The sequence below is a fragment of the Manis javanica genome, chromosome X, assembly GCF_040802235.1.
Source record: "Manis javanica isolate MJ-LG chromosome X, MJ_LKY, whole genome shotgun sequence".
In the NCBI taxonomy this organism is placed as follows: Eukaryota; Metazoa; Chordata; class Mammalia; order Pholidota; family Manidae; genus Manis; species Manis javanica.
In genome coordinates, this window is record NC_133174.1 from 112,033,947 (window position 1) to 112,249,991 (window position 216,045).

General features: G+C 38.5%; 5 protein-coding genes and 1 long non-coding RNA gene across 13 annotated transcripts in view; 2 read left to right on the forward strand and 4 right to left on the reverse strand.

Moving 5' to 3' along the window:
• Nucleotides 1–22,425: 22,425 nt before the first annotated feature.
• Nucleotides 22,426–38,997, reverse strand: RBMX2 (RNA binding motif protein X-linked 2). Its single transcript, XM_037016995.2, has 6 exons — nucleotides 37,941–38,997; nucleotides 37,647–37,762; nucleotides 36,652–36,703; nucleotides 25,301–25,430; nucleotides 23,482–23,659; nucleotides 22,426–23,005 (listed from the first exon to the last, which is right to left on the reverse strand). Exons 1-6 carry the CDS (start codon nucleotides 37,943–37,945, stop codon nucleotides 22,506–22,508), a joined length of 981 nt encoding a protein of 326 aa, XP_036872890.1. The 5' UTR covers nucleotides 37,946–38,997; the 3' UTR covers nucleotides 22,426–22,505.
• A 9,369-nt stretch (nucleotides 38,998–48,366) lies between these two features.
• Nucleotides 48,367–50,756, forward strand: GPR119 (G protein-coupled receptor 119). The gene has a single exon (XM_017664738.3). The coding sequence runs from the start codon at nucleotides 48,817–48,819 to the stop codon at nucleotides 49,837–49,839; it is 1,023 nt and encodes a 340-aa protein (XP_017520227.1). The 5' UTR covers nucleotides 48,367–48,816; the 3' UTR covers nucleotides 49,840–50,756.
• Nucleotides 50,757–62,193: 11,437 nt separating this feature from the next.
• Nucleotides 62,194–98,342, reverse strand: SLC25A14 (solute carrier family 25 member 14). Of its 4 annotated transcripts, none has more exons than XM_073227319.1 (11): nucleotides 97,989–98,342; nucleotides 97,620–97,857; nucleotides 93,212–93,305; nucleotides 91,750–91,897; nucleotides 89,499–89,593; nucleotides 87,696–87,781; nucleotides 84,383–84,478; nucleotides 66,323–66,447; nucleotides 65,418–65,553; nucleotides 63,503–63,583; nucleotides 62,194–62,446 (listed from the first exon to the last, which is right to left on the reverse strand). In XM_073227319.1, exons 2-11 carry the CDS (start codon nucleotides 97,683–97,685, stop codon nucleotides 62,405–62,407), a joined length of 969 nt encoding a protein of 322 aa, XP_073083420.1. In that variant the 5' UTR covers nucleotides 97,686–97,857; nucleotides 97,989–98,342; the 3' UTR covers nucleotides 62,194–62,404. The 4 variants fall into 4 exon arrangements, with proteins under 4 accessions (XP_073083420.1, XP_036872865.1, XP_017520232.1 ...); XM_037016970.2 differs by having other exon boundaries at nucleotides 97,611–97,857; XM_017664743.3 differs by having other exon boundaries at nucleotides 97,690–97,857; nucleotides 97,989–98,339.
• Nucleotides 98,343–100,004: 1,662 nt separating this feature from the next.
• LOC118972141 (uncharacterized) lies at nucleotides 100,005–120,188 on the reverse strand. 2 transcript variants are annotated; one of them, XR_012127245.1, is made up of 3 exons: nucleotides 119,912–120,188; nucleotides 109,844–109,913; nucleotides 100,005–101,771 (listed from the first exon to the last, which is right to left on the reverse strand). It is a non-coding gene; the product is annotated as an uncharacterized lncRNA (long non-coding RNA). The 2 variants fall into 2 exon arrangements; XR_012127246.1 differs by having other exon boundaries at nucleotides 100,005–101,789.
• A 20,668-nt stretch (nucleotides 120,189–140,856) lies between these two features.
• On the forward strand, nucleotides 140,857–189,763 carry ZNF280C (zinc finger protein 280C). Of its 3 annotated transcripts, XM_017664745.3 has the most exons (19): nucleotides 140,857–141,008; nucleotides 143,144–143,188; nucleotides 147,141–147,284; nucleotides 155,645–155,710; nucleotides 155,810–155,946; nucleotides 160,094–160,211; nucleotides 163,111–163,278; nucleotides 163,381–163,493; nucleotides 166,712–166,932; nucleotides 170,386–170,543; nucleotides 171,220–171,320; nucleotides 172,108–172,254; nucleotides 177,751–177,882; nucleotides 180,116–180,423; nucleotides 180,857–180,997; nucleotides 184,317–184,379; nucleotides 186,920–187,038; nucleotides 187,184–187,219; nucleotides 187,345–189,763. In XM_017664745.3, exons 2-19 carry the CDS (start codon nucleotides 143,158–143,160, stop codon nucleotides 187,353–187,355), a joined length of 2,214 nt encoding a protein of 737 aa, XP_017520234.3. In that variant the 5' UTR covers nucleotides 140,857–141,008; nucleotides 143,144–143,157; the 3' UTR covers nucleotides 187,356–189,763. The 3 variants fall into 3 exon arrangements, with proteins under 3 accessions (XP_017520234.3, XP_017520235.1, XP_017520236.1); XM_017664746.3 differs by lacking the exon at nucleotides 155,645–155,710 and having other exon boundaries at nucleotides 187,345–189,762; XM_017664747.3 differs by lacking the exons at nucleotides 147,141–147,284; nucleotides 155,645–155,710 and having other exon boundaries at nucleotides 187,345–189,762.
• An 18,539-nt stretch (nucleotides 189,764–208,302) lies between these two features.
• RAB33A (RAB33A, member RAS oncogene family) overlaps nucleotides 208,303–216,045 on the reverse strand; it is a 10,007-nt gene continuing 2,264 nt past the window's right edge. The window contains exon 2 of one of the 2 annotated variants that reach the window (XM_037016866.2): nucleotides 208,303–208,884. In XM_037016866.2, coding sequence (XP_036872761.1) covers nucleotides 208,429–208,884 — 456 coding nt within the window. In that variant the 3' untranslated portion in view covers nucleotides 208,303–208,428. The remainder of the gene's footprint in view (nucleotides 208,885–216,045) is intronic. The other variant, XM_017664715.3, reaches the window with a different exon arrangement.

Consider the following 216,045-nt stretch of genomic DNA (forward strand, 5'->3'; position numbering starts at 1 on the left):
ATCCACTGAGAAATAGATAAACAAAATGTGCTATATCCATACAATGGGATATTATCCAGCCATAAAACACAATGAAGTAGAGAGCCTTGGAGAAAATATGGTGGAGTAGGAAGGCAAGGCGGAAACCTCCTCACACACAAAAGAAGCAACTACAGCAAATACAACTAAACTTGAAAATGAACAGAAGACTGCAGAATAGACCACCTATACCTGGGGAAGAAAAGAAGACCACACAGAAGAGGGTAAAGTAGCAGAGCCATGATCCATCAAGACCCAAGCCCTTCCCCCATACCAGCCCACAGGCAGGAGGAATGAAACAGGAAGGGGATAGGCACTCAGGAACTCCACACACCTGGCCCTGGAGATCTACTCCAGGAACATACATCCACATTGCACTGGGTTCTGGGTATTACCGGGGCTGTACAGTACCAGGGACAGTTGGAACACTCTGGAAGGCTGAGACACCAGCCACTTGTGGAGGACAGGAGCACTCCATCACCACAGGACTCCTTTTTTGTAAAGCCATTACTCTAGAACAGGAAGCATAGAGGATCGACCTAATACAAAGGAAGAAACACAAGAAATCCAGACAAAATGAGGAGGCAGAGGAATATGTTCCAAACAAAACTCCAGGATAAGACACCAGACGGGACAAAACAAAACAGAGATCACTGATCTTCTTGATAAAGATTTCAAAGTAACACTCATAAAGATGCTCAATGACCTGCAGAAAAGAATTGATGAACTCAGGGAGAACATCAACAAAGAGATAGAAGAGCTGAAAAAGAGCCACTCAAAGCTGAGGAATACAGTAACTGAAATGAAAAATACAATGGAGGGAATGAATAATACATTGCTGCAAGTAGAGGAGATAATCAATGAGATGGAAATTTAAAGAACAGGGACAAAACAAAGCTAAAGAACAGAGAGAAAAAGAACTTCTAGAAACACGACGTGAAGAGAGCTGTGTGACAACTCCAAATGAAACAATCAATATTCACATAATTGTACCAGAGGAGAAAAGAGAGACAAAGGGGTAGAAAGGCTCTTTGAAGAAATAATTGCTGAAAAGTTCCCCAATTTGAGAAAGAAATAGACATAATGAAGATGAGAGAAGAAATGAATAAAATAGAGAATAAAACAACAGAGAAAAATCAATGTAACCAAGAGCTGATTCTTTGAGAAGATAAACAAAATAACCCCCTACCCAGACTTACCAAGAAAAAAAAAGAGAAAGGACACAAATAAACAAAATCAGAAACAAAAAAGGAATAGTCACAATGGGCACCACAGAAATACAAAGAATTTTTAGAGGATTCTATGAAAAATTATATGCCAATAAATTGGACAACCTAGAAGTGGACAAATTCCTAGAAAAGTACAATCTTCCAACACTGACCCAGGAAGAGACAGAAAACCTGAACAGACCAATTACCAATAACGAAATTGAACTGGGAATCAAGAAACTCCAACAAACAAAATTTCCAGGTCCAAATGGCTCCATAGGTGAATTCTACCAAACATTTAAAGAAGAGCTAATACCAATCCTTCTTAAAGTATTCCAAAAAATAGGAGGGGACACTTCCAAACTCATTCTATGAGGCCAGGATCACTCTAATACCTAAACCACACAAAGACACTACAAAAAAAAGTTTTTTTAGCCAATATCCCCGATGAACCATAGATGCGAAAATCCTCCACAAAATATTGGCAAAACCATAGTAATCAAGACAGTTTTGTACTGGCACAAGAACACAGCCACAGACCAGTGGAACAGAATAGAGACTCCAGACATTAACCCAAACATATATGGTCAATTAATATACGATAAAGGAGCCATGGACATACAATGGGGAAATGACAGTCTCTTCAGCAGATGGTGCTGGCAAAACTGGACAGCTACATGTAAGAAAATGAAACTGGATCACTGTCTAACCCCATACACAAAAATAAATTCAAAATGGATCAAAGACCTGAATTTAAGTCATGAAACCATAAAACTCTTAGAAAAAAACACAGGCAAAAATCTCTTAGACATAAACTTGAGTGACTTCTTCATGCACATATCTCCCGGGGCAAGGAAAACAAAAGCAAAAATGAACAAGTGGGACTACATCAAGCTGAAAAGCGTCTGTACAGCAAAGGACACCATCAATAGAACAAAAACGTACCCTACAGTATGGGAGAATATATTCGTAAGTGACAGATCCAATAAAGGTCTGACATCCAAAATATATAAAGAACTCATGCACCTCAACAAACAAAAAGCAAATGATCCAATTAAAAAAAGGGCAGAGGAGCTGAGCAGACAGTTCTCCAAAGAAGAAATTTAGATGGCCAGCAGACACATGAAAAGATGCTCCACATTGCTAGTCATCAGAGAAATGCAAACTAAAACCACAATGAGATATCACCTCACACTAGTAAGGATGGCTACCATCCAAAAGACAAATTTAACAACAAATGTTGGCGAGGTTGTAGAGAAAGGGAAACCCTCCTACACTGCTGGTGGGAATGTAAATTAGTTTAACCATTGTGGAAAGCAGTATGGAGGTTCCTCAAAATGCTCAAAATAGACATACCATTTGACCCAGGAATTCCACTTCTAGGAATTTACCCTAAGAATGCAGCAGCCCAGCTGGAAAAGACAGATGCTCCCCTATGTTTATCGCAGCACTATTTACAATAGCCAAGAAATGGAAGCAACCTAAGTGTTCATCAGTTGAGGAATGGATAAAGAAGATGTGGTACATATACACAATGGAATATTATTCAACCATAAGAAGAAAACAAATCCTACCACTTGCAACAACATGGATGGAGCTAGAGGGTATTATGCTCAGTGAAATAAGCCAGGCGGAGAAAGACAAATACCAAATGATTTCACTCAAATGTGGAGTATAAGAACAAAGAAAAACTGAAGGAACAAAACAGCAGCAGAATCACAGAACCCAAGAATGGACTAACAGTTACCAAAGGGAAAGGAACTGGGGATAATGGGAGGGAAGGGAGGGATAAGGGCAGGGAAGAAGAAACGGGGTATTACGATTAGCATATATAATGTTGGGGGGGAATGGGGAGGGCTGACACAGAAGACAAGTAGTGATTCTACAACATCTTACTACACTGACGGATAGTGACTGTAATGGGGATTTGGGGGGGATTTGGTGAAGGGGGGCCCTATTAAACATAATATTCATGTAATTGTAGATTAATGATAACGAAATTTAAAAAAAGGGAAAAAAATATTGGCAAACCAATCTCAAAAATACATCAACAGCGGAGCCAACATGGCGGCGTGAGTAGGACAGTGGGAATCTCCTCCCAAAAACATATATATTTGAAAATGCAACAAATACAACTAATCCTAAAAGAGAGACCAGAAGACAAAGGACAACAGCCTGACTACATCGACACGTGCGAGAGCCCAGCGCCTGATGAAAGGGGTAAGATACAAGTCCCAGCCAGCGGGACCCCAGCACACCTCCCCCCAGCTCCCGGAGGGAGGTAGAGGGAGCCCAGAACTGCTAAACACCCAGCCCCAGCCACCCACACCAGAGCACAGACACAGTGCATGCGTGGAGGGCTGGAAACTAGGGAAATAGGGTAGCAAGACCTCTGACAGGGTGCCAAAGCTGATGCCCCTGTGACAAAGAAAAGCCAGTGCTCTTTTAAAGTCTTAAAGGGACAGGGATATAACAGCTAGACGGAAACAACACAGGTCACAGCCCAATGGCTGGAAATTACAGGGAAAACTGGGTGCACTAACCCCCTGGGCAACAGCTCTGAGACCCCTCACAGAGATAAACAGCCAAACAGCCCCCACCCCCAGTCCATTACCCCTCCCGGCGCTGGGAAGCAGAGAAACAGCCTAAGGCAAAACACGCCCACAAAAAGGCAGAAAGGAAAATTCCTACACTTCGGCCGGGCAAGACACAAAGACCCAGCCTACACGGAATTACACAACACACAAGCCACTAGGGGTCGCAGTTGTCCCAGTAAAGAAAGGCCAGTAGCAAGTGAAAAGTTTGGCCCTCCCAGCTGACAGTTAATAGCACCTGTCAACATGAAAAGGCAAAGAAATATGATCCAGACAAGACTAACCCAGACAGCTTCGGCATCTGCTACATCTTCCCCTGAGAAGGAACCTAGGGAGATAGATTTAACCAGTCTTCCTGAAAAAGAATTCAAAACAAAAGTCATAAACATGCTAATGGACTTCCAGAGAAATATGCAAGAACTAAGGAAGGAGAATACAGAAATAAAACAAGTTCTGGAAGGACTTCACAACAGAATGGACAAGATGCAAGAGACCATTAATGGACTAGAAAACAGAGAACAGAAACCCAGAGGAGCTGATACAGAAAGAGATAAAAGGATCTCCAGGAATGAAAGAACTTTAAGAGAACTGTGTGACCAATCAAAATGGAACAATATCCGCATTATAGGGGTACCAGAAGAAGAAGAGAGAGAAAAAGGGATAGAAAGTGTCTTTGAAGAAATAATTGCTGAAAACTTCCCCAAACTGGGGGAGGAAATGGCCTCTCAGACCACAGAGGTACACAGAACTCCCATGACAAGGGATCCAATGAGGGCAACACCAAGACACATAATAATTAAAATGGCAAAGATCAAAGACAAGGACAAAGTATTAAAGGCAGCCAGAGAGGAAAAAAAAAGGTCACCTAGAAAGGAAAACCCATCAGGCTATCATCAGACTTCTCAACAGAAATCCTACAGGCCAAAAGAGAATGGCATGATATACTTAATGCAATGAAACAGAAGGGCCTAGAACCAAGAATACTGTATCCAGCACGATTACCATTTAAATATGAAGGAGGGATTAAACAATTCCCAGACAAGCAAAAGATGAGGGAATTTGCCTCCCACAAACCACCTCTTCAGGGCATCTTACAGGGACTGCTCTAGATGGGAGCACTCCTAAAAAGAGCACAGAACAAAACACCCAACATATGAAGAAGGGAGGAGGAGGAATAAGAAGGGAGAGAAATAAAGAATCATCAGACCGCGTGTATAATAGCTCAACAAGTGAGTTAAGTTAGACAGTAAGATAGTAAAGAAGCGAACCCTGAACCTTTGGTAACCACAAACTTAAAGCCTGCAATGGCAATAAGTTCATACATTTCAATAATCACCCTAAATGTAAATGGACTGAATGCACCAATCAAAAGACACAGAGTAATAGAATGGATAAAAAAGCAAGATCCATCCATATGCTGCTTACAAGAGACTCACCACAAACCCAAAGACATGCACAGACTTAAAGTCAAGGGATGGAAAAAGATATTTCAGACAAACAAAAAAGAAGAAAGCAGGTGTTGCAATTCTGGTATCAGACAAAATAGACTTCAAAATAAAGAAACTAACAAAAGACAAAGAAGGACATTACATAATGATAAAGGGCTCAGTCCAACAAGAGGATATAAACATTATAAATATATATACACCCAATACAGGAGCATCAACATACCTGAAACAAATACTAACAGAACTAAAGGAGGAAATAGAATGCAATGCATTCATTCTAGGAGACTTCAACACACCACTCACTCCAAAGGACAGATCCACCAGACAGAAAATAAGTAAAGACACAGAGGCACTGAACAACACACTAGAACAGATGGACCTAATAGACATCTACAGAACTCTACATCCAAAAGCAACAGGATACACATTCTTCTCAAGTGCACATGGAACATTCTCCAGAAGAGACCACATACTAGGCCACAAAAAGAGCCTCAGTAAATTCCAAAAGATTGAAATCCTACCAACCAACTTTTCAGACCACAAAGTCATAAAACTAGAAATAAACTACATAGAAAGCAAAAAGGCTCACAAACACATGGAGGCTTAACAACACACTCTTAAATAATCAATCGATCAATGACCAAATCAAAATGAAGATCCAGCAATATACGGAAATAAATGACAACAACAACACAAAGCCCCAACTTCTGTGGGACACAGCAAAAGCAGTCGTAAGAGGAAAGTATATAGCAATCCAAGCATATTTAAAAAAGGAAGGACAATCCCAAATGAAAGGTCTAATGTCACAATTATCAAAATTGGAAAAAGAAGAACAAATGAGGCCTAAGGTCAGCAGAAGGAGGGACATAATAAAGATCAGAGAAGAAATAAATAAAATTGAGAAGAATAAAACAATAGCAAAAATCAATGAAACCAAGAGCTGGTTCTTTGAGAAAATAAACAAAATAGACAAGCCTCTAGCCAGACTTATTAAGAGGAAAACAGAGTCAACACAAATCAACACTATCAGAAACGAGAAAGGAAAAATCATGACGGACCCCACAGAAATACAAAGAATTATTAGAGAATACTATGAAAACCTATATGCTAACAACCTGGGAAACCTAGGAGAAATGGACAACTTCCTAGAAAAATACAACCTTCCAAGACTGACCCGGAGAGAAACAGAAAATCTAAACAGACCAATTACCAGCAACAAAATTGAAGCGGTAATCAAAAAACTACCAAAGAACAAAACCCCCGGGCCAGATGGATTTACCTCAGAATTTTATCAGACATACAGGGAAGACATAAGACCCATTCTCCTTAACGTTTTCCAAAAAATAGAAGAGGAGGGGATACTCCCAAACTCATTCGTTGAAGCTAACATCACCCTAATACCAAAACCAGGCAAAGACCCGACCAAAAAAGAAAACTACAGACCAATATCCCTGATGAACGTAGATGCAAAAATACTCAACAAAATATTAGCAAACCGAATTCAAAAATACATCAAAAAGATCACACACCATGACCAAGTGGGATTCATCCCAGGGATGCAAGGATGGCACAACATTCGAAAGTCCATCAACATCATCTACCACATCAACAAAAAGAAAGACAAAAACCACATGATCATCTCCATAGATGCTGAAAAAGCATTTGACAAAGTTCAACATCCATTCATGATAAAAACTCTCAGCAAAATGGGAATAGAGGGCAAGTACCTCAACATAATAAAGGCCATCTATGAAAAACCCACAGCCAACATTATATTGAACACCAAGAAGCTGAAAGCTTTTCCTCGGAGATCGGGAACTAGACAGGGATGCCCACTCTCCCCATTGTTGTTTAACATAGTACTGGAGGTCCTAGCCATGGCAATCAGACAAAACAAAAAAATACAAGGAATCCAGATTGGTAAAGAAGAAGTTAAACTGTCACTATTTGCAGATGACATGATACTGTACATAAATAACCCTAAAGACTCCACCCCAAAACTACTAGACCTGATATCGGAATACAGCAAAGTTGCAGGATACAAAATCAACACACAGAAATCTGTGGCATTCCTATAGACTAACAATGAACCAACAGAAAGAGAAATCAGGGAAACAATTCCATTCACAATTGCATCAAAAAAAATAAAATACCTAGGAATAAACCTAACCAAAGAAGTGAAAGACTTATACTCTGAAAACTACAAGTCACTCTTAAGAGAAATTAAAGGGGACACTAATAGATGGAAACGCATCCCATGCTCGTGGCTAGGAAGAATTAATATCGTCAAAATAGCGATATACAGATTTGATGCAATCCCTGTGAAACTACCAGCAACATTCTTCAATGAACTGGAACAAATAATTCAAAAATTCATATGGAACCACCAAAGACCCCGAATAGCCAAAGCAATCCTGAGAAAGAAGAATAAAGTAGGGGAGATCTCACTCCCCAACTTCAAGCTCTATTATAAAGCCATAGTAATCAAGACAATTTGGTACTGGCACAAGAACAGAGCCACAGACCAATGAAACAGACTAGAGAATCCAGACATTAACCCAGACATATATGGTCAATTAATATTTGATAAAGGAGCCATGGACATACAATGGCGAAATGACAGTCTCTTCAACAGATGGTGCTGGCAAAACTGGACAGCTACATGTAGGAGAATGAAACTGGACCATTGTCTAACCCCATATACAAAAGTAAACTCAAAATGGATCAAAGACATGAATGTAAGTCATGAAACCATTAAACTCTTAGAAAAAAACATAGGCAAAAACCTCTTAGACATAAACATGAGTGACCTCTTCTTGAACATATCTCTCCGGGCAAGGAAAACAACAGCAAAAATGAACAAGTGGGACTATATTAAGCTGAAAAGCTTCTGTACAGCAAAAGAAACCATCAATAGAACAAAAAGGTACCCTACAGTATGGGAGAATATATTTGAAAATGACACATCCGATAAAGGCTTGACGTCCAGAATATATAAAGAGCTTACACGCCTCAACAAACAAAAAACAAATAACCCAATTAAAAAATGGGCAGAGGAACTGACCAGACGGTTCTCCAAAAAAGAAATACAGATGGCCAACAGACACATGAAAAGATGCTCCACATCGCTAATTATCAGAGAAAGACAAACTAAAACTACAATGAGGTATCACCTCACACCAGTAAGGATGGCTGCCATCCAAAAGACAAACAACAACAAATGTTGGCGAGGCTGTGGAGAAAGGGGAACCCTCCTACACTGTTGTTGGGAATGTAAATTAGTTCAACCATTGTGGAAAGCAGTATGGAGGTTCCTCAAAATGCTCAAAATAGACTTACCATTTGACCCAGGAATTCCACTCCAAGGAATTTACCCTATGAACGCAGCACTCAAGTTTGAAAAAGACAGATGCACCCCTATGTTTATCACAGCACTATTTAAAATAGCCAAGAACTGGAAGCAACCTAATTGTCCATCAGTAGATGAATGGATAAAGAAGATGTGGTACATATACACAATGGAATATTATTCAGCCATATGAAGAAAACAAATACTACCATTTGCAACAACGTGGATGGAGCTAGAGGGTATTATGCTCAGTGAAATAAGCCAAGCGGAAAAAGAGCAATACCAAATGATTTTACTCATCTGTGGAGTATAAGAACAAAGGAGAAACTGAAGGAACAAAACAGCAGCAGAATCACAGAACCCAAGAATGGACTAACAGGTACCAAAGGGAAATGGACTGGGGAGAATGGGTGGGTAGGGAGGGATAAAGGGGGGAAGAAGAAATGGGGTATTATGATTAGCATGCATAATGTCGGGGGTGGGAGAAAGTGGAGAGCTGTACAACACAGAGAAGACAAGTAGTGATTCTACAACATTTTGCTATGCTGATGGACAGTGACTGTAAAGGGGTTTGGGGGGGGGGGGACCTGGTATAGGGGAGAGCCTAGTAAACATAATATTCTTCATGTAATTGTAGATTAATAATAACAAAAAAAAGAAAAGGGGGATTACTCCCTGATAGAGTAAAACTAAAAGTAAATCAACGATTAATGCATGCTTTAAATATCCTTAATTTTGATCATTTAAAGGGTGTCAGATGATCAGCTATGGAAATACATTTTTCTGATAATATTCCTTTCTCTTTAAAAAAAAAGCTGTTCCTGTGGTGATCTCCAATAAGTTCTTCACAATGATATAAAGGGCATATCAAAGTGTGGGCAAAGGGTTTGTTTGTGTTTATGCAGAGGATCAAAGCACAATTTGGCTACCCAGAAAACGAATTAAGATACGATATGAATAACTTCCAACATCACCATTCTCTGGAAGAGTCATTCCAGAAGATGAACATCAAAAAACTGCAACAAAGATCCTGGTGCTGTTGCAGTTGTAGCTGCATTCATCCCACCGGTTCCTGGACTTGCCATTGGAATGAAGAAGGAGATATCTAAGATGGACTGCCCATACAGTAAAACAACAAATTTGTCTGGATCTATACTGTCGGAACTCAACCAAGAATCAGGAGAAGTGCAAGTTGCAGCGCTCCAAAATCGTGCGACTACAGACTATCTACTGTTGAAAGAACATATGGGATGTGAACAGTTCCCAGGAATGCGTTGTTTTAATATGTCTGATTTTTCTCAAACTATTCAAATTGAGTTAGACAATATCCATCATATCATTGGTAAGTTTTCACAAATGCCTAGGGTGCCTAAGTGGTTTTCTTGGTTTCACTGGAGATGGCTGGTAATTGTAGGTCTGCTTTGGTTATGTAGCTGTATTCCTATTATGTTAATATGTGTGTGAAATTTAATTAGTAGTTTAAAACCTATACATGCTTATGTTACTCTACAGGAAGATATGTCAAAGAAATAATCTTCCCATGTTTTCTTCCATCTGCTACTTCTATAGCTTTTCTTCTTCCTTCCTAATTACAACCCTTAAGTAGAATTCATGCCTCATAACGAAATTACCGAGAATCATAATTCTTCCAAGTGGTAAAGATACCTCAAGACAAATGCTGGGCATAAAAGCCACAGGGCATAAATCTGAAAAGAAGTAAAAAGCTAACCTTTTCAAACAGTATTGCTTCTCTCTCACTTACCAACTTTACATTTCCCTGTATGGCCCTGGAAGATGACTGGTTAGCCAGAGACGGGTAAGATTCCTCAAGGGAGGAACAACCTAAGACAGGCACAGTCTCAGGGGGGCCATCAGGTGAGAAATTGGGGATCAACAGAGGGGAGGCTTAGAACCTCACCCCCCGTTTTGAGAGAAATCTTCTATATCCGTGGATGTTTTGTTGCCCTTGTCTAGCTTGGATTAATACTTAGTCTATAGGCACACACCTTATCATCTACATTTGCCCTCTTATAGCACTAAACTATGTTTTCTACCTTTATCTTGTATCCACCTACCACTTCAGCATTTTATTAAAAATAATAATAATAATAAGGGAGAAATGTGGGATTCACATATAAATCAAGTATAAAAATCACATGAATATTCATATTTGACCTGATTGTTTATGGTTCATAATGTGTGATCAAAACCGAAAGTTTCTGTAATGACTGCCCTTGCACTGTTCACCATGTAAGAACTTATTCACTATGTAAGAATTTGTTCACCATGTAAGAACTTGTTCGTTATGCTTCAGAAGATTGGAGACCGTTGAGAATTAGGCTTGGGCTTGATTAATGATTGTGCATTGAGTCCCCTATACAAAATTTTATTGTTGTTAACAACCATTTGATCAATAAACATGAGAGATGCCCTCTCAAAAGAAAAAAAGAATAAAATACCTAGAAACAAACCTAATTCAAGAAGTGGAAGACCTGTATTCTGAAAACTATGAGACACTCATGAGAGAAATCTATCCTGTGCTCATGGACAGGAAGAATTAATATTGTCAAAATGCACATCCTGCCCAAAGCAATTTACAGATTCAATGCCATCCCTATCAAGATACCAATGAACTTTTTCAATGAATTAGAACAAATAATCCTAAAATTCATATGGAACCACAAAAGACCCCAAATAGCCAAACCAATCCTGACAAAGAAGAACAAAGCTGGGGGTATTACACTCCCTTACTTCAAGATATACTACAAAGCTAGGGTAATCAAAGCAGTATGGTACTGGCATAAGAACAAATCTGTAGATCAGTGCAACAGAATAGAGAGCCCAGATATAAACACAGGCATATATGGTCAATTAATACATGATAGAGGAGCCGTGAATGTACAATGGAGAAAAGACAGCCTCTTCAACAACTGGACAGCTACATGTAAGAAATGAAACTAGATTGCTATCTAACCCCACACACAAAAGTAAACTGTAAATGAATCAAAGACCTCAATGTAAGACATGAAGCCATAAAATTCTTAAGAGGAAAACATAGGCAAAATTTTTCTGATCATAAGCATGAACAATTTTTTTCTGGACACATCTCTCTGGGCAAGGGAAACAAAATAAATAAAAAAGTGGGACTACATCAAATTAAAATGCTTCTGTACAGCAAAGGATACCACAAACAGAAGTAACAACCAACTTAATAGGAGAATATATTTGTAAATGATTTGTCCAATAAGGGGTTAACATCCAAAATATATAAAGAACTCATACACCTCAACACCAAAAAGAGTAATAACCCAATTAAAAAATGGGCAGAGGACCTGAACAGGCATTTCTCCAAAGAAGAAATACAGATGGCCAACAGGCACAGGGAAAGATGCTCCACATCACTAATCATCAGGGAAATGCAAATCAAAACCACAATGAGATATCACCTCATACCAGTTAGAATGGCCTCTCTCTATACAAAAGCCAAGAAATAAAAAGCGTTGGTGGGGGCGGAGCCAGGATGGCGGCGTGAGTAGAGCAGTGGAAATCTCCTCCCAAAAACACATAGAGCTATGAAAATATACCAAAGAAAAATCTTCCTAAAATAGAGACCACAGGACACAGGACAACATCCAGACCACATCCACACCTGCAAGAACCCAGCGCCTTGCGAAGGGGGTAAGATACAAGCCCCGGCCCGGCGGGACCCGAGCGCCCCTCCCCCCGGCTCCCGGCGGGTGCAAAGAAACCGGTGAGGTTTTTTTTTGGCGAGTGCTTTTTGGAAGCCTTAAAGGGACGGGCCCCCGTTGCTAGGGAGGCAGGGTGGCGGGACCGGTGAGCAGGGGCCTGGGACCGGCGCCTGAGGACAAAGAATATCCCGCGTTTCTCCCTGCGGGACCGGCGGACGGGTGCCTGAGACCGACGCCTGAGGACGGAGGAAATCGCACGTTTTTCCCCTTTTTTTTTTTTCTCTTTTTGGCGAGCGCTTTTTGGAAGCCTTAAAGGGACAGGGACCCCGGTGCTAGGGAGGCAGGATGGCGGGACTGGTGAGCGGGTGCCTGGGATTGGCGCCTGAGGACAAAGAATATCCCACGTTTTTCCCTGCGGGAACGGGGGGCGGGTGCCTGAGACCGGCACTTGAGGACAGAGGAAATCGCGCGTCTTCCCCCTTTTTTTTTTCTCTTTTTTGCGAGTGCTTTTTGGAAGCCTAAAAGGGACAGGGACCCCGGTGCTAGGGAGGCAGGGCGGCGGGACTGGTGAGCGGGTGCCTGGGAACGGTGCCGGAGGACAAAGAATATCGCGCATTTTTCCCTATGGGACCGGTGGGCGGGTGCCTGAGACCGGCACCTGAGGACGGAGGAAATCGCGCGTTTTTCCCCTTTTTTTCTCTTTTTGGCGAGTGCTTTTTGGAAGCCTTAAACGGACAGGGACCCCGGTGCTAGGGAGGCAGGGCGGCGGGACTGGTGAGCGGGTGCCTGGGACCAGCGCCTGAGGACAAAGAATATTGAGCGTTCCTTCCCTGCGGGACCGGTGGGTGGGTGCTTTTTGGAAGCCTTGAAAGGACAGGGACCCTGGTGCTAGGGAGACAAGGGAGCAGGACCAGTGAGCGGGTGCCTGGGACCGGCACCTGAGGACAAAAAAAAAAAAAAAAAAATGGCGTGTTTTTTCCTTTTTTTTTCCTTTCTGTTCCCTCTCTCATTGTTGCTGTTGTTGTTTTGGTTTGGAGAGTGCTTTTTGGAAGTCTTAAAGGGGCAGGACAGGTCACTTAGACCAGAGGCAGGGAATCTGGGGATCTCTGGGCACTCTAACCCCCTGGGCAGCAGGGAGCACAGAGGCCCCTTAGGGAGATAAATAGCCTCCCGGCCGCTCCCCCTCCAACGGGGCTCCACCATTTTGGAGGAACAGCCCCAGCCAGGCCAAGCCCACAGCAACAGCGGAGATAAACCCCAAAGCAACTGGGCAGGAAGCAGAAGCCCTGTCTCTGAACAGCTGCCCAGCACAAGCACTAGAGGTCGCTATTCTCCCAGGAAAAGACCACAAACCAACAAGAAGGGAAGCTCTTCCAGCTGTCTCTTGTACCAGCTCTGCAAACTATCTCTATCACCATGAAAACGCAAAACTACAGGCAGACAAAGATCACAGAGACAACACCTGAGAGGGAGACAGACCTAACTAGTCCTCCTGAAAAAGATTTCAACATAAAAATCATGAACATGCTGACAGAGATGCAGAGAAAAATGCAAGAGCAATGGGATGAGATGCAGAGAAAAATGCAAGAGCAGTGGGATGAAGTCCGGAAGGAGATCACAGATGTCAGGAAGGAGATCACAGAAGTGAAACAATCCGTGGAAGGATTTATAAGCAGAATGGATAAGATGCAAGAGGCCATTGAAGGAATAGAAGCCAGAGAACATGAACGTATAGAAGCTGACATAGAGAGAGATTAAAGGATCTCCAGGAATGAAACAACACTAAGAGAAATATGTGACCAATACAAAAAGAATAATATTCGTATTATAGGGATACCAGAAGAGGAAGAAAGAGGAAAAGGGATAGAAAGTCTCTTTGAAGAAATAATTGCTGAAAACTTCCCCAAACTGTGGGAGGAAATACTCGAACAGACCATGGAATTACACAGAACTCCCAACAGAAAGGATCCAAGGAGGACAACACCAAGACACATAGTAATTAAAATGGCAAGGATCAAGGACAAGGAAAGAGTTTTAAAGGCAGCTAGAGAGAAAAAGGTCACCTATAAAGGAAAACCCATCAGGCTAACATCAGACTTCTCAACAGAAACCCTACAGGCCAGAAGAGAATGCCATGATATACTTAATGCAATGAAACAGAAGGGCCTTGAACCAAGGATACTGTACCCAGCACGACTATCATTTAAATATGATGGCGGGATTAAACAATTCCCAGACAAGCAAAAGCTGAGGGAATGTGCTTCCCAAAAACCACCTCTACAGGGCATCCTACAGGGACTGCTCTAGATGGAAGCACCCCTAAAAAGAGCACAGAACAAAACACACAACATATGAAGAATGGAGGAGGAGGAATAAGAAGGGAGAGAAGAAAAGAATCTCCAGAGAGTGTATATAACAGCTCAATAAGCGAGCTAAGTTAGGCAGTAAGATACTAAAGAAGCTAACCTTGAACCTTTGGTAACCACGAATCTAAAGCCTGCAATGGCAATAAGTACATATCTCTCAATAGTCACCCTAAATGTAAATGGACTTAATGCACCAATCAAAAGACATAGAGTAATAGAATGGATAAAAAAGCAAGACCCATCTATATGCTGCTTACAAGAAACTCACCTTAAACCCAAAGATAAGCATAGACTAAAAGTCAAGGGATAGAAAAACATATTTCAGGCAAACAACAGTGAGAAGAAAGCAGGGGTTGCAGTACTAATATCAGACAAAATAGACTTCAAAACAAAGAAAGTAACAAGAGATAAAGAAGGATACTACATAATGATAAAGGGCTCAGTCCAACAAGAGGATATAACCATTCTAAATATATATGCACCCAATACAGGAGCACCAGCATATGTGAAGCAAATATTAACAGAACTAAACAGGGAAATAGACTGCAATGTATTCATTGTAGGAGACTTCAACACACCACTCACCCCAAAGGATAGATCCACCGGGCAGAAAATAAGTAAAGACACACAGGCACTGAACAACACACTATAACAGATGGACCTAATAGACATCTATAGAACTCTACATCCAAAAGCAACAGGATATACATTCTTCTCAAGTGCACATGGAACATTCTCCAGAATAGACCACATACTAGCTCACAAAAAGAGCCTCAGTAAATTCCAAAATATTGAAATTCTACCAACCAATTTTTCAGACCACAAAGGTATGAAAGTAGAAATAAATTCTACAAAGAAAACAAAAAGGCTCACAAACACATGGAGGCTTAACAACATGCTACTAAATAATCAATGGATCAATGAACAAATCAAAATAGAGATCAAGGAATATATAGAAACAAATGACAACAACAACACTAAGCCCCAACTTCTGTGGGATGCAGCGAAAGCAGTCTTAAGAGGAAAGTATATAGCAATCCAGGCACACTTGAAGAAGGAAGAACAATCCCAAATGTATAGTCTAACATCACAATTATTAAAACTGGAAAAAGAAGAACAAATGAGGCCTAAAGTCAGCAGAAGGAGGGACATAATAAAGATCAGAGAAGAAATAAACAAAATTGAGAAGAATAAAACAATAGCAAAAATCAACGAAACCAAGAGCTGGTTCTTTGAGAAAATAAACAAAATAGATAAGCCTCTAGCCCAACTTATTAAGAGAAAAAGAGAATCAACACAAATCAACATAATCAGAAATGAGAATGGAAAAATCACAACAGACTCCACAGAAATACAAAGAATTATTAAAGACTACTATGAAAACCTATATGCCAACAAGCTGGAAAACCTAGAAGAAATGGACAACTTCCTAGAAAAATACAACCTCCCAAGACTGACCAAGGAAGAAACACAAAAGTTAAACAAACCAATTACAAGCAAAGAAATTGAAACAGTAATCAAAAAACTACCCAAGGACAAAACCCCGGGGCCGGATGGATTTACCTCGGAATTTTATCAGACACACAGAGAAGACATAATACCCATTCTCCTTAAAGTGTTCCACAAAATAGAAGAAGAGGGAATACTCCCAAACTCATTCTATGAGGCCAACATCACCCTAATACCAAAACCAGGCAAAGACCCCACCAAAAAAGAAAATTACAGACCAATATCCCTGATGAATGTAGATGCAAAAATACTCAATAAAATATTAGCAAACAGAATTCAACAGTATATCAAAAGGATCATACACCATGACCAAGTGGGGTTCATCACAGGGATGCAAGGATGGTACAACATTCGAAAATCCATCAACATCATCCACCACATCAACAAAAAGAAAGACAAAAACCACATGATCATCTCCATAGATGCGGAAAAAGCATTTGACAAAATTCAACATCCATTCATGATAAAAACTCTCAGCAAAATGGGAATAGAGGGCAAGTACCTCAACATAATAAAGGCCATGTATGATAAACCCACAGCCAGCATTATACTGAACAGCAAGAAGCTGAAAGCATTTCCTCTGAGATCGGGAACCAGACAGGGATGCCCACTCTCCCCACTGTTATTTAACATAGTACTGGAGGTCCTAGCCACGGCAATCAGACAAAACAAAGAAATACAAGGAATCCAGATTGGTAAAGAAGAAGTTAAACTGTCACTATTTGCAGATGATATGATACTGTACATAAAAAACCCTAAAGACTCTACTCCAAAACTACTAGAACTGATATCGGAATACAGCAAAGTTGCAGATACAAAATTAACACACAGAAATCTGTAGCTTTCCTATACACTAACAACGAATCAATAGAAAGAGGAATCAGGAAAACAATTCCATTCACCATTGCATCAAAAAGAATAAAATACCTAGGAATAAACCTAACCAAAGAAGTGAAAGACTTATACTCTGAAAACTACAAGTCACTCTTAAGAGAAATTAAAGGGGACACTAATAAATGGAAACTCATCCCATACTCATGGCTAGGAAGAATTAATATCGTCAAAATGGCCATCCTGCCCAAAGCAATATACAGATTTGATGCAATCTCTCTCAAATTACCAGCAACATTCTTCAATGAATCGGAACAAATAATTCAAAAATTCATATGGAAACACCAAAGACCCCGAATAGCCAAAGCAATCCTGAAAAAGAAGAATAAAGTAGGGGGGATCTCACTCCCCAACTTCAAGCTCTACTACAAAGCCATAGTAATCAAGACAATTTGGTACTGGCACAAGAACAGAGCCACAGACCAGTGGAACAGATTAGAGACCCCAGAAATTAACCCAAACATATATGGTCAATTAATATTTGATAAAGGAGCCACGGACATACAATGGCAAAATGACAGTCTCTTCAACAGATGGTGCTGGCAAAACTGGACAGCTACATGTAGGAGAATGAAACTGGACCATTGTCTAACCCCATATACAAAGGTAAACTCAAAATGGATCAAAGACCTGAATGTAAGTCATGAAACCATTAAACTCTTGGAAAAAAACATGGGCAAAAACCTCTTAGACATAAACATGAGTGATCTCTTCTTGAACATATCTCCCCGGGCAAGGAAAACAACAGCAAAAATGAGCAAGTGGGACTACATTAAGCTGAAAAGCTTCTGTACAGTGAAAGACACCATCAATAGAACAAAAAGGAACCCTACAGTATGGGAGAATATATTTGAAAATGACAGATCCGATAAAGGCTTGACGTCCAGAATATATAAAGAGCTCACACGCCTCAACAAACAAAAAACAAATAACCCAATTAAAAAATGGGCAGAGGAACTGAACAGACAGTTCTCCAAAAAAGAAATACAGATGGCCAAGAGACACATGAAAAGATGCTCCACATCGCTAATTATCAGAGAAATGGAAATTAAAACTACAATGAGGTATCACCTCACACCAGTAAGGATAGCTGCCATCCAAAAGACAAACAACAAATGTTGGCGAGGCTGTGGAGAAAGGGGAACCCTCCTACACTGCTGGTGGGAATGTAAATTAGTCCAACCATTGTGGAAAGCAGTATGGAGGTGCATCAAAATGCTCAAAACAGACCTACCATTTGACCCAGGAATTCCACTCCTAGGAATTTACCCTAGGAATGCAGCAATCAAGTTTGGAAAGACAGATGCACTCCTATGTTTATCGCAGCACTATTTACAATAGCCAAGAATTGGAAGCAACCTAAATGTCCATCGGTAGATGACTGGATAAAGAAGATGTGGTACATATACACAATGGAATACTACTCAGCCATAAGAAGTGGAAAAATCCAACCATTTGCAGCAACATGGATGGAGCTGGAGGGTATTATGCTCAGTGAAATAAGCCAAACGGAGAAAGAAATACCAAATGATTTCACTCATCTGAGGAGTATAGGAACAAAGGAAAAACTGAAGGAACAAAATAGCAGCGGAATTACAGAACCCAAAAATGGACTAACAGGTACCAAAGGGAAAGGAACTGGGGAGGATGGGTGGGCAGGGAGGGATAGGAAGAGGAAGGGGGGTATTAAGATTAGCATGCATGGGGGGAGGGAGAAAGGGGAAGGTGGGCTGCACAACACAGAGAGGACAAATAGTGACTCTACAACATTTTGCTAAGCTGATGGACAGTAACCGTAATGTGGTTGTTAGGGGGGACCTGATATAGGGGAGAGCATAGTAAACATAGTATTCTTCATGTAAGTGTAGATTAAAAATTAAAAAAAAAAAAAAAGAAAGAAAAGGGGGATTACTCCTTAACAGGATAAAACTATTGGTAAATCAAAGATCAACACATGCTTTAAATATCCTTAATGTTGATCACTTAAAGGGTGTCAGATGATCAGCTATGGAGGTACTCTTTTCTGATAATATTCCTTTCTCTTAATTAAAAAAAAAAAAAAAAGCAGTTACTGTGTGCTGACCTCCAATGAGTTCTGCACAGTGGTATAGAGGGCATGTCAAAGTGTGGGCAAAGGGTCTGTTTGTTTCTATGCAGAAGATCAAGGCCTATCTTGGACACCCAGAAAATGAACTAAGATACGATATGAGGAGGAGCTTCCGGCATCAGCACTCTCTGGAGGACTTGTGCCAGGGGATGATCATCAAAAAGCCTCCACAGGGATCCGAACGATGCTGCGGTTGTGGCTGCATCCAGCCCACTGTCTCCTGGACTTGCCATAGGAATGAGGAGGGAGATGTGTAGGCTGGCATGTGCATACAGTGAGACAACGAATTTGACCGGATCTGTACTGTTGGAACTCAACCAGGAGTTGGGAGGGGTGCAAGTTGTAGCACTCCAAAATCTCATGACTATAGACTATCTATGGTTAAAAGAACATATGGGATGTGAACAGATCCCAGAAATGGGCTGCTTTAATTTGTCTGATGGTTCAAGTACAGTTGGACAATATCCATCATATCATAGATAAATTTTCACAAATGCCTAGGGTGCCTAAATGTTTTTCTTGGCTTCACTGGAGATGGATGGTAATTATAGATTTGCTTTGTTTATGTCACCGTATTCCTATTATGTTAATATGTGTGTGCAAATTAGTTAGTAGTTTAAAACCTATACATACTTAAGGTACTATACAAGAAGATATGTCAAAGAAATAATCAATCCTCCCATGTTTCCTTCATATGCTACATCTATAGCTTTTCTTCTTCCTTCCTAATTACAACCCTTAAATAGAATTTGTGCCTCATATCGAATTTACCGAGTATCATAATTCCTCCAGGTGGTAAAGATACCTCGAGACAAGTGCTGGGCATAGAAGCCACAGGGCATAAATCTGCAAAGAAGTAAAAAGCTAACCTTTTCAAACAATATGGCTTCTCTCTCACTTACCAACTTTACATTTCCCTGTATGGCCCCGGAAGATGACTGGTTAGCCAGAGACGGGTAAGATTCCTCAAGGGAGGAACAACCTAAGACAGGCACAGTCGCAGGGGGGCCATCAAGTGAGAATTTGGGGATCAACAGAGGTGAGGCTCAGAAACTCACCCCCCCTGCTTTGAGAGAAATCTTCTGCATCCGTGGATGTCTTGCTGCCCTTGTCTAGCCTGGATTAATACTTAGTCCATAGGCACACACCTGATCATCTGATCATCTACGTTTGCCTTCTTACAGCACTAAACTATGTTTTCTACCTTTATCTTGCATCTACCTACCACTTCAGCATTTTATTAAAAATAAAAATAATAATAATAATGATAGGAGAAATGTGGGATCAACATATAAATCAAGTACAAAAATCAAACGAATATTCATATTTGACCTGATTGTTTATAGGTCATAATGCATGATCAAAACCGAAAGTTTCTGTGATGAATGCCCTTGTACTGTTCACCATGTAAGAATTTATTCACTATGTAAGAATTCGTTCACCATGTAAGAACTTGTTTGTTATGCTTCAGAAGATTGGAGACTGACGAGAATTAGGCTTGAGATGGATTAATGATTGTACATTGAGCATTGACCCCCCTATACTGAATTTTATTGTTGATAACAACCATTTGATCAATAAAGATGAGAGATGCCCTCTCAAAAAAAAAAAAAAAAAGTGTTGGTGAGGATGTGGAAGAAAGGGGACCATCCCTACACTGTTGAATGCAAATTGGTGCAGCCACTCTGGAAAGCAGTAGAGGTTCCTCAAAAACTAAAAATAGAGTATCATACGACCCAGTAATTCCACTGCTAGGAATTTACTCGAAGAAAATGAAATCCCTGATTTGAAAAGATATATCCACTGCTGTTTTTCACCACACTATTTACAACAGCCAAGATACAGAAGCAACCAAAAGTGTCCATCAATAGATGAGTAAATAAAGAGGTTGTACATATACACAATGGAATATTATTCAGCCATATACAAGAGATACTGGCATTTGCAACATGAATGGACCTAGAGTGTATTATGCTAAGTGAAATAAGCCAGGCAGAGAAAGACAAATGCCATGATTTAACTTACTTGTGGAATTTAAAAACAAAACAAAATGAACAAAATAGCAGTAGACTCATACATACTGAGGAGTGACTGGTGGTTACCATGGGAGAGGGGTTGGGGTATGTGGGTGAGCAGAGTGAGGGGGATAAAGGGGCACAAATATTCTCAATCATGATGTAAGTTGGTCATGGGGATGGTAGTACACCATGCAGAACATAGCTCATGGTTCTGTAACATCTATGTTGACAGATAGTAAGCACACTAGTTGAGCTAGGGATTCAGTAAGGTGGGTAATTGGTGAACCACTGGGTTATATACGTGAAACCAATACAAGATTGTATGTCAACTATGCTTCAAAAATAAAAAAGTAGAATAAAGAGAAGTACTAATACATGCTACATATCATGGATGAACCTCAAAATCATTACACTAAGTGAAAGACACCAGATACAAAGGCCACATACTGTATGATTCCACTTACATGAAATGTACAGAATAGATAAATGCATAGAAATGGAAAGCAGGTTTGTGGCTGCCACGGACAAGGAAGAAGATGGAGTGGGGAGTAACCATTTAATGGATACAGAGTTTCATTTTGGGGTGATAAAATGTTTTAGAACTAGGTAAGAGTGGTGGTTTTATAACATTGAATGTACCAACTGTCACTGAATTGTTCCCTTTAAAATGGTTAATTTTATGTTATGTGAATTTCACCTCAATAGAAATAAATACATAAATAAACTGCAAGGGAAAAAATGTAGAGACATATCAACCGAAAATAAAAGACATTTAAAATTCCCAAAAAGGGGGGATAGGGTAGGAAGGGAGCAGGCTGTGTTAAGAATCATCATCAAATTCATATCAAACTGTCTGAACCTAGTTAAGCCACACTTCTCCATGCTATGATTCTACTTACCAACAGGAGGCATCACTGCAAGAGTTCTAAACACCTAGCACAAAGACTAAAATTCTAGAACTCCCTGGCATTTCCCCTTTACTGGCTATTTCATCATAAACTGGGGTCATAAATTCAAGGGCCATATTTACAAATCAAAATTTAGGATACATCCTCTGACAAGTACCAAGCATATTCCCAAAGACAATGATTCTTGCTCAAAAGTCTAGGACATTTGGCTGTTGGAACTATAGCTCTCTCAATGACCACAATACTCAAGGGACTAAAAGAATTTCAGTCCCAGAGATTTCACACATAGAAATAGTAAAAAGCATAACTGAATTTCACTGTATTTTAAAAACATTTAAAGTATTTTATTTCCAATTCTGTTCATTTCCAATTCTGCCAAGCAGCTGAACAAGCTGCAGCATCAGTGATGCCCGTGCTCACTGGGATTGGAGGACACCCCATTCCAGGAATGCCGGGCCCTTTTACACCTACGGGATTTATCTCGACTACTGCTTCCACTTCTATGACTACGCCCTTCTGATCGCCCATTGTGCCGGCTAGAATGGGTGTCTGAACTCCGACCTCTGTCTCTATTCCTATTCTTTTCTTCTCTTTCTTCTTTCCTGCTTGAGGACTTGTGTTCATGCTTGGGCTTCTCCTTCAGCTCCCTCTTTCGATCCTTTGCTCCACCAGGGCAGGTTGTCCCGACTTCAGGGGAGCTGGGGTGGTGCTTCCATGTTTCCTTGGACTCTGACTTCTGACCCATCTCCGAATTCTTGCTGCTGTGCTTTTTAGAGCCAGGGTCATCCTTTTCCTTTATCATCTTGCTTCTGGGCAATGAAGAGGAGACTGGCTGCTCTGCCTGTACCTCCCAGTCAGTTTTCTCCTTGTCTTTCTTTCTTTTCTTTTTTCCCTTTTTGTCTGGAGGAAAAAAACGGGTGCAACCGTAAGAAATGGAAGATAGAGCAGATGGAGGATATGCGAAAGAAAAGCATCCCTGGCAGCAATGTGAAGCAGTCATAGTCTAAACTTCCAAGAAAGTGCCTCTGAGAAGCCAGGTTGGATGTCTGTCACCCTTGATATACCAAGTTGCTATATAAGCAATTCAATCCTTGATTGCCTTTTTAAAGACCCTATGTCCAAATACAGTCACATTCTGAGGTAAGGTACTTGGGGTTAGGATTTCAACAACATATGAATTTTGGAGACAGTACTTAATCCACAGTATTAGCTTTCCACTGATAACTCTCCTTTCCCAATTAAAGTAAGGTTCCACACTTTCCCCCTTCACACTTAAGAACTGATTATCACACTTAAGAACTGATTGCTGTAAGGAATGCTAGCAAGAACAAACACTTAAGACTCCCCAGAACCTTCTCTTGGTCTTAATGCTTTACCTGTCTTGTGTTTTGTTGTGCGTTTGTCATCTTCAGAGCTCTCATATGAACACAGTGAGGAGGTATGAATCCCACAGCCCTTCTCCTGGAGCTCTTTTGTTACATCATCAACCTCTTCTGAGTCCTTAGAAGTCTGATAGTTAGACACATGATCCACTCGGATAGTCCTTCCTTTGATCTAAGACAAATGGGTAATGATTCAGCAAAGAAAACCCTCCTATATCAAACTATCTGAACCCAGCTCCAGAAAGCCATGGTTTGAACCATACCCATTACCTAACTGCTAAATCCATTTCTGGGGAAATCTCTAAGGCAGACCTGCCCAACTGGTTATGTCACAGCACATATACCGAGATAACAATTTGCTCAGCTCTTAGGGTAGCCAAATAGGGCTTGGGGCAGCTGAAGACCCCAAGGCAATTGTACTAGGCAGCCTCACCCATTCACCCCAGTGTGCAATTCTAATATCTGCATGTTCTACATGTGCCATGAAAGTGCAAAAAACCCAGGAAGTACTGCCCCAAAGCACAAGCAGCTAGGAAAACTTGGAGAATTTAGATGCAGGAACACTGAATAATCCTCAATCTGTAACATCAATTTACAATGAAACATACTGTGGCCTGGCAGCCAGAAGAAATTCCTGAAATTGAGCTCAATGCTATAGCTGCTTTCTCAACATAGCAATTAGGATGAAGCCAAAGCAGACCAATAGTAGGGAGGGGGAAGAAATCTTAAGCCCTCCCACCTTGCTCTACCCCCACCATACTGGAACAATGGCTCACACTGCCCCTTTCACTGTAAATCACAACTGTCCAGGTAAACAATTTTTAAAAACTGGACCCCTCATTTAAAAAACACTTGGATATGGACTTATTCTATAGGCAAAGCCATCTGAAATTTGAGAAGTCTCACTTTTATTGTTCTAATACAAGAGCAGGTTTATTCCTACCTTTAAGCCTGAGCAGAAGCAGCTCTAACATCTATCCTATTTCCCATTTCAAGACATTTTTGAAACCTTCCTTTTGACTTCAACTGCTAGCTCTCTTAAAAATGAAACTAGAACCTTGTTCCACCCTGTCCTACGGTGTCTAGCTGTTCCATACCAGTGTAATCAGTGATAAACTCTCCAAGTCAAGAGTCATCCCCCTAACCTGTGACAATGCTCATTTAACTGCAGTGCTTTTCCTAAATGAGTGCAGGGACCATGGGGAGCACAGATAAGCCTGAGTTGCCTCATCCCCTAAGTTCAGCCCCAGGTCTCACTCACAAGGGTGAGGGTGAGAGGGAACAGAGGAAACAAAACTTCAGATTAAATTACTCTCATCAGATTTTAACTAGAAAATCTCCAGGGTCCAGCACTGCAATGTCAGTGAACATACATAATGACATATATGACAAAGTCCTAGGTCATGGAGCCACAGTGTAGCCCCAAATCCCCTGACACAAGACAGGATGGAAGAACAGTGTTTGCCAGTCTCTTCATTCTCCATACACCAACAATGAGAGTAGGGTGTGAAGAGGCAAAGGTGAGAAATAGGGGCCTGGCTGGGGCACTGAGGGGGTACCTATGCTCCTCGGAGATGGTTTTCTAACAGATGGGGAAAAAGGAACAAGTGCTGGCAGGATCATGAGTCAATGGAATTATTTCTTGAGATCATTCCCTGGTCAGTATATTCCCCACCCCTCCACAACTCTCACAACACACCCAGCTGACCAGTACTGTCCTCAAGCATTTGGCAATCGGGTAGGAAATGAAACTGAAACCCTACACACAGGAAAAGTCCAGTTAAAATAAACCCTGCCTAGTAAGCACACTCACCTTGATCCCATTAAAATTGTCAACAGCCAGAATTGTGCTCCTCTGGTCTTCATAGCAAAGGAAACAGAATCCTTTGGATTTCCCAGTCTTCTTCTCCCGTACCAGATTAATGTTAACAATCTCCCCATATCTATTTATTTTATAAAAGAGTAAGACACTATTGATTTAAAATGCAAAAACTTTCAGACTGGATGACAAAACAAAATTCAAGTAATATAGTCTATACAGGACACACATCTAGAAGATGACATAGAAAGGTTAAAAACAAAATCAGGCAAGGATACAGCAGGAACACATAATTAAAAAACAGGTGGGATACTTGAAACCAATATAAGATTGTATATCAATGATACTTCATTTTTAAAAAATGGGTGGTAATATTAAGATAGATGAATTCAAGAGAAAAACAATTTTTAACAGGACTAAGAAGGGGCTCCTTTATACAAATAAAGGCCCTAATACATAACAAGAGTATAACTCTTAAAATTTATGCATAAATTAACAAATCAAAAGTTTTAATATAAAAAGACTTAGAAATACAAAGAAAAACTAATAATGGAAGTTATGTGATTTTTCACATCCCATAAAGCTTAAAGTTTGTAACATATAAAGCTGATAAAAATAAGATCAGTGGAATTAATATATAATAATGTAATATAAATACACAAAAATAACAATTATATTGTGAACAAATACTAATGTCAGACTAGTAGATACATAGAATCTTAGAAAAAGATGGCAATTTCTTCTCAGGAACCCATGAAACGTGTATTAAACGTGACTACAGAATAGGTTTTAAAGTAAACCTCAATATCCTCTAAAATAAAATAGACCATGTTCTCCAATCACAACATTGTAAAGCTGGAACTAATACTTTAAATAAAAAACATTCTACTAAGTAGAACTTGAAACGTACTCTCCTAGCTAACATAATGGATGAAAGATAAAGTGAAACAAATACAGAAAAAAATCGATGGCAAGCTACATAGAAAATAACAAAAATGAGAAGAAGAATATATACCAAAACCACTGGGATATGGCTCAGCAAAACCTATAACCTTAAAGAATTATATTTTTAAAAAAGAAAAAAATAAATATAGAAGAAAGCAAATCTAAGGAAAGCAGATGGGAGTTAATAAAGATAAAAGCAAGAATAGATTAAATCAAAAATGGAAAAAATTCTACCTTATCCCTTATATAAATATAAATTACAGATAAGTTAACACTTCATAAATTAAAAAATAAAGTCATAAAAATAAAATAGGAGCTAGTGGATTACATTATAACATGACCACATACATATACTTTGGCCCAAAATCTAACATCTTACTTAATAGAAAATAATAGCTTTCCCTCACTATCATAATGTTCACTTTAAGCCACTTTGCTTTTATGAAAGACCCACCTTAGTACTTGTTTTTGCTAACCAAAGTAAATCCAAAGAGGATTTTTGTGGCTAGGAAATGGTAATTGCTTCTGGAGGATGGGGGAAACGTGTACCAGAGACTATTCAACTTAAGGTCAAGAACTATTTAAAACTATTTACTATTGTAGGTATTGAAGAAAACTGATATAAGAAATGAAAAAGAAGTGAAACTATCTGTTTGAAGACTATATATGATATAGTATATATAGAAAACCTAAGAGAATCAATGGCAATGTTAAAAATGTTATACTGAGTGTAACAACTGATTAAGGGATATAAAGTTAACAAAAATAAATCACCCTCTTACACACAAACAATAATCAGTGATCAGAAGACATAATGAAAGAGAAACCCATTGGTAACAGCAAAAGAGAAAAAGGACAAAATACTTAGAAATAAACTTAACAAGCAATGCACAAAGCCTATATAAGGAAAACATTTTAAAACTCCTGAAACACACATAAATTTGAACAAATATAAAGATATCCCCTGTTCTTGGATAGGATGACTCAACATAAACATATCAAAATATTCCCCAAAGTAAATATTAAATTTAATATACTCCCAATTAAAAATACAAGTTGTGGAGAGGCGGAGCCAAGATGGCAGCATGAGTAGGACAGTGGGAATCTCCTCCCAAAAACATATTTTTGAAAATACAACAAATATAACTAATCCTAAAAGAGAGACCAGAAGACACAGGACAACAGCCAGACTACATCCACATGTTCAAGAACCCAGCACCTGGTGAAAGGGGTAAGATACAAGCCGCAACCTGGCAGGACTCAAGGCCCCTCACCCCAGCTCCTGGTGGGAGGAGAGGAGTCAGAGCGGGGAGGGAGAGGGAGCCCAGGACTGCTAAACACCCAGCCCTACCCATCCGCACCAGAGCGCAGACACAGAGCATGTGTGGGGTGCTGGACACTAGGGAAAGAGGACAGTAAGACCTTTGAGCGGGTCACGAAGCCAGCACCCCTGTGACAAAGAAAAGCGAGTGCTTTTTGAAAGTCTTAAAGGGACAGGGACCCCACGGCTGGACGGAAGCATCGAGAGCCACAGTCCAGCAGCTGGAAATTCCAGGGAACTCCAGGTGCACTAACCCCCTGGGCAAAAGCTCTGAGACCCCTCACGGAGGTAAACAGCCAAACAGCCCCCCGTCCATTACCCCTCCGGGGCCCCGCCATGGCAGAGCAGCAGCCTGAGGCTGGCCACGCCCACAGCAAGGGAGCTTCCTCCATACCAGCTGGGCAAGATACAGAGACCCAATCTACATGCAATTGCCCAAGACAAGCCACTACGGGTCACAGCTGTCCCAGTAAAGAAAGGCCAGGAGCCAAGTGGAAAGTCTTGACTCTCCCAGCTGATAGACATGTCAATAGCACTCCACTGCACCTATCAACATGAAAAGGCAAAAAAATTTGATCCAGACAATACTAACCCAGACAGCTTCGACACCTTCTACATCTTCCCCTGAGAAGGAACCTGGGGAGATAGATTTAACCAGTCATCCTGAAAATGAATTCAAAACAAAAGTCATAACCATGCTGATGGACTTGCAGAGAAATATGCAAGAACTAAGGAGGGAGAATACAGAAATAAAACAAGCTCTGGAAGGACTTCAGAACAGAATGGACAAGATGCAAGAGACCATTAATGGACTAGAAAACAGAGAACAGAAACCCAGAGAAGCTGATACAGAAAGAGATAAAAGGATCTCCAGGAATGAAAGAACTTTAAGAGAACTGTGTGACCAATCAAAATGGAACAATATCCGCATTATAGGGGTACCAGAAGAAGAAGAGAGAGAAAAAGGGATAGAAAGTGTCTTTGAAGAAATAATTGCTGAAAACTTCCCCAAACTGGGGGAGGAAATGGCCTCTCAGACCACAGAGGTACACAGAACTCCCATGACAAGGGATCCAATGAGGGCAACACCAAGACACATAATAATTAAAATGGCAAAGATCAAAGACAAGGACAAAGTATTAAAGGCAGCCAGAGAGAAAAAAAAAGGTCACCTACAAAGGAAAACCCATCAGGCTATCATCAGACTTCTCAACAGAAACCCTACAGGCCAAAAGAGAATGGCATGATATACTTAATGCAATGAAACAGAAGGGCCTAGAACCAAGAATACTGTATCCAGCACGATTACCATTTAAATATGAAGGAGGGATTAAACAATTCCCAGACAAGCAAAAGTTGAGGGAATTTGCCTCCCACAAACCACCTCTTCAGGGCATCTTACAGGGACTGCTCTAGATGGGAGCACTCCTGAAAAGAGCACAGAACAAAACACCCAACATATGAAGAAGGGAGGAGAAGGAATAAGAAGGGAGAGAAATAAAGAATCATCAGATCGTGTTTATAATAGCTCAATAAGCGAGTTAAGTTAGACAGTAAGATAGTAAAGAAGCTAACCTTGAATCTTTAGTAACCACAAACTTAAAGCCTGCAATGGCAATAAGTACATATCTCTCAATAGTCACCCCAAATGTAAATAGACTGAATGCACCAATAAAAAGACACAGAGTAATAGAATGGATAAAAAAGCAAGACCCATCCATATGCTGCTTACAAGAAACTCACCTCAAACCCAAAGACATGCACAGATTAAAAGTCAAGGGATGGAAAAAGATATTTCATGCAAACAACAGAGAGAAAAAATCAGGTGCTGCAATACTAGTATCAGACAAAATAGACTTCAAAATAAAGAAAGTAACAAAAGATAAAGACGGATATTACATAATGATAAAGGGCTCAGTCCAACAAGAGGATATAACCATTATAAATATATATGCACCCAACACAGGAGCACCAACATATGTGAAACAAATACTAACAAAATTAAAGGAGGAAATAGAATGCAATGCATTCATTCTGGGAGACTTAAACACACCACTCACTTCAAAGGACAGATCCACCAGACAGAAAATAAGTAAGGACACAGAGGCACTGAACAACACACTAGAACAGATGGACCTAATAGACATCTACACAACTCTACATCCAAAAGCAACAGGATACACATTCTTCTCAAGTACACATGGAACATTCTCCAGAAGAGACCACATACTAGGCTACAAAAAGAGCCTCAGTAAATTCCAAAAGATTGAAATCCTACCAACCAACTTTTCAGACCACAAAGGCATAAAACTAGAAATAAATTGTACAAAGAAAGCAAAAAGGCTCACAAACACATGGAGGCTTAACAACACGCTCCTAAATAATCAATGGATCAATGACCAAATCAAAATGGAGATCCAGCAACATATGGAAACAAATGACAACAACATCACAAAGCCCCAACTACTGTGGGATACAGCAAAAGCAGTCTTAAGAGGAAAGTATATAGCAATCCAGGCATATTTAAAGAAGGAAGGACAATCCCAAATGAAAGGTCTAATGTCACAATTATCGAAATTGGAAAAAGAAGAACAAATGAGGCCTAAGGTCAGCAGAAGGAGGGACATAATAAAGATCAGAGAAGAAATAAATAAAATTGAGAAGAATAAAACAATAGCAAAAATCAATGAAACCAAGAGCTGGTTCTTTGAGAAAATAAACAAAATAGACAAGCCTCTAGCCAGACTTATTAAGAGGAAAACAGAGTCAACACAAATCAACAGTATCAGAAATGAGAAAGGAAAAATCATGACGGACCCCACAGAAATAAAAAGAATTATTAGAGAGTACTATGAAAACCTATATGCTAACAAGCTGGAAAACCTAGGAGAAATGGACAACTTCCTAGAAAAATACAACCTTCCAAGACTGACCCAGAAAGAAACAGAAAATCTAAACATACCAATTACCAGCAACGAAATTGAAGCGGTAATCAAAAAATTACCAAAGAACAAAACCCCTGGGCCAGATGGATTTACCTCGGAATGCTATCAGACATACAGAGAAGACATAACACCCATTCTCCTTAAAGTTTTCCAAAAAATATTAGAAGAGGGAATACTCCCAAACTCATTCTATGAAGCCAACATCACCCTAATACCAAAACCAGGCAAAGACCCCACCAATAAAGAAAACTACAGACCAATATCCCTGATGAATGTAGATGCAAAAATACTCAACAAAATATTAGCAAACTGAATTCAAAAATACATCAAAAGGATCATACACCATGACCAAGTGGGATTCATTGCAGGGATGCAAGGATGTACAACATTCGAAAATCCATCAACATCATCCACCACATAAACAGAAAGAAAGACAAAAACCACATGATCATCTCCATAGATGCTGAAAAAGCATTTGACAAAATTCAACATCCATTCATGATAAAAACTCTCAACAAAATGGGTATAGAGGGCAAGTACCTCAACATAATAAAGGCCATATATGGTAAACCCACAGCCAACATCATACTGAACAGCGAAAAGCTGAAAGCTTTTCCTCTGAGATCGGAAACAAGGCAGGGATGCCCACTCTCCCCACTGTTATTTAACATAGTACTGGAGGTCCTAACCACGGCAATTAGACAAAACAAAGAAATACAAGGAATCCAGATTGGTAAAGAAGAAGTTAAAGTGTCACTATTTGCAGATGACATGATATTGTACATAAAAAACCCTAAAGACTCCACTCCGAAACTACTAGAGCTAATATCGGAATTCAGCGAAGTTGCAGGATACAAAATTAACACACAGAAATCTGTGGCTTTCCTGTACACTCACAATAAACTAATAGAAAGAGAAATCAGGAAGACAATTCCATTCACAATAGCATCAAAAAGAATAAAATACCTAGGAATAAACCTAACCAAGGAAGTGAAAGACCTATACCCTGAAAACTATAAGACACTCTTAAGAGAAATTAAAGAGGTCACTAACAAATGGAAACTCATCCCATGCTCCTGGCTAGGAAGAATTAATATTGTCAGAATGGCCATCCTGCCCAAAGCAATATACAGATTCGATGCAATCCCTATCAAACTACCAAAAGCATTCTTCAATTAACCGGAACAAATAGTTCAAAAATTCATATGGAAACACCAAAGACCCCAAATAGCTAAAGCAATCCCGAGAAGGAAGAATAAAGCCACAGTAATCAAGACAATTTGGTACTGGCACAAGAACAGAGCCACAGACCAATGGAACAGAATAGAGACTCCAAACATTAACCCAAACATATATGGTCAACTAATATTCGATAAAGGGACCATGGACATACAATGGGGAAATGACAGTCTCTTCAACAGATGGTTCTGGTAAAACTGGACAGCTACATGTAAGAGAATGAAACCGGATCACTGTCTAACCCCATACACAAAAGTAAACTCCAAATGGATCAAAGACCTAAATGTAAGTCATGAAACCATAAAACTCTTAGAAAAAAACATAGGCAAAAATCTCTTAGACATAAACATGAGTGACCTCTTCTTGAGCACATCTCCCCGGGCAAGGGAAACAAAAGCAAAAATGAACAAATGGGACTATATCAAGCTGAAAAGCTTCTGTACAGCAAAGGACACCATCAATAGAACAAAAAGGTATCCTACAGTATGGGAGAATATATTCGTAAGTGACAGATCAAATAAAGGTCTGACATCCAAAATATATAAAGAACTCATGCACCTCAACAAACAAAAAGCAAATGATCCGATTAAAAAATGGGCAGAGGAGCTGTATAGACAGTTCTCTAAAGAAGAAATTCAGATGGCCAACAGACACATGAAAAGATACTCCACATCGCTTGTCATCAGAGAAATGCAAATTAAAACCACAATGAGGTATCATCTCACACCAGTAATGATGGCTACCATCCAAAAGACAAGCAACAACAAATGTTGGCGAGGTTGTGGAGAAAGGGGAACCCTCCTACACTGCTGGTGGGAATGTAAATTAGTTCAACCATTCTGGAAAGCAGTATGGGGGTTCCTCAGAATGCTCAAAATAGAAATACCATTTGACCCAGGAATTCCACTTCTAGGAATTTACCCTAAGAATGCAGCACACCAGTTTGAAAAAGACAGATGCACCCCTATGTTTATCACTGCACTATTTACAATAGCCAAGATATGGAAGCGACCTAAATGTCCATCAGTAGATGAATGGATAAAGAAGATGTGGTACATATACACAATGGAATATCACTCAGCTATAAGAAAAAAACAGATCTTACCATTTGCAACAACATGGATGGAGCTAGAGGGTATTATGCTCAGTGAAATAAGCCAGGTGGAGAAAGACAAGTACCAAATGATTTCACTCATATGTGGAGTATAAGAACAAAAGAAAACTGAAGGAACAAAACAGCAGCAGAAGCACAGAACCCAAGAATGGACTAACAGTTACCAAAGGGAAAGGGACTGGGGAGGATGGGTGGGAAGGGAGGGATAAGGGCGGGAAAAAAGAAAAGGGGCATTACGATTAATATGTATAGTGTGGGGGGGCACGGGGAGGGCTGTGCAACACAGAGAAGAGAAGTAGTGATTTTACAGCATCTTACTATGTTGATGGACAGTGACAGTGAACGGGTATGTGGGGGGGACTTGGTGAAGGGGGAAACCTAGTAAACATAATGTCCTTCATGTAATTGTAGATTAATGATACGAAAATAAAATTTTACAAAAATTGATCATGTAAGAATAGCTGGGAAAACTTTAAAAAAAGAACAATGAGGGGAAGTAACTCTCCCAGACTGAAAAGCTTCTATGATTAATTAGTGTAGTATCAGCACATGAAGAGACAACCCATGGAACAGAATACAACGCCAAGAAAGACACTCAAGTATATATGGAAAAATTAGTTATGATAAGGGTAATGTCCCAATTTTTTGAGGAAAATATGAATGTTTCTATAAATGTTGTTGGGACAACTGGATAGCCATTTGAAAAAAACATGAGATTGGATCTGCAATCTTATATCAGAATATCTACATGTATACATCAGAATAACTCTAAATGGATCAGAGATTTCAATGCATAAAATTGAAACCATACAAACACTAAAAGAGTACACAGGTGGGTGGGTGGGGAAAAATACTTTCTAATTACGACTAAAAATCCAAAAACAATACAAGAAAAGATGGATCAATTTAACCACATAAAATACTAGAGGGGAAGACTATAAAGGGATATAGCATAAGGGAGTTTTGGGGAAAATGGAACTGTTTTTCATCCTAATTGTGGGGGCGATTACACAAATCTATACATGTAATAAAACTTACAGGACCGTACATAACCTAAAAAGTCAATTTCACCATACAATTTATAAATATGAATATACAAAAATTTTTAAAAATAATACCACAGCAAAAAAAACACAATAAGCAAAGTCAAAAGACAAATGACAAACTAAGAGAAAATATTTATAATTTATATTACAGATAAAGGACCAGAAAACAATTTCTTTCCTTTTGATATTAAGGGCATTATTGGGACACCTTTTGAAGCTGAATCAAGTCTATATACAGATAATAACATTTTATCCATATTAATTTCCTGAACTTGATCACTATACTGAGGTTAAAAAACAGAATGTCCTTATTTTTTAGGAAATACACATTGAAGAACTTAGGGATAAATGGACATCACATCTACAACTGACTCTCAAATGGTTCAGAAAAAAATAATATGTATCTGTAGAAATAAATAACGACAAAGCAAATGTGATAAAATGCTAACATCTGCAGACTCCGAGTGAAGGGGATATAGGTATTTTTTAATACTATTTTGTAACTTGTCTTTTTTAAGCCTGGAATTATTTCAAAATATAAGCTAAAAGGAAAAAAGAATAGAGGAGTTGACTTGAAGGAACTCCTACAGACCAAAATGGGAAAATTTGAGCATCAGGAAATAATAATGATGGCAACATAGTATAACACATCAAATTTAAAAAAAATAAATCCACAGTAAACAATGCATGACAAAGTATTACAGCAAAGAGTTAATATCCTTAATACATGAAGGGCTCTTGTAAACTCAGTAAGAAAATGAGGAACATACCAAAAGAAAAAAGTAGGCAAAGGCTATTAATAGACAATTTACAAAGAAAAAGAAATACTAATAACCTGTAATTCTATGAAAAGATGTTCAACCTCACTGATGATGAAATAAAGGCAAAGTTAAATAATGAGAAGCCACATGGCAAATATTTTTTAAAATAACTATTGCTCATTTGGATTCTGAAAAATGGGCATTCTAGTGAGAGTAGAAACTGGCAGAACCTTTTCTGAGAGCAATCTGGCACTGTTTATAAAACATCTTAAAACTGCTAATATATTGATCCAGTAATTTCACTAAGGAAACCATCAGAGATGTGAAGATGTATATACTACACTGTACACTGAAGTATAATTTATTAACAGCAAAATAGTGGAAAAAATTCCCAACATTTTTTTAAGACGATAAAGAAATATACCAAAATGTTAAGTTTTTCCTTCAAGTATACTCTATTTTCTTACTTATACTTTACTTTTTAGCCAAATGTGCTATAATGATTATACATTATCTTGAAAATCAGAAAAAAAAATATTTTTTGAAAATCATTGTTAAGAGTGGCAAAGGCAATCTTCAGGAGACCAATGTGTGTGGCCAAAATAGAGAATCAGAATAAAAACACACACTAACTCATTAGTCAATGCAAATAAAACAAAACCACTCCTATATGGAAGGCTGGACCATGGAGAAATAACACGAAAGAATGGAAATTACAGGCTGCATCTGCTGTGAACTTCCCAACACCCAGAAGTTGGAGGAAGCAGCCTCTCTCCTTGCCAGGCCCTCTACCTGTGTTGGGCTGCCCAGGCCCTCCACCATGGTCTTCTTCTCACTTGTACTGCCCAATTTCTTTTTGTGGCTTTCTGCCCTATATGGTGCCCAACCACTCAGCCAGGGCCCCCTGCCAGTAGGATGACCCAACCATCCCCTGCAATGGCAATGCCTCTGCCAGAGTGTGCTGGCTGTTCACTTGCCCAGTCCCTATTGCCATGATCCTCTGCCTATACATGCTAAGTTCTCTGCAACAGTCCTATGCCTCTGAAGACTGTACAACCCAGAGGCCCTGGCCCTCTGCTCCTATGAACTGCCAAGGCCCTCTGACCCTGTAGACTATCTAACCACTCTGTCCATCTGTGGAATTGTGCCTAGCCCCTCTCCTACCAGCTACCACTACCAGTGTGAGCTGCCAAAACTCTCCCACCCAGTACTGTGCCTATCACCTCATAGCAGAATGAATAATGGAAGGGTCTCCTGTTCATTCTTATTTCTCATCTGCCTGTGATTCTCAGCCTCTGGATAGAGATTGATTCTGCTCATACTCATCTAGGAACAAAGAAAGCAAACTACTGCCTAAACTTTCTGCTTTTTTCCCAATTCCTCTGTGCTTTACCCTAATCCCATAATGCCACACAGGTGTGGGCCCAGAAAGGCCCTGCGATCATGGTTTACTCCTAGTTTGTAAACTAGGAGTAATTAAATGAGCTAATTAATTGAGGAAAATGAGGGAAAGGGAAAAGGGGAGGGAGGGGTGGTTAGCAGTAATATGGGATGGTGGTTAAGATCGTGAGTTCTAGAATTCCACTCTTCTAGCTGTCCCACTTACTGTACTATCATGAGCACTGTACTGGCAGAGAGCGCAAACTCAGGAGATGGGCCAACATAGTATCTTCCTGGAAGTTCCACTCTATTCAAGTGTAGGCCCAGGCTGAACAAGCCTCAGTGAAAAATCAATAAAAATGGACCAGAATCCCGAAGACGGCCTCCTAAATCATACAACTTGGATTTTCCACATTGGGAGAGTTCTAGAACTATGTCCTAGGACTGATCTACACTAGAGCAGAAGTCCCAGCCCTTCCATGCAGGGAGGCCAGTCAGCCTGGAATTAAAACGAATGGCTTTTGGGATGTCACAAAGTGCATTATGGAAGCAAACTAGTCCAATGGCCCAGAAGGCAGGAAATGAAAGACTTACTGGGAAAACACACAGATGATATCCCCTTCGGTCAATTGATAAGGAAGCCCTCCTAGAAGAGAAAACCGCATTTCAGTTCAACATTTACCAAGTGTCTACTGTGTACTGTACACTAGGCTAGGCACTGGGGAGACAAGAAAGAGTAAGTCACAGGGCCTGCCATCAAAGAACTCACAGTATGATGCACTGACAGAAGCACATGTAAGGTGCAGCAGTACTACAGAAAAAAGAGCAATTAAGTTTGAGTGGAAAGCTCAGAGTCACCACTAACCAAACTAATCCTCCTCACACCCAGAATCTTATGGACAAAGCAGATAGTTTCCAGCACAAAACTCTTCTTCCACAACCCTGAACTCATCTGCTCTTGACTCACAAATTCACAGCTAAAACCCAAAATCAGTTTAAATATGTATTAACCCCACCTCACACAGACTAAGGATTGTAGACAATTGTTAAGCATTCCATAGGAAATCCTCTGCAAATGTTTCCTTCCTCAGCTGTAATATGGGGATACTAGTACTTACCTCAGAGAATTGTTATAAAAATTAAATAAAACAATGGATATAAAGTGTTTAGCACAAAGTCTGGTGTAATAACCTCTTTGAACAAACTGTCAAATTACTGGATGTGACAATTTATATATAGATAGTAATATGGCCATGGACAGAAGGGAGGAGCTAATTAAATGAGGAAAATGAGGGAAACGGAAAAAGGGAGGGAGGGGTGGTTAGCAGTAATATGGGATGGTGGTTAAGATCGTGAGTTCTAGAATTCCACTCTTCTAGCTGTCCCACTTACTGTACTATCATGAGCACTGTACTGGCAGAGAGCGCAAACTAGAGATGCGGGAGGAAAGAGATATGGAAAACGGATTTATGGGCAAACAGAAAAAGGAAATAAAAGTGGGTGATGAATGTCGGGAGTAATGAAGGTCAGGCACGCTAAAATATTAGGAAAGCATAAGGAGCACTGCCGAATAAAGATATGGACCTCACCCAAAAATATCCAGGCGCTATCCTTGTACTCGTTGTGCCAGGACACTTTATCCGCCACCCCAAGCTGGACCTCACGCTCATTCAGTTCGTTGATCAGCTTCACTTTAGTTAAAGGGCTGCACAAGGGGCAGAAAAGCAGACAGGTAAGTGCGGCCTGGCCTCGGGCGCGGGAGCACAAAACTAGGGGACTAGTTCTCTAGTCTCTGCACTTCTCCCGCCCCGCGGCCCGGCAGTCTGAGGTGGGCGACCCCACCTCAGAACACAAGCTCCCTGAGATGGAAGCAGAGGCCTTACTTCATCTCCGGAGATTCGCGCTCAACTACAAAGTCTCGACTTCCTAGAGAAACTAAATGGCGCGTGCGCAGCCCCGGCGCCGCGAGCTCATTGGACTGCCTGAGCTCGCGCCGCGCTGGAAGAGCTGCGCCGCGCCCGCGCCTGTGGGGCGTCTGCGCAGTAGCGGGGAAAGCGGCTGTCAGAACTCGGTTCGGTTCTTATTTCCGGACAACTTTAGTCCCTCGTTTCCTTCGTTTGTGGAACGGAGGAACCTGGTTTGTTACAGGACCCTAGCGATGTCTGGCATTGATTAGGTCAGGTATAAATGTTTGCTGAATGGACACTGAAAAAGGTGCCCGATATAACTAACTACTTTTGTCCGAGCCTTTGCTCCCAGGGCGAATCCCCACTTGGGCCTTCGCTAGCAGCCAACCGCCTACACACACACACACACCCATCAAAGAAAGTATACCTGTTCAGGAGATATGGCAGAAAAGTGAAGAAGATACGTGAGAGGGTAAATCTTTTGTCCCTCAAATCCTAATGTATAGGCAGCTGACCAGAGTGCCGCTATAGGCTGAATTGAATACCCAGATTTGTGTGAGAGCTGCTACCCTCACCCTTTTCCAGTCTCCTACTTAAGCAGGGGACAGAAATTAATATTATTAAATTTATAGCTAACAACTGAGCAGATAATGCTGGATTATGTAAGTGCTAAGCAACTCACATGTATTGGCCCTCCTCCATCCTCACAACCCCATGAAGTTTAGTTACAATTACCATCCCCATTTTATAGAGGAAGAAACAGGTTCACAAGGAATTAATTAGCTTGAAAGGTCCTCTGCCTCTACCCATCAGGTCTGGTTGATTTAATCAACCCTTACTGACCATCTGTGTCCAGTACAGCAAGTCTGTAGACAGCAGTGTAACTGTAAGCTCCTCAAGCTGCTAATAATATCATTGAGGAGACAAGATACAGTCTCTGGATAGATTCCACTCCAGAAATAACTGGGAACCCATAGAAGAGATGGTAGCATATAATGTGTGATTTAAACCATATTGAAGATTTGAATCTAACTTGCACGTTTCCACATCAATATCTGGTCTCAGACCATGCACGGTTGAACTGGATTTCCAGAGCTGTGCAGTTCTCTGTATAGGCCTAGCACAGAGCCCCAGAAATCAGGCACTTCATAAAAGCACTTTGATGATGATGATGGCAATGAAGACATCTGTACCCTCAATGGCTCAACATGTACCCCATGTCCTGCCAAGAAGCAGGACAGAGGCTGCCCATCAATTATGGTCTCTCTCTTCATTCATGCTGTGTGTGTGCCCCCACCAACCCAGCTATTCATTAACTTTGTAGAATTATCTTGGCAATGAAAACTAAATAATGACAGATTGCTAACGAGTTTTATCTGCTCCTAGGAACCTTAGGTAACTCAGTTATAGGGTAAAATAGTCACTGCAAAGTGGTTAACTAGCATGCAGCATTATCTGACTGGTTTTTTTAGATGACTGTTAAATGAGAGAATTGGGACTATACCTGGGCCTTGGTCATAAGAGTACAAAAGGAAGCTGAAGCAAAAGAGAGTAAGACCAACCAAAAGGAAGGACTATTTAAGTTGAGTAAAACACATGAAAATTGCTACTATCCAGCTGGTGGGTTCAGCGGAGATATTCTGAAGCTGGGAGAGCTGAAAACCATCCCAGTTTGCCTGGGACACCTCCATGGAGGTGCATGCAATTGGTAGGAATTGATAGGTAAAGTGATACCTAGAGATTTCTGTTAACGTTAAGTCTGAATGGAAAGGTGATAGGGATCCACAGGGCCTCTGAATTTAGTGTTTGAGAGGAGGACCAGGATCTGCCATCCAAGGTAGCTGCACCAAAAACATTCATTTAGCACCCACTGTATGCAGGCCACAGTTCTAGGTTCTATAGGCAATACTAAGGAAGCCAGAGGCCATCCCCACATTCAAGGAAAGGCTGAACAGTATGTCCAGCCAAATCCACCTCTCCACTTCCCACCACCACACCACATGCCAAAACAGCTTTCCCTCCTGAGTTCCCTATTTCAGGCAATGTTATGACCATTTTCCTGGTTGCCCAGGTTCAAAAACAGGTGTCATATTTCAGTATTCTCTATTCCTCACCCAAAGACAGCTATCCAATTACCAAGATCTAATAATTGTGCTACTACAGTGTCTATAAAATGCACCTCCTCCAGGCACAGTTCTATTTCAAGTTTTTATCACATACCTTCTAGCTCTTTCAGTACTCTTAAAAATGTACAGCCCCTCTTCTCCACTTTCTCCCACTGCTCCCCAACACAAAGCCTCAACTTCAACCCAGCTCCACTTCTATCCATTCCCTCAAGGGCTCCTTTCCTTATCAAACCTAGACACTTCTGCTGACAGAGCCCCATACTCCTGGGCCACTCTCCTCTCTGGCTAAAATCTGCCCACACTTCAAACTCTCAAGGCATCTTGGCTGCAGGAAACCTTTCCTGACCTCACCAGCCCACAATGATCTCTTACTTCTGAACTCTGCAGCATATCACAACTTTTATGTTCTTGGGCCAAGACTGTAAGGACCTGAAAGATAAAGGCTCTGCATTTTTAAGCCCTCAGACCTCAAACTTCAAACCCTTTCCTGCACACAGAGCAAGTAACCAATACAATTACTGTTAGTGAGATTGAAAATATACACAAATGGAGTTATCTCTAGGGAAAGTGAAGATGAGGGATTGAGACTTTTATTTTCCCTTTTTTCCTTTTTATACTGTTAGAATTTTCTTATGTTATCCAAATATCACTTATGTTTTTTATTGTCACGTTATCTTGGCAGAGAGATCATGAGCTTTGTTTTCTCACTTTATTGTTCATTCATTCATTCAACAAATATTTACTAAGCAACTATTATATATGCTAGACACTGTTCTAGGTACTGCAGTAAACAAGGAAGGCAAGCAGAGTTCTTGTCCTCACAGAGGACATTCTTGTTGGGGAAGAACAAAGATAAACAGAGATGCAGGTGACAGTTGAGCTGGGCCTTGAAGGCAGTTACCATGTAGATGAAAGACAGGGCATGGATGTCATGCAAAGAAAGCATTTTGAGCAGTACCATGAGAAGCAGCAGCAGAGGCAAAAGCATTGAAGCGTGAAAAGTGTATGGTGTGACCAGGGGATGGGATGGGGCAGGGCATTCCATGATGATGGAAGAGATTCAGGCCATTTTGTGGAGGGCCTTGCAAGACAGTATAGGTATGTTCCCTTGACCCTGGAAATGAAATTGTTGATTTTATTATAAATCACCTTAGAACCAGTATGGAGGATGGATTGAGGGCATGCAAGTCTTGATGTTTGGAGAACAGTTGGCTGGGATGGGCAGGACCAAAGTCAACAGATTTTGGTGGCACAATATGCTGACTAACATAGATGTGAGCAGTGAGGAAACATGAGAAGATAATGCTTAGGTTTCTAACCTGAAACACTGGTTGGGTAGTGATACTCACTGCCATGGTAAGAAACGCAGGGATGAAGACTGGTTTGGGAGAAAAGTTATGAATTCAGCTGGCAAATTATCGAGGCCTGAGGAGCCCGGGTGCTGAACTGATGTGAATGGCACAATCAGACCAGGCAGGTGAGGAATAGCGCTGGGCCACTGGAACTGAATGAAAAAGCATTCTTGAGGGATGACAGGAGCCCACCTAGAGCAGGAATTCCCAAACGAGTTCATAGTTGCACCTAAGCAGGTCAGTCTCCAAACCAGTGACTGGTGCCCCACCCCCTATTCTCCAAAAGAGTCCACGCATGATCAGCTTTTACACTCCTCTCAGTCACTGTCACTGTTTTGAATCAGATTTTTTTCTTGGGTGTTCTGTTGCTGAGCCATATCAAAGAACAACATATTGAGACCAAGGTGAAGAAGCCAGTTAGCAGGAGTGCCCAGTGAAACACTGATACAGAGTAGGAGACAGTTTGCAGATCAGAAAAAGGAGTGTGTGGGCCACAGAGCAGAGAAACCAGATAACTGAGATGCATCACAATAAAGACTAAGGCAGATCAGTGATCAGAGACACAGGCAAGCAAAGCCCTCAAAGATGAAGCACAGGTGGGCTTGTCTTGGCTAAAGCCACAATGACATCACATGTGGAGTGGCAGTATTCTTGTGCATGGTGGGGGCTGACATCCTTCGTGAAGCTGGAACAGGTTTTCAAAGCCATGTGATGATGCCACACAGCTTTCTCAATATCTCCAGTCAGCAACTTACATTCCTGTAACAACATTACAATTCTGGAGAAACCAAGTGGCATAATTAGAAGAATATAGACTTTGAGTGTGGCAGACCTGGGTTTAAATCCTACCCTGAGCAGTTTGACTAGCTTCAATTAACTTCAGTGTGTGTTGATAATAGTACCACTTCACAGGGGTAGTTTGAGAATTAAATAAGATATTGCATGTAAAGTATTGTAATAAGAGGTAGATATTACTTATATGAATAATAATCTCAGATTCCAAATACCCCCAACCATTGTTACAACACTTCCACCCTTCTGCAACTCCCAAATCTTACCCCTGGATCTTCCCCAGGAAAAAGTTCGAAATGACTGTCTGAGAGACAGAGACTGCAGTATAAAATGCAGGCTAGACTGGCCCCTTGACTTGCAGTCCTTCTTGAAGAAAGGCCCTTCAAGAAAGACTTCAATGAAAAAAGCAAGAAATATTGATTGAATATATAGTTTCTCCCCTAACCACATCCCCCATTCCACACGCTATGGGAATTAACCAAAAATATGCATGCCTTATCACCCAGCTCCTACTCTGTAAAGGAGGAAGGACTTCGCTGTACCAGCTCCAACAACATACATATGCAAAAGGAGTAAGAAAGTTCTGAGCCCTAAGTGGCAAATTAAAACATCTTTGTATTCACCGTGCTCCTCTGGCCTGCATGAAGGCACAGCTAAGATACCACACAATCAGAGCAACCCAGAAGTGCCTAGAAGGATCTTTCCTTTTAGAGAACCCTTCCTATTTATATAGCTAAACAGGAGCAAAGCCTTTCCAAGGATTGCTTTCTCCCCGCAGAGTGCCTGCCCTCTGCTGGGCTTCCTGATCATTGTTCTTTCCTGGCTAAGTAGGAACCTTTATAGTATTGCAATCAAAAGTCTCCTGGGCAGTAGGCACTGCCAAGCAGCAATATAACCAGGGCCCAGGTTTTTAACTGTCTCCTCATATTAACCCTTTAGTTCAGTGTATTAGCTTCCTATTGCTGCTGTAACAAATTGCCACAAACAGTGCTTAAAATAGCACAAATTTATTTTATAGTTCTTAAGATCAGAAGTTAAAATAGGTTTCACTAGGCCAATGTCAAGTGTCAGCAGGCCTGGTTCCTTCTGGAGGCTCTAGGGGCAAACCAGTTCCTTGCATTTTCCAGCTTCTAGAGGCCACTTGCAAACCTTGGCTTGTGAATCCTTCCTTGAATCTCTCCAACCTCTTGCTTCTGTCATCACATACACTAATACTGCTCACTCGGATCTCGTTTTCCTCTTATAAGGACCCCTGTGATCACAGAGCCCACCCAGAAAATCCAGAATAATCTCCCCATCTCAAGATCTTTAACTTGGCCCTCTGCCATGTGAGGCAATATATTTGCAGTTTCCATGGATTTCCATCTTTGGGGGCCATTATTTAACCTACCATACCCAGGCATCTGCAAAATGGAATAGAAGAAAGGCCACTGGACCAGGAGTAACAAGAACTGGATTCCAATTCCAGCTCTGCCACTCCTTCCCAGTTGGGTTAACCTTGGGAAGGTCTGCTCACCTCTCCAAGCCTCATATTCCTCACTTGTAAACTGGGGATAATAACACCTGGGTTGTAAGGTGTTACTTGAATGTATGAAAAGCTCTTTCTGAGCATAGTAACTAGCACAGAGTGGGCACTCAATGAACATGCTGGTAGGGGGACGTCAATGTGGGAGAGACAGGATGAGTAGTTAGAAGGCCACAACAATGGTGCAGATGAAAGATAATAAAGTGCTCAAGGAGAGGGGCAATGGGAGGAATGGGAAGATAAATGGAGAGGTATACATGATTCCAGATTTACATATTTTGTTGGGCTCAGAATAAAATGAACCTCATTTGCCACAATCACTGTGCTTTAGTGACCAAAAAAAGAGGCTTCTACTTAATCTCAACTCAAGCACCTTTGAAAAACCCAAAGCATTAAAGTATCAGCTTGAAAATCAGAGGTAACAGGATGTGCAAAGGCAGAGACACAAACTGGCAAGAAACGGGGGCAACATATAGTCTCTATGGGTGGTAAGAGACAAGACAAACTCTTGGTGGCTCTCCCACATAAGTCACTGGCGTGTCTGCCGATTTTGAACACCTACCTCGTACAATCTGCCTCGGACAAATAAGTCACCCTCTGTGTATTAACAGTACCTACATTATAGAATTTCTGTGAGTTAAATGAGACTCCATATATATTTAGCATAGTACTCAGCACTTTAAGGCTCTGTAAATGTTATCTGATATTATCATTGCTATAAGAAGGCTCAGATGCCCCAGAGGTCTAGGGCTGTTGCCCCAAAGTACCTCCTACTCCAAGAAGAGACTAAAGCCTCAAATACTTATTCTCCCACCCTGTCTTGCCCTACCGTTTCTTTCAAGGCACACATGCACCTCTCTCTGCAACTACATCATAGGCAGGTAAAAACAATAGTAGCAAAAGCAAACACACAACTATATATAAGCACATATGTATAAGTATGTATGTATATATATGAAATATGTGTGTGTTTGTTTTTGTGTGGTCTGCAAAATGGTGCCTGAGGTGGAATAGAGAGGGAGAATTCTGAGGGTTTTTTCTTTTGAAATTGCATGAATACATTCTCACTGTGAAATATGTATAACAAGTGAGAAGCAGAGGCGTAGCTCAGAGATAGTGCAAGTTTGGTTCTAGACCACCACAATAAGAAAATAGTGATTCACTGAGTCACATGAATATTTTGGTTTCAGTGCACATAAAAGTTCTGTTTACACTATGCTCTTTGAGTTTTGTTTTCCTAAGTGGGCCCTGACTCTATATATTGATGTGTGACTTGATTTACCAATCGACAATGTCTTGTAGGTCTCTCTGTGTCAAGACATACAAACCTATCCCACTCTTTTCATTCTATGGCTAGTATTTCATAGTATATAGATTAACCAGCCTAGTCATTCAGAAGAGATATTAAATTTTCCTGCTGCCTTTGTCCTTAGGCAAGATACAGCTAAACCATCAGAGGCATGGGGCTGGTCTTGGCACCATGAGGAATCAGGCACAACTTGTCTTGGATATCTTCCTAGAGCTCCTCTCCCAGGAGTCCAGCTCCTAAGGTGGGCTCTGTGGGAGCCTTGTGTCTCTTCCACTCCCATTCTAGCTGAGACCTCGGGTCCTGGTCCCATGCCCTCAGCAGGGGATGAAGCACCCTGCTGCATCCTTGGTGACAGCCCACTATGACAGCCTTTAATGCATGTTATGGGATGGCTTGACAGAGAATAAGCCTTCTCATCCTTTACCTTCATTCTGTTCCTCAACTCTGGCTTGTCTGCCTTGTTGATACTCCACTGTGGAGACTCTGACAGCCCTTGGCCCACTCCAGTGGGGCAGGACTGTAAGGACTACCAACTTCCCAGGAAGTAACCACATTCTCTGTGGCCTTGACTTCATGGCGTGGGCACACCCCTAGAACGCACAGCTGTGATGGTGTGGTGGTGTGGAAAAGAAGGTAGAAAATATCAAGGGGGACACAGAGGTGGGAGGGGCTAAGAAAAAAGGGAGGGAGCTGAGAGAGGGAAAACACTCCTGGGAGCCCTCAAAAACAGATCATGTTGGGACTGAAAGACAACTCAATGGGAAGAACAATGCTGTACACCACTGCAAGAATTCCCACTGAGGCCCTCCTGACAGGTGGGCATCCAGTCTCTGCTTCCATACTTCCAGTGACAAGGAGCTCACTATTTTTCAAGGCTGTCTATATTAGTTTGAATCAGCTTGCGGGTTCCTGATAGGACAAGACAGAAAACAGGACAGTGTTGATGGCTAAAAGAAAAGAAATAAATGCGTAGGGTATGAACAAAGGAAGAGAGACTGGGAACAGTATCTGTTGGGGGATGGAGGGAGCAGAGACAATGTAGTAGGCAGAAAAATGCCCCCTCCCCCACCCACCTGAGGATGTGCAAGTCCTAGTCCCCAGAACCTGTGAATATTTTACTTTCCATGGCAGAAGGGACTTTGCAGATGTGATTAAATTAAGGATCTTGAGATGAGGAAGATATCATGGATTTTCCGGGTAGACTCAATGTAATAACAAGGGTCCTCAAAGGAGAGAGGCAGGAGGGTCAGAGTCCAAGGAGAAGATATGACTATGGAAGCAGAGGTTGCAGTGCTGTACCATGAGCCAGGGAACACGGGCAGCCTCTAAAAGCTGAAAAAAGGAAAGGAAATTATTCTCCCCTAAAGGAATGCAGCCCTGCCCTCACCTTGTTTTGAGCCCTGTAAGACTTTCAGACTTTGGACCTCAAGAACTGCAAGATAATGAATTTGTGTTAAGCCACTAAATTTGTGGTAGTTTGTTATAGCAGCAAAAGGAAACTAATACAACCAGGCTCCTGAGAGTGGGAGAAAGGAAAGGACAACTTTACCATGCATACAGAGCACCTGGACATCTTGCTCAAATGACTGCTTCAGTAGGTCTTGGGCAGGGCCTGAGAGTCTGCACTTGTATGAAGCTCTCAGGCCATACCAATGCTCCTGATCAAATACACACTTTGATTAACAAGACACTGGAAGGCACTCAATAAAAATACCTGTGCAAACATTTCACAGTTCATGAACCCTTTTCACATCCATCATACTTCATTTTATCATCCCCACAACCTTGTGATGTAGGCATTATTGTCCCCATGTTACATGTGACAAAACCAAAGCTATATCAGAGAGGTGAAGTCATCTGCTCAAGCAAAATCGCAGATATTGTTGACCTGGCCCCCAGGTGTTCTGACGCCAGAGCCTGTGCTTTGGCCATTGGACACTGGTTCTTGCCCCTGGCTGAGTATTAGAATTACCTGAGGAGCTTTTAAAACTCCAGATGCATCAGTCACACACCAGACTAATGACATCGGAATCTCCTGGCATGTGACCCAAATGTATTTTTGGAATTGTCAAGTGATTCCACTGCACAGTTATGGTTAAGAACCATTTCATTAGAGCAGTGGTTCTCAAAGTGGCGTCCCTGAATCAGCAGTATGAGCATCACTTGGGACTTGTTAGACATGCAGATTCTTGGGCCCTCCAGGGGATTCTGATGTGCTCTCGAGTTTGGGTATGGGCTTGAAAAGGGACATCTTGGACTCAAGGGCTGGGGAAGCAAAAGTACAGTTTAGATCCAGGTATAAAATTAGGCCAAGTGCTGAGCAGCTGAAATCAGCCTCCTAAAGGATGTACCAAGGAATAAGAATTGTTCTCAGCCTCTGAGCCTCTGTAGGAGAGCCATCTGCCAAAGGCCCCTCAGACTGTCAAAATATCCTGGAATATAATATTTGCCTCCAACTCTGCACCTTGCTTTCCACTCCCTCACTTAAAACACTAACCTTTCCCATTTGTGCTTTCACCTGAACTGAGTAAATAAGCTTCTAACCACTCTTCTCCCCACCCCTCTCTTCTTGGTATCCAAGATGAGATTAGCAGGCAAAAGGTTAGTTCTAATGCACTCAGGCAAATGGATATGAGACCAAAAATAGGAGTGACCTACACACACAGCCACCCTCTTCCAGCCCATCTCACCTGCCTCAGCAACACTGTCGCCCTTTGGCCTAATCCTGTTCCTGGAAAATGGAAAATTCCACAACCAAACATAAGAGCAGACACTTTCCAGAACGCAGCCCACCTCTTCATGCCGTCCCAGAGATACCTTGGATCTACAGGCTCAAGAAAGGCAAGGCTGGCAGCCACTATTCATGACCAGAGACATGGAGAAAGTTCTCACCCAACAGACAGCAGCTATAGGCAGGAAATGGGCTCTATTCTAAACTGAATGACAGCCATAAACAGTTCTCTGCTTTGTTCTTCCTGCCTTCTGAATCATCAACTAATTGAGTCCCGAGAGATGAGAAATACAGGAAAAGAATACCCTATTTGGGAGAATTAAAATCTGAGGTGTTGAGAAACAAAAGATAAAAAACAAATGTGTGGCAACTCCCCTCAAAGTACACTGGGCCCTGAAATAGCTTGACTGCCCTCACTTCCCATTTCAACTGATTATGACCATCTTGCTCGATTAAAAGCAGTCATAATAGTTATTAAGAGAATTAGTTATTAAGTCAATGCTTAATTAAGCTGAGATTAGTTGTTAAGCTGGGACTTGAGGCTTAGGAAGAAAATAAGTAGAAATTTAATATCAAGGTATGGAAGAACAAACAGTGTGATTAGAGTCAATTATATCTTCTGCCGGACAGGAGACCTGACGAATGCTCCAGTTCCTCCAAGCAAAGTCCTTGAAGCATCAGTGAAGGGAGAGCCTGGCGAGACAATATGTACCAGGTACTTGGGAGTTGTCTAGTAACTTGGATGTTGAAGGGGGAGGGCCTAGCTCAGCACACAGGGTGAGGTCTGTACTGGGATTACTGCCTTTAGAGAGCTGGAGAGACAAGAGGCTGAGGACTGAAAAAGAGAGGGTGAGCGATTCTTAGAGGCCAGCAGGATCCCAAAAATGGCAAGTGGCCAGCCTGGACTGCCAGTGATAGCCAGAACCCGGCTGCAGCTCGGAACCCATGGCTCCTTCTCTCGCAGCCTGTGAGATTTTGAGCTGGAGAGCCAGCAGAGCAGCCTGGTAAGTGGAAATCATGCCACTTCAAGACATGGAATCATCGTTCCCATTTGGAGTGATCCTTGCTGTCCTGGCCTCCCTCATTATTGCTGCTAATGCACTAGTGGCTGTGGCTGTGTTGTTGTTGATCCACAAGAATGAAGGTGTCGGTCTCTGCTTCACCTTGAATCTGGCTGTGGCTGACACCTTGCTTGGTGTAGCCATCTCTGGCCTAGTCACAGACCACCTCTCCAGCCCAGTTCGGCCCACACAGAAGACCCTGTGCAGTCTTCGGATGGCATTTGTCACTTCCTCCGCAGCTGCCTCTGTCCTCACAGTCATGCTGATTGCCTTCGACAGGTACCTTGCCATCAAGCAGCCGCTCCGCTACTTCCAGATCATGAATGGGCTCGTGGCTGGGGCCTGCATTGCTGGGCTGTGGTTGGTGTCTTACCTCATTGGCTTCCTCCCACTCGGAGTCCCTGTATTCCAGCAGACCACCTATCAGGGGCCCTGCAGCTTCTTTGCTGTGTTTCACCCACACTTTGTGCTGACCCTCTCCTGCGCTGGCTTCTTCCCAGCCCTGCTCCTCTTTGTCTTCTTCTACTGTGACATGCTCAAGATTGCCTCTGTGCACAGCCAGCAGATCCGAAAGATGGAACATGCAGGAGCCATGGCTGGAGCCTACCGATCCCCACGGACTCCCAGCGACTTTAAGGCTATTCGCACCGTGGCTGTTCTCATTGGGAGCTTCACTCTATCCTGGACCCCATTCCTTATCGCTGGTATTGTACAGGGGGCCTGTGAGAAATGCCACCTCTACCTAGTGCTGGAACGGTACCTGTGGCTGCTTGGTGTGAGCAACTCCCTGCTCAACCCGCTCATCTATGCCTACTGGCAGAAGGAGGTACGACAGCAGCTCCACCACATAGCCCTGAGAGTGAAGAAGGGGCTCGCCTCATTCTTCCTCCTTTTCTCAGCCAGGGGTGGTGGCCCAGAGAGGCCCAGGAAAAGTTCCTGCCACATCGACACTGTCTCCCAGTCACAGCTTGATGGCTAAGACGGTAAGGGCGGAGAAGTTTCAAAGTGCCTTCTTCCTTCCCTCGCTGGGTCCCGACTAGATCATGTACAGCTAGGAGAATGAGGCAACTGACCACTCTCCACACCCCCAGGCTCTAGGCTGAGAGGTAACTGAGCAGGGTGCTGACTTTCTTCTGTAATCAGCATTGGCAAATTTCCATGCCTCTCTGTCCTGCTTTTGCAATAAGTCTGTTTCTCCTGTATAGATATACTTTCTTAAAGTGAGAAATGTACTACTAAAAATAATCTTAAAAATCAAATCCTAGTTTTTGAATACACTTCAGCAGCACTGTGGAATAGAAATATATATAATACAAGCCACATATATAATTTTAAATGTTTTAGTAGCCATGTTAAAAAAGTAAAAAAGAAAAATACATATTAACCTTGTACCCAGTATATCAAAAACATTATTTCAACATACAATCAATATAAAAAAATTATTACACTATATTTTTATCTTTGAAGTCTGGTGTGTATTTTACCCTTACAAAACATCTCAGTTCAAACTAAGCTATACTTCATATGCTCAATAGCCCATATGTGGCTACTGGCTACCATAATGGACAGCACAACACTGCAGAAATGAAATTCTATTCTTTTTAACTATTTACTATAGTGATTGCTTTGGTCAAGTGAGGAGTTCCGCCCTCCCTATTGTAAATCAGACATTTTCTGTAGTGAGTTTACATAAAATGTAGGAACCCAAATGAAATTCTAAAGCTTGTCTTTCCCCAGACTTCATGGTGTTCAAAAGAGTATTTCTTTGGGAAATAGCCTATCTTGTGATTATTTCTGCTATAACCCCTTCCCATCCACCACCTTTCTAACTGCAGTGCTTCTTCCCCTCAGTTGGCCTCTATTGTCACATATAGCTACCTGCTGGTGACAATGTTCAACTTCAAATTCGGAGACACTGGAAGAGAAGGGGTTAGGGACCCAGAGAGGCACTACCAAGCTGTCCACACTAGACCCACTTTGATCTTCAGAAGTTGACCTTCTTCCACTAACTCCCAATTTGCATTTTCCTAAGAAATTTAGTGGCATAAGAGGATGCCTCCAAAATGGCCCAAGAGAGCAGCCAAGGAGCAGGTGCCTCATCCTCCTTTCTGTGGGTACAGGAAAAGACTGTTGGCAGCTGGGAATTATACGTGTGTTCCTCCTGGGCAACCCTGGCAGCAGCAATTCAAAAACAGAATGGGAAAGAAACCCAGGAAACACTCAGCCTTCCTGAGCGTCCCTGTAACCCTTCCCTCAACCTCCTGGTCTCCACAATCCATTCCTAGAAAGGTTGTCTCTTAAGGCCCTAAACTAGATTATCTTCCCAAAAAGCTTCTGAGTGGGTAACAAAGGGGAGGGGGGGTAAGAAGAAACCAAAACAGTATGGATTAATTTGTAAGGGATTTTGTGCCAAACAACCATGGAAGGTTAACCCCTCAAAATCTTTAAATTGATGGCCTGAGGATGCATCTGAGTTCACTGTATAATGGCTAATTCCAAAGAGACCTGTAAATTTTTCATTCAAATCTCAAACTATAATGTTCAGAACCTGGGTGTAATCTAGCCATCCTCTTCTCAGAAGGATGCCTTCACTCCATGAGGCTTTGCACTTGGGTTTTAATTCTCCTTCAGTCTTAGATTAATTCCCATCTCACTTTCCTCAGTTGTTCAAAGGTTAATGACCATCCCTTTTCCATTTCTATGCCCTTAAAAATTCCTCTCCCTATCATCACCCTCTATCTTCAGCACAAATAGCCTGTTTCTCACTATCTATTCTAATACGCATCAACGTCTTTTGGTAGATGTTTTTGCAGTTGTTCTGCTTACTACTCTGGCCCAGAAGAGGACTGTGCTTACCCTCCTTATCGCAGGCTTTCTGTTCCTACACCTGAAGAACTTTTTGGCTCTCGAGTGGATGATGGAACCCAATATGCCTTGAAGTGCTAAACAGCCAGGAAGTATACCATTTATGCCAGCAATAAGGCACACTTTTGGATGGGGTGATGAGTTACTGGGAACTAGGTAAAACACAAACAGTACCTGGGTTTTTGGACAAAATTGGAAACAGGCTCAATTCCATGCCCTCCTTATTGGTGGTTCAAAGCTTAATTTCCTGGCCTTGCTGCAAAGGACTGATCTTGTCAAGGTAACACAAGCAAAGTAGAATAGAAATTAGTTACAGGAGAAAGGCAGGAGCTGAGGGGAAGATAGGTGATTGTTGTTATTAGGTTCAGTCTAAGAAACTGTGCTGTCCCTGGAGGGCAGTGTGTGCAGTGGAAAAATCATGGGCTTTGACGTCCAACAGACCAGTGTTCAAAGTATGATTCAGCTGTTTAAATTGTCAAAGCTACAGCTTCCTCAATTGCAAAACTGGGGTAATTATGTCTACCTTACATGGTTATAGTGAGGATTAACTCAGATAATGTATGTGAAAGTGTCTAGTAAACCGCAGCACATTGTTAGTGCTCAGAAAATATTTTCTTCCTTAAAAACCCTGAATAAAACATCCAGCTGACCGATTTAAGGCCGTCTGTCATATCTGTAGATATTAGGACCTCCAGGACAAGGACAATTGGGCTCCAAACTATGAATTCTTTTGAATAAGGTTTTTGAAAACGAGTGATGAGAGGTAACTTGGATTGAAAAAGATAAGCAGTAAATCTAATAATACCTTAGCAGGATTAAGAGAAAGCAGATACAAACAAGGCACTGTTATCCTACACTTGGGTTTAGGAGTAACCACAATAAAGAACACTGTGTTTAACTGGCTACCACATGCAGAGATAGAGAAGGCTATGCAAAAGTCTAATGGTTTTCTTCGATGTAGGCACACAGGTAAGGAAATGCCCTGCAGAGGGAACATTTAGGCATCATTCACACAGTATCCAATGCTGTCTTCTGAGGGACTTGCAAAGGAGCCAGATCCTTATCAACAATTTGATCAAAATAGCCTAAAGATATTGGACACTGTAGGACAGAATGTAGGTCGCTCGGTCCCACTTACAATTTCAATGAACAGCTAATTGTGAGTTTGTTGTGAAAATTGTGACAAGACTAAGTTTTATACTGATTCCTGGGGTAGCTAACATTATGTGTAGCACACCCATTCCAGAGGACTACTCTTAAGGACATAAGAACACACAGGCCTCTGCACAGGAGCATTTTGAGTGTTCTCACAAGTGTCTTACAACACAGGTTGCCCTAGTCTACCAACACTTTCTTGTTTGTCCACATGGCCAATTAGCCCATCTCTGAGAGGTGGCCAACTAGAGTTAGCCTTGGATATCTTCTCCCTATGTGGGGAAGTGTTCAGTGGTTCAAATGGGGAATGAACTCATGACTTTAATTTCATTCTTACTTGCTCAGTCACTGGCCAAACTGAATGGAGACCAGTGAAAACAGCAGGCATGAGAGTTACTTCAAAGTTCCACACAGAACAAGAGGAAACATGGCGTCCATACCTGGGCAACAAGAGCAGCAGCAAACCCAAGGCCAGACCACAACTCCTCAGCTACTGTCAGCCATTCACTTATTTTGTGACTTGTTCAGTACCTTCCATGTCATCCTTCAAACCATCGACTCATCTGGAATCTAATCCTTTTAATTAAAAAATCTTCATTTGTTATTTCTACAGTCATCTAAACACAATGATGGTACCTATAAGTGTCAACTGTCATTCATTCATTACATACTTCTGTCTATCTACCTACCCCTCAAACATTCATTAAGAGCTAGATAATGTATGTGAAAATGTCTAGTAAACCACAGAACACTGTTAGTCTCAGAAAATATTTTCTTCCTTAAAAACCCTGAGGTTTTGCTGCATCCCATGTAGATATATATAGATATAGATAGATACAGATATATATAGATATATAGATACAGATATATATATAGATATATAGATATGATGTTCATTATTCTTTTTTGATTATAAAAGCAATTTTGTTCACTTTAGAAGTTTCTGAAAATACAGCAAAATCATAAAGGTACCCACAATTGTACCATCCAGAAATGATGTTATTCTCCTTCATCTGTTTTCTTCACTTAACATTACGTTGTGCACACTTTCCTGTGTTAAGTTTTCCTTAACAACATGACCTGTAATGGTTGCATGTTTCTTAAACATATGAGCATATTTAGCCATTTCCAATAATTGTACATTCATGTTATTCCAAATTTCTCACTGTTACAATACCACTACATATACCACTGTGTATAAAGCTTTGACATATCTGTTTAATTCCTTAGGATAAATTCTCTAAAGCAATATTACTAGGTCAAGGAGCATTAAACATTTATATAAGAATTTTGCTTCATACTTTTGCTAGCATTTCTTAAGCTGTAATGTCTCCCTAGGGTATTTGCTAGGAGAAGTCAAAAGTGAGCCATAAATGAACAGACCACACTGATGAATATCTCAAAGAAATTAAAGTGTATGGCTTTCTAAAAGCATAAGCCATACTGAGGGGATTAACTGGTGGTTTTTTTAACAAAAGTAAACCTATTGATAAGTCCCACTGTTAGAGTTAATTTGCAAATTTAGAAATCTGGACTAATGGGACACAGCAGTTTAACAACCCTCCCAGTACAACTGCATCACCAATACTGCACTGCATGATATCCAGAACTGATTTCAGTGTGTTTTCACTCTTAACATTTTCTGAGGTGTGTACTTTGTGTAATACCATAAAATGCCAAGTAGGCATGAGATGAAAACAATCAGATGGAGCCAGGTCTTGCTGCAGTTGAAACCTTGAAGCCATATACTCTCACAGCTTCGCCGCCGAAAGGGAAAGATGTGCTCCACCTATTGGGTAAAGCACAGCAGGGTAAAGTGCATGGGAGCTTAATATGCTACTACCCAGCCATATGTTCACTGGATTTACAAGCTGTTGAGACCATAATCAGCCCCTGGGCTCAAAGAGCCCTCTCTCATGAAGAGCCCTAGAAACAACCCATGCAGCTGCCTACAGATCTCAGAGTCTTGTTTTAATGCACAAAGCAGGTCCTGTTTCTTTCAAAACACCTTCTACATAATGGAGTGGGCAGGATTCATTTGCTCAAGAGCACTGAAGGGTCTAAAATCATAAGACCAAGAGCCTAAAGGAGGTCTCTCTGTGTTTAGGTTCATTTTTACTTGGTACATTACCCAAAAATCCCACCATTAAATCATATATACCCTTGACTATAAGAAATCCCTGTCACTTCACGTTTTGTCTCAATTGTGTTGACATTAAGGCACTAAAAAGCTGATAAAACACGCTGAGATAACAGTTGTTGGCCCAGTAAAATGCCAGTCTTGAAAAACATTGTGCTTGTACTATTCATAATATTCTTGCAGATTTGCTGACTGAGCCTTTCAACAAATACAAAAGCACTTCCTATAGAAAGTTAACTGCTGTCATGTCATCTCAGAGGTGGTTTAAAAAGTGAGAAAACTAAACCAAGAAACTACAGCTGAATAGCTTCGAGGTTATTTAAAATGTGCAAAATAGATCCATAATCCAAAATTCCAACTACCACTTTCAGATTACCAGCCCCTTAGTATTATGCAACAGTGTGGGGTTCTTTTTTATTTTCTAAAATGGGAGAGAGAAGGATGCACAAAGAGTGTCTACGGTGAGTTAGGCACAGGCCAAAACAGTACTGAGTGCTGACGCTGAGACACTGAATAGAGAAGAAATTTCCTTTAGTGAAACCTCAGGAATTAAGATTGATGCAGAGTGGCCATTACGAGAAGATAGGAAGATAATTGTTTTTTTAAAAAGCTTATATGCAATGTCCTGAGTGGGCTAGGCTAACAAAAATATTATCCCTTAAGTGATATGCTTTAGTGAATAAAAAAAGAGGATTTAATCATGTTCTCAGGAGTTTAGTCATTCCTCCAATAAGTTTTTATAAGCCTAACATACTTCTTTGCACTGGAGGAGAGTGGGTGAGAAGTCTAGCCCTATGTCCAAATTATTCAATTTCAATCTAGTGGCATCTGTATCAATAATTCCAAGTTCTTCAATAAATAGCATAAAATACAAGAACAAGTTCCTGTGTGTGTGAATTGTGTTCACTTAGACTGGAGGAGCAAGTTGGGGGCCGGTGATGAAGACGGTTGTGGAGAAGAAAAGCCAGTGAAGCAGTAGAAAGAGAGTAAGAGAAAAACGCTGTATTTGAAGTCACTGGTCTGCAGGAAAACAATTTAAATTCAGTATTATAGTTAAGTGTCAAAGGGTGACCAACCATAGCTATTGACCTTCTTTCTCCCAGGGCTCTGTAAACATAGGGGAATTAATAAAATCAATATTCCTTACTGCACATCTGCCATAAACTTTAAGTGACCCTGGACAAGCCTGAGTCAGTACACTTGTAGCATAGTAACTATAAGCATGGGCTCATCAGCCAGACTGCCTGGGTTAGAATCCTGGCTCTGCCATTTTCTAGGAACAAACTCATTTACTTTTCTGTGCCTCAGTTTCTCGTGTGAAAAGATAATAGTCCCTATCTCATAGGGTGGTTCAAAGGATATAAACTGAGTTTTATAAACAGTATACTTAGAATATCTGGCACATAATAAAAGCCATGCATGTGTTAGCTATTATTACTGAGTTGTTTCATGCTTAGCCTTTTAAATAAAAAGGAAAAGAGGACTGAAAATTTTTTCATTTTACAGCCTATAGATTTTTATTGTCATTTTATCCTTCCAAACCTGGGGTTTCCTGATCAGGAATGTCAGCTGTTTGATCTTCAGGTTTCTGGAAGATGATGGATTAGCTCTTTCCAAAGGAAAATGTCCATGTGATCATCTGGAGTTAATATACATCAACCTGTACTTTGTTACCAAGGAGCGTCATTGAAATCCCTCACTAACCATCCTATAACCAAGCTAACCCACATGCTGGTTTTTTTTAAACAGCTTTATTGAGATATAATTTACATACCATGAAGATTGCCTGTTTAAAAAGGATAAATTCAGTATTTCTTAGTATATTTACAAAGATGTCACTATAATCTGATTTTAGAAAATTTTCATTCCCAAGTGAAACCTTATACCCATTAGTGTCCCTCCCCGAATTCCCCCAGCCCTAGGCAACCATTAAGTTACTTTATGTTTTTATGGATTTGCCTATTCTAGATGTTTCATTTAACTGGGATCATAAATATGTGGCTTTTTAGGTCTGACTTCTTGCATTCAGCATAATGTTTTCAATGTTCATCCATACTGCAAATGGCAAGATTTCCTTCTTTTTTACGGCTAAATAATATTCTGTTGTACAGCTATACCACAATTTGTTTATCCATTCAACAGTTGATAGGCATCTGGGTTGCTTCTACCTTTCGTTACTGTGAATAATGCTGCAGTGAACACTGGTGTATAAGTATCTGAGTCCGTCTTCAATTCTTTTGGGTATACCTGTACGAGTAGAATTACTGGGTCACATGGTAATTCTGTATTTAGCTTTTGAGGAACTGCCCAACTGCCTTCCAAAGGAGCTGCGCCAGTTGATGACCTCTCCAGCAACGTACAAGAATTCCAATTTCTTCGCATCCTCATCAACTCTTGTTATTGTCTGTCTTTTTGATATGCTAGGGCTTTTATCTGGGAAAATAACTATTTCTCTTCCAAATCAGTGGTGCCTGTTCATCTTTGTGTTACTCTCTCATTCTGAGCATTTTCAAAGAAATTAATAGGCTTTATTTTTTAGAAGAGTTAGGTTTACAGATCAATTAAACAGATAGGTACACAGTTTGCCTTGTTTTGGTTTTTTACAAACAAGATTTCAACCAAGGTCCTCAATCCCTTTAAAGATTCTTTCCTTATACTCATTGATTCTGAAAGGCTTCCCTTCTCAATCTACCTTCAAGACACTGGTTGATCTATTTCATATCTAATGTGTCCTGAAAAGTTATTTTTCAATCAAAAAATGCAATTGAAATAGGCAACAGGGAGCTAGATGGTACTTAAGGGAATTCTAAGGTGAGTATTGTATTTTTGTGAAACACGGAATTCTTCATACATGTGAAATAATCCCATTCAAATGTTACGTGGCAAGAGGTAGACCCTAACTTACTCCCTAAGGTACCCTTATTGTAGCCTACTTTACTAGAAGTGGGTTAACCCTTAGTGTTCAATCGAAACATTATTATATTCATTATATCAGTTGCCTGAGGGGATACTTTATGACCAAAAATAGGATAGGATACTACACCAAAAATAAAAACAGCAAGTCAAATTCTTTGATGTGAACTATCTGCCCATGATTATGGCAACTATAAAGGCAGCAATCCTTAAAGCTTTGGTAATTTGGCTAAAGATCTCTTCAGGTTCAAACTCTTTTTCTGCAAATTTTATATTGAAAATAATTGACAATCCCTGTCCCTTTTACTCCTTTTCTATCACAATATTAAGTTTTTTAGACAGCTTCAGGTGGGTATTTAGTCATCACCAGTGTCCTATGTGACTTTCTCCCCAATGTTTTTATGTTGGACTTCCCCAGGCTCAGTTCTGGGACTTCTCCTGTCCACTGACACAATCCCTTGGTGATATCATTCAGTATCATGGCTTTAAGCACCATCTACATGCTGATGATTTCCAGATGTACACCCCCAGCCCATAACACTCTCCTGGTCCCCATACTTCTATGTCTCACTGCCTACTCCACAACTCTATTGTGAAGTCTATAGGCACTTCAAACTTAACATGTACAAAACATAATTATTGCTTCTCCTCCACCCCTGCCAAAAAACCCTGTACCTTCCAGTATTCTCCATCTCTAGGCAATACTGTTCTGCTAGTGACTTGGGCCTTAGAATAGTCCTTACCTCCGCTCTCGTCCTCTTACAACCCATATCCCCTAGCAAGTCCTTATTTGCTCTTCTCCAAAATACAGGAATTTCAACTGCTTCTTACAGCCCCACTGCTACTTCCCACATCTAAGCTACCATCACTTCTTGCTTGAATCATCACACTATACTCTATGCACAGTCTCACCTCAGGACCTGTACGTGCATTTCCTTTAACCTTAGATTAGGTCCCTCTTTCACCTCTTACAGACTTCAGTCAAATTTGGCTTTCTCAGTGTGCAACCCTGCCCCAATATTCCCCTGCTTTATTTTTCTATAAAGTATTTATCACCACCCAATACACTATATATTTCACTCTTTCATCTTTTTATTATGTATCACTTCTTAGACTATAAGATTCATAAGGCAAGGGTGTTTCTTGAAAGAATGATCTTCCCCAAGCACCTCCATTTCCTCTTAAACCTATTCTTTATATAGTATCTCATCATTATCTAATAATACAAAATTTAATTTCATTCCACTTAAATCCCAGAGTATTTGCTGAATCTTTGCTGTTTTAGGCATTTTATCAGAATTTTTTGGACACAGATCAACTTATTTAATATTTACCAAGCATACATAACTGCTAGGCACTGAGAACACAGCAGTAAACAAAATAGACAGAATCCCTATTTTTATGGAGCTTACAGACTGATGGGGTATAGATATTAATCAAATAATCATACAATAGTAATATGGTTATAAATTCATGATGTAAGAAATTATGAAGAAAGTTTACATTGATAGAGAGGAAATCAAAGGATGGTTTCTCTTGAAGGAACATTTAAACTAAAGTGAATGAAAGCCAATTTCCAATACATGTAAACCCTTTAAGAAACTACCTTTCAGTCTATACCATTGGGAAAAATAGCTTCCATTTTGCTCATCTATTTGGGAATGCATATCTTATTGGCACAATCATCTTAAAAATAAATATAAACAATGAGCTACCACTACACACCTATAAGAATGGCCAAAGTCCAAAAGACTGACAAGAGAAGCTGACAAGGATGTGGAGAAATGGGTGGTGGGAATTCAGTGCTGGAGTAAATGCAAAATGGTAGAGTCACTTTGGAAGACAGTTTGGCAATTTCTTAAAAAATTTAAACATATTCTTACCACACGATTCAACAACTACACTCCTTAGTATTTACCCAAATGAGCTGAAAACTGTGTCCACACCAAAACTTGCACGTGAAAGTTTATAGCAGCTTCATTCATAATTGTCAAAAACTGGAAGCAACCAAGACATCCTTCTGTAGGTGAATGGAAAAATATCCTGTGGTATATCCAAAAAAGAAAATGAACTATAAAGCCATCAAAAGACATGGAGGAACTAAGTACATATTACTAAGTGAAAGCAGCCAGTCTGAAAAGAGTACATACTGTATAATTCCAATTATATGATACTCAGGAAAAGGCAAAACTGCAGAGACAGCAAAAGGATCAGTGGTTGCCAGGGGTTCAGGGAGAGGGAAGAATGAATAGGGGCTGCACAGAGGATTTTTAGGGCTGTGAAACTATTCTGTATGGTACTATAATGGTGGATACATGTCATTATGCATACATTTGTCCAAATCCATAGAATGTATAACACCAAGAATAAATCCTAATGTAAATGATGGATTTGGGGTGATAATGATGTACCATTGTATATTCACTGATTATAACAAATGAATTACCCTGGTGAGGAATTGTGATGGGGTTAGGGGGAAGCTCTGTGTATGTATTGGTAGGGGGTAAATGGGAAATCTCTGTATCTTCCTCACAATTTTGCTCTAACCTAAAACTTTTAAAATTTAACATCAAAATTAATTTGTAAAAGGTAGTACTTCAGACTGACACCTAAGAAGGCATTGTGGGGTAGTGGAGTGAGACAGAAGAAATTCAATTAAATACATTCTCAAATTTACCACAACCTGGCTGTGACTTAGGATAATTTTTTTTTTTTTTTAGTTTTTTTGGACCCCATGTCTACCTGCACATAAAGGGGAGTAGTTCTCAGTAGGTTTTAACATTTTGGAGGCTACTTCCTTCCAGGTTGTCCTCCACAGTAGGTTTTCTTCCTAAAAAAATAAAAGCTGGGATTTGAAGCTTCTTTTGCCTGCCCCTCCCTCCAGGATAAAAGTCAAATTCTTTCTTATGGCATATAGGGACCCTTCATAATTCGACCCTTTGGGCCACACTATTCTTACTTCCTTTCATTCTAACCTGCATTTCTTTACAAGTGCTTCTTAAAAGTGTAGCCTGAGGACCACCCGTGTCAAGTGCCTGTAACAAAAGCAAATGCCTCTGCCCCAGATAAGTTTAGGAACTCAGGCAATGGGATACAAGAATCTATATTTTCACAAGATCTCCAGCAATTCTGCCTCACGTGGCACTGAAACCCACCACCCTGAAATTTGGCCACGCTGATCTTTCCCCCATCCCCCTACCTGTAACAAAAGCAAATGCCTTTGCCCCAGATAAGGTTAGGATCTCAGGCGATGGGATACAAAAACCTGTATCTTCACAAGATCTCTAGCAACTCTGCCTCACGTGGCATTGAAACTTACTACCCTGAATTTTAGGCACACTGAACTTTCCCCCTTCCCCCTACCTGGAATGTCCTTCCCTGACTTATCTATAGGTAACATTTTCTTTTTAGCAAAAATGTCACCTCCACTATGAAACTTTTGGCTAATCCCCTAGGTAACTGCCTGTCCCCTCCTCTATGCTTCCACAACAGTTCATTTCTCCCACAGTACTTAGCACCTACTATAATTACATACTTACATGTCTGTTTCTCCTACTATAATTTGAGCTTCAAAAACAGAGACTATGTCATAACTTAGTTTTATATTCCCAGCATCTAGGACATAGGAGACACACAATAAATCTTTGTTGAACAAATAAATAATAGATAAAGATGAAGAACTAAGCTATTCATTCCACAAATATTTGAGTGCCTACGATGGGCAGGCACTGTTCCAATATAGGAAGTAGTCAGATAAGACAATTAGAACCCTGGAGACGGGATTCTATTTTATGCCTCTTTTAGCATTTTATCTGTAGAAACTTCCAAATGAGCCACTTGTTTTATTCATTCACAAGAAAGAACCACTTGCCTGATGTTTACAAGAGAGTGGCATTATGACAACTAATGGTAGTGGGAAAGCCCAATGCATTTAGTCTATTCCCATACATGTGTTTTAAGAGTCCAGACTCAATTTCAGTCACCTTCTCTTTACCACTTTCTGGAGAATGTAACTTAAAGAGCTGGCAAAGGAAAAAACAGTAAATGAAGATAAAGCCAAAGTGATTTTGCCATAAATACTTTAGTGAGAACCGAGGTCTGTAACATGCATAGAAGTAACTTCCCTGGCCTATGCCTTTCACTCTAGCCCACGTCTGGAGCTAACCAACTACACTTAACCCACATTTGAAAAGAAGGCCATTTTGAGTGTCATCCATCAGTATCCATCTTCACAGAAGATACCAATCAGGGGCCAGAGTCTCAAAGTTAATACTTCCTCTCAGGGAAAATTTAATATGGTAACACATACACATGAACAATTTTGAGCCATCCTACTGTTCTTCCATCAGGAGGCCCTTAGGAGACCAATGGTTCAGTGAACACTTACAACTTTGTCAAAATACATTAGAACACAGAAAAAGGAAACAGAGTAGAAAGGTTGGCAGGGCTTGGCTCACATACGATTCAGTCCTTAGATTTGAAGCCTCTTGAGCTGCTCGTATGTAATAAAAAACTGAAGAGTAAGTCATGGAAGAACACTGGGTTAATGATGAAAGCTTACTGCATTCTCTTAAACTGAGGAACTTAGTCTGTGCTACTCTAAGTTGCATTTGCTTGTAAATGTTTTTGAAAATACCTAGCAAATCAAGCATGTATTGAGTGCCCACCATGTACCTGCTATGATCATTGACATTTAGCAATATAAACAGATTAAAACAAATATATATGTGTGTGTGTGTATACATATACATATATATATATATAGAGAGAGAGAGAGATAAAATATATAAACAGACATTAGTGTTACAAGCTTGTTAGATACATAGTCTTCAGGGGCAAACAGGCCACACACATACACACACACACACAAACATAAATGACAGCACATAATTCAGTGCCAGAGTAATTGTTTACACACATTATGTTATTATCAGAGCAACCCCAAGGAGAGAGGGATACTACCCCCCTCAACCTATACACTAGACTCCACAAGGGTAGGGAATTACTTTTCATACCTGCAGTTCTCACCACTTTACACAAAACACCACACAAAGTATCCAATTTATGGCTCTGCACATAGGAGGCACTAAAACACAGCTAAAGGAAGGAGATTCACCCACGAGGAAAAGCCCAATGTGGCTGTGGATTCCTCTGCCCTGTGAGTGTTTTCTGTTGTATTATTATTTCTTCAGCTATTCTGGTCCTATAGTTAGGGATAGGAAATATGGACCACCTCAGCATGAACTTTCTTGTGGGCATCTCCCAGGAGGGTTCTGAAAAACTTCATAGACCCTTTCAGATTTGTTTGTTGGTTGGTATTCTGTTTTGTTTTAAAGAGGAAAAGAAGGAACATATCTTTTCTAGTAGCATATCTTTTCTAGTCCCTTCAGTTTGTATTAAACTCCAACAGAAAGCATTTCTGTACTTAGTTCCATCTTCAATGGTCACCATTAGAATGCTTGAGCTTTTCACTTGCCTAAAGGTTTCAATAATCAAATTTCCTTCCCATAGCCTAAAATTACCTGGGAACCTGAAGAACTTGCTTTATTTTCATGTTCTAAAAGGATACAATGATGTTCCATGGTCCAAGTCGAAGCCAGTTTGGCCAAAATCCTTTATAGAGTGCAAAAAAGCCCTCATGTTTCCACATCTGAGGGAAGGATATAATCAAAAAAGAATGAATTCCCCTTACTATTTACATCTCACAATTACTTTTATTTTAGTACTCACCTTCTATGCCCCTCCCCAACAACTTATGGCCCCATGAATGGTCTTTTTTTCTAAAGACACTGATTTTGAGTTATTATGTAATCTAAATCCACCCATTCGCTCATTTGATAAACATTTCCTAAGCACCTGTCATATGCAAGGTACTCTTCTTAATGCTGGGATAACAGTAATAATAGTAAACAAGAGAGAGAAAATATCTGTAGTAGCCAGCCTCCAAGATGGTCACCCATAAAAGCTACCTCCAGTTACTCACACCCTTGTGTTGCCCCTCCCACGACATATCAGGATTGGCCTGTGTCACCAATAGAATATGGCAATAGTGAATGTACATCACCTCTAATGGTATGTTATAGAAGACATTTTATATATAATAAGGCCTCTCCCTTGTTCTGTCTTGGATCATTCACTCTGGAGGAAGCCAGCTGCCATGTCATAAAGAGAGGCACACAATGGGTGTCACGATATGGTTACCAAAGCCAAAAACTGGGAAGTTATCTTTGACACCTCCTTTTTCCCACACTTCTCCATACTCAGTCAACCAAATCCTGTAGACTTATCAATTATTCTCAACTCTATCCCACCCTCTATATCCTCACTACCATGCTCAAATTCAGGCCCTCATTGCCTCCTGCTTAGTTTACTCTAAGAGTCTTCTAAGATGAAGCCAGAGTCATCTATTTAATATGCAAATCTCACCTGATTAAAATCTTTCAACATCTTCCCATTCAAGTAAAAAAACAAAATCTAAGCACCTCAGCATAGCGCTCAATATACTTTATAACCTAATTAACCCTTAGCTGCCAATATGAGAAAGGTACCTTAGTGTAGAGATTAAGAATGTTGGTTTGAGGCCAAATCGTCTGAGTTGAAATCTGAGCTCTCCCACTTAACTAACTGTGAAACCTTCGGCAGGTCAGCTAAGCTCTCAGTGCTTCAGTATCTACCTCATAGAATAATGATGAGGATTAAATGAATGAAAACATTTAAGTCTCATTAGGACAGTTCCTGATACACAGCAAAGCACTCAACAGATGTGAGCTATTATTCTTCAAGATGCCACCATCTACAGGGAGAGTATTCCAAACTTCAGAAATTGAACTAAAATTTCCTCCCATAGATTCTTGAGTTTATCACTTATCAAGCTGTGTTTGCACAGCTTCAGTACACTATAATTTGTCTGTACCTACTAAAATGGTGCCTGTTAGATAATAAATAGTTCTTAAACTAAAATGGTAACAGCAAAGAAAATATACAGTAATATCGTATTTTAGCCCCAAATTTGTTTTTTGTAGAAGTATTATCATCGGTGATTATAAAAAACATTTGTGATATTCAGCTCCCTACAAACATAACATAGCAAAAAGTGATCAAAGTCCAAGTGTGAACAATAGTATAATGCTGACCTAAAATGAGTACCAGATTTTCTATTTCAGGGTCTCTATCTTGTCTGAAGCAGGCAAATGTGGGATACGTTAAGTTCTTTCTATCAATAATTCTACATGATGCTATTGATAACAGTATCTACAGTCTCAAGCATTCAAATTAGAAAAGTAAGATTAAAGACAACTATGCATCAGCAGATTGCCAATGAGGTAGCTTTTCTACCTGGGAATTACTTTGAAAAGCTACTACAAATATACATAATGATTCTTCCATCTTCAGAATGATATGCAACAACTAAGAATAAGAACTGAAAGAAGAGCTGCGACATCAAAGAAAATAAAAAATGCAAACCAAGCCCACAGTATGCTTACCTTTAAAATACCATCCAAAGTGCCCTTGTAGAGGTCCACATGTCCAACAATTGCCCTCTGGTTCATCATGCGAGTTCGAACTACATCAACTGGATTGGAAGCCAAAGCCCCAGCCAAGCCACAAGTAAAGCTGGAACTAAAGATGAAAACTTTAAAAGATAGACTGCCCCACTTCCACCTCTGCCCAGTAAACACAAATTAGGCCAAACACAAATGTAGAGTGAGTCAGACCCATCAGAGAATACCTGGCACTTGCCCTTTCATTGCAATCTAAAGAGAAACGAAATCTTTTCTAAAGGGACAACGTTCAAAAGTTGTTCCCTTCACTTTTCAATCTGAAACTCAACCGTCTTTTTTTTAAGTCTAGCAAGATCTCTAAACAGAAAATGCCATCTATCATCTATTAGTTCTGTCAGTTTTTCAAACTACAGCATCATATACCAAATGCATCTGAGTAGAAAATATAATAAAAGTTGCTGGATGCAGAAAATATAGGATAAAATTAATACCAGTCTTCAGCACAATACTGTGGGTTCATTACACAGGCCATATAAAATTTCACCCTTTTTTTTACTCTCATTGAGAAAAGTTTGCTTTCTGACCCAAAATTAACCTAAACAAATAAAAGATGACTTATTAGATACAGAGGTTGTATGTGAACAAATGCAAACCCTCCAGATTTCCAACAGGCTTCTGTATAAGATACTACCCCCAGGTACCAAAGTGCCCATAGCATCTGGGATCTCTCTACATGTATCAGAAGGCTTCAAGTTCTGGTGATAAGACACACAGGGTATTCACGTCATTTGTACCTGTTATCAATTCTACATGAGGACTTCAATGAAAGATGCTTTTTGTGCTTAAAATACTGGAAATATGGAATGAACAAAACCTATCATACTTACACAAAGTGAGTTAAAATTGTGTCTCTCATCACTCCTGACAATATTAAGTGCTTCTTTGTAATATCATAGACAGGTAGCTCTACTCCCACAACAATAGCAGCCCGCTGAGCAGTTGGGACAACACCCTAAAAAACATAACTGAAATTAGATATCAAAGTAATATATAAATATTTAGACATAATAGTCTAATGTGAACAAAACAGACTGAGAGTTAAGTGACAGACAAATCTAGCTGAAGTACAAAGATTACTCTATCAAAGCAATGACTAATACTGGAACACAAATAAAATCACCAATATGACATCCAAAACACAAGCAGCAAAAGAAAATAGATAAGCTGGATTTCACAATTAAACATTTTTGTGATGCAAAGGAATCATCAACAAAGTGAAGACGGAGGGGGCTGAAGATGGTGGCATGAGTAAGGTGGCGGAAATCTCCTCCCAAAACCATATATATTTTTGAAAATACAACAAATACAACTATTCCTAAAAGAGAGACCAGAAAATACAGTACCACAGCCAGGCTATGTTTACATCTGAGAGAACTCAGCATCTCACGAAAAGGGTAAGATACAAAGCCATGACCTGGTGGGACCTGAGCACTCCCCCAACCCCAGCTCGCCAGCAGGAGGAAAAGAATCAGAATGGGGAGGGAGTGGAAGCACAGGACTAAATAACCAGCCCTAGTAATCTGCACCAGGAGCACAGACACACATCACATGGTGTACTAGATATTAGAGAAACAGAAAAGTAAAATCCGAGACGGAGACTGCAAGTGGGTCCCCACAGCTGGATCCTCTGGGACAAAAGAAAAGCGAGTGCTTTTTAAAAGTCTTAAAGGGACAAGGGATTAAAAGCTGGACAAAATCATCCCAGCACACTCAGCCTAGCAGGCTGGGAATCTTAAGGAACTTCAGGCGCCCTAACCCCCTGGGGGGTAACGCAGCCAAGAAGACCCTCACGGTGATAAGCAGCCAGCCATTCATTACCCCCAGCCAGTGCTAGAAGCAAATCAGCTGACCCACCACAGCTGCTGAGCAGCCAGAGAACAGAACTGCCCACAGCAACCAGAGTCTTCTCCCAGCACGCAGCAAAACGGGAAAGGCCCAGAGGCTGCTGCCAGTGTGCAACTGCTGGGTACAGACAGAAGAAGCCAGAGCAAGGTCCGGAAGGCATGAAGGGGCACCATTCTTGCAGGAGAACACAACTGGCACATGTGTAACCACCCGGCAGGACCCTAGGCTATCCCAAGGGAAGCCCCACTCAGGGCAGCTCAGAAGATTATACCAAAGACTGCACCCTGTGTGTGGGTAAATAGCACAGGCAACCAAGAATGGCAAGGGTGACCAGCAAGCAGGAACGGACTTTGTTCTCCTAGCTGACACATGCATCACTTGCCTGTGACCACTTCTATTGCCATGAAAAGGCAGAAGAATCTGGTCCAGTCAAAAAACACTCAAACAACCCCAGAGAGAGGGAGTGGTGAGATAGATATAACCAATCTTCCTGAAAAAGAATTCAAAATAAAAGTCATAACCATGTTGATGGACCAGCAGAGAAATATGCAAGAGCTAAGGGATGAAGCCAGGAGGGAGATAACAGAAATGAAACAATCAACAAAAGGTCTTAAGAGCAGACTGGACGAGGTGCAAGAGGCTGTTAATGGAATAGAAATCAGAGAACAGGAATACAGAGAAGCTGAGTCAGAGAGAGATAAAAGGATCTCCAGGAATGAAAGAATATTAACAGAACTGTGTAACCAACCCAAATGGAACAATATTCACATTATAGGAGTACCAGAAGAAGAAGAGAGAGAAAAATGGGTAGAAAGTGTCTTCAAAGAAATAATTGTGGAAAACATCCACAAACTGGGAAAGGAAATAGTCTCTCAGAACATGAAAGCCCACAGATCTCGCAACACAAGGGACCCAAGGAGGACAACACCAAGACATATAATAATTAAAATGGCAAAGATCAAAGACAAGGACAGAGTATTAAAGGCAGCCAGAGAGAGAAAAAAGATCATCTACAAAGGAAAACCCATCAGGCTATCATCAAACTTCTCAACAGAAACCTTACAAGCCAGAAGAGAATGGCATGATATATTTAATGCAAAGAAACAGAAGGGCTGTGAACCAAAAATACTGTACCCAGCATGACTATCATTTAAATATGAAGGATGGATTAAACAATTTCCAGACAAGCAAAAGTTGATGGAATTTGCCTCAAGCAAACCACCACTACAGGATATTTTAAAGGGACTGCTCTAGATAGAAGCACTCCTAAGGCTAAATAGATCTCACTAGAGAAAACAAAATCACAGCAAAGAAAGTAGACCAACCAAATACTAACTAAAGGCAAAAAATAAAATCAACAATCCACAAAAGCAGTCAAAGGAAACACAAAAGAGTACAGAATAAAACACCTAACATATAAAGAATGTAGGAGGAAGAATAAGAAGAGAGAGAAATAAAGAATCATCATACTATGTTTATAATAGCTTAATAAGAGAGTTAAGTTACACGCTTAGATAGTAAAGAAGGTACCTTGAACCTTTGGTAACCATGAATCCAAAGCCTGCAATGGCAATAAGTACATATCTATCAATAATCACCCTAAATGTAAATGGACTGAATGCACCAATCAAAAGACACACAGTAATAGAATGGATTAAAAAAGCAAGACCCATCTATATGCTGCTTACAAGAGACTCAACTCAAACCCAAAGACATATACAGACTAAAAATGAAGGGATGGAAAAAGATACTTCGTGCAAACAATAAGGAGAAAAAAGCAGGTGTTGCAGTACTTGTATCAGACAAAATAGACTTCAAAACAAAGAAAGCAACAACAGATACAGAAGGACATTACATAATGATAAAGGGGGCAGTCCAACAAGAAGATATAACCATTATAATTATCTATGCACCCAATACAGGAGCACCGACAGATGTGAAACAAATACTAACAGAATTAAAGGAGGAAATAGAAAGCAATGCATTCATTTTAGGAAACTTCAACACACCACTCACTCCAAAGGACAGATACACCAGACAGAAAATAAGTAAGGACACAGAGGCACTGAACAACACACTAGAACATATGGACCTAACAGACATCTACAGAACTCTACACCCAAAAGCAGCAGAATACACATTCTTCTCAAATGCACATGGAACATTTTCCAGAACAGACCACATACTAGGACACAAAAAGAGCTTCAGTAAATTTAAAAAGATTGAAATTCTAACAACCAACTTCTCAGATCATAAAGGTATAAAACTAGAAATAAACAGTACAAAGAAAGCAAAAAGGCTCACAAACACATGGAGGCTTAACAACATGCTCCTAAATAAATAATCAATGGATCAATGACCAAATTAGAACAGAGATCAAGCAATATATGGAGACAAAGGATAACAGCACAACGCCCCAACTTCACTAGGAAGCTGCGAAGGCAGTTCTAAGAGGAAAGTATATAGCAATCCAGGCCTATTTAAAAAAGGAAGAACAATCCCAAATGAATAGCCTATAAAGTCATAATTATTGAAAATGGAAAAAGAAGAACAAATGAGGCCCAAGGTCAGCAGAAGGAGTGACAAAATAAAGGTAAGAGAAGAAATAAATAAAATTGAGAAGAATTAAACAATAGAAAAAAATCAATGAAACCAAGAGCTGGTTCTTTTAGAAAATAAACAAAACAGATAAACCCCTAGCCAGACTTATTAAGAGAAAAAGAGAATCTACTCACATCAACAGAATCAGAAATGAGAAAGGAAAAACCATGATGGACCCCACAAAATACAAGAATTATTAAAGTATACTATGAAAATCTATATGGTAACAAGCTGGATAACCTAGAAGAAATGAACAACTTCCTAGAAAAATACGACCTTTCAAGACTGACCAAGGAAGAAACAGAATATGTAAACAGAACAATTACCAGCAATGAAATTGAATCACTAATCAAAAAACTACCCAAGAACAAAACCCCAGTCCAGACGGATTCTTCGCTGAGTTTTATCAGAAATATAGAGAAGACATAACACCCATTCTTCTTAAAGTTTTCCGAAAAATAGAAGAGTACAGAATACTTCCAAACTCATTCTATGAAGCCAGCATAACTCTAATATCAAAACCAGGCAAAGACTCCACAAAAAAAGAAAATACAGACCAATATCACTGATGAACATGCATGCAAAAATACTCAACAAAATACTGACAAACCGAATTCAAAAATACATCAAAAGGATCATACACCATGAACAAGTGGGATTCATCACAGGGATGCAAGGATGGTAAAACATTAGAAAATCCATCAACATCATCCACCACATCAACAAAAAGGACAAAAACCACATGATAATCTCCACAGATGCTGAAAAAACATTTGACAAAATTCAACAGCCATTCACTATCAACAAAATGGGTATAGAGGGCAAGTACCTCAACATAATAAAGGCCATATATGACAAACCCACAGCCAACATCATACTTAACAGTGAGAACCTGAAAGCTTTTCCTCTAAGATCAGGAACAAGACAAGGATGCCCACTCTCCCCACTGTTATTCAACATAGTACTGGAGGTCCTAGCCACAGCAATCAGACAAAACAAAGAAATACAAACCATCCAGATTGGTAAAGACATCAAACTGTCACTATTTGCAGATGACATGATATTGTACATAAAAAACCCTAAAGGACTCTACTCCAAAACTACTAGAACTAATATCTGAATTCAGCAAAGTTGCAGGATACAAAATTAATACACAGAAATCTGTTGCTTTCCTATACACTAACGATGGACTAGCAGAAAGAGAAATCAGGAAAACAACTCTATTCACAATTGCATCAAAAATAATAAAATACCTAGGAATAAACCTAACCAAGGAAGTGAAAGACCTACACCCTGAAAACTATAAGACACTCTTAAGAGAAATTAAAGAGGACACTAACAAATGGAAACTCATTGCATGCTCTTGGCTAGGAAGAATCAATATTGTTAAAATGGCCATCCTGCCTAAAGCATTCTACAGATTCAATGCAATCCCTTTCAAAATACCAACAGCATTCTTCAACAAACTGGAACAAATAGTTGTAAAATTCATATGGAACAACAAAAGACCCCGAACAGCCAAAGCAATCCTGAGAAGGAAGAATAAAGCAGGGGGGATCTCACTTCCCAACTTCATGCTCTACTACAAAGCCACAGTAACCAAGACAATTTGGTACTGGCACAAGAACAGGCCCCAGACCAGTGAAACAGAATAGAGAGTCCAGATATTCACCCAAACATATATGGTCAATTAAATATACAATAAAGGAGCCATGGATAAACAATGGGGAAATGACACCCTCTTCAACAGCTGGTGTTGGCAAAACTGGACAGCTACATGTAAGAGAATGAAACTGGATCATTGTCTAACCCCATACACAAAAGTAAATTTGAAATGGATGAAAGACCTGAATGTAAGTCATGAAACCATAAAACTCTTAGAAAAAAACATAAGCTAAAATCTCTTGGACATTAAAATGAGCAATGTCTTCATGAACATATCTCTCCCAGCAAGGGAAACAAAAGCAAATATGATCAAGTGGGACTATATCAAGCTGAAAACCTTCTGTACAGCAAAGGACACCACCAATAGAACAGAAAGACATCCTACACTATGGGAGAATATATTCACAAATGACATATCCGATAAAGGGTTGACATCCAAAATATATAAAGAGCTCATGCACCTCAACAAACAGAAAGCAAATAAGCCAGTTAAAAAATGGGTAGAGGAGCTGAACAGACACTTCTCCAAAGAAGAAATTCAGATGACCAGCAGTCACATGAAAAGATGCTCCACATCGCTAATCATCAGAGAAATGCAAATTAAAACCACAATGAGATATCAGCTCACACCAGTAAGGATCACCACCATCCAAAAGACAAATAACAACAAATGTTGGCGAGGATGTGAAGAAAGGGGAACCCCCCTGCACTGCTGGTGGGAATGTAAATTAGTTCAACCATTGTGGGAAGCAGTATGGAGGTTCCTCAAAAAACTAAAAATAGAAATACCATTTGACCCAGGAATTCCACTCCTAGGAATTTACCCTAAGAATGCAGTGGCCCAGTTTGAGAAAGACATATGCACCCCTATGTTTATCGCAGCAGTATTTACAACAGCCAAAAAATGGAAGCAACATAAGTGTCTATCAGTGGATGAATGGATAAAGAAGTGGTACATATACACAATGGAGTATTATTCAGTCATAAGAAGAAAACAAATCCTACCATTTACAACAACATAGATGGAGCTAGAGAATATTATGCTCAGTGAAATAAGCCTGGCAGAAAAAGACAAGTATCAAATGATTTCACTCATCTGTGGAGTACAAGAACAAAGAAAAAAACTGAAGGAACAAAACAGTAGCAGACTCACAGAACCCATGAATGGATGAATAGTTACCAAAGGGAAAGGGACTGGGGAGGGTGGGTGGGAAGGGAGGGATAAGGGGGAAAAAGAGGCATCACAATTAGCAGACATAATGTGGGAGGGGCATGCGAGGCGTGTACAACATAGAGAAGACAAGCAGTGATTCTATAGCATCTTACTATGCTGATGGACAGTGACTCTAATAGGGTATGTGGTGGGGACGTGATGATGGGGGAAGTCTAGTAACCATAATGTTGCTCATGTAATTGTAGATTAATGATACCAAATTTTTTAAAAATTAAAGAGAAAGTGAAGACAATACATACAATGTGAGAAAATATTTGCAAGTCATATATCTGATAAAGGACTAGTATCCAGAATATATAAAGAACACTTATAACACAATAAAAAGACAAATCACCCAATTAAAAATGGGCAGAAGATCTGAATAGACATTACCCAAAACAAGATACACAAATGGCCAATAGGCACATGAAAAGATACTCAACATGATCAGTCATTAGGGAAGGCAACTCAAAACAACAATGACATGACACTACACACCTACTAGGATGGTTATAATAATAAAAAAAGAAGTGGTGAGGATGTGGTAAAACTGGAATCCTTATATACTGCTTGTGGGAAGGTAATATGGAGCTGCTGCTGTAGAAAAAACTTTGGCAATTCCTCAAAAAGTTAAACATAGTATTATAGACCCAGCAATTTCACACCTAAATATATACCCAAGAGAAATGAAAATATATACTCATGCAAAAATGTACATCAATGCTCATAACAGCACCATTCATTGCAGCCAAAAAGTACAAATAACCCAAACACTTATTAATTGAAAGGATAAACAAAATGTGTTATGAAATCATTCAGCCATATAAAGAAATGATGTATTAATATATTTCATCTGTTAAAACAGATGAAACTTGAAAACATTCCACTAAATGAAAAAAAAACAGTCAAAAATGTCACATATCATATGATCCACTTATATGAGATGCTGGAATTGGCAAATCTAAAGAGACAGAAAGTAGATTTGTGGTTGTGTAGGGCTGGAAGGGCTGAGAGATATGGGAAATGACTGTCATTGGATATGAGGTTTCTTTTGTGGTGATGAAAATGTTCTAAACTTAGTGGTGACAGCTCCACAAGTCTGTGAATATACTAAAAAACATTACATTGTACACTTTAAAGTGGTGAATTTTGTGGTATGTGAATTATCCCAATAAAGATGTTATAAATAATAAAATAAAACCATTAAGCAAAAGCCAGTGTGGAGTGGAGAGCTTCCAAGTTTAATTCATGGAATTCTAGGATGGGCAGAAAGGATACACGTGGATGACAGCAAAGGTAATGATGCAGCCAGACAGAGGGCCAAGGAAAAGGGTCCCTTCTTCCAAGTCCTCCTGTGGTAATACTACCATGTGTCACTCACTAGCACAATATTCCTATCACAGTTCACGTTATGACACAGGACTGCTACAGCATTAAAGTTCATGTTTTTGAGGAATATTAATGACCCAAGAAAATGCTTATAACATTAAAGAAGGCAAGACATAAAATTCTATATAGTATTCTTCTAATGTTAGGGGAAAAGGTATACACATACACACCAAATTTTTGTAAAGGATTAGAGGGACATACCAAAATACTTTTCTTTCTCTGGGATTAGAATAACAGAAAAGTTTATTTACATTTTTTGCTTTTCTATATTTAAAAAAATGCCCAATGAATGTTTTATTTTTATAATAGGTCTAAATATCATTTAAAATGGAAAAAAAACATACAATAGGGACATCTGCTTTCTGGGACACCTGTTAAATTAATGTATTCAGTCAGCGCTAAATTTATACACTCAATTTATAAAGTGGAATTGATGTAGCTTTACTGCCATCAAGAGATGTCTCATTCTGCTGATTAGGCTGGCTGGCCAACAGTGCCTTCAGTGACTTCCTCTTCTGATACTTCCACACTTGCTCAACTTTGTCAGAAGATGACCTTCACATAAGACTACCTTGGTGAAACAAAAGGCCACAAACTGAAGGCCACAGGTCAAATTCAGGCCACAGATATGTTTCGTGTGGTCTATACATTGTTTCTGGAAAGTTGATATAGTTGTCAACATATAAAAAACCAGGAGATTGATGTAGGGAGGAGCCAAGATGGCGGCGTGAGTAGGGCAGTGGAAATCTCCTCCCAAAACCATATATATATTTGAAAATAAAACAAATACAACTACGCCTAACAGAGAGACCAGAAGATACAGTACAACAGCCATGGTACATCTACATCTGCAAGAACTCAGCATCTTACGAAGGGGGTAAGATACAAAGCCGTGACCTGGCAGGACCCAAGCACTCCCCTCACCACAGCTCACCGGCGGGAGGAAAGGAGCCAGAGTGGGGAGGGAGTGGAAGCACAGGAATGCTAAATAACCAGCCCTAGAAATCTGCACCAGGAGCACAAACACACACTGCATGGCACTCTGGATATTAGAGAAATGGAAAAGTAAAATCTGCGAGTGGGTCCCCGCAGCCGGCTCCCCTGGGACAAAAGCAAGTGCTTTTTGAAAGTCTTCAAGGAACAGGGGCATAAGAGCTAGACGGAATCGTCCCAGCACACTCACCCCAGCAGGCTGGGAATCCTGAGGAACTTCAGGCACCCAAATCCCCTGGGCAGCAACGCAGCCCTGAAGCCCCTCACAGAGATAACCAGCTGGCCATTTGTTCCCCTGGCTGGTGCTGCCTGCAACAGCGGTCAAGCAGCCGCGAACACAGCAACCACCTGGAGCGTCCTCCCAGCGCAAAGCTACCCAGGCCACACCCAGAGGCTGCCACTGGCGCAGAGCTGCTGGGCACAGACAGAGGAGGCCGGGGCAAGGCGGGAAGGGGTGCTGTTCTTGCAGGAGAACACACCCAGCAATCCTGCCACTCCTGGCAGGGCTCTGGGCTACCCTGAGGGCTGCCCCACCCACAGCAATTTAGAGAATTAACTGGGAGACTGTGCCCGGTGCGCAGGTAACTGACACAGGCAGCAGAGAAGGGCAAGGCAACCAGCAAGCAGGAAGGAACTTTGTTCTCGCAGCTGACACATGCGCCACCTGCCTAAGACTACCTCTATCATCATGAAAAGGCAGAAGATGATCCAGTCGAGAATCACCCAGACAACATCTGAGAGAGGGCCTGGGTAGATAGATATAACCAATCTTCTGGAAAAAGAATTCAAAATAAAGGTTATAACCATGCTGATAGATCTGCAGAGAAATATGCATGCAATAGCTAAGGGATGAAGTCAGGAGGGAGATTACAGAAATGACACAGTCTCTGGAAGGATTGAACAGCAGACTGGATGAGGTGCAAGAGACTGTTAATGGAATAGAATTCAAAGAACAAGAATGCAGAGAAACTGAGGCAGAGAGAGATAAAAGGATCTCGAGGAATAAAGAATATTAAGATTACTGTGTGACCAATCTAAACAGAACAATATTCACATTATACAGGTTCCAGCAGAAGAAGAAAAAAAAGGGATAGAAAGTGTCTTTGAAGAAATAATTGCTAAAAACTTCACCAAACTGGGGGAGGAAATAGTCTCTCATGCCATGGAAGCCACAGATCTCCCAACAGAAGGGACCCAAGGAGGACAACACCAAGATATATAATAATTAAAACAGCAAAGATCAAGGACAAGGACAGAGTATTAAAGGCAGCCAGAGAGAGAAAAAAGATCACCTACAAAGGAAAACCCATCGGGCTATCATCAGACCTCTGAACAGAAACCTTACAAGCCAAAAGAGAATGGCATGATATATTTAATGCAAAGAAACAGAAGGGCCTTGAACCAAGAATATTGTATCCAGCATGATTATCATTTAAATATGAAGGAGGGATTAAACAATTCCCAGATAAGCAAAAGTTGAGGGACTTTGCCTCCCACAAACCACCTCTACAGGATATTTTAAAGGAACTGCTCTAGATGGAAGCACTCCAAGGCTAAACAGATGTCACTAGAGAAAATAAAATCACACAAAAGAAAGCAGACCAACAAAATACTAACTAAAGGCAAAAAATAAAATCAACTATTCACAAAAGCAGTCAAAGGAAACACAAAAGAGTACAGAATAAAACACCTAACATGTAAAGAATGGAGGAGGAGGAATAAGAACGGAGAGAAATAAAGAATTATCAGACTGTGTTTACAATAGCTTAATAAGAGAGTTAAGTTAGACGGTTAGATAGTAAAGAAGGTACCTTGAACCTTTCGTACCCACGAATCCAAAGCCTGTAATGGCAATAAGTACATATCTATCGATAATCACCCTAAATGTAAATGGACTGAATGCACCAATCAAAAGACACACAGTAATAGAATGGATAAAAAAGCAAGACCCATCTATATGCTGCTTGCAAGAGACTCAACTCAAACCCAAAGACATACACAGGCTAAAAGTCAAGGGATGGAAAAAGATATTTCATGCAAACAATAGGGAGAAAAAAGCAGATATTGCAGTACTTGTATCAGACAAAATAGACTTCAAAACAAAGAAAGTAACAACAGATACAGAAGGACATTACATAACAATAAAGGGGGCAGTCCAACAAGAGGATATAACCATTATAAATATATATGCACCCAATACAGGAGCACCAACATATGAAACAAATACTAACAGAATTAAAGTAGGAAATAGAATGCAGTACATTCATTCTAGGAGACTTCAACACACCACTCACTCCAAAGGACAGATCCACCAGACAGAAAATAAGTAAGGACACAGAGGCACTGAACAACACACTAGAACAGATGGACCTAACAGACATCTACAGAACTCTACACCCAAAAGCAACAGGATACATTCTTCTCAAGTGCACATGGAACATTTTCCAGAATAGACCACATACTAGGACACAAAAAGAGCCTCAGTAAATTAAAACAGGTTAAAATTCTACCGAAAAATTTCTCAGATCACAAAGATACAAAGCTAGAAATAAATTGTACAAAGAAAACAAAAAGGCTCACAAACACATGGAAACTTAACAACATGCTCCTAAATAATCAATGGATCAATGACGAAGTTAAAACAGATCAAGCAATATATGGAGACATATGACAACAACAGCACAAAGCCCCAATTTCCATGGGACACATCAAAGGCAGTTCTAAGAAGAAAGTATATAGCAATCCAGGTCTATTTAAAGAAGGAAGAACAATCCCAAATGAAAAGTCTAAAGTCACAATTATTGAAACCAGAAAAAGAAAAACAGTTCAGGCCCAAAGTCAGAAGAAGGAGGGGCATAATAAAGATCAGCAAAGAAATAAAGAAAATTGAGAAAAATAAAACAATAGAAAAAAAATCAATGAAACCAAGAGCTGGTTCTTTGAAAAAATAAAATAGATAAACCCCTAGCCAGACTTACTGAGAGAAAAAGAGAATCTACACACATCAACAGAAACAGAAATGAAAAAGGAAAAATCATGACGGACCCCACAGAAATACAAAGAATTATTCGAAAATACTATGAAAATCTGTATGCTAACAAGCTGAAAAACGTAGAAGAAATGACAACTTCCTAGAAAAATACAACCTTCCAAGACTGACCAAGGAAGAAACAAAAAATCTAAAGAGACCAAATACAAGCAACAAAATTGAATTGGTAATCAAAAAACTACCCAAAAACAAAATCTCCAGGCCAGATGGATTTACCGCTGAATTTTATCAGACATATAGAGAAGACATAATATCCATTCTCCTTGAAATTTTCCAAAAAATAGAAGAGTTGGAAATACTTTCAAACTCATTCTATTACGCCAGCATCACTCTAACAACAAAACCAGGCAAAGACCCCACCAAAAAAAAAAATTACAGACCAATATCCCTGATGAATATAGATGCAGAAATACTCAACAAAATATTAGCAAACTGAATTTAAAAATACATCAAGAGGATCATACACCATGACCAAGTGGGATTCATCACAGGGATGCAAGGATGGTACAACATTCAAAAATCCATCAACAACATCCACCACATCAACAAAAAGAAGGACAAAAATCACATGATCATCTCCATAGACGCTGAAAAAGCATTCAACAATATTCAACAGCCATTCATAAAAACTCTCAACAAAATGGGTATAGAGGGCAAGTACCTCAACATAATAAAGGCCATTATGACAAACCCACAGCCAACATCATACTGAACAGTGAGAACCCGAAAGCTTTTCCTCTAAGATCAGGAAGAAGACCAGGATGCCCACTCTCCCCACTGTTATTCAACATAGTACTGGAGGTCCTAGCCACGGCAATCAGACAAAACAAAAAAATACAAGGCATCCAGACAGGTAAAGAAGAAGTCAAACTGTCACTTTTGCAGATGACATGATATTGTACATAAAAAACCCTAAAGTCTCCACTCCAAAACTACTAGAACTAATATCTGAATTCAGCAAAGTTGCAGGATACAAAATTAATACACAGAAATCTGTTGCTTTCCTATACACTAATGATGGACTAGCAGAAAGAGAAATCAGGAAAACAATTCCATTCACTATTGCAACAAAAAGAATAAAATACCTAGGAATAAATCTAACCAAGGAAGTAAAAGACCTACACCTTGACAACTACAAGACACTCTTAAGAGAAATTAAAGAAGACACTAACAAATAGAAACTCATCCCATGCTCTTGGCTAGGAGAATCAATATTGTTAAAATGGCCATTCTGCCTAAAAGAATCTACACTTTCAATGCAATCCCTTTCGAAATACCAACAGCATTCTTTAGCAAACTGCAACAAAAAGTTTTAAAATTCATACGGAACCACAAAAGACCCCAAATAGCCAAAGCAATCCTGAGAAGGAAGAATAAAGTGGGGGAGATCTTGCTTCCCAACTTCATGCTCTACTACAAAGCCACAGTAATCAAGACAATTTGGTACTGGCACAAGAACAGAGCCACAGACCAGTGGAACAGAATAGAGAGTCCAGATATTAACCCAAACACATATGGTCAATTAATATAAGATAAAGGAGCCATGGACATACACTGGGAAATGACTGCCTCTTCAACAACTGGTGCTGGCAAAACTGGACAGCTACATGCAAGAGAATGAAACTGGATCAATGTCTAACCCCATACACCAAAGTAGATTCAAAATGGATCAAAGACTTGAATGTAAGTCATGAAACTGTAAAACTCTTAGAGAAAAACATAGGCAAAAATCTCTTGGACATAAACATGAGCAATGTCTTCATGAACATATCTCCCCAGGCAAGGGAAACAAAAGCAAAAATGAACAAGTGGGACTATATCAAGCTGAAAAGCTTCTGTACAGCAAAGGACACCACCAATAGAACAAAAAGACATCCTACAGTATGGGAGACTATATTCATTAATGACATATCCGATAAAGGGTTGACATCCAAAATATATAAAGAGCTCATGCACCTCAACAAACAAAAAGCAAATAATCCAATTAAAAAATAGGCACAGGATCTGAACAGACACTTCTCCAAAGAAGAAATTCAGATGGCCAACAGACACATGAAAAGATGCTCCGCATCGCTAATCATCAGAGAAATGCAAATTAAAACCACAATTAGGTATCACCTCACACCGGTAAGGATCACCACCATCCAAAAGACAAATAACAACAAATGTTGGTGAGGATGTGGAGAAAGAGGAAACCTCCTACACTGCTGGTGGGAATGTAAATTAGTTCAACCATTGTGGAAAGCAGTATGGAGGTTCCTCAAAAATCTCAAAATAGAAATACCACTTGACCCAGGAATTCCACTTCTAGGAATTTACCCTAAGAATACAGCAGCCCAGTTTGAAAAAGACAGATGCACCCCTATGTTTATCGCAGCACTGTTTACAATAGCCAAGAACTGGAAGCAACCTAAGTGCCCATCAGTAGATGAATGGATAAAGAAGATGTGGTACACATACACAATGGAATATTATTCAGTCATATGAAGAAAACAAATCCTACCATTTGTAACAACTTGGATGGAGCTAGAGGGTATTATACTCAGTGAAATAAGCCAGGCGGAGAAAGACAAGTACCAAATGATTTCCCTTATCTGTGGAGTATAAGAACAAAGAAACAACTGAAGGAACAAATCAGCAGCAGAATCACAGAACCCAAGAATGGTCTAACAGTTACCAAAGGGAAAGGGACTGGGGAGGATGGGTGGGAAGGGAGAGATAAGGGTGGGGGAAAAAAGGTGGCATTACGATTAGCATATATAATGTGGGGGGTGGGCACAGGGAGGGATGTGCAACACAGAGAAGACATGTAGTGACTCTACAGCATCTTACGCTGATGGACAGTGCCTGTAATGGGGTTTGTGGGGGGGACTTGGTTAAGGGGGGAGCCTAGTAAACATAATGTTCCTCATCTAACTGTAGATTAATGATACCAAAAAAAAAGACATATGCACCCCTATGTGTACTGCAGCACTATTTACAATAGTGAGGAAATGGAAGCAACCTAAGTGTCCATCAGTAGATGAATGGATAAAGAAGATGTGGTACATATACACAATGGATTATTCAGCCATAAGAATAAAACAGATCCTACCATTTGCAACAACATGGATGGAGCTAGAGGGGATTATGCTCAGTGAAATAAGCCAGGAGGAAAAAGACAAGTATCAAATCATTTCACTCATCTGTGGAGTATAAGAACAAAGAAAAAACTGAAGGAACAAAACAGCAGCAGACTCACAGAACCCAAGAATGGACTAACAGTTACCAAAGGGAAAGGGACTGGGGAGGATGGGTGGGAAGGTGGGGTAAGGGGAACAAGGGGGGGAGGCATTACTATTAGCAGACATAATGTAGGGGCAGTCACAGGGAGGGCTGTACAACACAGAGAAGACAAGTAGTGATTCTATAGCATCTTACTATGCTGATGGACAGTGACTGTAATGGTGTATGTGGGGGGTACTTGGTGATGGGGGGAGTCTAGTAAACATAATGTTCCTCATGTAATTGTAGATAAATGATACCAAATTATAAAATATAAAATAAAATAAAATGAGAAAACCCAGGAGACTTCACATAGGAATGCAGATTTCCAGCTTCTCTTGAAAGTCCAGAAAATTTGGCTAAACTGGAGTCACACTGCACATGACAGCAAATGAACAGGGCAGGTCATCTCCAGTTCACCACAGTCCCCAACACTCTCTATTGTCTCTCCAACTCTAACATAAATGCCAGTTACACTTTTTTATTGTACTCATACTGTTATTTCTTACAACTGAGTTATGAAGGAAGTCAACTGTTTCCAATACCCATGTTACAATCAAAGCAGGAGAATACTACATGTACAAAGAGGACCATATGTCTGAAGAAAAATGCAAACATATTTCCTTGTCGAAATAAAAAAAATTCCTATATTTTAATATGAAAATAATACAAGTCTGTGTCAAAAGAATACATATCACGATGTACTTCTGTTCTTTACCTCACATGCCTAGAGAATGTTAAGTAGCCTGGATCATAAAAGTACCTACATTCAGTTCTGCAAAAAATTAAGCACAGAATTACCATACAATCCAGTAATCCCACTTCTGGGTATATACACAAGAGAACTGAAATCAGAGTCTCAAAGAGATATTTGTCCACCCACATTCATGGCAGCATCACTCACAAAAGCCAAGATAGAAACAACCTAAATGTCCATTAACAGATGAACAGATAAACAAAATATGTTATATACATATAACAGAATAATATTATTCAAGTCTTAAAAAGGAAGGAAATTCTGACACAGGTGACAATGTAAATAAACCCTGAGGATGGTAAGTGAAGTAAGCTAGCAACAAAGGACAAATACTGTATGATTCCACTTACATGAGGAATAGTCAGATTCAGAGAGACAGACAGTAGAAGGGTGGTCAGGGGCAGGGGGAAATGGGAAGTTGTTGTTTAATGGGTATAGAGTTCCAGTTTTGCAAAACAGAATTCTGGAGACTGGATGTACAACAATGTGAATGTACTTAATACTACTGAACTATACACTTAAAAATGGTTAAATTGGTAAATTTTATGTTATATATATTTTAGCACAATTAAATTTTTTAATTAAAAATAAAGTAGCTATGATCACCTTACAAAATCTCCAATTCTACTTATTGCTATCTTTGTCTTTACTTTAGCATTAATTTGTAAAAAAGTTCTAGTTAGTTGCATTTTCTGGTTTTAAATTAGACTAATCCAGAAAGTGCACCCTGCTGTTATCAAAAAACAAACCTCAAGGATCATTAATGAATGCTCAGACCATTAGGCTAAAGGTTATAAAGTAAAAGGATTTAAGCATGCTGCTAGAATATATCACTCTACAGATTACTTGCTAACTGTAAAAGGGGGAAAAAAACTCTTATAATGTCACATGATATCTGGTAGATATCATCTTACCAAGCAATCAAACTGGGATCAGTAACTGTGGGACAACCTAACATTATGTGCTTCTTGCTGTGATATAATATGAAATACACAGTGCCACCTATACGTTCTCTTAACAAAAATAATTAACATGAATCTAATCAAGCCAAGGGACCTAACTTCAAGTTTACAGGAAATACAGAGAAAACATACTATAAGAAAACTGGCCTGGTCTCATCAATGTATGAAATATGAATTTGAATATGGACAGGATACTACGTATTAGGAACATACTGTTAATTTTCTTAGGTGTGAAAATGGTACTGTAATTATGTAGGAGAATGTCCTTATTCTTAGAAGACGTATAATGAAGTATTTATGATAGTACCATGGTGTCTGCAATTCCTTTCAAATAAGGTTAACAGAAAGAAAAAAAAGTGTGTGTATGTATAAAAACATAAATAGATAAAGCAAATGTAGCCAAACTTCAGCAGTCATTTAATCTACATATGTAGGTGTTCATTGTTCTGTTCTTTCAACTTTTCTGTATGTTTGAAAGTTTTTATAGTACGTTGGGGAAAAATAAAAAGGAAGAAAAGAAGCAAAGCTCTCTTCTTTATTTCAAAGTATATTAATGGATTTCCCATTCTATACCCTCTGCATTTCCTATGAGTAGTCATATTTAATATTACAAATTAAGTGATTAAAACAGGATAAAAAGTTCAACAACAAAAACCAAAGTATAGATAGAAGACTGGAAGGTAATATGACAAAATGTTAAGTGATTATCTCTTGCTAGAGGGACTACTGGATTTTTTCTCTTTTACATATTTCCTCAGTATTTTATAGTACATCTTTTACTTTTTATAAGATTAAAAAAAGTTGTTTTAAGCAAACAGAGACTATTATAGATATACATTACTGTTTCAGTACAAAACTGGCAAAAAGATATAATGAAGACCTAAATTCACTGTGAATTTAAACAAACCAAAATAGCTATCTCCAATAATATAACTTCAGCCCCCAAATAGTAAGCAGCAAAAACAAACATGACTGATAAGTTTTGGTCTTTTCATAGGTAATAAGGAGCTTCTAACCTTATTTTTTGGGTTACCAAGAATCTTAAAGAGTATAAGACAACAATTCACAATTTTATGGCTTTATATAAAAAGCATTCTTTGCAAATTCTAGGAACTAAGTTTAGAACAATACCAGGTAAGAAGTACTCACCCTCCACAGACCCCTGGTGCCTTCTTGTTGGTATATATCAATGAAGCTGCCAATCATGCTGCCTTGGAACAAGCTTCCTTGTGCTTGCATTCGAATCTAAAATAAGAAGAGATGAACATTTTGTTTTGACAGACCAAAATGAGATGTTCCACTCAATTAAAATTAAGAAAACAGTATTTGGGAATTATCAGAAAAATCAGCCTGCTATTATGATTAAATTAATGGCTTAAACTATATATTGAAAGAATGTAATTTGTGTCAAAGTATATTTTATGATCATGATTTTCATTAGCCCACCATTCGTATGAAGTCCATCATTTCTGGGGTTGGAAGAAAAACGGAGAATAAGTACTCAGTGGGGGAGGAAATAATTCATTTAAAATATGAGTATTTTAGTGAAAAATTGGAAATAACCTACATGTCCAAAAACAACAACAAAGGTTGACTGCAAAATTTATTTTACATCGATTTAATGGAATACTATGCAGCCATAAAATTTTGTTGTAGAATAATATTTATTTTATTTATTAACATTGGAAAATGTCAACAATTGCTAAATAGAACAAACAGCATTATGGCTTATCATTTTAATGAAAAACATGTGAACTTAAAAAGAATCATTCACACAAAGAAGAGCCTGGAGGAATATATATAACACCCAAATACTGACAAGTGATGAGGCTACAAGTGAGGATTCTTCTCTTTTGTGATTTTTCCTGCCTTCCACTGTTTTCTACATTGAACATGCATTGCTTATGTAACTATAAAAAACAAAAAAAGTTTTAAACTGTATTTTTATGCATCTAAGACCTTAAGTTGAGTTTTATTTGTAAAAACATGATACTGTTTTCGGCAAAGTGGCCTTTGAGAGGCAAAGATAGGCAAAGAGGCAAAGAATCATTAAATACCCATGTGAAAGATTTGGTACAATTTCCCATTGACTCTGCACACATAGAATCATAAAGTAAAATATTTACTCTTCAGAAGTCACCATTGAAGGCTGGGACTGGGCTGCAGGGCTCCATAGTAATTCACTCACTAAATACTAGTGGCCCAAATGTAGGCCTGATTTTCCTCAAGCACAACTCTAGGTTTCAATAAATGTCCTTTGTAAATCATGTAACAGCAGCATGCTTTTGCACAGGTCAACTACTACCACTAAGAGTGTTGAAATAAAAACCTAACCCAAATGAAATTGGAATAGACATTATCACAAAGACAAAACAAAACAATAAATATCCTAAGGTAAGTAGAAGACTTTTTTAAGCAGGTGATTGCTGAGCAAGGCTGGGACTAGAGTGAGGTAAGTGTGACACTTTCCTCAAGCACACAATGTAGGAAGGGGACGCAAAAATCCTCAGTCATTCAGATAAATAATATCTTAATGCAGTATTTTAAAAAATCGAAATTAATGCACAAAAATCCACAATGAACCAAATATCAAAACTGTAACTAAAAACAGGATCCAACAGGGCAGGACTGGGGTGAAGAGAGTAAGATGAATTGTATAAAATACTGATATATTGTAAATTATGACTTTTGCATTCATTTTGAAAAATATTGCATAAAAATATTATTTCTCATGATTACAAGTTTTTTGTCACCCCCTTAAATTTTGTACCCAAGAGAAGTACCTCACTTGCCTCGCCCTAATCCTGGCCCTGTTCCTGAGCAGTCTTGAAGGATAAATTCATGAAGATAAGGGGAAACGCATTGAAGGTAGTAAGAGAGCTACATGCACAAAGGCTAGAAAGCAACACATAGTAGATCAGAGAAAAAGCTGTCCAAGGATAAGTGAAAGGACAAAACAGCACAGCTGTGATTATAAATCCTATATTGGTACTGTCACAGTCTAAGACCATGACTCCTCCCAACCCCAGTACCACTCAGCCCTACCTAGGTATAAGAAAGAAAAAGGTAGATTGTAGCACTGGTCAATGGTCAATGGTTGTAATTGTACCAAACAGGTCAGAGGACAGGAAATTGAAGTGAACCATTTAGGTGATTAAGTCTAAGATCCAGATGGATAAGAAAGGAAGCTTTAGGGAGTTAAGTATCATTATTCTTGAAAAACATTCTAGCAACTGTAATTACATTGCAAATATTTTAAGGTTTAAGATATAGTCAATTCTCTTTGTAAATAAATACTTTTCTGTAAATCTAAAGTGATATAAAAATTCTGTAGCTAAATTTATCTCTGTTTCACCCAGAAAGATCATTTCATATCTTTTCTCCATTAGCCACCACTGGTTTCTTTCATGAGTGCTGTTTTTCAAGTCACTCTCTCAGTTCTCAAAACTCTGAAGTGCAATAGATCTCTCCTTTACTAACCTAGCCACCTGCAGTTTCATTAAAGTGTATGTCCTCTTACATTTTTCTCACATACCCCCTAAGATAATTTTTAAAAACTTGGGATCCTCTCAGCTATTTTAATCATATATTTAATGCTTTTAATTAATTGCAAGTTTAAATAGGTTAATAAGCAGAAATGTTTACCATTTTACAAAATAAGACAAATATTGGTATCATTAAAATAAATGTTTCATTCTGTGTTTTGATAAAATCTGAAAGAAATCCAATTATATTTTTAAAAATTAGCACCACTAACCTGTATTATTCTGGTTCTGAGTTCAGAATAGCCCAATACAGGCCAAAATATATAACTTTAAAGCTAAATCTCAACCTTAACAGAAATATGGATAAGACAGGAAAAAACAGAGGCATTATAGACTCAAGGTACCTAGATTAGTATTAAAGGAGGCTTCTCCAAAAACAGTATTTGTTTACTCCTTTATCTGGTATCCCAGGTTACAGTGCAGGTCAATATACCATACTAAGGTTTGGGATGAGTGGCAGATAGGCCTTTCTTCTATAAAGTAGGGAAAGGACTATCATAAACACAAGTTCACTCTCAAATCAGTTTTAGCAAAGAGTTCAAATGGAAGTAAAGGGTCTAGAAATTGATTCCCTTAAAACTGCATAACCCTTGGAAAGGACCTAAAGAGGTTTGCTTACTCTAGTTTGAACACCAATACAGTTTGTAATCATAATAAAATGACTACTATTTATTATCTATTACCTACCAAGTACAATGACAGGCAGTTTACATATATTCTCTCTAATCCTTAACAACCCTATGTGATAAGTACTAAATTTGACAAATGAGGAAACTAAGGCTTAAAGCAGTTAAGTGATCGGCCCAAGGTTTTACAGCTGGCAAATGACAGAGTGGGGATCTGAATCCAAATCTGACTCAAAGCTCAGGCTCTTTCCACATCATACTACATATATCCAACACTCCCAGACCTCTTACCTTTAGTACATCAGTGGGATTGGCTATAGTGGAAGATATCACTCCTGACACTACCCCACAGATCATATTAATTAGAAGAGTTTCATCTGTAAAAAGGAAAAATAAGAAAGGTTTGCCTGTATTAGCTACTAGTCTCTGAGAACAGAGGACTGTGCTATAAGAGGAAGGGAGAAGACCTGGTCACAAAAATGACTATTGAAATGAACTGTAAAGCTTATGAAAATTTTAAAAACTCAAATATATCCAGGTCTCAAATTAGTACTGAAATATATAAAAATTATAAAACATGAATCATTAAAAAGTATATATTTTTAAAGGACATTGGAAAATGTCCTATTATTCTATATAACTGCCAATATCCCACATAAAATCAGAACATGATATTTCCCCTTTAATCATTGCAAACATCTTTAAAAATGTTGTTTTTTAGCATCTTTTTAAAGTCTTTTTCTGGAGAATCATCAACTCTAAAGACTCAGGAACCAAATGTTAAAAGATGAAATCTTATGTTTAATAAAAAGATTATCTAAATATTTATTTGGACTGGACTTGATATCTACTAGCCTCTATTTATTTACAGAGATCTCTACAGTCAAATGTGAAAACTAGTCATTTGGAACTAAATCAGCCAGAAGAAAGAACAGAGAAACCACAAAGGATATTGTTCTAAAGTGAAAATTCTATCTTCATCATATGCCCTCACCATGAAGGGCCTACAAATAGAAACTAGATAAACCCAAGTGATGAATTTGTGAAAGGAAATTCGTTTAGGAAAAGAATCCTTCAGGATCCTCAAAGAAGGTGTTCCAGAAAAAACAATGACTTAGGACAATAAAGTGATTGATTCAAAGGACACTGCTAACCAAAAGGCTCTCCAGCTGTCCCCAACAATGCTACAGCCCCAAGCCTGTGGTAAAATGACCATTTGTATGGTATCAGGTTGGAAATGCTGCAGCAGCAAATAGAGAGACATAGGCATGCCAAATGTTGAGTAAGGTGGCCAACAGAACCTAGATAGCCTGAAATTACTGAACTAACAAAAGTTTATCAAAACTGGCAGCTAGAGAATCAGTTATACAGGCATACCTCAGAGATATTGTGGGTTTGATTCCAGACCACACCAATAGTATGATTAAGCAAGTCAAATGAATTTTTGGGTTTCCAGTGCATATGAAAATTTTATCTATACTATACTGTAGTCTATTAAGTGTACAATAGCATTATCTAAAAAATGTACATACCTTAATTAAAAACTACTTTATTTCTAAAAGCTAGCCATCACCCAAGGTTTCAGCGGGTCATAATTACTGATCACCATAACAAATAATAATGAAGAAGTTTGAAATATTGTGAGAATTACCAAAATATGACAGAGACACAAAGTAAGCAAATGCTGTTAGAAAAATGGCACCAAGAGACTTGCTTGAGGCAGGGTGGCCACAAACCAATTCCAAACAATGCAGTTATCTGCAGAAAGGCAATAAAATAAAGTGTCATAAAGCAAGGTATGCCTGCAGTTGAGGTCCCCTTGTTGATGAGTACAGCATCAATTTTCTGGACAAATTTGTTCCATGTTCCCTCTGTGATAACCAGAAGCCTTTTTTTCTTTGCTAGGAAAAGCAAATTTGAAGAGCAGTTCCCTCTAATCCATAGATCACTTCCGCAAGGTTAATCCCAAATTAGTACAAGCTTGCTTTGTCTTTGCAGTGACTGGCACCCTGTGATAAACACTTCTCACTAAGCATGATATCAATAATCCCTCTAAGTATCACCCCAAAAGAGAATGAGGAAGTCTATACTAACCTTCTAAACGTTCTACAAATAATCTCTTCAAGCTCTGGTAAATGCCAATTTTAATTGTCCCATATGATGCCTGTCTTAGTAAAGCAGGAGCGATTCTGCCCAAAAAAAGAAAGAAAAAAAATTCAATTATACTCAACATGAATTTGCATATTATACATATCTAAACAGTCTCCTAATTTGCACTACCCACCTCATTCCACCCAATAGCAGAATACACATTTTTTTAAGCAACCATAGAACATTCACCAAGATAGACTATCTTTGGTCATAAAACAAACCTTAACAATTTTAAAAGAATTAAAATTATATAGGTATGTTCTCAGACCATAATGGAATTAAACTAGAAATCAATAAGGAAAATCCTCAAACACCTGGAAATTAAATAACACAGTTCTAAACAATCCATGAGTCACAAGAAGCCTCAAAGTAAATTTTAAAAATACAAAAAAACAAATAAAAATGAAAATTTAACCTATTAAAATATGGAATGTAGCCAAAACATAGCCAAAGAAGTGCTGAGAGGCAAATTTATAACATAAAATGCTTACATTAGAAAAGAGGGACATTCTCAAATCCATAATCTAAATTCCTTCCTCAAGAAACTAGAAAAAGAGTAAAATGATCCCAAAGCAAGCAGGAGAAAGAGCATAAATTAACAAAGTTGAAAACAGGAAAATACAGAAAAATAAATGTAACAAAAAGTGCTTTTGAAAAAAAAATCAGTGAAATTAACCTCTAACAAGGCTCACAGTAATAGAAAGAGAAGACACAAGTCTTCAATATTAGTAGTAAAATGGGGAATAGCACTACAAATTCTACAGCCATTAAAAGGGTAATAAGGGAATACTATAAACAACTTTACACTCACAAATTTAGAAACTTACAAGAAATGGACTAATTCCTTGAAAGCCACAAACTACCAAAACTCAATCAAGATGAAACAGATAATTTGAATAGTCTCAGCCATTAAAAAAATTTAATTCATAACTTAAAAGTTCCCAAAAAGGAAATCTCTAGGCCGAGATAATTTCACAAGGGGAATTCTACCAAACATTCAAAAATCTCAACACCAATCTTATACAATGTCTTTAAGAAAACAGAAAAAGAAATACTTCCCAACTTGTTTTATGAGGCTAGTATTACCCTAATACCAAAACCAGACAAAAACAGTATAAAAAAGGAAACTATAGGCCAGTATCTCTCATGAACTTAGACACAAAAATCCTTACAAAAGATTAACAAATTGAATCCAGAAACGTAGAAAAAGAAGTATATACCATTACCTACCTCAGAGACTTTTAAAAAAATCAACCTTGTTTCCTAACAGTTGCAGAAACATATTTAATCCTTTCAATAAGGAGATACTAGAACCAAAACTTCACCCTATTTAAGTTCTGCTACAAACTGGAGACATTCTCTTACCTCCTTTGAGATTCTTCCAAATTGCAGAACTGTATTTTAGTAGTTATTAATAGAAAGACAGTAGCAGCTCAGACAGTTGAGACTTTTTATATGATGACTAAATGTGCATATTCTGACTTTACTGCTTGCTATCAGAAAAAAAGTCTTGTGATTATCCATGCTGATGAAAGAACAAGGTGAAACAGATGATCCATAATTCATTTGCTTCAGGATATATTACTTGATTTTTCACCCAAGAAAATTATCTTTGAAATTTAGTCTAATAAAGTTTAGTAACAAAATTAATGTCCATTCTCAGAGCAATAAATTGGTACCCTGAATGCAAGAGTGGCATAGTAAATTGGCAGCAGATAAATAACAAACTGGACAATAAGCCACAGATTCATGGCTAGTCAAAATTTGACCCCAAAAAAATGGGTCTCCATCTTTTTCATTCTGCATTTTCTGTTTAAACTGCCAGAACAATATTTCTTTAAAGAGGAAAATTTTAAAAAGAAGTCAGTAGTTGGCAACTCAGGAAGACTATCACAGAAATATATACAGTTCATTGGTGATGCTATTCATGGTGGCTATTGATGACCCTCAGGAAAACAGGAGAAAGTCAATGCTACAATGAGATGCCTATGTTAAGATGTATCACTTATAGCCAGATGAACACAACATCCAAAGCTCAAGACTTATAAGCAAGGAAAATATAAACTGGCGCATCAATATTGAATTACAAGTTGAAATGGTGAATGTGAAGAGCGCACATTATCAGACAGTTAAAATACATGGCTTCTTTAAAAAATATTTCTATTCATAATGTAAGGAAAGAATCTAGTCTCACCCTGAATACAGAGCCAATACACCTTCTTCTTTATAGATTCGGAACAAGGCATGAAACATTCCTCGGTATTTTATCTCTTTGAAGCGGACATCAATGCTTTGGCCTTGCACCTGAAGTCGCGTCTTGGTTAGGTCCACAGGGAAAGTTCCTATGAAGGAACACACTCATTTGTAAGTTTTTCCCAAGAGTCACAGTTAAATTTTGACTGAATTTAAGCCAATGACAAGTTCTTAAAACATAAAACAAAGTCCTTTTTCTAATGGATAGAATATTTCTACTAGAATACCACTGTCAGAGGACAAGAGTTGTATGTGTTAAAGTAAAATATACTGTACTATATTTGATCCACAGTACAACTGAAACTTTGTTACAATAAAGTGCTTTAAAATGGTCCTAATATACTGTAAATGCAAAATAAATGTTTTAATTTCATCTGTAAAATACAATCTGGCATTTACCTGTCTCTTCCTTCTGCCCCCTCCCACCTCAGGTCTCCCAACTTCCCCCTCGTAAAATCTCCCCAAATGTTCAAAAAGGAAATAGGAAAGCATGGGATTGTTGCTTCAGATATTCTTATGTACTATTACAAAGTTGTATGGTTTCTTCTTTTACCTATTTACAAGAAACAAAACAGTCCCCTCATATTATGAAAGTTAATGGCAAAGTCCTATTTGGTCTCTTCATCCTTGTTCCTTAAATAATTCAGGACTAATACCAGCACAGAGCTTGGGGGTGGGGAGAATTTCTTTAACCAAACTTCCTTTTCTTATGTCAACACATAGACGTGGTCATTACATTGACAAAATATGTTTGTTTCAAGGAATATTTCAAGATCTAAAACTAACAAGATGCTTCTGTAGCAATCGTCACTAATGACCTTGATATCATAATACCAGAGCATACGACAAGAAAGTCAACAAAGATTAATGGTTTTGGAGTCACTTATGAATAATTTAGGAAAAGGAAGATTTGGAAGATGAAAAAACACCATCTAAAAATATGTCAAAATTAAAATCAAATACAGAATAATCTGGTTTGATCTTGTTAGTCAATTTTCCTCTAAAACAGGACAGAGGTTTGAAAAAAAAGGAAGTTTGGGTATTTAATAAGAAAGTCATAAACAACTTAGCATAAAGGAAAGACCATTAGCCCAGGAATACCACAGAAATCCTTATCTAATACCCTCTATATTTTCATGTATATTACCTAAGCTTAGCAAACAAAAAAATGATTAAATTGCCAAAAATTTTCCTAAATTTGACTTTTCTTAACTTCACTTGCTATACTATTTGTACTACTTTCTCAGAAAATATTATTTGATGGCTTTGAGAAAATAGTTTTAAAAAAAACAAACAGGGAAAGCCTTTTTACTTTTTCTCTATAGTTTTCTCACCAAAAATAACTGTCTATAGGCTACCATCTATATCATAAAAAGCATATTTGTCAGTTTTCATATTCTTACCAAACTCAGCAACAATAGAGGCAAGGCCGCCATAAACAAAGGGTTTCCAGTTCAGACCAGACATCTCATGGCTTACAGTGGTACTTTTCTGGTGCTAAAAATAAGTACAAATCGGAACAAGGCACAAGAGCAAGAAGTATTTGTTAGTATCTGATCACATAATTTATATCAATGAAATTGGCAAATTAAACAGATGTAGAGGAAAAACCCTACCAAGTGGAATGACACACAATGAAGGATCCTGCTTTATATGCTAGATGATCATGAATGTGTTCTTTACTGCCGTTCTGTAGGGGTAGGTGTGCAATTGACTCAAAAGTCTACCTTCGCCCCTTCGTTTTCTCTAGTTTCTTTAATGTTATTTCCATCCCACCTGAGGAACAGGTTTCAGTCCATCCAGCACAACCAACTTAGACATTCAACAAGACAATCACAAGTGAAGGAACCTGGAGCCCAAATTATATAAGCTGAGGCATCTCATAAAAGCAGTTCATGATAGTCAGTTAACTTGACTCAGGTGCAAGGCAGACTGACACTACCCTCTCACGTTCTTAGCCCTCTCATCTCTCCACTAAACTTTAGGGTTTTAGTTCTAGCCACTTCTGATACACAAATTCCCCCCACTAGTCCCAAGCTAAGCACCTCTCCATCTTCCTCCTGGTTCCCAGAGGAATGACAGCAGTATGGATGATGTCTCTCTTCTCTCTTGACATTTAACATACATCCCATACATCCACCTAGTGAATCTTCTTTTCCCTCTCCTTTTTAAGTACATGCACATAAATACTGTTTATCTTCAATGTTCAGGTTCTTTAACAATGTATTCTATTCCCCATCCCCATTTCCCATCTCGCTCCCATTAGACCTGACATGTTCAATTTTTCAGATCTTTTTCCCTGCCACTCTCAGCTATTTCTCTCTTGGATTTGATTTTTCTCCACAATGGTTTTCAAATTTTAATATGCACCAGCATCATCTAGAAGGTAGATTAAAACAGACCACAGGGCCTCACCCTCAGTTTCTCATCGGTGGTCTAGGTCTGGCCTGAGAATTTGCAAGTTTCCAAATAATCTCTTTTCTGAAGATGGACTCGGATATTTCTTTTAAATACTTTTTTCAGAGCTTCACAGCATATATATTATTGAATTTCAAAAGCAACTTGAAAGTGGTTTATGGTCAGGAATGAAGACTGAAGTCCAACTGCCTAGGTTCAAATCCTACCACCACCACTTATTAGTTATGTGGTTTTGGGCAAGTTACTTAACTGCTCCATATCTGGGTTTTCTAAACTATCAAATACAGATAATAAATACAGGGCTGCTGTGAAAATTAAACAGCAACGTAAAATACCTAGAAAGGTAAATGGCACCTACTTCAACAACTATTAGTTAGCTACTAGCATTACATTTTGAAAAGTTAAGTACTCAAATTTACATTTGAACAGATATTGGGGCTACCTCCCCCTTAATCCATTCTGGGGTTAGCCCCACTGAGTCGGTCTCTTTAAGGAGACAAAGTTTTGCTTTATTTGCACATAAGCAATTCTCTGTAACTAAGCACTAAAGAACAATTTTCTAGAGAGGGTTGTAAATATGCAGACAAATTACTTTAAGCTCTCTCATTATAACGTATTTCAACTCTTCTCATTACAGAGAAAGCCTCTATCAGAATTTTACTACCTGCTACTCAGCTTTTTAATAAGGAAGATGTGCTCAGGGTTCAGGGAGTAAAAATAAATCAGCTAAAGGTAGTAGGGGAGGCAGAGACATAGCAGGGAGCAGAAAAACCACTCACTGAAACTTAGGTCAGTTATCCCAACGGTCCCTTAATGAAGTTTTCACAATTCCTAGGTGAAATGAAGAAAATAAGGGCACCTACCACTGTTTCTTTTTCCAGCTAAATGTATGTAATTTAAAGGACTTTTTATTAGGATATTATGTTCTTCCTACTCCTGGAGCATCTTTTAAAAATCAATTTTCTTGTATGAAATAATAGAAGTCTGTAGTTCATTTTGTTTAGTGTCCTTACTTGGCAAATAAGATTGGCTATCCTAATTTGTGCCTCATCCCCACACTTTCATTTAAATTTTATTGGCCCATGAAATCCCAAAGTCTGGGCAACACTGGCCAAATTCCACACTGCTACCGCTGCCACCTACCCACCCCCATTTCAAAGTAAAATCCCCCTCTCCAATGTTAGGAAAGAATCTTGTTATGAAGAAGTCCCCTATCATCTTTAATTACGTCTGATTTTAGACATTCCTTCCGCATACTGAGCCAAGTCTGCCCTCCTCTAGTTTTCACCCATTGTTTTGGAGGTAATATTAAACAATTATATTATTTTTCCCTAAAGGAATCCTTCAAATATTTAAAGAGAGCTATCATGTTCTCATACATCTTATCGTTCTCAGGGTAAATATTCATGATCATTTTCATTATTTTCTATATTACACTTCAGTTACTACAGCAGAAAATTGCAGCTGCTTTTAAGGGGCCACATCACACTACTGAATCACCAAAATGTCAGCTAAGACTTCCAAGTCTTTTACATAAAGCTGTATACATGCACGCATGTTATGTCCTAGATGTTCTACAGTTAAGCAATGTTTTTTGAAATTTCATTTATTCCATCTGTATCTTAACCTCAGATATACAAATAATGGCTAGGATGAGGCTTATCTTCTAGTTGCCCCATGTTATTTTCTCTCTTAACTAGGTAAGGTCCCTGGAGGAGACACTATGTCTCACCGTACTTTTTATAACCCTTAGAATAGCTGACACAGAATTAGGTACACATCCATTAAATACTCGGTTGGTTCCAGTGTGATGTCCTTTATCTATGTATTCTCCTGTATACAGGAGAAATCAGAACGCTAATAGGCTGGACCTGATCAATGCTACACACTCTGTACATGACACTTTGCTGATTCTCAGAGATTCTCTACCTACCAAGTCCCTTGCTTTTGTTGCAGAGAATTACTTGTGAACAATACCCCAAGCACGCTAAAAATTATTTTGACTTGTGGGCGCTATCCCCAGATATGGGTAAAAGAAGAGAAGTCAGATATGAGTTAAAATAGAAATACAGCAACTTGAATATTTTCATATATAAGGAGGGCAATGAAAAATGTAGATGTGTATTCTGAAGTCTGCCTAAGGAAAATCTAATAGCCTAAAAAGTGAGAACAATGTACTAGAATACAAGTTACATATCCTACACCACTCCAAAGATCTGGCCAGAAAAATCTGGGTGCCTTTCTTGCCTTCTCCTTTAAAAAAGAACAGGCATTACAGATTCTCAGGTTAATGAGATAATAATGGAGAATTAAGCACATTTTATTGAAGGCATACTAAAAGCCCAAACCTGCAATGTGCTATGGGTATAAACATATTTAAAAAACAACAACATATATTCTAACACCATGACAACATTTATCATTCAACCTATCTTTCCTGGATAATCAAGCAGATTGCGATGGGGATAAAATTGTATGAAATAACAGTACTTGCCTTTCGAGAGCTTATAATCTGGTGAAAGAAAGAGATCAAAGTCGTTCATTAGAGAAAAATGAAGCACTAAACTATATAGTACAAACTGCAAGAGCAGAAGCATGGAAAATGAGACAATCAGCATGGGTCTGAATAATTTGAAAAAGCTTGTGGAGGTGAGAGAACTTAAAATGGGCCTTGACAGAGGGCAGGTAGAACTGCATAGGTGTAGGTTAAGATGGGGGGGATAACAGGATGAAGACACAAGTGTGGGGAAAAGCACAACATGTGGAGGCAGGCATTAGTATAGTTTGTTCTGAGAAGAGTGCAACCAAACTAGGGGAGAGAAGACCTTTATCTGATTGAAACATCAGACAAGTAGTATGATAAGGAACAGGTGGGGTTGAAAGGCTTGGCACCAAAGTGTGTATGGTGAGGTGGGAGGGATACTGTAAGTTTTGAACAGAGAAGCCACTTGAGGAAATCCACATTTTAGTTAGCCCACTAGGGCTGCAGCAAGCAGGGGATTACAAACAGGAGAGGCAGGGAGACTAACTTAAGATAGTGTGAAGCAAAGCAGACAAAACGTTTGTTGGCAATGAGATTAGAGATAAACTTCTAAAATGGAGACGTAAAGGAATTGATGATGTAGGGAATGAAGGCAAGGTAAGAGTTCATGATGAATCTAAGCATCCCTAGCCTGGAAAGACCAGGGAAACCCTGACAGAAAACTACAAATGCCCCTTTTGTTAGCTTGTCTGGGAAGCTAATTCACGTTGATAATGGCTATCATCCCAATTAGCTGAACTGCATATTTTAATAGCTGCCTTCAATGCCTTGACCTCAAGAACTGAAGGGAAGCATTTTCCAACAGCATCCCTCATGCTAATACAATGGAGGTGTTTGCTTACTCCGCTTACAATCACAGCCGCCGTTGCAAACTTCACCCTTAGAAAAATTAGGATTATTCCGGGAAAGATACCCATTCACCCTTTGGGTAGCAGGATCTTGCCAATTCCTCAGCTGTCAGAGCGAGTTCGTGGAGAGAAGGGAGGCGCCTGGAGGAGGCGGCCTCCCAGGGGGATCGAGGAAGCAGGGTTCAATCGAAGAAGTAAAACCACCGATGCCAGAAGAATGAAAGACAGGGAAGGGACTCGGCTGAGGGGAGAGAGAGACCAAAGGACCGTTAAGCCCCTCCCAGGCCGGGAACCAGGCCAGCCCGGCCCCGCGCGGCCTGGCGCGGCCCAACCCAACTCCCCAACCTGGAAGTCCAGGAGTTTCCCCCTCACCTGCTCGGGCTCATCTGACGACTGGGAAACCGAGGCTCCCACAGTCGGAAACGCCACCGCGATACCAACCCGGAAGCATTGAGATCAGCGGAAGTAACCAAGTCGTCGCCTTGACAACAGTAGCGCAGGCATTCTAACTCCACCTACTCCAAGCCTAAAACGAAAGGCGCGAAATAAAACGCGGACACGGTTAGGGGTCTTCACGGCGAATTCGGGCAGGCTGCGGGCTCAAAGGCCCAGAGGGTACAATCTGCCTCTCAGGAAATGTAGAGAGAGGGAGCTAAGGCATGAAAATTTGGCAGCTTCTGCAGTTAGTGCTCGCCAATGAGGACGGAAACGTCCCCTCATTTCCGCGTTACCACCCACCTCGCGCGCGCAAGGACTGGGAGAGGGGCGGAGCAAGAGGAACAAGGCAGCGGAGCCGTGGGAACGGGGGGCGGGGCTAGCGCATGCGCGAAGGGTACCAAATAGGCGGGAAAGTGAGGGGGCGGGGCAAAGGGATTTAAAAAGGTGGGAATTATGGGGACTGGGGGAGGGCCTGGTGAGCGGTACAGAGTGAGTTGCCTGAGCTCGTGAAGAAAATAAAGATCAAGTAAGCAAATAAACTTCAGCACCTACGGGGAGCTAAGCTTTAGGGAATAAAGAATTAGACAGGCACTGTACTCAAAGCACATGGTTGAGAAAGAGCAAATTGGAAAGAGATGAAGGGACCGTAAAAAGTTAGAGGTAAAGAATTTTAAGGGTAGAAATGCTAATGGTGGATTTCGAATTTAATCCATACCTCACAATCAGCCAGAAAGAGATTGCAGAGCCTTCCAGCCGCCTTTGGGCTCTAGACCCTAAGGCCAACAAAAGGAATAGCGGGAAAACACCCTGAGTGATTCTGCTAAACAACTGGAAACATACTATGACATTTAACCCTTCCTCGTAAAGGCTCCGTAATCTCGCGGGAATACACAATTAATAGGGTTTATCTGAGTGTAAGTAAAAGTAAGTAAATGCAGAGCACATGGATCTAGACATTACTTGTTGAATGAATGAATGTTTGGAATACCTTTCTTCTGAAAGGATCTTTCTCATTTTCATTCACATCTTGGTTTTTCCCCCCGTTTAAAAATTTCTGCAGGCAGCATGCATACTATTAGCTTACTTTCAGAATGCTTACCAAGGGTGATGCTAAGAGCTTCATGGTACAGACAACTACCCTATGAGACAGGTATTATTTTCCCCTTTCGATAGTTGAGGGAACTGAGGTATTAAGAGTAACTTACTCAGTGGCAGGTCAAATTCGGGTCTGATCAAAGAGCCCAGGCTCTTTAAGCATTGTGCTATACTGCTCTCGATTTTAAGAATATCCTTGTTTCCTTCAGAAACTTCCTTACTAAAAATAGAGGCAACATAAGAAACATGTACATGCATTCCAAAATGTGAATTCCCTTCAATTTACTTCTCAGCAAAGCACTCCCTTTCAGCCAAAGGGGGTTGTGGCATAGAGTCCTGCCTATTTGGAAAGACTATACTCTCCCCAGTGCCATGAATTGTATGTCCTGCTGTGGCCTGCACCCATCCCTCACATCCAGGTTGCTGACCCTTGTAGAACGGTGGCCCTCTCTGTTAACAAATCACTGCCTCAGCTTTTTTACAAAACTGCACTTTTGCCTCCACAGCCACTGCCATCACCAGCTAATTTCACCAGCCAGCTGTGTAAACTTTGTTAAAAGAAGCTCTGTTGTCAAACAACTTATTTTTAAAGTTCTACAATAGATAAATTTAAAAATAGTATTTGTAGAAACATTATAAACACATACCATAATTTTACTTACCACATTTGCAGTTTGATTGCTTTGTTTGGTTTCAACATTTTTTTCTAAAACAACAAAAAATGTAATCCTCATTACCCAAATTGGCCATTTTCCTTTTTAATTACCTTCTATTTGTAGTCTCTACCACATAAACCAGTATTCGATTATACTCTGCCTTGTGTTATACTTGAGTTCTGATCTTTTCAAGAGGTATTTGAGAGGATAGAATCCTGGAATCTTCAAGTTGAAAGGAGATTGAGAGGTCCCTTCTACACTATTCATCAGAAACAGTTGCCCAGCCTTTGCCAGAATACTTCCAGTGTAAGTACACATCACAAGCCAGCCCATTATGCTATTAGATAACTCTGTTGGAAAGTTCCCATTTTATGTTGAACTAAAATGTGCCTTTCTCTTTTCTACTCTCTCAAGACAAACACCTGGACTTAAAGGATGAAAAGAACAGATTCAAAAAGACATATGCACCCCTATGTTTATTGCAGCACTATTTACAATAGCCAAGATATGGAAGCAACCTAACGTTCCATCAGTAGATGAACGGATAGAGAAGAGTTGGTACATATACACAATTGAATATTACTCAGCCATAAAAAGAAAACAAATCCTACCATTTGCAACAACATGGATGGAGCTAGAGGATGTTATGCTCAGTGAAATAAGCCAGATGGAGAAAGACAAGTACCAAATGATTTCCCTCATTTGTCGAGTATAAAAACAAAGTGAAACAGAAGGAACAAAGCAACAGCAGACTCACAGACTCCAAGAAGGGGAATAGCAGTTAACAAAGGGCAGGGGGTGAAAAGGGTGAGTGGGGAGGGAGGGAGAAGGGGATTAAGGGGTATTATGATTAGTACATATAATGTAGGGGGTCAAGGGGAAGGCAGTATAGCACAGAGAAGACAAGTACTGACTCTATAACATCTTACTACACTAATGGACACTGCATTGGGGTATGTGGGGGTGGACTTGATAATATGGGTGAATGTTGAAACCACAATGTTGCTCATGTGAAACTTTTATAAGATTGTATATCAATGATAACTTAGTTTAAAAAAAGAATGAAAAGAGCATTGTATTTGGAGTCAGAATACCTTGTTTTTTAATTAATTGAGGTGAAGTTCACATCACTAACTCAATATTATGTCAATTATCTCTCAAAACTGTGGGGAACCAAAAGAAACAAATAAAAAGAAAATAAAATTGAAAACATTTATATTTTCATTAAATGACACAATTAAGAGTCAAAAGGCAAACTCTAGGCTGGAAGAAGGGATTTTTAATCCGTGTATCCTACAAAATCTCATACCAGTATAACTAAAGAACACCTAAACTTAGCAATGAGAAGACAGGCAACACAATTTTTTTAATGAGAAAAACACCTGAAAGGCACTTCATAAAAGAGTATATCCATATGACCAATAAGCATATGAAAAAATGCTGACCATTATTAGTCATATAGAAAATTAAAATTAAAATCACAATATACATCCACCAGTGCAGCCAAAGTTAAAGGACTAACAATACAAGAGTTTTGGTGGAAAGCATCTCAAATTCTCATACAATGCTGGTGGAAGGATGTATTAGTTTTCTACTGGTGCATAAAAAACATTGCCATGAATTTAGCTGCTTGAAACACCACACATTTACTGTTTCCCCATTTCTGCAGATCAGAAGTCCACGCATGACTTAACAGGGTCCTGGTCTCTGAGTCCCAGAAGGCTGCAGTCAAGGTATTGACCAGACTTTGTTTTTATCTAGAGACTTGGCTGGGGAAAAAATTTGCTTTCAAACTCACTTAGGTTGTTGCAGAATTAACTTCCTTGCAGCTGTAACACTGAGGGCTTCAGTTTCTTGCAGGCTATTGGCCAGAGGCCATTCTCAGTTTTCAAGGCTGTCCCCAGTTTCCTACAACATGGCCGTCTCCATAAGCAGTTCACAGTATGGCCACTTGCTTCTTCCAGGCCTGCAGGAGAGCAAGAACCTAAGATGTGGTTTTATAAACACAGAATATAGTGGAAATATTATTTTCTGTGATGAAGACCATACCTGTTTTTCAAAATTACAATAGCTTCTTTTTCTAATTATAAAAAATTAGTCATCATAAAACATTTAAACTATACCCAAAAGCAGAAAGAAGATAAAAATTACCCCAAATCCAAACATCCAAAGACTACTTATTACTCTAACAGTGTTGAGAGCCTCCTTGTAGTCCTCCCTCAATGCATACACACATGTTTATACTGCCGTTCTTGTGATGTATGTGTTCCTGTAACATGCTCTGCAGGGTGGCCTCATGTGCTGAAGTCAGCCTCCCTGGCTACTTCTAACTTGTCTTCCCGCATTTCCCCAGTTTTTTTTTTGAGAGGGCATCTCTCATATTTATTGATCAAATGGTTGTTAACAACAGTAAAATTCTGTATAGGGGACTCAATGCAAATTCATTAATCAACCCCAAGCCTAATTCTCAACGGTCTCCAATCTTCTGAGGAACAACGAACAAGTTCTTATATGGTGAACAAATTCTTACATAGTGAATAAGTTCTTAGATGGTGCACAGTACAAGGGCAGTCGTCACAGAAACATTCAGTTTTGATCACGCATTATGAACTATAAACAATCAGGTCAAATATGAATATTCGTTTGATTTTCATACTTGATTTTCATACTTGATTTATATGTGAATCCCACATTTCTCCCTTATTATTATTATTATTATTATTATTATTATTTTTAAATAAAATGCTGAAGTGGTAGGTAGATGCAAGATAAAGGTCGAAAACATAGTTTAGTGCTGTAAGAGGGCAAATGTAGATGATCAGGTGTGTGCCTATAGACTAAGTATTAATCCAAGCTACACAAGGGCAATAAAACATCCACGGATGCAGAAGATTTCCCTCAAAACAGGGAGGGTGAGGTTCTAAGCCTCCCCTCTGTTGATCCCCAATTTCTCACCTGATGGCCCCCCTGCGACTGTGCCTGTCTTAGGTTGTTCCTCCCTTGCCCATCTCTGGCTAAACAGTCGTCTTCCGGGGCCATACAAGGAAATGCAAAGTTGGTAAGTGAGAGAGAAGCAATATTCTTTGAAAAGGTTAGCTTTTTACTTCTTTGCAGATTTATGCCCTGTGGCTTTTATGCCCAGCATTTGTCTTGAGGTATCTTTACCACTTGGAAGAATTATGATACTCGGTAATTTTGTTATGAGGCACGAATTCTACTTAAGGGTTGTAATTAGGAAGGAAGAAGAAAAACTATAGAAGTAGCAGACAGAAGAAAACATGGGAAGATTGATTATTTCTTTGACATATCTTCTTGTAGAGTAACATAAGCATGTATAGGTTTTAAACTACTAATTAAATTGCATACACACATTAACATAATAGGAATACAGCTACATAACCAAAGCAGACCTACAATTACCAGCCATCTCCAGTGAAACCAAGAAAACCACTTAGGCACCCTAGGCATTTGTGAAAACTTACCAATGATATGATGGATATTGTCTAACTCAATTTGAATAGTTTGAGAAAAATCAGACATATTAAAACAGCACATCCCTGGGAACTGTTCACATCCCATATGCTCTTTCAACAGTAGATAGTCTGTAGTCGCAAGATTTTGGAGCACTGCAACTTGCACTTCTCCTGATTCTTGGTTGAGTTCCGACAGTATAGATCCAGACAAATTTGTTGTTTTACTGTATGGACAGTCCATCTTAGATATCTCCTTCTTCATTCCAATGGCAAGTCCAGGAACCGGTGGGATGAATGCAGCTACAACTGCAACAGCAGCAGGATCTTTATTGCAGTTTTTTGATATTCATCTTCTGGAATGACTCTTCCAGAGAATGTTGATGTTGGAAGTTCTTCTTCATATCGTATCTTAATTCATTTTCTGGGTAGCCAAATTCTGCTTTGATCCTCTGCATAAACACAAACAAACCCTTTGCCCACACTTTGATATGCCCTTTATATCATTGTGAAGAACTTATTGGAGATCACCACACAGGAACTGCTTTTTTTTGTTTTTAAGAGAAAGGAATATTATCAGAAAAATGCACTTCCACAGCTGATCATCTGACACCCTTTAAATGATCAAAATTAAGGATATTTAAATCATACTTTAATCGTAGATTTACAGTTAGTTTTATCCTATCAGGGAATAATCGCCCGTTACTTCCCTTTTTTTTTGTTATCATTATATACCAGGAACCCCTATAAACCCCTTTACAGTCACCGTCCATCAGCATAACAAAATGTTGTAGAATCACTACTTGTCTTCTCTGTGTTGTACAGCCCTCCCCTTTCTCCGACCCCCCCATTATGCATGCTAATCATAATACCCCCTTTCTTCTTCCCGCCCTTATCCCTCCCTACCCACCCATCCTCCCCAGTCCCTTTCCCTTTGGTACCTGTTGGTCCATTCTTGGGTCCTGTGATTCTGCTGCTGTTTTGTTCCTTCAGTTTTTCCTTTGTTCTTATACTCCACAGATGAGTGAAATCATTTGTTATTTCTCTTTCTCCACCTGGCTTATTTCACTGAGCATAATACCCTCTAGCTCCATCCATGTTGTTGCAAATGGTAGGATTTGTTTTCTTCTTATGGCTGAGTAATATTCCATTGTGTATATGTACCACATCTTCTTTATCCATTCATCTACTGATGGACACTTAGTTTGCTTCCAATTCTTGGCTATTGTAAATAGTGCTGCAATAAACATAGGGGTGCATTTGTCTTTTTCAAACTTGAGTGCTGCATTCGTAGGGTAAATTCCTAGGAGTGGTATACCTCGGTCAAATGCTAAGTGTATTTTGAGCATTTTGAGGAACCTACATACTGCTTTCCACAATGGTTGAACTAATTTACATTCCCACCAGAAGTGTAGGAGGGTTCCCCTTTCTCCACAGCCTCGCCAACATTTATTATTGTTTCTCTTTTGGATGGAAGCCATCCTTACTGCTGTGCAGTGATACCTCATTGTAGTTTCAATTTGCATTTCTCTGATAATTAGTGATATGGGGCATCTTTTCATGTATCTGTTGGCCATCTGTATTTCTTTTTTGGAGAACTGTCTGTTCAGTTCCTCTGCCCATTTTTTTAATTGGATTATTTGTTTTTTGTTTGTTGAGGTGGGTGAGCTCTTTATATATTCTGGACATCAAGTCTTTATTGGATCTGTCATTTACAAATATATTCTCCCATACTGTAGGGTACCTTTTTGTTCTATTGATGGTGTCTTTTGCTGTACAGAAGCTTTTCAGCTTAATATAGTCCCACTTCTTCATTTTTGCTGTTGTTTTCCTTGCCCGGGGAGATATGTTCAAGAAGAGGTCACTCATGTTTATGTCTAAGAGGTTTTTGCCTATGTTTTTTTCTAAGAGTTTTATGGTTTCATGACTTACATTCAGGTCTTTGATCCATTTTGAATTTACTTTTGTGTATGGGGTTAGACAATGGTCCAGTTTCATTCTCCTACATGTAGCTGTCCAGTTTTGCCAGCACCATCTGTTGAAGAGACTGTCATTTTGCCATTGCATGTCCATGGATCCTTTATCAAATATTAATTGATCATATATGTTTGGGTTAATGTCTGGAGTCTCTAATATGTTCCAATGGTCTGTGGCTCTGTTCTTGTGCCAGTACCAAATTGTCTTGATTACTATGGCTTTGTAGTAGACCTTGAAGTTGGGGAGTGAGATCCCCCCTACTTTATTCTTCTTTCTCAGGATTGCTTTGGCTATTCGGGGTCTTTGGTGTTTCCATATGAAGTTTTGAATTATTTGTTCCAGTTCGTTGAAGAATGTTGCTGGTAATTTGATAGGGATTGCATCAAATCTGTATATTGCTTTGGGCAGGATGGCCATTTTGATTATATTAATTATTCCTAGCCATGAGCATGGGATGAGTTTCCATTTGTTAGTGTCCCCTTTAATTTCACTTAAGAGTGACTTGTAGTTTTCAGGGTATAGGTCTTTCACTTCTTTGGTTAGGTTTACTCCTAGGTATTTTATTCTTTTTGATGCAATTGTGAATGGAGTTATTTTCCTGATTTCTCTTTCTATTGGTTCATTGTTAGTATATAGGAAAGCCATAGATTTCTGTGTGTTAATTTTGTACCCTGCAATTTTGCTGTATTCCGATATGAGTTCTAGTAGTTTTGGAGTGGAGTCTTTAGTGTTTTTTATGTACAATATCATGTCATCTGCAAATAGTGACAGTTTAACTTCTTCTTTACCAATCTGGATTCCTTGTATTTCTTTGTTTTGTCTAATTGCCATGGTTAGGACCTCCAGTACTATGTTGAATAACAGTGGGGAGAATGGGCATCCCTGTCTTGTTCCCGATCTCAGAGGAAAAGCTTTCAGCTTCTTGCTGTTCAGTATAATGTTGGCTATGGGTTTATCATGTATGGACTTTATTATGTTGAGGAACTTGCCATCTATACCTATTTTGCTGAGAGATTTTATCACGAATGAATGTTGAATTTTGTCAAATGCTTTTTCAGCATCTATGGAGATGATCATGTGGTTTTTGTCTTTCTTTTTGTTGATGTGATGGATGATGTTGATGGATTTTCGAATGTTGTACCATCCTTGCATCCCTGGGATGAATTCCAGTTGGTCATGGTGTATGATCCTTTTGATATATTTTTGAATTCGGTTTGCTAATATTTTATGGAGTTTGGGAGTATTCCCTCCTCTTCTATTTGTTAGAAAACTTTAAGGAGAATGGGTATTATGTCTTCTCTGTGTGTCTGATAAAATTCCTAGGCAAATCCATGTGGACCCGGGGTTTTGTTCTTGGGTAGTTTTTTGATTGCCGTTTCAATTTCTTTGCTCGTAATTGGTTTGTTTAACTTTTGTTTTTCTTCCTTGGTCAGTCTTGGGAGGTTGTATTTTTCTAGGAATTTGTCCATTTCTTCTAGGTTTTCCAGCTTGTTGACATATAGGTTTTCATAGTAGTCTTTAATAATTCTTTGTATTTCTGTGGAGTCTGTCGTGACTTTTCATTCTCATTTCTGATTCTGTTGATTTGTGTTGATTCTCTTTTTCTCTTAATAAGTTTGGCTAGAGGCTTATCTATTTTGTTTATTTTCTCAAAGAACCAGCTCTTGGCTTCGTTTTTTGCTGTTTTATTCTTCTCAATTTTGTTTATTTCTTGTTCTTCTTTTTCCATTTTCAATAATTGTGCTGTGAGACTATTCATTTGGGATTGTTCTTCCTTCTTCAAGTGTGCCTGGATCGCTATATACTCTCCTCTTAAGACTGCTTTCGCTGCGTCCCACAGAAGTTGGGGATTTGTGTTGTTGTTGTCATTTCTTTCCATATATTCCTTGATCTCTATTTTAATTTGTTCGTTGATCCATTGATTATTTGGGAGCATGTTGTTAAGCCACCATGTGTTTGTGAGCCTTTTTGTTTTCTTGTAGAAGTTATTTCTAGTTTTATACCTTTGTGGTCTGAAAAATTGGTTGGTAGAATTTCAATATTTTGGAATTTACTGAGGCTCTTTTTGTGGGCTAGTATGTGGTCTATTCTGGAGAATGTTCCATGTGTACTTGAGAAGAATGTATATCCTATTGCTTTTGGATGTAGAGTTCTGTACATGTCTATTAGGTCCATCTGTTCTAATGTGTTGTTCAGTGCCTCCGTGTCCTTACTTATTTTCTGCCCAGTGGATCTATCCTTTGGGGTGAGTGGTGTGTTGAAGTCTACTAAAATGAATGCATTGCAGTCTATTTCCCCCTTTAGTTCTGTTAGTATTTGTTTGACATATGCTGGTGGTCCTGTGTTGGGTGCATATATATTTAGAATGGTTATATCCTCTTGTTGGACTGAGCCCTTTATCATTATATAGTGTCCTTCTTTATCTCTTGTTACTTTCTTTGTTTTGAAGTCTATTTTGTCTGATATTAGTACTGTAACCCCTGCTTTCTTCTCACTGTTTTTTGCCTGAAATATGTTTTTCCATCCCTTGACTTTTAGTCTGTGCATGTCTTTGGGTTTGAAGTGAGTTTCTTGTAAGCAGCATATAGATGGGTCCTGCTTTTTTATCCATTCTATTACTCTGTGTCTTTTGATTGGTGCATTAAGTCCATTTACATTTAGGGTGACTATTGAGAGATATGTACTTATTGCCATTGCAGGCTTTAAATTCGTGGTTACCAAAGGTTCAAGGTTAGCCGCTTTAGTATCTTACTGCCTAACTTAGCTTGCTTATTGAGCTGTTATATACACTGTCTGGAGATTCTTTTCTTCTATCCCTTCTTATTCCTCCTCCTCCACTCTTCATATGTTGGGTGTTTTGTTCTGTGCTCTTTTTAGGAGTGCTCCCAACTAGAGCAGTCCCTGTAAGATGCCCTGTAGAGGTGGTTTTTGGGAAGCAAATTCCCTCAGCTTTTGCTTGTCTGGAAATTGTTTAATCCCTCCTTCATATTTAAATGATACTCGTGTTGGATACAGTATCCTTGGTTCAAGGCCCTTCTGTTTCATTGCATTAAATATATCATGCCATTCTCTTTTGGCCTGTAAGGTTTCTGTCGAGAAGTCTGATGATAGCCTGATGGGTTTTCCTTTATAGGTGACCTTTTTCTCTCTAGCTGCCTTTAAAACTCTTTCCTTGTCCTTGATCTTTGCCATTTTAATTATTATGTGTCTTGGTGTTGTCCTCCTTGGGTCCTTTCTGTTGGGAGTTCTGTGTATTTCCGTGGTCTGTTTGATTATTTCCTCCCCCAGTTTGGGGAAGTTTTCAGCATTTATTTCTTCAAAGACACTTTCTGTCCCTTTTTCTCTCTCTCCTTCTTCTGGTACTCCTATAATACAGATATTGTTCCTTTTGGGTTGGTCACACAGTTCTCTTAATATTGTTTCATTTCTGAAGATCCTTTTATCTCTCTCTATGTCAGCTTCTATGCGTTCCTGTTCTCTGGTTTCTATTCCATCAATGGCCTCTTGCATCTTATCCATTCTGCTTATAAATCCTTCCAGAGTTTGTTTCACTTCTGTAATCCCCATCCTGGCATCTGTGATCTCCCTCTGGACTTCATCCCATTGCTCTTGCATTTTTCTCTGCATCTCCATCAGCATGTTTATGATTTTTATTTTGAATTCTTTTTCAGGAAGACTGGTTAGATCTGTCTCCTTCTCTGGTATTGTCTCTGTTATCTTGGTTTGCCTGTAATTTTGCCTTTTCATGGTGATAGAGAGAGTTTGCAGAGCTGGTACGAGTGACAGCTGGAAGAGCTTTCCTTCTTGTTGGTTTGTGGCCTTCCTCTCCTGGGAGAATAGCGACCTCTAGTGGCTTGTGCTGGGCAGCTGTGCGCAGACAGGGCTTTTGCTTCCTGCCAGGCTGCTATGGAGTTTATCTCCGCTGTTGCTGTGCGCATGGCCTGGCTCAGGCTGCTGCTCCAAAATGGTCGAGCCCCGTTGGAGGTGGAGCAGCCGGGAGGCTATTTATCTCCGTAAGGGGCCTCCATGCTCCCTGCTGCCCAGGGGGTTAGAGTGCCCAGAGATCCCCAGATTTCCTGCCTCTGGACTAAGTATCCTGCCCTGCCCCTTTAAGACTTCCAAAAAAGCACTCTCCAAACCAAAACACCAACAGCAACAAAAATAATAAAAAATTAATTAATTAATTAATTAATTTTTAAAAAAATAAAGAAAAATGCACGATTTTCTTTGTCCTCAGGTGCCAATCTTAGGCACCCGCTCACTGGTCTTGCTTCTCTGTTTCCCTAGTATTGGGGTCCCTGTCCCTTTAAGACTTCCAAAAAGCACGCGCCAAAAAAAAAAAAAAAATGGCCGCTCCCGTTTCTTTGTTCTCCGGCGTCAGCCTCAGGCACCTGCTCACCGGTCCTGCCACCCTGTTTCCCTAGTATCCAGGACCCCACGCATGCACTGTGTCTGCGCTCTGGTCTGGATGGCTGGGGCTCGGTGTTCAGCAGTCCTGGGCTCCTTCTCCCTCCCTGCTGACTCCTCTCCTCCCGCCAGGAGCTGGGGGGAGGGGCGTTTGGTACCCGCCGGGCCAGGGCTTGTATCTTACCCCCTTCGCGAGGCGCTGGGTTCTCACAGGTGTGGATGTGGTCTGGATGTTGTCCTGTGTCCGCTGGTCTCTATTTTAGGAAGAGTTGTCTTTGTTATATTTTCATAGATATATGTGGTTTTGGGAGATTTCTGCTGCTCTACTCACGCCACCATCTTGGCTCCCTTATGACCCATTTTTTTTCAGTTTATTTTTTATACTAAGCTTTTGTATATTTTACACTCATAGCCCAACTCAATTCAAACTAGTCACATTTCAAGTGCTCAATAGTCACATATGACAAGTTGGCTACCATACTGGACAGCACAGATATGATTTATTGCTCCATCTAATGGATTATCACATACGTTCTCCAGCATCCCCAGCAAAAAATTATCTAGTTCCTGACTACTCAAATGTGGTCAATTGGCAGCATCAGCATCATTTGGGGCTTGTTAGAAATGCAGAATCTCAGGCCCCACACAAGACCTATTTAAATTAGAATCTGCATTTTAACACTATCTCCACGTGATTCATTTGCATATGAAACTTAAGTCTGTTCTGCCCCCTTTTAAAAAGCAGCAGAGAACTCCCTATCCAATCCCTAAGGATGCCCATTCCATCTTCGTATTCTTCTATTAGAAAAACATCTATCCTTACTTATTTGAGGATTGCCTGGCATTGTGCTAAGCACTTCCACATGAATTATGTCAGTCAAGCCCTGCACTCTATGAGACAGTCTAATTTTGACTCCTTTTGTTGTTGTTTATTGTGGTAAAATATACATAACATAAAAATTTACCATTTTAACTATTTTTGAGTGTATAACTCAGTGGCATTAAGTACATTCATAATGTTGTGTAACCATCATCACTATCCATTTCCAGAACTTTTCATCATACCAAAGAGAAGCCCATTAAACAATCACTTGCCCTTCTCTCCCTCCAGCCCCTGATAACCATTATTTTTTCTATCTCTGTGAATTTGATTATTCTAGGTACCTCATATAAGTGAAATCATACAACATATGTCCTTTGTGTCTAGTTTATTTCACTTAGCATAATGTTTCAACGTTCATCCATGTTGTACCCTGTATCAGAATTTCTTTCCATTTAGCATTAATTCCACTGTATGAATATACCACATTTTGTTTCTCTGTTCACATGTTGATGGACATTAGGGTTATTTCACCTTTTGGCTATTGTGAAAAACGCTATTGTGAACATTGGTGTGCAACAATCTGTTTGAGTTCTTGCTTTTAATTCTTTTGGGTATATACCTAGGAGTGGAATTGCTGGATCATATGGTAATTCTATAGTCAACTTTTTAAAGGAACCACCAAACTTTTCCAAAGAGACCACACCATTTTATCATAGCCTTTAAAAAAAATAACAGTTATTGTGGCTATTTTTCTGATGAGAAAAATTTTTCAATATGCTCTTTTAAAAAAACTGAAGTTTTTTAAAAACTGTAAGCCCATTGTCCAATGAAACTCTTCACATGTTGATGCATTTTCTTCCAGGTCTCCTTTTTATGATCATTGTTTCTTAAAATAAAGGTTTTGTTTGTTACCATGGAATTCTAAACATTCTTTTGAAGGAATAATATTTTAGAAATGTACTTGCCTTAAAAATACACCATTTTTCAAGTAATATGCAGTCATCAGAGAGTATGCTTATGACAATTGTGAAAGAATAATAATAAATAAATTTTACCTTTTACTGGCTGCCTACTATAGTCCAGAACCTGTATACATGCTGACTAATCCTTACAGCAACCCTGTGTAGGGTTTACCATTGAATGGGTCAGGTTTTGCCAGCTGTGGGGTCATGGATAAGTGCCCCCAACCTTCCTGTACCTAAGCTTCCTCACCTGTGAAAACAAAGATTTTACCAGCACCTACCTCAGGAGTTACTGAGCGTTCAAATGAGATGATGCTCATAAGGTGCTTGGAACAAAGCCTGGCTCATAATAAGCACTCCAGAAATGTCTGTACTCACCAAATAAGTTCTGAATGCCCCAAATATTTAAACATGGAAAACTAAAATCAAACCATGACAGTACTAGAAGAAAATTCAGGTGAAACCTTTTTTAATCCTGGCTGGGGAAGACCTTCTAAGCATACTATCAAAGTCAGAAATAATTAAGGCAAAGGATTAATAGAGCTGACCACACAATAAAAATTACTTGTGAATTGAAGAAAACACCACAAAGTTAGAAGATAAGCAATAATTTGGATTTAAAAAATGATAACATAAATGACAGACAAAAGGCTGTTATTTTAATATATGAGTTTAATGAATTAAAAAAGTACATACACTTAAAAGATATTTTCTTAGAAAAAATAGGCAAGGGACATAAACAGTAGAACAAGACTGTCTGATGTGTCCAATTTATCCACAGGGACGTTTTGATAAGCCCTACTGATACAGCTCCCCATTATAATGCAGTCTCCCTGGTCCTCCCTCTCTCCCTAAACTCCAGTCCAAAGGACATTCACTTTGTACTGTTTCCATTGTTTCCATTTTCTTTTACAAAAGAATTATTTCTAATCAGAACAAAAGAAAAAAAACCTGTTAGACAGGGTTAGTCTGTACAGGGAAAACAAAACTATCTTTACAAAATAAATTTTATGATACTAAATATAATATTTGCAAACTCAATTCCTGAGAGAAATGTTAAGAATTTAGTTGATAATTTCCTCTGTTTTGAATCTGAGAATAAGGAATTGTATTGTGTTCCAAATATCTCCTTCTCCCCCTGCACTCAGTGTCAGTATCTGCATCAGATTCATTCATTCATTCGTTCATTCATTCATCACTGGATAGGTACCTACTGAACACCTACTGCGTGCCAGGCATTGTACTAGGCATGGGGACCTAGCAGTGAACTGAAACAGGCCCTGCCCCATGGAGCAGACAGAATAGCTGAGGAAGGGGCAGGCAAAAATGAAGTAAATATTCACGTTAAGGACCTATTATTAGGTGTGAATTAAAATGAAGCAGGGAAAGGACACAAAGAGTGGCAGGGGCTGTTTTAGATAAAAGGGTCAGGAAGGCCCCTCTAAAGGGGTGATATTTGAGGAGAGGTGTGAAGAAGGTGAGGGAGTGAGCTATGAGGATTTCTGAGAACATTCCAGGCAAAAAGAACAGCAACATCAAAGGCCCTGAAGCAGGAGGGAGCCTGGTGTCCTTGAGGAACATCAAGGGGTATGAAAGTGGAGAGCAGTAGGAGATCAGGACAGAGATGTAACAGGGGTGGGGAAAAATCAGGTAGCGCTGTATGTATCATGGTAAAGACTGTGGATTTTATTCTGAGTCTGGGAAGACTGACATAATCAGGAGAAAGCAAGCCCACAAAAAGCAGAGGTATCTAATTCTTCATATTTTTTAATGAAAAAGAGTAATTTCCATTAAAAAAATGACTATATGTGATTATAGACCAAATGGTGACCACCCTTAACCATCCTTCACTCCCCCATCACTGAGGTCTATACCTCAAATTGGCAGGGACTAGCAATAAGGAAATCTCACGTTTGGGGGTTTGAGGAAAGAAAGAGTCAACACAGCAGGTTTGGTGGCTTATTTCTTGATTGTCTCCAAGAGAACCATGATTGACCCTTAGACAACCCACGAGACTGTGTCTGTCAGTTCTTTATATCACCAATGGATTCATGATTTTACTGTGAACACCTGGAGTGAAGTAGGCCATACCATACCATCTTCTTAGGGTTGCTTTACTTAAATACCCAGATTGATGATGTGAGCCCAGTTTCATTGTTGGGGTCCTGAGTTTCCTGGTCAAGTCCAGTTGTTAACAAGATGTGCATAATGAGCAGCCCTCCCATCTGTGCCTCAGACCCTGAAACTTAACACAGGCTTTACTGATCACAGATACTCCACATGTGTCCCTGAAGTTCACTGCCCCAAGAAATCAAAAGGGAAATTATGAAGTATCTTGAATTAAATGAAAAATGAAAACACAATATAATGAAAGCTGTGGAATGCAGCTCAAGCAGTATTTAGAAGGGAATTTATAGCACTAAATCCCTATATAAGAAGAAAGGCCTCAAATCAATGACCACAGCTTTGATCTTAAGGAATTATAAAAATAAAAACAAATTAAACTCAAAGTAAGCAGAAGGAAATAATAAAGGTAAGGGCAGAAATCAGTGAGGTAAAAAACAGGAAAAAAATAGAAAAAACCAATGAAACCAAAAGGTGGTTCCTTGAGAAGATCAATAAAATTTATAAATCTTTATCCAGACTGATCAGAAAAAAAGAGAAATGACTCAAATTACCAATATCAGAAATGAGAAGGGAAATATCACCACAGATTGTTCAGACAGCAACATGATTCAGGGAATGTTATGAACAACAAACAATAAAGAAAACTTAGGTAAATTGGACTTCACCAAAATTGAAAAACATTTGTGCCTTAAAGGACACTACCAAGAAAGTGGGGAAAAAAACACAGAACTGGAGAAAATATTTTCAAATCATATTATCATAATAGTTTAGAATATATAAAGAACTCTTACAGTTCAATGAAAAGATAAACAACCCAGTTAAAAAGTATTACCAGAGACAAAGGACATCATGTGATTACAAAAGGGCATAAATTTTGCAAGAGTACATATTCTAAACATTATACACCTAATAAAAGAACTTCAAAATACATGAAACAAGAACTGATAGACTTGAAATAAAAAATAAACAAATACGCACTCAGAGATTTCAACACATCTCTCAATAATTGACAGTAAAAGTAGACAATATCAGTAAAGATATAAAAGACTCAATGCTATAAACTTGACCTAATTGACATTTATGAAACACTCCAACAACAGAATATACATTCTTTACACATGGCCAGGGAACATTTACCAAAATAGACCATATTCTGGGCCATAAAACAATTCACAACACATTTCAAAGTATTACAACTGTACAAAGTATGTTTCCTGAACACAATGAAATTAATTAGATTTTATTAGATTAGATCAATACAAGAAAGATTCCTGAAAAATCCCCAAATATTTGGAACCTGAACAACACACTTCTAAATGACAGATGGGTTAAGAAAGAAATCAAAAGGGAAATTATAAAGCATTTTGAACTAAATGAAAATAAAGGAAAATTCATGGGATGCAGCTAAAGCCATGGCTAGAAGAAAACTTATGCCACTAAATGCCTATATTAGGGAACATTAAGGATTGTGAAACAATGACTCAACTTCCACCTTGAGAAACTAGAAGGTAAAGAGCAAACTAAATCTAAAGTAAACAAACTTAAACCCAAAATAAATATGACAGAAATCAAACACATTGGAAAACTGAAAAAAACAAACAAACAAAGAGAAGCTGGTTCTTTGAGAATTTCAGTAAAATAGATAAACCTCTAGCCAGATTGACCAGGAAAAAAGGACACAATTAACCAATATTAGGATTGAGAGAAGGATACTATAAATTTGGTATGTAGACTCTAAAATGGTCCCCATTGATGCCTGCCTGCTGTATTCATACCCTTATGTACTGATCTCCCCTTGAGCGTAGACTGACCTAATGACTGGCTTCTAACCAACAAAATATGACAAAGGAGTGGGATGTCACTTCCATGACTAGGCTACGACTACCATCTCACTACACTCTCTCTATGGCTTGCTTTGAAGCAAGCCACCATGTTGGAGAGGCAACATGGCAAGGAACTGAGGGCAACCTCTTGCCAATAGCCAACAGGAAACTGAGGCCCACAGTCCAAAAACTCACAATAAACTGAATCCTGCTAACTACCATATCAACTTAGAAGTGGATCCTTCCCCAGTCAAGTCTTCAGATGAGACCCTGGTACTGGCTGACACCTTGATTACAGCATTGTCAGAGACCCTGAACAGGGGACACAGCTAAACTATACCCATATTCCTGATCTACAGAATCTGTGAGATAATGAGTGTGTATTTTTAAAAGCTGCTAAAACTGTGGTAATTTGCAACGCAGAAATAGATAAACTAGTACAAATGTTAAAATAAGGGAATATTATCAATAATTTTACACTAATAAAGTTGACAACTTTAACAAAAAGGACAAATGAACAAATTTCATAAAATACACAAACTGTCAAATCTCATTTAAGAAATCAATAATCTGAATAGCCGTATAACTATTACAAAAATTAATTTGTAGTTAAAAAAAACTTTCCCACAAAGAAAACTTTGGGCACAGATGACTTCATGGTGAATTATCCCAAGCATTAAATAAGAAATAATTACAGTTCTATACAAATTCTTCCAGAATATAAAAGATAATAAAATACTTCCCAACTCATTCCATGAAATCAGCATTACCCTGATACCAAAATTAAATGCATTAGAAGAAAACAAAGACCAATACTCCTCACAACTTTGGATGCAAAAATTCTTATCAAAATTTTAGCAAATTGAATCTAACATTATGTAAAAAGGAAAGGTCATCATGACTATGAAGTTCATCCGAGGAATGCAAAAATTTAACAATCAATCACTGTAATTCACCATATTGACAAAAGAATAAAGAAAAAAACACTTCTATTCATGGTTTCCACAGTGTATTTCCTAGAATAATACTAATGTGCAAATAAAGAGCTCCATGGCCAAATACATGAACTTGCTCAAAACTTTTGCTTTACATGTGAGGAATCTGATGCCCAGAGAGGTAACTCACTTGGCCAAGTTTGCTTATCTAATGGGGAGCATCATTGCTCTGCTCCTTGTATTACATGACAAATTATCATTTCCACTTGGTATAGGATATGCCTTGAAGGTTTCATAAGCAAATATTGCTTCTATTTCTGTGCTTCCATTACTCCATGGGCTGTCCCTATTATAGCACTTATCATCATATAGTACAATAATCTGTCTTCTCTGGAAGACTGAGCACTCCTTCTGCCCAGGGAATGTAGACTGTAGTAATGTAGGTTTCACTCCATTACTTCCAGTAACTAGAATATAGAGGAATCTCAATAAATGTTTCATGAATGAAAGGAGTGGTGGTACGGGTCTGAATGAACAAGCCAAGAACAAGAGTACAGACATCCACAGGAAGAAAGATACTGAGGAAAAGGATCTAAGGGAGGGAGACAAGATTGGTGGGAAATTAAGAACAGTATTCACACAGCAAAGAATCAGGAAAGCAGACCCAATGAGACACAGTGGTATTACCAATGCAGAGAAGATATTTGGTTCAGAACGGCTGGTACATTATTGCATAATCTCTAAATAATTAGCTATACTAAACACCAAGAAAATGCTCTGCTCCATGCAAAAAAAAAGCACATTATGACCTAATAACCACATTAAAATACTTATTTCAGTTGGATAGCACTGGATATTTATCACAAATTAGTCTTGGTTCGATACATTGAGGGAAATAACTTCAAGCCAGTTATTCTCAAAATAAAAATAATAGAATATATAAAGGCAAAAGTACATCACAAAAGGAACAAATATTCATTGATCAGGACAAGTTCATGATATACATAAGCTTATTTAAATCTCATAACCACCCCAAGGTCGATATTTCCTCAATCGTTTTAAAAAGATTTGAGGAACTGCAGCATCCTCTCTTCTAAGAATCTGAATTCTGTCCTAAGAATCTGGGTTGCCCCCAGAATATTTTTCCCAATAATTTTCAAAACCAAAAATTTTTTTAATATAATGAACTTTTCCAATGACCCCAACTTTATGAACAGGATTCAGTTTTTCTGACTTACAGAATCTCCTATTGAGCATTTAAAAACAGTAACAAGTCCATTATTTTACGCAGGACAAACTCTAGGAATTCAAAACAGCTGCCTCTCCAAGAAGCATCCAATATTTGTAGTTCTTAACATGGTTTTGTATCAAAATCAATTTGTAACTTTTCATGAGAACATAAGTAAAAAGAGAAGGAACGCTTATAGAGTGCTTAATAAATTCCAGATATTGTGCTAAACACATTCCTCTATATAATTCTCACACCCTCCTTACGAGATAAAATGGACCTTGCTTCCTCAGGAATGTTTATAAAAAATTACGAATTTTACAAGTTAGAAAAGCAAAGTACATAAATGGGATAATAATGGAGATTAGCTATAAATACATAGAAAGTAATCTTAGGGACAGCACAACTGTAGGACTATTAATCCAAGTTAACTTTAAATCTAATTTCTACTCATTTGTTTCATTTATTTCACTAACATTTTAAATAGTATTCCAGAAAAATAAGGCCAATACACTATTTCCTAACACTCTTAGACACATCGGTTATGTTCTGTTCTGGAAAACCAATCTACTAACACGAGAGATTTTAAGATTATTAAATTTCAATGGGAAATATTTGCCTAGGATGTTCACTTTGAAACGAAGTGAATCTCATTATATTTATTTTATATTTATACACATGCAATCAAAATTGCGTGCAATGACACTACCATATGCAGTAAAGATTCGTTATAACACAGGTGTTGTTCCTGCCTCCTACCCAGCAGTTCACAACGAAATTCAACCCATTAAAAGTAAAGGCAGTGGCCCTTTGGTTTCAGCTGATATATCAAGTCATTAAATAATTTCCCACATCAAAAAAAAATCCAAAGCACTTTTAAAATAAAAGTGCCCAGCTCAAACGGCTGGAAATTCTAGCCCTGTACCAGCTTTCTTATAACTGACATCTTTCAGGTATCATAAACTATATTAATCTGATCTTGGGGAGGCAAACGGAAAGGAATGTTGAAGACAAATCAATGTTCTTTTTTCATTTAAGACCCCCAAATCCTTAAACTAATAAACATCAGAGTCAGAGGGTGACTCATGATTACAATGTTTTCCTTTGAAATGGTTAAATCAAATGACCCCTCTGGCATTCAAGTTTTAAATCTGCAAGTCTAGACATTACATCAAAATCCAGATATCCAGCTCAGGGAAGTTGGACTCCAGCCCCAAGAACTACTGCTCAAAGCCGACGGAGTTCACGCTGCCTTATTTCCACATCGCCTTCTTCTTTTTTCTTTTCTTCCTTCCTTCCTCCCTCCCTTCCTTTCTCCCTTCCTTCCCTTTCCTTCCTTCCTCCCTCCCTCCCTCCCTTATTTCTTTCATTTATTTTATTATTATTTTTTAATAAACCTCGGCAGAACTCCAAGATACTGAGGAAAGTCCTCAGGCCGCTCTGAGGTCGAGCAGGTCGCTCAGCAACTTGGTGGTCCCTACAGCGGCCATGACCTGCTGCTGGGGTGCGTCTCTGGCCACTTACAGCGGGGTCCTAAGGCTGAGGAAAGGTGCTCAGTGAGAGACCACCGAAGCCCAAAGAAGGGAGTGGAGTGATAGGGCAGGGTATTGGGAAAGAGCAAAAAGGTTGGGGGTGAGAGGGCGCCAAATTTCCAATGTCCCCACTCGTTCCCAAAGTGCACAGTGCGGGAAGGAGACTGGAGGGCCCGGATAGGGTGAGGGGTCAATTCGGCGCCCTGCTGGCCGGGCGGCAGCGGCGGCGGGCAGAGAGATGAACTGATCCGCTCGCCCTGCAAGGATAGAATTGACCAGTTGCAGAGAACGCGCCCCGGACAGTGCCGGGCCTGAGCGGCCGCTAGATGTCCCCAGCAAGGTCCAGGGCCTACAGCTCCTTTCTGCAGGTCCAAGTCGCAGAGTTAAAAAAAGAAACCAGAAACACCCACCACGACTCTCGCTCTCGCCTGGCCTCCTCCTACCCGGCTTGGCCTCCTCCCACTCAGACTGTCCTGCGCAGAGCCGGTGACCAGCCCTTGACCTGCCGAGACTATGAGGCCGCGCGGCGCCAACGCCGCCCGTCCTCCCACGGCCCGGAGCCCGGGCGCCGGCCCCAGCCCAGCACGCCGCCCGCGGGCTCGTGACCCGGGCGCCATGCCCCACGCTCGGCTCCGCCACGCACGGACGACTCCGGGTTCGGCGCGCCAGCCAGGGGAGCCCCTCTGCCCCTGCCAGCCCGAAGCTGCCTGCCGCCCCGCAGCCGATTCCAACCACCGCGATTAAAGTTCGCTCTGGCGGGCACCACGCCAGGGTTCACCTAGCGCCGCAGGGGAGGCGCTCTCGGGCCTGGCCGCCCCTTACCCCCGGGACGAGGTGGCGGTCTCCCGGAACAGAACTGGTGATCTTCTCCAGCAGACATTTTTTTTGCTGGGGTGGTCTCAGCAAGGGGCTCGGCCCAGCTCCCTCTACCCCTCCAGAAGCCGCCAGTTAACCCCTTAGTCCCTGGCTCGCTGGCGCCACCTTCGCGGAGGATGTAGAGGCCCGCGGGTGGTGGTGGGGGTGAGGGGCACGGAAGAGCGGGCGCAAACGCCAAGCGGCTGCAGCGCGGAGGGAGAACAAAGCCCTCAGTGGGGGAGGTGGGATGGGTAGGGCGGACAGGCAAAGAATGAGGAACCCCCGGTCCTCCAGGCTCCCGCGCTCTTCTCACTCCTTCCTCCGCCCCTCTGCGGAGCCAGAAGGACTTGCAGCTGCAGACGCATCTGGATGCGCTGCTAGTGCCACTGATGGCTGCAGCCTCTGAGACAGCCGCGTAGGAAGCTGGCAACTCCCGCCCGGGGAGGCCGCGCTGAAGATGCACAAGTAGGAAAATGCAGGCCGGCCCACCTCGGCCCACTCTTGGAATAGGTTTCAGTTGGTCAAATTCAGTTCGGAGCCCAGTGCAGAATAAAGGGCAAAATTTCCCTCAAACTCCACAGTGTAGCGTGGGCTTCAGGTTTCCAAACACTACATACACTTAAACAACCCCAAAGGTCTAGTCATTTCCTTCCACCCAAACCCTAACAGAATTGCACAGTGCAACCTGTCCTCGGAAATGAATCAGGACGGTCCTTTTCATTTTATAGAGGAGAACCACAAAGCTGCTGTCACAGAGGCACTGCCTGGCACATGTTCTGAACTTCGGTTGAGAAAGAAGCCTCAAAGAGAATAGAAAGAAAAGATAATTACACCTCCCTTCAGTTCAATTTAGGGGTAGAAGTAAGGATTTCTCCAACGACAGCCAGTCACGTTTTGGGTCAGTGAATGCAGTAAAGACTGGGATGGCCCGGCAAAAGAAATACTGAGGAGAAAGAAGACACATCCAGAGTAATAAATTCAAGTAAACAGCAAGTGCCTGAGGGCAACAGCATAGCAAGAAGGAGCCACTGGTATTCTGAGTTGGATGGAAACAAGTAGATTCCATGGAAAATACATGGCTATAATTCCTTACACAGGATTGTCCAGCAGGAAAGGCAATTTCAGCTTGAGGATGGGGATTCCCATGATGTTTCAATGGCTAAACCAAGAGACCCTGTGCCAGGCAGACCTTGTGGTGACTTCTTCAACATCCACTCCTCCTTATCTTAGTGGCCACCTCGAGTTCTTCAATATCACATCCCAGTCCTGACTCCTTCCTGTCACATGTGATTGCAGTCTTGGCGAATTAGCATAATTCAAATCTAAATTACTCAGCACAGCCCCATTCTGTGGCATTGGCTGGCTATTGCCATGACCCACTTGGGACCAATGCAAGTAGCAATTTCCCAGGGGCAGTGGGAAGTTTCTTTTTGTATTATGGAGGAGTTACAGAGGCAACTCCCTCTTCTCCACGTGCTCAAAGAAACAAGGAGCTCCTGATACTGTGGGCAGCCATATGTCAGCCATAAGGAAGTACTGAGTTAAAATAAAGCAGATATTAAGAAATCATAGGCATTAAAAAATCTGACTTTGGTGCCATTTTTGAGCCTCTGACTCAAACAGCATTTGAGTTCAGGTCTACCTTCATTGATTAGACCAGTGAGATTTGAGTTTTCTGTTACTTGTGACCTAGTGTTTCTAAGTGATACAGGCCCAATGGTCATTTTTGGCAGCAAAGACCCAAGCATCAGATGTACTGATGGATTAGATAACTGTTAAGGCCCCACCCCAATGGTAAGAGTCTACCTCACCTCAGTGGTAGAGCTAGAGGGAATTCCTAGAGACAGAGGGCACATGTCATCTAATCAGGGGGATTCATGTCTGCTTTCAAGAGTAATGGAGAGCCAACTTTTCACCCTTCACATAACAACTGATTTGGAGGGAGAAATATCCATCTGCCCAAATCCTCAGTTATAATGGTTCCTGTAGGGGACTGACTGGTGGAATTTTCCATATCTATTATGTTTCATAATGTTTTATTTTATTCTTTCTTTTCCTCATTAGATTGCAAATTCCATGAGCATTTTGGCTGCCAGGCATCTTTCTATAACATACAGCTAACATAGGAGACACTCAAAAAATGGGGGCTAAAATGAAATCTATCAGTCATTGGAGAATATATCAGAAAAAAATTTATGCTGTAATGCAGCCTTTGCATGTGTCATTTTTAATGAATTTTAATAACACATTTTATTATTCCCACCAGTGAGTTTCCTATAATACCTCTGCCCACTTGGGACTAGAGGGAACAATATACAAATTAGTTTAATAATAATCGAACCCTTCAGTAAATGGCCTGCCGATCACCACTGAACTAAAATTCAAGATGTAGATCTTCTACTCTATCATAAGCCAGGTTTCAATATTCACCAAAGGATCACTCCCTCCATTCTCTATTAGCCAGCAAGAATATTCCATCTCTGGCATTCACTGATAGAAAATTTATTTACATTTATTCTCTGAATATTGGTAGATATAAAAGTTTCTCTAAATGCTGATAATTTCTTTTTATTAAGGTAAGATAAAATTCACATTATATAAAATTAGCCATTTGAAAGTGTTCATTTCAGTGTCATGCAGTACATCCACAATGCTGGGCAAACACCACCTCCCTCCAGCTTCAAATGCTTTCATCATCCCAGCACATTCTGTACCCCCAAGTAAGTAAGCACTCCCCATTGGCCCCTTTACCCATGGCCTGGCAATCACCGATCTGACATCTATCTCTATGCATTGACTATTCGGGATATTTCACAGCAGAAAGAAATCATACAATAAGTGACCTTTTGTGTCTGGTTTCCTTCACTTAGCATTATGTTTTAGAGGTTTGTCGATGTTGTAGCATGCATCAGACCTTCATTTCTTTTTAGAGCTGGATAATATTCCATTTTAAGATTGCACCACATTTTGTTTATCCCTTCATCCATTAATGGACATTTGAGTTTCCTCCACCTTTTGGCTATTGTGAATATTGCTGCCACAAAGATCTGTGTGCATGTTTTTATGTGGACATGCTTTCATTTCTCTTGGGAATATACTTAGGAGTGGAATGGCTGGACATATGGTAATTCTACATTTAACTATTTGAGGAACTGCCAAACTGTTTTCCAGAGCAGCTGCAGTATTTTACATTCCCATCAGGAATGTATGACGGTTCCTATACCTATACATCTTTGGCAAGATCTTTATTATCCATTCTTTTTTACTGTATCCACTTTAATGTGTATGAAGTGCTACCACATTGTGGTTTTGATTTGCATTTCCTTAAGGGCATCTTTTCATGTGTTTATTAGCCTTCTTTGGAGAAATGTTTACTCAGGTCCTTTGGAGATTTTTAATTGGTTGGTTTGTCTTTCTGTTGATTTGTAAGAGTTATTTATATATTGGATATTAAATGCATCTTATCAAAAATATGATTTGGAAATATTTTCTACAATTCTGTAAGTTCTCTTTTCACATTCTTGATTATAAACTTAGAGGCATAAATTTTTTAATTTTCGTGAAGTACAATTTATTCTTCAGTTGCCTGTGCTTACAGTGTCAATTTAAGAAACTGTTCAAACTCTTATGCAATGCTGGTAAGAATGTAAACAGTACAACCAATGTGAGAAACATTATGGCTGTACCTCACAAATTTAAACATAAGCTTCCTAGAGAATTAAAAACATATGCTCATTGGTGAATGTAGTAATCACAATGTTGATCACGTGAAACCTTTATAAGATTGCATATCAATGATATCTTAATAAAAAATATGATCATACAAAAACTTATACACCAATAGTCATACCAGCATCATTCATAATAGCTAAAAATGGAAACACCCAAATACCCATCAACTGATATATAGATAAACAAAAGGTGGTATATCTATACAATGTCATACTGTACAGCCATTTAAATAGAATAAAGTATTTATTACATGTTATCGGTACATGAACTTTGAAAACCTTATGTTAAGTGAAAGAAGCCAAGCACAAAGGCCACATTGTATATGGTTAAATTTATATGAAATGCTAAGTGTAAGCAAATAGAGACAGCAAGTAGATTAGTGGCTATTTAGTGGTGAGGGGTGTTATTAAGATAGCAATACTCCTCACATCGACTTACAGATTGAATGTAAAACCAGTCAAAACATCACCTGCTCTTTTTATTGCCAAAACGAATGAGCCAATCATAAAATTCATAAATAGTTACAAAGGACCCCGAATAGCTAAAACAGATTTGGAAAAGAATAGCATAGAAGGATTATTATTTCTCATTCTCAAAGCATACTACAAGGCTACAGTAATTAAGAGTGTGGTCCTGTTATAAGGCTAGAAATATGGACAAGTGGAATAGAATGAGAGTCCAGAAGTAAGCCCATACAACAATGATCAAGTGATTTTTGACAAAGGTGCCATCACCATTGAATAGGAGAAGAGTCTTTTCAATGAATGATCCTGGAACAAGTGGATACCCCCATTCAAAAGAATGATTTTGTCCCCTACCTCATACTATATATAAAAATTAACTCAAAATTGGTCAAAGACCTAATCTTAAGGCCTAAAACTATAATATTCTTCAAATGAAATATACATATAAATCTTGACTTTGGATTATCAAGTTTCTTAAATATTACAGTAAAACACAACTAACAAAAGGAAAAAATAAAATGCACCTCATCAAAATGACAAATGCATATGTTTCAAAGGAAAAACTAAGAAAATGAGACAACCCACAGAATTGGTGAAAATATATGCAATCATAAATCAAATATGGGTCTAGTATTCAAAATACAGAAATAACTTTTTAAACTGAACAACAAAATGATAAACAATCAAAGCAAAAATTGGGCAAAGGACTAGAATAGACATTTCTTCAAAAATGACTAGTAAACATATGAAAAGATGTTCAACATCATTCTATCAGAAATCAAAACTATAATGAGATACCAATTCATGCCCACCATAATGGGTATTAAGGAAAAGAGAAGATAAATGTTTGTGAGGATACAAAGAAATTAGAACCCTGTGTTTTGCTGGTGGGAAAGTAAAATGGTGCAAACACTAAAGGAAAGCAGTTTGACAGTTCCTTAAAAGTTAAACATATAATTATCGTCTCAGTCTGCTTGGGTGGTTTACACAACAGATATTTATTTCTCCCAGGTCTGGAGGCTAGAAAGTCCAAGGTCAAGGTGCCAGCCAATTCTGTTCTTCGTGAGAGTCCTCTTCCTGGCTCACAGACAGCTGCCTTCTTGCAACATCTTCACACAGTGGGGAGAGAGATAGAGGTCTCTTTCCTGTCTCTTCTTAAGAGGACACTAATCTCTTCATGGAGGGTACCCCCTCATGACCTCATCTAAACCTAATTACCTCCCAAAGGCCCCATCTCCTAATACCATCATATTGGGAGTTTAGGGTTTCAACGTATGAAATTTGCGGGGAGAGAAACAGACATTTAGTCCATAACAAGACCATATGATCATCAATTCCACTTCTGGATATACACCCAAAAGGCTTGACAGCAGGGATTTAAAAAGGTATTTGTACTCCCATGTTCATAGCAGCATTATTCACAAAAGCCAAAAGGTGGAAGTAACCCATATTCATCGACAGGTAAATGGATAAGGTAAATGAAATTCTGACATTTGCTACAACATGGATTAAACATGAAAAAATTATTCTAAGTGAAGTAAGCTAGACACAAAGGACACATTATATGATTCAACTCATATGAGGTACTACTATACACAAATGTACAGAAAAAGAAAGTAGACTAGAGATTACCAGGCACTAGGAGACAAGGGGAATGGGAAGTTATTGCTTAATGGTTACAGTCTTTCTTTCTGTTTGGGGTGATGAAAAAGTTATGAAATGGATAATGGTAATGGTTACAAAGCAATGTGAATGCATTTAATGCCACTGAATTGTAAACTTAAAAAATTGATTAAAATGACAAATTTTTCTATGTATTTTGTCACAATTTTAAAAAATGTTGTATGCCAAAAATCATTGCTTTGTATTCTTTTAATGAGCAAATCCACTGAATGTGAATTTTATCTCAATAAAGCTGTTTTAAAAAATCTATTATCACCCAAAAACATATCATTAAGAAGGATAATAATACCTAGGAGCATGTTCAACCAGGGAAATGCAAGGCTTGTATACTAGAAAATACAAACTATTCTTGAAAGACATTTACAAATACCTAGATAAGTGGAAAGCCAACCCGGTTTGATAGATTAGAGAAGTAATATTGTTAAGATGGCAGTTCTCCACAAATCTATCTGCTGTTTGATGCAAGAACTATCAAAATACCTTTTTTACAGAAATAGACGTGCTTATCACAAAATTCATATGGAATTTCAAAAGACCTTGAATAGCCAAAACTATTTTGTAAAAGAACACTGGTGGAGGATTTACACTATCCAATTACACAACTCACTATAAAGCTGCAGTAATCAAAACAGTGTTGTTTCTGCTGTAAATAAAGAAAATATATAGCAGTGGAATAAAATGAAAATCCAGAGGTACACCATATTTCTATGGTCAACTGATTTTCAGCAAGGGTGATGCACTGATCCAATGGAAAAAAAATAGTGTTTTCAGTGAACAGTTCTGTGACAACTAGACATGCATATACAAAAGAATGTATTTGGCCCCTACCTCACACATATACAAAAATTAACTCAAATGAATCAAATACTGAAATGTAACCTAAAACTACAAAAATTTAGAAAGAAACATAGGTTAAATTTTTGTGACCTTAGATTAGGCAATGGCCTCTTAATTATGATACCAAAAGTAAAAGCATGAAAAGTCAGTGAATTGGACTTCATTAAAATTAGCAACGTTTGTGCCTCAAAGGACACTATCAAGAAAATGATGAGACAATTTACAGAATGGGAGAAAATATTTGTAAATCAGGTATCTCATAAGAAGGTAGAATCAAGAATAAGTAAAAATTCTCTCACAACAAAAAGATAAACATCCCAGTTAAAAACTAGACAAAGGATTTGAGCAGACATTTCTTCAAATAAAATGTGTAAAGTCAATAAGCACATGAAAAGATGCTTAAATCATTAGTCATTAGGGAAATGCATATCAAAATCACAATGAGATATCACCCCACATCCATTGGATAGCTACAATTTTTTAAATTAAAAATAAGTGTTGGCTAACATGTGGAGTAATTGGAACCATCATATATTGTAGGTGGGAATATAAAATGGAGCAGTCCCTGTAGAAAACAGTTTGGCAGTTCTTCACAAAGTTAAAAATAGTTACCATATGACCAAAGAACACACTTCTAGAAATATACCCAGAAGAACTGAAAATACATGTTTACACAATAACTTTTCTATGAATGTTCATAGCAACATTAATAATAATAATAGCCAAAAAGTAGAAGAACCCAAATGCCCATCAGCTGATGAGGAGGTAAACAAAATGAGATCCATCCATACAATGGAATGTCATGTAGCCCAAAAAGGGGGAAGGAAAAACTTGCATATGCTACCATATAGACAAACAGCGAAAAATTATGCTGAGTGAAAGAAGCAATACACAAAGACAACTTATATGATTCCATCTATATGAAATGTCCAGAATAGGCAAATGTGAAGAGAACATGTAGACTAGCTGTTTATTATAGTTAAAAGTTATGCAGGATAGGATTGCTAAAGGCTATGGGATTTCTTACTGAAGTGACAAAAATATGTTATAATTGGCTGTGGTGATTGTGCACATATCTATGAATATACTAAAAATTATTGAATTGTGCAGTTTTAAAGGGTGAATTTCATGATCATGTCATGAAAATATGATCAATATGAAAATATGTCATATGAAAATATGTCAATAAAGCTGATTTTTTAAATTGTATTCCTACATACTTGTATACAACAATTGAAAGCAAAATTAAGAAAATAATTACATTTAAAATAGAATAAAAACTGATTTTAAAAATTTAGGAAAAATATTGACAAAGGTATCATAAGACTTATACACTGAAAACTAAAAATATTCTTGAAATCAAGTTAAGAAGATACAGAAAAAAGGGGAAAGCTGTTCTAGTTTCAGAGACTGAAGAACATAATACTGTTAAGATGGTAAACTCTGTACACTGACTTAAAAATTGAATGAAAGGCCTATGAAAATTTGTCATTTTTTCAGAAATGGTTGAACTAATCCTAAAATTCATATGGAATTGAAAAGTACCCTGAAGAGCAAAAATCATCTTGAAAAAGAACAATGTAGGAGAATACAGTATTTCAAAACTTTCTACAAAGCTGAAGTAATCAGAGCAGTGTGTTCCTGCCATAAGGATAGAAACATGGAGGAGTGGAATAGAATGAGAATATTCACACATCTGTGGTCAACTGATTTTCAATGAGCATGCCAAAATCTTTCAAGGAGAAAAAAATAATCTGTTCAAGCAATGATTCTAGGAGAAATAGATATCCAAGTGCAAAAAAAGGATCTTGTCCTTATACCATAAAGCCAATTAACTCAAAACAGATCAAAACCTAAATGTAGGACTTAAAATCTAAAATTCCTGCTAGGTGTAAATATTTGTGATCCTGGATTAGACAAACAGTTTCTTTCCACATCTAGGTATATCCCTAATGAACTGAAAACATATCTTCACACAATAACTTGTCCATGAATGTTCATAGCAGCATTATTCTTAATACAGAAAAGGTAGAAACAATGTAGATGTCCATCAACTGATGAATACACAAACAAATGAGATAAACCCATACAACAAAGTAGTATACAGCCATAAGAGGGAATGAAATACTGCTAAATGCTATCACAAGGAGGAACCCTGGTCACATTTGCTAGGGAAAAGAAGCCAGATACAAAAGGTCACATATTGTATGACGTCATTCACAAGAAATACACAGAATAGACAAATCCATAGAGAGACAGCAAGCAGATTCCTGTTTGACTAGGGTGGGGGGATGATACTTAAAGTGTAGTTTTTTTTTATTATTCATTTTGTTATATATTAATCTACAATTACATGAAGAACATTATGTTTACTAGATTCCCCCTTCACCAAGTACCCCCCACAAACTCCATTAGGTCACTGTCCATCAGCGTAGTAAGATGCTGTAGAATCACTATTTGTCTTCACTGTGTTGCACAGCCCTCCCCATAACCCCCGCACACATTATACATGCTAATCGTAATGCCTCCTTTCTTTTTCCCCACCCTTATCCCTCCCTTCCCACCCATCCCCTTAGTCCCTTTCCCTTTGGTAACTATTAGTCCATTCTTGGGTTCTGTGAGTCTGCTGCTGTTTTGTTCCTTCAGTTTTTTCTTTGTTCTTATACTCCACATATGAGTGAAATCATTTGGTATTTGTCTTTCTCCGCCTGGCTTATTTCACTGAGCATAATACCCTCTAGCTCCATCCATGATGTTGCAAATGGTAGGATTTGTTTTCTTCTTATCGCTGAATAATATTCCATTGTGTGTATGTACCACATTTCTTTAATTGTTCATCTACTGATGGACACATAGGTTGCTTCCATTTCTTGGCTATTGTAAATAGTGCTGCGATAAGCATAGGGGTGCACCGGTCTTTCTCAAATTGGGCTGCTGGATTCTTAGGGTAAATTCCTAGAAGTGGAATTCTGGGTCAAATGGTATTTCTATTTTGAGCTTTTTGAGGAACCTCCATACTGCTTTCCACAATGGTTGAACTAATTTACATTCCCACCAGCAATGTAGGAGGGTTCCCCTTTCTCCACAACCTCAGCAACATTTGTTGTTGTTTGTCTTTTGGATGGTGGCAATCCTTACTGGTGTGAGGTGATATTTCATTGTGGTTTTAATTCGCATTTCTCTGATGACAAGCGATGTGGAGCATCTTTTCATGCGTCTGTTGGCCATCTGAATTTCTTCTTGACAGAACTGTCTATTCAGCTCCTCTGCCCATTTTTTAATTGGATTATTTGCTTTTTGTTTGTTGAGGCATGTGAGCTCTTTATATATTTTGGATGCCAACCCTTTATTGGATCTGTCATTTATGAATATATTCTCCCATACTGTAGGGTACCTTTTTGTTCTATTGATGGTGTTCTTTGCTGTACAGAAGCTTTTCAGCTTGATATAGTCTCACTTGTTCATTTTTGCTTTTGTTTCCTTTGCCCAAGGAGATATGTTCATGAAGAAGTCACTCATGTTTATGTCCAAGAGATTTTTGCCTATGATTTTTTTCTAGGAGTTTTATGGTTTCATGACTTACATTCAGGTCTTTGATACATTCCGAATTTACTTTTGTGTATGGGGTTAGACAGTTGTCCATTTCCATTCTCTTACATGTAGCCGTTCAGTTTTGCCAGCACCATCTGTTAAAGAGACTGTCATTTCCTCATTATATGTCCATGGCTCCTTTATCATATATTAATTGACCATATATGTTTGGGTTAATGTCTGGAGTCTCTATTCTGTTCCACTGGTGGTCTGTGGCTCTGTTCTTGTGCCAGTACCAAACTGTCTTGATTACTGTGGCTTTGTAGTAGAGCTTGAAGTTGGGGAGCGAGATCCCCCCCCCCACTTTATTCTTCCTTCTCAGGATTGGTTTGGCTATTTGGGCTCTTTGGTGTTTCCATATGAAGTTTTCAACTATTTGTTACAGTTCATTGAAGAATGTTGCTGGTAATTCGATAAGGATTACATTGAATCTGTCTATTGCTTTGGGCAGGATGGCCATTTTGACGATATTAATTCTTCCTAGCCAAGAGCATGGGATGAGTTTCCATTTGCTAGTGTCCTCTTTAATTTCTCTTAAGAGTGTCTTACAGTTTTCAGGGTATAGGTCTTTAACTTACTTGTTTAGGTTTATTCCTAAGTATTTTATTCTTTTTGATGCAATTGTGAATGGAATTGTTTTCCTGATTTCTCTTTCTATTAGTTCATTGTTAGTGTATAGGAGAGCCACAGATTTCTGTGTGTTATTCCGTTGCTGTATTCCAATATCAGTTCTAGTAGTTTTTAAGTGGAGTCTTTAAGGTTTTTTATGTACAATATCATGTCATCTGCAAATAGTGACAGTTTGACTCATTCTTTACCAATTTGGATTCCTTGTATTTCTTTGTTTTGTGTAATTGCCGTGGCTAGGACCTCCAGTACTATGTTAAATAACAGTGGGGAGAGTGGGCATCCCTGTCTTGTTCCCGATCTCAGAGGAAAAGCTTTCAGCTTCTCGCTGTTCAGTATGATGTTGGTTGTGGGTTTGTCATATATGGCCTTTATTATGTTGAAGTACTTGCCCTCTATACCCATTTTGTTGAGAGTTTTTATCATGAATGGATGTTGAATTTTGTCAAATGCTTTTTCAGCATCTATGGAGATGATCATGTGGTTTTTGGCTTTCTTTCTGTTTATGTGGTGGATGATGTTGATGGATTTTCGAATGTTGTACCATCCTTGCATCCCTGGGATGAACCCCACTTGGTCATGGTGTATGATCCTTTTGATGTATTTTTGAATTCGGTTTGCTAATATTTTGTTGAGTATTTTTGCATCTACGTTCATCAGGGATATTAGTCTGTAATTTTCTTTTTCGGTTGGGTCTTTGCGTGGTTTTGGTGTTAGGGTGATGTTGGTCTCGTAGAATGAGTTTGGGAGTATTCCCTCCTCTTCTACTTTTTGGAAAACTTTAAGGAGAATGGGTATTATATCTTCTCTGTATGTCTGATAAAATTCCAAGGTAAATCCATCTGGCCCAGGAGTTTTGTTCTTGGGTAGTTTTTTTATTACCGCTTCAATTTCTTTTCTGGTAATTGGTTTGTTTAGATTTTGTGTTTCTTCGTTGGTCAGACTTTTAAGGTTGTATTTTTCTAGGAAGTTGTCCATTTCTGCTAGGTTTTCCAGCTTGTTGGCATATAGGTTTTCATCGTAGTCTCTAATGATTCTTTGTATTTCTGTGGGGTCCGTCATGATTTTTCCTTTCTCATTTCTGATACTGTTGATTTGTGTTGACTCTCTTTTCCTCTTAATAAGTCTGGCTAGAGGCTTATCTATTTTGTTTATTTTCTCAAAGAACTAGTTCTTGGTTTCATTGATTTTTTCTATTGTTTTATTATTTTCAATTTTATTTATTTCTTCTCTGATCTTTATTATGTCCCTTCTTCTGCTGACTTTATGCCTCATTTGTTCTTCTTTTTCCAATTTCAATAATTGTGACATTAGACTATTCATTTGGGATTGTTCTTCCTTCTTTAAATATGCCTGGATTGCTATATACTTTCCTCTTAAGACTGCTTTCGCTGCATCCCACAGAAGTTGGGGCTTTGTGTTGTTGTTGTCATTTATTTCCGTATATTGCTGGATCTCCATTTTAATTTGGTTGTTGATCCATTGACTATTTACGAGCGTGTTGTTAAGCCTCCGTGTGTTTGTGAGCCTTTTTGCTTTCTTTGTACAATTTATTTCTAGTTTTATACCTTTGTGGTCTGAAAAGTTGGTTGGTAGGATTTCAATCTTTTTTAATTTACTGAGGCTCTTTTTTTTGTCCTAGTATGTGGTCTATTCTGGAGAATGTTTCATGTGTACTTGAGAAGAATGTGTATCCTGTTCCTTTTGGATGTAGAGTTGTGTAGGTGTCTATTAGGTCCATCTGTTCTAGTGTGTTGTTCAGTGCCTCTGTGTCCTTACTTATTTTCTGACTGGTGGATCTGTCCTTTGGAGTGAATGGTGTGTTGAAGTATCCTAAAATGAATGCATTGCATTCTATTTCCTCCTTTAGTTCTGTTAGTATTTGTTTCATATATGCTGGTGCTCCTGTGTTGGCTGCATATATACTTATAATGGTTATATCCTCTTGTTGGACTGACCCCTTTATCATTATGTCATGTCCTTCTTTGTCTCTTGTGACTTTCTTTGTTTTGAAGTCTATTTTGTCTGATGTTAGTACTGCAACACCTGCGTTTTTCTCCTTGTTGTTTGCATGAAATATCTTTTTCCATCCCTTGACTTTTAGTCTGTGTATGTCTTTGGGTTTGAGGTGAGTCTCTTGTAAGCAGCATATAGATGGGTCTTGTTTTTTTGTCCCTTCAGTGACTCTATGTCTTTTGATTGGTGCATTCAGTCCATTTACATTTAGGGTGATTATTGAAAGATATGTACTTAATACCATTACAGGCTTTAGTTTCATGGTTACCAAAGGTTCAAGGTTAATCTCCTTAGTATCTAAGAGTCTAACTAAACTCACTTAGTATGCTGTTACAAACACAATCTAAAGCTTCTTTTCTGTTTCTCCTTCTTTTTCTTCCTCCTCCATTCTTTATACATTAGGTATCATATTCTGTATTCATTGTCTATGCCTTGATTGACTTTGGGGATAATTAACTTAATTTTACATTTGCTTAGTGATTAGCTGTTCTACTATCTTTACTGTGGATTTATTGCCTCTGGTGACAGCTATTCAACCTTAGCAACACTTCCATCTATAAGCAGTGCCTCCAAAATAGACCGTAGAGATGGTTTATGGGAGGTAAATTCTCTCAGCTTTTGCTTGTCTGAAAATTGTTTAATCCTTCCTTCAAATTTAAATGATAATCTTGCTGGATAAAGTAATCTTGGTTCCAGGCCCTTCTGCTTCATGGCATTAAATATATCATGCCACTCCCCTCTGGCCTGTAAGGTTTCTGCTGAGAAGTCTGATGTTAGCCTGATGGGCTTTCCTATGTATGTGATCTTATTTCTGTCTCTGGCTGCTTTTACCAGTCTGTCCTTATCCTTGATCTTTTCCATTTTAATTAGTATATGTCTTGGTGTTGTCTTCCTTGGGTCCCTTGTGTTGGGAGATCTGTGGATCTCCATGGCCTGAGAGACTATCTCCTTCCCCAGATTAGGGAAGTTTTCAGCAACTACTTCCTCAAAGACACTTCCTATCCCTTTCTCTCTCTTCTTCTTCTGGTATCCCTATAATGTGAATATTTTTCCATTTGAATTGGTCACACAGTTCTCTCAATATTCTTTCATTCTTAGAGATCCTTTTTTCTCTCTGTGCCTCAGCTTCTTTGTATTCCTCTTCTCTAGTTTCTATTTCATTTATCATCTCCTCCACCATATCCAACCTGCTTTCAATATCCTCCACCATGCTCCTCTATGATTGGATCTCCGACCTGAATTCATTCCTGAGTTCTTGGATGTCTTTCCCTACCTCCATTAGCATGTTGATGATTTTTATTCTGAACTCCCTTTCAGGAAGAGTCACGAGGTCCATATCATTTAAATCTTTCTCGGGAGTTGTATTAATAATTTTACTCTGGACCAGGTTTCTTTGGCATTTCATATTTGTATATGGTGCCCCCTAGTGTCCAGAAACTCTACTCTGGAGCTGCCCAGTCCCTGAAGCAATGTCAGGGGTCACAGTGGAGTGGTATTGGTGCCTGGTGGGAGGAAAGAGCTGTTCCCTGCTTCCCAGCTGCTGTGCCTGTCTCCACTGCCTGAACCAGTGGGCCAAACACACAGATATAAGCTTTTCTCTCAATGCATCCGGATATGGATCACTGCTTTCTACAAGAGGCTGGAATCCCAGTTTCCTCAGGAACTCCACCTGTCCCAGCTTTCCAACCCCATAATCAGAAGAGTATGATGAAAGCACCATGAAATGTAGGTTTGTGCTCCCAGGGCAGATGTCCGGAGCTAGGTATTCAGCAGTCCCATGCCTTCCACTCCCTCCCTGCTCAATTTCTCTTCCTCCTGCTGGTGAGCTGGGGTGGGGGAAGGGCTCGGGTCCCAAGGAGCCACAGCTTTGGTATATTATCCCATTTGGTGAGGTCTGCTCTTTTCTCCAGATGTATGCAGTCTGGCGCTGTCCTCTTTCCTGTTGCTCTTTCAGGATTAGATGCGCAAACTATATTTTCTAATTGTATTCAGTTTTAGGAGGAAACCTCTGTCTCTCCTCTCATGCTACCATCTTTAATCCCAGAAAGATGTTAACCATCATTAGTCATTAAGGAAATACACATCACAACCACAATGCAATCCCACTTCACACTCATTAGGAGGGGTATAACTTTTTAAAAAAGGTAAATACATTGGCAAGGATGTGGAGAAATTGGAACCCTCATGCATTGATGGTGGGAATGTAAAATGGTACAGTTACTGTGGAATACACTTTGATTACCCAGCAATTCCACTCCTAGGTGTATGCCCAAGGAAAAAAAACATGCTCACACAATGACTCATATATCCGTGCTCATGGCAGCTTTATTCATGATAGCCAAAAAGTTGAAGCAACTGAAATGTCCATCAAATGAAGAATGGATATACAAAAGGTAGTATACCCATGCAGTGGAATACTATACAGCCATAAAAAGGAATGGAGTATTGCTACAAGCTACCACATGGATGAACCTTGAAAACATTATGCTATGAGAAGGAAGCCAGACACAAAAGACTATATTGTATGATTCAATTTATACTAAATATCCAGAATATGCAAATCTATAGAGATATCAAGTAGAACAGAGGTTTCTTATGGCTGAGGGAGAAAAGGATAGTGAGCGACTGCTTAGAGCATGGGTTTGTGTTTTAGGGTGATGAAATGTTTTGGCATTAAATTGGTGATAGCTGCAAAATATTTTGAATATACTGAAAACCGCTGAATTGTATGGTTTAAAAATGGTTAATTTTATGGTATATGAACCACAACTCAATTAAAAATATATTTTCTATAAATGAACAATACAGAAACAAATAAGAAAATTATACTTCACCTTTAATCTCACTAATCAAATAGCCAATAAGGAATTTTTGGTATGTTTACTTTCCCTTTTAGTCTCTGTGTATATACATATATAATATACATTTCAAAATTAAAAGTGAGACCTTATTCTAAATACAATTTTATATACTAATTATATTTTATGAAAAGTTCATCCCCTTTTAATGTGGATAGAATGGGACAGTTAGCCCCCATGAATCTACTATCTGGATCAACAAATATTCAACTCACAACCAATTTTGCTTCATCCTTACTTCCTGATTAATTTGAAGCTATTCTCAGGTATCAATTCATTTTATCCATAATTTAAAAGATAAGGATACTTCTTAAAAGCATAACAATAACACCAATTATTATACTTAGAATTTTTATAATTAATTTTTAATTGCATCAATCATTCAGTCAGTTTTTAGATTTCCCCCAATTTTATCATGAATATTTTTGTTACAGTTCAAGTTGGGATCCAAACAAGTTCCACACACTTACAGTTGAACAGTTGGTAGGTCTTAACTGTCTTTTAATCTACAGCATCTCCCTCTTTCTCTTTCAATTTATTTGTTGAAGCAATAATGGGTTGTCCATCCATCCTACAGAATTTCCCATAGTTTGGGTTTCCTGATTGTGTTATTTAGTGTGTTATATATCCTCTGTATTTTATGTAAATTATTATTTAGATTTAGAGGCTTAATCAGATTTTAGTTTGATTTTTCACAAGAATACTTCATATGTGATGTTGTATGTAGTACATGCCATCAGGAAGCAAATGTCAACTTGTCTGTTTTTTTTGTGACGTTAGCAGGTACTGAAGATCCTTTCCTAGCTGTACTGTTTCATTAAGGATAATAAAGGTATAACATTCTATCATTTGTTCTGCATTTATTAGCTGAAATACTCTTGTAAAAATAAACGTCCCCTTATTAACTCTGTGGTTACCCTGAGATACAATAAGCATATGAAAAATGGGATAAAGACTTCCTTCATCCTCTTTTATTTCCCAGTTTTTGAACTAATGAGTTGGTTACCAAGCATTTTTTTATAGTAGCAGTCTGACCTACTGCACTGGAAGAGATTTGATGTTTCAATCCATTACAGTTATTATTCTCATTGATACTCAAATTGTCCCTCATTGAGCAACAGAAGGATCTTCAAGATGTTTTCTGAGTCCTTTTAAGCATGACCCTGTGGTCTTTCTTATTTAATTTCTGATATGTCAGGATGTTCCAGGATTATCTTATATTTCCTGCTTTAATCCTTGAGTCAGCTATATCTCCAAGGGGACCTAGAAAAGATGATTTTTAATGGCTGCATCTTATGGACGTATTATTATTTGTTTAATCAGTCCACTATTTGCAGGGAAAGAACTTTAGCTTCTAACTATTCCACATTATAAATTAAAGACAGCTATTTTATAGAAATAGTATATATAAGTGACTGATGGTGTGTTTGTGAATGTTTTCTCTACTATTTAGTATTTAGCAAAAGCCTAGTCAGTTGACCTATTTATGACCCAACCCATAAAGTAGTGTGCATAATTCACCTATTAGAGATGTCTACCTCTAGAATGAGACTTGCAAGCAAGGAATTAAAAGGTGGCAGCCAAAAAATTTTTTTAAATAAAAGGTGGCAGCAAACATAAGACCTCTGGAGGGAAAAGTATATATATTTATTCCTAGTATTCCTTAACCCTTAAGGATATTCTGCTTCTTGGAACTGTAATCCGTCTGACAGTCCCTCAACATTTTATTACCAGCCAAGAGGATAAGACTTGGGGGAAAATATGATAACTGAAAGGATTTTGTTGCTAAACTTCACTGGAGGTGGCTCACTTCTTGTCCACCTTTCAAGAAACTTTTATCTAGAAAACTACTCCCTTATTTCTGAGAATTTTAAACAGAAGGTCATTCTCTCCCAACCATCCCAAATGCCCTATTTGGTTGTTTGGTGATATTTGTGTTGGCTGAAATGTTAGAATGTATCAAGCCATCTTATACTTGGTATACCAAAACAATCAGTATATATCTTGGAGGACTAACAGTTTTCTTTAATTTTTGAGATGCTTCTAATTCTGACTGATACATCATATATTCTGCCTCTTTCTCACGCAGAATGTTTGAAAACAATTTTTCTAAGACTCTGGACATTGGCAACAATGCTTTTCTTTAAGAAGAAAATGAAGCATTCTCCAGAGGGAAGTCAGCACATACTTTCATATTTTCTTTATTTACCACATATTTGCTTTATTTCTTTAAAGACATAGTTCATTCATATGTTGAAGGGAATGTAAGCCACATTCTATGGGAAAAAGGTCTAATGGTCAAAATTCATGAACTAGAAGTAGTTGCAATTTATAAGTGTATTTTTTCAAAAAAACTTAATTCTATGTAACTGTTATAGGGAAAACCATTCACTCTTCACATTATAGAGACACCAGGCATGGAATGCTTATACAGAACTCAGTGTGCTTGAAACTGTGTAGAGTTTATGTGTTCTGCTGTCATGCTGTTTATAATCTATCATGCCAAAATAAAAAACCGGTGTGCATGCATTCCTGTAGGCTGTTATGTCAATTTTTCTTTTTGTTCATTTTGTTAATTGTGGGAAGAGAGGTATATGAATGAGTAGAGGTGCCAGATAAAATATAGGACATACTTATACTAAAAAATTATTCATTGTTTATTTTGAAATTCAAAGTGTAATGGGTGCCTTGTATTCTTATTTGTTAACTCTGACAACCTTACAGATGAAAAATGGAAAGTAATAGTAACTGATCTTTGGAAAGTAAAAGGGACTACATATTGTATAACATAAAGCAGCACTTCTAAATTTTAATGTACATACAAATTATCTGGACTGCTTGTTAAAAAGCAGATCTGATGCAGAGGATCTGGTGCCAGACTAGAGGTTCTGTTTTTCTAGCAGTCGGTGTCAATAATGCTGGCTTGTGGACCTGAGTTGGAGCAAGGCTGTAATAAACATTTGAGTGTGTATGTTTGTGTGTGCACAGGTGCACACATGTTTTGGCTACCCAGCATCTAACTCACTTTCTGCACATATGGAATTCACCAACGTATGGTTTTTGGAAGAAAGTAGAGTCTGGTTCCTACTTTAGAAGCTGATAGAAGGTGTTAAATAATCATTTAACAGCCTGCCTGACTGCCTGGATTTAGTTCTATGATTTACACTGGGCCAATCAGAAGTACCTGTACAAGAATTTGAGTCAAGAACTAGAAACACACAAAAACTATGACAGCAGTGAGTTCTGTCTCTTGCAATAGCCGCAGTTGTGGCCAAATTGAGTTACTGGGGAAGTGGTGTCTGGAGGAGGAAGGGGCAGAGTCACAGGCACAGGAGCATCCGTGACAGCAGTTTTCTCACTGGGCTAAATCTGCAAGCATGGTTTGAGGCACTCTGCCCTTTAGTTCTTAACCCTCATAATGATTCTGTGAGCTGCTCAATTCATTTCCTACCTCAACCACTCAGAATTGAGATTTGTTGCTTGAAACCAAGAACTCTGATCAAATCAAAGGGTCTTCCAGAGGCTACCTGGCTTGCACAGCCCTGTCAGCTGGCAGCATATGTGTGAGATACCATCCAGGTCACTGCTCAGGGTGATCTTTGATTCACAGGATGAGGACCATTCCGAGAGAGGAGCAACCTTCACTTGTGGGGAGAGTGAGTATTCTAGCACACATCTCTATATCCCTTACTTTATTATTACCTCTGGTGATAAGTGGTCTTGGCTTAATAGGGCTATATTCATATGCTAACCCTATGACTAACTAGTTTTATGACTTTTCTTATAGTCAAGAATCTGTCAGATTATTCAACAGAACGGTTTGTAGATTGACTCTCCACCCTCCTAATTTTCGTTCAGATGTGGAACCTCATGACACTATTCACGAAGAGAATTCAAGAGAAATGTTGTTACTCAAGGAAACCCTGGGGAGAGCAGGGTGGTCAAAACAGGTCTGTGCTGGCTTGAGGGAGAGGTAGAGGAAAAGTGTTGGGCCTTTATAGCCTCTAGGGAGTGTGACTGGGGAAACCCTTTCCTCTCATGAGCTGTACATTTGCAAGTTTTAGATTTCCCACCTGCACCAAAGGAGGTGGCATGCAGGCTGCAGAGTTGCCAGTTTTTAATTTTCCACCTGAGCCAAGAGCAAAGATGCCAGGCTGTAGATTTGCTAGTTTTAAATTTCCTACTGACAACAAATGAGAAGGTGCTGGGCTTTCTTTTAAGTCTGTCCAGAAGTGTGGGGGTGTGTGTGTGGCGGGGCGGGGGGGAGGGGGGGTTGCAACTTAGGAATGTTCCAAGATTGTTTCTTTGATTATTCTCTTTTCTAGTAAAGCTTATTTTCAGAACCAGTAGCAAAGGGTAGTATAAATGAGAAGAAACTCAAAGCTCAAACAGAAAAATTGGTATGATTCAGTGACTGACTGAATTTAACGTGTGTTAAGGAGCTAGTAAGGCAAGATTTTAACTCTGGGTAACTCTTTAGAGGGCATAGACCTTGTGAAAGGAAACTTTCTCTTTGTCCTTGAGAACAAGCACAGTGTTTCTAAAATGTTTGCCAAGCGGTATCTTAGCAAATTCTTTTTGAAAATGAATTCTTTTCTTAACATGCTGATAACAGACATTTTTAACACAGGAATAATAAAGAGATACAAGCAAAACCATGTATTTGAAACAAAACAAAATTAACCAATTATTTAAATGACCTTATTTTTATTCTTTTTATTCATTTGGTTTATGTCTTCATCTCCTATACACAGTATTTTTTTTTAATTGGTGCCTATAGGCTTTACACACAGAGAAGACCCAGAATTCCTGATTCCTTGTGTTTAAATATGGTTTCCAGCCCCGATTTCGGGACTGCAACCCGAGGTGGATAGTGGGCTGGCCGAGTAGATTGTCATCAGCCCCGCGCCCATGACCTACAACCCACTACTCACAGCCCAAGGCCACAGTGTCGTAGCCTTCGAGAACGTGTGAGGCTGCGCACATGTCCGCACCGGCCTTCGCAGGGCTGTTAGAAAAGAACCCGGATGTGAGGGCGGCGGGCGGGGGGAGTAGGGGGGGCGGTAGAGCACCCAGAGTCTACCCATGAGGCAGCGCGCATAGTTATACAGTTCTGCCGTCGTCTGAGGCGCTCACTCCAGAGCCGGGAGTTGCCGCGGCTGTCGCAGTCCCTGTGGCGGCGGCTGCAGAGGGTTTTCGCGCTCCTCCCTTCTCTCCTCCTCTTCGTCGCAGTCAGGGTGACCTGCCCTGCTCTCGGTAAGTATCCCCCGCCCTCGCCTGCGCCGGGAGGGAGCCGGCAGCGGCTCGCCTGCGCCGGGAGGGAGTCGGTAGCGGCTCCCTCACGAGCCGTGCCTGTCGCTCTGAGGGCGGCCGCCGCGGTTCCACTGTGTGAATGGCAAGTTGAGGGTCTGAATGCCAGCGTGGGTCGCCAGGACAGCCTAGGGCGCGGGGAAGGGGGCGGGCTTGGTGGCGCGGTGGCGGGTGGGCCACCATCTTGGGCCAGCCCCGGCGGGGGAGGGATCTCGAAATCTCTGAGGTAGCTGCCGGAGGCTGGGTCCGAGCGGCCCACTCAGGCCCTGGCCGCCCACCTCCCTGCCTCCTCACCTCGGGGGCCTGTGTGTCTGACCCCAGCCCGGTTTTGGCTTGCTTTCTTGAGGCAAGTCCCTTTGGTCTTTTGTGCATTTGATGCTGATGTTTGGTGAGACCCGCCCACCCCCCAAATCTCTTCAGTCATAGTAAAAGGCACCAGAGAGGGTTCCGAACTTTCTGGCTTCAGGGCCCGCTGGGCCCCTTCTCTCCAGGTTCCCCTCACCCAGGTTACTACTGGTCATTTAATGTTCATAGCCTAGTTCTTGCCGAAGGGACTTCGTTCCTCCGTCATAGAAATCATGCTCCATTCAGTTATTGTCTAGAGCAGAAGAGCCCTGAGGAGAAACGTGGACTTAGATACACAATTTTTTAATAGTGAGCTTTGCAGGTTTTACTTAATGAAACCGAAAAAATGATCTCATTCTAAGGTTTTTATCCTTCTGTAGATTCGGAGGGAGTTCCTCTTAACTTATCTCAAGTTTTAGTGCTTTTTAAAAGAAGAAATCAGGGAAGAAAATGTCAAGTGAATCAGCCTCTGCAAGCACGGGAGATCTTCATCAAAGGGATTCTCTTTGTTTGCAATTTTTTTCTTAGTTTTTTTTTTATCTGTGAACTTAAAAATTGCCTTTATTGTTATCAGGTTTAGACTGGATTTAAATATCCGTTAGTGCCACTAAACATAAAATTGGAACCAAAAAATAGAGGTTTAAACTACAAGTCTCCTCTTAGCATTTGTGGAATGCCCTCCTTTTGGGGGTTACTGTAAAAACTCAAACTGCCTCCTTAAGCAGAAACTTCACTGAGCCTATGAAGGCACTGGTTTGGTACACAATTAAGTTAGGGCTGTGTGTTCTTGATGTTTTAACAGTACAAATTCCTCTATAATTGAATCTTTCATATGTATATTTCATTGATAACCCCTTTTGTGGTAGGCTGTGGAGTGTTGATAGAACTGTTTAGAAGGTGAGGAAACAACCTCAAGGAAAGTCTTGTGGGTAGGAAGTGATAGAGCCAGTTCTTGAGCCCAAGTCTTCTGAGTCCTCACCCAATGCTCAATTCACTATTTTATGCCCCACTTTTATGGAAGTGAGGTGGTCAAGGAGAATAAGCCAGGAGACTCACCTAAAAAAAAAAAAAAAGAGGTATTTTTCATTTCCCTTTCCTTTATGTTTTTAAGACTTCTTATCTTTTCAACATTTTAGTATGTAAGTAATACTGTTATTATTTCCATATATGTTGAAAAGTTAGAGAATAGCCCATTCAAAAAAGTTCTGATTTGAAGGGCTCCAAATTTTAGCTTCCCCTGTTGAACTTGTTCCCCCCAATTAACTTTCGTAGTCCAGTCTTATTTCTTCAGCCCAGTGTTTTACTACTCAGTGTCCGCACGTTTAGTAGAAGGGGAGAGTAAGGGGGAAGGGATATATAATGGTGACTATAGTTAATAATACTCTATTGTATATTTGAAAATTGTTGAGAGTATATCTTAAAGTTCTCATCACAAGAAAAAAAATTGTAACTGTGTTGATAGATGTTAACTAGACTTATTGTGGTGATCATTACACAATATATACATATATCAATCATGTTGTACACATGAAACTAATATGTCAATTATATCTCAAAAAAGACCATAAGCACTGAAATTATGAGACTGAGTCTAGTTACAAGGTGGTCATCCAGATGATCACCAGAGTATGTTTATGTTAAATTTTTAGATAAACAGCAAAACAATATATTGTTTGATATTTGGTGTTACTTAAAGTGACTCACAAAATTGATTGATGTCATGTGTTGATGCTTAGGTGACTGCAACCTGATGGACGACGACAACCCTTTTCAACCAAAAAGTAAGTATTACTGCTACAAGTGATACTACTATGTGTGGCTTTTGTACAGATAACCTTGCTTGATGAGAAGAGGTGGGAGAGACAAAGATGGGAACATTTAAAAAAAAACACTTAAATTTATTAAAGTAATACATGCTCATATTAAAAAAAGAATATACAAAAAATGCCCATAAAGTAGAAATAAGTGTTTCTTCTTCATCTCCAGAGATATTATTGCCAGTTTGTTGACATAATCACAAATATTTTCTATGCATAAAAAAGGATTTCTAAATATAATCATACTATATATGCTGTTATGTGCCTTTAAAATTGTTTTGCTCAATCCATCTTGAATATATTGACAGTGGCTGTCCCAGTTAAAAAGAATAAAGAAGACTTATGTGTTGACATGGTCTCAAGACCGTGGTATCAACATAGATATAAATGATATTTTATTATCAGTATACATGGTTGTCCCTCTTTTTTTAAAATTTGGCATTGCCTGACTTTGCCTAGTTTCTTAGTCTGTAGATTATCATATGTTGAGTGCCAACTGTGTATCCAGTAGACTACTATGTGTAGAAGGAAATACAAAGTAAAAGAAAATATATTCTTCACTCTCAAAGAGCTTACTTTGGAGTTAGACATGGACAAATAAGACACATTAAGAAATAGTGAGCAGTTTGAGATCATATATAGTAAATCTTAAACTGCGTGGCATAGACTGTCAATGTAGTAAGAGGTGGAAGAAAAACAAGGTCTAAGTGTTTACTGAGGAATTTATAATTGAACCAAGAGTTGGGAAGGGGCAGGAAATTAATATTTTGTTGAGTATCTGCTTGCAGTTAGGTATTTTATATGGCATTTTCCTGAATCTATATTACCATTTCTATTAGGTAGATGTTGTACCCATATCAGAGGTGAGGAAACAAATACAAGTAATTTCTCCAGTGACATGATTAGAACTGGTACAGTGAAGATTTGAATTATTCAATTTGATGTCAAGTCCATTCTCTTTCTACTATTCTTGAATAATGTGAACAGTAGAAGATAAGGAGGAAGGATGTTTTAGATGGAGGAAGCATACAAATGAGGCTCCAAGGGACACAATGAGAGTGGTGTTTTCAAGTATTCAGAATACTTATATGCCAAATTATGAATTATGCTTTGAATTATTTGATTTAGAACATTCTGTATATATATTTAAAGTATAGTTTAGAAAAGAAGGGAGGCAGTTCATAAAATTAGTTACATTTGGGAGGCTGGGAAGGTTTTTGTTTTGTTTTAATGTAGGTGGACTACTAAACATTAAACAACATTATGCCAAGAAATGATTTTGGCATATCTGTATAGAAGAGGAAATTAAGTTTAAAATTTTTTTAAGGAATAGCACCGATTTGTTAAGGTGTTTTATATGCCATCTCCAAATCATTGTTTCCACATGGAACCTTTTAATTTTGACAAGAAATGAAATTATTTTTATCTAGTAAAATTACCTTTAGAAATTACTGCGTTTAAAAGATAAAGATATCATTGTTTATAAAAAGATGTCGTTGCCACAGCTAGACCCTAGAGTTGTTTTGTTTTGTTTTTCAGTTGTTCCCCCATCCACATCTCACTGCACCTATCTAGCACCACTTGTATCCATCCTCCTTGCTATGATTTTAATTTAGGTGCTCCCTCAATACATTTTTTAATCAAAACAATACATGAATGGTTTCAAAAAGACAATATTAAAGTTATAAACTGCATATTAACAGTGTTTTGAAGGGTGACAGAGAACAAGAGAGAGGAGTGTGCACATGGGTGTGCATGTGTTTTGGCCCTATATAGTCCCTCTTTTTTAAGACATCCACTTTCAACAGTTTAGCTGTTTTTCTAATAATTATATCTGTATTTTTGAAATTTTAAACCATGCATATACATCACTGTCTCTTGAATCACATGATTTTTCTATCAAGGAATATGAGGATTTTAGTTTTCTTACACTAACATCTTCCCCCCAAGGTAGTTATATCTCAATTTCCCAAGGTAGTTATATCTCAATTTTTAGTTAAATCATATTTGATGTTTTTATAATGATGACCATAATAAATATTGTTCACTGATGAGCATAGTACTCTGGTAGTAATATGTTATGGATACCTTTCCTTTTTTCTCTTTTTTAAAACGCTTTTTTAATTAAAATTCTTCATTTTAAAAAATTTGTTATATTTTATTTAAATCTATAGCCAACTCTGTAGCCTTCTGTAGCCACTTAACTGATGTTGTACAAGGTAAAACTTGTCAGGTAATCTAACAACTTAATTTTTAATCTTTGTATGTATGTGGTCTCCCAGAGACATTCCTCCTGAGAGTAATATGCTCCTGCTCTACTCTGGCTGGTTGCTCTCTAGACCTACTGAATAGCTTCTGTCCTGGGACTTTCCTTTGTCTTTGTATTGTGTTGAATGTCATGTTTTCTGCATCCTCTCTCTTCCCCCTTCTTAAGTCTCATATTGTGGTGGATTCTTCTAAGGAAAAAAGGGTGAGTGGGAGCTAAATTTTGTTGATGTTGCTGGTCTTCTTGATGAATGAATAGGTACTTCTGGTTGAAAATCTTGCCTGGGCATAGAATTCTAAACAGAAAATTATTTTTGCTAAGACTTTTGAAAGCATTATTTTAACTTTCCCTCTCTCTGAGAGATTATAGGTTATCTAAAACTGGTATCTTCAGTGTTCTGAAATTTCATGATATATCCTCCTACTGTATTTAGGCTCTTTTTTTTTTCTTATCATTGTGCCAGGTGCTGGCCTGCCTTTCTTATTTTTTTATGTTACAATTTTTTTTCTTTTTCTTTTTCTTTTTAAATTTTTTATTAAGGTGTAATTGATATACACTGTTACAAAGGTTTCACATGAAATGACCTGCCTTTCAATCTGGTAATCTATGTCATTTAGAACTAGAAATATTTCTTCTTTTGACTAAATCCCTCTCCTTTTTTTCTCTTCTTTTTCTGGGACTTGTGTTAGGTGAATTGTACCTTCAAAACTGATTTTCTAACAATCTTGTCTTCACTATTATATATATATATTTTTTTGTTTGTATTTTAGTTCCACTTATGGAACATTTACTCATATTTGGCATTTTATTTTTTTAACTGAATTTTGCCTATCTTATTTTAAATCTTTTCTTCCTGAATGTTACTCTTATAACATTCTTATCTCTCTAAAAATGCTAATTTCATTCTAATATTTTCTCCTGTGCTCTTCATTATCTGTTTTCTTTAAGATTTCTTGGTCTGTTTTATCACTTTGACCTTTCACATTGAATAGTTCAGTCACATTTCTGGAGCTCATTGGTTATCTGTCCATACTTATGAATGAGGCACTAAAATGTTTCCTAGGAGCTCTGTGTGCTTAGTCAGCACTTGTAGGCTGGTGGTATTCGCGGTATGTTCTTTACTTAGTTTCCTCAGGTGAGAAATGTCTAATCTGTCCTAGGATGGAATAAGGCTCGCTTAATTCCCCTATTGTCATTGTAGAGCAAAACACTGCATCCCTGCTTTGCTCTGTGCCTGGTATCCTTCTGGTTCTGTTTTAGTATATCTCCCACCTGTTGCCTCTTATTCTTAGTTTATCTCCCTTTTGTTAATACAGAAGTCTGTGGGGGTTTCTAAGATAATAGGTAAAATAGTTTTCATAGATAATAACCATACTCTAGTTGTAAAACTGAAACTCACTTGGACTGGATTTGATTTTTTCTAAAATGGATTGGCCACTGCAAATAACTATTGTCATCCACTATCTAGCTAGCTAGCTTAATTTTTACTTGTCTAGATCTTAGAGGTTGAATTTCTTACTTGTGCTACCATGTACTGACTACAAATATCAATCAGTAATTGCTATTAGGATTATCAAAGTACATCTTAAATATCATTATTTGTACTGAAAAATTATTTTTTTAATTTACTGCTCTCCTTTTGAAAATTAGGTAACCCAAAAATGGCAGACTTCTTCATAGAATGTGAAGAAGATCTAGATCCATGGCAAAATAAAGTAGAAGAAAGTCGGGATGAAAATGATGATGAGCTGATCCTTGTGGGAGAGAGATTAAGTTCACAACCAGCTATTTCCAGTAAGCATTTACTTTCAGTGAAGTTTTTTTTTATTAAGGTATGATTGATATACACTCTTATGAAGATTTCACATGAAAAAACAAAGTGGTTACTACATTTACCCATATTATCAAGTCCCCACCAATACCCCAATGCAGTCACTGTCCATCAGTGTAGTAAGATGCCACAGATCAACTATGTGGCTTCTCTGTGCTACACTGTTCTCCTCGTGATCCCCCACACCATGTGTACTAAACATAATACCCCTCAATCCCCTTCTCCCTCCCTCCCCACCTGCACTCCCACACCCCTCCCCTTTGGTAACCACTAGTTCATTCTTGGAGTCTCTGAGTCTGCTGCCATTTTGTTCCTTCAGTTTTGCTTCATTGTTATACTCCACAAATGAGGAAAATAATTTGGCATTTGTCTTTCTCTGCCTGGCTTATTTCACTGAGCATAATGTCCTCCAGCTCCATCCATTTTGTTGCAAATGGTAGGATTTGTTTCTTTTCTTATAGCTGAATAGTATTCCATTGTATATATATACCACTTCTTTATCCATTCATCTACTGATATACACTTAGGTTGCTTCCATATCTTGGCTATTGTAAAAAGTGCTGTGATAAACATAGGGGTGCATATGTCTTTTTGAATCTGAGAAGTTGTATTCTTTGGGCAAATTCCAAGGAGTGGGATTCCCGGGTCAAATGGTATTTCTATTTTTAGTTTTTTGAGGAACCTCCATATTGCTTTCCACAATGGTTGAACTAGCTTACATTCCCACCAGCAGGGTAGGAGGGTTCCCCTCTTCCGCATCCTCGCCAGCATTTGTTGTTCTTAGACTTTTCGATGCTGGCCATCCTTACTGGTGTGAGGTGATATCTCATTGTGGTTTTAATTTGCATTTCCCTGGTGATTAGTGATGTGGAGCATCTTTTCATGTGTCTGTTGGCCATCTGAATTTCTTTTTTGGAGAACTGTCTCTTCATATCCTCTGCCCATTTGTTAATCGGGTTATTTGCCTTTTTGGGTGTTGAGGCATGTAAGTTCTGTATATATTTTGGATGTTAACCCCTTGTCAGATATGTCATTTACAAATATATTCTCCCATACTGTAGGATGCCTTGTTTTGTTGATGATGTACTTTGCCATACCAAAACTTTTTAGTTTGATGTAGTCTCATGAGTTCATTTTTGCTTTTGTTTCCCTTCCTTGAGCAGATGGGTTCAGGAAGAAGTTGCTCATGCTTATATTCAGGAGATCTTTGCCTATGTTGTCTTCTAAGAGTTTTATGGTTTCATGACTTACATTCAAGTCTTTAATCCATTTCGAGTTTACTTTTGTGTATGGGGTTAAATAATAATCCAGTTTCATTCTCTTGCATGTAGATGTCCAGTTTTGCCAACACCAGCTGTTGAAGAGGCTGTCATTTCCCTATTGTATGTCTATGGCTCCTTTCTCATATATTAATTGACCATATATGGTTGGATTTATATCAGGGCTCTCTAGTCTGTTCCACTGGTCTGTGGCTCTGTTCTTGTGCCAGTACCAAATTGTCTTGATTACTGTGGCTTTGTAGTAGAGCTTGAAGTTGGGGAGCATAGTTCCCCCTTCTTTATTCTTCCTTCTCAGGATTGCTTTGGCTATTCGAGGTCTTTTGTGGTTCCATATGAATTTTAGGACAATTTTCTCTAGTTTGTTGAAGAATGCTGTTGGTATTTTGATGGGAATTGCATTGAATCTATAGCTTGCTTTAGGCAGTTTGGCCATTTTGACAATATTAATTCTTCCTATCCATGAGCACGGGTTGTGTTTCCATTTATTGGTATCTTCTTTAATTTCTCTCATGAGTGTCTTGTAGTTTTCAGAGTATAAGTCTTTCACTTCCTTGGTTAGGTTCATTCCTAGGTATTTTATTCTTTCTGATGCAATTATGAATGGAATTCTTTTCCTGATTTATATCTCTGCTAGTTCATTGTTAGTGTATAGGAATGCCACAGATTTCTGTGTATTAATTTTGTATCCTGCAACTTTGCTAAATTCAGATATTAGATCTAGTAGTTTTGGAGTGGATTCTTTAGGGATTTTTATCTACAGTATCATGTCTTCTGCAAATAGGGACAGTTTAACTTCTTCCTTGCCAATCTGGATGCCTTTTATTTCTTTGTGTTGTCTGATTGCCATGGCTAGGACCTCCAGTACTATGTTGAATAGAAGTGGGGAGAGTGGGCATCCTTGTCTTGTTCCCGATCTTAAAGGAAAAGCTTTCAGCTTCTCGCTGTTAAGTATAATGTTGGCTGTGGGTTTGTCATATATGGCCTTTATTATGTTGAGGTACTTGCCCTCTATACCCATTTTGTTGAGAGATTTTATCATGAATGGATGTTGAACTGTGTCAAATGCTTTTTCAGCATCTATGGAGATGATCGTGTGGTTTTGGTCCTTCTTTTTGTTGATGTGGTGGATGATGTTGATGGATTTTCGAATGTTGTACCATCCTTGCATCCCTGGCATAAATCCTACTTGATCATGATGGATGATCTTTTTTGATGTATTTTTGAATTTGGTTTGATAATATTTTGTTGAGTATTTTTGCATCTATGTTCATCGGGGATATTGGTTTGTAATTTTCTTTTTTTGTGGTGTCTTGCCTGGTTTTGGTATTACAGTGATGCTGGCCTCATAGAATGAGTTTGGAAGTATTCCCTCCTCTTCTATATTTTGGATATCTTTAAGGAGAATGGGTATTAGGTCTTTACTAAATGTTTGATAAAATGCAACAGTGAAGCCATCTGGTCCAGAGGTTTTGTTCTTAGGTAGGTTTTTGGTTACCAGTTCAATTTTCTTGCTGGTAATTGGTCTGTTCAGATTTTCTGTTTCTTCCTTGATCAGCCTTGGAAGGTTGTATTTTTCTAGGAAGTTGTCCGTTTCTTCTAGGTTGTCCAGTTTGTTAGCATATAGTTTTTCATAGTATTCTCTAATACTTCTTTGTATTTCTGTGGTGTCTGTAGTGATTTTTCCTTTCTCATTTCTGATTCTGTTTATGTAAGTAGACTCTCTTTTTTTCTTGATAAGTCTGGCTAGGGATTTATCTATTTTGTTTATTTTCTCGAAGAACCAGCTCTTGCTTTCATTGATTCTTTCTATTGTTTTATTCTTCTCAATTTTATTTATTTCTGCTCTAGTCTTTATTATCTCCCTCCTTCTACTGACTTTGGGCCTCATTTGTTCTTCTTTTTCTAGTTTCATTAATTGTGAGTTTAGACTGCTTATATGGGATTGTTCTTTTTTGAGATAGGCCTATATTGCAATATACTTTCCTCTTAGCACAGCCTTGGCTGCATCCCACAGATTTTTTGTGGCGTTGAATTATTGTTGTCATTTGTCTCCATATATTGCTTGATCTCTGTTTTTATTTGGTCATTGATCCATTGGTTATTTAGGCGCATGTTGTGAAGCCTCAGTGTGTTTGTGGAATTTTTCATTTTCTTTGTGTAATTTCTAGTTTCATACCTTTGTGGTCTGAGATACTGGTTGGTACAATTTCAGTCTTTTTGAGTTTACTGAGGCTCTTTTTGTGGCCTAGTATATGATCTATTCTTGAAAATGTTCCATGTACACTTGAGAAGAATGTGTATTCTGTTGCTTTTGGGTGTAGAGTTCTGTAGATGTCTGTTAGGTCCATCTGTTCTATTGTGTTGTTCAGTGCCTCTGTCTCCTTACTTATCTTCTGTCTGGTTGATCTGTCCTTCAGAGTGAGTGGAGTGTTGAAGTCTCCTAGAATGAATACATTGCTTTCTATTTCCCCTTTGAATTCTGTTAGTATTTGTTTCACATATGTTGGTGCTCCTCTGTTGGGAGCATAGATATTTATAATGGTTATATGTTCTTGTTGGATTGACCCCTTTATCATTATATAATGTCCTTCTTTGTCTCTTGTTACTTTCTGTGTTTTGAAGTCCATTTTGTCTGATACAAGTACTGCAACTACTGCTTTTTTCTCTCTGTTAGTTGCATGAAATATCTTTTTCCATCCCTTCACTTTTAGTCTGTGTATGTCTTTGGGTTTAAAGTGAGTCTCCTGCAGGCAGCATATAGATGGGTCTTGTTTTTTTATCCATTCAATGACTGTATGTCTTTCAATTGGTGCATTCAGTCCATTTACATTTAGGGTGATTATCAATAGGTATGTACTTATTGCCATTGCAGGCTTTAGATTTGTGGTTACCAAAGGTTCAAGGTTAACTTCCTTACTAAGGTCTAACTTAACTCACTTAATATGCCATTACAAATGCAATCTACAGGTTCTTTTCTTTTTCTCCTCCTTTTTCTTCCTCCTCCATTCTTTATATATTAGGTATCATATTCTGTATTCATTGTCTATCCCTTGATTGACTTTGGGGATAGTTAATTCAATTTTGCATTTGCTTAGTAATTAGCTGTTCTACTTTCTTTACTGTGGTTTTAGTACCTCTGGTGACAGCTATTCAACCTTAGCAACACTTCCATCTATAGCAGTCCCTCCAAAATAGACCGTAGAGATGGTTTGTGGGAGGTAAATTCTCTCAGCTTTTGCTTATCTGGAAATTGTTTAATCCCTCCTTCAAATTTAAATGATAATCTTGCCAGATAAAGTAATCTTGGTTCCAGGCCCTTCTGCTTCATGGCATTAAATACATCATGCCACTCCCTTCTGGCCTGTAAGGTTTCTGCTGAGAAGTCTGATGTTAGCCTGATGGGCTTTCCTTTGTATGTCTTATTTCTCTCTCTGGCTGCTTTTAATAGTCTGTCCTTATCCTTGATCTTTGCCAATTTTATTACTATGTGTCTTGTTGTTGTCTTCCTTGGGTCCCTGTGTTGGGAGATCTGTGGATCTCCATGGCCTAAGAGACTATGTCCTTCCCCAGATTGGAGAAGTTTTCACCAATTACCTCCTTAAAGACATTTTCTATCCCTTTCTCTCTCTCTTCTTCTTCTGGTATCCTTATAATGCGAATATTGTTCCATCTGGATTGGTCACACAGTTCTCTCAATATTCTTTCATTCTTAGAGATCCTTTTTTCTCTCTGTGGCTCAGCTTCTTTGTATTCCTCTTCTCTAGTTTCTGTTTCATTTATCGTTTCCTCCACCGTATCCAACCTGCTTTTAAAACCCTCCAATGTGCTCTTCAATGATTGGATCTCCGACCTGAATTCATTCCTGAGTTCTTGGATATCTTTCATACCTCCATTAGCTTCTTGATAATTTTTATTTTGAACTCCCTTTCAGGAAGGGTCATAAGGTCCATGTCATTTAAATCTTTCTCCGAAGTTATATTAATATTACTCTGGACCAGGTTCCTTTGGGGTTTCATATTTGTATATGGCACCCTCTAGTGTCCCAAAGCTCTACTCTCTGAAGCTGCTCAGCCCCTGAAACAATGTTGGGGGTCACAGGGGAGCAGTGTTGGTGCCTGGGGGGAAGGAAAGAGCTGTTTCCTGCTTCCCGGCTGCTGTGCCTGTCTCTACTGCCTGAACCAGTGGGCCGAGCACACAGGTATAAGGTTTTGTCCCAGAGCAGCTGAATATGGATTCCTGCTTTCCACAAGTGGCTGGAATCTTAGTCTCTCCAGGAATTCTGCCTGTCTTAGCTTTCCAACCCCATAGTCACGCGAGTATCATGAAAGCACCATGAAATGTAGGTTTGTGCTCCCAGAGCAGATCTCCAGAGCTAGGTATTCAGCAGTCCCAGGCCTTCCACTCCCTCCCTGCTCCATTTCTCTTCCTCCTGCTGGTGAGCTGGGCTGCAGGAAGGGCTTGGGTCCCACCGGGACACAGCTTTGGTACATTACCCTGTTCCATGAGGTCTGCTCTTTTTTCCAGGTGTATGCAGTCTGGCGTAGTCCTCTTCCCTGTTGCTCTCTCAGGATTAGTTGCACCAACTATATTTTCGATTTGTATGCAGTTTTAGGAGGAAGCCTCTGTCTCACCTCTCATGCCGCCATCTTTAATCTATTTCCCCCAGTGAAGTAAAGTTTTATAAGATGTTGTTTCTAATGGAAACACCTGCAGGCTATCTTACATGTCCTTGTCACTCTGTAAGGAGTTAGAGGTGAGAGGGAGCATAGAGGGGTAAGAATTGGTGAGATTTACAGGGAGGATGTGATTGTAGACTTGAGTAAGGAGGTGAGAGTTTAAAGTCTCATACGAGAGAAAAGGGAAATATTAATGAAAAGTGAAGATTACCTCACAGCATTGTAGGCTTTGTTAGATTAGAAATCATAATTTTTAGTGGAGCCAAGTAGCCTATTTACCTATTTATTTTTATTTGTTAGTTTTCTTTTTCTCCCTTAAGCCCAAATGTACCTAGAAAAGAATTGTCTGAATGTTTTATTTAAAATATCAGAGCACTAAACAAGTTTGTTTTAGTCTCTGATAGGGGTTATCGCATCCAGACAACTGCTTCATCATTGTATCATCTTGATTCATGGCTACAAAATGAACAGGCACTGCGTGATTATACAATCTCTGGTCTGTGTAGTTTTTAGCCACACCCATCTTTCAGCAGCTCTTGATTATATTCATGAAGGAGGGAGAGTCTAGTCTTCAGCCATTGTACATGGACAATATAAGTAGTCAGCACACTTAATCCTCATGGCTTTCTAGCAGAACTTGTCCAGTGCCCTTGTGGATTATTAGATTTCAGTTGGAGTAAGTAGACTTGATGTTGTTACAATGCTAAAGTGAAGATATTGATGATACTTGTAAAATGTTCAACCAAAAAATGTGTGAAGTGCAGGGGAACAACATACTGAATTTCAGGGAAGAAAGAGGAGACAGATTCTTTCCCATTATATTTACTTTTTTTAAACCAGGAGAATTTACTAAAGAATGTAGCCAGCATACCAGTGTTTTTTATTTTGCATGGCAATGTATAATAGTGTGGTTATGAGACAAGTTTTAATTTTCTGAAAGCCTAGTTCTTGCTTCTCTTGACTATAAACTAGGAATGGCACTTCTATTCAGTTTTATCAGAGGTGGAAAAATTTAATTTAATTTTCAATTTCATATCGTATGGCAAATTGAGAGGGGCTAAGTGGAATACCCCTTCAGTTATAAAATGAACTAAGCATGTTGGCATGTTTGTTGCTGATGCACAACAGAATATTATATTCTCCTAATTATTGTTTCTTAGCCATTGTGATTATTTTTACACTGAAATACTACCATATTTCAAAATTATCAAATAATCTTATTGAAAGCATGACAGTTCAAGTTGGATTTATATGAATTGTAAATGACTGTTAATGAATGTTCAACTAGAACAATGTACATTAGTTTTAAGTGATTCTATCAAAAAGAAAGCTGACCTCAGTGAAATTTCTCTTCTGAATTAACTCAGAATTTAAATGATTTTGTTGATGTTTTATGTGTAAGCCATAAACTATTATTATTTTAAGTGATTCTATCAAAAAGAAAGCTGACCTCAGTGAAATTTCTCTTCTGAATTAACTCAGAATTTAAATGATTTTGTTGATGTTTTATGTGTAAGCCATAAACTATTATTAGCATTAGAACAAGAGCTAAATATTTATATAAAACTACCATGAGGGTGGGGTGGGGATAAAAACTTATGTTTGATAGACTACAGTAACAGAAAGTACTATCATAATAGCTCTTTCATGGCTTGAGTAAAAACTTATCTTGAATTTCTGAATGAAAATAATATCGAGTTATTTGAATGAGCAGATTTTTCTCCTAGAAGTCTTCTATAGTACTTAGTCATAGGGCACTGCATTTTCATTATCATAAAACAACCCTACTTTTGTGTGAACATTTATAGAATTATTTCATGAAATCTGGTTCTTTTCTATTAAGAGGGAAGAAAGGAAATTTTTTGAGGTTTTATGGGATTTCCTTATAGTTTGTACCTTTCCCTGATTAGCAATTTTAGGCAACTCTCTATTCTTCCAAATTTTCATTTGACTCCTCAATAGCCTAGAAATTATGGGTTCACATGGGTATGAGAGTGAGCAATGTTAAAGTGAGCCCAAGGGTCATATCATGCTTGGATTGGCTTTTGGCTTAGTATTGAGATACTGTGGCAAACTCTAGGTTTAATTTAGTCTGCAGTCTATGGTGGTTTCCCTTTCTGAACTCAAGAATAATGGTACAGATAATCCAATCAGCTTGCCCATAATGAAATGTTCAGGCTTTTAGGGACATGAATGTGGCATGGGCATTGCGGAAGGGTTTGACTTTGAGTCACAGGAATCCAAGTCTATATATAACAATTTAAGTATTGGTTGTATATGGATATACTTTTGGAAATTTTTTCCTATTATATCTTAATATGTGTTTCATTCAAATGACAAATTTTGAAACAAATATAATTTTTATAGATATTTTGAACAGAGGTAACCCCAGGTCACCTTCAAAGGGAATAAATGATGAGACACTCAGCCAAGGTATAGTATTATTGTACTACTTAATTTTAAAGTGAAATATTTTGATGAAATTGGTTATATAGAAAAATATTCAATATACTGTGTAATTTTAAAACACAGGTGACGATGATGCATTGAAGCCTACAGCTCAACACCGCAAAGATCCAAAAGCCAGGCCAGTGGCTTCCTTGTCTAGAATTCATCGTAAATCTAAGTCTTCACAGGGCTCTGTTACTCTTCAGAGCATGTCTAAACCTGTAAGTGTTTTTGAAACTACACAATTAGCTCAGGGACATATTGGATATTATAGTACCCAGTTAGAATTGTGAACTATCATAAGTAGTCACCATTCCAGTAGAAGTATAATCACTATCAGAAAATATCACCATCTTTATAATAGCTCAACTAATACCCTAAGTAATAACAGCGGGAACTAACTATCCAGTCTGTCAATAAGTCAGGTAATATGCTTAAATTCAATAGTTATAATATTGAAAACTATTCTATCTAAAGGTGACTAAAAAGGTACAATTAGTAATGAATATTCTACAATGGCAAAATTCTTAAGATAGTAGACTAAACCAAGTATTCTTAATTGGGAAGGTTGTTCTGAGGTTATTGTTGCTGTTTATTCTGAAAACATACCTTTATAGCTTAGTTTTTCAAACTTTTAACTGAAGTAATAGACAATGGTAATGCATAACATTTCTTAGTCTGTTAATATGGGCCTTTATTCCAAATGCTGTACATTGAATTAATCTCATTTAATTCATATAATTTACTTGTGGGGTAGGTAGGATTATAATCCCCATTTGATAGCTGAGGAAGCTTAGGCTCAGAGAGAGGCTAAATAATTCACTCAAGGCCACACAGCTGGTAAATACTGGATCTGGGATATCAGTCCAGGTTAGTTCAGAATTTTTAAAATATGCACATACATACATCCATCCCTACATTTAAGTATATACTTTTAAGAATAGAAACTTGCCTTAAAGCAATGGCAGTCCACAGAAAATTGGGGTTCCCTGAAACTCAGGGGTCTGGGAGGCTAAAACTGTTGTTGCAACAACTCTTAAGACATTTGCCCTTTTCACTCTGTCAGCATTTGCACTGATGATGCCAAAGCAATGGAGGGTAAAACTCCAGTGCCTTAATATGAATCAGAGCCATGGCATCAAGCTATGCTAGTAGTTTTTGTGTTGGTGATCACCAAGAGCTAAGAAGAAATGGAAAAATTTCATTTTACTTGAGAATATCCTTGAAGAAGTTGTAGTGTTACTAATTTTATGAACTCTCAACCCTTGAGTACATTTATTTTTAAATATTCTGTGTGATGATATGGGTAGTATATAAAAGTATTTCTGTATCTGCAGCATGAAGGATTTTTTTTAAGGAAAAGCACTTAAGTGAGTTATAAGCTGAACTAGCTGCTTATTTAAAAATGAAATTCCATTTTTACCTGAAAGGATGACTGACAAAGGACCATGTATTATTTATTTATTGCTGCATAACAATAGTACCACAAATTTAGCAGCTTAAGGCAATATGTACTTATTATTTAATGCTTTTAAAAACTTTATATGCCTACCTGAAGCTGGCAGGCTGCCAAAATGCAAAAGTTGTTTGATTTTAGCTGGAATAAGACTACTTAGTCGTTTTCTCATGCTAGCATAAGCTGTTTAATATTTAGGAAAAACAAAAAAAGAAACATTATTATTTAAATGCAGATGGATGAAAATCATTCCTACCTTGGACCCAAGGATGAAGAATAACAAAGTGGAGTGGGGCAGGGGTGGGGGATGGGGGTAGGAGTGTATCTTTTGTATTAGAAAAGTTAGAAACTAGAGTTCATTCAAACTCAGAATTCTTTGTTTCTGTGGAAATCTTTGTTTAATCAAAGCTCCTCAGTCAGGTTCCCAATCCTAGGGAGCTTTTAAAAAATAGAGATTTTCTATTGGTCTGGGGTCAGTCCAGACATATTAGATTTTTTTTTAACTCTCTGGATGATTCTAATGTGCTGCCAGGGTTGAGAATACAGATATATCTTCACAAATGAATAGAGAATCCCGTTTAAGGGGATTTTCTCAGACATTTAAAAACTTTTTCATTCTGTTTACCTTAACAACTCTTTTGGGTGAGATGAGATAACTATTATTGTCCCTTTTAAAGTCAGTGTGATACAGCTTAAGGGCACAGGATTTGTAATTAGGCAGATCTTTGTTTCTGTGGGAATCTTTGTTTAATCAAAGCTCCTCAGTCAGGTTCCCAATCCTAGGGAGCTTTTAAAAAATAGAGATTTTCTATTGGTCTGGGGTCAGTCCAGACATATTAGATTTTTTTTTAACTCTCTGGATGATTCTAATGTGCTGCCAGGGTTGAGAATACAGATATATCTTCACAAATGAATAGAGAATCCCGTTTAAGGGGATTTTCTCAGACATTTAAAAACTTTTTCATTCTGTTTACCTTAGGAACTCTTTTGGGTGAGATAACTATTATTGTGCCTTTTAAAGTCAGTGTGATACAGCTTAAGGGCACAGGATTTGTAATTAGGCAGATCTTTGTTTCTGTGGGTATCTTTGTTTAATCAAAGCTCCTCAGTCAGGTTCCCAATCCTAGGGAGCTTTTAAAAAATAGAGATTTTCTGTTGGTCTGGGGTCAGTCCAGACATATTAGATTTTTTTAAAACTCTCTGGATGATTCTAATGTGCTGCCAGGGTTGAGAATACAGATATATCTTCACAAATGAATAGAGAATCCCGTTTAAGGGGATTTTCTCAGACATTTAAAAACTTTTTCATTCTGTTTACCTTAACAACTCTTTTGGGTGAGATGAGATAACTATTATTGTCCCTTTTAAAGTCAGTGTGATACAGCTTAAGGGCACAGGATTTGTAATTAGGCAGATCTGGGTTCTAATTCCTACTACATCATTAATAACAAGATGAGCTGTATTGGGAACCTTACTTAACCATACTTAACTTTATTTTACCTGTTTATAAATGGGAAATAATATTAGGGCTTTATTAGTACTGTTGTATCAACTACTTGATTAATATGTGTACTGTGGAAAAGGCAAGTACATTTTAAATAGAGAATAATTGGTGGCTGTTATTTTACTTGGAACGGTGAATAATGTGAATCTCAAGTGACTTGCTCAAGGTTCCATAGCTAAATAAATGTACAGATCTTCTGAATCTCAGTCTATCATCTATTGTACCTTACGATTTTTGGTATCTTTCTGAGCTATTTTATAAGATACAAAAGATTCCCAGTTGGAGAATTATTTTAATAAGTTACTTGTTGAATAATGGGTCTATTCTCTGAAGTGGTCGTACATAATTGACCAGAATTATGACCTAGGAAAGGGTTTAAACTTTTAACTTTATTTAAAGGAACTTCTGTTAAAGAACTATTCTGGAAATTGCTAGTGAATATCTTCCCTTTTTAACTGCAAATATTTGTAGAGAATATTTACTTTGCAGTAAGATTGTGTTCGGTTACAATTAAGTCATATAGCCCTTATTGATTTTATATAACACACATTAAAGCTCAAACGCAGAAATCTTCATGTTAGGCCTCAAATTCTAGGAATGGAATGATTTAGACTTCAGCATCTTGTTTCCAGACCACGTCAAAGAAAACTTTGTAGCAAAGTAAAATTCTTAAAACCTGGTTATCTCTCAACTTTTAGGTACAAAATATGCAAGAAAGATCTTTATTTCCCATTATAAAGGTCATATGTATGAGGGGGGTAAAAAAAGAAACAGAATAGAATACATACTGTATTTTTATTTTGTTTTCTGCAGATGGTTAGTGTGGTATATAGAAGTCTGTAAATCAGGACTATATACATCAATATCTGTTCCTCTTTTTTCAGTGAACTTTATACTGAAAACATTTTTCTTTATCATTCGATATTTCTCAAAAAACATGATGTTTCATAATAGTCTGTCATTTAATTTATTTAACCATTTCTCCATTGTTGGACATATAGGCTTTAATTTTTTGTTATTACAAATAATTTTCCATTAAACATTTTCATTTCCTTAGCATAAATTATTGGAAGTAGAATATTTGGAATAATAAGATCAAAAGATCTGAACTTTTAAATTTTCTTACAGAAATGTTTTACCAAAATATAACTTTTACTTTGCCCATAATATTGTCATTATTTTTTAATTTAACTTTTTGTTTCAAATTAATTTTAGATTTCCATAAAAATTACAAAACTAATCCAGAGAGTTCTCATATATCCCTTACCCAATAGATGCTGATTTTGACAATAATAATTACCTTTGTGTTTTACAACCTATTAGTAATTGAATCATTGAGGTTATCTTAATAGTATTAAGTTTACCTTTCTAAAAGTTTATGAAACAAAATAACTGTAACTTTTTACAGGATTTTATGAAGAATACATTACAAGTTGACTTGGATGATTCTTCAGATTCATTGTTTGACTCGACCCAGGTTTCAATACCACTGACCCAACAGGAATCAACTATTTCTCCTATAGAAGGTTTGGTTCTGTACTTTTTATAAATATAATAATAACAGACCTTATGAATATACATATAAAATGAATTTCTATTTTGAAGCCCATACCTTCATGTTAATAAGTTTTTCATATATTGTAAGATGGAAGCTAATAGTTCCTGAATGCCTCTTTTGGGTGATTTTATATAACCTTGTATTTAATAATATAACTTCTTCTTCTATTAAGTTGGCTAATGTGTTCTTTGAGCTCATTCTCACTTGGAACCAGCTATGGACTAAAAAATCTTAATGTGAATCAGGGAAGTGCTCTGATGCTCTGATAGTATGGTTTAAAATTTTTTTAATTATTTGGAAGGCCATTAGTATGAGAAAAAGTACATGGTTAAAGTTGATTTTTTATTAGGCTTGTGTCTTTCTATCCAAATAAATAATGTAGATGTGATAGCTAAATATGATTATAGAGTAGTATCATGTAAAATGTCAGTACTAAAGAAATAATGGTTTGCACATCCTAAGTACTAGTAAATATCCATTGAAGGAATAATGAAAACTTCCAAATGAAGAAGAATTACACTTCTTTGATTGTATACTGTAACAACGTTCTTCATTAACCTGAAATAAATGAGTATGCCATAAAGGAATCTTATCTAGTTGAAAATTCCCTATAATCAAATGACTATTTCCTTATTAGCAAATTTGATACATTTCACTAAATGGAGAGAGTTATAGGAGAATTTTTTAAATGTGTGATTGTTTACTAACAAATCAATATCCATTTACCAAAACAAAATGGAAAAAAAATTATAGTAATATGTATGCCAAAAATATTTTCCCATTTTGATAATAGTTGTTTTGATATTCACAAGTGTCACTTATCTAGTTAGTAAAATGACCAAGAACCAAAATAAGTAAGGAGACTAAATGGTTGTCTGAAATCAAATTTTATAAGGCACATGTTCTTTATGCATAGAAAAAGTCTGAATTCTTGAAGCTTCTGGGTATAAAAACAATGAGTCTCACTCTTTTTTATACTGCAGGAAGTAGAAGTTGGCCCTAATGGTAGATAGGGTTATAGCTGATTAGGAAGATGCAGGTTTGAGTCTCCACTCTGAAGATTTTTGAGGCCTCTATCAAGTCACCAAACTTCTTTATACCTCAGTTTTCTCATATTATTAAAACATACTTTTATTTTTCTCACATTCATTCTCCAGATCTGAAATCAGCCAGTTGAAGATATAATTTTAATTCTTGCTCTGCTTATGTCAGGGCTTTTTTGAGGCTAAAATGAGATAAGTGAGAAGTGAAAAATGCATTAAAATTTTAAAGGACTTGACAATAAACAGTTGCTAGAATGATACTTATGAATCATCATATGCACTATGTGTTCAGAAACGTGATTAATGGACTCCTGTCTAGGATGATCGTAGATGGTTCTTGGAGAAGGTTGGATTTGAATTTGATTTTGAAGAATGAGAATAGGAGTTTTATTGGCACTGTCAAGGAAAGTGAACAGTACAAGCCAAAGGCAACAGATATAAACAAGTTGAAGTCAGAATTTAATACTATTGAGCTCAGAGTGATTCTACTTAACTGGCAGATTTAGTCATGCTTTTAAAAATTATGTATAAAACAATCTAGTTTTACTATATAACCTGCTGGATAACCATTTGCCAAAACACCAGCACTCACTGGTTGTTCAAGCAACCTAAGCATCTGAGAAGAATGTTCATGTCATTTCAAAAAAAGCAGTCCCAAGTGCTTGCAGTATAGATGTCAGTAATCATGTGCTTGAAGATGGAAAAAATCATTTGTTATCTCAAAGAATAAAACACAGATTTGACAGAGGAGCCTGCTAATGTAATATCCTTATTTTCCTGGCATATATCTATTCTGCTTTTCCTATTAGTGTACAGTTGGGAGAATTAAAATATCATGTGCAATTTTAAAATCCTTCTCACAAAGTTACAGTTGTGTGTTATTTTCAAAAGGACTTTTGCTGGGTTGGCTTATAGCCTAAATTGCTGCACTTCTCTTGCAAATATCCTGAATTACAAAATCTGTTAACTTTTAAGGTGATGGTTTTCAAATGCAAAATTATTTTTAGCAATGAAATCTCTCCCAACAAAATTTTATATAGAGTTTCTATATAAAGGTAAAGGAGAGTTTTAAGAAAAGGTAAAGGAGAGTTTCTCTATCTAACATGGCCACTTGATTCCCTAACAGAACCATTAGGCTCAGAGGAAACATAGTTTGAATACCATTATACTAATTCCGTATCTTTTCATATGAATGAGAGGTATTAACATTCAAGATTAGTTGTTTCTACTTTATACATAGAGAATAAAAAGATAATTAAAACCTGTCAGGTTAAGTGGAAAAAGAATCAACTTGAGTTTTCCATTAGACATCCAAAGTTACTTTTTTAAAAAATATTTTAAAAGGTTTCTCTAAATTTTTTGAAAGTAATTGTTTATGTTTAGAAGCTCAACTGTATTTAAGCATCTAAAAATAAATTCAGTTTTAGTAAATGAGTTTAGAGTATTCTCTGTGCTTTAATTTTTCTTTTGGGAGGGAGGGGCTTAGGATTTTTTTTTTGGCCTGACTTCTTTCATGATGCCTCTTTATGTATTTATTTGAAAGCACCTTTAGAATTTTCCTGCATAAAGTTTATTTCATAAGTTGTTCAAATATGTGTAGTCTATAATAGCTGTTTGTATGATTTCTTTCTGCCTACTGATTACATAAATTTTGATCATTCTTTGTTGTCGTTTGCATGACATAATTCAATTATATTACCTTTAATTTAGCTCCAAAGTTCTTTTACTTAATTTTAAATGTAAGACCATTTTAGTAGCATTTGTAAGCAATATTCCATATTAATGCATTTACAAATATCTTTCCCACTATTTACATCACTTTAGATTTAGAAGAAACTCTGCCTACAGTCAAACCTTCTTTTGTTGCTAATGTAAGCCATGCTATTCTAAAAATGCCAAAAACCAATGAAAATACTGACATAAATCCTTCCACTTCATTGTCTTCAGCGAGATGTCCTTCTGTGACATATTCCCATGTAATGGTATCAAAAGGTAAATATGAATGTGGCATGTAAAAAATTGTATTATTTATACTGGTGTTCAAGCTTTTTAAAAAGAAGAATTTGAGTGATAAGGTCCTTAATTTGGTTTTAGGTACAAATATCTCCCCATCAACTTACTATAAAACTGAAGCGCTTTTTAGAAGATCTTGTCCAAAGTGCAATATAAAGTTCAACCTTTTGGATCCTTTGAAATGTCACATGAAGGTAAAACTTTTTCACAATGTGATTTTTTTAAAGTATTCACAAATCTTGAATTTCATAGATTTAATGCCCAGACATTTAGATAAGAAATTTTCTCATTGTTATTTTCATAAAGCTTAAGTAAAAATTGATATTTATAATGACTATCTGCATACAAAATTTTTAAGCCCTTCCCCAAAATTAAGCTTATATATACTATAGTATATGCATATTGTATTTTAATTTTTAATGAAAATAATATATTAATCAGAATATTTTATTGACTAGGTCATGCCATTCTTCAAGCTTCTTGTAAAGCAGGCATTTTATTAGGTGCTTAATCTTCCATGTAATTTAGAAATTTTTTTTTAACCTTATTTTTTGTCTATTGTGATATATGCATATCATTTTACTCAATGAACATCTTAATCTTGCATTTTAATTTTCAACATTCAGGTATAAACTCCTGATGGTGGAGTATTTCATATGAACTGATAGTTTAACTCAATTCAGAACATAGTTTGTGTAGTTATTACAAATTAATCCTAGCTTTATATTGATGTAGGAGGCTCTTGAAGTTAGGTTATAGGCAATTTTCCAGGTACTAATGAAGTATGAGGTTTAGATATCACAACACTTAAAATATTGTCGTAGATATTACAGTTTCTGGGTGTTTATGGAAAGATAGTCTATATTCTCCTAGCATGCCCAGTAGAAATGGCAGGAAGAGGGAAAGGAGGCAAAAGAAAAAGGCAATGTAGATTATATACAGGAAATAAGGGATAAGAAGGGTGCAAGGCAAAGAAGCAACTTAGGAAATGTTATTGCTCAAATTATTTAAAGATAGGTAAATTTTTCACTGAAATTCAGCATTTTACAAAAAAACGTAGAAAAAAGTTCCTAAAATTCCAAATGCAACCTCTTTATTCTTGAGCAAATCTGTACTTATCTATCACTATTTCCTGAGTATGACTTCTGGTAACTGGACGTTGGGTTTTGATTTTACATATGAAGCAACTTCTATAAGTGCTCTTGATCTTCCTGTCTATGTAATATTGTGTAGAGATGCTTGATGTTTTTATGTTTTGCATTATAGATGGAGAGAGAAAAGAAAAAGCTGGATTTTTTAGCTATCTTTGATTTATTTAATTGGAGGGGCAAATAATATAGTCTCGTGATTCAAAAAGTCTAAGACGATATCTCAGCCCTGTCTCCTATTTGCCTAGTTCCCAATACAACTTGCAAAGGAAATAATTCCTTATTAATTTGTTTTGCATCCTCTTTGTCTGAATATACAGACACACATAAATGGTTTTATTTTCCATCTATTTAATAAATAAATCATAACATGTCAAATATACTTCTGCACCTGGAGAAATTGACAAACATTCTCTAAAATGTGGTTTTCTTTATTTTAGCATTGTCTATGATTAAAACTATGGGAGACGTTTACATTTTAGCTTATACACTTTTATATATCAAATTTTTATAATATCACAGAAAGGATTTCCATTTTGAAAAAAAAATGTGAGTTTTAGATTATTTGTGAATGATCTTTCGCTGGTACTATAGACAAATAGGTTACTATACCACAGAGATAATGTTTTCATCCAGTGTAAGTACTGCAAACATCCTATTGATCTAAGGTAGAGCACTCAGCTTTAAAATATTATTTAGTGTAATCCTTAGAAAATTTTTTGGGATAGAACTTTCTCTCATTGTCTTGTTGCCAGTTAATTGGCACAGATGAGATTCAAACATGAATCACTTTAATGGCGAAGCCCAGGTTCTCACAACCACTTTTCCCATTTTGAAAATTGTATGGGCTATTTTCTTGAATGTCATATGGAACCTTGAACATAAGGGGTGCTATTTGTTTTTAGGGTACAGAATATGACAGTCATCAATCAAGTCTAACATATTAATGTGTTATTTAGGTTCCTTTATCCTTGCTTACATTTGTCTACCTGCCCTGTCATGCTTTGAGAAAGGTCTGAAAAGTCTCACATTACCAAGATTTTCTTTGATATCTTCCAATTCTGGTTTATGGTTGTTGCTATTTAGGATATAGGTGGATCTATCTCTTTGAGCTTCCTCATGAATGTACTCTTTAGCATTTTTGTAAAGTATTCCTTTTTTGGTCTTGATTCTGCTTTGTTTGATATCAGGCTCACAATCTTTGCTCTCTTGTTATTTCCATTTGACTGTTAGATTCTTTATCATTTTATTTTCAAACCTTCCAAATCACTTTGTTTTTTGGTATGTTTTCTTGCTCTCACCAGAAATAGTTCTCATTTGTGATCCTACATGAAATTTCTTTTTTTTAGTAGTTGAGCTAAATCCATCTGTACTCGTTGATAAGATAGATTTAATTGGTTTGATAGGTTTAATTGGTCTTGAGTCTGTCACCATTTTTTTGTTATGCTTTCTTTAATTGTTCAAGTCTTTCAGTTTGTGGTTGCATTGTGTATACATAGTTTGGGGTTGTAGGAAAGTTTATATTTTTGCTCTGTAATTATTTTAGAGACATTCTGCAACTGAAAATTGTATACAATAAATGAATGAATTTTATCTCATCGAAAATAAACTCATATGAAAGTATTCTACATTAGAGTCAGTTGGTATGAGGTCTTGATTTTATTCATGAAGTAGATCTCCCCCTTCAGACGTTTCAACATTCTAGATAGAATATGTTGAGATTTTAAAGATGTAATTGATGTTTCTCTTTTTGTGTACCACACATTTTCTAGCACCTTGAGACTAGAGAATCACAGGTTACCTGTGCTCATCAAAGTCCAGTTCCAACCAGGCTTTCTGAAATACTAGTGTATTATTTGATAATTAAGCATATACACAACAGCAAATAAAATTACCTTCTCTTTTAAGCTATATCTTGACACAGATATGAAATGTAGGATTTTAGGCCAAGGAACAAATTATTACTAGATATTTATACTAGAAACTTTTAATTGCAAGAAAAAAGTATTAGATGTATAGCCAACCTGGATCTTGAGGTATTCCTTTTGTTTTTGAAGTTGTATCTCTATTAAGCTAATAGGTGTTTGTTGTTTGAATTTCTTAGACTATATAAGGAAAGAAGCCAATGTTTCAGTGATTATCTTTCCAGATATACTACCAAGTATAGTTTTACCTGAGCTGGCCCCGGGTAAAACAGAATCATTTCTTGTTATCTAATTTTTAAAAGAGATATACATAAGGCTTACATTTTTTTTCTGTTTCAGCGTTGTTGTCCAGACATGATAAATATGTTTTTGGAAATTATTAAAGCAGAATTTTCAGTTATTACTGAAAATAAAAATACTGGTGCAGAGAAAGGAAAATTGATCATGACAGTTAGTGACTTTTACTATGGAAAGCATGAAGGAACTTTTGATGATGAAGAGAAGACTTATACAACCTTTAAATGCTTCAGTTGCTTGAAAGTTCTTAAAAATAATATTAGGTATGTAAATACTCATTTCTATTTCTGTTTTAAAATTGGGATGCTTCAGATGTAAATATGTATCTTTATTTTTCTGTGCCATCTGATATAAGCGATTGTAACAGTTTCTATTAAGAAAAAAAGGCAGATTATGATGTTGAAAAGTTTTCTCTCTTTCTAGCATTTTAGGAGTTTGACACCTGGACACAGTTGTGTTTCTCTCAGCTTAAGAAAGAATAAAATTTGGTGCACATGGTGTATGTGGGGTCCTGGGGAAGACAGTGTAGCTCAGAGAAGACAAATAGGGACTCTCTGGCATCTTACTACACTGATGGACAGTGACTGCAATAAGGCATCGGGGGGGAGGACTCAATAATAAGGGTGAATGTAATAACCACATTGTTTTTCTTGTGAAACCTTCATAACAGTGTTTATCAATGATACCTTAATAAAAAAAAGAATGAAATTTATTTTAACTTGGGGAAAATCACTTTTCTCTGCATCATTGAACTAGGAGTTTTCATGAGATATTTTTATTTTTCAGCTGCTTTTGAATCTTACTTTTCCTGTCACAAGAAGAGCCACTTTACCCAGTTGTACTTCACTATACTGGTCTTAATTAAAGCTCTAATTTTTCCATTCATATTTGTAATTTTTAGCACACTTACCTTGCAGAGAAAGTGATTTTTTTTTTGGGTGACCTTTAGAGAAGTACCAGTTCTAGGAAACATGTCTGCTTTGATTTTATCATTTAACACATTTTAAAAGTAGAGATTTAATTCTCAATGGAATTTTGAAGATTTATATATGTATGCTTTAAATTTTAGGAACTTGTACGTTGTAGTCTTTGAGTGACATGGCATATTGCGTATCTATTACCCTGAGATAATAACAATAGCAAAGTAACAAGACATAGTGATTAGTATTTGTCATAAGTTATATAGCCTGACATTGTTTTTCCAACATTGTATTATAAAACTTTTCAAATATTCAACAACATAAAAAATTTTTACAGTGAATATCTGTATATTTACCACCTCGAGTCTACCATTAACATTTTGCTATACTTCTGTTACCACATAACTATTCATTCATAGACCCACCTGACTTTTTAATACTTTCTGGAGTAAACTGCAGACATCAGAGCACTTCCCTTAGGTGACACGGTACATATTTGTATATGTATATATGTACCTACATTGCACACAGACACACACATATGAACTTTAAAAAATATTTACCCTTGATAACCGTCATTTTTAACTAGCATTCTTAAGCATCCTAGAGGTCACTATGCTCAGCATTTATTTCATTTTCCAGTAAATTCTTATGTCTAAAATGAAGTACATGGAAAAATTCCGAAATACACTGTAATATAAGCCTAAAATAATAATGAATGCTATGCTTGTGGTAGTGCGTTATAGTTTTCAAAGATCTTTCACTTACATCATTCACATGAGTTTTCACACTTCTTTACCTCCTTTGATCAAGCCCCAACAGCCATCAATTGCTAATGGTCCCAGTAGTTTAAGAGAATTGTGCTTTGAGATATAACACTAAAACAATGCTGCAACAGAACTCTGTGACCTCCTTCCATATTTTTATAGTAAAATACATCGGAAAACAATGTTAGTAAATTTGGTACAGTGCATAGAAAAGTGGTTCAGTGGTTATGTTGTTTGTTATACTTAAATATTATGTATATAATATTAGATGTTCAGCAATAGCTTTTTGGCTTTTCCTTTAAGATTAGCTCATTTAATATTAAACAGGAAATTTCTTTTTATTGTTTTCATTTCAGAAGATTGGTTACAGGTTTCTAGATTATCAGAATATCTATAAGTTTTAAGCTAACCATATTTTACAATATCTAGGAACTTTGTAGCGTTTTTTGGTATATTGTTTAGTAAATGAAACTTGAACAGTAGACACTGGATAACCAAAGATGTTGTATGTGTTAAACGACATTTTACCTTAATGGCAAAAACTAGGATGGCAAACTGATGGTTTTAGAGGATGGTAGAAGCTGATAGTTCAAGATTTCTAGTCTCTGCCCTGTCAACATATTGTAGAATATTTTTTTCCTACATTGAATGTCAACAAAACCAGTTAGGGTTATTTTATTCTGAGGATGAGGATAGCCTTGTGAGGAGTTTGCTCTTCTTCACATCTCCATCTATTGGTTTGAGAAGTGTGAGCTGCTGATGGGGGTTGAGAGATAGCTAGTTGGTTAAGAGATTAGTTTATGCAGATAGATTTTATTAAAGTTATGAGCTGAAAGCTTAATGTCTCATAGCCTTTATATATAAATATTTAGGCAAAGCTAGGGTTTTAAAAATATATATTTTAATAAAGATATTAAAATGAAAGAAAGAAAAAGATATTTCAAAGTGTACCATAGCAGCTTTAGAGTTTTGGAGGTGTGGAAATATAAATCATCCTCCAGGATGATTGCTGTCTAGGTTGATGATATTATCACTTCATTTCAAGATTATTTCCTCTAAGGACTTATACTGAATAACTGCCAATATTTAATCCTGTCTTTAAATTGTTATTTTGGTGGAACAACTTAAAAATTCAATAAAAAGTTTCAGTAAGCCCTTAGAAATAGATATACCTGTTTATATTGTACTCTCTACCATTGGAAGTCACAGTTCCTTCTCATAAGAAGTCTTTTAGGGAATCTGACATAGCAGAACATAGAACTGAAAAGTGGAAGGTGCTACAAAAAGCATAACCTGCAAGTTAAAAAGAGTAATTTGTGCTAACAGTAAACCAGTACCATTAAATAAAACAAAAGGATCTTATAATTATCCGTATTAAAATTGCTATTACATATATTTAGGAACCAAGACATAAATAAAAATACTAACAATTTGTCTTTTAAGCAGCTGAATATCTTCAAGGACTTCAAAATATTTCTAACATGCTCTGTAGCTGCTTGCTATTGGTTGGGTTTCCTTCCATTAAGTATCTTATTTTAAAGTGTGTGGTGCATTTCATGCATGGAAAAGAAACCTGCTGTTTCTCTTTACAAAAAAAAAATGTTTTAACTCTGAAATAATGATGAAGACTTACAGCAAATTAGTGGTATTTCCTATTAAGTACACTAACGGATTATTTCAAAACATGCAAAGAAAAATGTTTACTGAGTCATTTAATGACAGTGATTTAATGTGCACACTTTTTTTGTTATCATTAATCTACAATTACATGAAGAACATTATGTTTACTAGGGTCCCCCCTTCACCAAGTCCCCCCCACAAACCCCATTACAGTCACTGTCCATCAGCGTAGTAAGATGTTGTAGAATCACTACTTGTCTTCTCTGTAATGTGCACACTTTTGACTTTAAGGCTTTGGAGATACTGTTTTGAGTAACATCTGCATTTTTAACAGCTACCTTCAGAGACTTATTTGTGAGATTTTTCTTTGGTTGTAAATCTGAATATTTGCACCTGTTAACAATCACAGGTTTATGAACCACATGAATCACCATTTGGAACTCGAGAGGCAGAACAGCGAGATCTGGGGAAACCAGTCCACCTGCCAGCGCTGCTACCGTCAGTATCCCACACCATTCCACCTGCAGTGTCATATTGAGAGTACGCACACTCCCCATGAGTTTCCAAGTAAGTCACCATTTCATTGAAGTCCTGAACATCATCGATTTTGATCATCATTAAGTATGAGGAAGCCTTCAGAATTCTGGTAGAAAAATAATAAATAGACTTGTAATTTGGGGACAAAGTTGACAAACCGGCCTTAACTTATATAAACCTTTCAATAAAATTATGTACTCAAACTGAAGTTCCTCTTGTAAAGAGAAACTTCCTTATCATAACTCATGCATTTTATGTAGGGGGATTAAATTATAGATTTCAGATTCCCTCCCCAGTTTGCAAATATGGAATCAATCATTTGGAATTATACTCTAATAAGAAAAGCAACTGCAGTGATAATTAAAATCACAGTCTGGAGTTAGAACAGCTTGGATTCAAATTCCCGCTCTGCCTCTTAATACTGCTTTGGGATCTCAGGCATGTTACTTAATCCTTTTGTAACTCAGTTCCTCATCTGAAAAATGGGGGTAAAAATAGCAGTATCTCTCAGTGATGGTATGAGAAGTAAGTAAACTAATATAAGTAAAGTCCTTAGAACAGTGTTACAGAGTCAGCACTATACTATTGTTGGAACCACCATCACTACCATGTTTATTACTTGTTGCAATTGTTATGGATGTACAAAATGAATCTTTCATTTATATACATCCATAAAATGGTGTAATGTGTTTTTTTCCACTTTCAGCTATTTGTAAAATCTGTGAATTATCATTTCAAACAGAACATATGCTTTTACAACATATGAAGGACACTCATAAACCTGGTGAAATGCCATATATTTGCCAGGTATGCACACATTTTATCATGTACTTAGGTGTTTGTTTAATTTTCGTATGCCACGAAATAGTATTGTTCTTCTCATTTTTTTAACAAGTTACTAAGTTTTATTTAAATAAAACAAGTTACTAAGATTAAAGACCCTCTTCAACAGCAGAAACTCCCTCAGTTTAACACATGTATGTGGGAGTGGTGGGTTGGATTTGGCCTGGGAGCCATAGTTTACTGGTCCTTACTAGAAAAATAAAATGCCCTGCTAGAGAAAGAGAATATTTGCACTTTCATACCATGTAGGAAAGAATGTAGAAATGCCAGAGAAAGAGGAAATGCTATTAGTTATGGGAAACTCAGCTAAATGCTTTAGGCTGGTATTTTTCCAGAATTTGAAGTAGTTCCCAATAAGATAGCAAGATAAAGATAAATTGCCTCTGTCATAGTCTGGATGCTATTTAAAATCCAAAGAAAAAGAGTATTCTGTTTTATATAGCAGGAAAATCTTTACAGGACAAGAGGTATCAGTTTGAAAATTCAAATCAAGATAAGGAATAGCAGATCTGAAAAGAAGGGAATCCAGTTATGTTTACGAATATATCCCTAAACTTTCAGAGAGAACTTTTATGTTTAAAAGATTATACTTATTACTTGCAGTGATAGGATTCTTGGTTGTATAAGCAACAGAACTGAATTAGTAGTGCATAATGTTCTTCTAACAAATGGCTCATCATTACTACTATGATATGATTGCATATCGGTTTTAAATTATCAAGTTAAACTAAACCTTCTTTATATTTTCTAGGTTTGCCAGTTTAGATCATCATCATTTTCTGATGTAGACAGTCATTTTAGAGCATCCCATGAAAACACTAAGAACTTGCTATGTCCATTTTGCCTCAAAGTTAGTAGAATGGCAACCCCCTACATGCATCATTACATGAAGCATCAGGTGAGATTTAGCAGTTCTTACTTGTTCATTTTGTTTTAGTAAAAAGGTATACATATAGAACTTAGAACATTGATTAGATTTGTTCTAGAAGGAAAGCAAAGTCATTCCAAATGACACAATTAATTTACAACTTATGCTGAATTATTTGTAAAACTTCCGTTTCTTTTCTTTGTCTGTTTCCTAGTGATGATGAGGCTCATGAACAGTGAAAATTCTGAAAGATAGATAGAAATATGAACCCTAGAGTGGAGAAGTAAAGAGAAGATGACTGGAATATTTAGGCTGGCTATTTCAGGAGTCTAAGAGTGGTGAGCATGGGAATGATTTTGAAGGTAGTTAATCAAGACCAGGGAAAAGGATAAGTTTGAACTGATGAAGATAAGATTGAGGACTCAAAATCTTCTGTTTTCCCCTTTCTCTTCAAATTTCTAGCCCCCTTTTAATTATGAGAAGACATGTGGTTGTCATCAGTGACCCCAACTGGTCTTTTGTAGCAGTCAGTGACAGAGTAAACAGCACGACACTTATTTCTAGATATGTTAACTATGCCAGAGAACTATGTTTATTTAGGTTATAACTAGTTCTCAGATGAGTTCTACCAGTTTTGCTATGTAATTTCTGGGATACCAGTGTCAGTGCTTGTATCCTTCCCTTGCATTCTCGTTTTATCCTTTTCCCAACACAATCATACCATACTTTATTTGGCTGAAAACTTTGATAAGACAGTAAGCCTGTTCTTGAGTGTTTAAAAAAGCAATGGTACCTTTCCAAAATCAGAAGTCAATGAATTTTCTGAATCTGATGTTATCAAGTTTTGTCTCCTCACTGATCAGCTCATTACATTTCTTATTATTGATTGCATTTTCACAGCCAATTTATTCAATACTGGTGCTAACATTGCTTTCAGTTCCAGTCATTAGACTATGATGAAATCAACTTTTAGTTGTTTATTGGAAAAAATCATAGAAGTAGAATATCCAAATACATTCAAGATCACCTGTGTTATGACTGAGATGGTATCAATATGCTGATTTTTGTATTCTGGTATGCCACCTCACCCTTAAGAGCCTCTGGCAAAATCTTTCGATTGCAGAGTTTCCCCAACAGTGTTCCATCAGATGTTACTAGATGTTCTGCTCTAAAATCGTTCCTGAAAAAAGGAGTTTGGCAAATGGCTGTATTTACAAAATTAATAATTTTTTGTAAATTTTTTAAAATAGGGCTTTTTGGAACTTTTAATATGCTAAAAAATCATAAATCTCCAAGCAAGGAATATTGTTTATGTTACTCCCAAAGCTTATTTGGCCATCAAACCCTTTATCTGCACAATACCTATTTGTCAAACATTAACACTTTTTGGGAGTAGAATTTGGGAAACGCTGGTCTTGGTGCTCTATATTTCATCCTTTAGCCTTTGATTTTTGAAAGGAAGAATAAGATATAAAGCAGTTGCTCTGTTTCACTGTGAAGCTTTTAACATAATTCTTTCTCTCATGCTTTACTAAGCTTCACAGTGAGGTATAGATGTGGAGGGAGTAATGCCTACTTAGAAAGTTAAGAAACAGATTGATGGGCCTACTATGTGGATTGTGTCTCTTAAGTGGCGTACCTGATCTGTACTCACTATTCATACCCTGAATTGTATGTCTTAACTTGCCACCTATATAGGAAGGAGTTAACCCAGCAGGTCTGAATTACTCAAATCACACATATTTTCAGAAGGGTCTACTTGCATGACTGGCCCTTGGCTAACTTGTGGAAAATGAGGCTTTGTCATTAAATGATGAGTATTTTACATGCCTGGAACCTTGATTCATGTTGTACCAACTTTTCCAGGTCATTTGTGCAAAAAATATGATTATGGTGAACACCTGCTTTTCTTCTTGTATTCTGAAGAATTAGTGACTGAACCCCATAAAAAAAACCTGGGCTGTTAAACTCAAAAGAGCTTCCCTGGCAAAAAACACTTCATACATGTTGCTGCAGTTAGTTGCTGGGAGATTGATTAAGCATGTCCTATGCTACTCCACTGGGAGAGGGCACTTGGAAACTGGTACCAGTAGCCTCCAGACTCCACCTAATGCACTTTTCTCCTCTAGTAATCCTGATCTGTATCCTTTTACGGTCATAAATCATAGCTGTGAGTATAACTTCTAAGTCCTTCTACTGAATAATCAAACTTAGGAGTAGTCTTAGAAGGCAGTCAGCAGTCAATAGAGGAAAGAATATGTTAAGAAGAATGATCAGGCATCCTTCAAAGTATTTGAAATTTGTATACGTGTTCACAAAGACTCATAAACAATAACTAAGCAGGATTATAAGCTTATAACTGATATGACATTAATGCAATTTTAGACAGTAAACACTGTAGAAAATATGGCTCATTTTATTCTTTTTGAAGACTTTGGTTGTAATCTTTTCCTAAAAAGAATATATTATTATGTCTTAAGTAATTTTAGAGCTAACAACATAGTTGGTACATTTAGGAAAGGAAGAAGGATTCCAGCTGTGTTAAATATCCTTATTAGAGCTCTAGAATAATTACAAGCAGTTAATATATACTAATCACATGCCATATGACAGTCGCTAATGGTTTTACTTGCATTCTCTTCTTTAATCCTCATAATCACCCTACGAAGCAATTATTTTCATTTCACAGATGAGGAAACAAAGCTTAACAGAGAGTAACTTGCCCAAAGTCACATTCTCTAATGGCAGAGCCAAAAATTGACTTAGGGTTCAAGCTTTTCCACAGTCATATTCTTTCCTGACATTAGGTCTAAAGGAAGATGCTTTAGATAGTCAGAATTAGCCTTGAAAATCCCTCAAGTTAGCCAAACAATATAGTATGCTTGTCAAAATCTTCAATACGGACAATTTTTTCTCTATCTTTGGAACAGAACATCATTTTTTTTTAGTTGAACATCATATTATTTTTAAATGTACTATGTCTTTAGCACATTGCAAGCATACATGCATAAGAGAGATATGCAAGACTTGAGTCCAACCAAGGGAATAGTAGATTAAAGTCTCCCATCGCAGGGCTCTGGGCATATGCTCATTGAATGGAATGGCAGACATTTTGAACTAGTTAAATTGTGCCAGCTGCTCATGTGCACTCTGTCAGTCTCTTGCTGTCTACCTCAGTATTTATTTAACAAATATTTATTGAGTGCTAATATATGCCAGGGACTGTTTTACAGAAATGAACAAAACAAAGTTTGGGCCCTCTGGAATTTGCATTATCATGGAGAAAGAATATGTGTGTGTGTGTGTGTGTGTGTGTGTATATTTCTGAATATATGTATACTAGTTGGTGATAAGTACCATGGGAAGAAAATACAGGAAGATAGGAAATGCCTGATCTTAAGAGGTGAAAGAGTAGTTTCTGTTTTTTATATAGGGAGTCCAAAGAGAGCCTCTCTGAAGGAATAAGGGAATAAGCTATATGGATATCTGGGAGAGAATGCTCCAGGCAGAGGAAACAATAAATAGTCAGTGCAGTGAGCATATATCTCGATGTTCAAGGAGCAGCAAGGCCAGTGTGGCTATAGCATGGTAAACAAGTGGGAGGAAGAATGGTAGGAGAGGTTGTAGCAATAGAATACAGAGCAGATGGTATAGGGCCTTGCAAGCCAGAATCAGGATTTTGGAGTGTTTCGGAAAGCCATTGGAAGGTTTAAGCATGTGCGAGAGCACTCTGGCAGCCATGGAAAGAAGAGACTGTTGGGAAGAAAGGGTAAAACAAGGAGTAGGTAGGATGCTGTTGCAAGACTCCAGGTAAGTGGCTTGGACTGATCAGGTGGCGGTTGGAGGTGATTAAAAGTGGAAAGATTATGCTTTTGAAGGTCAAGCTGACAGGTGTTATTACTGGGTTGGATGTGGGATGTGAGAGAAAGAGAAGTGACTGACCAAGTTCTTTTGTCCTGAGCAGCTGCAAGAATGCCATTCCCATACACTGAGGTATTGGGAAGAGTAGGGAAGGAACAGATTTTTTTTTCACAGGGTGGATGGGGGAAAATCTAGAGTTCAGTTTTGTCCATGTTGATTTGAAATGCCTGTTAGATACCAAGTAGTGGTGATGGATGCTATTTAAGATCATGAAACTAGATGAGGTGTAGATACAGGTAGAGAAAAGACTCCTGGAAACTATACTCCAGGGAACTTTCTGTCTGTCCTGTTATCTTGCTATTTGTTTCTTGACTGAGATTTTTTTCCCTTCTTTCCTCACCCCCCCTCAAGCACATACAGGTGAATCTGTTTATGCTGCCTGTACCTGTGATATGATCCAGTGCACTACACTTCTAAAATAGTCTTAAGACGAAAGTAAAAAATAATACTAACACATTATATTTATATATTGCCCTGAACTTTGTAAAGAGCTTTTATTTATCAAATGGGTGCTGTGCACCAATAACTGCTAGGTACTTTCATATACGTTAGCTCATTGGATTTTCCTAAATGATTATTTGTGTTTTAAATGGAAATGGTAATGGTCCTGTGGAGATACAGCTTTAGAGAAAACATTATTTTGTATTTATATATTGCTCTAAATTTATATATAAATATAAAATATGTTTAATTAAGAAAGCATATACATAAAGATTGCAATTGATGATATATAGTAAAAGAACAACTAGCTAGCTATAAGCAAGTGACTTAGGTCTCTCTTGGGTCCTTTTACCAATTTCCCATTGGTAAAAACAATAATAGGACTGGGTTTGAGAAGAACAAAGTGTTCTCAGACAGTAGATTGGGATCTGTTGTTCTGATTTATGCTTCTATACCTCCATGCTGTCCAGTATAATAGCCACTAGCCACATGTTTATTTAAATTCGAATTAATTAAAATTAAATAAAATTTAAAAATCAGTTCCTCTGTTTCATTGCCACATTTCAAGTGCTGAACAACCACATATGGCTAGTGGATACCATATTGGACAGTGAAGCTATAGAACATTATCATCATTGTAGAAAGTTCTATTGGACAGCACTGCTTAATACAACCATTTCTATAACATAACTTTCTTGGGAAGTCCGGTTAAATATTTTTGGTTTTAGAAAATTCAGTTAATTTTAACTTGAGAAACAAATAGAAATAACAAAAACTAAAAAGAATTTGCTCTTTTCGAGGATAAAAATATGATATAGTTCATTTTCACACTATCATGTGTTTGAACAGATTATACTTTAAATTTATAATGAAAAAAGCTTTCAGACTACAAATGGTATAGGACTTATCTCATTGGACCCTAACTGATATAATTTTACTGTTGAGTGACTGTACATTAACGAATAATTTTGAAACTCAAATACTAATGCACAGAGTGCTTTTAAAAAATGGAATAGTATTTTGGTATTATTTATGATGTGGTATGGCAAAATATTGGTTTTCAAATGAATTAGCTATTAGAACTAAGAACAATTTCAGGTCCTGGGATTTGTGGTGATAGAAATTATTATTTCTAATACTATTCCTAATGTTTTTTGTAAACAGAATAAAGGAGTTTATCATTGTTCAAAATGCAGACTACAATTTTTGACCTACAACGAGAAACTGGATCACAAGATCCAGCATCGGACATTTATAAAGCCTAAAGAACTAGAAGGATTGCCTCCTGGTACAAAAGTGAGTTTTAAATATGTAGTTTACATGTTGTATGATAATAGAAATAAACTCCTTCCTGGTTTTACCTATTGAATATATGAAAATTTGACCTCTGATTCTCATTGATTTTAATTTTAGGTTTTATCTTTCTTACGCTTGGAAAGAAAAACTTTCCATTGACTTTTGAGTTGATTGACATGTGCTATATTATACTGGAGCATATTTCCTTTGTAGAGAGTGAAACTAGATTAACTGTAGACTGAGTCAATCATTTGTTTCCATATTGTATAGGCTATTTTTGAGCTATTCCAGTTGGCAGCATATGTCTGCTTTGGCTGCTAGACTATAAGGGCAGGAATCATGTTTAATTTATCTTTATGTCCCTCTCATCTGTCATAGTGCCTTGAATGCCATACTCAGTTGACATTGGTATTACTGAGTCTACTCTTAGAAAAGCAAGTCCTGCTCCTTAATACCAATGCTGTTTTAAGGAAACAAACGTACATCTGACTACAAAGTTCTTTTTCCTTGTTTGCTTTATGTACATCTGTTTTCTCTGACTTCTTTATGAAAAGTCAGCTCTTAACTATTTGCTCCAGTGAAGGGATGCATAATGCAAAGTGAAGTAATTCCCAAACATTTATATTTGGCTTTGACTGTTTACCTTTGAATGTGAGTATGTCTGCTATTTGAATTACCTAAAATAATGTAAAGCAGTGCTCCAAAGATGTAGAGCAAGGAAAGCTATCCAGTACCTTTCCCAGCAATCCATTCCATACTGGGACTAGACATGCAGAATACTAATGTAAGCAGTGCAATCTCTCTCATATCTTCCCTTATTAATAATAATAATAGTAATAGCTAGTATATTATGACATAATAACAGTGATACTAAATGTCTTGTAGCACTTTATTTTTTTTATTAAGGTATCATTGATATACAATCTTATGAAGGTTTCACATAAGCAACATTGTGGTTACAGCATTCATCCATGTTATCAAATCCCCCACACACACCCTATTGCAGTCACTGTCCATCAGTGTAGTAAGATGCTATGGAGTTGCTTCTTGTAGCACTTTAAATTAAGGCTTTCAGTATGCTTTTTCATACATTCTATTATTTAATCCATGTAGCAATTCAATAGGGTAGACAAGGCAGGTATTATTCCCATATTATAGACGAGGAGGCTTATGTGTCAGGACTTCATTATTTTTTATGGCTGAATATTATGCCATTATGTGGATACACTGTCTTTTATTTAGTCATTCACTGATGGGCATTTGGGTTGTTTCCACTTCTTGGCTATTATAAGTAATCATTCTATGAAAATTCATGTACAGTTTTGTGTGGACATAGTTTTTTGTTTCTCTTGGGTAGAATTACTAGGTCATAAGGTAACTCTTATGTTTAACATTTTGAGGAAGTACCAAACTGTTTTCCAAAGCTACTGTACCATTAGACATTCCCACTAGCAATATATGAGGGTTTCAATTTCTCTATATCCATATCAAAACTTGTTATTACCTGTATTTTTTATTATAGCCATTCTAGTTGGTCTGATGTGATAACTCAGTAGAGTTTTGATTTGCATTTCCTTGATGACTAATGATGTTGAACATCTTTTCATGTACTTATTGGCCATTTGTATATATTCCTTAATGAAATGCATTTCATCATTTGCCCGTTTCAGATTATTTGTCTTCTTATTGAGTTATAAGAGCTTTTCATCTATTCTGTATACAAGTCCCTTATTAGCTATATGATTTACAAATATTTTCTCTCATTATGTGGGTTGTCTTGTCGCTGTCTTAATATTGTGTCCTTTGAAACACAAAAGTTTTAGATTTTTATCAAGTCCAATTTATCTATTTTCTCTTGGGTTGCCTATGCTTTTGGTGCCGTATTTAGGAAACCATTGCCTAATGCAAGGTGATGGAGATTTACTCTTATGTTTTCTTCAAAGAGTTTTATGGTTTTATCTCTTACCATTTTGGTTTCAATACATTTTGAGTTAACTTTTGTATCTAGCGTGAGGTAGTGGTCCAAATTCATTCTTTTGCCTGTAAATACCCAGTTGTCCTAGCACCATTTGTTGATAAGACCTTTGTTTCCTCCACTGAATTGTTTTGGCACCCTTGTCAAAAGCAAATTGACCGTAATGGTAGGGCTTGCAGTTGTTTTTTAATATTAATGTAATGATTAATTTCTAAATATATGTATATATTTATATACATATTGCCTTCATTTTTATAGGTTTTTATTCGAGCTTCCATTGGACCTCTTCATTCAGGACCACCACCTGCGTTTTCCAGTAGTGTTCCAAGCACTTCTTTTCAGATCTCACCTCCAAAATCTAGAAGTACGACTGTTACAAGTCCCACAAAGTCTAAAGCAAATCAGTCTCAGACAAGTAAGCTTCCTGCAACTACATCCACTGCAGGTCAACTTAATGAAAATAAGCAAGGTAAACGTACATCTAAATACAGAACAAAAACCTGTTACAAGTACAAGAAACAACGCAAGAGAAAGAATAAAATCAGCACAGCTTTGAAGAACTTAAGGTAATATCATTTATTCCTGATATACAATAGTAATTTTATATTAAATAGTAAGGGTTTATTTTAATATAATTTACCATATCACTTATCTGGCATAAAGGCCAAGCAGATTATAGAAGGTACTTTTTACAACTACTGAGCAGAATTTAAATTACTGTGTTTATTATATAATTGTCATCTTGTACACCAATCTTATATTTTGTGCTTATACCTTGTGATAGTTGAATTGGTTAATGTGATCCTTTTTGTTCCTGGCATTAGATTTTTTACACTTATTCTAGCTTGTTGTTTCAAAGAAAATTCTCAGATTATAAGTGTCTATTTAAGATATTAATGTAAACCTCTTGGCTTCAATTAATAAAACTTTAGTAAGACTTTACCTTTTTATTTTTGTTTTACAGTATGTTTTTATCAATTTTTTTTCTATCTCCATAAGGTGTCCTCAGGGAGTTCACAGGTGCATTGAGTGTCTTTCCAAAATAAAAGATTTTGCAAGCCACTTTTCAATACGTATGCACTGTAATATTTGCAAATACAACACTAACTGTAACAAAGCCTTTGGAAATCATATGATGAGGTAAGTGAAACATATACACTGTCAATCAAAATTGCCATTCAAGATGTTTGGTTTTTTAAAACAAAGTTATCCTATTAAAAACCAGTTTGTCTTGTCACATTAAGGAGCTAAAAGGATCGAGCAATAGGGAACTTCAAGGGTATTTCCCAATACTATTGTGTAACATGATAACTCATGAAATTAGTGGGACAAAAATTTTAAGAACAGTTAAACTAATTAAATTAGAATAAGTTTGTTGGAAACTTGTTTTTCTAAGTCTTTCACAAAGTGGTTGTTTTCAAATGTAAAATTTTAAATGTTTTCAAAATATTTATCAAATAAATGCATATGACCATGAGTGTTAGCCTCTTCAAAGAAGTCACTTTGAGAGACTCCAGGTTTGTCAAAGATGCTAAGAATATTATTAGCTCTCACATGCACATACTCTGTTTCTGCCTCCCTTCTACCCTTTCTGCTCTCTCATCCATGTTGTTTGTCCATTCATCTTTCAGCCCATCCATCTTCACATTTATTCAATAAAATGTGAAATGATACCTGATCATCTACAATTGCTCTCTTACAACACTAAACTATGTTTTCTACCTTTATCTGCATGTACCTACCACTTCAGCATTTTATTAAAAATAAAAATAATAATAATAATAAAGGGAGAAATGTGGGATCCACATATAAATCAAGTATAAAAATCAAATGAATATTCATATTTGACCTGATTGTTTATAATTCATAATGCGTGATCAAAACCGAAAGTTTCTGTGATGAATGCCCTTATACTGTTCACCATGTAAGAACTTATTCACTATGTAAGAATTCATTCACCATGTAAGAACTTGTTCGTTATCCTTCAGAAGATTGGAGACTGATGAGAATTAGGCTTGAGATGGATTAATGATTGTGCATTGAGCATTGACCCCCCTATACAGAATTTTATTGTTGTTAACAACCATTTCATCAATAAATATGAGAGATGCCCTCTCAAAAAAAAAAAGTGAAATGAGAGGCTATAAGGATAGTCCAGCCATGATGCTACTGTTGGAATTCCTTTTCATGCATCAATTTATTTTACATTATTTGAGCACCTACCATGTACTCTATGCTAGAGAAAAACTTCAGAGAGCCCGCCTGACTTTCATTTGGACCTAATTAGTAGGAACTTGACTTTGTTTATGCAGTATGGTTTTTTTTTTAAGTAGACAAAAATTGTTGAGATATAAATATGCAAAGTTGATTACTCAAATTAAGGTAGTTCCATTATTTTTAATCATAAATAAGGTATAACCAATAAAAGTGATTTTCTTGCAGATCTTAACTAGACCCGTTACCTTCTGGTCATAGTTAGCTACCACTTTCAAGGATTTGCCACATTTTTTAATAGTTTGAGCACTTGGCTCACAGGGTTTTATTCCCTTTAATCAACTGGACCTCATTAAAAACCAGTACCCTGACTCCTTTAATGTCAACACTTCACATCCACTTTTGATCTGCTGTATCCCCTTCCTTACAGCCATCACATTTTACCTCATCATATACAATATTCATTCATTTTGAATCTTCATTACCCCATGGCTTTCAGTGTCTTGACCCCTTTTCCCAGTCCAGCAATGCCAGTCCAACTTTATAGTCAACCTTTCACCCTCAAGGTTGTCTGTTTTGAATATTGCTTTGTTTTTGTCCTAGAACCCTTTGCATCTTGAGTCATGCTTAACCTTGCTATCCTTGAATCTTTGATCCTTATTAACTTTTCTCTATGTTCATTTCTAGACTACCAAACTGTGCCTGATTCCATAAGCTCTGAATTTATGACCTTTAACTTTAATTTGGTCCTGTTTTAAAAAAATACCTCTTTGTTTTTATGTACAACATCTGTTTAAATCCTTTTCAGTACCCTTCAAATTTTATTCCAGTTTCATAAGCTTGAGCTCTGTATGTACAGAAGCTTCATTTTCTCAGAAACTGAATACCTTTATTCCCAGCCCATACCAACTCTGTAACCAGAAGCCAGGCACTCAGATTAATTAATCTTCCCCCATTGTATTGTTTGTTCCATATTCAATGCCTGAAGTGGCTATTCCTTATTTTTTATTATTCCTTAGAATGCCCCTTTGCTTCCCTCTCAGTTTACTTTCTTCTGTGAATTTTCTCATCGCTACAGCCGCTCATAGAAATCATTTCTTTCTTTGAATTCTGACCATTCAGCTCTTCTCCTCATATTAAATATGTGTCTGTCTTATCTATCTGAGAGAGCAATTCTGTGTATTCACCATGGCACTTATTCTAGGATATTTTCTTGGGATTATGGCTAGCCAGAATCTTTCTTTTCCCATGCATGCATGGTATGCTGGTAATAGTGGGTAACCATTGATTGGTTTGGTTCTGTCAGTAGGGCTAGTGCTTCTCAAACGTTAGCTTACATAAGAATCACCTAAAAACTTGTTGAAACTGATTCCTGGTCCCCACTGCCAGACATTAATTCAGTAGGTCTGGAGTAGGACCTGAGACTTGGTATTTTTAATGAGTTCCCAGGTGATGTGAGTGCTGTTGGTCCACGGACACTGAATAATACTGTGCTACACTAATCCTGGCTAATCCTGCTTGGCTTTCTAATACAGGAAAGCTTTCCTTATCACTTTAAAAGGGGGTATAAAAGCTATTAACATTGGCTGCAAATTTTGGTTATTGGTTTTCTGTTCTGTGTGTAGAGGAACTATTGTTTTAACTCATGAACACTACTTCCTTTAGTTTGATTTCCTTAAAAGCTGTCCTGGTAATTGCAAAAGAGTATTTAAATGTTTCATTTTCTGATGGTAGGTAATGTAATTTAGCTCAAGGTGCATTTGCTTCAAGGATCATTCAGATTCTCCCTCCTAGATAAGTCTAGTAAAATAAAAAAGTGATAAATAATATTCATAACAACTTATTTTATAGCAAAATTTGTTATTAGCAAATAACTTTTAAATTGTTTTCAACTCTTGAGAGTTGAAAACTGTAACATGATGCCTTTGCATTTTTAACTCAGTATTTTTTTATAATGGTGAGGTACTGGTCATTTAAGAATATTCTCAGGGAAATATGTTTTTAGGAAATACATGGTAAAGTGAAATGTAAGATAAAAATCTTGAATTAAACAGATGATTAACAACTTTATAATTTAGATCATTATCTTTTATTTATTTATTTATTTTGGTATCATTAATCTACAATTACATCGAGATAATTATCTTTTATTCAAATCTAAGAAACTAAACAGACTTGAAATGTGGTCATAAAATTGGTATGACTTACTGTATAATAAAATCTCTTTTTTCTCTTGTCTTTCTAGCTTTCATGGCAACCAGACAAGGAAACGGGTCTGTATTTTTAAGAAACATTCTAGAGTTCTCAGGTAACTAGGTCTTTTTCCATTCTCTTTATTGAAAAATTGTATTAACTTTTTAACCTGATATTGGGGTACCTAGTTTGGAAAATGAAATGATTGCTGCTGGACATGACAAAGTTCTGTCAGATATCTGCATGGCTGGCTCCCTCACCTCCTTCAGGTCTCTCCTCCAATGAGTGATGCTTTCCTTGACCACTCCATTTAAAATAGTATCCTTTCCCTGGGCCCCACCCCCAGCATTATCTCCCATTCTTGCTTTATTTTTCTTCATGGTAGTTTTTTACTATCCATTATAGTATATATTTCATCCTTTTGTTTATTGCCTGTGTCTTCTCACTAGAATGTGTGTGGTTGGGTATTTATCTATGCCAGACATTTGCTGGGCATTGAATAGTGCCTGGCACATGGTAAGCAGTCTGTAAATATTTGTTGAGTGAATTAATGTATATGTTGAAAATTGACATATGTGGATGATATTGGACCAATAGCTCAGTAGCAGAGGAAAGTTTGATTGCATTTTAAAAATACATTAGTGCTATTTTAAAAATATTATTCAACTCAAGGAAATAGAAAAAGAATAAACTATGTTATATATTACCTTTACTGAAAATTTTTATAAGAATGAGAAGGGATTTACTAATTTTAAAGATGAAAGTTTGATTTTTACCTCACCATTATCAAGCTCAGTTGTGTTCTTGGTTCTTAAATTAATTATATGAATTTAAAGATCTGTGAGATTCTTTTTTCTCAACTTGTGTGGGCCTCAAATTTAAATAGAATATTAGTTAATCTCTCTGCATGAAACTTAGCATATTTATAACTCTAGACAACAATACATTTTATAATTACTATTTTGTTGAAATGCACTGTTCATTCCTATTTATTGTGCACCTGTCATGCATAACACAATATAGCAGGTCTTATAAAGATGACAGTGATGAAGAAGGTTTGTACCAACCTTCAAGGAATGTACAATTTGTGATAAATTATGAACATAAATAACTACCATAATACAAGAAAGTTTGTAATAAGTGCAATGAGAGTTACTGATTTCAAAGGGAGGAGAGATTTCTACTTAAAAGAAGATGCATGGACATTCTAGTTGGAAGAAATTGTATGAATGGAAGTGCAGAAAGTCAAGAACAGAAGACAAACACAGTGAGCAACTACTAGTGCAGTTTGGATGGAGCATGAAGTTCATATAATATAGTATTAGGATCAAAGTTGGGGGGAATAGTTTTGAGCTTTGATCCAGATTGTGGAATCCTTGAAAACAAGGCTAAGGTGTTTGGGCCCACTGGGGAAACAATTGATATTTTGTGCAGAATGAAGGGTACTGAGGGAAAATCAACTTTTGGAGGGTATACAAGGTGAGTTGTAGCTGCATGAGACACATAGACTGGATAAGACTATTGTGGTAGATAAGACTGATTTAATAAGAACCTGGGTTAAGGTGGTAACACATCATGTTGAAGAACATGTTTAAGGCTTTGGAATCAAAGGGCTGTTTAAAATCTGATTTTGGCCTTAGTAGATTACTAAACATGACCCCCCATCCTCTATAAAAAAAACAGATAATTGTAACACCTACCTCTTTAGGTTGTTATCAGATTTAGATGTGGTATGTCTAAAACCATCAGCCTAGAGTTAAGCACTTAATAAGTTGTTAATATTATAAACTGTTTGAAATTGTGAATCTTTTAAGGATAAAGAGAGCCAGAAATAACTACAAAGTTGAGCTTTTGTGTCAGGGACATGGCACCATAAGAGAGACCAATCAAGAGGAGTGATTTTCAGGGGGTGGGGAGAAAAGCAAGACTTCAGTTTTAAGATCATTTTTGATGTGCCAGTGTGACAGCCAAGTGTAAATACACAACAGGCTGTTAAGACTAGAGCTGCAGGGGAGAAGTCAGTCTAAGGTATGCTACTGGTTTTTATTCCTATCCAGGTAAAATACTTAAACTATCCAATGAAGTACTAAAGTATGCTTATGTTTTATTTGTAAACTGATAACAATAATTATAGTACATGATTTATTTTTAAAGCCTTTCAATTTCTTTTCTAATTCTACAACAACCTAGTGTAGAATTAGGTTGTAGGCTCCAAAGAGTGTACCCTTTTTTGTTCACTCTTATATCCACAATACATAGTAGTGTGGAGTATGTAAATAAGGTCCTCACAAATGTATATTGAATGAATGAATATTATATCCTTCCTTTGCAGATGGGCAGACACAAAAAGATTGTGACTTGCACAAGTTACCGGGTATTAGTGGAACCACAGCTGGACTTTAAGTCTCTTGAGTCCTGTCTTTTAGGAACAGTTTATAAAGCACTAAATGTTAGCATAACTTAGACATGGTTGGGCCATTTTCTAGAGTTTACCAGTTCAGATATAACCAGCTTCTATAACAAAACTGGGAAATGATGGTCATGACACAGAAAAAGCAGATCAAAAGCTATTATGCAGAAAAATAATATTGAACTTGTATATGGACTTTCATAAAAGATAAAAACTTTTTCTTTCTGTCTTCTTTTTTTTCATAGGGGCATTACTCTAGTGTGCCTTAAATGTGATTTTGTAGCTGATTCTTCTGGTTTAGATCATATGGCTAAGCACTTAAGTCGACGTAAAACTCATACTTGCCAAGTTATAATAGAGAATGGTATGTATATATAATTGTGTTACTTTGAATTTCTAATATTTATTCCACTACTTTTGATCAGCCACAGTATGGGCTCTTAGGTATTAAATTGATAGTCTCACTCATCATATATACTATTTTAAATGTAAAACCCTTCTAATTTCAGTTCCTGCAAGTACCTCAACTTCTAAACCCACTTCAAGTAAGTTTAATTTTCATTCAGTGCCTTTTTCTTTGATGGATTTTAGCACTGTTGCATTTTTAAATGTATCACTAATAGAAATGAAACATATTAAAGTATTTTGTTTTTGTTTTTGTTTTTTAAAGCCGCTTGTTGAAATAGATTCCTGCTCTGTGGAGCTCGTGAAACCTGGTGCAAGACAAGTTGGAATTTCCTAAGTTCCAAGTTCTGAAGTGTTTTCTTACACAAAGGCAGTTTCCTAAGTTCAAAGTTCTGAAGTGTTTTCTCACACAAAGGTGGTTAAACAGCCAAGTTGATGACACTAGCTCTCATTATTCAGCTCTTTTCAGCTTTCAGATGGCACTAGATTCTTATTCCACCTTATCTTTGTGGCAGGTTAACACATCTTAACATATGCTTTTTTCTCTAGTTGGCTCTCTCCAAAATCAACTTTCGTTGCTATGATCTTTTCTTCCTTTGCCTAAAGTAATTTGTGCTCTTCTCTGCTGTACTTGCCTTTAGAATACTGCATTCCAAATGATACGGCTCTTCATTTTTTTTGTCTGTTTTGTCTGGTTTCTTAATTTCTTATGTCTTACATTTTTAGGTCAGATAGCTGTCTTTTTCTTCATTCTTTGTCTGTCATTGTTCTATTTTTCATATTTTTCAGATGCAGAAGCAACACCGAAATTTCAAAATATGTCCAGGGTAATCCTGGTCAGTGTCCCCCTTCGATGGACACAACTGATGCCTATTCTCTCTTTCCAAGGAATGTGAATTATTTGACTGTGAGACCTCCTCTAGGTTGTGGCCTTAAGAAATCAGATCTTGGGGAGACTCCCTTTCTTTTTTTATTTTTTATTTTTGAGACTCCCTTTCTTCATGACTGGCCTCCCATAAAGCTGATACTAATTTAGCCAGAGATGACCTCAAGGCCCACCAAATTGAGCACAACTTCCCACTGTGGGCTTTGGTTCTTGATATTGTGCTTATGAGTCAATTCTGACCAAAAAAGCTAATCAGATCAGTACTTCAACATCCAAGTTGAAGTTTAATCATTTGGCTGCTGCCCTTTTATCTTCCTCTAGCATGCATGCAGTCCAAGGAATTAAGAACTGGTTGTGTAGGGAACCAAGGTTACTTTCATATTCTTGGGAAACAAGTTTCTAAAATTACAGTTTCAAAGTTGCAATTATTTGTACTGACATTTAAAGTTTTATCCAGTATTAACCCTAGGAGTTTTCAGCAATACTAGTCAATTTTTTTTAGTTTAATTTTATTATCTTGGTCTTAATGTTGTCCCCCACCAAACCTATCAATGTCCATTTTGTTATGTCTACTTATATCTCTCTCTTTGAAATTCTTCTTTTGTGTTTGTTTTGTTTTGTTAAGAACTCAAGAAATTCTTCAGAATTCTCTACAAGTTCTCTACAAATTTCACATAGCTACCGAGTGGTAGCTTCTTAATTTGGTAATTGTTCAGACCATTAGGGAATATTACATCTTCTGTCTTACCTTGGGATTATCACTAATATCATTTTAGCGATTGTGAGTTAAGACATAAAAAATTGGCAAAAACACTTCCTACAGACCTTAAAATTAGTCTTAAATTTACATTTCTGTATGTCAAATATGTATTATCTTCCTAGCCATTAATGTAATTCCTTTAGATAAAGATAATATATTCAAAAAATATTGGGACCAAAAAATGCACTTGTTTCTTGCCCATATATATATATATATAGATGCATATTTTTTTTAATTTTGTGTTTGTTTATTTTGTTTACATTGAATATAGATTTGCTGAACAGTTTTGATGTTATTACTTATTTTTTTAATAAAATTTGTATTGTTAAAATGCCTCAGGAATTCTTTTCTAATAAATAACTTCATATAAAAGCTGTAGATTTTATCATATAAGTAGGAGCATTGCTTTGCTTCTTACATGGAAGACTGATTACTTGGCTTGCAGACTAGGAGCTTTATCTGCTGACTGCATCTTACAGCTTTTCCTCCAGCACAGTTAAACGCTCACTATTTATGCTTAACTAATTTCTTGCTCTTTAAAGGATAGCAAGAGTCTCTTTGCGATCTTAATAACCATGAAGGTGGTCAGACTCTGAAGTTGTTTGATTCCATCACTAGTGATTTCTCCTCTTAAAACACTCCTTGAATTAAAACTTCTTGAATTGTACTTTGAAGCTTAGATTGATGGGGCTGCTATACCAGGTGGTTTATAAACAACAAAAATTTATTTCTCACAGTTCTAGAGGCTGGGAAACTCATGATCAAAGCAGATTCAGTGTCTGGTGAGGAACTGCTTCTGGTTCACAGACAGTTGTCTTCTTACTGTGTCTTCACATAGCAAAAGGGGCGAGAGAGCTCTCTGGGGTCTAATTTATAAGGGCACTAATCCCATTCATGAGAGCTCCACTCTTATAGTGGAATCACCTCCCAAAGGCCCAACCTCCAAATGTCAGTCACACTGGGGATTAGGTTTCAACATATGAACTGGGGGGGATACAAATTACAGCCTATAGAGAAAACATACTGAACGTCAGTTTCAATGCACACTTGTTATGTAGACTGCTTGCAATTCATAGTAGAAAAAGGAGTTGAATCCATTAGTTTTAATTTTCCAGACTGATTTCTGCTGTAAATGATTTTCCAAAATCTCCAAAAGGGGTTTATTTCCTGGTAGTAGACTTGGCAATAATCTAGTCTTTATTTCCATATCTGTTAAGGTGTTTTTTTATCCACCATTTTTCTATCCATTGTGTTTTACTTTTCAAAAATTGTGATAAAAACATACAACATAAAATTTGCCATTTTAACCATTTGCAAGTGAAAAATTCAGCAACATTAATTACACCAAGTTTTAAACTTTTACCCAGAAATAACTTCTTTGAGGTTTTAACAGGTTCTCTTTTTATATACAGATATTTTCTTTGCCTCTGTCACTGTTCAAAAGTATGATAAACCATATTCTTGCTATAGCAATAATTTAGGGAGGGGCACACAGGTTTTTGTTCTCCCACAGAATTCTATTTCTTACAGTATACATTAGCTTTATTTTCTTAAAGTAAAATACTCTTGAAGTTATGTGTCCTGTAGCATAATTTTTTTTGCTTTGTTTAAATAAAACATTTCAGCCAGTCAATGTTAAGCTTTCTTATTATAGGCAGTTAGCTGAGTTTTAATTGATACAAATGAGTTTTAGCATGATAGTCTGTTCCCTTTACCTTCAGGCTAATCTAGTTATTTCACCTGATTCAGATATAGCCATCTCATACACATGTGCTTTTTGCTTACAGATGAATAAAAGGTGGCTTGTTTTCCATCCATCACCATTATTAGAAAAATAAACTCTAAACTATACAGACTTAGTTTCTTGCTCTTTTTTGTCACACTTTGCCAAAATACATCTTTGGACTGCACTTAGTTGTTAAGCAAATATTTATCAAGTACTTACTTTGTGCCTGACAATATTCTAGGTGGTGGAAAACAGTGAAATCTTTGCCTTCATGGAGCTTAGACTTCAGTGGTGGCAGACAGACAATAGAAAATAAGAAAATTATATAGTATGTTAAATGATGATCAATACTGCAGACAAAAATTAGGGAAGGAGCATAGTGAGTATAGGTTGATGGTTGGGAGGTTGACATTTTAAATTTGGTGGTTAGGGTAGTCTCTGTGAGAAGATGACAATTGAGAAAAGACCTGAAGGAAGTGAGGAAATGAGCTACTTGGGTGTCTGTCAGAAGAGCAATCCAGAGGGAGAATAGCAAGTGCAAAAGCCCTGACAGGGAAACTGGAACCCTCCATACATTGCTTGTGGGAATGTAAAATGGTACAGTGTCTTGCTGTCTTGCCAACGGGTTTCAGCCCCGGGCAAGTTCGCTATGGATTCAATATGACCAAAGAAATTGACAGCAAAACGTTCTTTAGGGTGAAAGGGTTTATTACCCCGCTTGTTCTCCTGGCGGTAGGTCGAGCACTAGCATCTCCACCTCCGCCCAGAGCACTGGGCTGAGCTCCCATATAGCGCAATAATAGCTTATTGCCTAAAGGTGTGGAAGCGGTAGCCTAGCAACAGGCCAGTTACATCATCAGGTGGTTTAAGTTCAGTGAGGATCCTGGTCATGGAAATCCCAATTTCCCCACACTTGCCAATGGCTTTCAGCCCCGGACAAGTTCACTATGGATTCAATGAGACCAAAGAAATGACAGTAGAAAGTTCTTGGGGTGAAAGGGTTATACCAAACTTTATTCCCACAGTGGCAGGTCAATCACTAGAACCCCGTCCACTCAGAGCGAGTCTGCATGCAGCAAGCCAGTCTCTGCCTCTGGGCCTCTCTACCCCCGCAGCTGTCTCAGCCTCTGTCCTTGGTGCTGCCACCACTCCAGTATCATCTCTGCACTCCTGCAGCCTTGCAGCTGTGCCACCTTGTCACCCAGAGCACTGGGCAGAGCTCTTTAGAGTCAATAGCAACGTATTGCCCACACCTGTGTAGTGAGCTAGCCAACCAGGGCCAGGTGAGAATCCTGGCCATAGGAACCTTCACTTTATCTACATACAGCCATTGTAGAAGACAGTTTGACAGTTCCTCAAAAAGGTAAGCATAGAGTTATTCTGCTGCTGGCCGTATATTCAAAAGCAGAGACTCAGATACTTGTATATGCATGTTCCCAGCTGTGCTATTCACAATAGCTGAAAGATGGAACCAGCCCAGTTGTCATCAACAGAGGAAGGGATAAATAAATTGTGGAATAACCATACAATAGAATCTTATTTAGCCATAAAAAGGAATAAAGTACTGATATATGCTGCAATGTGCATGGACCTCAAAAACATGATGCTAAGTGAAAAAGTCAGTCATAAAATGTCACATATTGTGCAATTTCATTTGTATGTAATATCCAGAAGAGGGAAATCCTTGATACAGAAAGCACACTGGTGATTGCCAGGGGCTGAGGGGGGCGGACAGTTGGGTGTGACTACTTCATAGGTACAGGGTTTCCTTTGGGGTATGATGAAAATGTGTAGGAACTAGACAGAGATGGTGGTTACACACCATTGTGAATAAACTAAATGTCACTGAATCTTCACTTTCAGGTAGTCAATTTTATGTGAATCTTACGTAACTCTACAAAAAAAGAAGTCTTAGCAAATTAAGAATATGAAGGAAACCTCCTTAAACTAACCTAATAAAATCTACAGCTAACATAATGATGAAAGGAAAACAAAAAAACGGGCCCTGAAGAAGGCTCATGCCTGGCTCAAGGAACAGCAAGGAACATGGGACTACAGTGGAGGTGGGAGCAGGGGAGAGTAATAGGAGATGGGGCCTGAGAGGTGATGTGTACCACATGCGGAGCCTTATAAGACAATTCTAAGGATTTGGCTTTTATTCTGAGATAGGAAGCCATTAGTGGATTCTGAATAGAAGAGTGTTTTATATCTCAATGTAAAACAAAAATATTTAAATACAGTCTTAGGAGGATCACTTTTGCTGCTGCCTTGAGAATAAGCTGCAGGGGACTAAAGGCAGAATCAGGGATATCAGCTAGGAAGCTATTGTAATGATCAAGGTAGGAAATGATAGCAGTTTAGATTAGGATGGTAAGAGTATAGGTAGTAGGTGGTTCAACTGGGGGTATACCATTTGTTGATGGTTTAGATGTGAGGTGTGAGGGAAAAAGTGTTGGGGATAGCGTGGTCATTTGCCTAAGAATGGAAAGATGATGTTGATGTTAACTGAGATGGAGAAGTGGATTTTGGAGGGAAAATGATGACTTTGATTTGGGAGATGTCTGAATTTTAGATGCCTGTCAGTTTGCAATTTAGGGGAGAGGTCTGAGCTGTCAGTAGCATTTAAATTTTTAAAAAAATCACAAGGCTGTATGTGCTCACCAATGAATAAGGGTAGGTGTAGTGAGAGGACAAGTTCCACAGACAGAGCTCCAGGTCATTCCAACAACCAGAAGTTAGGGAGTTGAGAAGGACTCAGCAGAGGAGACTGATACATGGCTGGTCATGTGAGATGAATACAAGGGAAGTGACAGTGTCCTTGATCTCAGATGTCCTATTTGTAAAATGTGGCTGCTAACTTGTTCTAGAGTTCTTGGATTCTATGATGCTATTTTGGTTATACCTAAAACATCACTTATAATTTGTTCTTAGGAGAAAATGAATTGAGAATGCCACATACCACTATCCTCAATAGCAGAAACAGGGGCTCTTTTGATAATGAGAAAATGAAATACCCCAATTACTCCTAGGCATGGCTAACACCCTACATGTCCCCTCTTGTAAAGTTAATACTCTTCCATTTCTGCAAAATAAGGTATGTAGGTCTAGCATAAACAGCCCATAATTTATAAATGGTCTATAAATAAAAGCGCCATGCTCAAATAAACTTAGGAAATACTGGGTTAAATACTTCTCTTATTATGGGATTTTTCATGCTACATGTGATCTATTGTTCTCTAAGAGAAAATTTAGTGGGCACTTATTTGACCCTGGAATTTCCTCCCTAATATTTAATAACTTGTAACCATGATACTCCATAGGATATAGTGTGGAGAAGGCTGACCTAGAATAATCATTAGTCAGATTTTCTGAATTAGGAAATAAAAAATAGCTGGGTGAGAGTGTTGATCAAGATGAACTTCCAGACATTTCATTCATGTTCATGAATTATTTGTAAGGTGGAGTATGCAGCTAGAAGCTGGCAGTATTCATTTTCATGTTCTTAGAAATGATATCAGGAAAAAACTGCATGCTTATTACTAAATTTGTAAAATCTAAGAAATATATAACTGGAACAGGCCAGTAATTTGTATTGAAGGGTATTGTCACTCCACATTATTTCAAACAAAAGAAGCTTCAGATTTTGTAATAATTATGTGTAGCTTCCCTATATAACTCATTATGCTTAGCTTATCAACCTACCTGCTTGCCCACTTTTCTTGAAACTATTACCATTTTCAGCCTATTATTATCTGTTAAGGGGTTTCTTACTCTATAAAGTTTATTTCCTCCTTAAACAACGTCAGGAGCTTTTTCTTGATACCAGGATTATAAGCTACGATACCTAACTCCACAGTAAACCCTCTCTGTACCTTAAAGGGGCATTGTGGTGGAGTGACTAAGAGTCCAGGCTCGGCAGCAGACTACCTAGGTGGAGTTCCTGCCCTGCCAGTGACTAGATGTGTGTGACTTTGGGATCTGTGTCTCAGTTTCCTCATTTGTAAAATGTAAATAACAGCACCTACTCATAGGGCTGAGGGAATCAAATGAGTTAATATGTGTGTACAGTGTCATAATAGTGACTGGCATGAAGGAGTGTGGGTCATCATTGTTACTATTACTGTTAGTCTATGACTACCCTTCCCAATTTATTTCTGTCTTCATTTTATTCAGATAGAATGGCCTTAATCTTCACCCCATTTTTCATTCTGACCTCCCTATGCCACTTTCATGGTCATTTCTATTAACTTTGTTTTCCTAACCTGGTATGTCTTTCTTGGGAGTTATTGTTGAAACCACATAGTATTAAAGGTAGGCATACCATTGGATTTTGGGTGACTCAAACACACCAGACTTCTGTTTTTATGGACTATCTATGAATGCTCCCAGACTTAAATGCTCATTTGAGTCATAACTGTCTTTTTAAATAGCGTTAGGGTATTTTCCCGAAATTATATTGCCTTATATTTGGCCTCACCATGGTTTACCTCACATTCATACTCACACATCTCATTTCTCTGACTTTGAGATTCTACTGTAGCCTCTCTTCTGTCATTTTGGTATTCGACCATCTGGAAGAGCTGGCTGTCAACAAACTCAGAGAGAATAGTGTTCAAATTTTCTACTGTTTTTAATCCTTCACTCATGTGGAAAAATATCTATTTAGTCATACCACTGTGATGTATGGTGGCTTGAAGGGGGTTCAGCCTTAAAATAAGACAGTCCTAGATTTTGATCCTGATTTTGTATCTAGCCAGCTGTGTAGCCTCAAGTAAATTACATAAACTTGCCAAGCCTCAGCCTCCTTTTCGTGAAAGGTATGTAATGATATTTTCCATGCAAATTTGCTGTAAGGATTAGAGATAATTATCTATATTATCAGCCACTCAAGACCTACACTGCTGCGTAACACTATGACCACTAATGTTAGCACTATTCCCGCTTCTGCTCCTGCTGTTCAGGCTGACATTGCTGTTACTGCTATTACTACTGCTGAGAGGAGACGCTGGAAACCATGCATCAGTGGAATCTTCTCATTGACAATTTTATTGGCAATCCATCAGCACTGTGGTTATCTGTCTCGTCACTTTGGCTTATAGATCCCAGGTCTTGCCATACATTCCTCAAAACTGCTGGGTGGATGAATGAAATCTTATCACAATGCTTCAATTACATGTGGTATCATTGTCTAATGTCAGAAATAAGTGTAGTTCTGGCTTTTCCTATCTTAAGACTATGAAATAATACTGCCTTGTTGAAAACTAGTACAGAATCCAATCTGCTACAGATTTCCAATCTGAGCATAAAACAGCTACTTGCTTAATACTATTAATTTTATGAAAAAGTGTAATTGTAAATAGAGCAGTAAAGTGGCCTTTCCTTTTGTAAGATTCTCAAATGATTAAAAAGTACCTGCTTTTCTCAGAGATTAGGGATATTGTCACTCAGTCCTGGAATTGCTCTATTTGCCCGTTATCTGCTTCCCCTTCCTCGATCTTCTCCAGTATATGTATCTGAACAGATTAATTATAACATAGAATAGAGGGAATGTCTTAAGTTGTACAAGTTTCTTGACAAAATGTTAAGAGAATGTGATATTTCTATCTAGCAAATTTTCAGTGCCTCAGAGCATAAGAATAGTTGAGTAAATCAGTAAGTATCTCAGGCTTAGAAAACTAGGTTATTTAATCCATTGTCTGTTTAGCGATTGAATCAAACGTCCTAAAGACCACAATTTGAAGTGATTTTAAAAGTTGACTTAGTTCTTTTAGTGATTTTCAAGTGGCTTCATGATCAAATTACTTCAGTTCTCCATAATTTAAAAGAAGAATATATTCAACACAATTTTACGTTCAAAACCAAATGATCAGGAAATGGGAGGAGCCAAGATGGTGGCGTGAGTAGGGCAGTGGAAATCTCCTCCCCAAACCATATGTATTTTTGAAAATACAACTGTTCCTAAAAGAGAGACCAGAAGATACTGCACAACAGCCAGGCTACATCTACATCTGCGAAAACCCAGCGTCTCACGAAGGGGGTAAGATACAAGCCACGGCCCGGTGGGACCCGAGCGTGCCCCCCACCCCAGCTCCCCAGTGGGAGGAGAGGAGTTGGAGCCAGGAGGGAGTGGGAGCCCAGGACTGCTAGCTGAATAGCCAGCCCTAGCCATCCACACTGGAGCGCAGACACACAGTGCGTGGTGTGCTGGATACTAGAAAAACGGAACAGTAAAGTCTGCGAGTGGGTTCCCACACCCGGTGCCCCTGGGACAAAAGAAAAGCGAGTGCTTTTTGAAAGTCTTAAAGGGACAGGAGCCTCACAGCTGGATGGAAGAGTCCCGGCACACTCAGCCAAGCAGCTGGAAATCCCAGGGAACTCCAGGCGCCCTAACCCCCTGGGTGGCAGCATGCTCTGAGGCTCCTCATGGCAATAAACAGCCTCCCACCCATTCCCCCTCCAGTGAGGCCCCGCCATAGCAGAGCAGCAGCCTGAGACCAGCCACGCCCATAGCAGCATGCAGAGTCTCCTCCGCAGCCACCCAGGCCAGACCCTGTCGGAGCGCAGCTGCCCAGGACAAGTCACTAGGGGTCACCAGTCTTGCAGGAGAGGAAGGCAAAGAGCAAGCGGGAAGGGACTTTGCTCTCCAAGCTAACATATGTGCCAACTGCCCACGACTACCTCTATCGCCATGCATGAAAAGGCAGAAGAATTTGATCCAGACCAGAATCACACAGACATCCCTTGAGAGGGAACCTGGGGAGATAGATTTAAAAAATCTTCCTGTAAAAGAATTCAAAATAAAGGTCATAACCATGCTGATGGAGCTGCAGAGAAAAATGCAAGAGCTAACGGATAAAGATGGGAAGGAGAATACAGAAATAAAACAATCTCTGGAAGGACTTAAGAGCAGACTGGATGAGGTGTAAGAGGCTGTTAATGGAATAGAAATCAGAGAACAGGAACACGGAGAAGCTGATGCAGAGAGAGATAAAAGGATCTCCAGGAATGAAAGAATATTAAGAGAACTGTGTGACCAATCAAAATGGAACAATATTCGCGTTATAGGGGTACCAGAAGAAGAGAGAGAAAAAGTGATAGAAAGTGTCTTTGAAGAAATAATTGCTGAAAACTTCCCCAAACTAGGGGAGGAAATACTCGCTCAGACCACAGAAGCACACAGAACTCCCCACAGAAAGGACACAAGGAAGACAACACCAAGACACATAATTAAAATGGCAAAAATCAAAGGCAAGGACAGAGTATTAAAGGCAGCCAGAGAGAGAAAAAATGTCACCTACAAAGGAAAACCCATCAGGCTATCATCAGACTTTTTAACAGAAACCTTACAGGCCAGAAGAGAATGGCATGATATATTTAATGCAATGAAACAGAAGGGCCTTGAACCAAGAATACTGTATCCAGCACGATTATCATTTAAATATGAAGGAGGGAGTTAAACAATTGCCAGACAAGGAAAAGTTAAGGGAATTTGCCTCCCACAAACCACCTCTACAGGGAATTTTAGAGGGACTGCTCTAGGTGGAAGGATCCCTAAGACTAAATAGATGTCACCAGAGAAAATAGAATCACAGCAAAGAAGGCAGACCAGACAAATACTAACTAAAGGGAAAAACTAAAATCAACTACCCACAAAAGCAGTCAAAGGAAACACAAAAGAGCACAAAATGAAACACCTAACATATAAATAATGGAGGAGGAGGAATAAGAAGGGAGAGAAATAAAGAATCATCAGACTGTGTTTATAATAGCTCAATAAGCGAGTTAAGTTACACGGTAAGATAGTAAAGAAGCTAACCTTGAACCTTTGGTAACCACGAATCTAAAACCTGCAATGGTAATAAGTACATATCTTTCAACAATCACCCTAAATGTAAATGGACTGAATGCACCAATCAAAAGACAAAGAGTAATAGAATGGATGAAAAAACAAGACCCATCTAGATGCTGCTTACAAAGAGACTCACCTCAAACTCAAAGACATACACAGACTAAAAGTCAAGGGATGGAAAAAGATATTTCATGCAAACAATAGGGAGAAAAAAGCAGGTGTTGCAGTACTAGTATCAGACAAAATAGACTTCAAAACAAAGAAAGTAACAAGAGATAAAGAAGGACATTATATAATGACAAAGGGGTCAGTCCAACAAGAGGATATAACCATTATAAATATATATGCACCCAATACAGGAGCACCACCATTTGTGAAACAAATACTAACAGAATTATAGGAGGAAATAGTATGCAATGCATTTATTTTAGGAGACATCAACACACTACTCACTCCAAAAGACAGATCCACCAGACAGAAAATAAGTAAGGACACAGAGGCACTGAACAACACACTAGAACAGATGGACCTAATAGACATCTATAGAACTCTACACCCAAAAGCAGCAGGATACATATTCTTCTCAAGTGCACATAGAACATTCTCCAGAATAGACACATACTAGGACACAAAAAGAGCCTCAGTAAATTCAAAAAGATTGAAATTCTACCAACCAACTTCTCAGACCACAAAGTTATAAAACTAGAAATAAATTGTACAAAGAAAGCAAAAAGGCTCACAAACACATGGAGGCTTAACAACACGCTTGTAAATAATCAATGGATCAACGACCAAATCAAAATAGAGATCAAGCAATATATGGAAACAAATGACAACAACTACACAAAGCCCCAACTTCTGTGGGATGCAGCGAAAGCAGTCTTAAGAGGAAAGTATATAGCAATCCAGGTATATTTAAAGAAGTAAGAACAATCCCAAATGAATAGTTTAAACTCACAATTATTGAAATTGGAAAAAGAAGAGCAAATGAGGCCTAAAGTCAGCAGAAGGAGGGACATAATAAAGATCAGACAATAAATAAATAAAAATTGAAAACAATGAAACAATAGAAAAAGTTAATGAAATCAAGAGTTGGTTCTTTCAGAAAATAAACAAAATGAATAAGCCTCTAGCCAGACTTATTAAGAGAAAAAGAGAATCAACACACATCAACAGAATCAGAAACAAGAAAGCAAAAATCATGACAGACCCTACAGAAATACAAAGAATTATTAGAGAATACTATGAAAACCTATATGCTAACAAGCTGCAAAACCTAGAAGAAATAGACAACTTCCTAGAAAAATACAACCTTCAAGACTGACCAAGGAAGAAACAGAAAATCTAAACAGACTAATTACCAGCAACGAAATTGAAGCGGTAATCAAAAAATTACCCAAGAGGAAAACCCCTGGGCCAGATGGATTTACCGCGGAATTTTATCAGACATACAGAGAAGATATAATACCCATTCTCCTTAAAGTTTTCCAAAAAATAGAAGAGGAGGGAATACTCCCAAACTCATTCTATGAAACCAGCATCACCCTAATACCAAAACCAGGCAAAGACCCCATCAAAAAAGAAAATTAGAGACCAATATCCCTGATGAACATACATGCAAAAATACTCAACAAAATATTAGCAAACTGAATTCAAAAATACATCAAAAGGATCATACACCATGACCAAGTGGGATTCATTGCAGGGATGCAAGGATGGCACAGCATTCGAAAATCCATCAACATCATCCACCACATAAACAGAAAGAAAGACAAAAACCACATGATCATCTCCATAGATGTTGAAAAAGCATTCAACAAAATTCAACATCCATTCATGATAAAAACTCTCAACAAAATGGGTATAGAGGGCAAGTAATTCAACATAATAAAGGCCATATATGATAAACCCACAGCCAACATCATACTGAACAGTGAGAAACTGAAAGCTTTTCCTCTGAGATCGGGAACAAGACAGGGATGCCCACTCTCCCTGCTGTTATTCAACATAGTACTAGAGGTCCTAGCAACAGCAAATAGACAAAACAAATAAATACAAGGAATCCAGATTGGTAAAGAAGAAGTTAAACTGTCACTATTTGCAGATGACATGATATTGTACATAAAAAACCCTAAAGACTCCACTCCAAAATTACTAGAACTAATATCTGAAATCAGCAAAATTGCAGGATACAAAATTAATACACAGAAATCTGTGGCTTTCCTATACACTAACAATGAACTAACAGGAAGAGAAATCAGGAAAACAATTCCATTCACAATTGCATCAAAAAGAATAAAATACCTAGGAATAAACCTAACCAAAGAAGTGAAAGACCCTGAAAACTACAAGACACTCTTAAGCGAAATTAAAGAGGACACTAACAAATGGAAACTCATCCCATGCTCTTGGCTAGGAAGAATTAATATTGTCAAAATGGCCATCCTACCCAAAGCAATCTACAGATTCAATGCAATCCCTATCAAATTACCAACAGCATTCTTCAATGAACTGGAACAAATAGTTCAAAAATTCATATGGAACCACCAAAGACCCTGAATAGCCAAAGCAATCCTGAGAAGGAAGGATAAAGTGGGGGTGGGGGGGATCTTGCTCCCCAACTTCAAGCTCTAGTACAAAGCCACAGTAATCAAGACAATTTGGTACTGGCACAAGAACAGAGCCACAGACCAGTGGAACAGAATAGACTCCAGACATTAACCCAAACATTATGGCCAATTAATATACGATAAAGGAGCCCTGGACATACAATGGGGAAATGACAGTCTCTTCTACAGATGGTGCTGGCAAAACTGGACAGCTACATGTAAGAGAATGAAACTGGATCACTGTCTAACCCCCTACACAAAAGTAAATTCCAAATGGATCAAAGACCTGGATGTAAGTCATGAAACCATAAAACTCTTAGAAAAAAACATAGGCAAAAATCTCTTGGACATAAACATGAGTGACTTCTTCATGAACATATCTCCCCGGGCAAGGGAAACAAAAGCAAAAATGAGCAAGTGGGACTGTATCAAGCTGAAAAGCTTCTGTACAGCAAAGGACATCATCAATAGAACAAAAAGGCATCCTGCAGTATGGGAGAATATATTCATAAATGACAGATCCAAGAAAGGGTTGACATAAAAAATATATAAAGAGCTCACACACCTCAACAAACAAAAAGCAAATAATCCAATTAAAAAATGGGCAGAGGAGCTGAACAGACAGTTCTCCAAAGAATAAATTCAGATGGCCAATAGACACATGAAAAGATGCTCCACATCACTTGTCATCAGAGAAATGCGAATTAAAACCACAATGAAATATCACCTCACACCAGTAAGGATGGCCACCATCCAAAAGACAACAACAAATGTTGCTGAGGTTGTGGAGAAACCTGTTGGTGGGAATGTAAATTAGTTCAACCATTGTGGGAAGCAGTATGGAGGTTCCTCAAAATAGAAATACCATTTGACCCAGGAATTCCATTCCTAGGAATTTACCCTAAGAATACAGCAGCCCAATTTGAAAAAGACAGATGCACCCCTATGTTTATCGCTGCACTATTTACAATAGCCAAGAAATGGAAGCAACCTGAGTGTCCATCAGTGGATGAATGGACATATACACAATGGAATATCATTCAGCCATAAGAAGAAAACAAATCCTACCATTTGCAACAACATGGATGGAACTAGAGGGTATTATGCTCAGTGAAATAAGCCAGGCAAAGAAAGGCAAGTACCAAATGATTTCACTCATATGTGTAGTATAAGAAAAAAACAAAACAAAACAGCAGCAGAATCACAGAATCCAAGAATAAATCAACAGTTACCAAAGGGAAAGGGACTGGGGGGGATGGGTGGGAAGGGAGGGATAAGCAGGTCGGAGAAAGAAAGGGGCCATTACGATTAGCATGTATCATGTGGGGGGAGGCATGGGGTCGGCTGTGCAACACAGAGAAGACAAGTAGTGATTCTACAGCATCTTACTACGCTGATGGACAGTGACTGTAATGGGGTTTGTGGGGGAGGACTTGGTGAGTGGGGGAGACTAGTAAACAGAATGTTCCTCATGTAATTGTAGATTAATGATTCCAAAAAAAAATGCCTTCCTTAAAAAAAAAACCAATGATCAGGGAAAACCCAAATGCTCTTCCATTTCATTTCGTCTCAGTGCTCCTTCTATTAGGGCAATTGCATAAGTATAATATACAAATGTTTATTCATAAACTACCTTTCACAAATGTTTTCTTATTTAATTCTTCAAAAAATCTTATAAAGATCAGTGCTCCTAGGCAAGCTGCTTTGATTGTTCTGTGTCTCTCTCAGAGGTTATTCTGAGGATTAAGCATGATAGTCTATGTTAAGCACATAATACAGTGCTTAGCAGTGTGTAGTAAACAATAAATGTTAGCTGCCATTAGTAATTGTCATCATTCAGTTGAAGATACAGATGTTGAAATCTAGGCTAGGTCAGATCATTCTTCCCATCTAATGATCTCCCTGGAAAGATAGGCCCATGATACCTGGGGTACCTCCCCTTTATCTGAAGTATCAGAGTTTCCACCTGGGATTGACAGGTAAGGGTCAGGTAGGCCAGGTTTCTTACCCACGCTTTTACTTGATGCTTCCTTCAGTACTTTAAGAGTAAATGCAGTGGGTCATAATACTTAATCACTGGGGAAGGGATTAAATACCAACCACTGGGTCAGCTCAGGTCATGAGGTCCATTTATCAGTTGATTTCAACTGCATTATGGCTTAGGGGAATCTTCCTGTGCCCCCAGTGGTCTCTCTTAAGATGTCCAGGGCTACTTATCTACCCACCTTCTAAATCTATTTGCCCTATCGCTGGGCAGATAAGGTGCTTCGCAATGTCTCCTCTCCCTCCCTGCTGCCATGACAGCAGTTCTTACCAGAGTTCACAGATTTCCCTTAGGAGAGTTAAGCCTCAGTGATTTGGCAGAGGTAGGTAGCTTACTTATAAGAGTAACCCTTAACATGAGATTCATCCTCTTAACAAATTTTAAGTGTTTTTACACACATACACAAACCCAAGGGGGCGCAAAGAAACTTTTGGAGGCGACCTATATGTGTATTACCTTGATTGCAGTAATGGTTTCACAGGTGTATGCATATGTCCAAACACATCAAATTATATGAAATAAATATATTCAGTTTTTTATATATCCACTATACCTCAATAAAACTGTTTTGTTTAGTAACCCTTCTAGTTCCAGGTCTCTTAAGTGCCCAGACTGGAATCAGATTAGCTCCTTCTGTATGGGCTTTCATCCCAGGAAAAGGGCAGAAAAACTACTGGAAAACACTTTGTAAACTTCACTAATTGTAACCAGCAGGGGGCACACAGTGGACACTCAATCTCTATTACAATCCCAAATCTTGGGCCCAGAGTGGCCGTCACACTGTAGAGGTGCTCATACTCCGGATTAGTTCCTCACTTGTCTCTCATGGTTAAGAGGCTCTTGCCTACTTGTTTCAGACAAACATCCCCAGGCCATTTGGTAAGACTGAAACAGTTTCATGTATCCTAAGAAAGAATGCTGGAAGGATCTGCCTCAACAGTCTGTGTTTCCTGGTTGCCCAGACTACTAGTTTTGAAGCTCTGGCTCGGGAAAGGTCATTTCTGATTTTAAAGTTTCTCAGAAAGCGCACGCGCGCGCGCGCGCGCGCGCGCGCGCACACACACACAGAGTCGAGTCCTGGAAATACATCAAATTCAACTATGGATGTTTTGAAAATACAAATTTCTGGGCCCTGCTCTCAAATCTAGTAAATCAGAGTGTCTAGGTCTGGTGCACCAGGAATTTGTACTTTTAACAAGTTGTCAGCTGATTTCATGCACTCAGCTGTGAACCAGCATTTGGAACCGCTCATCTAGGGGAATCCCTGGGACTCCCATGTCAGTTCTGCTGCCCCAGAGCAGCCCGTATGGGCATGGACAATCAAGGGCACTTGGACTCAGAACAAGCTTTGAAACCAGTGGAGTCTAGGCCAGCCCCTCCCAGTGATGGGATGAGGGATGGGGGGTGAAGGGGCCCCTCTCTAAGTTGAGGCAGCAATTCTGTGCTCTCAGGCATTACAAGAGAATAACTACTGGTCTTGATAGGCAACTGCCTCTCCTTTGCGGGAGAGGCTGAGTCTTGCTATCCAGGGAGCTCTCGGCATATCTCCACACCCTCCATGCTGCCCCACACACACTCAGGCTGGGCTGAATCAACCTCACTTGGGGCTGGGCTTCGGCAGCTACTGTGGCTGGGGCACCCCTCCCGGATGCTGCTCTAGGTGGTGCTTAGGGCAGCATGGCTCTTGGGCTCCCTGACTGGAGGATCCTGCTGAGGTAGTCCCACTGAGCTCAGCCACAGCCAGTCCTCGGGCTGCATCTGGGGGCCTGAGCAAGTGTGCAGATATGGGGGAGGTGTAGTTCTGGGGGCGCCCTGTGATAAGATCCTATAGCCCCAAAGGCTGAGCAGCAGAGTCCAGCTGGCTGTGTGGTTCCCAGCTATCGTCCAAGGCAAGCACAGCTTAGGGACTCCTTTGGCCCAGAGCTGACACTTCTGTGAGCCACTGAGGCTTCTCGCAGGGATCTGCTCAGGGGCATCCAGTTCACAGAGGAATGTCCCAGTCTGGCCTCCTGGATAATGAATGATCTGCTCCCCAAACCCCCATGGGTGAGTCAGACAGGTGGAAATAAACCTGCAATTCCTGCAAGGCTCCTGGAGCTGGAGTTGGCTGGAAAGGTAGAATAATATCATATCATATCATATCATATCATATCATATCATATCATATCATATCATATCATATCATATCATATCAGCATATCATATCACAGAAAGAGCCTAGACTTGTAAGAAAGATCTCACTTCACCACTTACTGCCTTGACAAGTCACTAAATCTCTTAGTGCAATCATATTTTTATACATAAAATGGAAATCATTATCACTTATTATAAACAGCTCATCATTATTGAAGGAGCATCAAATGAGCCAGTGAAAGAGTGTAAAGTGGTTTAGCACAGGGCCTGGCACATAATATAGGCATGCAAATGCTGGTAGTTATTTCTCCAGATCCTGTCTCAGTAGCACAGGTGAACACTCAAGGGTATAAATCTGGGAAGTGAAGAAGAGCTGCATAGGAGAGATACTGGCCATCGTGGATTGTTCCAGAGATACAGTGAGGCTGATTGAGGAGCCTGGAAGCACCCTGCTTCCCTTGAATCCCCCTGCTTCTCACCACCCTCACAGCAATAAAGGAGTTACGGATCTTCTGGCCTCTGGAGTCCCCTTCTTGTGGGTATGCTCCGGGAACAGCCCATCCCCAAGGCCTCCTGCTCAATCTGAGGGAGGCCTGAGCACCCTTGTGCCACCCTGCTGATGCCAGCAGGAATTTCTGGGACTGGGAGACTGGATGGAACCCAGAGATTCTCAGGATTCCTGGGACCACAGTGGGGAGCCCCAGGACTTCTTGGCTGTCCCCAGGTGCCTAAGGGAGAGCAATCTTGTGCTGCAGAGGACAGAGGCAGGTCGGATTGGTGAGTGCCTGGAGAAGTTTTAAGAGTCTGGTTTCTAAGGCGGGGGCCAGCCAGCATAGAGTTGCTGTTCTGAGGCCTACACTCAGAAGCCATCAAGGAAGGGCTGTCTATTCCTTTTCAAGGAACTAAGAAAAGTGGGGGCTTTTCCTTTTTGCAGGTCAGCAAGCCTGCTGAATCTGTCCAAAGGTTACTGAGCCTGGAAGATACTAAAATTTTCCACTGGTTTCCCACTGCACTTAAATAAAACTCCAACCCAATAGACCTGGCTTTGCCTACTTCTCAGCCTCATCTCCCACATTCTATCCCTTGCTCACTTAGCCACACTAGCCTCCTTTCGGTCCTTCAAATCTCACTCCTGCCTAAGGGCCTTGGTATTTGCTGATTCCTCGGCTTGGAATTCTCTTCTCCCTGACCTCATAGCTGGTTGCTTTTCTTCATTCAGGTCTCAGTTCCAACGTTACTCTTCAAAGATGCCTTTTGTGATCACTCGATGTGTTGCCCTCCCTCACCTCACTTTCTACCCATTTACCCTGTTTTATGGCCTTTAGAGCCCTGATAACTCTCTCAAATTATCTCACTTATGTATCTCATTTCTTGAGTAGTGTCTATCTCATTTGTGAAAGCACGACTTTATTTTGTCCACCTATGTATCCCCAGAGCTTAGAACAGTGGCACATAGTAGGTGCTCAGTAAATGTTTGTTGAATGCCTGAAAGGTGTCAGAAGCAATCCAGGTCTAGAGGAGGTAATCCTGGTTAGAGGACTTGGAGTGCTCTCACTTTGACCCTGTTACAGCAGAAAGGGGCCCTAACCAAGGCAACCCAGGACACAGACTGAAATGTACCCAAGTCGCAAGAGCCAAAAGATGCCACAATAGGCAAGGAGTAGGTGCCTGAAGTCTGAGATGAGGCCCAGAGTTATTCCGTTGGGGAGAACCATAGCAACAGGGGTTTCACCAGAAAGTTCACAAGCAAATCAGCTCTCAGCCCGTTGGGTGAGATTCAGGGGCAGGGCATTGGGTGGGGGCAACTGGTAAGGAAACCCAGCCCTAACCGGAATACTAAGCAGGTTCCAAAGACTGGGATCCAGGCAGAAGCCAAGTGAGGAGAACCAGAGTGGAGGCTGAGCTGAGCCCAAGGCTGAGGCCAGTTTGTGGGGGGCATTAACCAGTGCCGAGGAAGAGGGCTGCAGGGACAACCAGGCAGGCTGAGACAGGTATTAGGGTGGGAAGCACATGTAGCATATATTACCATTTGCTGTTGGGGGAGAGCAGACCTACATTCCCCTCCCAAAGGAAAATGCTCAGGGTTGTCAGCCTGGGACCCTCTCCCCATGGGTTTCCAACAACAGGGCCACCTTAAGCAAAGAAATCTACCTGGGGCTACTATGGACATGCTTTATAGTCACTTTTAGTTTTTGTAACATTTGGACAAGGGGTTTTCACATCCATAGGACAGATGTATAAGAAATACAAGATTCTGCTATAGAGCCACCAAAAGCTCCCATTGACTCAAAAACTAGGCCTCCCCAACCTTGGCTCCCCGCTACGGCTGCTCAGCTGTCAGCAGGCCCAACTCCCAGTTGTCCTCCTGCTCAGCCCCCAAGGTCACTCCTGCCTCCCTACTTTTGACCACTCCCTTCCTCTTTATCAATCCAAACATAACACTTTATTCAACATACAAAACAGAATCAAGTACTTTTCAGCGACCCCTCCCTGATGCTGAGAGTATAATGTTCTCAATTCCCCATAGCATAGTCTCACACTTGATATTTTTGTCTAACTCTGGTTCTCAAGGAGTTTCATTATATACATTGTTCCCATAACTAGATCAGAGGGTCTTTGAACATTAGGAACAAGCCAAATCCTCCTCTTGTTATATTTCCTCCATTGCACCCAGCAATGATCTGGGGGCATAGGAGATATTTGTTAGCTTGAACCCTACCCTCTCCGAGAAAGGGGAGGGGAAAAACCACTTTTGGTGTCAGAGACTGCTTGGTGAAAAGTAGAAGGCAGGATCTAACTACTTTGGAAGTAACTGGGACTACGGAGCCACCTATACTGTTTTATTTTAAACTTGGAGAAACAAGGAGAGAGCAAGAAGTCTACTCTCAACATCCAGGGAACTTAAGAAACATTGATGAATCAACATCTCCCTTCAAAACTTCTTTATCCGCCACCTGCATTGGTGCTGTAGAAAACATATCTGGCCTGTGTCCCTCCCCCACCGAGTATTTCTACCCACTGATGACACTGAGTGAGAGAATGAATGAGTCCTAAAGAAGTAACTCAAACAATGAGATGTTTAGGTGGTTCACAAAGCTGGTAAGGAGTGTGCCTTGGCACAGGCATATCATTCTAGTAGGGTGAGCTGCCTCTTCACTCATCAAGATCAGGAATGTCTTCTTGGAAGAAAGCAAGACATGAAGGCATGTGATAATCTGTACAAATTTTATTTTAATATCAATTTGTATGGAAACAAGCAGGTGTCAGTGTTATGCAGGCACAGAAAAGAAGGGAAAGAAAAAACTCCAGTGATAACTGATCTTGTATTTACACCATTTGGTTTCAACAGGGACAGGAAGTTTTGCTGTTAGCTTCCTGCAGGAACTCCAGTTTCTGCACCTTCCCCTGCTGCCTCTCAGCATCACGGTAGAGCAGGGATTTCTGAGCCTTCAATCGACAAGCCAGGCACATGAAAATTGACTCCACGTTCTGGCTCTCTTTGGGGTCCTTGGCCGATGTCTCAAATAAGAGCATGTTGTGGGCATCAGCAAATTTCAGGGCTAAGTTGGAGGGCACCTGGATCTGTTCCCTCAAGTCACACTTATTGCCCACAAGCACCTTTGGGACTAGTGGGGGCACGGCATGCCCATTGCATTCTTGGATCCACATTTTGAGGTTGGTGAAGGATGTCATCTTGGTGACATCATAAACGAAGACCACTGCATGCACATTGCGGTAGTAATGCTCGACCATGCTTTTGCGGAAGCGTTCCTGACCTGCTGTATCCCACACCTGAACCTGGAAGATACAAAAACCCATATTTGGAGTCAGAAAAGGAAACACGAATGGATAGGTGAAAACATGGTTCTATGGCATTATAAAAATGAGGTGACAAGCCCTGACACAGGAAGTGGTTCTTTGACAGATTGGCAGAATAGATTTATCAAAATACAGAGAGAAATTTCTTTCAAGATTTGTAAAGTTTTTCTTAAGAATTTTAGTGGAAAATCTTGAGTTGAAAAATCTCAAGGTTTTTGGTTGAAAAAGTGGAATATAAATTAATCGTTTCTGGAGGGCAATTTGGCAATATTATCAAATGTGAAAAATTCTTTGAGCCTATAATGATAAGTGTTCAAAAGCTTATAATCAATCCCACTTCCAGAAATCTATACAAAAGACATAGCAGAGATGTGGACAAAATTCTGTACAATGATCTTAATTGCAGTGTTGTTTATACATTTTTAAAAACAGGAAACTACCCACATGCTTGCTAGAAGAGGAATAACTAAAGTGTATACATATAGTTATACAATGGGCTTTTATGCAGTCATTAAAAATAATGTTTTCGAAGAATAGTGGTAGAAATGCTCAAAAAATATTTAAAAAGTAGGATACAAAATTTTTCATATGCTCTGGTCCCAATTCTTTAAAAAAATTAAGCATAGACACATGCATGGGAAAGACTGGAAGTGTACACACTAGCACACTGATGGTTATTTTTGGGCAGTGGGACTATAGGTGATATTTCTTTCCTTCTATTTTTTTGTTTCTTCAAATTTTTCTACTCTAAGCTTATATTCATATGCTCTGGTCCCAATTCTTTAAAAAAAGTAAGCATAGACACATGCATGGGAAAGACTGGAAGTGTACACACTAGCACACTGATGGTTATTTTTGGGCAGTGGGACTATAGGTGATATTTCTTTCCTTCTATTTTTTTGTTTCTTCAAATTTTTCTACTCTAAGCTTATATCACTTTGGGGTTTTATTTTGCATGACTTTTAAATAAAGACAGTGTTTTTAAAAAGCTCAATTTATTTTAAGTTCAGTTCTTTGTTATGTAAAAGGTAATTTAGCTCACTGGATTTTTCTTCTGCACCTCAGCTTTTGGGATAAAGGCCAAATTATGAAGGGAAAATGCTGCTATCGGTAATATGTACAAAAACACAACTGCTAAGGGATATTCTGGAGTCAACACACATTCGGTCCAATCTATTTCCCTTTATATATCCAAAGTTTTGGACAAGAGAAATTAATATGCAGAAAGATGGTCCCAAGTCCCCATACAATTCTGTTACCAAAGAAAACTTAATTATGCCCACTAATTGACTACTATGGTTCTTAAAGTATGGCTTTTATTTGGAGTTAGCAGTCAGTAGGTATAATTTAATGAACATAATTGAATCTCTTTTTGCTGAATGAAGATCTTATAGGGCCCCAGAGTCATCATTCTGAATGTCAGTTTTCATTGTTACATCTCTTCTATCAATATGGCCACCACATTCCTTTGGCAAGACCGTCAGATTCGCTTTTTCTATTTTGATTTTCATACCCTTAGGCCAAACCCTCTTCTGCTTTCTCCTGGACTACAGCAGTCTTTTGGATTCTAGATGTCTCCACTCCAGTGCTTCCTGCTTTCAAAGTAGCCTTCCTGAATCCCTGCTTGTATTGGTATGTCACCCTCCTCTTCAGGAAATTATGATGCATGTGGCATCAAATGGAAAAATTTCTGTCTGCCGTCATTTGACCCCACTCAACCTGGTTCAAACTACTCGGCTACAACTTGCTCATTCCCTCCTCTGTACATTAGGTCCTGCTAGTCCATCCTTCCCCTACAGAACTGGTTGCCCCTTCACTGCCCTATCCAAATCTCACCCATTCTTTAAGGCTCATCTCACACCTCTACCTTCTTCCTGAAACCTTCTCCAACTTCTCTTCAATTCTCTTCTCTTAGGAATCTTGACTGAACTTTGAATCTGTACCACATCATTTAGAATATATTTTTTTGTTCTCTGGTTGTTACATCAGTGCTCTTGGCTTCTCTCCCACTAAACTGTTAGCAGTCTTTTTCTGCATTAGGCCACTCGGCCTCATGGTTGTTTTCATCAACATCATCATTAAAAAGCAGTACTGGCCTGGGCCACCCAAACTACAGGGCACCTGACATCCTAGGTATTGGCCAAGGTTACAAAGGAAAATGTAAGTCCTTGAAAAATGCTTTGCTTTAGCAAGCAGCAATATATTTATTTCTTCCATTTCTCTGTTCTCTTCTGCTGTGAGCAGACGCAAGGAAACGCAGGCCAGAAAAGGAATGCAGGTCAGCGGGAAGAGAGCAGGTGTATCATTACCACTTGGCTCCCAATTCCCACCCCCACTCTCCAGTTGTCCTAAGTCTTGCGTATGAGTCAGGCTGAATCCCTACCAGCCCTCAGGCATGTGGCAGATGCTTTCACACCATGAGCTCAGGACTCTAAAAATACCTGCCACTAGCAGGAACACGGGTGGGAGTGTGTGAGGTGTTTGGGGCTGAGTAGGCTGTTTGGCTTTTCCTTGGCTTTGGACTTGTGTATGAAAGCCACACAAGCTGCTGGAACTGCAGGGAGGGCCCTCTCTGTTGGAGATCTCCTGTGCCTTTCCCAGTGCCTTGAAGCTTTTATTAGGAGACTCGGAATTTCAACTGTAGGACCTGCTCCCATTCCAGCTCTTTATAAACCCCACCCTAAGTTCTTTGCATCCCTGTCTGTGGTGAGAGGTGAGCCAGGACGCTTGCTACTCACAGCAGAAAATCAGAAGAACCAATGGTATGGCCTTAGAGCCATCACAAAGGGAGAGCCCAGCAGCCAAGCTGACTCAACACATAAATGATCTTATTTTGTTTGAGGGGTTTGGTGTCCCTGCCCTTAACATCCCATAACCCCTGGCTCCTGCCACACTGTGAAAGCACCTCCTTTCCTGTTTGTGGCTGGTGCTCCTCTCGTCTATTCTTCCTTTCCTGTGTGCACATGGTAGTCAGGGGTGACAACAGCCCCATAGTCACATACATGCTGCCCAGATCCTCTTTTTTCTCCAAAGACCAATGGAGCTAATGGAGTCAAATCAACTTGGGTGCAGATCTTGGCCCAATCATGTACTACTAGTTAGGTGTCCTCAGGCAAGTTATTTACTCTGTGTTCAGTGTCCTCCTCAGGAAACAGGATATTCACAGCAATTTTGTAGGGATGCTGTGAAGATCAGCATTCCCTGAAAGTACATGACACTGTGCCTAGTACACACTCCCTACTCCTTCCTGGCCCAAAACCTCCACTATCAAGTCAGACCTGACAACTAAGTGAGCAGGTGCTGTTGGAAATGCAGCAATAGCTGTGGGATTGGGAGACCTGGGTTCTAACTCCTGTGCTTAGTAGCTGAGTAAATGACTAGGAAAATGAAAAAACACAGCAGAAAGAGATTTTGGAAAATACAAAGTGCTCTGCAAATATTAGCTGTTGTCATTGTCTCAGAAGGCCCATCAAGCCCTCTCCTGGTAGCACTGCCCTTTGGATGGGATGCTTCTCATCCTGGAAAGCATAGAAAGCTTGGCTTCTTGACCATGAGACAGAGCCAGAGCAAAGGAGAGGGCAGAGGAGCGGGGAATGCCAGCAACAGGCCGTGAGAGCCTGGGGGCACATCCAAACAGATGGGGATTCTACGCTAGGATACAGGGAAACAGCATGGGGAGCTGCCAAAGATAAAGCTAGCCTTTTTAACCATTTTCCTGTGGCTGCTGCTGAGCAAGCCCTCTGCACGTGCTCTTAGCTGACAGGGGTATTTCTATTCCTGAGGGAACATATCTAGCCTCTTCCTATAGATGAGGCACTAATGTCCTTCTGCTGGAGGCTGGTGGGGGAGGGCAGAAGTGGGAAAAGGAGACGAATACATCTGTGACCTTCAGAGGATGCCCAAGTGGATGATGGGAAAAGTCCAAAATAATTCTTTTTTCAACTAGCTGGACTGTCCCATCTGCATCTAAGATACACATTCACACACAAGACTGATGTAGAGAATGGCAAAGGAGGAAGGAGACAAAGAGAAAGTCATGCACAGAACGAGAGGCAGCAAAGCAGACAGAGAAACACACACTGATGGATAATTAACCATGAAGCTAACTGGCAGAAGTTGGAGGCTCAGCAGCTCTAAGGAAGACATGATGTCATTCTGACTGCAGGCAGCTTCTGAGGGAACACTTAGCTCAGCCTCCGTCCACTAGATAATGTAACACAGGAAGGTGTTTTTCCACATGATCAGCAGAGGAAGAGAATTTCACAGTCCTGGGCAGCACCTGCCCACAGCCATGGCTGACCTGCAGTTTGCCATGGTCCACAGAGCTGGGGCAGAGGGAGGGCCCAGCCTGTGGAAAGAACCACAACAGGCAGGAGGGGGTGCTTGCATGATCATTTATAAATGGCTCAAAAACTGGTTCTGAACCTCCCTCTACAGCCTCCCCCCACCCTCACCCCCACCACACACACTCGTATTTGGCATTTTCCAGTGGTTTTAGACTGAGACAGGCTCAATATGATTTAGCTAAACCTGTAGGAGACAGACACATTATGGTCATTGAGGGAAGCTCCACAGTTCCTTTGGGGGCTGGGGGACACCTCCCCCCTTCCTAGATTGATACCAGGAAGGACTGTCAGCTTTCCCATATGATGTCCCTCCACGTCCCTGTCACAGGTAACTGCATGGGTTGGTGGACCATGCGACTAGCCCAGAATGGGGATTTATATGGAAAGAGCACTGGAAAGGGAATTAGGACACCTGAGTTGTAGGCCTGGCCCCGTGTGATCTTGGGCAAGTCACTTTCCCTCTCTCAGCCTCAGTTTCCTATCTGTTAGATGAGGATGTTGGATCAGAAACTCTCTAAGGTCTCTTTCATCTTGGAACACTGTTTTACTCTCACATGGAAGGTGAGACAGTCAAGGGGCAAAAAGTAAAACTCAGTTACTCAGCTCAGCATCTGGGGTACAGTTGAAGGAGACATCTTGAAGACTCCTGGGTCCTAGGGCTGTAAACCTGGGCCCCTGGCCCAAGGCTGGCTGCCCAGCATGTCATCGCCCCCCAGGCCAGATATTGCTCCCCGGAATAGAGGGCAATGGTAAAGAGCATGGGCTCTGAATCTAGGTTGAAATCCTGGCCCTGTTGCAGGGCAGGCAGGCTAGTGAGATGGTGAGCCATGTGCCTTTGGGTACTTTATTTAATCTCTCTAATTTTGGTCTCCTTATCTATAAAACAGGATTGATAATAATAGTCCTAATTTCTTAGGGCTGCTGTGAAGATCAGTAACATAGTACAAGTGAAGTACCTAGCCTGGGCTCTGGGTTTATTAGATAAATAGAAGTGTTATTATTATTATTGCCCACTCATTGGAGGCTTTTCTTGATGTTTATGTTAACCAGGAAATGCTGGATTATAAATGCTGCCATGGGGAAAGAGCTGGGATGCATTGACTGCAAACAGCCAGTGAGGCTTCAAAGCCCTATGGAGGACCTGATAATTAAGAGAAGAGCCCCCAAAACACCAAATCAGTCACCCCCCTGCTGGGGTAGACATATGTGCTACCCTGGGACACAGGGAGGCAGCCCAGGAGAGGCCACACCCTACTCTTGGACTGGGAGAAAAGATTTCCCCACCTCTCTCTTGAGAGGGCTGGCATTTTAGAGCCTGACAGCCTTCCATTACTGGCTGTGGTCTGGGGCCACCTGAGCCTGTCACACTGGACTTTTCTCTCTCCCCTAAAAGGAAAAGCCTTTGGCAGTCACCTCCTAGTGTAGTTTTAGCATTTGTTCCTTGAGAAACTCCAGGCCAGCTGGAGTGCAGGGCAAAAGCTCCTCCTCTCTGGATCTTGTGCTAGCGGCCATGCTCTGCCATCTTCCCATGGACATGCTGGTCTCACCTGCTGGCTTCGGCCCTGAAGTAGCAGCAGCTTTCCAGAGGAAGAGCCACCATCTCCCCACTCCCACACCCCACTCTAAGCCCCTTGAGCATCCTCACTCAAAGGACTCCTCTGTAAGCAGTGTCACAAGGCTTTGCCCTCTTGAAAATACCACCTTCCCAGAAAAGCCTGTATTGAGCACTTATCAGCACATGGTGTTGTGCTGAGCTCTCTTTCTAGTGAGTCACACTGTCACAGGCTCTGCCCTCTGGGAAAAAGTATGGGAATCTCTGGCAGAGACAGTAGAATCCAGTTTAGCTAAGCACTGGGGTGTTAGAAGGGAAGAAATCTTTTAAAAATTTCTCCAAGGCCATTGGGTGGTGACCCCCTTCCATTTGTTTTCACTTCCCATTTCCCATGTTCTAGCTTCCTCCTCCCCTCTCCCCTTGCTCTCCTTCCTCCCTCTTCTGCTAGACTCCCAAACACAACTTTTTTTCTCCTTCTGAATTTCAGATGGACTTACTTCTCCTGTACTTCCTCTCTTCCAAAGCACTCCTTGGTTCAATGTGACATTAGATTTTAAACAAGTGATAGCATTACATTTTAAGGTTTTTGAGGGTTTAAGAGCATATCCATAGTATATTTCTACTTGATATTTTAAAAGGCATGTTTTAGAAATTCCAGAATCTTACAATCTTACATTAAAGAAATTAGACACACTAGAGAAAGTCCTAACCAAGTACATGGCAACATAAGAGCCCTAGGAAAGGATAGAGACAGATACTTACTCGACTTGAAAAAGGAAAGGTGGTAATTCTCTCCAAAACACAAGGGGTGAAAAAGATCATTATTTCAAATCAGTGCCCTATCTTCCTGACCCTCGGGTTCAGTTGTTCTGGAGAGCTCTCCCTTACTGGTACTGAGCTGCCCATCTTCCTGACATCTAGTGCCTTGGCCCAGTTTCTGAAGCCATTTGAAAACATATTCATTTTAATAATCAATGAGTCCAGAGTCTTGCACAGTTTAGAGTGTTTCATCATTCTTCCCAGTTACCCAGCCCTTCTCTCCACATCACTCAGGAGAGGGCCCCGTGGTGATCTGGAGTGTTTGACCAGCAGGAGGAAGGTTGGCTTTTACCTGACAGGGTCTGACCATAGGCTCAAGGAACGGCCAGCTGTGGGTCTAGTGGAACTGGTCTTTACTGCCTAGTGCCTTTTAAGGTGACTCCCTGCCCATAACCCTGGCCAGCTCTGCTCTCCTGACAGAGA

What these genes read in the sequence shown, in the direction of transcription:
- SLC25A14 (XM_037016970.2), bottom strand. Translation starts at nt 97,685, where the DNA reads ATGGGTATCTTTCCCGGAATAATCCTAATTTTTCTAAGGGTGAAGTTT. An exon ending in CGGCTGTGATTGTAAGCGGA is followed by an intron (nt 93,306 to 97,610) that starts GTAAGCAAACAC and finishes ACTTATTTTTAG; the next exon opens with CACCAGAAAAGTACCACTGT. An exon ending in ATCCCACTGATGTACTAAAG is followed by an intron (nt 84,479 to 87,695) that starts GTAAGAGGTCTG and finishes TTCTTATTTTAG; the next exon opens with ATTCGAATGCAAGCACAAGG.
- GPR119 (XM_017664738.3), top strand. Translation starts at nt 48,817, where the DNA reads ATGCCACTTCAAGACATGGAATCATCGTTCCCATTTGGAGTGATCCTT.
- ZNF280C (XM_017664745.3), top strand. Translation starts at nt 143,158, where the DNA reads ATGGACGACGACAACCCTTTTCAACCAAAAA. An exon ending in AACTATTTCTCCTATAGAAG is followed by an intron (nt 160,212 to 163,110) that starts GTTTGGTTCTGT and finishes ACATCACTTTAG; the next exon opens with ATTTAGAAGAAACTCTGCCT. An exon ending in GTTCTTAAAAATAATATTAG is followed by an intron (nt 166,933 to 170,385) that starts GTATGTAAATAC and finishes TAACAATCACAG; the next exon opens with GTTTATGAACCACATGAATC.
- RBMX2 (XM_037016995.2), bottom strand. An exon ending in TAGCGCCTGGATATTTTTGG is followed by an intron (nt 36,704 to 37,646) that starts GTGAGGTCCATA and finishes TTTCTCTTCTAG; the next exon opens with GAGGGCTTCCTTATCAATTG. An exon ending in CACAACAAAACACAAGACAG is followed by an intron (nt 23,006 to 23,481) that starts GTAAAGCATTAA and finishes TTTTTCCTCCAG; the next exon opens with ACAAAAAGGGAAAAAAGAAA.